This window comes from Vanessa tameamea, chromosome Z, assembly GCF_037043105.1.
Source record: "Vanessa tameamea isolate UH-Manoa-2023 chromosome Z, ilVanTame1 primary haplotype, whole genome shotgun sequence".
Taxonomy (NCBI): Eukaryota; Metazoa; Arthropoda; class Insecta; order Lepidoptera; family Nymphalidae; genus Vanessa; species Vanessa tameamea.
In genome coordinates, this window is record NC_087341.1 from 13,514,256 (window position 1) to 13,802,613 (window position 288,358).

A 288,358-nucleotide genomic window follows, 5' to 3' on the forward strand; every position below is an offset into this window, starting at 1 on the left:
AGTCGGGGTAAGAAAAGGATCGTCACCTTAAGATCTATTTTCGTGTGCTCATTATGAGCGATAATCTGCTTTACCGACTGAGTATGACATATTGCGTCGCAATGTACACTATTTTGAACCTAGTTATCATACAACGTTAGTTTCATTTTATGTGCAGTTTTCTGTTTAATGCTTTAGTTTCAAAATGTACTAAGAGTTTACGACTTGATAAAGGAATGAATTTGAAAACTGACGAAGGTTTTCTTACTGTACTTTTAGGGATAGGATTCTGCAATAATTTTTAGAGTGTATATTGAAGGTAGTTAAAAGAAAAAAACATTTGATGAAAAAATATTTTATTACAACACAAATCGTTTAAAAAATGGAGTATGTAACTTACAACTAGGGAATCCAATCCCGGGGATCCCGAGAAATTCATACATGTCATATTTATTATTTAGTAATATTATATAGGAAGTATTTTAGTAAAAAAGTTCAATTATTATCGTAAACATTTATATTTATCTACGTTACAGCCAATTTATAGAAAATTTGTAAGCAATTAAAATTTATATTCTTTTTTTCGACATGAGACGAACTAAATTTCAGCGTTGTATGCGTTTTAACTTGTCTTTTAATGCACGAATAATAAATGTATTGATGCGAGATAAATTAGGTTATGCAATAAAAAAGATTTATACATTAAGAACACACGGACAAATGATTTTATGTCTACACTACAATCATAATTAGCTCCAAATATTTGTTATCATAACTAAATGTCTGTTAATAAATTTCGGCCTTATTTATAAACGTTTGTAAAGCGAGTGCAAGTTAAACACAAATTTACTTCGACTCCCTAAACAATATAAAATCCATTTATGTACAATATCTTTAAAAATTTCAGCGCTTGCTGATTGGTCAACGGATAAAATTTACATTAAAATTACTTTAAAACTCTACTATTATGAAGTTGACATTCGTCATCATTAATTTTATTAAAGTAACTGAATAACGGCTTCACTTAAAAATGTTGTTCAGGGCGTGAATAGTTCGTGATTAGTTGAACAATGTTTAGTCTCCTTCTTTCTCATGTCAAACTAATGACGAGGGAAAGAGAAAAATCCGTGTTTGACTAAACCACCGCTAAACAACGTTTGTAAGCAAGGCCGTAGATGTTTACGTTCAAACTCTTATGTTCTCAGACACGTGCCCGATCATTTGCTAGTCAACGTCATACAAATGACTCCGCGTCGTTTATAAAAAAGGAAGTTTCGATTTTTTCATCATACGTATTTATATAGCTTCAGTTCTCATACGAATATAAATAAGGTAAGTCAGTCAAACTTGTTTATGGAAGTTTTTGTAAAGACTATTTACATTTTTAAATACGTATTCTTTTACATAAATGGAATAAAATTTTAACTAAAATTTGTGAAACTAAACATTTTAATATTAATTCATTAAAATAATAGTCGAAAATAACACTGATTTTTGAAGAGTGGCCATGTTTAAATTGTATTTTTTTATCGAAGTTTATTATTAAATTAAATGTTTTGTGATAAATATAAAATAATATAAAAGTCTTTGGATATCCAGACATTACCTTAAAGTATCGGGTTCGGATTCCCTACTCAGAACATTGTAGCGTTAACATTAACACTAATTCTCCCTAAATTACTTATATCCAAGTTACATCTAACACTTTACATAGCAATGCACGGTCACCGTCTAGCAAATGGTAACTCCAAACGTACACATTCTCATATAAATTACACTGACAAATCATATTAAACAATCACTTTTAAGTTACAACTTTAACGAGCCAGACTCCTACGAAATCGGCAATACAAATTAATTTACAGGATCACATCCGCGCACTGCTTTCGAAATCTTAAAATTAATTATTACTTTAAAAACTAACATTACTCGTTACTAGTACTGTTCGTAGTTTCAACACGCGAGCGTCTTTGACGCTCAGAATGCACGATTTACTATAGTCAGTCGTTTTTACTTTTGACAACTAATTAATACATACCATGGTTTCATCACCATAGTAAATATCCTCTCTGAAACTTTGTACCCGGTCTCATTTATATTAATTTATGCAGCTTTTTATAACGAGACCGGATAGAGAGATCCGCGAGAGCAGATTTATAGTAAACATATTATATTGACTTACAGTAACGCCGAGAGTGTGCGCAGTTAAACCGATATATTAACAGTTATTGGTCTCGAGCAACGCGACCACGTTCTAGAAATAAGGACGCTAAAATTATATCGATCATAATAGATGATCGCGCTAGAATATATCACAAAGTGTAATTTACTTTAATTAGGGACAGCGCCGCCGTCGACCTCACCGAACCCAATGACAACATCACTTCGCCTGTGCAAAAACGTCCATGATTATAAACAATTCACGATTAAAACTATTATTATTATTTTTTACCTGAATTACTTTTAAATACATTGTTACCTAGCATCTCAACAATTTCATCTGAAACCTACACACAGTACACAACAACTATTATATGCAATACTTAAATTACGAATGGCGACTGAAACTGGAACATCTAGTTACAAGGAAGTCTAGCGAAATCGACAGATACAACAGATTTACCAGACATACTTCGTATTCTAAATATAAAAAGTACACGGAATACATATAATTAAAATTTAAACCGGCATTATTTTATTTCATATCAATTTTAAGCATATATATATTCAATTTTGAGTATATATATACTCAAAATTGAACATAATACTTAATACATTATAATTTTCATACTATCGACTTTCATTTAAATAGTACATTATAAAAATATACATTAAGTGTTACACGTATAATTTAAAAAGGTGTTCATATTTATTAAACGTTTAAGTATTAAGTAACCTTTACAAACAGATAGATAGATATATATATTGAAACTTCACGAGACAATATTGCATTACATTTCGCATTGTACTTTATGTCCAACAGTTCAGTTTTCAATGTACCGTTCGACCGCTTCATTGCCACGAGCACTTTTTACTCTTGCTAATAAATTAAAAAATATCACTGGCACCTGTAACAGTTCCAGTCAGTTATATTTTTCAATTATATCTTGCAACATGTATATTAAAAGCGTCATCAAGTTCTAACGTCTCATCAATAGCAGCCGAATTTAATATTAAATATACTGTAATTGTAACTTTAGGTCCACTCGATCGATCAAGAGTCTACAATGTTTGTTTGTAACCGTTTTCATGTGTGTAATGTTGTGTATCATGTAGCGAGCACTATTCCGTTGAGATGTCTATTTGAGCACTTATCGAAGCAACCGATTCAATGTTATTCACAAATTTATTGATTCACACTGTCACTAATCACTTTATCACACTGTTTACCGTCCGTTTCTTCCGGCGGAGCCGAGTGTGGGCAAGGATTTAGTATTGAATTTACTTTTTGAATAATTTGTTCCATTGTAAGACGTGTTTTACAGGTTGAGAAGTGGAAGGTTGCGGTTGCTGGGGCGCCTCTCTTTGCTGCCCCTCTTGGAAGCCTGTAACAAATATAACATTAGGCCGCGTCCGCGACACCAGGGGGCGGCGGGGCGGGAGCGGCGTCGGTGTTGGTGTTGGTGTAGGGGACAGACTAAATATATACGATTGCACAAGTGCAAGCAATCCACGACTGAGGGGCGAGTTGGCCCGGCCGTGGCGCAATAGGTAAGAGTTTAATGCTAAGAGCCGTGTCATGCAAGCGTTTTGATACTGCAGCGATATTGTTTTGACATAGTGACTATCGGCTGGCAACGAGGTGTCCTATAATAGGTACAACACAGGGTTGATACAGCGCTGCCACGATGTACTTAGCAGAATTGTGCTCTTCGATCCCATCGAAATCACGATTCACAGATATGACAGACGCATGTACTGCGGGCGCATGCGCCATTCTGGCGTCGTATCCCGATCAAGTCTCTCCCTACGATTCATAATTACATTATACTGTGTGAGACGACATTTTAAATGAAGGTCGCTGCACTGTCACTTTCGTGATACCGCAACGTAACGTTTGGCATGGCAAAGTCCGACTTAACGCAACGACTTACATGCGCAGAAAGGTTCGCGCATTCAAATTGTTGCAATAAGACGGCAAATGTACTTCGCTGACTGATCTCCAGCGTACCGTACACGAAGGGTACGAGGGTAGGGTGTTGAAGAGTAATTTTGCGTTACTACGCACACAGAGTTACATGCGCAATGCGTGACGATGATGAAATGATAAAAAAGCAGACTATGCACTCTTGACTTGGCTAATAATTTGAGAATTATGGCTTTCGTTTTGCGCAGTTTTACTCACGGTTACCCTACAAAGCGTAATGTTACCTCAGCTTACTCTCACCTCACAAATCCAACGCTATCCAATTTGCTCAAACAGGATGGCGAAATTGTTAAGTTAAGACGTATCTTCAACTAAAGTAAAACCGTGCAAACCGAAATCCATGTATTCCAAATCATCATACCAACGATAATGCGAGCAACGTCTTCTATGTGTTACATGGACTGTTTCATCGTCGACACGCTCGCACTTAACTACGCAAACGGTTTTGCATATGTAAGTGCGTGTTACTTGAAGGTATATGAATATATGTTGACTACAACCGCGCTGTCACCGCTGCTAAGAGGGTGTACTTTACACAGATAAGGACAGGCCGGTTATGCTTCCACATTACTCGCCCCTATTGATATTAATCCAAACTATTAACTTTACGCAGCTAAGTTTTTTTTTATTTCTTTTACATTGAAGATACATTTCCCCAAAAAGTGAGACAATGAACTGTCGAATCGGTGACAATCCTTTGTTTGCACTTTACACCGATGTGGGATGCATATGATTGGACTGACCTTTCTCGGCAAAGCAATTAAATATTTGCTTTTGCCGGACAGACTCCCAAAGGGCTCGACGCTACTCGGTCAGCTCCCTTTCCCCCCCTCCCGCCTTATCAGCGATGCAGGAACGCGCCACGGACGCGAACAGCCTGAATAAAAATATGTATTTTTTTTTAAAATAACGCTTCCAACGTTTACACTAACGAGTTGAGTTCGGTTAAACTGACTGAATAACGCAAAACCAAGCCTTAAAACGAAGTCGTCGCCAACGACGACTGACGACTTCGGTATCTATTGAAAATTATAACAAAAAAAATATATTAAAAATGGTCAATAACTCAGGCCATGTACAGTCAGACTCGGAAAGTGTATACAATGACAAACATTACATATAAAACGTGACAAACACCATATAAGTTGTTCACAATAATGTATGAATTCGCAGCACCGAAACGTTACAAAGAAACAACACCAGGTACACATTTGACTCCAAGCCCTATCCTACAGCACCACCAATTGCGGTTTGATTTAGATCTGATACGCGTAAACGCTGTGCGTCAAATGTAGACATAGTTCTAGTCAGGCAATAAAGTTTAATTGTTACTATTATATACAGGGTTGGAACACTTCTGTAGACCATTTGTCAATGAATACCAGTCGAAAAACTCATTTCCAGACTGAATGTACATATGTGCCACATTATTTAATAACATTTTTTGGTTATAATATAAAGCGCAGTGCATTTACTTGGAAACAAACGCTTACTTTTCAATCTCAGGCGCGCAATGTACGAACTCGTGGCTCCAAAACTTGTAGATCGGATTCTTAATTAGTTCGATGAACGTGATCAGCAGACCCCACGGGTGCGGTCGGTTCACTATCAACCTCTCTAGCAGCATCCTTGTAATCTGTTCTTGAACGGCCTCAGAGTTCGCCTCCGCGAACAAGTAAAGCAGACAACAGCTGAAGTAATGAGTGTGGCTGTTCGGATAGCGCAGCTGGTTTGCGATCGCGTTCAAGAATAGGTACCTATAAGAGTCACCATATGAAAATCGCCGAAAAATATTCGACACACATACACACACACAAAACATCTACATGCACACGTGTAGAGAATATTGTAGTTGTTATTTTTAATATTTGGTGCATTCTCGCACCAAGATTGGCACTCACCTTCCTTCGTAGTCAAAGTCTACGGTAAAGTTTTGGAAAATATCCATGTGCGCTGAATGGGCTATAGTTGACATATTCGGGGTCTGCCCCTTCGATCTAATGTGAGCGATAGCCTGAGTGCCGACGTACAGCACCACGGCGTTCATCAGCTGGCTGTTGTATCTGCGGCCTGGCTCATTCACCACCTGGTAATCGGGTCCAATAAACTTAAAACAAGAATTTAAACAATGAATAATAGCAAAAACAAAGTAAAGCTTCAATAACACAATGTAAACTACATTTTCTAATTTCTAATTAAAATAAAACAGCAATTTTTTTAACGATAGAATTAATAAAGCGTTGTCCTTGCGGTGCACAAGTGTGCGAACGGAATTTTACCTTCAGACTCAGTTAATCACTTCACAGAAGACAAAATGGGTTAGTTACTGCGAATGCCACTATGTTACGTCAATAATAATTCACCTGCATGTTACTACGCAGCTCCGAAAGGAACGTGACAGGCGCTCTGGCCTTGATATACGCGTCCAGATCCTTCTTAAACTGCGAAGACGGTATAATTGTAGCGTAGTTTATAACTGCACGTGGCGGTAGAGTGATTTCGGCTAACAGATCCACCTTCAAATTCGGCGTGAAAGGATCGGGCAGCCGCATGTTCCTCGGGAAGGCTGACAGGATGAGATTCCTCATTTGGATGCAATTTGGCGGTATCTCATCACAGAAGCCATAGTGGTAGTCGCACAGAAACTCGGGAAAATCGTGAAGTAAAACGAGTAAGACTTTGAGAGTTCCTTTGTATAGCATCATAACGGGCGTCGCCAGTTCCGTATTACGTAGGAACGGATCGAGGAACTTGAAAAGGTCGATAAGCAGCGTCGAATACATTCCCCAGCCCTGGTAACAGTAAATATTTAGTATCGAGCTGACAAAATATTAAATAAATTAAATAAAGCGATGATCAAGCAATGATATCAGAAGCTAATATTGAACTGTAAACACATACGAGCATAAAATTTAAACGTTATATACCAATACTTCCATGATAGACTTGAACAAAAGAAAAATAAATCCATAAGATATGCAATGAAATATAAAGTATAATGCACATGTATTTACAGATATATTTCAGTGTCTTTTCACACACATTCTGTGCTCTTGCTTGGTGAGAATAGAAAGGTTACATAAGGGGACAGTGGGTATTATCAAAGGAACATGTTAACACCGTGAACTTCATTTTGTCCAATAGACCATTAAAGAAAATACTCATGGTGCAAGATTGCGGTGTCCAACCAACGTATCGAATCGGTTAATAAAATTACATTAAAAAATAGTGCTTTACAATGCATTGCGTTAAGTTATCAAAATAGAATCACGATTTATATCGATAGAGCACGTCATATCAAAAATTACGTCGAGTGTCGAACATATTGTGGAAGTTGAACCGAATACTCGTAAAATATTTTAATATGACTTTCAATTATACAATTCATCAAAATGAAGTTTTACAAAAAAGTTCATTATATAAATAATACGAAACGGTGACCGTGCTATGGCATTCACAGCTTCGTACAAACTCATTTAGAATGTACATAGTTCGGTCACCGTGCCCTGGATAACGGATACGGCACGTGTGTGGAAAGACGCTTTTATATTTCTTTCGAAGCTGAGAACAAGTGACATTTACAATGGTGTGCTCAAATGTCCTGGACATATTTTTCTATATGGCCTGATTTTTCTGTTGTGTTTGACAAGAGGGTTTTATAGAACTCGTCAGTTCAAAGCGGCTTTATAAAAGCGCGTAAAGGCTATAAATTCAAAATCAAGAAAACAATTTAAAACAACACCAAGATGTACCGGTATGAGCTTAGTGTATTTGCTTTAGGAGTTTTGTTTAATATAAGCATATATTTACTAAACTACGAGGCCAAAGGCTAAGAAATCATAGTTCAATTGAAACTAACACGACATGATTAGATTCTGATAAGTTCTAACACCCTTCTCAGTTGAAAATGTTATCTTGTGTATCGAAATAAAATAAAACATACTATATTTGTTTTAGACTATAACAAAAGAATCAGGTTTTGTAGAATTAGTAAATGAGACGGGACAGTTTGACACAATCTGGGCATTCATTCAATTATTCTTTGACACATACATAATAGATTATACATCTCGTTAACTTTAAACGCATTTTACAATTTTCAACAATATGCAATATGAAACATTTTGTTATAAAGTACAATAATAAAAATATTGTTAAAATGTCGTTAACATTACAAACAAAAAATATAGGATAAAACTATATTTTTTTAATTATAAATTAATTTACTATTAATTAATTTTTCAAAGAATATCTAAAATATCAGTGGCAACAAAAAGTATTTTTTTATATTCAATTAGTTTAAAAAACAAACTCAAGACTCCACATTCAATATTGTCTTATCCTTTACATTAACATTTAAAAACCGTTTCCTTTAAGATTTCAACAATTTATATATAACATACATAAATTGGTATCATGACATACATCAAAACCGCAACCGCGTGACGCGTGTAAGACGCAAATCGCCCGTTAAATATAAAACGTTAAGAGGGTAGTAAGGATTTGTGCGAGCCCGTCTGGGCTGTGGGTAATATGGTTGAGTAATGTAATGTCGTCCACAAGGAACATGACGTCTTAGTTACCAGGGTAAGTGGCACATGAGCTATATAAGGAATGCTTAATTTTTCAACGGTAATATCTGTTGAATGTGGTGACCACTCACCATCAGGTGCATTACCCTTGTGCTTAGTCGTTGTTGTACACAAAATTTCGACTTAGTAGAGTAATCCACACGATTCGCAAGCAATTTTCATTCGTATATTATAAACTTGCAGAGTTGTTGTGATCGCGCTGTCGTGTACACCAAGTATAAGTCTGACTTACTATAACTATAGCAAATACAACATAATTAATGCATTAAGCTCGGTAGCACCGTTGTCGGGCTATAATCAAAAATATATTTACATTTAACGTATTCTTAGATAAATTATTAAATTACGAAATAGTAACAAAGGCCCTGATTTACAAATGTTAGTAATACGGTGTAACTGAGAATATCCATGTTAGGACATTAATCGATTGTGTGATCAATTCGTGTGTATTTAAAGTACATATTATATTAATAAATTGTATATTTATCACATTACTCAAAACTATCAAGATGTTAAAACCAGAATGACATTATATAAAGATTTCAAACTATCAATTCAATTTTAAACCAATTACATTAATTTCAAACGCCTCAATTTAAACACATTTGTCAATCAGAGCCTTTTAAACCAGATTGTGTCAAATACTTAATACAGGACTCGCAGACATCAATCAACTGAATGGATTTTATAACACAAAAACGATACAAGTTCATTTCAAATAAAACTTGACTTTTTATTTAGAGTGTATTGATTCAAGTCTGCCTGTTTTAATTCATGATAATAAAGAACCTAGATGGATTTAACTAGATGAATTTCTACATGTACATATAATGATATCAATATATACCTTCTGTTGCGGCGTGACGGCTAACACCCTGTTGACGAAGGCCCTGTGCGCCACGATTTCCAGCCAGGCATAGCAGAATCCCGGCGCGACGCTCGGACGGATTATGCGGAGCGTGTGGCAGAATGCTGTTAGAACCTGTAAAACATGTCATGTCCTTATGCTTGCCTGGTACTTTAAACAATCAAAGAGTTTTTCTTTTTTTATAACTATATTGTTGATCTAAGAATCTAAGAGAGACTTATACCAGGCTCAGTCGAATCTCGGCTTGGTATCAATATTTTTCAGCTGATTCTTCTACAGACATTACAACTTATTAGCTTCCACAATGTAATTCATTACTTTTTCAATCCCTTCCAATATATCTTACCTGATAGTTCATAGATTCTAAGACTGGCTCGGCCATGTTCATGTCAAGGAACAGTATGAGCAATAGACGGTGGTAAGGAAGCTGCTGGAAGTTGGCGCCATGTTCTTCATGGTCCTGGAGTAGACACCCAGCGATGATTCCCAGGATCTGCAATATGAATACGACCGATGAGATAGGTTCATGATCTTATGGTAGTGATATTACACTTAAATCAATTTATTGAAATTAAAGCGATTGATTTGTTCAGTTTAGCTTACCTTATTAAGCAAATTCAGTTTTGGTGTAGGGTTGCCACCATCCGCCGTATTCTTGATCAAAAGTGATACGAGCTTGATGAAAGAGTCGCATATCGCGTAGTACTTCTCCCTCTTGGGAGGCACTGGTGGTGGGTTCATCCTGTCCTCTGTGAGCAACTGGTACACATTCTCGATGCACATCTGTGTTGCGATACGGAAGAAGCGAGTAATCATGTCATCTGACTTGAGTATTCCGTTCATGTTCATTCGGTGAACGTAAATGTTGAAGTTCTGTCCGATCTCGATTTCTGTGAGCGGGCTCAGGAGCACGTTCCTCCATTCACGAAGGAGATTTTCAGTCTTCTCTTGGAGACCGGGTGGATCTTCGTAATCTCGGGCCTAAGTAAATATTTTTTAAGTCATATCTACTGTTTCAGGAACTACAATTATTTTATATCTCTAATACCAATATCATAATAAGAAAGAAAGAATAGTTTATTTAAGACACCGCACAATTGAAATAGAGTATAAACAACCCTGACAAATTAAAATAAAAAATAAAAAAAGTATACACTACTTAATCTTAAAAAAAATACACCAATATTTAAAAGAATAACAGATTCAAAAGAGATTTGATAAGCAATGATGTCCTAAGTAGGTGAACCATTCAGCTTCCAAGTTAGGTTCCAAAACGCAATGCTGATTTTCAATAGTAGCTGTGACGGGCTATGACAATCTGTCTATGTCAATATTTAATATGATATTACACAATAACATATATATTACTTACTGAATTTAATATGGAATGAGGTAATTTCAAAAGGCTCATAATTTAGCCATTTACAAATTCGTTTAGTTAAGAAGAATGGTCAATAAAGATATCAATTAAATTTTGTCAAACACATTGAACTGATAACCTGAAATTTACGACACACCGAATTTCGACAATGGAATTTCAATGAGACGGCTATACGCCACGACCAAATCAATATAGTATCAATATAGTTATATAACATAACTTAAATTCCTTATGTTGAAAACATAATTTTGTTAGTAAAATTTATTTTTTCGCTGAGTTACTTACTCGTACTTGCAGGATTCCATTGTGAATATGGGCAGTTGGTCCCAATGGAGAACGTTCACCAAGATACGTGCTAGGATCCTGGTTTATTCTTATCGTTTCGATCAGGGTCGCTAGGCCTTCTGGCGGCGGCTGTCTCGAGTGAGACATCATCCGAACGAGAGTCTCCGTAGTGTGATACAAGTCAGATTCAGTGGCGTACAAATTATTCCTATCGTCAACGAGGTAGAGCTGTACCAGTTGCATCGCAAATGCCACAGCCAAGTAGTTATTCCCGTTGTCCATAAGATGTGCGAGTGCAAGATCGTACTGAAAAAAAGATTCGTGTCATTAAACTGATCATCATCTTTAAACCTTATTAATTAATGCTTAAAACTGAAGCATTAATAATAAAAACATACCTGTGGCAAATTGATCAGATGATTCCTGACAAGACAATCTATCGCTTCCAGATTATAACGAAGCTCGTCCCGACATTCGGTGACGCAGTACGTTATTTGTTTGGTGGTCCAAGCATGACCATAAACCCTAGCATCTTCCAACAGTTTCAGGACTCGTAAGTGAATGTCACGATAGCGTGTCATCATCTCCGCATGCTCAGGGTTTGTCCCAGGCTGGACAATATGGCCATCCAGAAGACCTTCAACAGCCTGTTCAAAAATTATTAATATTTATTAGTTTTATTATTATTTAACAAATACAATTTAGAAAAATGGATGTATTCATCATACTCGTTGCAACAGAGTGTAGCCAGATACGATGTCCCGGTTACGTCTCGCTATGATAAGACACTCCAGCAGAGTGTGAGTGTTGGTCGCCTGGACCGCGAATAATGGCACCGTTAGCGCATTGGACAGGAACAATTCTGCTGTTGTTATAAGAGTGCCCATTTCATCGGTACCGTACACCTAATGAAATAAATATGTTAACGACTTATACAAAAATTCATTAAAATAAGAAACATAGTAATTATCTAAACTTACTTGTGTCGGATTCATTACTTGGCTGAATGTCATCTGCGGTATTTGTTCCTGCGCTGATGGCTTAGGAATAAACATTCCCGCATCGCGAACGGGCATAAACCCAGGGATGTTACACGCAAACTCTTCATAAACTGAAATCTGCAGGTCTGTAGGACCACCGACACGCAGTCGCACCCTTTCGGGTATGCGTTCAGTTTGGTAAGTCAATACCATCGGGTCGTAGTATCTGCGCCCTTCTTGCCGGGCGATTTTTCTCATTTCGTAGTCGTTCATTAGCCTCTTATCGAGTTCAGGTAATGCCTTTTCGACGGCCGTCTTTTGAATGAAAGCGCAAGCGAGCTCCATATTTTCTGTAGCAAGAACTGCTGCTGCACTTTCTATAATATCCTTCTGTAACACATTCAACTGAATTAAAGATAAAGTTAGGTGTTGAAAAATTACCAGAAAGTGAATTAAAATTATGAAATAAGATATACCTGTTGAGGAGTAGTTGGTATCAGGGCAGTGATAAAAGCAGCTTTCAAGTTAGTGCTTATCGTGCTGATGATCTGTTCGCGGCAAGTGATCATAGCCATTCCGGCGGTAAGATTCCGCATCATGTGATGCGCGCACGTCCGCATTCGCACTTCGTCAGGGTCAAAAGCAAAGTCCTTCCTTATAATCTGCTCGCAAGTCGTCAAGGCATACTTGATAGACCGATCGACGACTGGATGAATCCATTCCTGAATCGACCTCTCGATGGCAGGTTTCACAAACTGCTTCAAATGAGGATAGTTTTGGAATAGAATTATATGCGGATTGAAACATATTTTCTGACCGAAAGCCGAAGTTGATGAGACATTCACGTCAAGATAGTTAAATCTAGGCTCCGGCAATCCCAGAACACCCATCATGCTCGGATCATTGGGAATCATACCACTCGTAGGTGTGGGAACAGTACCGGACATATCCTCAATAGGAATCATTGGCGGTTGAGGAGGCATCATTTGTATTTGTGGAGCCTGAACTACAGCCTGGTTAACCGGAATTACATTAGCTGGCTCTTTATTGGGTTTGGGTTGTGAAAGTTGGAATTCGATAGTCCTTAATTTTTCGGGATCCTTTAAATATAGAGATGGTTTTAAATCGGTTATATCCAAACTTAAGTTTTTGCAAAGCACTTCTATTTCAAACTTTAAATTCAATTTCAAATCGGGTTCTTGATGTAACTCGGCCAATACGTTCATTAGAGCCATTGACCATGGATTCGGCGGTCTGAATACGACGCTCTTGGCGCAGGATTCCAAGACCTTCGCAACAAACGGCACGACGTAAAGAAGCTCCTGCTGGCCCTTGTGATAAGCTTCAAGTAGCAGTGCTTTAAGATCAAGATCTACATAAAGGATAGGCTGGTTGCGAGCTAAAGTGAGCATACCTAACCAATGACCGAGATTTTTCAACAAAGATCGGTCAGAGAAGTTCGCTATGCCTTTATCAGATCGCAATAATACTCTAATATTTCGGTAAGTTTCTTTCGTAACCATCTTATTTATTTCCCGTATTTTGAGAACGTCGAGAAAATTGGAATATAGAGCGTGAAAATTTAGCTCGATTGAAGCTCTCTTCATTACTAAATACTGAGAAAGCCATTGATAATATTCATCTGTTATTATTTCTTTCAATTCTTCGCATTTAGTTTGCAGGTTTAGCTGGCTGAGATTGTTGAATATAAATGCAGTCTTATCTTGTATAGCTTCTGGCGGAGCATTTATTTTTTCATCCCTGTCCGTAGCAGTTAGCAGTGTATCAATATTTGTGGCATTCGCTATAGACGGTCGACTGCCAATGCCACCGGCAGCACAATTTGTAACCTTCGATATAACCGATATAGGATTGTGTACACAAACGACTGCCCTGTAAACAAATATGTATATTACTTTCTTGATCTGATTGTATAATTTATGTTATGTTTATATATAGAATAATTGACACGCATATATGTGTTATATATTATTTCGATATTTCATGACGATACTATAATCCGATAGATGGCAATGCAGCAAGGTTACTTCATTTATTTATAAGGGAATTTACAGTTAAATCGATTAAAAAAAACAATAGGCAAGACCAAAATAAATAATCTTCACAATTTCTGTTGATTTCGAACCAAAAATAAGGGTCACAAAAACGATAGCTTGCAATTAAATTTTATTCCTCCTATTGAATTTATAGATAAAAAGTATGAAACTTTAATAATACTATAAACAACCTTATAACAGTAATCATGTAAGACATTAAATAATATATATTTAGTCGAGGATTACTTGCCTGTATGGTGCTGATACGGTAACAACGGCGCTCTGATTCAGCATGGCGGCAAGACTCGCTGGCAACACTGCTCCTTGCGGCTTAGTAGGTGGCTCTTGGCTCTGAAGGCCATATTCGATGTATTCAACTAAGTGCGGAGGGAATTCACTAAAATGAGGTATAGCTCTAACATGTTCACAATATTTATGATAGTCCTTTAAACGAGATTTGAATCTATCCAGAGCCGCTATACCGAAGTAATACATTTTAGAACCTTCCGGCTTACGTAAAGCATCTAAGACAAATCTTAAGGCTAGCCCTAACGATACGTAGCTAGGAACTAGACCTTTTTCTATTATACCACCAAATAATTGCGCCGTAATATGCAGCTCTTTGTCTGGATATTGTGGGAAAAACTTGTATTCTTCGAAAAGGTTTCGGAGCATGCAAGAAAACACCTCGCGTTCTCTTTTATTTGATGAGTCTTGGAACTTCTTTAACATTTCTAATACTTCGTCGATCGACAGAGTCGGGTGTGGAGGATGGTTGTATATCCTTTGAAAGTAGCTGTTAGCTTCATCTTCGATTTCCTTGGACACATTATGCATAATATCTGGGAAGTGAATAGGATCCGGTAATCGCGGTTTGTCCATTGCGGGTACAGGAGGCATTCTAGCAAGAGCAGACATATTAGCGACATTAGGGTTATGCTGCATTTGCATCATCGCAAAGGGACTGTTTGGCCCTGCACCCATGAGTCTCGATGGCGATGCTGGAGCTGTAACCAATGGCCCTAGTGTACCAGGCATAGCAAAGGCAGTATTTGCTGGTGCACCCAAAGTCATATTGGCGACGTTTGGTGTTAAATTAGCAATAGCATCTACGTGGGGCGTGAACAGCTGTCCACCCAAACCAGCAGGATTAAAAGGTGTCTCTAATACCCTTGTATGCGGACGGGCAATGCCCGGTATACCTGGTCTTGCTTTGCTCAAAATCAATGTCTGACAATTAGCTATAACATTATAAATCGCTTCCTGTAGCTCTTGCTGTACATTAGGAATACATAATTGCAAGCATGCCAACATTGTGCCAATAGTTTCTGGGGGCAACTGAGCGGCTTTAGGCAATTGCTCGTCTGGCACTTTGCCGAGTACTTGTGGGCATCGTCGTTGAAGAAACTTAACCATTGCTGAAACGAAAGTCTCACCGTGGTCACGTATTTTATCTGTGAGCCATTTGTCCAATTTCAAATACTCTCTTCGAGATGCCAAGCATGCTAAATCTATGACAAACGGAAATGACTGGACATTCAACAACAAGGACAATGCCTTCAGATCTTGTGCGACATCCAATATTCTCGATAGCTTTGATTGATCACTTTCGCCGCGTATGTACCAATCGGCCATAGCATGCATAATTATTGGCTTTATATTAGGATTTTGTGAATGCCACGCGTGTTGTAAAATTATACCTGAATTAGGATGGTTGCCAAGAAAAATTGGAATGAGCATAGTTAATAATTCCTGTCTGAATACTGTTACTGGTGGATTTATTTGTAATAACGCAAGAATTAAAATATCAGGACAGTGTTGAAGAGGAAACTTAAATAACTCATGAATTTGCATATAGTAGCCGCGTTCTGATGCATATAGTAAAAGTTCCACCAAGTAAAGACAGCGCCATGTCGATATTTCCTTATTATCAGTTTCGGGCGGGGATTTCAATAGATCAATCGAAACTGGATGGAATGGATGATCTGCAAAACTAAAAATGTCTGGATGTTTGAGGATATTAGTGATCAAACTCATTTGACCTTCTAGATTTGTCCATCTTCGACATAGATATTCTACTGGAAATATATTAGCTGGATAACCTGCGCTTTGAAGACCTAATCGCAAAATCGTGAAGAGTAAACTTAAACCTTGTCGGTCAGGAACAATAAATTCTTGATGGTCTAGTTGTAAAATGACCTCTTTCCAGTTTAAATTAGAAGCTAATTCTTTTAATGTTTGAACAAAAATTTCAGCATTCCATGTCTCTGGATGTCCATGCGCAATTGCTTCTTTCTTCGCTTCGTGATTCATCCAATAATTTCCAGGTGTTTGGATTTGCGGGCCTTCTGGTAGTGTTGCATGGTATCTCACCATCATTGAAATTATTCTAGCTATGTCGATAGCCGTTGGCTCCCGCGCTCCAAAATTAATCATGTTGTTTTTGCAGTCTTCTACTGAAGCTGTAAATGTATAGCCAATATCTCGAATTATTTCCGCTAGAGAGTTGTCCATCATAGCTGCTGCCATGTCGTCAGATGTGGTCATTTCCTCGAGCGGTGTTTGTGTATCGTCAGGGTAAAGTAGCGGCGCTAACACTATAGGCACTACTTCACGTGGAAAGTCAATGCGTAAACGTTTCAGAAAGAGGTCCTTAGTAACTGCGGCTAGCCGAAAATTGTCGTAAGCGAGGCTAGTTAAGAGAGTTTGCAAAACTTCAGGGCTGCATTCCTGAAGACCTGCACGCTCAACTTGATGTCCGCGTTCTGGTAAAAAAAAATACAATGTTAAATTAGTTTTATTACTACACATATATCTTTAAGTGATTTATAGAAGCAAAATCCCCTACATGATTTTTATACCTGCGTCAAGATAACACTGAACAAAGTCTAAAAACCGTTTCTTCAAATGGTTTTTAGCAAGAGAAACAATCTCAGGCTTTGATGAATTTCTTCTCAACACCAATGAGAAAGCAACATCTTGGGCCGTAGTCAATTTCAGCAATCTTGCGAGTCGAGTAAGAAGTGTGTTGGCAGGTTTTAATACCTGTAACATAAATAAGAATTTCACTTTCTTTTAAAATTACTAACTATTTTATGGTAATGGATATCTTTATTAATGGAGATTAACATAATGATTTTCCATTCATTTATAATTTGTTGAATGTAACAATGTATCGTAGAAATAATACGACTTCAGAATTGATATTAGCTATATGATGTTTTATACATATTGATCAATTGAGGAGGTATAGTTAATTATATGTATATAATTGAAGATAAATTTGTCGACTGGCAATCTTTTCTCAACATTGCCTAAACTACAACAGACAAAACTTTAGAGCATAATATTGTAGTTCTTAAAAAATGTTTAGAGAAGTGCTTAATGTTAACATCATATAACCTATTTGTAGTCACTTTTAATTTTAAAACAACAAAAAAGTATGATTATATTATTTATTCACATAATAGATTAATGGCAATTTTTTAAGATGTATGTTAATGTTTTATGGTAATAAATATTTAAGTCATTCTAAAATTAGTTGTTTTTTACATTTTATTTTTCATACAACTTTAATTTAATTGTACTTGATAACTGACTTTGTCTGATGAAAATCAATGCTCATCTGGCTGAGATCCAAGTATATATTAAACATTCTTGTAAACATTATCATATGATGCAATAGCTTTAGGTTAATTGTTGTTAAAATAAATATTTAATTTAGAAAAAAAAAATAGATACAATACATTGATTAAAAATCATTTTTTAAATATACATCAATCTATCTTAAAAATAGACAATTCTATCCAAAAGCATAATAGATGTAAAAAAACATTAAGTGTATTATTAATAGAGATTGATATAAATGTTATTTATGTATAAATTTTAAAAGGTAACCTATTCATTTCTTACCTTTTGTAGTGATCGTGTTGGATGATCTAGAGTCCGACAGACCACAGTAGACTTTGCAGGATGGTTCAGAAGCGACGCCAGATGCTGCGCTAGTAGAGTCGCGTGAACACTGAACGCAGTCCCTGGACGGTCGTTGTCCCACGATGTCTTCGCCGCCTCAGTAAGCAGACACCTCAGCAGTTGATTCTCTGCTTCCAAGCCATAGAGACTGACAATCTGAACCCAATATTTTAACGTTTATAGAACCAACCAAAAAGAAATCATAATGAAACAAAACATGATATAAGCGTGACTGACAGATAAGAAAAGTAGTAATAACATTTGTGCAGTCAAATAAATAATTATTATGTACATTATGTGATGTAAGCTAAACTATAAAATAACTCCATTAAAAGCTAAAGCAAATTTCGTTTGATATAATACCTATTATTTAAAAAGGTATTGAGGATAAAATATAAGCAAAAATTTGATCAATGTTTAATTTGGCCAAGCTACCTTCGCTTGCTTTCATTCCATTCCTAGCTAATTGTGTTTGAGAAACTTGTAATTAAGAGAATTTCATGTGCAATATATTTCAAATACACTTTAATATATTTACTTTACATCTCCTATATTTAGATACACTAATCATTACAATGTGATGTTCAAGTGCTCAGCAACAAGATACAAGCAAAATATTGATTTGCATAGGTTTTAAAAATAAAACATCATATTTTTTTGTTTACCTTCAAGTCTTAACAATATAGTAATTTCCTACTATAATAAGCAATAATACTTTCAGAATAATTTTAATATTCAAATGTCTAACATTGAAATAATGGCAGCATTTCTTTACATGCAATAATAAATCGCTGAGCAAAATACCTATATAATTCCATACATAATACTCTTAATCACTTGAGAAATTAAATACTCTTAATCACTTGAGAAATTTAATTGTTCTCAAATAACAATGAAAATACTTATTAAACTGTTTGAATAATTCTTGAATAAATATTACGATTACTAATGAAACAATAACATTATGAACTTATAGTTGATATGATGCAAGCATTGTTCAATTATTCTTATCACTTTTGAAATGAGATAAACTATGTAGTAGGTATATAGAAGGCAGTTTATTTCTAATAGTTTTTTTTTATGTTTTTTACTGAGGGAACTTGATGGTAAAAAGTATTAAATTAGTGTTAATGATTTTAATATGGAGTACAATTCATACAATAACTCATTCTGCTACAATTACCCTTTTTTTCTTATACCAACTTAACTAAATAATAACAAAAAATAATTTGTTCGCAATGCTAAATGTTTGATGCATTATATTATATTTCGCAAAGCTTTTCGTTTTTTTAAACTAAACATTTATCCATTGCTTTAATTAAGTTATTTTTTTTATAATTCACAATTATCTAGCGAGTAGATAATTCATTATATTGTAGCATATATGAAATATTTGCTACAGACATAATGTTAGTAACAAATCAATAAAATTTCTAAAAAACGATTATTTTATTTTGTTTTTAATTAAATATAATTATTTTTAGGAGTAATTGATAAGTATTATGACTAATGATATAATGCATACATTTAATTGAGACATAGCAACCAATTAGAAAACATGTACAACACACACATAAGTAAAAGTTCATAAAAATAAATCAAACATTCAAAATAATTTTATAATGACATGTGAATGGGGTAAAAGCGGTACAAACTTAAAATAATTAATCGCACTACGGACAATCACATGCTAACTTGCTCATTTAGATGTAAAGACTGAATGCATAAAATGGTTCAACTAATTTGCACACAAAAATTAAACATTAAACTCACTCTTTAGGCTTCTTTTCGAACATGACAGACATACAAACAGAAAGATATCAAAAACATTTTCATATAGAATAAGGTTATTATACAATTCATAATTTTAACCTAAAATACCATCATAGCGGTATTTTGAGTTAATCAAAAATAAAATTTAACCTAAGATGTATTATTATATTAATATAATATTGAGTATATAGCTCAAAGTATTTGTTGCCATTAATAAAAACACACCAATACCCATAAAAATATAATTGCATCCAATATTATAAGAACAATTCAACATTATATTTCATACATATTTCTTAATTTTTCTCTATTTATATTATAATTTTGAGAATATAACCTTCCTCGTTCATGTTTCTATATATTACTAATCAGATTTAATTATGAATTTTAAGTTGATTTTGATATTTTGTACATATTTTATAAAATGTAATGTAGCTAAGAGTAAAATGCAAGTACATACAAATATGAATATAAATGACATATTTTAGCAGATTATAACTTTGTTTGTAACTTCAAGTGTGCATATGAATATGCAAATCAATATTACTTCTTAAAAATATATCTCTACATTTCTCAGATGACCCTTCAATTGTATTTCATAAAGTTAATTAGGTTATTTAACTTTTATCTTAAATTATTTAGTATGATGTTGATAATTATCATTTAAATTAATTATTTACTAAATTCGTCCAGTTTTACTTCAGCTATGTAAACCGGTTCATCTCTTTATTGTTATAATTAAAATTATAATTACAAACAATTTGGTAGGTAATTACATTGAATTGTACATAATTAATAATTTCTATGAATGTGTTTTTTTAGCTTCTTTAATGAAAAATCATGAAATTCATAAACCATGAAATTAATTTATAACATAAAAATAACATTTATGCAATAAGAAACTAGTAACAAGAATTCCAACTATGATGAGTTGCCAAATATATCTTTAGAAAACAGTTCTATTTGTATGAAATTTACAAAATACGCAAAAACCATATAAATAAATAATTAGGTTTATTGAAATGAATGAATAATTTATTATGTTCGATGCGTAAAAAGTAAAAATCGCGCAAATTGATATTGAACCACTTTATACCGTTCTCCAATAACGGCACTTCACATATTTATTATTTCTTCCTTCATTATACTTAATATTTAAATCATGTTGAGCACTGTGCGATAATGTTAAGGCAAAATATAAGCAATCCCTACTGTTATATAAAATTCAAGCCCTATTTCCAATTCAGCTCGTGGCTACTCGCAGTCCACAATATGGCGACAATTGAAAACAAAGACAAACTGTAAGTGGATTAGCTCACCTGGGACAACTCTTGATTAGTTTGCTTGAAATTCTTCTTACTTAAATTTGCAACGAGATAATTGATTTGTGATAAGCTAAACGTTAAAGGGTCCAGGTTCATAGTTCCATTAATGCGAAACCGAAAGCTTCAAACACGTTTGAAGCTTTCTCGATTTTTGACGAATTACTACAGTAAACGTATGTTCTTTTACAGTTTTTTTGCGAAATAACAATAAGCCTAAGGTCAACATCACCAATACTATATTTCACTTCAAATTTAACATAATTTTAGCACTCCACTGCAATAATTCATTACTCGAAAAAAACCTGCACACGATGACGAAAGCACTCGCCTGGCTCGGCCTCACTCGTACATATAACTCCCTCGATGTGCAATGCTTCCAACATTAAGAAATTAATTAATAGTTGCCAAGCCTAATATAATAAATCCATTTTGTAGTATTATATTTCTATAATAATATAACACAGTTAATTTAAACTTTTATTAAATTTAATTTTTATATCAAAAAAACCTCGAGAAATAAGTCATTATTCAATAAGATACTTCATATATAATAATAGATGATAAACGTTGAGACTTGTTAACGAGTTTAAGACGTTGCGCTAATTTTATATCAAAAGTGAATTAAACTCGTACAAGAGGCCTACTGAAATTATATAATATGAAGACCTCTTTTAATCACTGGAAACAAACTACCCTAATTTGATACAAAACATTGCCCTCGCTATATTATCATAGAGGTCCATAAATATTTCGTAGTTTAATACATTAATTATTACATGCAATAATCATTCGAACGATCGTACCATTTTTTTACATGTGTATGCATTGCGTGATGTCATCCTGACCGATTCCAGCCTTGGCTGCCATGTCATGAGAATAAAACTACAAAACACAGGGCATATTAGTAATGCTCAAGTGTGTGCGCAAAATTGTGTAGACTATTTATTTCCTCATTCCCATAAACCGACCGAAGCCAAACCTGACACGACCGGAAGTTCAGGTGCAGGTTCAATTTTTCGGGCTTTACATGTTTTCCTAGCGCTAACAATTTTTTTACTCGAAGCAACTATTGATAATTTATCGACAAAATCTAATGATTTCATTGTTAAACTCGCAAAATAATACTACTACGACCTTGAGGTAAACAAAATGATACAATAGCTTTTTGTAACTACAAATATGTTTTAAAACATTTTTTCTTATAAATAGACTTTAGATATATGAAAAACGAGCTTTTTATCAATATTTTTGTTTTAATAATTTTTATTGATATTAGATAATTTTCATGCTTTAGAACGTAAATTTACTACTCATTGTTTTTGTTTTAATACATATATAATATTTATAAAATTATTGTAGTATGATTATTTGATTGCAATTACTTATCATAATATATGTTTTGGAATTCTGTGACTTATAGTAAAGAAATAACAATATACCAGTAATTTGGAATTGAATTTTAATTTTGATTTATATCCACTCTAGTTAAGGAGGAAAAAAAATTGACCAATGCACGTCTTATTTTTCAGACAAAATCACTGATGATAATAATTTGATATACTTAATATATCTTATATGAATTCAATAAATTTCTCAGTATTATTATTTACAGAAGGCCTTCATTATAGAGACATAAAAATTAAAAATAGTTACTGTACAAATCGTGACCGAGTGGAATGGTGGCAAGAATGCTAGCAGCATTTCCCCAGTGAATCGCAATCATTTTGTTAAAAAATTAACCAGCCCTCACATCACCCGTGGAGGCAACAAAGCGAGGATAGGATAAATAATTAAAACGTAATGTAAAATTCATTATTTTATTTTTGCACTATTACTCTAAGTGTTTCACCCGCAAATGGTACAAAGACATAATATTAAAAAAGAGACAAATATTTGGTTCGTTTTATCCGCGACGGCTCTGGTTCTTGACACTGTTTCACCGACAGTAGATCCATAGGTCTCTTGCCATCAAGTGGCACGTAGCACAATAAGAGCAGGAATGTCTATGGTGGCAAGAGCTCTTTTTAAAGTATCATTAAGAGAACCTAGGTGGAAAAGCAAACCCTGAACTCCTTGGACAATAAATATGTAAACCATGTAATCCGAAAGAATCTACCTACTTTCCTTACAATATGTGCTAAAATATGTTCCCAGAGGCCTATTGATATAGATAAACATTCACTGTCTTAAAGTCTCCCACGATTTTTAGAGGGTAACATAGGCAACTCGTGAGCTGACTCTTTCGTTGATAACGCTAGAAACCTGACATGGTTTTTTTTGGCACTTCAAACTATGTAGTGTAACGTGATTGGCGAATCCTAAAACAAGTATTTGGTAATTTCCTTAGATATTTAGAGATATCGTCGTTATAGCACTTTTCCTTCCAGTTCTCTGTTGGCTTTGTAACTATGGTGCTATTGACTAAATTAGATTTTAAAATTCGTGAACTAAGGCCTGAAATCCTATGTTCAGAAAAGTGAACGATTAGAAGGGAAAAATATGAAATTTTCCTGACGCCGATGCCATCATATCAAATGAAGAGTATAACTTGGGTAGATTTTTTTCTAATGAATTTTTAAGGATGACATAAAATTTCACATTTTGAAAAATTCATCTTCAGACCATCTGCTAGGTACTTTACATTATTTTTAAAAATGTTAATATTTTTAAGATATTAAGTTATAAAATATAACCCTAAAATACAAAATTTGTAGTACTAATATCCTATGACAATACTTAATAACAATTAAGAGGTGTATGTATCTCTTTCTTATGCTGGATTGCTACTTGCTGCTCTATTATCTATGTTTACACTATACTAGCCATTTTTTTAAATTTTAATTGACATGGCAATGGCAACATTGTATTGTGATAAGTGCGAAGACTACGACTGAAAAATTAGGTTAGTTTTCAATTATTTTATTATTATTTGTAATTATTTAAGCTTAGTTTTTATCTTTAATTAATTATTGAAAGTTATTAGCCGTAAGTAGTATTTTTTATAGAGAAATAGTGCTAGTTAATTATTAAAGTATAATTATCATGGACATTTTCTATCTTTTTCTCAACATTTATGCAATACGTATAATATTTTTTTAGCCGATTGTTTTTTATTCGTAACAACATACTCAATAATAAAGATAAAACTAGGTACAACAAATGTATGTCCTAATTTAATCAGCACTGTTGTAAGTTATATAACAAATTAGTATGTTCAGAAATTATCAAACACTCACATTTAAAAATATTTCATTTTTTAAATTAATATATTTGAAGTGTGATTTAAAACAATTACAATAAAGTAATTTCTGTAATTTAATTCAATTGAATCTGAATATAATAAATAGATGAATTATATTCTTAATTTATCTCTTATAAAACAATTGTAATATCTAACTATTGGTGTTTCAGTTTATATGGCGATTGGTCGGTTCCTACGCAGGAACCTTGTCAGCATAACTTTTCCTACTTTGGCTGCAACATTCATTTTGCTCGATTGGAACCATACTAGAAAGTGGAAAGCTCAACAAAAGAAATAAAATGGCTATTTTTGGAATCACTCCACGCTTCATTTGGTTTGGTGTTCCTCTTACTGGATTCTTCATAGGAAAATACCTTGATGACCAGGAAACTCTTAGGATGACAAACTTCAGAGATAAATCTGCTCTGTATGGCGGTAGAGTAAAGGAAGGTGATCTACCATCTTGGCCTTAAATCATGATTTTAAACAATTAAAGTGTAGAGGATTTTTTGTGTTTAATAAATTTAGTATATGTACAGATTGTTTTATTGAAAATATTAATTTACATTCACGCTGTTGTTATTCAAGACAATTTATATTCTTCTTTTTTTTTTCAATCAAATTAATAACTTTGTAGAAATATATTGCAAAATACTGATTTAAAATCAATAGGCAAGTGCATGACATTTGTTATATGGAAATAGATAAAGTCATAATCTGCTTACTATTTTCCACCAGCACATTTTATTGCATAGGAGTTTATTGAGTCTGAATTGATGGATAGAAAATATATGCCCTTTTTTAAATAATTTGCATATAGGTAATACTTGAAATAACCATAACAACAATATATATTCAGTTTGTTTCTTCTTTCACAATGACATGTCAAGTCATTGCTGTCTTTTGTACCTGATTCTTCATGGAATATGGAAATATCAACAGACTATGCAGCCATTGAAATTAACTTGAACTTGAATGAAATTTCACTCTTCTTCAGCTTCATCTTCATCATTTATAAGATATTTTTCTCAAAAACTGGACTTGAGCCATTGGGTTGTAAACCCAAGGTGGCAGAGGATTTAAACTTCTTAGTATTACTGGACAGACAATCAAGTTTCTATAATACATATATACACTTTTATTTGAGTTATGGCTTAGGATAAACAACAACCAAATCATTGACAAATCTTAATGACAAGCAACCAACCAACACTGTTAGGATACTTACTTTGTAATTTCTTCAAATTAAATAGACAAGGGAACATACCTACTTAGATATGACCTATAACTTGTATCTAATCTATATCAGATACAAGGTATTAGATGTTTGAATATTAATCTGTTTGATATTACAGGTACATATGTAATTTAAAAATTTTATAAGTGCTTAATATTTTCAAAAGCTTATTGATAGATAAGAAAATTTGATTCGGACAATTGTAAAAATACATGATATACCTATATATAAAAATTGTATTTATCCTTATTATATAAAATATAAATTCCAGTAGTCAAATCTCATTTTAAAACATTTGTCCCTTCCCTGTTGCCTTTTTGCATGATGCATCCCTTCTACTACTTAGTTCTGAGGGTGGCTACATAAAAATAAGTTTTGCATTATTTAAATAACTAAAGTTTATTAGCTATTTTTAAAAAGTAGACAGTGGTTTGATAACTATTTGTATTTAATTAATAGTAATTAAATATTTTCAACACATCCTGAACTGACTAAGGTTTTAAAGTAAGTTAAATATATCACCCTATTTTAGAAATATCTAAAAAAATTGATTAAAATTTCATACAACAGTTGTTATTTAGCCATTATTTTGAATAAAACAAACCTATTTTAATCTTTATTTGTAAAGAAAAGATTTTGTTATCTAGAGATTAATAATACCCTGTTTTTATTTGCTAATTATTCGTTCAGGCTATATGTTTTAACTGTTTAATTTTAGATACTATATGATGAATTATATGAAAAAATCCAAAACTTATCTAAAATCGCATTTAAGTTCTTGGATCATTGGTGTCTACTTTCTTACATTGAATCAAACCTTTTTTTTATGTAACCTTTGACCTAACAATTAGGGTAAAGGCGGGATAGATGCCCCACTCTTTAAAATATCCTCCTAATTTTAAAAATATAAATTTTATATAAATAATGTCTATGAATTTAGCTAGTTCAAACCTTTATGTTTAACTATGATTTGTTTTTTTGGACCTATAAATTACAGTTTTTGCAGATTTTAGCTTTTTATGGAACTCCTTTGTTGAGGATAGATGCCTACCCGTATGGATAGTTGCCCCACCTTGAAAATACTATGAAGGAAGTTGCCTGCGGTGCGGGATAGAAGCCCTTTACACTGTATAAACGAAAAACAACCAAACTTTTATCAGGTTTTGAGGACAATTGGTGTTTTGGCAATAAAAGGCTACTCCTAAAACAAAAATTGTCTCCAAGAAACATGGGCATTATAATAAAAAGCATTTTGTAGTTTCTAAAATGTCTTAATTGTCATCGTTAGAATATAATTATCATATGAGATCAAATAAAATAACCATAATAAAATTCTAAAAGTATTTGTTGAACAAACATAGGAATTCTAAATTCTTATTTGGTATAAAATATTAATTATTAAGTTTCAACATGCATAATCATAAAAGTCATTCTTTTTTAAAAACTAAAATAATGCAATAAAGATTATCATTTTGTAATCCTACTTAAATGATGCTTAGCCGCATAGTGCTTTCAGCATTGCGTATAAGCTTTTCTGCGTTGTAACGACTGATATTTTTATTTGGATTAAGGCGCATAAATTGATTAGTTTACTGATTAAAATAGGTTTTAAATGGCCCAAACACTGCTCTGTCTAAAGGCTGTAAAGCTGAAGTTGTGTGACTAGGTAAACACAATAAAATTATGTCATTATCTGCAGCAGCTTGCAGCATCTTTGGCGCAGTTGAGTGTGATGATTGGCCGTCTACAATAAGCAGAACCTTACCATGCGGCTTCAGAGGTATGAAATGTTCTGTTAACCATTTATAAAAAAAGTGCAGCATTTATGTATGCAGATTTTTTGTTCATATATACTTTTGAGCCCATTGGAAGTCACTCTTCAAATTCTGGTTTCTTGTTCACACCTTTTATTATAGGAACTGGTGGAAGAAAATTACCAATTGCATTACAACAGCCAACAATTGTCATTGTTTCACCTTTCTTGGCAAATGTGACTGAATTGATGAATTTGGCACCTTTTTTTGCAATAATTTTTCCGGGTTTATTATTTAATTGGATACCGGATTCATCATTATTGTATAATCTTTCCGGTTTATCCAATAAATAATTTTCGGTTAAGACTTTGATCAAAAGATCATAGAAGTTATTTACTTCTTCTCTATGACCCTTGGCTCTAGCCACAGATAAGCCTTCAGCTTGTCTAAAAGACAGCTTTGGATTTCGTTCAATAAAACTTTTGAACCATGCAGCTCCAGCAATTTCGTTTTCGTGGTCAAAATTATGTTTTAGATCTAGCTATTCAGCAAATTGATAAGCTAACATACGTATGGATTGTCTATTTGGGGGAAATCCTGCATCTCCGAGCTTTAGAATGTGCTTTACTAGCCTTTCTTCATTGTCAAAATCCAAGCAAGGATGTTTTCCTACAAAAAATAATATTTACGTTAATAAATCTATTGGAAACAAACAAAGTTTGTAATATCTTGTATACCTAACATAACCTTTAATACATACCCAGTGTCTGCTTCGTTGTATTTTTAGCAGCATAACATCTTCTCAATGTTCTTGATGGGATTCCAAACTGTCGAAATATTTCATTTATCCCACATGGTCTTTCTGTCTATTTCCTCAAAAGCTGACTGCAATTGTTCTGGAGTCCAAGAACATACTCGAGCTCGCACTCCTTCCTTTCTTTTGTACTTTCGTGGCATGATTCTGCTACAATCAGTAAATATATAAATATATGTAAAAACATAAAAAATATAACAGAACACAAATATATGTTCAAAATATACACTGAAACCTCATATGAGTGCACATGGTGTATGGAAGGATAGATGCCCCTAAGGGCATGAGTATACATGGTGTACGGAAGGATAGATGCCCCAAGGGGCACCTATACCTCAAAAAACCAGGGCAACTATCCTTTTTGATAGGGATAGATACCCAAGTATTTTTTAAATAAATAGAAAACAAATGAACAACTATTTCCAATAAGATACATACTTGATGAATCAGTATATTGACGTAATAAAAAATATAACAGAATTAATAACTAATTATAAAGTTATACAACAGCAAATACTAACCTTTAAAACTTTGACGTGTTCGTAAAGTTCGCCTCGGAGATGAATTCACACACGAGCGAAACGCATCCTCACCGCACGACGGCCCGTGGTTAATTGAGGTGCGGGGTTACTACTTACTGCGGCTCTTAGTTATACTATTGTTTCTTAGTCGCGAGTTAGGTTTTTGAAAATGAGGCATCTATCCCGCCTTTACCCTATGTTAGGAAATTATTATTTTTTTTAAAGTAAGTTGGGAAACTTTGCCTCGATATTTATTATTATTTATAATTTGAACAAGTGTTGTCAGGTGGACGATTTGAGTCGTATTATGTTTAAACATATTTAAATATTTCAGGGTCAATATATAAAATGTTTACGTGATTAATACGACTTTCTCCCATATAAAAAAATCGAAATACCAGTTAATCAAAGTGAAGATGAAACATCATTTTTTTCAAGTCTACCACCCACCATCACCATCATACTCGTCGGGGATTTCCCTTATATCCAACAAACGATTATTCGTCTAATTTTAGAGTCACCTATCTAATGATAATAATTATAAACACTAGGTCCTAAAGTACAGTTTTGATTAGGATAATTCAGAAATTATAGTTATTATGGCTGAAAACTAAAAAAAGACTGTGTAAATCCATTGCGTATATTTTTATACTGATAAAGAAAATGCTTGAAACAATGAACAATAAAACTATATGTCTTACTCTTGGTTGTTTGCTGAGAGAATAGTCTATTTGACTGGTTTTTAAAATGCATTTTATATTATTTAGTAGAGGTTAAGGAACCCAGTAAAAGTTGTTTTTTTTAATTCTAGTACATATTTGCTGAAAGATATCAAAATAAAAATTCCATATTTAAATAGCGCGCGAAAACGCTACTTTGACAATATGGCGCTGCAATGCGGTTCGGTGACGTCACTTGCCTGTATTTTAATCTGTGGCACATATAATCCACATACAGTAGGCAAACGAGGTTAATAAGCAAGTGGCGTCATCATAAATCAGAAGCGTTTTGTGTCACGTGACAAACGTTTAAAAAATGCATTTTTATTTATGGATTTTTGAATAAATTAATTATTATTTTCAACTTTCGTTGATATATAACCATTTTTAAACTCATAATATATGCTGATTACATTAATTATCACTTTATTTTTCGCATTGTCAAATAGCCTATTGCTAAAATGATGACAAAGTTACAAGTTTTTTTTTAATGTACTTTATTTTTATATAAGGCACGGAATATTTGGCAATTTTAGTACCCATCGTAGGATCACCAATTCAAGACGTCTAGCAACACTGTTGTGTTCATAAATTGGCTATTACGCAGTAAAATTAATCAATAACTTGGCACTTTTTTATTTTTAGACGGAGCCCTCTATTCCCGGTCCCGTGCTGGGTGTAGAGGGCTCCGTCTTATAGTTGATAGTTCACCGTTAAAGTTTTAGCTGAATGCTGTTTCAAGCTGAGACAGATATCTAGATATCTCCTAGTACTAGCAAAGTAAGAATTATTATATTTTTTATAAATTAATTTAGTAATCTGAAATCGTTTTAAGGATTTTAGTTTCTGTAAATTGAATTAAATTATCTTTTTCATATTTTAATTGGGCAATGTAATGTAACTTGGGTGTTTTTTTTTTAGATGGCAGATATAAAACCACTTTTAAAACGCGCAAAGAAATTAATGGATGCTAAAAATTATATCCAAGCCGAAATATGTTGTAAAAAAATTTTAGAAATTAACCAACAAAATTACATAGCCTTAGCTTACCTTGGTAATATTCGAGGTAATTCGAATGAAGCTCTAGAATATTTGCAGAAAGCAATATCTTATGAACCAAAAAAACCATTGGCTTGGCAAAATTTGGCAAATTATTATGAAGGAAAACAAGGTTTACAATCAAAATTTACACTCTTACACATATATGATGAGATATTAAAATTGGAAATAGATAAAGAAATAGCTGAGGAAGTTATATCTAAAGTTGCAGAGATAGGATTTGCCCTCAAGGATTCCATGTCGCTTTGTATCCTTATAAATTATCTTTCTACAAAACCTGGACAGTACCTGTATAACTTCACTGAATTTCAGTTATTAGAGCTTTTGAACATTAATGTAGCACATGACGAAGAGCAATTATCAGTAATAACAAACAAGATCTCAGAAAATGTTATGAAAGATCCTACAAATAATTCAATTTGTATTTTATTGGGAAAAGTTATGCTACTGAATCGGAATTTTGTTCAAGCATTCGAACAATTGACAAAGTTGCCCTTCTTTGCATCTAATGTTTTATTTCGTATGTGGCTTTGCCGATATATGTGTACAGTCTATGCACAATATGAGTCGTTCTGGGGAATTGATATAGAGAAGTACTATGATGATATAATACAAGGGAATGCAAACTCCAAGTACCCCCAACTATTAAATAGTATGATCTTATACAATAACAAAAAATATGTTGATGCATATGTAGTTTGTAATCAACTTGTAGAATATGAAGAAGCTGGAGTAACTGAATCAATTTTCCTTATAAAATGTACATTCAAGACAAGGAATTGGGCTATTTCTGAAGTACTTGCTAAAATTTTTCTATCATATTCAACAGATTTTAATATTACACTGGAATTAAATAAATTTCTATTTCTGGCTTTAGCACAACAAAAAAAATGGCCTGAAGCAATAACTGCAGCTAGAAATGTACCCCATGCTGCACTACTTGTACATGAACAAGCAATGCTTGCAACCTGTTATATAGAAAACAAAGAAAACAATGAACATTTAATGAATATTTTACAACCAACAGCTTACTTTGTACAACTTAAAGCTCTGGCTCTAATGATAGATGGAAAATATGTGGAGTCGATTGACATGTTACAGAAAGATGCCGTGAACCCTATTAATCTATTTTACATTGGTAAGTCATACTGGCTGTTAAAGCAGTATGAAGTTGCATATTCACACTTCATCGAAGCAGTGGTGCTAGATCATAACTATGCTGATGCGTACTACTATATGGGAAAGTACTATGAAAAATTTAGGTTACAATTAGCAATGGCCAAAATATATTATGAAAAAGCTCATGAGCTGGACTACACAAACCCCAAAATTCTGAAATGTTTGAGTGATATTTATTTGAACTTGAATCTAAAGGAAGATAACTTTCTTTTATTAAGGAATGTTAATCATCTTGTCATAAGTCTTCCATGGCTGCATTACCGTTTAGCAGTTTATTTTAAAGAAAGAGATGAATTTAAGTCTTCTATTATACATTTTGAATATGTTGTTGAATATGATAAAAGTGACATACAATCTCTTATATACTTAGCTGAAGCATACCAGTTGGATGAACGTATAAATTTGTCAATAGAATGTTACAGTAAAATCATAGATATCAATCATACTAGAGAGTTATACTGCCTTTCTAGGATTGTTCTTATGCAGATTTCAGCAAAACGTCATCACGACGCACATATAACATATCAAAAGATGATAGAATTGAAACCCAAATGTCCGACAGTTCTAAAAGGAGCAATTGATTTTTATATGAAACTAGCAAAAATGTACACTGATGAAAATCAATATCATATTGCTAGAAATGTAGCACAAAAGTCTGTTAAATACTTAATTACTGCCATTAGTATTAGCAATGAGGTACTTCTATACTGGAAGATGTTAGCTAGTGCTATATTATTAATAGCAACACTACCTCGTGACCATAGCTATCTTCATATAAAATTCAATGAAAATGAAGAATTTGGTAATCTGGGTAGCATATTCATGAAAATTAACATGTTTAAACTGGGCTATTATTGCTTATGGCGCGGGCATTCACTGCTACCGTCTCACATAGAAAAGTACATTTGTCGAGAATTAGCATCAGAAATACACGAAGATGAGGTGTCTGTTCAATTTGCCAAACATATGTATGCTGGTTTTGTAATTGAGTATCAAGAAGAAGTGGGCTACAGGTAGAAGAAACAGGATTCAAGTGTAAATTATTATGATAATATAAAGACTATTATAGTTTAAATATATTATAATTAATTTTAAATAAAATGTATATTTTATGACTATTGTGCAATTCAAAACAAAAATACTACTTTAATTTACTATAGAAAATTCATTTACGGAATTTGTAAACAGCAATTGGCACACATGATTATTATAGCAATTTTAGTAGAACTTATTACAAATTATTATAAATTAAATTTTAATATAATAAAAATGCTATTTACATATATATTTCAAAAAAAGAATGTTGACAAAAGAAAAATATTGTAAGCACTGACGATGGCGACTGGATGATGACGACTGGGATAACGGGTTTAATATAATAGTGCAGTAATTATTTTCCTAATAGCAATTTCAGTAGAAAAGGTTAGTTATATGTAATTCATCAATAATACAATTATTATATATCATATACGAGTAGTTAAATGTGTAAATCCTGGAAACTATGTAGACAAGTTTCAATTTATAATATATGTGTCTATGTATTTTAATCAAATAAATGTGTTGAACTCATGAAAGTAATTTATTTAAATATCTAGCAATCAATAGGTGCTTTAAAAAACCTTTTTCTAATTATTATTGCTAACTCTTAAAATAAACTCTTGAAATAAATTCTTTACACAAAGGTATAGTAGTTTTTTCATTTTTGGGCTGAGCTCATGAAAATTTATGCTTTTTTCCTGAACAGAGGTAATTATAACATGAGATCCCTTAGTAATAACAAAAACAGTAAACAGCAGAATGCGTTTTTATTATAACAAAAAAAAAATGGACTGGGTATAGTACAGAATACATAACTACAAATAAAGTAATCTGAGGCATTTCTATAGTCCATTAAGCTTGAAAAACAAATATCAAGCTTCTTTGCTGCAAAAAGACCGGCATTGCCGTGGTGGTGTTGTGACTTTTATAGTTTGAAGTTTCCTTTGCATTTTCTTGAGTATGTGTTTTTATACACTCGCTTCAAAACGGTGAGGTATATCGTATTCCTTATAATTGTTATTATACCTAGTATTTTGTTAACAAATTTCGAAATACGCTATTTGACTGGTTTTTAAAATCAATTTTATATTATTTAGTAGAGGTTAAGGAGGTCTAGTACATATTTGCTGAAAAATATCAAATTAAAAATTCCATATTTAAATAGCGCGCGAAAACGCTACTTTGACAATATGCCGCTGCAATAGAGTCGGTGACGTCACTTGCCTGTATTTTAATCTGTGGCACATATAATCCAAATACAGTAGGCAAGCGAGGTTAACAAGCAAGTGACGTCATCATAAGCCCGACCAATCAGGAGTGTTTTGTGTCACGTGACAAACATTTAAAAAAATGCATTTTTATTTATGAATTTTTGAATAAATTAATTATTATTTTCAACTTTCGTTAACAAATAACCATTTTTAAACTCATAATTAATACTGATTACAATAATTGATACTTTATTTTTCTTATTGTCAAATAGCCTATTACAGTGTATTCTTTATTGTCTATATATTCTGTGGATCGCTATTAATTTTATACACTGTGCAGATAGAGGTGCCACGCCATATGCCAATGCCAAAAATAATAGTTTTTACTTTTTAAATACCTAATTACTTATTACAGTACATTATTCAACATTACTGAGAGCGTAGTGTATGTATGAATAAAAAAATGTTAGAAACAGTTATAATTTCATAACTTAATTGTCTTATTTGTATATTCGAACATACTATATTTTAAATGCTATCAATAAAACGCCTTCCGACATTATCGGCATTAAAATTTCAGTCAAAAATACAATTGAGAAAAAATGGAGTTGTCGAAACGGAGCTTAATAAACAGTGTTCAACAAATTTTGTTAATTTGTGTAAAACATTATCACTGTTGCACAACATAACGAATAAATCCAGACACCCAGTAAGTATGGGTCTAATTTTGACTTGTTAGGTAAACAATTCACTTTCTATAATAATTTTTATTAAAATTGCGCAATAACATTTTAACTAAGTTAGTTAAATGTAATTAAAATTTAATAAAGTGAAATATTTAACCATTATTTAGATACGTTAAAATTAATGCCTTAGTTTAAATGTTATGCAATCAATTTTTTATATTATTGTGTTATGATTCATATCTAAAATTTTAATCTACGTAGTTAAAGAAAATAAAACAATGGTATAAAATCAATTTTCATTCTTATAGAAATATCTATAAATCGACAGATTTTTTCATTATTAAAATAACACACAAAATATTATGTTTAATAATCAAATAAACAGTTTTAAATAGCTATGAAATTAAATAGACTAACACACAAACTATGTTAATCTGTATGTTTTTTTTTATTACAGCAATTAAAACAGTTCAATGCAGAATTTAAAGCAGCCTCATCTTTACTAAGAAGATCAAATCTGCCCGACCTAAGCTCAATCATTAATAGCACAAATGTTAGAAATCTTCATACAAGCTCATCCAGGAATAACAACCAGGAAAATAAAAATGATAAGGTGCTTAGAAGTTATAGTAAATTTCTCAAGATTATTGAGATTTTTATTTTGTTAGAATGTTGTATATATATCATCAAACATCTTTGTATGAATAATATAAATTAATTTTTGTTTTTTTTTTAAAGGACCAAAAAAAAAAGGAAAATGAAAATGCTAATATACCATCGCTTGTAATGAAAGCATTATTTTGGATGCTAACAACATTCACACTTATAATCCTAAGTTCATTCCTTCTGCCTGGAGATAATACACAAAATGAGGTAAAATTAAATAATTTATAGTTATTTTGTGTGTGCATGTTAAGTCTACATTTTTTTAAATTGATAACTTAATTTTTGTGATTAGTTTAAGTGATTCCTGGCAGACATATGTTTAACTAGGGCCACCCGAGCTTTGCAATTAATTGATAAAGAGAATTATTTGATATAAACATAATTTATCTGTTTTAGCACTCACATATAATGTAGCTTGTGAATATTTTTTAGACTTGGATATTTAGTTTCCAAGATTACCCCTACAAACAAACAAATTTAACCTTTTTATAATATTAGTACAGATATAAATTCAATTTGAAAGTTTGCATTTCTGCTATGTTTTGTTTTTATTTTATTCTAATTAAATGGCAAAAGAGGTGTAAGATTATTTTCATTTACCTATTAAATAAACATATATTATTATTATTACGTCAAAAGTTTGGCTATTCAATATATTTAACCCAACTAAGCCAATTAATATTGACAATGTTTTTTGCCTATATGTAATTGTTTAATGCAACACACACACACACACACATCTGTGTGTTGCATTTTCCCAACTACATGTTTTATACTTGTATAATTATGAATGTTTTTAGTTTATCTGTACCTATCATATTTTATAAGTCTAAAATATATAGAACATCAATTGGATTAGAAGTTTTATTGGAAACAAAATGTTTTTCTTTAAGTTAGTTATTGATTTGGCTATATATTCTTATATTTGTTCTTTTTAATATGTATAATAGAACCTATATAGGTTCTTGTTATTAAAATAAATTTTCATAATACTTCATAATATATTTCTTATAGAGGACTTGAACTATGTTACTGCCATTTGCGAATTTTTTTTTTACTATTTTTCATTAATTGTCAGATATTGTTTGTGATTTGTAATTATTACTTATTTGCAATGCCTTCTTACTTGTATCCCAAGATCTGTCCGAGGATCACATATATTATATAGATCAAATTGGCAAACCTTCTAAAAATTAGAAATTTGCAAAGTTTTAATAAATAAATTAGGGAATTTAATCATTAATTGCACTTTCATTTGTTCAAATACATATTTTATATATTTGGTAAGATGTCAAAAAAAATGGTTTAGAGCAACCATGTTATCCGGAGATCCAGATGTCTTCAAAATAAATCAACTTGGTTGAAAATTAGATCAGAATACTTCCATTTGTGATATTATTTTATCCATATCGTAGTCATTCATTTCTCATGAGCTTTATGTCTTTTGCTGCGACCGCTTCTGCTGAAAGTTAAATATGATATTGAATAAACAGTACTTGCTTAAAATGAAAGAAATATAATTTAAGACTTAACTTAGTCAAGTTTAATATGTTAATATGTTATACAGTCTGTGTGCTAATTTAATATTTAATAATCCATTTAACGAAAGTGATGTTTTATATAAATTATAAAGGAATAATATAAATTAATTTAAACATAAAAGTATAAAATTTCATTTACTGTGGTGATGATAAAATTTTAAGCAAAGGCGATTTATTTATTTTTTTTTGCATTTTATTTATCTTGCAGTTAATTTGTAAATTTATAAGCTTGTTTTAAAATATATATTTGTTCTATTCAGCTCATACGGTACGTGTCATGGAACGAGTTTGTCTATTCAATGTTATCAAAAGGTGAAGTGGAAGAAATAGTAGTTCGACCAGACTTAGAAATAGTCACCATTATTCTATATGAAGGTGCAGTTATTAAAGGAAAGAAGGTATGAAAACTATATATTATTTAATCTACATAAATAGTATATCAAGATATTATTTAATCTGGGTGTAGGCCACTTCTATGCTTACCTAGTAAAAAATATACATTTGTTTATGGTTATTTTAAATATAAACAAATTGTTTAAATTTATAGAGTATTAGTGTATTGCAAATTTTACGGTTTTATTCTTTGTAACATTATCATGCAGTATTGATTATTACTCTTACTTAAAATAAACAATACACATTATATTTTCAGTTTTGTAGGGACCCGGTGATTAAAAATGCAAATTAATGAAAAAAATAACCTAATTCAATTACATATGTATTTTGTCATTATCATTTTAGACAACACACCGGGTCTATCACATGAACGTCGGCAACATACACCGCTTCGAAGAGAAACTGCGTGAGACTGAACAAAGTATTGGCGTTAAAGAAGGTAAGAAATAAAATATTCGTATTAGAAAAATAACTTACAACAGGTCAATATAAGAGTTCTTACGAAAATACATTTGGCGTGATGATTATAAAAAAGTGATTTTGCTATTTTTGCTGGGCAAATATTTTCCTCTTATAATCCAATACTTTTAATATTCATGGATGTGAATCCATGCTATAATTTCAAAAATAAATATTATTAGAAAAGTAAGTATACTAGTATATTGTATAATGAATAAATAACATCATTATTTAAACCGGGAATATTTAGTAGAGCATACTTTTAGTGGACTTCTGTCATTTAACTCAGTGTGCGTGTGACTACATAGATACTTTGAGCGTAGCCATACAACTCACACGAGCAGCTTATATTGCATACTTGTGCTGTAATGATTTCAAAAAGGATTGGGTCAGGCCATCTTTCATTGAACTATCTATATCACATTTCGCATCTCGAGGAAACTTAAAGAACAGAACAGAGAGAGCTGCAATATAATTTAAATCTACTGGATACCGGTGTTTTCGAAACTCACTTAGTAGAACTCATGATATTATCAATATATATATATATAACCCTATCAATATAATTCTCAGGAATAAGTTGAAGAAGTAAAATATATTATAAGAGAACAACAGGACTGATAATAGTCTCGTAATTGAATAGAGAAATAAAAAAGACTTAATTATATAAATTCTATTATACAGGTGTTCGCGTAATTTACGATAGAAACGGCAGCGTTGCTGGTAAAATCTTCACTACACTGCTGATCGCGGCTGTCATATTATCATTCTTGTATTCTACGAAGACAATGAAGATGAATATTAATATAGGCGGATTTGTAAGTAATAACTATAATATGGTATTTACTATCATATATTTGATTAATATTTACATGGTCAGTTGTATAATCTTGATATACGTAAAAAGAGGTTACTATTATTGGAGGTTGTATTCCTAAAAAGAAAAAAACGTATATATATATAAGTACATCCTTACTTATAGGTACTAATAGGTATTTTTTATAAAAACCTTTTGCATACTAATCATATACAATGGCAATGTTGAATCAGAGATAGCGCAACATGTTTAAGTAAAAATATGAGTAACAGGTTTTAAGGAATGAAAGAGGTTTTTGTTGCCGTGCTATTTTTGAAATTTTAAAAATATTTCCTTTAAAAACAATTTCCTAGCTATAGTAAGGGTTTTTGTCCGGGTCTGTCTTGGTATTGCTAATTTTATTTTATTTTATTTTCATTAGGACAACCAACAGTAGATACAATATCACATCCAAAATAAAAAATAAAAAATTACATTTCAAAATTATCAAGACAAAAGTTCTACTACTTACAGGTAGTCTCATCATGCATTATCATATTACACAATGTAACTATTGAAAATATGATTTCAACATAAGCATAATAATTAAAAATTAGAAATACAATACATTTTTAAACTATTATATAATAAATAATAATTAATAAGATAAACTATATGATTAGAATTGAGCACAAATGAAATTCTTTATTTTTCGATTGAATTGAGGTCGACTATCGTGACATATGTCTAATTATTATTTCAATATTAGCTTATAATATAATACTTATTTTTTTTTGTGTGCGATTATTTTACTAACAGTATTCTCATGTACGCCTAATTAAGTAATTAATTTACAGAGCCAGTTGAGACGTGCGAAGTTTACCCTCGTGGACTCGATGAGCGGGCAAGGCAAAGGAGTGAAGTTTGAGGATGTAGCTGGTCTAAAGGAAGCTAAGATTGAGGTTATGGAGTTTGTAGACTATTTGAAGCGACCCGAGCATTACAAGAGTCTTGGGGCCAAGGTAAGCATAAATAGTATAGTAGGATCAATCTTATACAAGTCTTATACTAAGAAAAAATGTATCTATTAAAAATAATGTAATAATTAATCTTTCTTATTGTATCTGTGATACATAAATATTTTATATAACATTTTATTTTAGATTATATTTCTAATAAATAGAATAGATAAAAATTGCAAATGTAATTTACTGCAGGGATAAAAAATATGTAATTACTCTTTGATTTATTTATTTTAGAACCTTTTCATTTCATACATGTACTATGTAACCAGCATAAATTGAATTTTATTTTGTAGGTACCAAGAGGAGCTCTACTACTTGGACCACCGGGCTGTGGTAAGACATTGCTAGCTAAGGCAGTGGCCACTGAATCTAATGTACCGTTCCTTTCTATGAATGGTTCAGAATTCATTGAAATGATTGGTGGACTTGGTGCAGCAAGAGTCAGGTAAATCGTCTAGTTAAATTTAAACAATTAAAATGCGGCGGAAGACACTTTGGTATTTATCGAAGATTTTTAAAAGACCAATTGTGAACATTTTCTTTGTCCATCATACCGAAGTATCATTTTCTTTTTTATAAAAGTTTCCACTTGTATGGTCAAAGAATGGTCCACACACTTTGAAATGATTCGGGGTCCAAACAGTGGGTGTTATTTCGGCTGCAGCTTGAAATTTAAAACTAAAATGTAATTTTGTTTCTATTTAAGAAATCCTGAATACATAAGTTTTTTAAAGTAATTACTAATTAAAGTAATTTTTAATCAATAGTTTTGTATATCTTATCTATATATCTTCAACAGGCACTACCTGATGGTCAGTGGTCACCGCGTTCCTTAGACATATTAAATAAGAAATATTAACCATCCCTTACATCTTCACCAAGCTCGGAAGCTGAAATGTTATCTCTTTTATGTCTGTTACACTGGCTAATAGTAGTAAGTGTTGTTGTTTGGCGGCAGAATATTTGATGAGTGGGTGGTAATTAAAGTTACGATACCAAATTTTTATGTATACCGTTATTCTGCCCGTGCGAAGCCGGGATGGGTAGCTAGTACTATACTGTGAACATGTTTTTACTTATTTTGTAGGGACTTATTCAAAGAGGCAAGTTCCCGCGCTCCTTGCATCATCTACATCGACGAGATGGATGCAGTTGGTAGAGCTCGATCTACTGGCGCTTCGTCGTTTGGCCCGGGTGGTGGGGAGGGAGAACAGACCCTGAATCAACTTCTAGTTGAGATGGATGGCATGAAGAGCCGTGAAGGAGTCGTTGTATTGGCTTCTACGAATCGTGCCGATGTTCTTGATAAGGTATTTTCAATTTCGATCCCGAGATCAGAGATCTTTGCCCAACGTATCACGGTTTGAATTTTAGTGATTTCTGATTCAATTCTGGCTTTAAGAGACGGGGTGTTAACAATTTAGAAAAGGAGTAGTTTAAAATTGAGTGAGCAAGTGTTATAACATTCACTAAAGAAAAATATCTACTTATAACAAAATAAAATAAAAATATCTCTACTTAAAATAACTTTACTAAATACCATCAGCGCTGTATAGATCTTTATTTACTCAAGAAGGCGCACCTGCGCTACATTTTTTTTTAAATAATCTTAACAATTACGATCTAATTTGTGTTTTTTTTTGCTGTTTACTCTAAGTCGTCTCTCATAGTACACCCGCTCATGTTAATGCACGCCGATATTAATTTAACGTTTCGCATTCGTGAATAAGTTTAAAACTATCGGTCTAAATAAAACCTTGTGCAATTGCTGAATGTGTATCTACCTTAAGGGTTGGTGTAGATTTTAATGAAAGATCTTTATAAAAGACATTAAATTTTCCTCTGCAGGCCTTGCTTCGTCCCGGTCGTTTCGACAGGCACATACTGATCGACCTACCGACTCTACAAGAACGGGAGGAAATATTCGATAGACATCTAAAGAACATCGTTTTGGATAAATTACCGCCATACTATGTTAAACGGTAATATTTTATTTTTTTATATGTATATATGATATTGTAAAAGTAACAACTGCTGAGCTAAGGTTTCCTCTTGCTTTTGAGGAAGTTTGGAACTTGTTCTACCACGCTGCTCCAATGTTGTATGGTGGATACACATATAGCATGATTTCATGAAATTAGACATGCTGTCTCTTACCGCCGAGGATGCGAAGTATTATAATTACATTGAAATTCAGTGGTGGTATCCTGGTATTAAAGGTTGTTAATTTAATTTTTACTTTTGTATGAGGTCGAGAACCTTGAATATAATTCATGGCTTACATTTGGTTTGGTGTCATTCGTGACAAATCAACTTATCTCGATATTTTTTTCATAATGACTACAATGTTACTTTATTCAATTACAGACTGGCCTATTTGACGCCCGGCTTCAGTGGTGCGGATATAGCAAACGTATGCAATGAGGCGGCACTTCATGCGGCGAGATATAAACAGAACATCGTCAAAGCGGCCGACCTGGAATACGCTGTCGAACGAGTTGTCGGTAAGTTGGAAATATATATTTCATTGTATGAGAATTAAAATGACAGTTGCTACATGATGGTGAGTTCGTTCATACTCGTCTTCATTATAACGCGTCTAATTTACTTATATATAAATTTTCTTTGTATATCTTCTTATCCCATTCCTGGACTCTGGGTTAACCAGAATATAGGGCCCTCGTGGACGTCCTTTTGACATTTTTACCTAACATTGCAAAAATGGTTTTGTACATCTAAATCCCCTTACCAAAATTATCAAAATTAATTTCAATATAAGCACATGCCCCGTGTACCCTTATTATTAAGTCGGTACTGCCGAAAAGTTACTATAAAATTAAAAAAATATTAATAATGTAATAATTAGTAACACCATAATTTTATAACAGAGAGCTGAAATACCCTAACATAATAATCTTATTAGATATAGAAGCCTGATGGTCGAGAACTTGAATAACTAATAATATTCTTTATGGGCTATTAATAGTTTTAAGTGGAAATACGTAGTATACTGGCATAGTATCGTATTATAAATAAAGAGATATTAGTCAAAAACTGTTAGTAATGCACAATATAGCTGAGATATTAAAAAATCGAATGATATTCGTAAATCAAAGGTTTGTTTGTTTGTTTGTTATCTTTATGTATTCTTCAATTGGAATGAGCTATAAATATCATGAAACTCAGTACGAGGTGCTAATATAATTATAGAAATATCATGTCAAATTATCAACTTTTCCGTCAGCCAGTTAGTAAAAATATGTAATTTTATATTGTATGATATACTCCTCTGTAATTTTTTCTTATGACATAAATTATTATCAGGTGGGACGGAAAAACGTAGCCACGCGATGTCACCAGCGGAGAAGAAGATAGTGGCATACCATGAGTCCGGCCACGCTCTAGTTGGATGGCTGCTTGAACACACGGACGCACTCCTGAAGGTCACGATAGTACCCCGGACTAATAAAGCGCTTGGGTTCGCTCAATACACCACCTCAGATCAAAAGTTGTATTCGAAGGAAGAGGTAAGAATTAAAATCAGTGTTATTCATTCATTAGTTCTTGAAATGACTTCAAACAAACATACGGTAATCAACAATTGTGAAATTATAGCTTACTTTTTGTTGGTTACTTTATTGGATAGGTTGTTCCAATTAAGTGTGAAAAATAAATATGACCTCTAATAATTAAATACGAGATTTGTCACTTGTTGTAAATTTAGCATTAAATCTTTTATTTTTCAAATATCATAAACTCATATAGAAGGCAAATACGTAATGAAATGAATAACATTTAAAATATCATTAAACTTGATTTGCGATAATTCAGCTGAGTTAAAAAACGTATGAGACAGTAAAAAGTATATTCTAAATATTAAAAATAGAATAAATAAAAAATTGTTTACAACCGGCGAAGATATTGATCTATATTTAAAATACACACAATTAATTCACTTTATTTGGTTTTCCCTTCCTTATTCCACGATTATTACTTCATTTAAGACCTATTCAATAAAAAAAAAACTACCAAAAACGGTTCACAAGCAGTGAACGGTTTAGTTTCAATATTAATATAAGGTCAATGAATTAGACCCAGTCGCAACAGTGTAAACATATTTGGACAAGAAAATTGTAAGTTATTAGTATATCATACTGTGCATTCTTGTAGCTCTTTGACCGCATGTGTATGGCGCTGGGAGGACGGGCCGCCGAAGCCATCACTTTCAACTCAATAACTACGGGCGCACAGAACGACCTAGAGAAAGTCACGAAAATCGCCTACGCCCAGGTAATACTATTATTAAGTAATATTTAGAACATGTATAATTGATTATTAGAATATAAACTTTGTTACTTTTTAAATGAATTAATTTATTATAATTGAATTCAAATAACAATAGAATAAACCATTTTTAAACCCATACAGCAAAACTTAAAATAGTTATCTTCCATTTTGAAGGCTAAGTCAGCCAGTGTAACTATGGCATACGGTGGATTGCACATTGCCAATGTAAGGAATGGTTAATATTTCTTACAATGCCAGTGTCTAGGAGTGCTGGTGGCCACCTAGCATCAATTGGTCCATATGCCCGTCCGCCACCTATACTATATAAAAAAGAACCTCCTCCACGACATATTTTATGTGGCTCGCAGCACACAAAGAGAGTACCGAACCTTTCTCACTCAATCTACTATGTTATCGAATAACTGACAGAATGAAGACAGGGTGCTTAAATTATAAGTATAAGATCTCCATTGCTGTGTATTGTATTGCTGCATAGTATTTGTGATATTTATTTTATTATTCTTTCTTCATAGAAATACGATTTATTTATGGTTATAATGTATTCAATTGTTTTGTTTCCAGGTGCGTGTCTTCGGAATGTCTCCAAGCGTAGGTTTGGTTTCGTTCCCGGACCTGAAGGATCGGGAGAAGAGTCCTTTCAGTAAAGCTCTGAAAAATCTTATTGATATGGAATCGAAGAAACTAATCGCAAAAGCTTATTATAGAACCGAAGAAGTGCTGAGGCAAAACAAAGACAAACTTAAAACGGTAAGATTTTTAACTTACATATAGAATATGGTATCTTTGACAGTAAATAAACAAGCGACATAGCGGGCGCAACCGAATGGGAGTCGTAAGCTCGAATAGGACTGTTCCTAAGTAACGGACCTCAGAAATAGCTTTATCATAGAAGATATTGATAATGCTTGTTATGTTTATCGAAAAAATGAAGAATTTTTGTTAATATTTATATCTATTAATATATTTTAATATCATCATTCTTTATTCTGTATTAATCACCTTATTTTTTTTAGCAATTCTAATGTATCTCATGTATTACTTACGAAAGTCAATACACAGTTTGAATTTAATAATTGTTTCCAGCTTGCCGAAGAGTTGATAAAGAAGGAGACGCTTAACTTCAAGGATGTTGAACGTATCCTGGGCCCTCCACCATATCCGAGGAAGAAATTCATCGATCCCATTGAATTTGAGAATAACTTGAGGAGTATGGAGAACTCAGCAAAGGCTGATGACAGTGGACCGGTTGGGGCACCTTCAGCGAAACCGAGCCCCCAACCCGAAATGTAGATTTTTATTGTTGTTTTGTTTGTAAGAATACTAATCTTATATCGAATATAGAATGAGAAATTATTAAGGATTTTTAGTTCTACACCTGCTTTTGTCTGCTTTTGAAATAAAATTCTGAGCTAGTAGCTGATATCATAAATGGCGCACTATTAAAAAAAAAGGCTTTTTGCTTTTTTACCATTTGCTGGCAAAATAAAGAGTAACTTAATTTTATTGTATTTTATATCAAATTAGTATTGTTTTATATAGATAATATTTAAAATGATGTTTGGTATTTATAGTAGACAGTAACAATAGAAATAAAAGGTTAAAAAAAAATATATTTTTTACTTTTGTTATGGTTATCATGGTTAGTCTTTTCTTAAACTATCAATAAGTAAATGTAATGTTTCTACATTCAATATATACATTTGAATTTGATATAAATTCGATTACTATCATTGATATTTATCAGTATATATTATACATGTATCGTAATATATTATATACGTAAAAAGACTCAGATGTGTTATCAGCGCTCGCAAACGAAGACTCAAAAATGTTCCAATTGGTTCCGTTTTGCGATTAGCCGCTTTGCGTACAGCTAGGACTCGAGTACTGGTGACAATAAAAACAAATCACATCGAGTCAATACTGATAGTATTCCCAGTACAATGTCGCTTAAATAAAACACAAAGCATCTCATACCATATGTAGATTTTTGTTCCAAGTGACATGTCACCACATGATATAAAACAAAGTCGCTTCCCGCTGTCTGTCTGTCCTTATGAATTATGGGTCTATACTTATATTTTTAAAACTACTGAGTTGAGTCATCTTTAATAGACTGGTGCCTTTTTTACGTTTAAAGAAAATTATTTTTATTACAAGTAATTAGGATAACCGCGGGCATCGATTTGTATTTGATATCAAAGACAATATAATTTAGTTTACTCTGCTTTAAATAAAAAATAGAAATAAAATTAGCATACATTACAATTCGATCATACATGTTAGTGCTACATTATTTGGTTGATATGTTTATTTTCTAAACTTGTTAAAATAATAAGGACATAAACTGAATAAAGTAAATAATGTTATGTAATACGTAAACATTTTTCTATATAATTTATACATGGTTCATTAATAAAAGGCGAGGATTAAGTTTACAGAATACCGCGTGTAGCGGAGAATTTAGTAACGGACAGACTCACGTCGTACTACCTCGTCTCGTGTAACATAGTTAGTGAGCGTTCATTTAATTAACTTCGACCTTTTGCATACAAAACCAACACTTGTAATTGAAGAATATACCTACGCAATTCGTAATGCCGTTACAATTTTTTTTCTATAAATTATGTATGACGGTTTTTATAATTTTACAAATAAAATGAATCTTTGTGTAAGGACTTTTATTGAGTATTAAAAGTTAATAATCAATTAAATATAATTAAAAACAATTGGGGTTTTCAATTACAACAGCATTGGTTGTTTTAGAAATCACTTCGTGGCTCACTCGTGAAATGTTGTAAATTGGCGATTCGCTATTTTAATGCTAGTGGCCTTTAAATGTTATTATTATTATATCCAATAGTGAGGTACCCCAGAAGGTATCTTAACAATCTTTTTGGAGAGGAGAGACCGCCGGAAATCTGCTTGCATCCGGGTGCTTGTTGCGTTTGGCTGTGCAGAATAGCTCTCTAGATAAGTAATTGCTTATGGAGCGCTGTGATGGCAGAGAGGGATGGTAAGGCGAAACTACAAGGGCGATAAAAAATAAATGAAGAATATCAATCGTCAAATCGTGTAAGAATTAATTGCATGATATCTTCAGATTTCAGTAAAACTATGCGCCAAGTACACGTCCAAATGCCCTAGAAATTATGAAGTTTTCGTTTGGTTTACATTGGTATTAATATTGGTATTAATAAAGTGGGTTTTAATTTTTTATTTAGTATATTTAAAATTAATAGCAATTTATTTATGAAAATAATTTAAAATAGATATAAAGAACATAAATTACGGTCGGCAATATACTAATATTATAAAATAATGTAAATAAAAATAAAAAATCGTTTTTTTTCATTATTAATAAATCAATTTTTTATTTTGTAGTTGAACTTGGGAATGGTTATTTAAAATCATCTGATTTATGCTTGAATTCACTTCATCAAAAACTTGATGTCTATGAAATAGGATGGTAATAGAAAGGTAAACATCAATTATAATTTTTGAAATAATACTCTATTTCAACCGTAAGAGGAAAAAAGCGAAATAAATAACATTTGACAGCAAATTGACGCGATATCATTGGTTGAGAGCTTGATTAGTCTATGATATTCACAATGGGTTTGCGCAAATTGGCGTTTCGAACGTCGACGATAATGTTATCGGAAATAAGTAGTTATGTGTAATAGTGTTGTATTATAGATATGTAAAGATATATTAATCATAAACTCTTTGTAGTGCACAATATGGCTGAGTTATTGGCAAATAGATTGAGATATGTAAATCTAAGGTTTGTTTATCTTTTTTCCTACTTCCATTGGAATAGGCTATATATTATTACACGAAACAAGCGTAACTTTTGTTAGTAGGGTTAGTAATTCTATCAAAATTCTAGATATTTAAGTCCGAAGCATTACTTTCCAAACTGTAGTGGATTTTGCTATTATTATTATATTTAGCGATTAGAAAAATATCCACGATATAAGTATTTTTTTAACACGTGACATTGGCAGAATATTTTGCGCTCAATGTAAGAAAAACAAAAAATGAAACAACAATATTGGGGAAATAATTTTATTCACATTCAAGAAAGACACGGAAAATACACCGATTGTCGAAAATATTATATAAGTGGGTATATCAAGAAGGTACACATTAATATTACTACTAAGAAACTACATAGTTGTGTACATTGATAAAGATTAAACATACCTAACAACACAGGTCTACTTCCAATAGTATATCAAATTAATAGCAGTCTTCGAATGTAAAACATTATAAGTCGATCGTAATACATCTTTACCAAATATTATAAATAGATAAAATGCTGTTAGTAAAATTTAAATTCGTTATAGTATATAATATAAAGGTACGCCTGTGTTTCAGATGGTCCTGGAAAGTTAACGAAATCATAATGAAGTTTAGAAAAATACAAAATAAATGAAATAAATAAAACGAAAAAAAAAAGAAAATAAAACATTTATTTTCAAAAGCAACGTAATTACGACGTGTTTTCGCTCGTAGCTGTAACTCGAGGCGACGCCGACATCTCACGGTTACGGAATACATAATAAATCCTAGCAAACGCCTAACCTGCGTCCAATTAGACATACCTTACTCTAGATCGATAACTTACGTAAAACTGCACGCCGTTCCGTCTTAGTCGTTACTATAACAAGACACACTTAGAAAGAGATGTACAAAGTTTATCAATTAACCTATGCTACCAGCGCGAACAATTGTACTTGAGAAAATAAAACTTAAAATTAACTTAAGTAAAAATTAAATTAGAATTGCCTCTCATAAATTTGTGCACCTCAAGTGAACTGAAAATACCACCGTCTTTGTGCCCATTTAACATCTACACAAAACGTTAAAATGATATGCTAGAATATATTTACCTAAATAAGCGAAATAAAATGTACATTCTGCCTTTGACAATTAGAACACATTTGAAACGTTTTACAAGGCTCAAGAAACTTAAAGTAATAGTTTTGACAAGAACTATATTAAACAGACTATCATAAGTTTAAGAAAAATTATAATTAATTCGGAGGTTACCAAAAGTACGTTATATCATCGATCATTAAACGTCTGTTCGGATAACCCGGAAACGACACCTTGTGAGACGTTATATTTTGAAAAAAAAATTAGCTTTAGTGTAATTTTGCAGGTGATTAGCGAAACACATATTTTCTCTTTCTTACATCATTGATTGATATTTGAAAGAAGAGGACGCAACGGTATTTTATTAATCACCTCCTAAACAACACTTATAAGTACGGCCGTATTATATTTTCCTCATAAGACGACATCTATTTAATACTTTGTTTGGTTTGGTAATCAGTCTATCCGAGTACCTGGATCAGTTTGTAACAAACGTGTAATGATCATGAAATAATATTTATACAGATTCGAAATATCAGACAGCAATAAGGACAGTTAACTGTTGTAACGACAGCAAAAACGCACAATTTTTCTTAGCGATACGTGACAATTCATTATTACAAAAATAAACTGTGTAAACATCTCGACGACTGTACCAACTTTTCAAATTCTGTAAAGTCTGGTCAAAATGTCTTAAAAATATATGGACAGTCTTCTGAGAATGTTTTGCTGTCGCTACAGTTCTTAACGATTTCAACATTTAGTCATAAATTATCTGTTATAGAAATAGGTGCTATAATAGTTTTTGTGAAGTATTGGGTATTAATTTTTATTGTTTTGGAACGAAAAGTATCCAGATGGTTCTTTATAATATCGACTCGATCAAGCAAGTTATGTTTTCGAAGATAGAAGAAATTCCAAAGTTTGGATTGCATAATGCCTCGATATTCCAAGCGGTCTATTATATGACAATGAGAAAATAGAATTCAACATTCAATCTAATATAATGATTACATGTAATTTTAAATCTGTTTCTACACATTAAAATAGTAGTAACATGAATTCTGGACCCGATTTTAGTATGAACGTGTGTTGCTCAAAAAAACCAAATTAGCTTGATGTGCTTGAAGCAAAAACGTCTCGATTTCAAAAGGGCCATATTATAAAACAATCGTATATTTTATTGTAATATTTCACTGCGACGTAGAAAATACTTGGATATCTATTTTTCTTCAAATCTTTAATTAATTTTGTGGTCGTTTATACAAATCAATATGATTTACAGACAGTGAAAGGTTATCATTGAAATAAACATAGATTCTTAAAATCGGGTCTTTTTAAAGTAAGATACAAATACTTAGCAATGACACATAATATCTACTACAACACCAATAAACACGTTACCATAGATTTTATACTGGGGTCATAGAACTTGTGAACGAACGTCGAATTGGTCAACTACTTTTTTTTTTAAATATATTTAAGCAACATCAATTAGTACCTGAATCCTCATGAAATACTTTAAACAGTTTAGCTTTCCTAACAATTATTATATTCTGATCGTACCTACAAACATTTGTAGAGGAATATGATGTTTGAATGACGCGGGATGATTGAGATTTTTTTAATTTTAAATAAAAATTCAAAGAGCGAAGGAGTAACGAAATATTTGATCCTAAATAAACGTTGCGTATATATCATTGTTAAACTTTATAACGGTAATAAAATTAAACGATTCATTTTAAATATAAATCATATATATTCCTAATTTATTTATGTATATTCCTAAAGTAGTGTCATACTTGAAAATAATAAGTAAAACTATAAAATAATCTTAGTATTGAGCATTTTCTATTATTAAGTTATCTTTGAATTAAATTATATTTTTTACAGAATAAATCGGAACTAAAATCGAACGAGTCAATGTCTCGTTACCACAGATACATAATTAACAAATGATTATATTTTTGTTTGCAATACAACAATTATAACATTTAACGGCGTCAACATTTTAATAATACCTAAATGTTTTAAATTGTAAATTGTAAAAATAAATCGAACTTCAACAAATTTGATAAGACGTCATAATATAATGAAAATATAATATATAATATATTAATCAACACTTAAGTCTAGTAGAAAAAACTTAACTTACAATTGTGCTAAATTATATTAAAAGAAGGACGAAGATCAGTAACTGAGTGAGGGTGATCGTACTTAGAATATATTAGACTACTAGTGTACTTATAACCTAACATGTCATGTCATGTCATGTGGCTTCGTAAATACTGTTATATTTAAACTAATCTTATACAACATTATTACTACGGTGAAAATCTCTTACAGCATTGGCGCGTCCCAATTGACGGATATCATATGTGATTCGTGACGTGCCACCGTTCCTGATGGAGCCGAAACGGTACTGTATCTAAAGTGTTCATAGTCACAATACTTTGATAGTATGCTTAAAATTCACAATGGATTATTATTATCATTAATATACCAATGAAAATATGACAAATTTTAATGAACATACGATTATAAGTTGCTTTGAATTCGCGCAATTTCAAGACTACCGCCAATTTTATAAGAACTTATTTTATTAGTTAAAGATTGACACTTACGCCTTTTGTTAACAAAGCGAAAATAAATATTTAAATAAAGAATGCAAAATAAGACTAGACGTCGGTTTATTTGAAACTTACTGATTACGTTCCGAATTGCAAGGGAATTATTATAATATTATGATGACTATATTAAACCTATTGTAAAACCTTCATGGAGTCTAAGAATCCTTTACCTTAATGCACAATATTTTATAAAACATATATGAATAAATAGACGACGATTGACATCAATAACATTGTATTTTTTTTATTTTTTTTTGGTTTTTTTTTTAAATATTTTTGTGATTGGATAAACTTTTAACGATAACCATGTAACTACGACTAATTAAATATTGATATATAATAATAACATAAATATAATTTCCACTGAGCAAGGCAGCAGTCCGTTCTCTCTCCCCGTTTTACATTCGAACCTAACTTTCGAACATTTAGAAAACAGTTCGTTTTCAGTTCAATTCCGCTAAGCAAGAAAATTTTGTTATCCTAAATCAAGCTCATGTCTCCTCCATAACAAAATGCTCTACTCAGAGGAAATATAGTCCTATAGATAACCGATGCTGGTTGCTAACTACATACTGTGTGAGACATACCTACGTTCGCTATTACTACTCATAAATATTTAATACAAATACATTGAATACCGACACGAGTCTTTAAATACATTTAAATATCAAGTGATATTTTCTTTTTGAATGAATATGACCCCAGTTCACATTAGCTGTTTTTAAACTTCTGATGCGACGATTGTGGATTTTTAGTTTGAAGTTTTTTTTTTTTAATTTAATGAAACCGATATAGCTGCGATGGCCACGGTAAGTCCATAAATTGATAATCGTCAGTATGTTTTTTTTTTTTTGAATGTTTATTTTTTTTAAATTGGTAATACTGAATTTAGTAATATAACACGAATAGTAATAAATATACTTCATACGTTAACGCCAAAAGGGCGTTTGAATAAGATCTTAAACAGAAGAGCTTAAAACTATGACTATATAACTTTCAAATACTAAAAGTTATTGATTATGAGACTCTACTCCTTGTTTTAAAATTTGGCATTCGCTTTGAATGCTGGGTCGTGTCCGTTAGCGACGACTTCGTGGCCCTCAGCCAACTCGAACAAGGTAAAGAAACTAAACCTAAGTTAGTCAAGAAAGAGATATACTAAATTAATAAATACTTAACAAACGCAAAAAAAAATCAACGCTGTTTATAGAAAACAATTTGTACTAAAACTTAGAAAAAATCTTAAGGAAATATAATTTCTGCACGGTCGTGTGACGTCACGGGTTGCAAGACCAGCTCTACAACCATTGAGATGGCAGCACTAGCGCTTGTGAACGCTGGCGTGCCGCTGCAACGGTACAGTGTACTGTCGTGAGAGGGCACCAACGAAGCACACGCAAGGGACCAACCCTAGTACGTGTACTCGCTAGAGGGCACTGTCACCGTTGTGTCACCGTAAGTGTGGTATCCTCAGGTCATGTCTCTTCTTTAATAATTATATATTTCCGAGAGAATTTTGTCGATTCCGTGAAACATTAGCCGCGCATACAATGCGGGCGCGATTTATGTATTTACTTCTTTTCATTGGTTTTTGGCTGTTCAGAGGTATTATATACCTGAAAAGAATAACAGAAGCTTTATTTATTTATCTATCTTTGATGGTAAGGGATACTTATAAAATAATAAATAAATATATGCATGCCATTGCGACAAAAGCTAAGTTAGAGTAGGTATTATTTTGGTCTTGACATTCATTGAGTTCTTGTGATATATTTTTTTATTACTTCATTTTTCCGTCTCAATGAACGAAGGCCCTTATTAAAGGCTCCAAAAGACAGAGCTAAAAGCGTTAAACAGCAGCCTTCTTAAGACAGTACATCATGCAAAGCTAAAAAAAAAAAAACATCGACTTAGCACCTGTAATCACCTCAACGGGCAAAGAAGCCCTGCGTGGCAGATGTTGCATCGTGCGTTCCTGGACGCTGTACGTCGCTTTAGCGAGCCACTGTTGGCAAGTACCGATGGCACCCGGCTTTCGCCTGCCTCCGTTTACGCTGTGACGCAAGGCTCCTAGTGATGTTAGACCCCGCAGCTCGGAGGGCGCCACTGGGGCTGGAGCTGACCCGCGGCGGCGAGACCAGCAATCCTTGCTAGAGAGCGTGCGACGCAGCAGCTGAGGTATAATTTCACGCATCTTTTTCTCTTTTGGTGCTGTGAAATAAATAATTGTATTAATTCAAGTATTAGGCCTTTAAAGCCAATTCGATAAGTATTTAGATACAAAAATGTATATGTAAAGGATCTGGGGTGAAAAAAATAATATTATGTGCTATTGTAAATGTCAAAAATTCTTGTGAATAACTTGATTATGATAAAAAGAAAAACTGTTATATTTAAACAAAAGGAGAGATTTTTTTATGTAACTTACAGTAGGCAATAGCGTCGTTCGGCATGGACTTCCTACGACGAAGCAGTTGTTCAGACGAGCTAAGCTGTACCGCAGACAAATTGTCACGCAGTTGACTGCCCACGGTGGCAGAATCTCGACGGGAGGCACCCGAAGACGGCTTGACCGTTAGTTTAAAACTCTCCCTTAGTCGGCTGTCAGAATCGTCAATCGTGCCTACGTTAGTAGCATCTGTGGTACCCTTAAATAAGTTGTTTAGCCTTTCTTCCAAAGTCAGCGCAAATTCAGTCGTATTACGAGATGGATAGATGGCTTCCTCATTGCTCGTGTGCATTGGGCGGCTTAAAAGAGCGTGGGTCCGAGCAACGGTCTCCAGCGGAGGGAATGTCTGCTGCCTCACCAATTTCCAGGTTCCGCCTTCTTTGATCACGGTGTTAAGCCGAGTTGCTTGCATGGGCGTAGTGATAGAGGCTATCGACAGATCGGGCAGAAGTTTCTCTGTGCTTAGAACTTTCTCAGCTGAATCAGTGTGTTCGATTTGAGAACGCACGCTTACTTGCGAGTTGATTGAGTGCAGACTACCCACAGTACTTTCGATTCCACTGCGTTCTTTGATCTTGAACCGAGTATCTTGGAACACATTAAGTGGCACAGAGAAACGGCGCAGTTGTTCTTTCAAGCCAATCGGTTTGACGGGATTTAAAGAGCTTCGCCGTAATGGCATCAGAAATTCTTGGCTGTCCGATATATTGGTTCCGGAACATGTTTCCAAATCATCATCGACCATGTCCGCTTCAGATATTTCCGTCTTAGTCTCTTCGGCTATTTCTTGTACAACAAATGACTCCCACTTGGTTTGATTGTATGCAAGGTTCTCCAACATTTGCGCGGAGAGGTCGTTTTGTAGAAAACGATGCCATTCGGTGATTAGAGGAGTTACTACGTACTTGAAAAACCCTGTCGGTTTCAAAACGTTTACATTATTTTAGTACGCGAGCAAAACAAAAATAGGAGTCAGTTATTTTAACTGATCCTTAAATAAAGGAAGTAAATCGTTATAATCAATCGTTATTAACAAATTAATAGTAATTTGATAACGTTGCATAATATCAAAGACGAAATTCCGAAAATTTTCGATACTTATTCAGTATCAAATGCTTCAGAGTAGAATATGAATATATAATTGTTAATTCTAGAAAACATGATGAAATAAAAAAAAAGCTAGAGATATAAATAACATTCAGAATAAATTTAAATTTAATAATATTATTTAATACTAAAAGTCGTATTTACCAGTCTGAATCTTTGGTATCGAAGTAGTATGGCGATCACAAAGCGCGGTCACTGGTAGATTGAGTTTGCGTTCGTAGTCACCCTGGCGGAAGAATTCCTCGCACACCTTCAGGCTCCACTTCCTGCTGATCTCCCATGGCCGGCATGGGTTGGATATGTCGGCGCATTTTAGTGCAATTTGCAGCACAAGGTGCCGATGATCTCTGTTCCTCATGTCGAGGGTGTTGTTGTCCAAATAGGTCTGTGAAATAATAGGCTGAATTAATATTTCAGGAGACTAGAATGTATTTAAGTTTTTCTTACATTTACTTAAGGTTAGAATAAAATGGGTATAAATTTTTCATTAATAAATAACTTAATAATATTTATATACGTAGGAGATAAATTTAAATTGCATGAAACAATTTCGTCAACTTATCTATTTTGTAAATAGAATATTGTTGTTAAATTTCACGAGTAGCTATGAGTGTGCGTTAGCCTGACTGCTGTTTTATCGAATTATTATTCGATGGTTCTATTGATAGGAAATGTTCGAATCGATCTCAGTAGCGTCGATGAGTGTTCCATATTCTATTCGTTTTAGACTAAACCTACATAAAAGCTAATAAAATAATCATTTGAACTTACAAGCGGGCGATTGTGAATCGGTACCGTCATATAAATATTAAATATTCTACATAATACTTTAAGATATTTTGTTTGGAGTTAATTGGAACAATAATAATTATACTATACTAACTGATATCCGCTCCTTGTCTCTGTCGGCTATCGACTACGTCTTTGAAGGAAATATTTAAGTTTGGAAATATTTTACTAGACCATAGAGAGATCAGGCGCAAGACCAACGGCTTTTCAAGCTTTACAACTCTGGACAACCGAGAATTACTTTAGAGAAAAAAACAATAACTATCTAAATGTTAGCCTGTCTCGGGTTTTGTATCGTTGCTCGAGCAAGACGGCAGTGAGGAGAAGGATCGGACGGTGTATATATTCGATTTATAAACATACAAAAATATAATTGAGAAGCTATGAACTATGAAATGTATTTTATCTTGAGAGTTAATAGAGAGAATATGAAAGCAATAAATACATCATAGTTTGTTAAAATATTTTAAAGATTAAAACAATAAATTAAAAAATATATATATAGTGTTGCATTTATTATAGTTTCATTACAATATACACAGTTCTAGCTGTAAACTGTCCAGTCGATGACCTTTATTTTAATAAATACTATTTTATTTAAAGCTTAGGGACTGCGGCTCCCCAGATGGCACATCATTGTGATTAACGACCTGATGTACTAAGTCTAGGAGATTGGAATTAACTAGGCAAACTGGAAAACAAGCGTTGACCGTGTTTTTATTGTGTGTATAACCCAGTTTCTCAATTTAGGATTACTCCGAGTATGAGCAATGATTGATAAACATCGAGAAGAATTTTTGGGTTACGCTAGACCATTATCGTAAAAATAACAGTTGCCAAGACAATTTCTAAGGGGAGAATATGAGCGATTAAATTAATATCGATTATTTAGAATATAGATATTGTAAGCATGGATATATATTTTAATTTCAATGATAATACAAATTTCGAAGTGTAATACGAATATTTATGCCCGTGGAAATGTTTATCTATGCGCACACGAGATTTAATTGAATAAAAAAAAAATATATATTTGATTTTTTGTAGCAATCATTATCGTTCTTCAACTTCGAAATTTGAAGTTAACGTTTTTTTTTAGTGTCCTCTTAAACAACAATTTCTGTGTTGACAGCGTTTGAAATTCTTCATAATGGTTTAGAGAATATATATATATACATTATTTATAATTATATATTGAGACAAAAGGTTAGCCGTTTGTCAACAAAGCGTGTTAACAAAACAAAAGACGACGGATTTAGTGAGATGAAGTTCGAGTGATTTAGTTAACTGGTTAATGATTTACTTTTTAAATATTAATTTAATATGATAAGTTAAATGGAAAAATAATATGTGTCTCAATCTTTTGTATATGACACTTTTGTGCAAAACGTTTCCACTTTTATTGACACGCACTTTTATTTATTTATTCATTGCACTTATAGCAATTTATTGTAATTAAAAATATATATATATATTGAATAAAAAAATTTTAAATACTAATTTCAGTACATTCGCGTCGTAATTAAAAACGTCAATTTATTGAATCTGTGGGAATAAACTATAGCATTGATGTTCAAATCCAATGTATGGAAGTAGTAATTACTATTAACAATCATCTAATGAAGATTATTCAGCAACTAATTGTATAAATTCGAATCACATTACTCTTTCGATTATGAACCACGCAATTACCTCTCATTGTTCAGCATAAAATTGAAATTCTGGTTTAATCAACGATTACTAAGTTTTGATAACATACTGTCAGGTGGTCCATTTGTCAGTATAGTTTGCCCTTCAATACATAGCATGAAACAAAGTCGCTTACCGCTGTCTGTCCCTATGTATGCTTAGATCTTTAATATTACACAAAGGATTTTGTTGCGGTTTTTTAAATAGATAGATTATATTATATTATAATTGAATTAATTAATAGATGAATTATAGACCAAGAGGAAGTATAGAAACACTGATAATTTTAGAGGTTTCTCAATTGATGTTGTAAATAAACACATTTTTGCGCTTACATTGCAAACGCTAGCTGAACTCTACGAGATAGATCAAAATAATGTACTACAGTATTGTACAACTTAAAAAGGTCTTCAAAAAAGTCTGCGATGGTATCTATCTCTTAGGGGTAACCCACAATAAACATTTTTATTCTTTACTTTAAACAATATGGCCCTTTACAGCATGTAATTTAAATTAATATTTTCGAAGATATCACAGATTTAAAATGCAGAGCGAGAATAGCATAGAATAACAATTTACTTGGTGGTAGGGCTTTGTGCAAGCCCGTCTGGGTAAGTACCACTCACTCATCCGATATTCTACCGCCAAATAACAGTACTCTGTATTGTTGTGTTCCGGTTAAAAGGGTGAGTGAGCCAGTAGTAGTGTAATCACAGGCACAAAGGATCTTAGTTCCCGAGGTTGGTGGCACATAGGTGATGTAAGGAATGGTTAATATTTCTTATAGCGTTTTGTATTGTCTAATGACAAAAAAGCAGTTAACGTTGTAAGACATTCTGTAGTATATTTAGTATCAGCATTGCACCCGTGCGAAGCCTGGGAGGGTCGCTAGTTATAAATAAAATAAATAAATTTATTCTAGAGAACGAAAGACTATCACGAACGTAGTTAAAAATACCTTCCATGTACGAAAAGATCCCATGAACGGATTTGCATGTGATACTCATCTCATTCGTAAACAAAGTACACTTTATTAATAGACTATAAAATTTTTTTTCTCTAATATTAAGCAATTAATTGCTTGTATTCAAAAAAAAAAGTTTCTTTTTTAATAAACAGCAGCTGTTGACAAATTGCACCGAAAGGTTTCCATCGTATAAATTACCATGTAACAAATACCTCGTAATAAATTTAACTTTGCATTATTGATAACTTGCTTTCGTCGGACCGCTAAAAATCAACGAGGCGCGTACCATGATAAATTACGATAGACACTGTGGTCTCGGAGCTACTATTATTGGATTTATTAATGGTCAGTTGATCAGATTAACTGATCGCTGCTTTGTAAACGTTTAACGAATTTCATATATCGTTTGAGAAAATAATCGAATGACGTCACGAGTTATATTTCTTCGCCATAATTCTGTAGTCTGGCGCAATAAGGACCAATATCAATAACCCTTACTTTTAATAAAATAGAAATGCTGAACGGACGTTGGTTGTTTTTATGACAAGTGTCTTTTCGTAATATTGTTGGAGACAGGTTGACACAGATATATTTAGCATTTTTTAAATTATTTGGCAAATGTCAAAATGTGGTTTAAGTTTTATTCAAGAATGTACATTAGTCTTGAACTCTTGTGCATATTTGTTTCAGATATTCACATGTTTTTGGTATAGGACAGTATGTAAATGTTTTAGGGTACAAATTACAGTATTTTAAAGAATGTACGAAAATGTAAAACAACAAAAATTTATTATCATATATATTTGATTCCGTTATTCAGAAAATGATTATTCAGAATAGGTTTTTTTAAATCCATACCAATTTTCTCCTTTTCCTAAACCTTTATAGATTTTCTTAAAATATAATTATTTTGATATCCGTGTCTTCAGTAGAAAATTATTAGACATGACGGGCCGACAATAGAGTTACACTATTCTTGTCTGCGGAACCCAAATTGAATCACGTCACTCAGGTATTTATAGAATTCTTACTTATTTTCGTTTTTTCGTAACTCTGAAACGGAATGGCTTCGAGAAAACCGCTGATGAAGAAGGCAGACAGGAGAGGAAGCCTGGGTGTTACATTTATTCGATACTAATAAATCAGTTACTAAATTCCTACTGGTGGTAGAGCTCTATGCCTAGTTGGTCCCAGTCATCAGATATTCTAGCGACAAACATACACATAAACAATAGTTGCTGTGTGCTGATTTGACGGATGACTAATCCATTATAAACATCAAAGGGACCGAACGTCTTAGACCTTATCCGTGAACTAAAAATAATTAAATTAATACTCATTTCTATTTAGGTCTTGGTGAATATTGCGTCAAAATCCATCGTTAGTGTGGAATAAGTTCAAGCGGACGGACGCGTAATTACTGCTTGTATGCGACATTAAAATGATTAATAGAGAAATATATTGAATTTTGAAATAAGATAAACAATCTCACCAGTGGTCGCCCATTGGTCGAAATTCCACCGTAATTAATTGATAGTAAAAATAAGATACATTGATTCGATAGATAAGAAAACTAAGGCTCAGCTGAACGAAAATGTCACAAAAAGCTTTATTCGTTTATACTCGTATCGTTCTGCATCTTTTACCGCATCGAGAATGGAGATTTTTCCGAGGTATTGTTTGTTCCCTGCCACTGAGTTTCATCTTCAGACATCGCGCCAGAATTGCAAATTCCATCCAACAACTTGATGTCGCGTGTTTTTGGCATATTTAACTTAATTTATAGGAGAATCGGAATTAATTAGCGGTTTTATATACGACTTGGGAACCTTTAAAAAAGAACATATTTATGTTTTTATAGGACGACAATGTACGTACAACTACGGTTTGATGTAATTGTCACTTTACATCAGGTGAGCCATCTACCCGTTTGTCCACCATGACCTAGATATCTGTATATACATATATATATAGATCTTATATATAAATCTATTGATCTTAGATGATGCTTCGTTCAATTGCTTCGCTGAAAACACGACGCAGAGATTATCGAGGAGCTCCGTAGTGGCCACATCGTGAGGAATGAGGTATTTAATGGATTAAAGTTATCTTATCTCATCACGGAAAACAATCCATTGAGCGGAGCGTCACAGATCGCAGACAAAACTTACAATACCAACGCGAATACATATTAATTTAATCTGAACAAACAAACAAACAAACATGATATACATATGTAACGCCCTAAATCACAAAGAATACGTAAATTTTAAAACTATTGAATTCGTATAGTCTCGCTCACTGCCTCTTATTTAATTTGTAATTTTTATGATAACCTTTTACTACTAATTATATTATATATTAATATAATAATACCGTTTGTATCCAAAATAAACAGATATTGATTTAATAAATATTAAATATATTGTCAATGAATAAGAAAAGTTAAATAAGTTATTGTTTTTAGTAAATTTAAGTTTTGACGTTTGAAATAAATTATTTTATTTAAAGGTTGCGTTTAAAAGTGTTTGTTTAATTATTATTATAATTAATTATTAATATACTATAAATGGAAAGTTGTGTAATTAGTAATAAATTGTATATAATAATATAATTTATTATTAATTATATTTGTTATTGACATTATTTTATAATTAAATTATTTTAAATAATCTCCATTTTCTTCGGCTTCTGATATAATTCGAGATAAGCATTCTTTCGGATATCTGTTCTTATCTAATGTTTTAATTTAAATCTTGACTGGGACAAGAATTCATTAAAAAATATAAAATATAAGACCACAGTCAGACATTTACAGACACAGAATTTTAAGATAGTGGAAAGGAGTAAATACTAATTCTTATCGGTAGAATCTATATTCCGAACCGGGGGTAGCTTTACATTTTATATGATTTTTAAAAATGGCGAATCTAAAGTTCTATTTAAAGCCTTTTTGAATGAAGTATTCTTTTATTTAGATTTTTCCCTAACCAAATATGCAAGGCTATCTAACTTGTCTCAGCTCTATTAAAATATGAGTTTTAATAAAAAAAACTTCATCCAAGCCAAATTAGTTTAATTTGAATATGCCACTCTTCCACGCGGTCGTGATCGAACAGTAACTATTTTGAATTCTTATTAGTATATACAATGAAGGCCTTAATGTAAATAACTCTTACTAAATAAAATGTTATTGTTTATTCGATTTAGAATTATAATTATCTTAATTAATTTAATGATTGTTTTATTATAAAAAAAGTGTATATAAGTCGCTCTGTCGTTATTCTAACCTAGATTTGACGGGAAATTAATTAGCTCTCAGCTTTAACACAATGCTGTCGCCACCTTTACATGCTAAGAGGAAATCACAATTAAATTTGTTCATAATTAAAACAATACTAACATTGTAACGAGTAACAATTTGTGAATTAATTTCAGGTTTAACGGAAAAAGCTTTAAACTCCAATTATGTATGTGACTATATGTTCTTTTATTGACATATGCTTTCATAAATATTTTTGGAATATATAATAAAATGTTTGGCATAAATCGGAACGTCTTTGAAACAGAAACTTGTATAAATATAATAAATAATTTAAATGTAAAATAATAAGTTCAATATTAAAATATATGTTTTAATATTGTACTTATTAATTATATACATTTATTTATTTAATACTTATTTACAATAATCTTTGAGTCAATGTCGAACATCTGGGAATAAGCCGTTTATAGGATCTGTCGACACGTTACATCTACATTCTACATAAACATATATTCGACTTGTCTATTGTCAAACTATTGAAAGAAATAATACCTACATACAATGTATTCGATTGGCAATCATTCAATTTATACATTGGCCATTCTGAGCAGTAGTCGTTAATACTTAGGGTATTGATCCACTGTCAGAAGATCAGTACCGCTACTGTGCAGTGTGTATCTATACTTTTTATAAAAAAAAGCGGAAAAAATCTGTCTATCAGTCTGTCTGTTATGCTTTCAGAGAGAATTTTATAAAAAATGTTATGAAGCAAATTTGAAACACAATGAAGGGTATTTATACCGAAATCCTACGATACACACTAAACGTAACAAGTAATTTTTCGTCCAAGACTGTAGATTGCAACCTGGGTAGGAACCACTGAATTTTCAGGTGCAAATTAATATTTATAATTCATCGGTGCTCGGCGTTGAAAGATAGTACCGTGAGGAATCTTGCATGTGACTCATGTCTCTTCACCAACCGGCATTGAAGGTACGTCACAAATAAGCGCCAAGCTTTCTTCTCCAAAGGAGAGTAAACCTCAGACCATACAGGCAGTACAGTACTGTACTATACTCGATTTCACTTAAACTGCTTGGTTTTCTTTGGCGTTTGCAAGTGCGACTTGTTCTAGCAACATGAGTACCGCGGCATTTAAATTACAAAATGATATAAAACATAAATTAGACAGAAAACATTCGAATAGTTGCCACGTTTAAAATATTTCGAAAAATTTTGAATACTTCTCTAAGAGATAGATAAATAATCCTAATAATATAACGCGTCAGTTTGTAAGTGAACACTTAGCAGTATCACTGATCACTTCATAAATCGGTACGATTTCATTTGAGTGTGTTTGTGTGTGTTGTGTCTCCGTGGATGATTTGGGTGGGTCCCAGTAGATATAGCTCTGCTTATGGGGCTCAAATTTTTTTTAACAAAATAATTAGGTATTTCAGTCGTACGAAACCGCGACTTTTAGCCAGTATATACAATACAATCATAAACGCCGCGGTACATAATCTTAAAGATACGTCACGCTCGTGTGTGGGTGATCAGCCTAATATAGACTGTGCGGCTCGCGTTGGAATTGCGAAACTGGTTGCGAAACGCACGTTATCTATAGACTACATCCTAAACGAGCGCGTGTGAATGAACTGCTCACGATCTGACATGCGCTGTGTGTCACACGTAAGATAGTGTGCACAACGACTGATGTCTTATTAATGTCACCGCTATCGACCGCGAAGTTTATCTAAAAGAAATTTATTGAAAATTTTAAATAACATAAATTTTGTTCTCTTATAAAATATTAAAATTATATAATAAGTTTCTATTTTATTATATAGTCAGCTTTCATACAGAGTACAACTGTATTATTTATTTTTTACCATTAAAGTTGGAGGACTTTTAGAATATGTTTGTTATAGACAAATATAATCGGCATGATAAACTTAAAATCTGAGTACCGTTCGGTTACGATACAGTAACATCTGTACAGACAAACTGAATTCTAATTAATTTATATAAATACAATTCGTTTTGTTAAAGTACATTTACGATACACTGGCTCACTAACCCAGTATATTGTGATACCTTTGTATTGTTAAGGCAATATATAATAATATCTGATGAATAGATGAAACTCATACTACTACTAATCGAAGTCATTATGAATATTTTTTTATACACCGAAGTATTTTCTTAATTTTTTTTGTTTATGAATTAAAAATGTGCAAACGATTACTCAATACCTAAGTTGTGTGCGTTTTAACATATAATTTTGTAAATTGAAATAATTTTAACATTTTTAAACTTCAAATAAAATCAAATAAAATTTTGATATTAAATAAAAAGATTATTCGTATATTTCTAACAATGAATGATTCATTTTCTAATAGAGATGCAAAACAAACATTAAACAATTTAATCGAAGTAAAATCTTATTTTTGTAATTCGAGTTCCGCCAAACTTAAATACGTATTTGCAGGTTCTCGAAACCATCTGCTTAATACAATTTGCAACAAAGTAGACTAACACTAGAAAACTAACTAGAAAACTATTCTTTGTAATGTTTTTAAGATACTAAATCGTGAATAATGTTTTTAAGATACTAAATGCATTTTTATCAATTTAGGCATATCCTATTTTTGGTATTAAATATAAATATTGCGAATTTAGAATTAATGTATACCATATTTTTTTAGAATTTATTGTCTATGGGATTTAACGTATCACTTAAAATGTATTAAAATTGGGCACACAAAGATGGCTATAATTTCGTTCGAAAAGGATCGAATAAGACCACACGCAATACTTGAATCCATTATACCAATAAATGCAACACATTTTTTGTTTATACCAAAGGAAGGATTTATTTTATGCTCAAAAAAGTATAAATCAGTCTAATTTCGTTCTCACACGTGACTAGCATGATGTATATATAAATGCTAAGTAACGAAAATTTTCTGCAGTGTATCATTTTATATTTTTATGAAGTAGAAAATTGGAGATCGAACGAGTGGCTCGAATATTTAGAAGTGGCCCTAAAACGCGATCGTTTTGTAAATTGTAGTAAATTTCTATAAAAATATGGTCGAAACACAATAAAAAAAACATCTTGCGTAAACGTTTTGTACAATATTTGAAGTTTCAAATGTAATAATGAAACTCAGCGTCTATGTTACGTAACGAGTCGAGTGAAAATACGATAAACATGTGAGTTATGCTTTTATTGAACCCTGAAACTTGTACATTGTAACTCAAAGTATGTGTTATTTTTCATCAAATTAATAGGCAACTATAGGCAGCTAAAGTACTGATGTGTTATTAGCACGATATACTAAACAAAACATTTTTTTGATTAATTACACTAAAAGAATGTTTAAAATAAAAATGTATTGTATTATATTAAAAATATAATATATTTTGTCTTTTTTTTTTATAATATAATATAAGAGCAATCCATTCCTAATTCGAACGAGAAAAAAATATAGTTAACTTTAGGTTAATTTAATTTTAGACTACGGCGGCTAAGCTTAAGTGAGACTAGCCAATTATACATGACTTATTATAGTGCTCAATGTATGTGCGCAAACTCAGGTGCTCTCTCATAACCCGATGGGACAGATAATCCGACACGACTAAACGGAGTCCATATGCGGGAACAACGATTTCACGCGCTTTCTGTATCACGAGAGTGCAAATCTTGCAACTTCTAGAATCCGGGGTCGATCTGGGATTTGAACCTAGGACCTCGAGATCTGCGGTCTTAATTCGAGGTAATATTTTTAGGACTGAGACAAAAGGAAAGAAATATTTTAATAAATGTTGAGATGTTTTTTTATTACCTAACTAAAAAAACAACTAAAGCAAACATAAAACTTATACCAGAGACGCAGCGCGTTTCGGAAGTTTTAGTGTATAATACGAAACAGACAACGTCTTCTAAGCTACAACCAATTTACAAACACTAAACCAGACAACGAGGTCGCAAAAAAGCAAAGCAACTTTAAAAATATTTTTAATTCTTTATTTTGACAATTATTATTTCACCAAAAACATTTTCAAGTAAAATGTTGCCAAGACCATATGACTCACACACTGTCAAAATGTTTTCAGATCTCATGTAGAGCCAAGCTTCAAACTCTACATGGTCTCACTTTATTAATTTTACACCTTAGTCAAAATATGTGGCTGCGCCATTTCTCTACATTGATATGGGCGTGAGATGTAAAATTTATCGACTATTCATTATGATTTATATGAAACAAATTAATTTAATTTAATTTACATAGCATTTATATTTTAATAAAGAAAATGATTGTTGACTTCCGTCATCAAAAAAACTTATAAAATGTTGAAATTCATTCGAAATATCATCCAAGAGAAAGTATTAATGAAAAATTCTCAATTTTAAATATGAATGATAAGACATGTATTTATCCATTAATGAAGAATTAAATTTAATTGTTTTTAGCTTTTAATTTTTAATAAGTACTAGTAATACATATCTAATGTCATTCAAATTAACGTGACAGTCACTAGGCGACATTTTAAACAAGATGGGAAGACAGACATCTGAGGACGAAAGGGTTTAGTTTCAAAATGAGATAAATTATACACGTTTAATTTGCGTCTCTTTTATTCTAAACACGATTTTGACGAGGAACGTGTTTAATAATTAACCTATTGAGCACCTGATTTACGTGTTCGTGTTATTGTAACGTCACTTACGAAAACTGCCATTAAAATTGAAACAAATATTCGAATCGAAAATCAAAACATACAATACCAAGCGCAATTGTATTGAAAAACGATCCTTCGAAATTGCTTTAAATCAATACCAATGTTAAGTTACTTCTTAATAATATTAACTAGGATTTATATTATAATATTAATATATAACGATCGGTTTTTGTGTATTGACATTTACATTGTCTAGTTATGTATTATAACATTTAGTTGTACGATAAATAAGTTTCTTTGACGATAAACGAAATATAGTTTGAGTTCTCAAATATCGAGATTTTATTTGCTGACGTGCAATGGAGCGTGCCTTGCAGTGCCTCTTTAGGTGGAAAAATATTTTTCTAAAGTATATAATTAAATAACTTGGTAAAGGTCTAGTATAAGTGAATATAAACTGATATTATAAATGAGAAAGTAACTCTTACTGTCTGTTGTGATTTCACGGCTAAGCCAGTGAACTGAATTCGATGAAATTTGGTATTGAAGTATGTTTATACCCTTTTTATAACTGAAGCTTACGATCACCTTAACACGAGAGCGAAAACTAATATATTATAGTATTATACAGCAAAGAGCTCGATAAAAAGCTTACATTACACAATAATACAATATCATCATATAACATTTACATATATGATATGATATTTCATTAAAGTATTCTCATTAGTCATGTAGTAGGCATATTCATACCTAGAGTTTAGTAAACTAAGTCTTATCAAAAGACCGAATTGAGAGGTGCAACGACAGGATTCCATTCCTTTGGCGTGCCCGATTTATAATTTGAAACCTTTTCAGAAGTTATCTTCCTTCACAACGCTTGAAAATATTATTTATTTGTTTTTTGTTCGAAACAATCACCGTTATTCGGGTTTTTTGTACAATGTTGATTATAATGTATGCTTATTATGTATGTTTATTATTTATGTATATTTATTGATAAACAAAAAAATATAATAATTTTCAATCGTGATTTAACTTTTCGCCCGCCATTTATACATTTGAAGACGCACGAACCCGAACTAGCCTCTGAGACGAGTCACGGGCCACTATTATTGTACATTGGTGGTGTTATGTCAGAAAGTCATCACTTATGTACAAAGTCATATATTAATCAGATGAACGATACATGCATAGAATACGAACAAAATCAGGATTACTTTTACACATAAAGGCAGCCCGCAACGTGATCATTCCGCCTTAGCTCAGATTAGATCACTACACAAGGCAGTGCAAAGAACTGAGTATTACATTGCGCAATCTGTAATTATATAATTTTCCCCTCATTGTAATAAGAACCTTTTCGACAGCAGGCGACTGCTTAAATTCGAATGTTAGATTTTTATATTGCAGGCAAATATTCGTCTGTTGGTGATGATCAAAATGAGATTTTTCGATATATAAAAGTCGGATAAAATTATTATCATTGAATCAATATTTTATTGGAATAATATGAAATATAAACGATATACGTATGTACATACACATTCAAACTTTATATATAATTATATGTAATTTATTAAAAAAAGATGAAAAACAAATCGAATTTTAGGTAAAGGCGCGATTCGCACTGCATCGCGTCAAATATTTACCGAAGCATACATTACTTACCACGCGAATTAAATCAATAGTGCGTCCACATAAATGTGATTACAAGTATTACAGAAACGTGATAAAATATCGAGCGACTCTTTTGCAGTGTGAACGAGCCCAACCTTAAACTTGAAAGGAACTGAAAGCGAACCATTCACGTGCATAAGTTATAAAGTATTACACCCAGCAAAGACTTTAATAAACGTATATCGTCGCCTTGAATTCAATAAAATGACAGTTTCCGTGACACGAAGAAATATGTATATTCCTACTTTAAAATGCACGTTATTTTTATTTTGTGATACATTCGATAAAATACTGCAATCTGTAGATGATTATTAATAATAATTATATGTCAAAATCTTATACATGCAAGAGGGATAATTAAGCTGAAATTAGAATAGAATTAATTAGATTTATAAATTTATTTTTAGAATTTTTCAATTAATTAATTAAAAATATATAATATTAATTTCAGATAAAATAAAGAAATATTAAAATGACTACATTTTTGCTACGTAATAACATGAGTGAGATTTGAATTTGGAAGTCGGTTAATTAATAAAATACTTCCCAAGGTAGTATCTATCAGTTGTGTTAGAACAAAGTCGAAGCCCGCATACTAGTGTATAAAAATAATTTCTCGCTGCGCCATATACATGGGAAATAAAAATGTGGTCGCCCTTAATCGAGCCTCCCTTTTGATTTCACTTAGCCTTCATACACTATACATATGTTATTAATATATCAATTGTTGCAGCAAATTAATAGGTCTCGCTGATTCAGTTGGGAGTTCTGTTATTATTCATTCACAAATGTCATGTGAAATGTTTTGCAAATTTTTCTTTATATTCTAGGTCAGTAGGTATGTTATACTATTGAACTTTTATTTTAATTAATTAAAATATCACATGTGCAACCTATAAATTTCCTACTGCTGGGCTAAGGCCTCCTCTGCCTTTGAGGAGAAGGTTAGGAGCAGGATTAAGAACTTGTTGTATATTTAAAAAAACTATGTTCCTCATTATCAGGCAAACGGCCGAAATTAGTAACAAAAATGATTTACTAATAAGAAAAAAATTAACTTTGGAGTAAATAACAGCCATAATTTTGGTACATTAAAAATAAATAAACCAATCAATACTGATATTTTAAACGCGAAAGGAACTCTATACGACAATACCACTGAACCGAATTTGATGGAATTTGTTATAAAGGATTGAACTCCAAGAAAGGACATTGGCTATTTTTTATACGTAGCACCCGACGACCATACCCTAAAACGACGCGCGGTCGGCAACTCTTTATAAACAAGATGAGAAGCAGTGTACTCCCTTGTTTCAGAGCGAACATAACGCCCATATCGGATTGCTGTTTAAACAGAGTATGAGTTTGAATAGAGAATGCACATTAGTTTGAGCTATGCACTAATTTTTTTTCAATCCATAAATGTTATCTGAGGAGAGAATCACAGTTAGTAAACCTATCACAATCTGTTTATCATAAGAGATAACGGCATTTATTTTAAATTACATTATCATAGTTAATGAAGTTAAAATCGACTTTATTTATTTTATGAAATTAGTCTGAATGTAGTAGATCGTCCTCTTATTTAAACAAGGATGGTACTAATAGGATTAAGTCTGTAATATAATCAGATTCCAGAATATCGGTGCTTCTTGAATGCGGTTTCCTTCGAACGGTGAGAATCTATAGACATTAGCAGATTCCAATATTTGTTTAATAAATGGTCTTCCTTGTATAAAATACATTTGGTAAGAGGTTTAAATAGTTTAAACCATTATTTGAAATTATCAGTTTTATCTTTTATATATGTATATTGTATATGGTTGATAGTATGTGAAACAAAGTTAATAACAAATTATACTTTACAACGTCAAGACAGCGATTAAATCGTCATCTCCTAAAATATAACTTACCTTAGATTGTAAATTTGCAATATGTGTAAGATAAATAAATATAAGTCTTACGCAAATTAACAATGTGATCAAAAATCTGCCTTATTAAACTGTTTGTATTGAAATTCTCCGACTGGAGTCGATAATTAATTGCAGCTGTAAGTTATATTACTAAACTAAATATATTAGGAAATACATAAACTATTCTGCATTGTCGAACTGAACTTTAATTAGAAACCATAGCCCGACAATGTTACCAGTGATAGGATGTCAGTTATACATTGGTATGTAGCACATATGTATAAACAACTATGTATACATAAATTATTAATCCGCAAATTATTATCATATTTTTAATGATTATTCCCATCTATATAATATTATCATTCATATTGATGACCGTGTCTTTATATAGTTTTATGTTATAGGGCGGGCAAAGGACCCTTGTAGTTCCTATTACGTTGACTCAGCAACCCTTCAAATCAGTGCACAACAATAATAAGTTTTGTTGTCTGGCGGTAGAATATATGGTGATTGGGTGGTACATACCCAGACGGGCTTGCATTAAGCCAAGCGCCGAGGGTGTCATGTTTAATTTTATTTTCTGCCATTCTCTTTGAACATTTGTTACACAGCCTTGGATTCGCACAAAAAAAGAATTACGCGACGTAACGTCGCACCATGGTGCGCTTTATTCAGTTCACGCGCATGTGTTCCGTCTCCATGAGCGTATGCATGTGTCAGTATATTGTGAGTACATTGCTTTCGTACTTAAATTTTAAATATCAAAGCAAGAATGTTTATCGTATGTATAATTACATGATAGCTAATATTAATTTGATTTACATAAAAAAATATTCAAAATCAATCTTGAAAGTTTCGACGGATTCATTTCATTGTGTTATCGATAGTACTATAACAGGCAGATGTTAAGGTTTAATATAATTTTTATTTTTTTTTTAATTTTAATGACCTAACATTAACATCTTATTTAAGAAGAAAGAGAGATGTATTAACAAATTTAAAATTAAAAGTTTTCATGCAACTGAATGCGTTTGGCTTGGATAGCTATCGGAGGAATCAATAACAAGGAGGATAATATTAAAATAAAAATAGAATACAAACATACATATATTTAAACTATAACCTGTAATAATAGGAGAGCGTATGGTAGACTCGATGGAAAGTTATCCTAAATAAATTATTACAGATCGACGTTTATGAAAAAGTTATATACTGTATGAAAAGTAAAGGGTAAACCGTATTTGTTTAGTTTTATATATTTTACCAAGCTACACGCTTTATACAGGCTGTGAGGATGTAGAGAATTATAAGAAAAAAATCTCGATGTAATATTACATCAAACATAGAAAATTACACCTTTATAAGTATGATGCTTATAAGAAATAGCCACCGATCACAGCAACCAGACGCATCCACAAGCTGCAATATAGTATTTTATATATTCTCTACTATTTCCTTTTAAATTTCAGCGGGAATATGTTTATTAAATGAGTTAATTAAATTCTCGAATTTAAAATCTAAACTATATAAAATTTAAAAATACGTAATAATAAGTGCAATTTTAATAAACAAAAAACGTCTATTAAGATTTTTAGAGCTTAAATAGCGTAAATACTCTTTTGAATCACAATATATTGTTCAACAGTTACTATTCTTTGAGTTTTCTTTGAAAGTCCGCTCTAAGAGAACAAACTCGAAACTAGTAGCTGAAATCGAAAGAAAATCGTAGAAGCGGCGACGAATTCGATGAATAGTCAAATTGCACCGCCTTGCAGTCGTAATAGACTTGTTATTATATAGACTAGTAAAGAAAATTAACCAAAGTTTAAGTAGACGAAACGTCAGTTATTAGCTTTGCCGTAGTTTCTCAATTAAATTCTTTTATATTTAGTTTGATTTTGCAAATAAATTGGCTGAGTATTATTTTGTATATTTATTACATAATTAGTATCTAGCTATATGAGATGAGACGTAAAAGAGACAAGTAAAGCTCGAACTCTAAGTTATTTAAAATATAAACGAAGTTGTAAATTAAATCAAATTTAATTCATTTGTCGTTTAGTTTCCAAGTTGTTCTAACAATCGCCTGCTGCTTGTCCGTTCCCGATCCAGATGTAAGTTTCTGTTTAATATGGTAGAGGAACCTCGCTGTTTATCTATTTCAAGTTTTTCTTTGTGCATCTTGCATATAAAGTAGAACGCTTTAATGTTAGTTAGTTGAGTGTTAATTCAGACGTGAAGAACCAAAAAGGCGCCCACGGCAGCTCGTTACGAGCGTATTCAAATTGTTCAGCATGTTTTGAAGTTTACTTGAATCGTTGATTTATAATTAGTACAATATAAATTTTTGCTTAGTTTTACAATCTTGTTGATAAAAATGTAGTTTTATGGTATTAACGTAACAAATAAATTTATTTATTTTTAAATGATTTCTTCGGTTTAATAAGAACCTTTTTTTTGAGAGTTTAGTTGTAACAGATTGTTCCCTCGTAACAAAGGTGTATTAGTTTTATTATATTGGAAAGCCGTTTAATTATATTAACGCAATATGAAACCCATCACATGAAGCGTGCTCTACTAACGTAATCGTCCTTTGTATTCCATTTGAATTGACTAACCAACACATTGTTCCAATCTGTTCAAATTATCTTTATGTTACTCGTGTATTAGTCGTAGTATTTTATCAATTCGATGATTTAATTATACAGTATTTCTACTTCATTAATTTCTAATAATGTTTTAAAATATTGGTCATTATTCATACAAATTAAAAAAAGTAAACAAAGTATTTAAAATAGTATACACTGTACTAACAATTCTTGGTAAATTAGAAACGGTTGATTTTAATCTTAATTGTCCAGTCAATATCGTGTTATTGTCTTCCTATCTATCTCTCAATTTATTTATAAAAAATAATGTTTCTATGTTTGTGTCATGAGTTATCTGACAAACTTTATAGTCGCGGTAGACAATTGAGTGAAGATTTATAGTTCTATGAGCACGGTGAGTAATAGATACTAGTGCTATGGAGAGCGGCGGCGAAGTGGGAAACGATATCATAAGATCGCTACGCCGATTCATTTTCCGTCACGGAAAACGCATCGGCGTTATGTTTAATGTCAAAAAGCGTTGTAAAACAAGTAGGATGTAATTTACATATTTAAATGATGTCCAAATAGAACTAACCTAAGTGGTTCTGGGACCGGTCATAATATACATAACATAAGCAGCCTGTAAATTTCCCACTGCTGGGCTAAGGCCTCCTCTCCCTCTGTGGAGAAAGTTTTGAGCATATTCCACCACGCTGCTCCAATGCGGCTTGGTGGATTACACATGTGGCAGAATTTCGTTGAAATTAGACACATGCAGGTTTCCTCACGATGTTTTCCTTCACTGCCGCGCGCGAGATGAATTATAAACACAAATTAAGCACATGAAAATTCAGTGGTGCTTGCCTGGGTTTGAACCCGAAATCATCGGTTAAGATGCACGCGTTCTAACCACTGGGCCATCTCAGCTCTCGAGACCGGTCATAAGGATATTGAATCCAGGACCCGAATAATAATTTGCAGTGGTTACAATACAATACGAGTGTATAATAAACTCGTACATTACCGCTTCTTGCAGATCAGATCATGGTTTTATGAGTAATGAGCATTAAACACACAAATGAATTGATATAAATATGTATATATTCTCTTGGGAATTAACAACGATTACATATTCAATTATTCTCTTAAGCATTCCTATATGTATTTCGAGAAATGTTATTATATGGAAAATAAGGAGAAAGACAAACAGACGTGTCTGATGTTCACCTTTGCAGATACATCGTCGGTCCTGAATGCGCTTTGTTTAGTGCGTTACCGAGTCGTTAATATGTAGTTACAATATATATCTATACTAATATTATAAGGATGCAAAATATGTTTGTATGAAAGGAGTAATCACAGCAACTTATAAACCAATTCTACAAATATCACTAGTAGAGTGTTTCAATACTTCTGTGTACTAGAGTATAAATTATTAGTTTTTGTTTCATTAAAAAATTGCATTCGCGCGATCGGGACGACGCGAGACATGTATATAGTACACAATTGTGTGAGCAAGCACAGATGTACTCTCTATTCGCTATTTAAGACCGTAGAGTTCAGGCGCAGTACCAACGGCTTTATGTGCTTTCGAAGGTACGGGAGTGTACGCATTTCTAGACTCTTTCTGGCTATTACTGAGAGTATTGTGATAGAAAAATCCTTTAAAAATATTTTTTATCGGTCCGACCTGGGGTTTTATCGCAGGATCTAAGATCTCCTTATAATCGCATTAACAGGCATCATGCGGACCTAAGTCATCGGTATGTTCTTCCAGGGTCTCTATTTTCTGAAGATCATAGTCCGGATATCTTGAAGAAAAAATAACACACGTTTCGTATCTCACACTGCATCAGTGAGTATTATTAAGTATGATTGTGGTCAAGGATCATCTATCAAAATGTCAAGCCAGCTAGTGTATAGCTATAATTTTATGAATTAATACAAAAATAAAAAAGAAATGTCAGTAATAGATATAATAAGTATTCGTAGTAAATAAGTACTCCTACAATGTTTACTACCTTTTTGTTATAAACATACTACATTACAAAAGACTTCTGAAATTATATTTTTATTTTCATTTTGAAAATGAAATCTGTAATTTTATTACTTGAGGAAATAAATCTCTAAGAGGCTTTTTTTGATTAAATGTGTTTTTTTGTATTCATTCGCTTTTCCTATAAAATTAGATTCAATGAGATTTTTGTGTTTATATATGTTACATATACGTATGCAAGTAGGAAATCGTAATCGAAAATCAACATACCTAGGAATACATTGTTGTGAAATATGTATTATGTAAAGGAACGATATTTAAATTTAAATTTAAGAAATAACCAATTGGTAAAATATTTGACTTGGTTGAAAGAATATAAGTTTCAGTAAACATATTAACGAGGGATAATTTACAAGAAATATATTTATTTCAAATGGGCTATTGGATGGTAAGTCACCTTCGCACATAGCTACGACATTGTGAGGCTATATTTTTTAAGCTATTGAGCCAAAAAGAAATGCATAATCTAAACTAATCAATACGGAATATTTTTTGTAATGTTTGAAAAATTTATACCAATATTAGATAGACACTTAATATATAAGATTATTATGTAAGGTGCACTTCGCAGTTTCGCCCGTTTTAAATTGATACTTTTAACGTGACAAGGATGAATTCAATCTTCTTATAGAAATGAACTCCAAGTCTTTAGAGCAAAGTTCAGAATAATATAATAAAATATTCCAAGGAAACAAATGCCACTTGGGCTTAATAACGACCCATATTGTTATGAAATATTGTTGTTTTTTTGTATAGGTGTATTATTCTTCTGAATTTTAAGCTTTTCGCTCAAGTTTGAACGAAAAACTTTACATAAGATTGGTCGTTTTATTATAGATGGATTTTAAACTGTACGTTTCCTTCATAATTTTTAGTATCTTTATATATTTTTTATATTTCACATTCTTTCCATCGTATCATTCTCTTATTATTTCTAATTATAACAGAACGAAGTCACCTCGAGCGAACCTGAATTGAACTTGACCGATTTTTCTTACATACCGCGCGTTTAACATGAAGTTTATTAGCGTTATTTCTTGAACAGTTTAAGAATGACTGGCAGAAAGTAATTTAAGCTTTAAGCCACCCTGTTTTATGTTTAGTTTTAATTTTTATTTCCATGCAGCAAATGAATTATACACGAACAAAGCGTTTATATACAAGCAACGAAGCTATTTATTTAATTAGCACAAATCTAATAATATTTTTGTTCTGTTTAAATGTGTTCGCAGACGCAAAATAGTTTTGCATTCGAGCAAACGGGTCAAATGCATGCCGGCCTCGTTTTGTTATAATATAACATGTTATTAGCCTTGACATCTCGGATGAGGCCGAGAGAGATAGCTGCGTTAAGCGGATTTCGAACAGCTGCCTGTATTCACATTAAGTATGTTTTCATCACTTTAATGATTTTTCTTCTCAACTTTAGACTCGTTAAATAGAAGATCATCAAATAGAAGTACGTCTTCGCGCGCATGACAGATTACCAAGTAGCAAGATATATTCGATCACATTTAAAATTTACAACTTTTTAAATTTTAGAATACTATATAACAATATATACAATATTAAAACATTATTCGTAACATACTCATTATAAGTATAGCGTAAAAACAATTTCGTGCACCGATCATACGGTAATCACTGGATGAAATTTAATTTTAAATTTAATGAGTTTCGTGGTTGGGAGATATCTTTCTTTTTTTGACATTTAAAATTGTATTCGACAAAAATATAAAAATGGCTGGTTTTTCTTGAAATTACATAAATCAAATTTATATAATAAATATGATAATTGTCTTATATCGTTACAATTTAAAAAAGAAAGGAATAATGTTACCGTAATGAGTCGTCTCGTTCATGTGAAAATATATGGTTATTGAAACTATTTACGATAAACAAACACATAGAACTTATTAAATTAAATACATTTTTTTCGTTATTATAATACATAATCAGCCTGTAAATTTCCCAATGCTGGGCTAAGGCCTCCTCTCCCGTTGAGGAGTAGGTATGGAGCATATTCCACCACGCTGCTCCAATGCGGGTTGGTGGAATACACATGTGGCAGAATTTCGTTGAAATTAGACACATGCAGGTTTCCTCACGATGTTTTCCTTCACCGCCGAGCACGAGATGAATTATAAACACAAATTAAGCACATGAAAATTCAGTGGTGCCTGCCTGGGTTTGAACCCGAAATCATCGGTTAAGATGCACGCGTTCTAACCACTGGGCTTATTATTATAATAATATCTAACATCAAAGTATATAATACACGCGTCACGCTAATATGCACAAGAATGTGAGAGTGGCCGCGGAAAGAGCGCCCTGACGTTTGCCGTCGCGGCATACGAGGCGGTTTTAATCACCCCCCCCCCCCAACTACCAAATATGTCTCACATCAATTGTTGATTGGATCGTAGTCATTTTACTTCTAAAATGTAATTAGTAATATTGTGGTAAGAGTAGGACACAAAACATATGGTTAGGTATTCAAGTAATAAGTTCTATGTCATAATGTGTAATGATTGCATCCGATCAAAGCAATTTTTATAATTTAAGTTTCCATCGATGCCAGACGTCTTAACACAAGTACCTTAAAGAAACTGTACATATATTCATTTCAATCCGATGAACGAGCTTTAAGCTTTTGATCTATTCGTAATGATGTGTCTTTCAATATCGCTGTTTCTGTTTATCGTTGATGTCTGGCGTCGTTATGAAAAATATGATATATTTATGCGGCGGAAATAAAACTAACCCATCATCATTTACATATATTTTTATCGAAAAATATATATAAGTAAATTTATATACATAAAGTACAATAACTAAAAAGAAAGTATGCGGACTTCGAAAAACGTTACTGAGGTAAAGTTTTGTGTCAGAAACAATTTGAACCATAACAATTATTAAAACACGATTTAATTTATATTCAACGAAGGATGAGTGGGTCCTTTGAACAAAGGCTCCCCGTAAGCAGTGCCTCATACTTGTAGTCATTAGCATGATAAGCGGCTTTAGGTTTATCTTATAATACCAATACATTGTCAACAATAGGAGTATATTGTGTTCCTGTAACTTAATAGAATATAGCAATAGAACTCATTGTTAATCAACCTATTTAATAACTATAAACGACTTATATATATATATTTGACGACCTCCGTGGTCGAGTAGTGTGTACACTGGTTTCCATGGGTTTCACTCCGAGGACCTGGGTTCCATTCCCGGACCAGTCGATGTAGAAAAAGTTCATTCGTTTTCTATGTTGTCTTGGGTCTGGGTGTTTGTGGTACCGTCGTTACTTCTGATTTTCCATAACACAAGTGCTTTAGCTACTTACATTGGGATCAGAGTAATGTATGTGATGTTGTCTAATATTTATATATTTATTTATTTATATATATTTATATTGGGATTTAACACCGATAACTAAAATAAATACATGATTCTACCCATAGATAAAAAAGGAATATTTAAAACATCTAAATGTCAGATGGAACAAGCTCAGGAGTTTGTTGAGAGAATGTAATATATTGTTCTCAAGTTGTGGGTCGACATGTCGAGTGATTGATAACTAACATCTTACATATAAACTTTGTGCAATGACCTCAATTATTACAGTATGTATGTTAAGGTGATTTATTTATATACATACATATATATTAATTAATATAAATTTCAAATGCAGTTTTAAAGTACTTTAACTCATAGATAAAGACGTGCAACTCGCATATACAAACTCGGCCTGGAAATAACTCACAAAAAACACCTGTGTATTAAAGTATAAGTGTTCCTTTGTCCTGGGCCAGAATCTGGTTCAGCCGTTTTCCTACTCAACAAACGCGACGAAGTTGCAGTTCGGTCAAGGATCGGAATAGAATCGGTACCTTATCATTACTGTTAACACAATTGGCCCCCTGTATATTAATATTATTCGTATATTAATCGGTGACAGAATACTGAAAGTGGACATGGTTTTGTCACTAAGCTATATCGTACAGGGAAATTATTATGTTATGTTTGTACAAACTAAGTGAAAACTGAAAGTATTTCATTTTTATTTGAACTTCTAATTTTAAATAACATTATCTTCATTGTAATAAATATATCATCTGCATCGCACAATTGTCCAAGATGCGAGAAGCAAAGGTAAATCGTAATGCTCTTTATTATGGAGATAGTTTGAGTCCCGGGGAAGGACGTAAGCTAATTTTTTTTAAGCTTTTAATTCATCTCTCGAGAAGGTTAAATGCAAAGCCGCAAGTACAGCTAGTACGTTTTAAAACTAAAAACACCAAATGAAAAGTATTCGCAATCCGATTCACAATGACAACATTACAGATTTAGATGAAGCGATTACCTATTTTATCATAAAACTAAGAATCGAGTTATTTAATTATTCTGATTAGTAATGAATAGGCATTGTGATTATTTTTATTTAGGATATGTGATCTTTTAAACATATTATCTTGTAAGCATGCACATTTAAAAATATGTATTATTTTGAATGTGAAAAAATAGCATTGGATGATGTATTTATGAGGTATTTACGGGTATTGTTGTTGGTATTGGATCATACGATATCATACAGCATAGATATATATTATTCTTTTTTATTATTATGATATAATATTCTTTGAGAGTATTAATAATCTAGATGAAGGTAAGGCCTGACCATTATTGATTTTAATTTACGAATTTAAATTTTATATAAAAAAATATCCCGTAATGTAATGTAATAAAACACCTGGACTTTTATCCATAACAGGCATTTATTTAAACTTCTCCTATATTTCAAATGATATAATAGTCTCCCAGAGTGTGTAGGGTTCAAAGACACTTGACCGACCAAGCGAAGCGGATACGGTGCGAAATCATCTGTGAATTTAAAGTCTTCGCGACAGAACGAGATAAACAGAACAAAGACATTTCGCAGACGCTTGCTCGTGTAACTTTGATTGTAGCTTTAAATAATATTCCGTGTCACAATTACTTTTGCCTTTCGTTTTTTATCGTTTTCATGCGATCATTGAATAAATAAAATTATGTCATTCTTCGCCTCAATGCAAGAAACATATGAATTGTTTATGTGCTGTCTTTTGTAAAGTAACATACTGATTTCTTTATGTCACAAAGGAATTATCATTCATGATATTATTATAGTTAAATAAATATCAGTATAAACTTGTGATCGATATTTCGCCTGAATTATTATAATGTTACAAGTTTTTCTCTGTGTGATAATGTTCGATGTTTGATGATTCAATGAATTTTTCAGTATAATATTGGTTTTATTAAAATGAATAAAATATAATAACGAGTAGTCGTTGAGAATACGAAACTTAGGTATGTGGAAGCATCTTCGTTTTGTATTCGAGTCAGGATCACGCACTGAAACACGGTCAGCGCGGAGCAAACAACTCTTTTTAGGGCGCGCGCCGCCACGTCACAATTAAGTTTTTTCACACTAACCGTGTTTATATTTGCTATTTACATGATTATAAAATAAAAAGATGATACATTTTGTTTGTTTATTTACGAAAGCAATAACGCAGATGATGGTAAGTGACCTCATGCGCTCATTTTAACGTTAAACATAAATTCGTAAAGCCGTAAATTCCCTTTTCGCGGTAGAGTAACTAATAGTACTAAGTAGGAGGCATCCAAATAGGTTTGAATGTAATGAATACACATTATGTCTCTCTGTTTAGGATTTGTGATCTTATATCTCATCTTGAACAACGTTGAAACATTTAAAATATATGTATTATTTTGAATGTTAAAAATAGCAATGGATGATGTATTTATGAGCGGGTACCGTTGATGGTATTGGATAGTATGATATCATACAGCTTAGATATCAAATATTTTTTTTAAATAACAATATTAATCTAATGGAAGGTTTCTTGCCAGACCATAAATGATATTTACCAATTTTATTTTTTTGTCTTTTTATAATTTATTCATCCATTTACTTAAGACTATATTTATATTAACATCAAAGACCGATATGAAGAATTTTCAGCTCAAATCCTCATCTTTGACTTTCACCTTCAAAGCTCGGTGATTACCTTTGTTCGTGCGTCGTTTGATTTTATTTCTTTTCAACATTTCTTCCGTCGTACCAATATGACAAAATTATGACCTCCTTTATATAATAGACAACCTACACACGAGTCTGTCGGAATCTTTGCTCGGTGTGTAAAAGCCTTTAGGAACAGCTGCTTTATTGTAATCGTACTTTCATTTACAAATCTGCCATCCGCCTAAATGTATTCTACGCCAGTGAGCAGTACCTATAAACTTGGTTTTGGTGGGATGTCTCGGTGTAGTGAATGGCGTATACGCGTACAGTTCCCAACGTCCTGGGTTCAAAGTAAGTCCAGTTCCCTAACTGAACTTACTTTGAACCCAGGACGCCACTGCCAACTCCCTAGTTGGCAGTGTCCCATTTGTGGTAGTGTCTAGCTAGATAGCTTTCCCATAGGAATATTTTACGAATATCTTTTGCAAACTATAATATCCTTCGCATATTTCACTATTCCTTGAGATATTCCTTACCGTGGCTGAATTTCGGTCACGAGAAGTACTCCTTATATACTCATATAATTATTATTAGTACTTGTTTGTGCATATGAATAACCAAATGTTTTGTGCTTGATTGTAATGTTGCAGTATACTTAAGATCATTTTATTGCCTGAGGTTTTTCGCCGATCCTTCTAAACTCTGAGATGTTTTTTCCGAATCGGTAGTAGATTTTTGAAAATCAATATATAAGTCTAACATTAATATTTTAATCAATATTTTAACTAAAGGTGGAATATATTTTTAATTTCTGCCGGATAATAATTTTATTAACATTTTATTATATTTCATGAGATATTGAATGAACTCATAACAAGGCGTGGGACGTGTTTTAATATCTATCAACTTTGCCCGGCCTAACTAGATTTGAGCAAAGCGATTACTTGGCTCCAGACTTATATATAATCCAAAGATATAACTCACGATAACACTCTTATCTCAACTCATATAAAGTCAGGGGAGTGGTTGCTAGTAATTTATAAAGTAAAAGGCATCTACAAAAACGTTACATATATTACCGATTTATCTATTTTATATGCTGACTGAGGAGATAGACTACGTAATTAAATATTATAAGTTCAAATAAAGATAAGTGCTGAGTTTTTATTTGAATTCATGATTACGCGTTGGACATTGTGCAAGTCCGTATGGGTAGGTACCACCCACTCGTCCAACCCAAATAGCAATACTTAGTAATGTTCTGTTTCGGTTTGAGGGGTGAGTGAGCAATGGCTCACAGGCACAGTAGACATATTTTCTTAGCTCCCAAGGTTGGTGGCGCATTGGCGATGTAAGGAATGGGTAATATTTTTTACAGCGATAATGTCTACGGGCGGTGATGACCAAGTGGTCTGGGGACGATAGTAAGTACTATCAGGAGGCTCATTTACCCGTCCGCTAACCAATATAATAAAAAATCAAAAAAGTTATCAATGTTTAGTTAAGTACTTTAGTACAAGGGTAGATCCGTTGCTCATGACGACCTCAATTAATTATTGGGTATTCATCATTAGATTGTTTATATGTCAAAATATACTGTCAGGGCTGAGAACGCGTCGAAACAAATAATGGGCCAACATTTGGCCTCTAAGTTCGCGCACACTAGTATAGTAGTATGACGTTTGACGAGTGTCAAGCGTAGCGATCAAGCACACCAATATAATAAAGTTTTATATTTTGCAGTGCGACCCTTAATCTAGGTATATCATAAATAATCTAATTGTCCATCATGTGCAATGTGCTCTATGCCCGTATTATTTTGTAACATTTATGATTTTTTTTCTTGTAAGTAATTGATTTTTTTGGTCAATGGAACTTTATTTATTTATATATAAAAAGCGTTTTAAAAATAAGAATTGTTTGAACGTGCATCAATCTATTACAGAGTATTCTCTCTCTATTGTCAAGTTGTCACAATATCAAGTGAACAGAAATTCCATGCAAAGCGTACAAACATCGTGACTAGTACAGACCATACTCAAATCTATCAAATTATTAACATGCAAGGATTTAAACTATAAACTCTAAATATTATTTGAATTACGTACTCAAACCATATTATATGAAATATAATAAAAAATCCCTGTAATTGTTTATAGAATACAAAGTGCAAATTAAAAAGTGAAATAAAAGTCCGAAGTGCCGGCTTAACAAATATTTAACAAGGCCATCATTATAAAACAATTAAGCAATACAGTTTCTACTAAAAATAATATTGCCATCACGGGACAGTGCAATTCGAAATCGATGGTTGTTGTATGAATTTATAATTAATTTTCGTTAGTTACATAAATACGTTCTTTTTATAATTATAATATTATATACCGGGCCAGACCGTGAGTTTAAGGGGGGGCCCTGGGCTCATACTACTTAGAGGCCCACCTATATGTAGGACCATAGGTCGGAAATGTTGAAATTGATTTAACTCTATCTTAATTATTAAGGTCAAAGGGGGAAAATACGACGTCATGACCAGAAGGAATTGTACATCATTTGTCATTTATGATACGTTTGAAAACAATAAATAATCTTTTGTTGTAATACTCTATGCTTATATAACAAAACGACGGCTATATAAGTCTTACTGTACTAAATGTTGTTTTGATTTTTTCTAGGTATGACGATGCGTCTATAAAATGTTTTATTTTTAATTAAGAATGTCGTATTTATAGTTTAAAACAGCGCTACAAGTAAGTCGGAGGATGGTCAGAAACATTCAGAGTGATTATATTCTTTTAACGTATAAAATTGACAGCCAAAAATAAAAATTAAAACATATTTATTAATAATACCTACCATTTCCGGCTTTAGTGGTGAATGGCCGTGTTAGTGTCAAGTGAATCTTAAGTAGTGTTCGAAGCTTCGGCGTCGGCCAAAATCGACCGAATTTTTGGCCCGTTACCACCAGAGCACAATAGATGCGCGGAGGCAGGGGGTCATACTGAGTTACGTTCGGACGCCGCGCCGCAAATAATAAATCAAAACAAAACAAGTTCGTACTCGCATTTGATTAGTTGATATAGGTAAATATTCTGTTGCGAATATCACTTAATGTGATCTAATGAAATAAATTATTTTATTGTTGGTAAAATTATTTCGTAATTTAATACCTAATTTTTAATTTGCTCTATTTTTCAAAATTGCTCACATAATTTACTAGAAAGAAAGTTTGTTTGCTATTTTAACACTACTGGAGAAAAACTAAAACTTGAAAGATCGTGATTGTTAAGTTTTAATAAAATAAACATTGTAATTGTTATTATGAGTTTTAACTTTTGACAAATTGCAAGGTGAATTGAATGACCACTTTATGTTGTTTACACAAAACAGTCACCATAAACAAAAACATCCTTAAAAATATATTTTATTTACTTTTAGTTTATTTTGCAGGGAATTTCTTAGGGTTATTAAACTTCGGTTTCGGTATATACATCGGTCAGAAATCGACCTTCGGTCGGACCCTCATCCGTAGCGAATATTGCAGGTTCTAGCTCGACCAATCACCACTGAGTTTTCACGAGCTTAATTCGGCGGTGAAAGAATGTCATTTTGCTACATTTGTATTGTATAATGTATCCAAATATTTGAAATCAAATTTAAACAAATTCAGTAACAAAGAAAGCTCAACCATGTACGGCGCGCATTGACGTCATCACTCGTCAGTGTTTTTTTTGCTGCAAAGGAGCGCTAATAATATTTCTTAGATCGCTTTTCGTCTTGGATATTTTCAACTTGAGGGATGTGAGAAGAGAGAGGTCAGTGCTCTGAAATGACCCTCGAAACGTTCACAATATTTTGTCAGGTACAAATAAGGTTAAGTTAAATAAGATGAAACCTGAAATTGTGACGTTACAAGAATTTATTTTAACGAAATTTAACCGAAGCTTTTATTAGATGGACTTTATACTATTTGTTTGGTATGTTTCAAACGTTCATATGTCTATATTGGTTTCGTGCTGGATCAACAATACGATATCCTTGGTATGAAGATGTTGTATCGCGACTGAACAAATATTTGCGCAACTGGATAGCAATCTGACACGATCGAAGAGAGATATGACGTTCGTAAAGGTAGTTAACGTACGTTCCAAGACATTTTAGTATTACACTGAGACCAACCAGCGATTCAAGCCTTTCACCACCGGGTTTGCATCCTTATACATTAGCCACAAGACAAAGAGGTAGTCTGAAAAATATCATATTAAGAAGATACAAGACACAAGAGTGTCTATTGTTGAATATATCGAAATAGCGAAGTGTGATATTACAGCGAGTCATTATTATTAACATCATTTCAATAGTAGTAATTTTTTTTACATAGTAAGTACTAAGAGTCACTAGTTACAATTTATACACCTTCCATAAAATCGATTAGTGAGTTCTACAGCCTTAGTTGAAATGTATTTAATAATAATTTATGCGTAGATAATTTAACCGAACCCAACTTCGTTCGTTTATATTTGTATAATTGTCAATCGACTTGCAGGAGAATAAAATAATCGAAATATTGTATCTTTGTATAATCTGTAAGTTTTTCAAAGTGGTATTTGTCTACAAATTGTTACGGAAATCTCGGAATGTTTTTGACCTTTAGAAACGACTTAATAGAGTCATGGTTTATCATATAAATATATGTCATACATTGTACGAATACTTTTGTCAATCCTAATATTGTATAGTCCGGTTTAAATAGTCATTGTAATTTAACGTATATTATAAAAACGTAAGCTGGTATGGATGGACAGTTGTTACTCGACCATCGAAACGGCTGAATCTGAATTAAGTTGGGCACAGAGATGAATTATAGTGTGCATAAAATATACCCACCACCTGCACCCCCTCACCTCGAAGTTCAGCATGGAGCTAATAATTTGTATAGGTTAAGTATATTATTACAAATTAGTTTGCCGTTACGACTTCCTTCGGGTAAACCAAGGATTTTATGCCGTGCTACGTTTTACATCAATATAAAAATATATATATATGTAAATACTAAAAAATACATATTGAGTTAATTTAAATCCTCTGATTAACCTCTTTATAAATAAAAATAAGTAATGAATAAAACAATAATAAACTTACTATTTATTTACACATATTAATGTAATAATTTTTACTTTTGATGAATATTTCTGCAAAGTAACATTTATGTACAGATGTACTAAGTATGAACAACAAGAGGAATGAAATAATCGGAGTGTCATTTGGATGCAGTTTAACAATCTATTTAATACAATCAGCTCAAACTAAGAAAATTAGCACCTAAGTAATTATGTAACTACAACAATACACATTAAATTCACAAAGGCCGATTGATTTAAATTATATATTTATGACAAGCTGTAGCTATAGCTGGATTTTTTGATAAGTTTTAATAATTGATTTTTTTGTTTATTTTAGTGTTTTTTATTTTATAACCATTTTAAAAATAACACGAGATAGATATTTTTTTAAAATAGTTGCCACCCAGCTTTACATTTCATTTCAACCATGAATGCTAAATCCTTCAAACAAAAATTGCGCTACGCAATATAAAACGAAATTCCAATACGAATATTTCGACAGCTTAAATTGTGTGAAAAGTTTTATTTTATTATACCATGTAAAATATATACACATATTAAAAGTAAACGTAAATATGAATATAAAAATTCAGCTCAATCGGTTAAAGATATCTACTAATAAATTGAGTTGAGAGATTTCACCCGTACATACTTACATTTCAAGTTAAATAAAAGTTTGTAATAATACGACATTTGAAGAAAACGATTACTAGGTATGACACTTCAAAAAAAAAGAATCATGTTATACAAGGAGTTATGTATGTGTGTATGCGTGTGTGTATGTGGTTATTTATATATTTTATTACTAGTTGCGATTCTAAAAGGATTCTATTTAATCATAATTTTGTTATAATAGATACTTTTTAATACAGCTTTGGAAGGATGTATTTTGGTGGATATATTTAAGGTTTCCTGTAACACACTAACGATCATGTAAGGAATGGTTCACATTTCTTACAGCGCCAATGTCTACCGGCAGATGGTGACCTCTTAACACCAGTTGGCGCATTTACCCGCCTGCCTACTTTTAGTAAAAATAAAACAAATGTCTAATAGAACAAATATATCTTTGAAGTCTGACGACGAAGAGGTTTATAGGTAATATGGAGACTGTTCATCTGTTCAAATCTTTATTTATCTTATTTCGAAATAACAGTAAGATTTAATTAATCGATACTTCGAAGGTAATAATTATATTAGTTTGCTTCATGTTCGCATTGTGAAGAAATGTAAAGAAATCGCAATTAAAATTAACAACCACTGGGCCAAAATTATGTCCCAAAAACGAAACGCCCTTAAAAGTGGAATGGAAACCGGCTTTGTGAGTAACCGTAATCAGCAAAATTGTTTTGCAGTGGTATTACATTTAGAAAATAATTTTAGGCACTTCTCTTGATGGAATTTTCTAGAAGTACAACGAAAAATATCGTTTATTTAAGAAATACAAATCGCAAAAACCTCAAGACTATTTTTCCACTTTATACGAAAGGTTATTACTAAATGTAGTATTATTTTATCACTAATTATGCATTTAAATGAATAGTAGGACTATTAATTCTAAATGACCTATTTCATTTTACGTGTATATGCAACGGCATACTATATCCTACGAGCGCAAGTGGTACCATGCACGTCGTCGTATCCGTCGAAATCTCGATGAGACGAAAATGACAAGTCAGTGACAAGATTTACGTAGATATTTTGTGAGTTGCGTACCGGAAATATACTTAAATTCGCTGAAGATTTGCCCCGAAAGAAAGCGGAAAGGGGCGTCCTAATTAGCAAAGTCAGATGAGACATTTGGCTTCGAACAGTCGTGTCGGCGATGTTGATGTAGTCTGCTTCTATGAGACCATTATGGTTCAGAAGGAGCAGCGGCAGCCTTGAAATCAAGACAGGGCGGATATGCTCGATGAGGACGAAGATGTTGCCCTGAAGACTGAGATTTAAATAAGATAGAAGTAAAGCATAATTCTGCATATAGACGCGCGAAGCCATTCAATAGTCAGTTATTAGGATGGGATAACATTTCACAATCATCATTAGCTCCAAATCTCTAAAGATTATAATCATCGAGTTAGAGTTGATTTTCAGAAACATAATATATGAGAAAATATTTCCGGAGCTATCAAACACCTCATCGAGGAAACTGAAGGAAAAAAATGTATTTGCGAGATGTTAAAGAAACATGGTGAATATATAAGCCACATTTAATAATACACGAAAATAATATTGTTGTTAAAATGGAAATTCCCGAATCGTTTTTGTAAAATGGATAACGAAAGATCGACCAGAACGGACTGAGTTCGCTGTAGATGGAAAAGAAAATAAGATGATGTAGAATTAAGGACAAAATGACAACGACGAAAATTGAGCTTGTTAGAAGAATAACATTTGAATAAATAAATGAGTATTAGTAGTAGTATTTGACAATAGAATGATATATTAAACGTAGCATAAAGCATTCAAGAGGCTTAGGCTATATATAGAGAGGCTTATTTATACAATTTCCATAAACCTGTCCCTGAATTTCCAATAATATGCTCTTGCCTTTGATATTAATAATTCTATACAACATATGCACTTTGAGAAGATGAAAGCATAGGTTGATACGAGGTAAACCTGATTTTATACCGGCTTAAGGAGTATTTGCAAAGCTTTCTGCAAGCTTAATTTGATACGCCTTTGATATAGAAAGAAGACTTTATTTAAGACAAGACATAATTGAAAAAATTAATAAATAAACCTGAAAAAAAAATAAGCAATGTATACACTACTTTAAAAGAGATTTAAAACAAAAAAAAGAGTTTTGATAAGCAATCACAGCAACCGTGTCCTAAGTAGGAGTTCCATTCAGCCTCCAGGTCGGGTTTATTTATATATCCACCAGAGCATTATCTCTTGCAGGACAACATAAAAATTTGTAAGTCCGAACGAATAATTAGAATCTGGACCATTAACCTGATATGAACACGTGTTCTAAATGCCGCTGTCGATAGACATCCTCTACAATAATTGTTTTAATAAAAAAATATTAATTAAAACAATAAGTTTATTAAGAAATTTAGATGAGACAATTCTCGGTGAAATTGAAAAAAGAAACTATGATAACAGGTTCATGATATCGCGCAGTATCGCTTGTTAATTGGCAGATTACGCGAGTCTTCATAGAAAGTGTTCAAGTTCATAGCCGGGTATTTTTATTTTATTTCAGTTCATTTCAGTATCATTATACGAAACATTTAAGATTGTTTTACAATTCCAAGGAGCTTTGTAGGAGAGCTGAGAGCTTTGAAACTAACGATGTTTTTGTTTAATATTTATTGTAAAGTTTTGTTCTTTGACACATTTATATTAGTTCAAGTATGCTTATAGAGTCTCAAGACGATTTGATCGAACTGATGTTTTTTTTTTTTTTTTTTATGTTAGAGGTGGCAAACGAGCAGGAGGCTCACCTGATGGAAAGTGACTACCACCGCCCATGGACATCTGCAACACCGGGGGGCTTGCAGGTGCGTTGCCGGCCTTTCAGGAAAGAGTACGCTCTTTTCTTGAAGGTTCAAAATGATAAACTAATAAATCACACCTTAATGTCAATTTATTATGCAGATGATGATGCGATTTTTTATAATAGATAGATTGTTTCAAGAGGAAGTTTTATATGTGCAATACGTGTACAATATGGTAGAGAAACACTAATCATTTTAGAGTTTTCTAAAGTGATGTGAAAAAACCCGTTTTTGAAAAACTGTTAATTTTGTAAGACACTTTGTAGTGTATTTAGTATTAGCATTACACCTGTATGAAGCCGGGCGGGTCGCTAGTTATTTATAAAAAGTTAAAATTGAATACGTCTAATCTATACTCATAAAATTGTTCGTCAAGACTATCTAAAACAAAAATCAAAATCCTATTATCAAAATTAAATCGACATTATACATGATTAAATTAAATTTAAAGCTAACCCTCCAACGCATTACATACACTTCTGAGTGAAGAAAGGTTTAATTTTAATAACGTGAGCGTTCGCTAAGAAAGGGACTTTTTAAAATTTAAATTTTCCGAGAAGAAGGATATTTGATTCTAATTTTGGTCAGTTTGACAATATCAACCAGATCTTACCAAGATTGTAACTTTACACATAAATTTCTAAGATATATCTCTTATTCATTATCCTTTCGAAGCAAAACATAATAATAATATAAACAGCTTCATAGGAACAAAGGGAAGAGATTGAAACCGAGTGGGTATTCCACTCATACACAATGAGATTGTAAATATTGTGTTACTTGACATTAATTTCTATAAATACTAGAAGGTTAAGAAAATTGCTCAAGTTCTTTTCTCCAAGAAATATTTATCAAGTGTAACTATATTTTCATTTGGAATTGAATGATTTTCTCATATATAATAGTATTAGAGATATTTATATATATATATATATATATATATTTATACTTGCTTCAAGCATTAAATAATGAATATGATGCCGCTACTAGGGGAAACTTCACTTCTAATTCGCCTTTACCGACTTCGGAATACACACATATTCCATCATGGTTAAGTTTCGGACTTTAAACCTTTAAACTTAAATAACTTATTATACATGTTCATAGGTTTAATGAGATTTTAAATAAGTTTGATGTCAATAGGCTTATATTGTATATCAAAGGAATATCGTATAACATTATATAAACAAGGCCTATGTTTTAACTCATATCAATATAATATAAATTATTAATTCACATAAATTTTGACTGGTATGTAATATTGAAATGCAATAACTTTTAGCAAATCAAATAGTGAGTATTAACTGTCCATATTAATATTATAAATAGGAAATATATTATTATATGTCAAATTTAATGTTAAAATAGCGGATGAAACTCTGTAAATAAATTGTTAATAAAGAACAATTTATTAATAGAGTATTCTTTTTTGAGTATACGAGTAAAAACAACAAGTTAAATTTAAAAACAATTCAAATGTTTTATCAACTTCACCCCAGCTTTAAATAACGGATGGAATGAAGTTTCATAATAGCTTACATCCGTTTTTTATATTAACGAATTTGTTTCCATTGTTTTTAACATATAATATATTTAAAAGTAAAATTAAAATAAATGAATATAGAAAATTGCACCATCACAAGTTCATTAATACTATATTGATAAAGATGTTATCCTGAGCGACCGACCTGGGGTTCGAACACCGGAACTCGGGATCTGCGGCCATATATTTAGCCACTAGACCAATGAGGCAGTTACTTTTATAAACAATTATAGAAAATACGATAAAACGAAATCCGAACTTTCAATCCGAACAAATAACAATACCAATTATAAACTGTCCCATAATTGGACAAGTGCAAGAATATTATAAGTGTCAGTCCATAGTCACGCAGGAACCTTTACTGGTTGAAAGCGGCAGGAGTTTGCTAACGTAATTTTCACACGTCTTCAAGAACTGGAGTAACTAAGATATGTAAGTTACCCCGCGACGTTTAATTAAGAAGTGGTGCGGCCCGTGAAATGATTTTTTACCTTGCAGTCCAACGGTCTCCACACTGGACTATCGCTGCTTCCAAGCAGCTTGAATTTTTATATCTATAATTTATATACTTTACTTCAACTTGTTGTCACAAAATATAAATACATTTTTTTTTCATAAGAATCGTTCCACGATGGCGAAGGTATATTTATATATACTTAGATTTCGTTTAATTTAAAAACATAAACATCACCCGCTAAAAAAATAGAAAACAGTGAACTCTCACGTCGATCAACGTTCCTCTAGCGAGGGCTGTCGAGAACATGTGTAGCATTTCATATGATACATACTGGTTTCCTCTGCCAGTTTTGCATGTTTTTTTTTAGTTTTATAAACACACACTAAGCGAATGTAGTCAGTGGTATTTACGATTTACGTTAAAACCGGGGTATTCTATGTCTTAGTCTATTTCGATTCATTTTTTATTGCGCTCTATAAAGATTATTTAAAAATAATTTGTAAAAAAAAAAAAATATATTAAAAGGCGTTCATTAAGTTATCTTTAATTCGATAAAGTAGATTAAACTCAGAAGAGGAACTTAGCCTTGCTATTGTTAAAGTAGTGTCCTTATTGTATTACAAATCAGATGTCTTGTGCGAGAACAAACGTCTGCTATTCATTTAATGCAATTGCCTTCTAAAAAGAGTAAAGTTTAGATGATAAATAAATATTAAAAAAAATAAACACAGATCAAATAATAATTAAAACGGTTAAATGATTCTTTATTTGAATTTTACACAAACTCATGTACCATACACTACGTACATATATTCTAGGCAGTGTTTATGTAATATGTATGTATGTATAATTATATGCATATATTTTTTGAGATCGACCGCCGTGGGCAAGTCAGAAGAACTAAAAGATTTGATTATACTTGTTCAGAGCAAACTAATATCCATATAAATGCAATAAATTCATGTTATTAACTATGACAGAAACTAAACTTTGAAATTAGGATATTTGACGATGCATCGCGAGCTCTGAACTACTCGTAATCCCCTGGATAGAAAACTTTAATTTATTCATGGAACATATTATCTATTCATAATTATAACATAATCTGTCGTGGGTGGAGTTAGAACAGAGGAAACTTTGAACTTAGCTGCGGGATCTGCAGTCGCGAAAACCGTTGATTTATTTCTGTAAGAATGATTATAAACAATATATAAATGCATGTATTCTAATTATGTTGGTATTAAATTCGGGGCTAAAATATTGTTATACGGTTACAAAAACCCAGCGATTATTTCTATTCCACTTTTCAAATATATAAAATAAATGTTTATAGGATGGAACGAAAATTTCAATAAAATTTCAAGCTTTCATTCAAATTCAGTGAAAGAGTTTTCGCCGATAGCTCGCAACGAATGAAATAATACTTGCATTAGGAGAACTATCAAAACCGATACGCTGACTGAATCCGATTCACCGATGCACTTTTTTCTTGAATTATTCAATACGCTCTAACAACTCAGACGCTGTTGCAACTTTAACGAACAATTTTGTATTTAAGCAACGGTATGAGAAATTTAAATTCCTTAACTTCAATTGCCAATAAAATAAAACAATTTATTAACTAAAAACAATTATTATAATAAATTCAGGAATAATAAAAATAAATTATAAGGTAGAAAACATATAAAATACTATTAAGGACGCGTGGAACAAGATTTTGAGGATCAACTTTATATTTGATATAGGTAATGCAATGTTCCTGTTTATTTTTATTTCGCATATATTTATAATTTGAACCATTAATCGGCGTAAAAGTTGAAAACTACAAGAGGATTATGCTGTAGGAGGCGAATCGATTTTACCAAACATTTTAGGTATTAATCTATCAGACGTTATCGTTGGCGGCAGGCGTTCTACGAAAACATTGCCTGAATATTCCGAGTTTGTTTGGACGGTCGGCTTAGCAAATGTAACTTCTAACTGTATTTAATATTTCAAAGTACCATATTTTTCAGAAATATTACATGTTTTAATAATAGCTTGATCCAACAATTTATTTTAGTATTTAACCATTTCGTTACGCGGGTATCGAAAAGGGTAAATAAGTTGCATTAAATGTTAACTGTATTTGATTGAATGATGACGTTTGATGCGACTGCTTTATATCGAACCGGTTGTCCTTGGCTTTGTATCGCTTCAATCCCCAATTATTATTAAATGTGAAATCAATTGAAATTATAATCACCTAATGTAATTATGTACTAACTACTACATCAAAGCAATTAGTGGCTGTGGTCTGTATTACCTATATGAAATTAAATATATTAATAATATGAATGTGTGCAATTTGGTAAGTTAAAATATATACAAGAATTTAAATGAAATTTCAATTAAATTAAGTTACTGTTCTCGTACGTTCCTCAGAGAATGACCAAAGGCGTCTCTCGAGGAGTAGTCATAACGGTGAGCAAGGTTCCGACCTAGATCTATTAATTTATTAAATAAATGTCAATCGCCGTTAGCTTATTCAGAAGCGTATCTAATTCGCACTTGAATAACTTACAAAACAAGAGCATTTGCTTTATTGCGCTACGGGAAAATATATTGGAATATTAAAAATGTTTTCTCCGCGACAAATATTCTAAAGATTTCTGGAAGCTAATGTTTAAGAACGGTTAATGATATTCTACAAAATATGCAAATTTTGCCCAGTTTAAGAAAACTATGTTACATTTTTCTAGATATAACACTTTTTAAGTAAATTTTAAACAGATCAAGGGAACAAAGCTCAGCTTTCCACGTTATGTTTTGCTGATTTTCGCTTAACATAAAGAAAAATAACCCATATTTACCATTACCCCAATGCAGGGCAAAAGTTTAAGTTAAGTTATGTTTAACGTTTATTATTTAGCACGCTGTCTCAATGCGCGTTAGAGGATATAAAATTATAAATGTGGCTGATATTCAACCAACACGGATTACGGACATACTTCACCGCCGAGCACGAAAAAAAATAAAAGATTAGCACATGAAAATCAGCGGTGCTCAGATGGGAAACCTGATATAGTTCTAGCCACTGGACCATTCCGTCACACCATCACCACTTAACATATGAATAATGATAATATAAATGTAAATTTTACAGATTCTACAATTCTATATCAACCGTCTGCCCAAAAATCTGCAGAAGATTAATGTGCAGCAGCGGCGAAATTCATTTTAATAAAAATACGATTCCGTCTCTATCAACAAATGGTTAAAACTAATTCAACCATTAAGATCTTAGAACGATAAACTTAATTACAGTGGAAGTATTCGGACAGGTGAGGGTAAACCAAATTGGTTGGTTCCCATTAAAATGGGTTATAGAATCCAGGTCAGCCTTCGGAACCGGAAAGATTTCCTGTGACGTACGTAAATTAACCTCAATAGCAATCGTATCGATTATCAAAATATTTGCTGAACAAAAATGAAATCAGAATAATAAAATATTGCGCTCGAAGAAACCCCAAATAAATAAGTGCATTGTATCAGTAATCATTTGGGGTAATTTTCACATTGATGATTGCGCTAGTAAAAATCTGGATTTATTTCATCATCGTACATATGCTTGGAACATTGAATCTGTGCTAATTACATAAAAGCAAATACCTTAAAAATGTTTAGTCTTTTGTGGCATACTGTGATCCAAAATATTGGGTATATCATATCAAATAGGGTAACCAAGTTAAGTTAAGGAAACAATATAACATGATATAATCATAAGTCAAGAAAAATCCATGCAATACTTAAAAAAAAAAAAAAAACATTTCTTACCGAATTATACAATTTAATTACCGAATATTATTCGTCTATCACCAGACATTTCACAAAACAAACGAAGCGAAATAATTAGCCCATGCGTATGCGTACGTGGAGCTATGTATATCAGTTTGTAGCCTTGATTAAGCATTAGAAAATCCATAATACGTATGTACATATTAATTGGCTGAACGTGATGCTTCATGAACGTGTCGCATATCCTGAATAATTTAATATATAACTTTGCTATTCATCTTTATCAACGAATATAATAAATAGTTAAATAAAGTTGTATGTTATTAGGAACTATTAAACTTGTCTTTGCCTTTTGAATTCCATAAATCTATGCTATACTAGTAAGTGATGAAACGTTGCTTTTGTTATACTTAACCGAAAAAATGGTTCTGTTAATTTAGTTTCGAAGATTTTGCGTCGTATTGTTGCATAAGTAGCCGCTCTTCGCGGTGTCAACCGCTTTATATTTAATATATTGACGTGACAAGCATGAATTTCTTAGTCTTATGAAATACAAGGACGATTTTTGGTTATGATTAAAAAAAATACGATAGTGAACTGTTCGGTTTCGACTAATTACATCATATTTGACGCCACAAGAGAAGATATTTATTTATTTTATGTGCAAATACAAATAAACAGGTGAATTTCATTTCATAATAAAATTATGAGACTTTAATCGCGTTCGGTCGCATAAAATTATTCTGGTGTGAATCGTTTTTCTCAGAATAAAAGCATTCACGATGAGTGTATATTATATGTCTATGTGAGTGTATACACAGAAACACAGATAATCAACGATCAGGTTTATTTAACACTGCTCTTTTAAAAATTGAACCAATAACATAGTTGTCAATAAAAAACTCAAACGTTTTACCTATATTGAACAAATAAAAATAAAACAATATGCATTTAACACATTCGGATTATTATGCTGCAAAGAGTGTGTTAGGCAAAATGAAAAAATTTTTATGATCGTGGATAGAACTAAATTTAAAATATATCGCGATAGTTTAAAGATTACGAAATAGTATTTTTGTCGTATGTCTTCTTCCTAACTTGTTGACTCCAGTTCAACCGAAGAGCAAAATGTGTCAATGTTCTCTCCACTTGGTCGAGCAAATGCGAGATATCACACACGTCGCTGACAAAAGACTTAGCAACATATTGACCGTTCTGAATGAGCTTGTAAGGCGACTTTACGCGCTGGGGCGGTTATTCGAATGCGGTTGGAAAGTAATCGTAAATTTAATATTATGAAGGGTTATATTAAATTAACAAAAAAAAAATCTTATTTGAATATATCTGTTGGCGCGGCTTGTGACTATGTTATGCCGTCAGGCTTCCTCTACGCCGTTGCAACGCCTTACTCTCTTCTGCGTGCGTGACGCGTATATGTATGTTGTTATTATAATATTAAGAAATACGTTTATTCTTTAACGGAAACTTTGTTTTTATTCTTATGTTTTTCTAATTCTATGTTATAACAACTAGAGGATACTTAAAGAGTTATACGTATCTTGATTAAGATTTTACTTGTTCGTCAAACTGATGTAACCACCTGGGTTGGTATCTTTTCTACGAAAGAGTTTCTACGTTATATCAAAAGCAAACTCGTTACATGTTAAGTAGAGTTGGTGTAAATATTTTTTTAAAGCGTGTTAAGCCGTTTATTTTATCGGTGGCGTCGAGTGTAAAGTAATAAATAATTGGAAAACGCTTTATATAATCTAATTACAGTGAAGTTGATTTAATAATTGGAAAACATATTGTGATGGCCGTTATTTTATCGTTGATAAAATAAAAAAAGTTACCGATATTATTAAAAAAATAATGAGCTCCTATTTAGAAATTTTTATTACTATTAAAACATAAACGTCCTTACTTACAAACCTTGTTTAGAGGTGACGGGGTGGGGGGGGGGAAACATTGATTTCTCTCTCTCATCATTGATCTATCGAAAGAATAAGACACTACATTTTTTTACATATCACTTTCTCAATGACGCTTATATATATAAGAACTAGTTTACTTATGGAAAATTAGACGTAAGATTTAAAGTAAAAATATCGACCTCATTTTATAAAAGAACCATTTTAGCTCTATACCACTGACTAAATTATTGTTTTATTTTGACGAAAGCGAAGTGCTAATATGGAACGCGAGGTTAGAATTTTTAAGTGAGATAGCGGTATGGAGTCTAATTAAAATGGAATCATCCATTCGCAATAACCAAATGAACAAACCGCGAGTCGGTAGCTGGTGAATTTTAATGCAAAAACTACAATCATAGTATCAAATAAAAAGCCGGAATGTTATTGAATAGAAGGATAAAAGCTTGTTTGATTACCCGCTGCCGAGCTCATTGGCAAAAGTGGTCCGGTGGATACATATTTGGGAACTTCATACAACGCGGTCACGTTGTATTCAATCGCGTTTGAGCACGAGATGAATTATTAACAACAAAAACTAAGCACACGAAAACTCAGCGGTGCTTGCCTATCTCTTTATGATAGCGTTCCCGAGAGACTGAGATACCATAAATACGTGGCTAGCAAATTATGATTTAAAGTCTCTTAATAACGACTCCCAAGAACTATTGTTTTTATGTCAAATATCTATTGGCGAGCTTTGGAGGTAAGTTCGAATCTTGACTGTCTTCGCTATACTCTACTCGTGGCGGGGTGCGCGGTGCGTAATCTATAAAGTTATGTGCTATATAATACGATAACAATAAGAAAAAAAATATATTTTATAAAACTTTAGGTTTTTATTTACTTTGCTTCATATCGATCGGTTATCGATCAATTCAAACCATCGATGCTTCTATTCTATACAACAGACCGGCTAATTGGAACTTTATGGTAAATCACCTTCGCTCAACGAGACTTATTGTAATGAGTGTAAACAAAATTTACATGCGTCGCCGACTATTATTCTTTAAGGGATCTACTTTAATTTACTGGCTCACCCTTAGCCGGACCATAGGTGTACAATGTATGTGATCTTTAACAAGCACAATTGTGCTTGTTAACAAAATGTTGTTGACAAGATTTTCTAATGTTTGTCTGTTTTTTTAGGTCAAATCTTGCAAGCTGACTTAGAACCACTTCTTCTTATTACACAGAGTTGAAATGTCATATGTTAATTCAATTCATATGACAAATATTTTTATGGTAACCTAATTATAAATCCGAATTGGCGCCAGATTAAGAAACTTCAACGATCAACAGCATAGATACGAAATTTAATATAATAAAAAACAATATATATTCTTGTTTATAAGGTTTATTTTTACTATTTATTTGTTTTAAAAAAACAATAATTTCATAATATTAACAGGTGATTAAAGTAATTATTAGAGAAAAATGAATTAGTTTATATTATATTGTCAAAATATTAGAAATAATAAACTCAAAGCTCGCAGAACACGATCGTGGAATGTATCATATAGTTATAAACATATAAAAAAATACACGAATAGAAAGAGAGTATTACAATTCAGGTTTTAAAATTTCACAAGTGAAAAGTATTAAATGGGAAGAGAATATGGCTGATATTGCGAATTTATAACTCTTTCTAAATTTTTATTCAGAGAATATTTTGTTAGTACATCACATTTTTTCATGGAATTTGTGCTATTGTTCTCGATAAATCCATTGTTTTGAATTTACGTAGACGACCGAGATTTTACAGCGTATAACATTTTTTAAGCCGATTTGTTTTCTATGAAATACTTGCTAACTACTTATTATGTCAAAATGAATGACTTACATACAATGCATAACGCAGAATAAATTGATGATGAAACAGGATGAAATTTTACACGGGAATTCCTGACGGAACGTAGGTGAGCACTAAGAAAGGATTTGTAAAAATGCCTAGAGATATAAAATCGGTATTTAAGCTTATGTTAATGAGATAGGGATAGATGAAAGTTTATTTTAAAATTCATCACCTCGGATGGCACTAAAGTGAAGAAGAATTGGGGATAAAGTTTGTATAGAAGTTCATGATTTTTTAATTATTAAAATAAGAAAATCGGTATATTGGCTTATATTAATGAATACAAATCAGTATTTTTGTGGGTGAGGGTGAAATTGGTGTTCAAAGTTTTGTATAAATGTCCATCTTTTCTCAATGTTCGAATTATGGTAATCGGTTTTGAGGCATCTGTCTTTGAATAAATAACATTTGTTTCAGTGCTCTTAAAAATCCAATAGCCCATAACGGGTTAAATGGGTAATATTAAACAAGTTTGTATGGAAGTTTATCATTTTTGAACTTCTGAAAATGAAAATTGATCAACGCCGGTTACCAACGAACTAATAGTTAAGAACATTTGAGTTTCTGTATCCATGTTAAATTAACTATTTATTATTTTTTTACTGTCATTAGTCGTCTCACGCATACTCGAGACATCTTGTAAGTACAACCGTTACTCACTCATACTAATGCACGCCGATAATAATCAATTTCACGTGGAAAGGCGCGCCTTCGGGATTGAATACTTCTATACACTGTTGGTTGTTACACAAATTGTAGCGTTGACGTCTTTGATCTTGTTCCATTACAAATACCACAACAAAACAAGGACTATTATGTAACATTGCTGAATTAAATAAGTTTTAAGCTAAAATAACTGCGTGCTTGTAATCCTAGAACTCAAACGAATAAAATATAGTATAACAGATTGTATTAACGCCAGTAACTAAAGAGGATTGCAATTTAATCGATTGACTGCAACTCTTTTAAAATTCAGTTCAAAGATTTGATTATTTAAAGAGAAGCTTGTAAAAAGCCCGCCTCAAGTAAAGCCCGATTCCACGAATGTCTCAAAAGGCAGCCAAGGTCACCCCTCGTATTTCAGCAAAGTATTCGGAATCTTCATTGCTTCCGCACTTTTAGCATACACATTTAACGTGTATCTTAAAATTTATTTTTACATGAGGATTCTCCTTCTAACATTTTTCTTCGGCGTGACGTGAATTATATTATTAACGCAAATTTTGAACATGAAAAATTCATTTGTGACCTTCTAGCTGGGTCTACTTGTTTCGTTGCAGTTCCTGAATTGCTATTCAGACATACCTAAGTCAGACCTAGTTTCTTTCGGATGTCAGGCTTGCTAAATCCTAAGATTTTTCAGTGAAAGTGTAAAACCAGTGAAACATCGAACTCCCACGCAGTACTAATTTGTTATACGAGAAATAATTCACGAGAGTTTCTTGTCAACCTTATTCCAGTTTGTAGCGAAAAGTTTAATTACTATAAGCGCATTCGGTAAATTACATTTCACCAGAAATTTCGTATTTTGGAAAATTATTTTAATTTATGAATTTTAAACGCTTTTCAAAGTAAATCTTAGCGCAAATCATTATATTTTCTCATAGTTATATATTTAGATCCCATAAAAGTGTTCAAAAAGAAAAAAAAAAAAAAATATATATATATACGCTAAGAAGATATTTATCCGGTAAAAGTATGTAATTTTTACGTATATATTGTGGGTGCATAGCTTCGGCAGAATATAATAGAACCAACATTTTTAAATCCGCATATTTTGAAAGAGCCGAACCGAAGTGCTTAAGAGAATATTTGTTATATGCATCCATCAGTCGAGCACGTAAGCCGTATCATCCGCATTGGTGCGGGGAGCCCACCAGGATAAACATAACCCGGGATTATTGGCTCGGGCGGCAGGCTGTAAAAGTCTACTAAAGATATTTTTTTCATGCAATTTCATGCAGTTTCACGCAACGGCGACAGACTGTTGGTATAAGAAAATGATAAATGTTTTACAGAGCAATACTCTATTTAACAATTAATTGACAGTGGAGATGTTAAGTACCCAATGGTTATAAATAACTTGTTTCGTGTTTTACGCGTCCGAATATTATTCAAAACAATTTACATAAATGTCATTTTGATATCTGCACCCGTTGCACATTTTATTTTGTCACACGAACTAAACGTTATTCAGATTAGACGAATTAAAAAAAATATATCATGTAAATAAATCAACTTCAGAATATCGATCCAATTTATGTACATTGATCGCTTGAATTCGATATTGACGCTTATAGCTTTCAGTTTTCATGTCGATCAGAAAAAATGAGAAAATATCACATTGCTTATTTTTAATAGTCGTATCTCTTAACCGTTATCTTCGCCTGATCGACTTTTAAAGTGTCATTATTATCCAGCTCGTCAAGACAAACAAACGTGGTACATTTATGAAATAGGACAAGTGCTAAATTGTTAGTACTTGTTTAGCGTTCTGCCATAACGGTATGGCGGTATAATAATAACATACGAGTGTTACCACCTAGACGTCAATTAATTGTTTCACATCAAAAAGGAATACATTTTTAGAAATTATAGTACGATGATACCAACACAATGAACTTCTCGTCTATTGGAGTTATAGTCAAGTATCTATTTATTAAACAGTTTAACAAAAATAAAAGCTATCAAGAGGCTGGTATGTTTATTTGTACTCAAAATAAAAGAACAGTACCCTGTCGTGCAAAAGTGCAGACACATTGGAAGGGAAAATTTTAATAAGTATTGCATAACAGTCAATTTTATCGTGTCCTACTGTCCTAATATCTCATGCCTTCGTCCAGGAACCCCGTCAGCACCATGCCTTATTGGAATATGACTAGTTCCGTGATAAGGTAACAAAACAACAGGTAGAGTTTTGCATTTATATTAATCTAGATTTACTTCAAAGTCAAAGTCAAAGGAAACAAGAGTTAATATAAAAACATTTTTTAAGGTAATTTAAATGCAATTGTTACTACAGAAGCGGGCTTGGAAAAACAATATTACGAGCTAATAAATTCCTGTAAGAGTAGAATTCTTTTAAATAATTATTCTATTTTAATTTAAAGTCGGAGCTTCGACGAATGAATCGTTAAACGTTTATAATTTACAAAATAAATTTAAAAAAAATCTGGCTCTATGGACGGCTCTAGTTGCAATACCCTGTTCGATTTGTTTGTCGACAAATATCCGATAAGACTCTCGCGCCACCTTTATAATTCGAGTTGGATGAAAAAGAACTGATTTCAAGCGGAGGTAACTTCAAAGTACAACTAGTTAATTAAAGAAATAGTTAAAGAAGTATTGAGAAATGCTTCAAATAGATTTGATTTTGGGAACGATCATAAATAATAAACATAATTTAAAAACTTTTTTTTTAATAAACTCTACAATATGTAGTAGTGTAACGTGAAAGGAATTATTATACGATTGCCCATTTAACAATGAATCTTTAAAGTCTTTGTACAACCAATAGGAAACCTTAGAGCGTAAAAACTTTTATAAAAGATTTAACATCCCGTCTTATTGCGTCCACTAGAGGCAGTAGAGTTGGTTCTATTTTCGCCGAGATAATCGGTATTGCGATTCAACAGAGAAACGCTCCGCTAGCATTCTCGCCACCGTTCCACGCGGTCCAGTTCTGTTGACATTATTTAAACTTACAACATCAATATTTTTAACGTAAATAAACTTAGGTACAGGAAATAATGCCCTTACGTAAATAAAATTAGACGAGTTGACAACGATGTTGATGGGTTTCGGCCCAATATCAATTCCATTTCAACTTTACATTTGATAAGTCATAATACTATAAATATATTGAGCTTGTGTACACGCTTACATACTTGTAAGATTACTACTACACAGATTATCCTGAAATTTTGCATACGCGTTGCTAGGGGTACTGTGAAGACCATAGGGTACCTAATAACTGCTAAGTCAGACGGAACCGAGGGTTGTAACAAGTATTGCACGAAGAAGATTCGATAAATCGCGTATCAACCCTTTTATAACTACTAAAATAAAATAAAATGAAATTTAATTCAGCGTAAACATAAATCTTACAAATGAATGTATATTAGATGTGGGCTAATGCAACTGCTATCTGATTAATAATTATACGACTTGAGTAAGTAATTACATATTTAAACCAATTACACGCCAGTCAGAACCAACAAATTAACAAACAGCCACGAGTCAATATCTCAAATGCCTTATATAACATTCATAAATAATCAGAGAAGACATGAAATAAATGAATGGCCGACATAGCCCGGTGACTTGAATACGTGAATCGTAACTGAAACTCGCGCATACAAATCCGGGCAAAAACAAATGCTTTTAAGTTTAAAATTCCTCTTGCGTTCGGTGATGAAGGAAAACTTAGAGAGAAATACTGTTTTTCGAAAAAATACACATGTATATAGACAGAATAGCGGTAGAGTTAGCCCTACAATCTCTTCTCTACCAGTAAGAACCTTTGCCTAGTGATATCAATTATTTTCATTTTACATACATTTATAATTATTTTGTTAATAAAAAATAATATTATTTATATATATTAAAATTAGTAAAAAATCATTTATATTTCGTTTCGTTACAATAATTTAATCAACGGCGTTCGGCGTTTCGTCCCGGTTACAATAATTTAATCAACTAAAATTACGTTAAAAATGCTTACCGAACGAGTCCACTTTATAAAGTTAAATATAATTTACATTACTTTAAATGCCTAGGAAACATTTTTTTTTTTTAAATCCTAATAGTCGACCAGCTGACTAATTGTTCATCGTTATGTATAAAATCATTCAAAAACTTGGTTTTGAAATTGAAACAATTGTGGAAACTCGCATGGAAATACAACATCGAAAATTCAAGTTCAGTCCTAATGCATGATTGAATATCAATTTGCAAACCGTATATTTACTGTTAAACGGACGTTACATGTTGATTATTATCGGAATTCGAACTTCGAATATCCAAATTTAAATTGGAAAAATTCAAATAGTTCAATCGCAATTTGAGCTAACGGCGTAAATAGATAACGTTTAAAACAAAACTAACGAATTAAAACCATATTGAAATTAACAAATTATATTTTTTTGACAGTTGCATTTTTGCTACATCAAATTTAGATCAAATTCGGTTCGCGCTTATCTCTAATTAACTGTATTGACTGGACAATTTTTTATTGACTTTTAATTATTTTATAGTTCTTTCATGTTATAGACTTCAATGAGTTTGAAAAAAAAAACCGTTTGGTATAATTAGTGCTTACCTTAAACTGGCTTAAGAACTCTTGTTGCCTGGTGATGTCGGTAGCCAGGATAAGAGAGCTGATTTGACGTTCCACCTTGACGCGAATTTCCTGCACTTCCAGAAGTCCACTCTCGATGATGCAACTAACAGCCGCTCGCCAGTGATGGTTCTCCAAAACAGACGTATTCTGTTGAACATATAATATATATTAAAAACTAAAACGAATTATATAAGATGAGATAAGAATAATTACAGTAACAAATATCACTTTAATGTTATTTTAATAATTGTAATTGAAGTCACATATTTGCAATATAAAGAATTAAAATTAATGTATACATATTAAGATGTTATCTAAATTCAGAATTCAAGTTTCCAACAAATAGCGCGCTTGGCGGTTGCAAGCAACTATTATTATAAGAGTGAACTTTCAAGTCCAATTCATCCCAAGGAGCGCAACGTTGTGCACATTGATAAGTTACTTTATATTTATAAATAAAACATTTTCGTTTCGTTTCAAGGTTTCATTCAAACCGAAAACGTTTCTTATCCGGTGGGTTGGTTGTATGCTCGTTGAGGACGTAAAGCGCTTTAATAGAATTTAGGTACAAGTAGAATGTTTTTATCACAATAGCTAACTCTTATATAATAATAATAATAATAATATCTTTGTAGTTGGTAGTTTGCTACATATTATGCATGTGCCAAAAATTCATCCGATACGTGCAAGTTTCCTCACGATGTTGTCCTCCGTCGCCGAGAGCGAGATTAGTTGTAAACACAAAATAATCACCATCTTCGGTAACTAACCACGTGTCCTTGTTCTTGCAATATAATGGTTACGTATATCATTTTAATCTACATGAAATTATATAAAATACATTAATAACAATTTTAAAAGATTTCGGTTAGATATCCCTCGACGCTGAGTGATTAATAAAACATATAATTTTATTTGTAAAAAACAATAGCCTTAGAGGAAGAATAATACCCGATCGCTGTAGGTATTATCTTAATATGAAACAATAGTATTCATTATATTAAATATTTTCAAGTTGTAGATTCTTTTTTTAGATTTAAATATATTTCAGGAAAACATTATAATGCGTTGATGGCGATGTATAAAATCCAAATAACAATGAATTAATATTTCGGTTTAATAAGAAACGTTATGTGCGCGACATCGATCTGAGCTTAAACAGTTTTTACGAGGGCGCTCAGTTATCAGCTCGCCGCCTTTAATTTCCGTCTCAATAAGTCACCTTCATCGTTCAACTGTTCAATATCTCAATAACTCGAAATATTGATCCTTCTCGGAGGCACAACATTCTACCCTCGATACTGTATGATTTGCTTATATCTCAGCATCCTTCGTATTTCGTTTGTTTTAATTGGAAGATTTACGGCTCAACAACGCTTTGTGGTAGGACTTTCGTTTACTTAACAAAACAAATTCGTATTAAGCACTCATCACCAGGTCCCAATAAATTCGTCAAATTATGAAGACGCTGCCGAAATTAGGAAGACGAAAAAGATTCCTAACATAAATAAAATTAATGTATGGACCAGTGTCAATAACCGTAGAAAGTTTCATTGTGACGTATTTACCAAGTGAACTCGGTGCCGACAAGCCGCAAGTACATATTTTCGGGAAAGTTTCGAAGAAATAATCCATAATGGAATAATGTAAAAGCGCAAATTAGTTCTAAGTGCCTTTTAGCATGCACACGGCTGCCGTCTAAATGGCACAGGGAGGTGTCATGATAATTCTTGAGCACCTGTACACACACCACAGTTTCCACACTATTAACTTTCAAACGGTGATGATCGAACTTGGGTTAATAGATTGAAGAGGTTGTCATTAATCATTAAATGGAACGATAAAACTGTGTATGTCTATATCATATCAAATACGTCATAGTCGGCTTGTCAGAAAATGTACTCATTCTGATGTATTATATAAGGTTTAAAAAACATTTACTTAACACAATTTATTTTTGGGTCCTTACATACGTCTCATAAAAGTTTTAAGAAAGATTTTTCAAAATCCGTCTCCTAAGTTTTTGATCGTAACATAGGTTACGAAAGTTCGCCAATTTTTTGTGTTAGCAATATGGCGTTAAGGCTTCTATTTCAGGTAAAATATATTTAGTACTGAGTTTTAAAATAATCGTTACTTGAGAGGACTTAATAAGAGTTGCTTGCTATATATGTCAGGATTTCTCTCACAATTACATACTTAAATAATAAAGTTCCAAAAAGAGTTTCCGTCATTTACAAATTTACGACATACTGATTTAAATTTGTGTTTTAGCTTTTCATAGTTACTACCCGGTATCGATATGTTTTTTGTAGAATCCACATTCTCAGTCAATACGTACGTACGTACATTTAATTAAATTTTGTAAAAGCGTGTTTCGAAAGTGCTCGTTGAATGAAGTATAAACTATTACATGCTTTAAACGAACTGGGGTAATAAAACGTAATGAGTTATTGACTACTACTATCATATCAGTGTATTAAAAAAAAACATGACTTTGGTCTTATTTACACTGGTCTTAAGGCCATATATACGACACGACTCATCAAGACTCGACATAAGCCCCTGTAAACCCTCTGGGGATTCCGCCACAAAACATAAGTCTTCTGTCTACATTATCTCAGTGATAATGGCATCAGATATTTTGGTGTGAGCCTTTAACCTAGCCAGGTTAAAGAATCCACTGTCATCGGTACGGAAACGGATACGGATGCCCTCAATCAAAGTCTGTGTATTTTAATCTTATACATTGATCAATGACCCAGTCGACGTAAAACTCGGAAATGGCTCACTTAAGCTGGTAGATAATTTCAAATATCCCGGTAAAACGATAACATTAAGGTGCCTTCTCGATGTTAATGAACAAACTAAACAGCGGAATTGGAGGAGCTATTGCAACTTTTAGCAGACTTCGCTTCAAGGTGTTCCGATCACACGACATAAAGCTCTCTACAAAAGCGGCTTTGTACATGGCGGTCATTCTGCCGATCTCTCGTTTGGCCATACACTATAACTATGTCGGAGGGGTGCTGACCTGCAGTGAACATGCGCTGCAAAAATTGCCTTTACCAGTCAATCAGCGTCAGTCAGAGAAAACAGAACAGACGTTCTTAATAGATATATGCATACTACTATATCTCATTTCATGCAATTAATAAATGTTTGATAAAATTTTAGCTTAAGAAATGTTTCATTTCTCTTACCCCTCTCGCAAGTGAAAATATATTATAAGTTTTTGAGAAACTAAGAGATTGAATTTGCTTAATTGACTGACCAAAGACAACGAAAAGTTTATTATATAAGTATATTATTATGTGCAATCCGTAAAGTTAAGTATTTTAATGATAATAATTTATGTTAATGATAAAAATAGTAGAAATATCACATTATATCCGAATAATATAAATACCAATCTATTCATACTCACCTATATATGAGTATAAATCCGAAAGTAAATATGTCTGAGTATATGTCTATAAGTAAATAAACTAAAACTGCTGATCGTTATAGACTATGAAACCAAGGAAACCTTGTTCAGATTTCATTCCTGAGTTGCTGGGAACAGTTTTAACAAAAACATAATTAAACGTAACTTTATTAACTTGAGTTAACAGATAATACCTATTCTACTAGTGCAACGATATATTTTTTATTTTATTTAATACAGTAGACGCGTGTCAGTTACCGAGCGCAAGTTACGTCCTAATATATTTGCCTTAAAATTTATTCATTTTCGTCTTCATCGTCATAAGCATATTAACGTCAAAGATATGGCAGCCTCTCGTGGCGTGTTTCGCAGACACGTGATACGAGATCGAGTTATTTTTCAATACAATTTATGAGAAATTTTAATAATTTAAAGGAAAATAGTATTTCGTTTTTTTTTTTCAAGAAATAGCCAAATGAAGAGGGCTATTATTTTATTAACGTATGCTTTACATTATATACAACATAAGTAGCATTAGCTTCGTTATCGCTTTTAATCTACAGTAATTTACGGCGAACATTATATGGATTCCTCTGAGCTATTCTCTGGACGTGGTTTTGTTTTGCATTAGCTATAAAGTTTATAAATTTACAATTAAAATTTAAAATTTCATAGTTAATGCTAAATATATATGTGGCATGTTATTATATAAAATAACGATCTGAACCCGCGGCATTACCCGCGCGAATTTCATAACACAAACTTTCACCTACCATTTAACCCCCTCGAGGGTTCAATTATAAAAGTAACCTATATTTTTCCCTGGGATTCAAACTATCCCCAAACTAAATTTCATCTAAATCAGGTATAGCGGTTTAAGCGTGAGATTTACTTTCGCATTTATAATATTAGGAATGTTATGAATTATTCATATTTTTTAAACTTATCAACTACCAATATTAGAGTAATATAATTTAAAGTCAAAATAGACTTCAATCAAATAGGCCCGACGTTTCTAAACATGCCACCACGCGTTACCGTCGGCTTTGCCAGCGCCAGGCCGTCATGTCCACGTCCACAAACGATGCCCGCGGCGTTACTACCGGCTAACCTTAGTACATGAATCCCCGGTATATCCACATGAGCACCAAAACGAATTTGAATCGTTATTTTTTTATACTACTGATAATATACAATATAGTTTAGCTCGAAGTTCTTTTACGCGGGTTAGAGTGAGGCAGAGGCAGAAAAATAGAATTTTGCACCCTCCAGTCAACCTTTTTCCACTTTCTCTTTATCTTTTTATGTTATATTCGGTTTCATATAAAATTATTTAAATTTATATTTTGGGTTTAATTCAAAAGGTGTTTTTTAAAAACAATTTCATTTCTTGTCATTTAACTACACTCAAACGTTATTAATTTATTTAATTGTGTCTGTAATATAATACGTAGCAAAAGCAATTTCTTTTCGACTGAATGCCCAATTATACATCTCTCTTTTTTTTAACTAATATATATATTTTTTTATAATGTCGGTAGGCGGACGTGCGAATAGGTCACCTGATGGTAAGTGGTCACTACCGCACATAGACAAGGCCGCTGTAAGAAATATTAACCATTCCTTACATCACCAATGCGCCACCAACCTCGGGAACTAAGATGTTATGTCTTGTGCCTGTAGTCAAATATACATATTGTTTTATAATATTCGTGTGTACTCTGAATGAGAGTCATAAATTACAAGTTAACGCTTTTATACATAGTAACATTTTGTAAAATAAAAGTGTCTGCAGGATTTCATTACACGAACGAAAACGAATAACTTTAGCAGGATATATTGACTTCGTGAAGTTAGAAACTCGGTGTTACGAAGTTATTACTTCACGTGTTTATGCAATATTTATCACCGTTCCTAACAAATTATTATTTGGTATATACCTAACGTTGATGTAAATATATTGTGACGTTACAATTTCTACTTTGTTAAAATATTTCGAAGGGCTGACAATTATACATTGCAATTATTCCGAACAGTTCTATGTTGAAGAAATAATAAAATTTCAAAGCGGTATTGTTTCGAAAGTCATTTCCCATAACACGTGATACGGATAACCGAAATACACCAATAGAGCTGTATCAATGTCAGTTGTCTAACTTTTTTGATCGTGAACGCTAGTAAGTTCCGCAAGGGATGATAAATGAAAACTCTATTTTAGTTTCGAATGGAATAAAATCACCCTATAAATACTGTATTAAGCATCAGCCAATGGATGACTTAAAAAACAATACTTTGTTTTACAACTATTTTATTATATCAATATTATTATTATTATTATATTATGTCTACTTTTAGAAGATAATATTATATTTATGTTTAAATTCATGTTTGTATCGAGATTATTAAATAAGATACAATTTAAAATTTTTTTTGTTAATATATACCTTATTGTTGATGTGATATTATTAGAGACCCGATGTCAATTAATATTATAATTGTAATTGACATCTAATATGATTTCTCCTAAACTAGAAATAGTTAAATTTTGACGCACTATCCGAATCTATTTCCATTCTAATTATCGCTGTCAATTAAGATAAACAATAAAACTGTTTATTAACAAAGTCAATATCAAACTCAATAATCAGAGCATAATAGGATTCATAATAGCAATATATAAAATGGTTTGTTCTGACTAGCAGGCCCTACGCGTTTATGAACAGCCAAAACCACAGTCTAGAAAGGTGAAATTTGAATCTCAGATTAATTAAATAACACAAAAGACGAGCAAGTTTAAACATAGGTTCAATTAGTCATTACTACGTTTGGTACGTGTGAAAATTTTCATATGAAATTCAGACGATTGAGAAAACTTGATGTAATTTGAATGTGGAATAATACTTTACAATATACAATAGATATACGAGTAACATTAACTTCACAGTTTGCGCTACCGCAGCGGTCGGGCCGCTTATTACGGTGTCACGGGCGAGGCTTGCGGTGGACGGCAATAATTTCACTATTATTTCAGAGCTAGCCTCATGAATATGCTTTGAAGGAATAGAACCACGTACCCATTATTGCGCGATCTAAATTATTATCTCTCTATATTACGGGTATTCCTTTATCGCATCGAAAATGCAGAATTAAATTCGACTAAGTTTATTCGATTGATTTAAACGAAATCTTTTTACGGTCCGATTTTAGAATACACTTTCAATCTTTCACTTTCTGATTTTACAATTATTGTTTTAACATAAAAAAAATCGTTGCTTTTCATACAAGCATACAACGGAAGAGATATTAAATTTAATCACTGTTGATATTTTAAAAAGTATTAAAATAGGATTCATTGCTTATGACTTGAAATATTTGCCTGTGATGTCCTTTAAATAAATACCTCGAGATTTGAGTAAAGTGGACGCTATAATTGCTTTTTGTCAAAGCGCTTTCAGTTACTTACTGAAATTGTATGTTACCTTTAACGTTCTAAGCTCCATTAGTATCGACTAACAGATGTTGAAACTAATTTGATACATGGACTTTAGTCGAAAGTTTAATTAACGTTGTTATAATTAAGAACTAAATTACGTTGAGAATTCATATTTTAATGTATATTTTTCTTTAAATATTTAACAGAAAAATCGTATGTACACATCTACATATTAAAGGCACGCGTGGAAAGGAGACAAATACATTCAGTATGTTACATATAACAACAACCTCCCAATATACCATAGCTGGGCTACGGACTCTCCCATTTTCAAAGAAGCTTCGTAGCTTACTCCCCTATACGGCTCCAATAGCAGCAGATTGGTAATACGTGACAAATGCTCATCCGACACGCCGAACACGATATGAACAACATATAGGGACGTAATGTTTAATTGAACATCAACAAAGCTCATTGCCGACTTCCGTGGTCGAGTAGTGTGTACACCGGTTTTCATGGGTACGCCACTCCGAAGTCCCGGGTTCGATTCCCGGCCGAGTCGATGTAGAAAAAAGTTAATTAGTTTCCGATGTTGTCTTGGGTCTGGGTGTTTGTGGTACCGTCGTTACTTCTGATTTCCATAATACAAGTGCTTTAGCTACTTACATTGGGATCAGAGTAATGTATGTGATGTTGTCCAATAATTATAATAAAAAAAAAAAAGCTCATTTAATGTAACTGGCAATGTAACCGACGCATCAGAGCAGTATAACATCAATTATATGACAACGCTTAAAATAAACCTATTACTATCAAAACTTGAACATCTAATAAATGAAAAAACATTTCGAAATCGATATTATTGGTTTGCGTAGTTCACAAAAAATTCAGGATCAAAAATAATAGCTAACGGGCAAGCAGCGCTTGTCATTCACTTAATCTGTGTAAAAAAAAATATCTCGTGCTCGTTGGTGAAGGAAACCTTCGTGAGGAAAACGAAATGCGTCGGATTTCAATGAGATACTGCCACATGTTTGTTGACTAACGAATTATTTATTAATATTCAATTTGTATTTATGCTAGACGTATCAAATATTTGTTAAAGTTGATTCATTTTATTAACATGACATTGTAATTGTAAAGCCCTGGGACATGTTGATGTATGTTTAAATACAAACTCGAATTTATTATATAAACAACGAGTACTAAATATTGCTCAATTATTTATTCATTTGTACATATTTATTTGAAGATAATCTATAATACTGTAGTTACATCCGAGTCGAATACGCATTTGAATAGGTCTTGCTCTTTGTCATAAATAAAAAACGGAAAAACGAGTATTAAAACGATTTTTTTTAATATACGTTTTATAAAGTGAAATACGTCACACCGTTTCTATTTTGTTTTACATTTATGAAGTCCTGTCCTTTTTATAAAATTTGTAAAGCTGTTCTATATTTAGTCGCACAATGTGTATTGTTCTTTAGAATGTCACTGGTAACTGAAAGAGTCAATTCGTTGCATGAAATTAAAGGGTAAAAATGATAACATTATGTGCACGTCACATGCAGTTTCGCCCGCGTGCTATTCGAAACATCCCTTTTTTCGTCCTCTATTACTTAACCCTTATCAACAAAATCACTAATCAATTATATATTGAAGTTTATTTTGAAAGCGTACTTTGGGTGCGTAAGGTTTTAAGAAACATTGTGCGATATCCAATTTCAAAGTTGAAGATATAATACATATTACTATATGCTAACCACTCAAGGCTAATATGTATTAAAAAAGTAAGACTATATCCTTGCATGGAACTCAAACTCACTTCGTACTAAATTTTATTAAAATTTGTTTAGCGGTTTATACGTAAAACTGTCACCGACATACAGAGTTACTTACGCATTTATAATATTAGAATATTACATATTACATAAGGATAATTAAATGTTGACAATATTATCTATTAACATAATTATCTCCAGTTAACAGTTGACCAACCTGATACAAAGCGGCGAGATGGTTAGATGTTGCGATCAGGAAAGGCTGGTTGACTCCAGGGTGGTCCATATCGTGTGCGATGGCGGCCAGCAGGGACGCCATTATCTCGATGGGCTCTAAATAATTACGAATCTAAAACAAAGAACGAATAAAATATATTAATTTTTTTTTTTTGTTAAGTAATGTGTATTATTACAAAGATATTTTCTATGTTGCCGTATTTAAATCGATTCCATCAGATGGCGAACTATGTATCCTTTTTTTTATAATGTAGTAATGGTCACCGATCAAGATTCACGTCTGCTTGAACAATAATAAGAAGAAGTGACTCTTAAACAGTGATTTCGAATTCAAAACCCAAATCAATAATTAATCACGTGCTCACCCTACTGAAAAAGGAAAACCTCGTGAGGAAACCTGTGTATGGTATATGACAGTCAGTCACATTATACTCATCAATCCACATTGGAAGAGCTTGTTCAAAAAGGAGAGAAGACTTTAGCCCAGTAGTGGAACATTTACACACTGTTATTTTATGTAAAATAAAAAAATGAAAATGAAGAGATCATGAGAAATCATGAGAGCCAATGGACTTACACAGGATGACGCGAACGACCGTGCAAAGTGGAGTAGGCGTAGTCGGAAGACAGACCTTAGCATTAGCCAGGCAGAAGAAGAATAAGATGCGTGAAGAGATCACAAAGGCACAGAGTAAAGAGAGCGCAAATTATAAAACTAGTGATAAAAAATTCGCATATCCAGCCATATCAATATAGGCATATATTTACTTGGGGGAATTTTTTTGTGCCAGCTCGTCTGGGTAAGTACCACATTCTCATCAGATATTCTACCGTCAAACAGTAATACTTAATAATTTAGTGTTCCGGTTTTAAGGGTGAGTGAGTCATTTTGAAGCACAAGGGACAACATCTTAGTTCCCAAGGTTGGTGGTGCAATGGTTAAATTTCTTACATCGACATTATAAAGAATGGTTATTATTTCTTACATCGACAATTTTTTTTAAGCGGTGGTAACCATTTACCGTCAGGTGGTCTATTTGTCCGCCCGCCAAATTACTACATAAAAAACCACGTCGAGTATAATTAATTTGATGAATACATGAACAAGCTCAGTCAGCCAGAGGAAAATCATAGATTTTTTCATTGTACACATTGGAATGTATGCTACACAAATAAAAACTTTATATCAAAGAATGTTGATATCTACAGAATTTCCCTCGACTCCAACACTGCGATTGAATTTAAACATTTATTCTCGTTGTTTAAATAATGTTGAAAAATGTTTAGGGAATACTTAATAATTTTTATTCAGCTTGGAATCAGTCGATTGTTTAATTTTTTCGGTTGGCCGTGTATACGAGTGCGGAATGCAACGCGCTCGATTATTAAAATATTTCTGTTCGGCATGTATGGAATTTTTTTATAGAATTTTTATTATAGGTAATTTATTAATATTTATTTTATTATAAAGCATTAAGAAAGATGTAACGAGCTATAACCAGAGATTTAAAATTAATAATGTCATATTTGATTAATTTCTAATTTCGTAACATATTATACACAAAAGGCTCCGTAAGAATCCGCCTACCGTCAATGTAATATGTATTAGGTTTTACACGTCTAAACGATTGTGCGGTGTGGTTCCGCAAAATAGAGTAGAGCCTCTAAATACCCACGAGTGTCACAGCATCCATTAATCAAGTCCATTCAGTAGGAGGAAATCCACCAGAAAAACCAATCTCAAGCTCTACTTACGAAATCCTTTCTATCAGACAAGGCACCATTCATTCGATGTCCATTTGCACGTTGCACACTCCGCCTAACGCCAATAGAATAATCTTTTATCCTCACTAATAACATAAATGCGTAATTGAGACTATTTTCTTATTTAAGCTTTCTCGTGTTTATTATTTTTATTCAAGTGATCATCATCAAATTTTGTTAGAGATATAAAATCGGACATAGAGTACTAAGAACCTGATTCCCCTTTAAGACAAACCTACCCCTATAAATAACAATTAGTTTGATTAAATAAAATAAGACGGCAGGTTTTTGAAACATCCAGAATGATAATTGTCCATTAAGATAGTTAATTAAAGATGGTTCTCGACGAAAAACACCAAAGTTTCGAAAGCGAAATATAAAATAAATAATTAAAAGAATAATTCTATTTTTAGTATCCTTAAAATGATTACAATAACATATACGACTTCGTATAATGGCATTTTAGATAAACATCAGGATATATTAAAAAAATAAAACCGTCAATGCGCGTCAAGTACTTAACGGGTATGTATGTATGTAAATTCGTATCTGTACTATTTTTACGAAATATTCGAAATTTAAAACGTGAGATACATGATCATTTCTTTAAAGTACACCTTACATTTCTGATAACGTTCAAAAACTACAAGATATTCGATATATCTTACCTAGGTTACGACTATACGACATATGTATGTGTGTGTGAAATGCGAATAGTGTTGTAGCACGATATCCTGCTTGTGCCATTTTATTAGCGAGTGGGCGATCTATGAACGTGATATATTGCAATACACTTGACTTATTGGAATAGGAAAGAGAATTTTATATGTGTTTATGATCGTAATTGGATTTATTCATTTGAAGATTGTAATATTTAAGTTTCTTTCTGATTGATTACTACGTTTGAATGGTTAATTAAGTTTTGAATATATATACATATTATCTGAACCCATCATCATCCACAAATTATTTTAATTTTAACCATAAAGTGTGAATTAAAAAATTTGGTTAAGTGGTTTAGCCATGAAGACGTAATATATAGGCGGTCAGACAATTACTATCGCAATTATAATATTAGTATCAATAAACTTTACCTGTTTAAAGTTGATAACGCTATGTAAAGTTCCTTCACTCAAAAACTTATGTCGGGTTCATACATTTTTCGAATTGTTAATGTATGAACCCAACATAATAGTCGTTTTGAAGATACGATAAAGAAAGAAAATAATTTGAGTGCAATTATAGATTCTTGTATCTATAACAAAAACAAAATGTAGAAAGAAACGCGTATCATGCATATCAGTTTATTAACAGCCTTGACAAACATCAAATCAAAAACTGGAAATAAAAATTAAATTGAAGATATATTTATATAAAAAGTAAAACATTTGAAGCGTGCTGGAAGTAACGTCTCAGTTTTGAAGTCGTTTGTCGAGGTTCCATGAAACAAACATTCCCATGGGACTGCGGAATATCGCATGACCTCAAATATGTCGCGAGGATTGATATAACAGAATTAGAAACATTGAATTTATTAGTCAAAGCGTCTGCGTACATTTAATCATGTCAATTAAAGAGCGTCTCTGTGTGACTTAATAGCAAGAAGTACGTGTACTAGGCGTACGTAACCTAGTAGTATGCTAGTATACTGATAGCATTCCAGATTATTGGGGGATGTTTCGTAGTCAATATAATATAATTTGTACCTGGAGGTTGATGTTATAATAAAAAATATTTATTACATTTTAATCCTCGGACTTAAAATTCTTCAATTCTGGTATAATAACAAGGCTGCGTACCTCACCTATTCTGTTTCTTCTGCATACGATGACTTTTGTAAATCGGCAGTACCGTAGAACCTTATTTATAACGCTAATATTTCTCAGGAATACGTCGACGAAAACCGGAACGAACTTGTGACTGAAATCGAGTCTTTGTAAAACAAACTCTCGAACTGAAGCCGGCTAAACCTAGTTAAATTAAACTCCAAAAAGATATAAGTTTGCGCGTTAACCGCTAAAATGTCACCGTTCGTCGTATCTCCACGATTTGAGAACATTTCTATTAATGCCACAGCTAGTATCGGAATACTTGGCGTTAATGTTTTGAATGTCGTTCCGTATTTCATAAAAATAATATTTTATATATCTAGGGTCGTTGTACTCTCGCCACAATAACATGAACTAATTAAAAAGACCAAGACAAACTCTTAAACAACAAACTATTTAAAATGATAAAAACCAAAAAAATATCTAATATTGAAAAAAACACCGTTATAAAGTGTACGACATTTTGAGTTTCTTATTTTCTGCAGGTTCCGTATGTCCGTCAAGACTCTTTTTGTTTGAGGTATAAAGTTGAAATTAATAAATTTAAAACTGTAAATTTGTTACATCAGTATAGGTTTCTCCATCAGTTTAGTGGGTAATGTCATATTAGGGTTTGCATTCACTATCAATTCGTTCAAGTGCGACCAGGCTCCAGTCGTACAAACTTTTATGTTCTGCGGCAAGCGCTCTACGCGATTGCGGTTTTTTCGTGAACGCAAAACGGAGACTAGTGTGGCATAACGTGTTTGTTTAATGTTTTTATTTAAAGTTGCGAATGGTGGGAAAACGCGTTACGCGCTTCCCCCACGTGATGTTAAGTGGGGGGGGGGATGTGGGACTCGCCGGTGCCCTGGACGCCGAATGCGCCCAGGAAACTCATTTGGCCTAGAAATGTAATTTTCAACCCTAAGTTCTGAAGTACGTTTTGTTTGATGTGTAAAGTAAATAAAATTAAAATAAAAAAGCCTCTCATTTCTCACCAAATCAATTATACATTATATTAAGTTAAAAAAGTTTTATTAATTATATTATAAATAATGCATTTTAAATTTGATAATTTCTTATGTTAAGTTATATTTTATTTACAATAATAATAATATAAAAAAGAAACTTGTATTTAACATTTTCTGTATGTGATGTGATGTGTATAGTAATAGCCTGTAAATGTCCCGCAGCTGGGCTAGGGTGTCCTCTCCGATTGTTTTTTTTTTAATCTTAGATGTCTTTGAGTATATATCCACGTTGTTTATCACCAGTATAATAATTTATACACGAAACCAGAATATAAGTATACTGTAGTATGTATATACGAGAGGATGAAAAATTTTCATTCCTCGCTAGAGGTTGAAGAAGAGCACATTATCATATTTGCAGTTAATTTATTCATGCGATACTATGTCCGAAACTTGGTAGTTTCGGAGTTAACATTTTTATATTTTAATATAAAACTTTAGTTTGTATCCAAGTTACATACAAGTTAAACCAACATTGTATACAAGTTAAATTTGTATCATGGATCGTACAGAATTTTGTTTATTGATATTGACACCACCAAATAAACAGTATATTTCTAGTGTTTTTTATTTAAGACTGTAAAACCAAGCGGTATGTTATAAAAGATTAGAAGTCAATAAAAAAACATTATCTGAAAATATTTTACGAAAAAAAATATTGAATTCATTTCAGTTTAGAATAATATATATTCATAAAGGTAAACCAAACTGCATAATCATTTTTTTAATTAAATTGAAAACTTTAGCAATTTAAGAATAAATAAATTTAGTCAAGTTGACCGCACACGTGCACGCTGGGACAATGTAGTGCATTGCTTGGTTAATTGCTTTTTTAACAGGGTTGCGAGTTAGCCTCGATTTTTTTGTTTATATCCTGTACTTTTTTGAATAGGTAATAGACTTAGGAAGTAACTAGTTTCCGCTCACGGTTTAAGCCGCGTTAGGGGGTGTGGGTGATAATGATTATTAAAATCATGTTAATTGCCTTTATTGTAATGTTTTAATAAATTTATTAAGTATTTTTAATCAATGACGTAAAAAGATGATTTTTTTATTACATTTATAAAATCAGCAAACAATAGTTCAATTGATTAATGAAATTATATTTATTTTCAGATTCAATATAAAAAATATACTTGTATTAAATTTTATAATTTCCATAATGTGCGTAATATGTAGCGCAGTCATTATCAAAGTTATACAATGCGACGTCGTTGGCGTTATGAACAATTCAATGCAATGTTTTCTATAAAATAAATGCAAACAGTACTTCACGCTACGCTCTAGCTGCACTTCGTAGCGGCCTGACGCTATCTTTCATGACAGCAACTACGAGTGCGTCGTAGCAAACTAGTAACGCTGCAAACTAACTTTTGTGTAACGAAATTATCTCACGTTTTATCACTTGCACTTCGTAACAATTACGGATAAGATCGTCTGTAAATTTAAACCCTTATCACAATAACGATTAGCGACAAGTTTACGTGTATTTCAAATTTTGGCTCAAACATATGAGCCGTTAAACATATGTTTTATATGAGAAGACATATCGCGATTATCGCTTTAACATAATTTGACTTAAAATATTTTGTACAAGAGGTATTAAGGTAATGAAATACAAAAATATAAAATGAATTTCAATAATAAATGAGTAATAAAGTAAGTATATATTTCCGTACAAATGGTATAATATTTTACAAGAAAGTTTAAAGCCGCAAGATATTTAACATTTTAAATTCTCGCAATAAAGAATCTTACTTAACGCAAAAATCATAATATTACTTTAGTGTGGTTTTTTTTTAATACAACAAGCCAGTTTTATTCTAGAGTTTAAAGGCGCTTGGAAAATAACAAAAAGGTTCTAGTAGTTAAACAATAAACATTTTGAAAGAACTTAAAACCGAGTTAATATAGACGAAATGAAGTATACTCTAGAAAATACTTATTAGCAACTATTTCAAGCTAAGTATTTTCTTTTAATTAAATTACAACTGCATCACTTTGAACTTATTGAATTACTTAACGGCGTCTACTGTCTACTTTATGTATACAGAAGGACGGTAGTTAAGTGAACGAGTAAGTTAATGGTAAGTTGTCACTTTGCATAGCTTAAGCTGCTTGTCCACCGTGTTCTTTAACCTATATCCCTCACGCGGCTATTGCTCGTTGGAACGTTGTTAAATGTTTTGAAGGCTGATTTTGTGCGATTGCAAAGCGAAAATCTGAGTGAGGAAGCGAATAAACAATATGTTAAGTGTTTTCTGTATCGAGCTGGGTGATGGTGCGAAGAAAACTATTTAGTGCGAAGAAATGTCAAAATTCTAAATTTAGATTTTTATAGTCTACAAGAATATAATGAAATACAACGTAATCATTTTTTTAGCATAAAGTTTAAATGAAAACAGAGAACACTGCATGTTTCTTATTGGATCGCAATGCTAAGCTTGTATTACCTTTTTTATTTATTTACATAAGAATTATTACCATTAAATATATACAAATATGAATTAAAAATAGTTACTATATAAATCTTTACCAAGTGGAATTGTGGCAGGAATGCAAGCATTTCCCCGTTAAATCGCAATTCCGATCCTCTGGGCAAAATACGAACCAGCCCTCCTATCACCAGTGGAGGCTATAAGGCGAGTTGTTATACTTTTGATGAAGTTTTTTGCATTACTACTCCAAGGGTCAAGTGTTTCGACAGCAAATGGGACAAAAAGTAATTTGACATAAGACACGAATATTTGGATCGTTAATTATTATATTACCTACAATTATTGCGTGACCATATTACAACGTCTTACCTAACTTTGATACCTTTTTTTGTCGTAGTATATTATTAATGCGACGTATAATTGTTTGAGGATATGATTTGCAGCGAGCGAGTCGTAAATAAAAAACGAACCAAAAAAATTTAAAGAAGACTTAATAAATAAGTTTATTACGTATCAGATACTTTACAGAATACAAGGAAAGAAGGGAGGGAACGACAAAATAGATTCTTATAAGATGCTGAAGTCTAATAACATCATGCATAAAGAAAAACTCTGTGAAAAAAATACAGACTCCCATTTATAAAACAGAACAGCTTATAGTTAAAGGCGCCTCTATTTTCCGTCGCGAGAACACACCAGGGTTATACTATATATTTTGTTGGACAGCCTATGGCAGAACTAATTATTACAATATTATAGATCTGTCCACTCAGATAAAGGCGCCTTCGAGTTAAATTATCGGCGTGCATTAGTTTGAGTGACGCTCCAGCTTACAAGATGTCTTAGTGTGTGTGAGACGACTAATGTAAGACTTAGGGAAGGGCCGAAACAGTGAAAAAATAAAAGAAATAATAATTGCATAACAGAACTTTCGTTAGTTATGGAAGAGCCGAGGCTATTTATAACTTGCTAGAAAGTTCTCAATTTTCCACATTGAAATGTAAGAAATAACTTTATAGCCTTATTATTATTTTAAACACTTTTTGTTAGTAAAAGTTGCCTTACTTATTTACATAAGAGTATATAAACACACTTAAAGTGCTTGGTTCCGAAAGATTGCTTCTACATTGGTTAGTAAAAGCGGATATATCGCTTGGATTGATCGCGATAATAATTGCAGTCAAGAATCATCTTTAATTTTCTGCGCTTCTACGGCAGGAGCTCTTCAAAATGAGAGAATAGTCAATTTTTATATGCAGCCATTGTCCAATAATCACTGGGACAAAAATCGGCTTACGCTTTTCATATATAAAATATTATGCGTCACGTCATTGTCAAAGAATACTCTGCTGCGTTATACGTCTTCCTACTTAGTATCACCGCGACGCCCGGACGGGACGCTAATTGAATATAATTACAAATGGTTTTAGATAATTGAATGTTGTAGGTGCACTTTTTATTGTCTCCATAAAATATCTGTTAATTTAATTAATGACTAGGGAACAATTATTCTGAAATGTCATTAAAGTCATTATGAAATAGCTATATAAAATAGGCTTTATTTTCATTTCTTCGTATTAAGATTAATATCAAATAGATGTCGATCTAAAAAGGTACTTAAATTCTCGAACAAGCAAAATACTCTCAAGCTATTTTCAAATATAAAGTACAGCTTTTTTAAATGAAATATAATACTGTTACTTAGTGATTTCAAACTGAAGTTAATTGCTGTTTTAGTGGCGTATTTTCTCCACAATAGTTGTAGACATTTCAGAAAAAAAAGAAAAATTACGGTGCTTGAAAAATACGGAGGAATATTTTATTTACTAATAAGAATATTATTTAAGTACATTCATGAGATATTTTTTATCTGAACTCTGAGGTATTATTTAGACAGAAGATATTATAGTACCTCGAATTTATGAAGAATATCATCTGTATGTATATCGTATTGTAAGCCTATAAATTATTTTATATAAAATATTTATAAATAATCATGTAAGGTTGTATAGCTTTTAGCTATTGAGTTATATTCAATCACAGATTTATATAAATGTGGTGAATACTTTTTGGTTTGACATTTTTATAATAAAAGTAGAGGAAGAATATTTTTCAATTTGACATGGGAATTGTTAATCTGGGTTGAAAAGCGGAAGATAATGGATGATTGTAACAAAAACTGGAAAAATAAATATTGTAAACTATATTAAATATTGTTAATTATTTGACGTTCCTATTTACTTGAAGCTGGGTCTTCAGTATATACATAGGGGAACAATAATTTATCGATCTTACACATTGGATTGCGAAAAATTTACATAAAACTCTAACTTAATTCAACTCTGACTATATGGTGTTGTCGACCCCTAGAATGTTTTTAAGAAAACACAGGCCCAATGGTGATCTGTAGCCATCTGCTGTTACAATGTGAGTTTGTGTGCTGTGCTTCATATGTAAAAGTGAATAATTAACTAATGTCTAATAAAAGATTAACATATAATACCTGTTTCTGCTGCAAGAAGCAGTGCATAGCCTGTGTGACATCAGCTGCGTGGATCGAGTTATGGTACGGGTTATTGCTATGGTATCCCTCCTCGATCATGGTGAACAGCCTCCATGTCTTAGCGGCGTCCAGCTTGAAGTACGATATCAGGCCGTAGACGTGGAACAAATGCACGCACAACACGGGCAAGCAACGCCCTGCACAAAGAGAATAGTATGCAAAATATCAAATAGCACAATGTTATACTAAATTTAATAATCCATGGTTCATTAAAAGCAAAAGTCAATTTTGTAAATATTTAATATATGCGAAAAAAGCATATATTATTCGGTAAATCAAAGGTAAGATCTACTGTTATAGTCGTAAGTATTGTTATAGAGAATTCAATATTACTCTTTAAAACTCAAACATCTTTCATATAAAAGCTTTAACAAGAAACACGTCAGACCTGTTAAGAACCGGCGAAAGAAATTCAGAAGTTAAGTGAAGCTATTATTGTCCGAACTGATGTGTATAGATTTCTCTTGTTTCCAATAGTTCGACACATCTCAAATACATACGTAGAGAGATGGCTATAGTTACGTATCTATTTATATTTTTCATCTATTTATATTCGTTTTCACTGCTTCAACGTAAAACTGTCTAGAATCCTATATAATTTTAAAAATAAACTCATACTTAAACTGGTTACACATACATAAAATAAATGTATGTAACTACAGGCACAAGGGACATCTTTTTTTCTAAGGTCGGTGGCGCATTGGTGATGTGAAGAATAGTTACATTTTATTACGGCGCCAATGCCTACGGGCCTTAGTGCCATTTGCATGTTCCCTAATCTATGATTTAAGAAAAAATAAATATTTGGAATAGTAATGACTATCTTAAAGAAATAAGTTTAAGTACGGGTATTGATATATTTATTTTTCTTTCATAGAAATGTACACAATATTCGTTATGATTTTTTTTTAATTTGACAAAGAGTTCTATTGCAATGTTATATTAAAGATTAATCACTAAACACATTCATCATTTGGCAAAAATGAAATGTGTTTGGTGATCCATAGTGTACTTTTTAACAGAAAATTCAACTTTATTAGCACCATACGTTTAAATGTAATTGAATTACAAACATCTCGGTTCTGTTCATTAATTTAGTACTGTAAGACATAATAACTATATCATTACACAGTTTATAATAACTCAACCTGCGTCAGTTGTCAGCGAACGTCTCTATCGAAAACAAATCAACAATGTAGATTATTTTCTAAAAATTGTGCAAAATTCGCAATCTCATAAATTGGCTACTATTTCAGCGGAAACGCACCATAAGCACTTGCCGCTCACCCTTCTAACCGAAACACAGAAATGCAAATAATCTCTCTTTGATCGTAGAATAGCTGAACAGTGGTACCGCCGATTGGACGAGCTTACACGAAGCTCTACCACAAGTGACTAAATACGCAAACATTGACATTTATAGTGATAATAATTTATTGCTGGTATTTATTTAATCAAAACCTAAGTCAAACGTTGTTATCTTTAAAACAGTTTTCATCGTCGGCCGACCTCGCGCGTCGAGTGTCACATGAAATGTAGTCAAAATTAATGAGGTGCTTGTAACAAGTCTTGGAACTTGAGATGGAAACCGAATGAGGTTTTAATTCTAAAATAACAAGACAAGGAATTATAATTTGTTGCAAAATCATTTTAAATGTTTCTTGAACTGTTGTCATAATATTATAATTTATGAAAGTTCTTCAATTATATATATAAACGGTAAATATGTGCTCAAATAATGCGGGCAACGACAGGCGTGATAGAGTTGTAACATTGTTTCAATCCTGGTCCCTACCAGGATAAATAACGAAGTCAAAATACAATCAACGCTTAAAATAATTATATTTTAGAAAACATCAAATTCGAAATATGTCCTCAGAATTCGATCTGTTTTATTTAAAAGTAGGCGAACCAGCGGCTTTTTCCGCGTGATTTATAAAACTATGTGTACCTTTAGCACACAAATTTTATCCCTTCGCGAGGTGAATTGAAAAAGTATTTTATTTCCTTTCCCGGGAATCCAACTATCTACACGCTAAATTTCATCTAAATTGGTGCAGCGGTTTAAGTCTGACGAGGTAACAGATAGACTATCGCATTTATAATATTAATAAATATAGTATAATTTGATTAATATTATCTAAACCGCGTTATAAAGTATCAGTTTTTAAAGATAAAAGGGTATTATGTTTAAAAATAATATTTACTGTTACATTAAATCGACTTCAAGGTCAGATCGAGGGTAATTTTTAAAAGCCCAATTCCTTCACGGTTGAGGTTACCTTTGTTATTCAATAAAGTATGTAATACGTCGTGTTTAAAATGTACTTTGATTTAAAAATAAACTTTAATAAACTGTTTGTTTTAGTATCTGCCGTCATTCGCGTTTATAAGTAAAATGCAGCTCGATAACTATTTAAAGCGCTTAAATACGTTAAGCGACACGAAGGCAGGTAATTCATATGTCAACTAGATTGCGAAATGAGGTTACGCCCTGTCCAGTTATATTTCGATTTGGAGACTTTAAATTATCTTGCTTATTTAGTAATGGTAATCGAAAACGTAAATTAATATTTTCAATACTAAATATTTACTCGGTAGGCCTTCGTGAAAGCCGGTCTGGATAGGTACCACTCACATTAATTATTCTACCACTGTAAAAGCTATAATTTGCATGGCCGTGTTCATGTTTCACGGGTGAGGAATTCAATGTAATTGCAACCACACAAGTGACATAACATCTCCGTTCGTAATTGGCGGCGCATTGAAGGAACGCATGAATTAATTTATATTTCTAGTAGTACATACATGTAGATATCGCAACAGCTTATAATTTTATATATCTGAGTAATTTCCTAAATATCTTGGACGTGGTTTTATTTTCATGGAACGTATCATTTACCTTGCAATAAATAATACGAAATAATAAAATCTGCATATTTGATTTCATCTACGTAACGTTTTAGTCACAACAGTTTTCATTCCTAACAATACTCGCTAACGCTTATTCACGTTGTCAACGGATCAGTTAGCTTAAAAGCCAATTAATACTGAAAACATAAAAAAATGACAACTTCAAGGTCAACTATACGATGACGGAACGCCGTAACAATACACCCACAACGCAGAAAATAAAAAAAAAATTAAATGGCATGCGGCGGTTTGGCGTGTTAAATAATGGTTCATACCATTGAGTTTCAACGCACAGAGACTTTGTGTTATATTTAAGTAAAAATAAATTTCAAACCAAAATATTATCAATCACAACATACTGAACGATTCTATTGTCAAAAAATACAATTACAAATACGTATTTGATTATAATTTCGGAATTCAAAAAACGATCCCATACCAAAGAATAATTTGTGAAAGCAACACCGTATACTATTTTTGAACATAAAAATAAATCGAAAAAGATAAAACTTTAAGGATCGAATCACCATGAATTATGAACTTGATTTTTTTTTTTAATATTGTTCAGTTTATATTATTTATTGTTTTAAATGTCTCAATATTAGTCTTATGCTATATATACGTAGATTTAAAGTCCGTACCAACCACCAGAGGACAAAATTCAAATAAACAACATTGACGTGATGTCATTGATCAAAAGCTTGAATGAATAATCAATGATATTCATAATGGATTTGCGAAATAATTACATTTCACATCGAGCGTCAACAAAACTGTTATCGGAACTTAGGAAGTTAAATTAAAAAGTATATAAGTAGTTAAGTAAATAAATAAAGATACATTAAAATGGAAATTATAGTGGAGCACAATATAGCTGATCTCTCGTCGGTGTTAGTTCGTATACAGTTGTCGCTTACTTGATGCCATTTCCAAATTGTATGTATTCAACGGTATATGATTACAAATAGCTATATGAAGTTATGGTTACAATGAAGTGCAGTAACACATACATAGACGAGTCTAAACTACAATTTAAACAATAAAGAAAAACATTATTGTTTTCAGACCTAAAAACAATCAACACCTCCTCATATATTTTTGAATCGTCAATATTTCAACTCTACCACCTTTTCGGAAAACAGCTACCTCTGAGATAAAAGGGGAAGAAATATGCATCGGTTTTCCTTAAAAAAAAAAACAGATTTATATTGAAGTTAGTATTCACAATTATTGTTCTCAATGAATTAATAATTCAATTCCTTAATAAGTGATTATTATTATTGATCATGAGTTGCAATCCGAGTTCAAATTCCAAGCATCTTTACTAAAAATGTAATGAAATATTTAAATTCTGTCTCATTATCAGGAACGCTTAAGTAAGCCTAGGGAGTTACTAGATGACGCATTCTCCTACTCTGGCAGTCGGGGCGGGCCGTTATGTTTGGAAAGAGAAAAGGCGAACGCATTACGTGCTTTTGAAGTTATGGCAGAGACTGTCCACCTTTTATTAAACGGGTAAAATCCGGTTAACTTTTGCACGACTTTGGCACACAAATCACTACCTAAGACGGATTTCCAGCCGTAAATATTACTTAGTCTAAACGTGTATAAAAACGGTTTTTGTTTTATGTACTTATGTATTTCCGTTTTGTAAAAACATAAAACACAAAAAGAACGTTTTCTTGAGAATATTAATCTTTAAAGTCTACATTGAATCAGACACTATGACGAAGGCATAAAAGTGTTTCGTAAACATTTTGATCAGATTAGAAACACTTGAACGGGACATTTATAGAATATAACAATGAATTATAATCTAAATTTATGCCGACGACATAAAAGGAAGATGCCGATGACCCCGCTATGAAAGGAAAATGTGCCCGAATCTCGAAGCAAAACAAGGACACAACAGTAGCTTAGCCAAAAAGACAAATACGATATTGTGAATGAGATGAATAATAAAAATTGATCTCATTGACATCTAGCCCGAGAACATTAAAAAAATAAATACACTTTTGAATCGACTGTAATGATTAATTTCCGCCGAAAGGTTGTACGCAGGCCTGCCTAGAGTACAATTCATTATTTTGTCGCCATACTTTATTTTATAGTCCCGGTTTGAAGGGTGAGTGGGCCCTTGGAAGTACAGGCACTAGGTATACACGTTTATATCACTTGCTGTGTCAGTGGCTGAGGGTAAAGGAGTCTTACATCACCTTAAAATAAATATTATCTAACAATCCTATACTTCTAAAAACAGAGAATTTAACGTATATATAAATAATGGTGGGTGTTTGATACAGGGCGATTTATCAAACCCTGCATCCATTTTCTACAAAGAATGTTGTTTAGAACTACCGTTATAAAATATAGTAATATTTGAATGAAAACAATTTTTATAAAAAACCGTATTATTTGAATCGTAGCATTTATTTTAACCATTAAAAACTGTTGAATAAAGACGATATTTAAATAAAGAAATTAAAATGATCCGAGACCTAAATATGTATTTAAATAAAGCTAATAAGATTATTTATTTTGCAAGAGTGTATTTAATATAAATTTCATCTTTGCACGTTTATTTTAATGTATTTATAAGCTATGAATAATTTGATTGTATATATTTTAAACAATTCATAAACACGTTACAAAGTATATACGAGAGTAATATGTGGAAGGGAGCTTTGTAATTGTAGGTGTTTTAGTTCGACTAGTACTACTCTACTAACTAGACTCGTACGTGTGTCGGACTCTTAAACGTTAACGTATTCTCCAAGGCCAAGTTGTAAAACGTATTCTATACATTTTACAATTAACAGCTGAAGATAAATATTATTATTTCAATGTCAAACTATTCACTGATAACAAAATAATGTTTATACGCTCGTTATATTTAACTCGGTGTATAATGTTATATGTTTTAAGGTATGGAATAAAATTAAAACAATTATGAAAATAAAAAGGACATTACAGCATCCGGGGATTATTTCCATAGTTAAGTTGGTTATTTGTTTTGATCCCGTTCGAATAAATTATAGAAAAAAATAATATGAATAGTCCGTAATGAACATAAAGGTGTTGACAGGGCTTATACTGATAAGCTCTGTCTGCATCGAATAAACTTGTTCAATTTTAAGGGTTTAAGAATATTTGCAAACATTATGTACGTGATACACTTGGTGGTAGGGCGTATCCCCACTCATCAGATATTCTACCACCAAAAAGCAGTACTAAGTATTGTTGTGTTCCGGTTTGAAGGGTGAGTGAGCCAGTGTAACTACAGGCACAATTGACATAACATCTTAGTTCTCAGGGTTGATCGTGCATTGGTGATGTAAGCAATGGTTAATATTTCTTAAAGCGCCAGGTGACCCATTTGCTCGTCCGCTTACCGATATAATAAAAAAAGTCATACCAACAATACAATGTTTATTGGTAAAATAGTAAATGTATGAATTTCTCTCTGATAGTTGAACCAATTAGGTTTGTTATTAACACAGAGTGTGTTATAGTAACCGATTTAGCAACATCGCGTCATATTATGTTTCAGGTGGCGTCAAATAGCCTACGATCAATCAATTATTTGTCTAATGAAGTTTCGAGCAGCCCCTCAATCAACCAATGGACGAACACCTTTTAGTAATCGTTTTATAACATAGGTTTATACTGAACACGACGAATAGAGATTATCTAATAAATTATCAATATGATGTAATGAAAAATTAAATATAATTTATTCGAAGAAGATTTTACGAGTATTTTTAAGCCGTCGATTAATATTACATTAATTTTACAGTTATTCCACCGGTTCGGAATGTAGCTTCTTCTAAACCGATGAACATAAATACTTGTACCAGAAGATGCAACGAGTCGAAGGCTATATTATTTAATATGGTTATATTACTGTGAATATTAACGCGATAAGCGTGAAATGAATGTTCTTGTAACACATAGCTGAAACAAAGGATACTACCTACTTATGGTATCGCTAAAAAAATAAGTTGCGTCATATTATTTTATTGCAAAAGTTAAGTTTGTATTTTTGTAAAAAATTTTTGATGATATATTGAATACTTTAAAAGTTATTAAATTGTAATCCATTACGACATCCATTATTAACGTGATTAATTGATTATCTATTTTAATAAAATTGCCATGTGTTAAATATTTGATCGATCGATTATTAATTATAAGACTGCATATTATTACATATTATTTACGATTCAACCGTAATGTTCTAAAACTTTATTTTTTTTTTAACAAATACACACAGTGGTGTTGAAGCGAAAGAAGCGAATATTCAAAAAATATATATACAACCCTAATAATATATTAATTGAACAATCTTTTATTTTTAAATACACCCTAATACAGGGAATACGAGAAAAAATAAACTACTAATAAGTAATGATATTCGAAAGAAAATAAAGACATATATATTTGGTTAATTATCTTTATATATGTATTTTGTTCAGGCCTATTTTGATCGGTTGGCTCGGTTGTGGGTTTGTAAAGTTTTCAGTTCAAAAAATATATTCAAATATTTTTATAGAAAAGACAACAAAATATTTTTTGTCTTTCTTTTAATATTTTCCAAATGTCAACCAAAAAATCAAGTGTCACTTTTTATTGCAACGGAATAAGTACAGAACGTAATAGGCCCTGTAATCTCGACCGTACCGTTCAATATCCATCGTGTCTTCTCCATCGCACGTGACATTGGCGAAATAATCGGTGCCCTGTCGGCAAATAAAAGCCAAATAAAAAAAACGTAATAGCAGATAGACGACGTCGAAAATTCTCAGAAGTAGAGTTCGCATCTATTGCCCACCACCCATACATATTCTATTTCCTTGATTAAGTATTGATAATTAAATAAGGTTAATATTAGAGGTAACTGATGGTTGGAGTTAATAACTATTTAATAAGAGGACGTTTAAAATCGAAACATATAAGTACTGGATGAGTAAGATGGTGTTACGATTATTGCTAGATCTTTGACTCTCACTTAGTATATTATTTGATATTGACATTATAATGATAATTTTATGTATTGCTTCTTATATTTTGAAATGTGACTATAATAGTTAAATTCATAAATATGTGTTTATCGAATAAATTAAAAAAATATATTTTGTTGTGTTTAAATTGCTCATTTTCACCTATTATTGTCTGATTTAAGAGTAACGCTGTTTGGGTCTTTTTTTAAATATATTCTTCATGACTAGTAGGTGTAGTACCTACTAGATATATATTTTTCAGATATTTCAGCAAGAAAAAAAATCTTTATATGGAATTTTTGATCCGCCATTTTATTTCTATTAATTCTGACGTCAGAATCGTAATTAGCGATCTCAAAAATTCTGAGAACACGTATGAGTTTGAAAATTTGATCAACAGAAAAATGTACCCCTCAAGGAATTAATCATATATGTATTTGCAGTTTCTTGCCAGTTCTTCGCGGTACAGTAAACATTCCGAGCGGTTTGATTAATTTTGTAAAATGGTTGATTGAAAATTGAATTGAAAGTGATTTTAATAGCGTACAAATAGGGTTTAGTTTGTATTTTGATTTTATGTATCGTGACGTTTATGTATCTTTGAAACTAATGAAATATCAACTGCTCGCGAAGAGAGCTCGGCAAACATTTTGAAAGGCTTATTATATCTTCTACTCAATTACTTACCGTATATTTATTTTTATGTAAACAATGATCAAATTAAATATAGTTTTCCATACGCTAAAGGGACTTTATTAAAGTTATTTTATGAACATGAAGAGAAAAAGGTTTGGTCTTAAGCTTGGCCGTTCACAATCAGTAAATAAATTACTTTTTTATATATTAACCCAGTATTATAAATATATATTTAATAGTTTTTTTATTGACATATACATTTATTGGTATTTCCAATATCAGCAGACTTACAATAAGAATTTTAGTATTTAATTAAAAAGGCATAAATTATATCAATTGGAATCGACCTTTTGTATCAAAATTTCGTTGATCTTAGTACAGTTTTTGTTGACACTTGCATGAAGGTTTCATACAACGTATAAGTGCATATTTATTGTTTAGGCGTTGCGAGGCCTACCTGCTATTAGCTAAAACGCTATTAACCAATTACTTATAAAATCAATTTTTCCATCAACCATCACTCGCTCGTCAGCACAGTGTATTATACACCACTGCAAGAATATACCTTTGATTGTCTTCAAATGTCATCTCATTTCACTTAGAGCAATTACGCGTATATATGTTATCCGGTTAGAACAAAAAAATAAGCAGGTTTTTTCTACTCTGACGGAAGACTACTATTAGTTATACTATTCCTAGTTAAATTACTTTATTAGTTTTAGTACGTTACTCAATCAACGCATTTAGATATAAGATTCGAATAGAATTCTATATTGTAATATTCAACTTCAGGTAAAGAGTAAGTAAATAAGCCGTTTTCTATTTGTCGACATCGTATGTTCATGAGACACGTAATTGCACCCACATGTAGAAATCGGGAATTTATTTGTCATGCAAAATATTAAAAGCTTCGCTCGCTTGGTCATAATAAAACTCAAACTCGAGGGATATAATAAAAATCTGCTTGATATTGCCATTATCATTACATATATAATTCTTGTTTATGTGTGTACGTCACTGAAATAAACAACTGGATCGATTTCGATGTTATTTTGCGTGTGTTTGTGTAAGTACTATTCATACCAAATGAAGAGAGATTAAGCCTCATAGATGTCTATGTTATAAACTTTTTATGCCTAACACCTGACAACTACACTTAAAACCCGAGCAAAGCCGCGGGAGATAACTAGTGGTTAGTTTATGATCTAATCTGAAAGACTCTGGATTATTATTTGGTTTTGAATTGTCATTGTTATATCGGTACGAGGCCTCCACGTGTAATGGTAATCTTTAAACAATCTCAAATTGAATTCTGTTGTAATTCAAATAATTTCGAGTTATCGATAGCGAGGTATGGTCTATGAACACATGCGAATATCGTATTATATTTGAAATCTGATAGACGTGAGACAGCCTTTACTTGTATGGTTGTATAATATTTTAATGTATTTAATAAATTGTATCACAATTAAGAGTTTAGTTTATGAAACATAAATTACGAAAAACAATGTCATTTTAAAACAAAAACATGAAATTCATTTCTTACGTCAAAAGTATAAATTTATAGGGGTGTAACTGCGCAGTTACTTATATAATAATACTAGATGTCCACCCCGACTTAGCGTCTGCGTCGCGTAAGGAAAGATAGAAAAGTAAAGTAAAAATATCAAGTAACTATGATAAATTTCAAGGCAATCGGACTTAGTTTCGGAGAACTCGTGATGAGTAAAATGTATACTATACATCTTCTTTGGAATCTACTTTCCTAACCTAACATTACCCACACACCTGTAGCTTTATATTTAATTCAACGCTGTATAACGACGATTCAAAATTACTTTTATGAGCCTACTCGAATAAAGAATATTGAGATTTTTTTCATTTTATATATAAAATATAATCTGAGAAACGAAGTAGAAGAAAAAGAAGAAGAATAAAAGAAGCTGCATCTTCTTGTAGACATCATATAATATAAGATGCTGCTCGTTATATATATATTATTTGGTTTAGTAGTTTTGTCAATACAATAGAAATGCCTAAGGCTGTCAATTTATCTTTAACCATGTATAATAGTTGAATAGTTATAATGATTTCTGTATCTGTTATTAATAAGTTGAAACTCGAAGGAAAATAAAATAAAGCCTTACCTAACTAAGAATCCCATAAAACGTTTATCAATATAGATATATCCTCTCAATCCCACCATAAATTATCGGTATTTTAATAAAATAAAATCACAATAAGAAATCTAACCTAATTTGTATTTTTTTTAATTAGTTTATTCTTAGTCGTCTCACGCACCATAAGACATCTTGTAAGCATTACTCACTCATCCTAATGTACGTGGATAATAATATCCAGTAGACGGAATATAAATATATTAGATGTTTGTACAATCAACAAAAAATATATTTTATCAAAATTTTTCTTTATACTTCAAAATTGAAATAAGTTTCTACGATGCAATTTCGAGGCAGTTTGTAGTTTTCATATGAAATATAAAACTTTAAAACATGTTCAACGTGTTATATCTACGTGGTATGAGTATATCTAATAGAACTACCCACCAAAACTTCGCCCATGGAAATTTAAAAACAAATTTAAACATTTGTACGTTTTCAGGGGGATGGATGTTTGTCTGCTCCCGAAAACGTGTACCCTATACATTTAACTTGGTGTATTAAAAATAATAACACTTTCAACGTGTCGATTTCTTTGAAGTGAAAAAGGCGTTGTCTGTTTTTAAGAAGAATTTTTAAGAAGCGGAGGTTTCCTCCTAATTTCAACTCTATGTTTTATAATTTAAATACTAGTTCTATAGTTCTGTGAGAACATTGTCATTTATATCTTCGGCTTATTGCAAGAACTCATTAACTGCATCAAGATCGCTGACTACTTACGTTACTTTTTATCAACTATTTATTTACGTAATTTACAATACTAGCTAATAATTCCGCCGAGGTCGTATATACTGTACTTGAATGAATTGCTTAGTAGAATTAGCTGTAAATGTTTTCCTCCAGATCTCTCAAACCGGTGAAGAGCCCAGCCCCAGTGGGCTGTTGCTGTTACTTCAAGTGAAAATAAACGCTTACACGATACACTCAAATTAAAATGATTTAAAGAGTATATAAAAATTACCAATAACGTGGACAGCATTTAATTTATTTCTAGTTCGTTTCGTTAGTCCTACCGACCTTCCTTACAAACATTGTTTAGAGCAGTAGTTCCCAAACTTATTTTTCTCGTGGACCACTTTCAAAATTTTACTGGTTTCGGTGGACCCCCTGCTGCTACATTTCTACCACATTCTTAAAATCGCCAAAAAATAAAAATTGTGTCGCTTCTGAGTACTGTCCCTATATTCCGATAGGTAAAATAAAAACGAAAAATGGAACATTTTATAACACTTTATTTATTAAAAGAATAGAATTACAAGAAAAAATTAATACGGTAATATAGGTTCAGGTCATAATTTTAATTAATGGGAAGGATGTATTTGATGACGTGTCAGCAAACGATCAATGTTTGGCTTTATTTTTGTGAGCAATAACCGCAAATCCCCCCGCTCTGTGATGTTTAATTTGCTCCTTTTTTGTTAAGAGGTTTGTAACGGCACTAAATCTCCTTTCGACAAGGTATGACGAGGGAAAATCTATTAAAATTTTTCTTGCGATTTCCCACAGTCCAGGAAATTTTTCTGCTTGCAGCCAAAATGTTTGGTAGCCTTTTCTAAATTTCACCTTCAGCTCCTCATTGGTGCTTAGCTTGAGCAGCTCCTCTTATAATAAAACATTGGCCACTTCCGTTTCATCAAATGGATTTATGATCCATGGTGGTATATCCATCGTCAGCATATCTTCAAAACTTGTTTTGAAGTCATCATGCAGAGCACTTAAATGTTGACTGTAGGTATGGATATCCTCATCAATACATTCTACCTGCGACAAGTTTATAATTAAGAGAATTCGCGCCGACTAATTTTGCTTCATAAATTTCAATTTCCCAAGAAAAGCCGAAATTTTCCCCTTTGTTTTTATTAAATTCAGGCTGTCACCTTGTAACTGCAAGTTAATATCATTAAATTTTTCTCTGTCTGTCTGTCTGTCTGCTTTGAATTTGATCAAGTTTTCTTTTAAATCTGGATCTCTACTTTTTGGAACTCTAATACGGAATCGAAAACAGAGTAAAATTTCGTTAAGCATGCACCTTTCGACAACGAGCGTACTTCAGTATGTAAGAGCAGTCATTGGAAGTCTTCATCATTTTCGTCGCATATCGCAGTTTTTAAAACCTCTTAAACAGCGGGTGAAATTAATTGTTCTCCGATAGTGTGCGGTTTTCCAGATTTTGCTATAAGTAATGAGATATTGTAAGAAGACGTTTTCACAAAACGGTATCAATTTTAAAGTACCTAATTTACCACTAATTTTTAATAGTACAAATAAAAATTGGTGTACTCAGTATCGAATACTGGTCATATTTTTGTAGGAAAAAATAAAAGTCGAAATCCCAAAATTGTCCATAAAAACGATAACTAACATTTCATCAAATCAACGAGTTCACGCGCTCCGTGTATTTGCGTATTTTTTATCTGCGGCTTCATTTTTAAAATGTGACAAACTGGCATCGAAGCTCAAGCCCCGCCCTTTTCCCGTCGCCCGCGCACCGCTCGCTCTTTCCGAAAAGGAATAGTTTTGATAAAATAGTTACTTCAAAATCAATTTAAAATGATTGTGAAATTATTGTTTTATAAAATTAGTAGTTATTTGCAAGAAGAATTACAAAATTAATTGCTCTGCAATATTGCTTATTCGGTCTTTTTAAAGAGGTAGTGCTTCTCTCGTGAAAAAACAATTGAATATAACGTGCTGTGTTTGTCTTCAAATCGAAAGAGGACAATTAAAATATCTGTAAGTTACTAAGTTACCTATCTATACAATCAGTTGTGATCAACAGACTAGTACACGTAAACAAAATACTTAAGTACTATAACAAAAAAAAAGTAGATACTTACTTTTCTCCGGAACTAGCAAACACTGATATAAATTTTCTTTTTTAAATAGGTAGTGTTTAATTTGACCATCAATAAGAAATTGTAATGCTTCTATGTTGAATAAAGGAGTTTGATGTGGTGATCAAGTTCATGTCTGAACGAGCATTAAGCATTGTCGGGCGGATAGCGCTTTGCAAGCCTGTCCACGAAATTGTACGTAATATCGAATACGCAAGTTTGCTTTATTAAAATATTATCTGCTTAGTTAGGTACTTAAAACAATGTAGGTAGGCCCTTATAAAAACTATGCTTACATTTTTGCTCTTTACTATCAAAAGCAGATAAATTTTCGTGGACCCCCATTAACATCTTATGGACCCCCATTTTTTATTCACGCCTACGTAGACCCCCAGCAAGTCTCCCGTGGACCCCTGGGGGCCCACCTGGACCACTTTGAGAATCACTGGTTTAGAGGTAATTTAGTTAAACATTAATTTATATCTTTCTTTCGTGATTGATTTAACATTCGAAAAAAAAAACACGGTATTTTTAAATAATATACATAGAAATAATAATAAATGGCTGTACGGCACGGGCATATCAACTTCTAACTTGTGACTAAAGACAGTTATCATTCAGATCGTTTGTGATATAGAAGAATAAGTAACTAATTCATTTTATACCACCTCACATTCACCCGCAAAAAATGTGTTAAATAAAACCTTGGTGGGTTGTACTAGAAATTGAAGTAATGATTACAAAAAGTACAACTATAGATACCTCACTTCACCAATTCGTTTCACACTATTATATTTAATATGAAAACCGATAACCGTTTCACGTAAATAAAAGTGATTTTTAACTTAACTGAAATGTGGTTTGATTGAAAACTATGAAAGGGGAGATTAAATGGTAGCACACTAAAATCTATCAAATTCCAATCCTACCAACGAAATTCCCATCAACTATTCTGTAAATCTGTCGCATTTTGAAACCGATTCAATTCTAAATTGAAAATGAAATGCAACTCAAAAACTGTTGTTTTAAGATCTAATTTCATATGACATACTAAAACAGTCTATTTCCACAATTCATGTATTCATTTCTTTATTAACAAAGTCGACATCGAGGGATCAATTTAGTTAAAATGAATTGCTCGACTTCCGTTTGTTTTCGATCGACCGAATGGACCACAAGAGGAATAATCAATTATGATATTTACTTGAACAGTATGAGGACAAGAATGTTCGTAAAAGATTACTACGTATATCCAAAATAATTTCGAATTCGATATGTGTAATTATTCTGAGGTATTAGTTATGTATGCCTAAATAGGTAAAGAAAATTATATATCGCTGAATCTGGCATAAAGGAACTTTCGCAACGTTATAAAATAAAACAAAGCCAACAAACAACGAAAAGCCACTCACTCACAGTGTTTTGCGATTGCTTTAAATTACACGTTAAAATAACGTTGACATCTAGGCACGCAGCACCGTGTCAAGCCAAGTTCAAGCCAACAAATAATATCTGGCCACGCAGCAGCCGTATTCCATATATCATGAACCACCTGGAGCTAACTTTGACCCCTTGATAACCCGAAATTTGTTAACATATGCACATTGTAATTTGTTTATTTATTAAAATTCCTTACTTTCATAAATACAGCTCTAAAGGTTATTGTGATAATAACGTCTTAAGATCGGCTTTTTTATTACTGACTGACTAATATATAAATCAAAAAATTAACTTGTCCAGCTGCAGGCAACAGAAAAGAATCAGAATCATGTTGATTGTTTCTTTTTGTCTGCGAAGTCAAGAACGCAAATTTTTACTCTTGAACTTGGCTCCCATTTTCACATTTATATTTTTAATGGCAAAAACGTTTAGCGTAACATGACACATTTAAAATTGAATTTTAGAGTTACTAATTTAATTTATGTAAACAAAGAAGTTTATGAACAACAATATGTCAAACGTAATTTTGGTTTTTGCAGCATTTACCTCGTAAAAGAAACCAAAACAGAGTTTTAATCGACTACAGAAGAGTCTCGGGAATAAGACTAAATCGTTTACCGTGACGACAAGCGGTACGGAGGTCTTCTATGCTATCTTCCCTTAGCATTGCGTGGCACGTAAGGTATATTATATACTAATACTATTATAATAATAATAGTATATTATCTCAAAAAAAATTAAATCTCTTCTATATATTTTTTATTTATTTTGGCCACATTTCCTTAGTCGTTAATGCTCTGCGGCTATATATATATACAGGTATATATATCCGACTATAATCTCTGACTAATCGTAGTATAAATAACAGTATCGGAAAATTGCTTTCAAGAAATATAAAAAAGAAAAATATAATAATTTATCATGGTAACATATTCGAGTCGATTTCGCGTTTTGCAAGAACTATTCGTTACACTGAACGCGAAACCAAATCGATCTCAACTGCTCTGTTCTTCATACATCTAACTATAAGTGCATTCATCTTTCAAATCTGAAACAACCTGAGCGGGAAATAAAGCAACGTTCTTAAATTATGAATTATTAATAAGAATTATTTATCTACTCGAAGTGTATATATAAGCTACTGTATATTTTGGAAATATCTACTTAATAAATTATTGTAATAAATATACTTCAAAACACTTGGTCGAAGTAAGCACTCTATTTGATAAATGATCTTTTTAAAACATTGTTTACAGTGCTTGTTAACATTACAATGGTTAAAAATAAGGAAGAGAAATTGATAAAAGAAAATTATCTTTCAGGATTTCCAATAGGCTGTCTTTTGAATTAGAATTATGATAAAAAACCACGTGGCATACATTAACTATATAGGTAAGATAAGTTATTTAAACGACGACGAAACATGTGAATAATTAAATATTCACTATAATTTAACTACTAATTATTATTATATGAAATAGGTTCATGTAAAGTATTGAAAAACTATTTTTAAAACTTTTATATTATTTTCATTTTAAAAATAATCAATTAAATGCAATTCACTTTATATTCCTATTAAATTTTAATGAATGGATATTTAACACCCGCATTCGGATAATTAATCATTAATCTCACTCATGCAAATCATAATTTTTTTTGGTTAACTTTCGTATTATTTAAAGCTATAAAAAAGAGGTCGGCTCCATATAAAAGAAGGTTATATATAATTAAAGTCAATGTGACTAAAATATGTCTAAGATAAAGAACAACATCGACTGAAATGAAGGCTAATCTACAGCCACGTCGCCTCCGAGAGAACAAATTGAACTGGATTGACTTGTGGCTTTAACATAAAGTAGTTGTTCCAAACAGCTTATACTAAATTAATTTCTACGGAAAGTCGAAATAACTTTATCATTCCAAGGGTTATTATGTTTTATTAATAAATACTTGACCTTTAAATACGTAACTTGTAACAACTTCGTTTTGAAACTACGATTACGATTAATATTGGCGAAGACGGGCATGCGTATAATTGGTGGTGAGGCATTGTGCAAGCTCGTCTGGGTATATACCACCCACTCATCAGATATTCTGACGCCAAACAGTAATACCAAATATTGTTGTGTTCCAGTCTGAAGGGTGATTTAACCAGTGTAACTACATACACTAGGGACATATCATCTTGGTTGCCAAGGTTAATGGCGCATCGGCGATGTAAGGAATGGTTAATTTTTCTGACAGTACCATCTATGGGCGGTGGTGACCACACAACATCAGATTAGGTAGGCACCTCATAATTACTTAAAAAATGCGTAACTAAATTTTCATATTCTTTTAATTCAACTCGGCGCTTAAGGACTACACCCAGAACATGTCTACATGAGTCGTATGAAATTCGCTTGCAAATATATCAAATAACTCGAATTGGCACGGCGTGGTGGATTAAGCTTCAAGACCTCCTTAAAGGAGTCTCACATCCCTAGCATTTTTAGTTTTAAAGTTTCCGTCAATTACTTACGTTCAAATAAAGGCGATTCGATTTTCATTAAAGAAAAAGATACTAGTTTCAATAAATGAAAAAAACGTAACATTATTTAATTTTGTCCAGAGAAGATATTTTCGTCTTAATTGTTTACTTTTATTTTTATAAATTTGATCATATTTCATATAATATTTAGATATATTAAATCCTTAAATCAATATACTATAATGCTTAAGTAACAGTTAAACTTAGCTTTTAGTATGAAACCGTGGTTATGTTATATAAGATTAAGACTTTTGATATTACCTTTTTTCTAAGAATAGCTTTATTATTTTATTCAATGTATAAATTGATTGAGATTATATAAGTGTTACGCAAATTTTTGTAATTCTTTGTTTGTAGGCTTTAAAAAATTAACGCATGACACCCAATAAAAAGACACAGATACATCTTCCTTCAAAAATATATCGTATATCATGGTTATTTTGATATTCAATTTTAAGATGTTTCGGCCTAACAAGACTTTTTCTTCATAATTTAAGCATAATTGCTATTGATTCGTAGATTGCTCATACAAGTAAATACACTGTTTTTAAAATAGGCTAGCTGCGTAAATACGTCACGAATGATCTAAATTATATTTATACATTATTTAATTTATATATCATGTAAAGTTTAATACGACTAACTTGATTGTTCAGCTAAAACTAAGTTATAACTCAATGCAATACAACACAAACGAAACGGTACGTACTCATGTATGATTTTGAATAGGATGAGTACTTATTGTTAGGATAGTAGAAGATATTGTTATGATGGAATAATTTGTGTTAATTTCACCTTGTCTATTATTCTATAATCGCTTGAAGTCTTGCAATGTTTGCTCTTCACGTTTGCTTTGCGCTACGTTTTCAAATGATTAATTGTTACAATACCGTAAAGGAATTGAACGAAATTTTGTTTTGAAAGAACGAGTACAGTAATATTCACATTCATTTAAAATATGACTTGTTTCTTCATTCATTGACAATCTTCGTTCAGTTTTGGTTTGTAAGTTAATTTAGTCAGTGTAACTACAAGTATAGACCTCATGTAAGGGGCGATTTATATTTCTCATAGTGCCAGCGTCTATGGACATATGGAGCCTTATTAATATTACTTCGCTGAAAACGCTTATATTTTTAATTATAATATATATTTTTTATGTAATAATTTGGCTGAATGGGCTACCTGATGGTAAGTGGTCACCACCACCCAAAGGCATTGACGCTGTAAGAAATAATAATAATTCCTTACATTACACCAATGCGCCACCAGTCTTGGGAACTATGATGTTATGTCCCTTGTGGCTGTAGTTACACTGGCTCACTCACCCTTCAAACCGGAACACAACTACCCAAACGGGCTTGCACAAAGCGCCGCCACCAAGGGAGTGAAATGCAAAAGATCCCAAAAATTCCGATTTTAAATAACGACTTCACGTTGGTAAATACATTTATCTTGAAACACAATACGTGCTCGATATTTTAATTAAAATATATAAAGCATATGCGATACGACATTTTTCAAAGTGAATATATACGAACGATATTTCAGCAATACTTTTATTCAATGTTCGAAATCTTGCTAAAGAATTAGTCTTAATGGAACTTATCGTAGCACTGGAAGACGCTTAGCTAATTATTCGAACTTAATAGTGTCACATATACTGTATACTGCTTATGTCAATACAAACACTTTACTTAGCAACCGAGATCTTCTTTGTAACAACGACGTCGAAATGTACATAGAGTACATTAAACTTAAAAGAGATATATACAATTGTGTCGTGTAATTATCTTCTTCTTAATAGAAGGCAAAGGCCTTGTCTGAGTATAAACCCAGCAGTAGGACATTTGCAGGGTCTTAAAAATTATATTCATATTTCATATAACACACAAAAAATATACCAACTTCATTCTTATATTATATGAAACATTTTACTATTAAGGTGACATTATAATGTTATGTGAGCCGAGATTGCCCAGTGGTTAGAACGCGTGCATCGTAACCGATGAATTCGGATTCAAACCCAAGCAAGCACCACTGAATTTTCATGTGCTTAATTTGTGTTTATAATTCATCTCGTGCTCGACGGTGAAGGAAAACATCTCGAGGAAGCCTGCATGTGTCTAATTTCAACAAAATTCTGCTACATGTGTATTCCACCAACCCGCATTGGAGCAGCGTGGTGAAATATGCTCCAAAGTTTCTCCTCAGAGGGAGAGGAGGCCTTAGCCCAGCAGTGGGAAATTTACACGCAGCTTATGCTATGCTTATATAATGTTAAAATGATCGAGTGATCACATCGAACAAATTTTGTAATTATAGGTATTTGCACTATAATTTTATTAGATCATGACGCTTCCCAAAAAACCAAGTACACATTAATATGAAGACATAAACGATGCTGATTATGTTCTCTTGACCTATTTCTGCCATAGCAGGCATTCACAAGGTTCACTAGCCATTCCATCACAAAATCCGATAGGACGGCAAATCCGATGCAACCGGAAAGGGTTCGGGCGTAATGCATTGTTTAAGCTTTACGTGCTAAACGAGGTAAAGGATTATAACCCCTGTCGACTACCAAATTCCAGATTCCTAAATGAAAATAAGAAATAAAAAAAAGACCCTACTATATTTTTATTTTAAATAATCCTCTTCAGCATTTATACAGCTTCGGTCGGTCTGTTACGTTTAGGTCTTTTTTAATGACTAAATAAGATCATTTAAAAAATGTGATTCAAATTTATAAATAGAAGATGCACCATCATTTGCTAATACAAAATGAAATGATTGTTTCAGATATAATTATCAGTTGACTATTTATAATTACTTTTATTCATTATCATAAGTCATTCTTATTGCAATTTTCATAGAAAATACTGAAACTCTTTCATTAATTAACACAAATAAAATTCTCGTTAAAAAGAAAAAAATATTATTCAGTCTTATTATTATTTTTGCAAATTAACACCGAAATGACAAATTAAGTGGTGCAAGCAAACGGTAATTGCTTTGTTATGTAGACGCCGTTCAAGTGAGTTCGAGTACTGAAATGTGTCGATTAACAATTTTAAAACTTGTAACGGATTGAATTAGTTACAGCATTATAAAGAATAAAGTCACAGCGTTTATATGTCCGAATGCTGAACAAAAGCCTCTCCTCCACTTACGGAGAAATTAGGCGTTTATTCCACTTGCTCCAATGGATACATGTCATTTGACCATATTTCCACTGAAATTGCGATCCATGTTTTACATTTCATATCTCACTGAGCATAATAATGTGAAGCAATGTGAATGTCAATTCTTATGATAACCTTTATATAATTGTTTTTTTTTTTCCATTTAGTAACTTTAAGAACAAAACCTCGGAACTCTAAACAGAGATCATATCGTCAATTTTAAATCGGCGAAATAAGTTCAAGTTAAATTACTTCCTAAGATTGTTTTCTATAATCGAAATTTTAGATAGGTCGCTAACAAAAAAAATATAATATCAATAAACAAGTGAAGGAAATTTCCAGTAGAGTGAACTCGTGATTGAAGTGGTTCAGTGTTTTGTTAATTATCTTTCATATGTTTCGTAATGCTTTAAATAAGCTTTTTCACAGTGAGATGAGGCTTTCAGAATTGTTGGAAATAATATTTATAATATTGTGTTGGTTATGCACCTCTTATTGTAAATATTATGGTATTGTTTTTTCTTTATGGTTATAGGTTGGCGGACGAGCAAATGGGCCACCTGATGGCCAGTCGTCACCACCCATAGACAAAGGTGCTGTAACGAATATTAAACATTAAAACATTTGTTTTCGCCAATGCGCCATCGACCTAAGATGTTATGTTATATTTTGTTGACAACTAAAGGTAAATTTATCTATAATATGTGTTGATAACAATAAGGTTGCCAATTTTCTGTTTTGCAGAGACGCTACTTTGCAAATATAAGGCTGTCTCATTGTGTCGAATAATAGAATGTAAAAATAAGTTCGCACTCATATAATAACTGTATGACAATAACTGGTTCGTCGTAAAAATCTTTTTCTGATATTTTTTTTTAAATAAATCTTCATTGTCCCCGACAAGAGTGCTTTGCGTTACTGTATGTAACGCTGTTGAAACTATGAAATTTCATATCAGTAGTATGTGCTAAGTGGCCCGATGATTAATTATGGTTGAAATGATTCCCTATTGGTGTCTAAGATGGTTTATATGGAATTTACACATATATATATACTATACTATATGGAATATACTATATGGAATTGATTTTTTTTTAAACATATCCTGTGTTCATTTGAATAGCGCCTTATTTATTTTCAATTTCACGTTGTTTTAATTACTAACGAGCGGTATAAATTATGAAAATTAATTACAAAGATCATGTTACATTAGCGGTAAATATTAAGGTTCATTAAAATCGGATATCGCATCACATAATCTTGTGCTATAAAACTTGTTGCAGTCATCGAGTTTTACTCGCATTTCAGTTTTAAACACGTTTTTATGAAATATCTTACTTATCTGTCTGTTTTACGGTTCTTTTTCGTTGCAAAATTCATGATCGATTTGAAGCTTTAAAACGCTTAAAACTGATTGAAAGTGTAATTAAAAATTAATTTATTCGTAATACGCATTATAACATTAAATGTTGTGTGGTAGTCAAATTATAATGCAGTAGTTGTACCTAATTTTGCAATTAATTTTAAATTTAACTTCCTACGGCGAAATAATTAATATACTAGAAAATTATGACGAAAATCGACTGCAAATTTACTGTTTAAAATATATCGTTTAACGCAGTACAGTAGAGATTCATAATAGTAAAAGTAAGTAAAAACAAGAAAAACTGCCTTCTAAAAAAAAGAGTTGTTTTGTAGGACACTCGGTTTTAACGAAAATGCTTTTGAAATATTATATTATATATTAAATAAAGGACAGAGGGTAAAAATTTAACGACTTTAAAGAATAATTAAATGGCAAGAATAAAATTTTTGTAAAATCTCGTGTGAATTAAAACATAAAATAAGTTTAAACAATGTCATATAGAACCTTATACATACAACATAAACACAGGGAAAGGTCACCTGGAGAGGGCACGACGCATTTTCCTTGTGACGATTTCTGCCATTTCACTTCACTATAAGCCGCGTAAAATTCAAATTTTCGTTCCAAAAATTACGTATATAATTTAATTCTTTGGAAGAGCTTTCCCTAATATTGTAAATATGAAATTGTTTGTACTGCTTTCATATGTCATAAATCAAAGTTATAACGAATGTACGTTGACGCCAGATTATCGTTATCTCGTCGAATTTCATTAAAATAGATTCTATGGTTTAGTACAATATTCGTGCTATAGTCAGTACTCTTTCTCGGTAAAAGACAGTATTTACCTGAAATATCATTTCTGAATAGACGTGTATTTTTATTCGACCATCTGGACGTCACGGTGCATGCACAAGCGATCTTCTGATGCCTCCCAAAATACGGATAGTTTGAGCTGGTTTTTCAGGCTTTGGCAGTTGGTATCAGAGAATTTAATGTACCGTTCGCTTCATCAAAGTACTTTTAGTAAACAGCAATAATCCTTGGCCATTTATTCCGGTTAACAGTAGTTTTGTCCCGAAATAAGTTTTGACTGTAACACATACATAATACATACATGTTTTTACATAAATAAGTGGGTTATGAGCCTAATTTCTACAACGATATTTTTTTATTTCAGACGACCTTGTTTGATATTTATTTATATTAGTACTTATAAACGTTCAACAATGAATAAATGTAACTTAAGTCAACAATAGCTTCTATATAAGTCTCGTATTATCCAATGTCTTATCAATTAGATTCGATTATTTATCAGTAAGTGGTCTTAATTAGGATGGCGACTGATCATATTGATTAATTTGATCAATTTACGAGTGGGTATTGTAATTAAACAGATAATTGAATAAAATAATGCATATTTTTCTACTATAAAGGGTATACTAAAAACTTATTTTATGTTAATATAAATAGACTAGCTAACCTAGATGTGTTCGCTCGTAGTGACGATAAATCACTTTACAGTTAATAATATTTATCAATAAATGGTTAAGATCTTTTTTTACTGTGAGTAGTTGGTTCCGTACATTTATATTTATAAAATATATAATATGATAGGTCGCATACGAGATATCGTCCACGTAACTCGGTTTTTAAATCGTATCTCTTTACTGTTCACTGGGGTTGTTTTAAGTTTCCTTATCTTTAGTTATTCTCCGAAGAAGGGGGACGGAGCATGCAAAAGACAAACTAGAATATTTTAAAAGTAAAGTTGTTTTCTTTATGAGGGGATGTAGAATAGTACCTATTCAATAATAATATAAATGATGGTAATAATTTATCGTTTCATACATTTCTGCTTTTTTTTAAGGTCTAGAAAGACATTGTTATACATTTGAAATCCCTTTTAATATTAAACCGACGTGTGAGTAATTATGCAAAAAATGTTATCAGCAAGATTGTTGTTCTATCTCGTCTCACATTACAAACCTATTATTGCTGTTCTATAACTATTAATATAATCGTATAAGTCTGCTGAGGTCTTGTCGTGTTAGTAAAAATGTATTTAGATTTTCTTCTAAATTCTAAGAAGTATAATTTTTACAGTTTCAATATTAATGTGTAGAAGAATGTTAACAAAACTTTGGATACAAACTAGTATGAATTATATTCAAGTCGATCCATTGCGCGGTTCACTCGATGGCTTTTACGGTAGTTAAAATAAATTTATTTCGCGTCACGTGCTCCGCGAGCTGTACTTACAGTAACTAAACTACAAGCACTTATTCACAGAATCCTGTAAATATTTTATTATGGAACGGTAAATTCATAAATATTATAATAATAATATTTATTTCTTATAATAAAATCTATATAATTTACATTCATAAAAAAAATTAAAATATTGTATTTATAAAATAAAACATATGGTACCACTAAAGTTGACTACCATACTATTCATACCAACATGTGGTATCAACGTATGTTTAAATTATATCTTGCTTTTTTTTCAATATAATTCATATGTTATATACTTTACATGAGAAATTTACGTTTTGAAGTTTTGTTACTCAATACTCGAACGGGTGAACAGATAAAATTTCGTAAATACATTGGTGATCGCTATCATTTCCAGCGAGGAATAATAGTAAAATACCACTCATGTCATATCATTCCGACGCAGTTCGAACCATTGGAAACAAGAGTATAAAGCACAAAGTATTGCTTCGAAACCAGTTGTTAGCGTTCGTTATCAATCATAATATAATACAGTATCGATACAATAATATTAAATTACAAAGAAAAATTTAAAAATATTTTATATTTCCGCCATATTCGTGTTTGTACCTTTTGCTTGTTGCGTTATTCTAACTGAACAAATACATAAATTATTGCAAAAACGAAAATTATTCTTAAAATTAAAGTGAAGTTTTTTGCGATTCAACGGGGAAATGCTGTTAGCATTCTCGCCACCATGGGACGCGGTCAAGATTTATACTGTAACTATTATGAATTCATATTTGTATATATATAAGGACTGAATATTAATTATTCTTATGTAAATAAATCAATGAAAGTAAAACAGGTCACGATTTTTGAAAAAAGAACGGAAACCACATAAATATGAAAAAGGAACATTACCACCGGAGACGTTTTCTAACGTAAAGGCATTGAACTTCCACGTCACTGACTGTTTGAGGATACACTGTAAACAAGCAGGACATCATTAATACTTAATTTCATTTGTAAACATATATAAACACAGCGAAATCATATTACATTACCACTTCTAAAAAAGTCGCAATGCTATTATATAATTCGCAATTAACGTATACAAAAATACATGGCAAATCAACATTACAAACCGGTAAACAAAGTAACCAAGAATTATGCTCCGTAGAGTATTAAATATTAGCAAGCAATTTCCAACAGCCGTGTAAAATCTGTCGCAAAAATAAAAACATAAAATAAACCGTCACTTCCTCATAACTACGTACCAGCCGGCCGTAAACACTAGCTTTGGTTATATTAATAGTGTTCGAAGTCACCATATTCTTATGAAAATAAGTTGGGTTACGCTTGATTTAGATAAAACATTTTTGTTGAATATTTTGTTGGATGGATAAACAAATAATTCGTATAATTTTATGGGCACTATTTACATCTATACACCGACGATGCGTCGAAACAATATATTCTATAAACTTTTTAAAATTACCGTGATCTCACGATGTCAACGTAGTCCAGTCATTATATACATTTGGAAATGCAAATGAACCGAGAAGGCTGATTTTTGGATATGTTTTAGTGGGACCTTAGAAAAGCTTAACTTGAAATTGTCGACCTCGATTTCCTATGTGCGTTCGACGCCATCTTGAAAAAAGTGTTGAATTTCGTATTTTTTGCGATAACTCGACTTGAGTCGTGATACGAGAATTATTATGAGATACTTTTTTGTTGCTTCATTTAGGCTCTACAATTTAGGTCCTATACATTTTTAACCTACCGTTGATGTTTATTGTGATATCGAGGCTACGACGTTTTTTTCTATTTTCACCTTTCTCTTGTTATCCATATATTAAGAAATGGTCTATTACCAACCTTGTAGAACATGCTGACACCTACACAACCGTTTCTTTAAATAAAAATTATACTTTTATATTGTAAACGTCTTTTTTAAATTTATATTCTTCTCCTTTTCAATGGTTCACATTAATTTTTCAATCGTCGAAGAGTTGCGATCATCCTCATAGAGGTGAACGTTGACTCTTGAGACGTGGTCGTTTGTCTGAAACGGATGACTGAGCACACAATCCCAGCATTGCTGCACTCACAGGCAGAACCGCATTTCTTCATTTTGGCATTTCTCGCACACTCGATTCAACACTTTTTTCAAGATGGCGCCGAACACACATAGGAAATCGAGGTCGACAATTTTCTAAGATCCTCCTACAATATATCCAAAAATCAGCCTTCTCGGTTCATTTGTATTTCTCGGCCTGTTTTTTGTATATAATGACTGGTTTTTTTAATTCATCATTTATTACGTATATTAAAATGAAGATATGATTAGCTATATCAAAGAGGGGCTAGTAGAGGCATTAAATTATTTCCCGAGCGACGCGGCGTCCTTGCACGGACTACTAGGAACGCGAGATCGTCAACATCCCATGCACATACATACTGACGACAGTGCGTGCGGATGCGTCATGAATACAAACAAATCCCATTTAAATTTGTAACGAGTATCGAAGCGACGCTATGTCACGAAGGACAGAGTTATGACCATGACGATTAATGTTGTTTTCCTTCTCGAAACATAATGCCCAAACTCTAGACGGACGATAAGTTAACAGTGAAACATAAATTGTAATCTCGCAAGCTATTCGTTTAAGGCAACGCAACGCTACGCTTCGGCGCTATCACTTCGCGTATTTTAAATGAGGTTTTACGACTTACGTTAACAATTATATACGAGCGGCATTATGGGTCAGTCAGTAGTCCACTTGCCTGCACTTGTCCATACTGCAGGTCATCGAGAAGAGCGGCTTCCAGGCGCAGCGATCTGGTCACAAGGCGCTTCTTGCGTCGCTTGTGCATCGTCAGAAACCGGCCGGTACACACACTCGGCTTCTTCATTATTCTCATTTCATTGACATCAACTCGAGTTACCAGCACTGGGACTTCTTGAACTGCAACAATATAAAAACATGCATTTAATACTTTCACTGGGGAATGATGGAAGATTACTCGATAATTAGAGTAATATTCGATTGTAAGCAGGAATATATAGTTGTTATATTGTAAGTGTGAGATGTTGCTAATTGCCCCTATATTTATATTTGTATGACTCAATTAATTCGAATCATTAACACGAGAACTGATGAACACAATAAGCGATTCAACGATATAACAATATGATAACGATACATAAATTTATCAGAGTTAGTGCCTACAATCGATAGTACGGAATATTGCCGTAAATGACAATCTGAAATAACATACGTACATACATATATTTTCGATGATAAAACGTGTTTCGTATACAATATTTAGTCGTGAAAAAAATAAGTCGTAGACAAAATTAACTCATTATTTGAAACAAGGTAGTATTTAAATAACACAAGAATACGAATAAATGGTAAAATTCATAGAAAATCGATTATAAACGCCTGCACGTCAGACTCGGTATGTAACGTGCCACTCATATTCGATAACTAAATTGCGTAATCACTCCTCCAGTATTACTTACACCTCGGCTTAGATTGCACGTCATTACGACAGCTTCCATGGGGAAACATCACTATTGATACGTATTTCCTACGAGAGTAATCCGTATACTTCGCAACATGTAGGTACAGACATCAGATAACTTAACCGCAGCAACCGCGACAAAAAAATCCTCATGGAATCTTTTAAAATATAAAGGATATACTATTCTGGATCTGGGCCACTACCCATAAACATTTTCACGATACAATAATTAGGTATATATTGTTATGTGTTGCATACATCTAATTCCAGCCAGACAGTCAATTTCCGAACGTTTTATTATAATTTATTCATCGATACGATATCAGTTTACGCGATCACTATAATAATAATCTCGGGTTGATACAGCTACAGCACTACGGAATAGCAGTTTATCACGCAGTGTTTACTGATCGTTGATAAAAAGCCAGTAAAAGCTTGTATAAGTCGTACAAACTAATGTCATCTATATCGAAGAACTATTGGTTATCGGGCGCTGTGTAACTCGTTACGATCATTATAACTGATACGAATCTATACCACGTGATATTTTAAAGCGTCTCCTTTAATTGTAAAAATAAATAAATAAAGCGAACGTAATTCAATACGTATGAACGTAGTTAAACGTTTGTAACGTCAGACAAATTTTTAGTCAAACGTTACGTTTGCGCCTACATAGTTATACTTAAAACAATATAACCTCTTGTAATATTTAAAAAATGATGTTTTTAGTCAAATATTGTGCAAGAAATCAAGCCGATGATAATATTTTCAATCGGCTGTCTTAATCAGATTTTCTCGTTCATTTTTCGACCAGATAATCGTAATTGCAATTCAACGTGGAAATGCTGCAAACATTACAGGCGTTATTCCACACGTTCATGATATATAGGTGCAAATGCAATTTTTAATTTTTAATCTGTAGGTAATCAGGTCCTTTATAAATGAGAACAAAACATAAATCGCATAAAAAAAGGTTTCAGCTTATATTTTGTGTTTCATCTACTATGATAGTATTTTATTTGCATTTAAGTTGATCTCCTACTTACACCGAATCGTAATTGAAAAAGAATGTAATATTTGATTTAAATTTAATAGTGGTGTGTTCGAAATGAAAAACAACATTCAAATAATTGAAAGAAAAATCTTCCGATCTGTAGGGGGGATTGTTGAGTTGAGGCTGTTAGAGATATATTTGGAGTCTAGGAGAGGTCACAGGTTGCCTAAGGAATATTGGGTGATTTATCTCAGGCCCTTTTGTGTGCAAAACGAAACGCTGGCCATAAAACTACATGACTATGGGATCAGAAACGCTGCGCTCAACCTTCTGATTTCGTATCTATAATCGGATTCAGAGGGTTGATGTAAATGGAAGGAGAACCCTCGGGGCCCTGGATAGTCAAGGATGTATTCTTGTTCCACTTTTCTTCCGCATTTATATAAATTACTTGCCTTATCATTTATGTGATAAACACAAGGTAGCATTGTTTTATGAGGTAACTTATTTAGTTTTAGAAATAAATACACTTCTAACAAAAGTACAGCTCTTTACCGTTTTATTTAACTTCAGCTCTACGCAAAGATTGCCAGGAAGAGATTTCTATTTAGGCGATACGACTGTTTTTTATACGAGCAATATTTATTTATATATTTTACATTTTTGGTATGCAATTAAGCATATTTCTAATCATTAACATTATTATTATTCTACCTAGGGAGCTGAAGTTAGAATTTTTCATAAAGCAAACATTATAAATATGATGACCTGTTGCACCTCATGCAACTTTTTGTTTCAATATTGTAATTTTTAGTTTTAAGTTTGGGTGCAATAAAGTATAAATAAATAAATAAATGATTGTGCCGTAAGAAACATTAAGGACGTCTCCTACGTCTCCGTCTCATGGTAGCGATGCAATATCAAGTGACAGCGCTTCGAATTTATAAATGAAAGTGCTATTTTCGTTCCTCCTGTCTTAGTCTGACGCGAATGTTCTGAATCCCTCTGAAAGCGATGAAAATCGGAGAGGATACATCGAGGCTCCGTCTTCTGTAGTAGTCTATTTTAATTTTTTAATTACATAATGCGTTTTAATTGGAAACTGGGTCAACCTGCATGAAGGGCTGCAATTAATGACATTGTACAACAAAAAGATTGCTAGTATCTGGGCTCCGTGTTGAGAATTGAAAGCGCTTCAAAAGTTATGTTTATTTTTTTTTTTTATGGCATTGATTGGCGGACGAGCATATGGGCCACCTGATGGTAAGTGGTCACTACCGCCCATAGACAAAGGCGCTGTAAGAAATATTAACCATTCCTTACATCACCTATGCGCCACCAACATTGGGAACTAAGATGTTATGCCCGCTTTTCGGAGGCTTAAAATAATTTATATAAAATATAAGTTGTATGGAATAAATCGTTCTCGCAATCACGACGATAACATGGGACTAAATATTAAATGCAAAGATTGTGAAGGGTTATTCAACTTACAATAAAACTTACTAGAAAATTTCGATAGTTTGTGATCTTTCGGTTAGATTAAGTTTTAGTTTTTATAATTTAACTAAAATTCATATCGAAAAATTTTAATCCATATAAAAATAATGCGTAAAATTGTATGTTACTGATTCTTCGAGAGTTTTCAATCTTGGGAGATAGATTACAATTTAAATTTTAAGGGTGTTTACGGTGACATGCACCAAAATGTTCGCCAGTTCCCGAACTAATCAGAAAATATTTGCTTGTGCTTATATCTTGATATCGCAATATGGAAAAAAGAAATACAACTTGAAATACTACAAACAATAAAAACTCTTAAATAATCTCGATCGGGCTTTAAAACCCGACCGCATCTCCAACTTTATAAGCCAAATATGATGACATTTTTTATTCGTTCCATAAAATTTACTCAGAAATGCAAGTCGAATACAATTTTTAAAAAAGTTTTCAAGACAAAGTATAGTAGCGCTTTAAAGCACTTTAAAGTGGGACACTGCTTGACGGATTTTAACAGTGTTTTCTCTACCGTGATGAGTGCATGTCGCGCTGTCTCTAACTACGAATAGTCCTCGAAATGAAAGTTTAAGTTTAGAAGAACCTCATCGTTTTTGGGCGTTACATTCTAATCGCATTGAATGAAATGTTTTTGAAAGTTCGTTTATTAATTATGTTATTATTAATTCCATCGGCACAATTGCCCTCAGCGGCCAAAGGACATCATCAATTTGCCTCCATGGAATTACAATACTTGGTAACTAAATATCTGCGGCCTCACAAACAAGCCGGGTCAGTTTGATTGACTGTCTCCTGAACTCTGTTGCGATAATTGAATAAGTATTGACTTCAATTGCAAATTTACTCCGGTATTTAATATTTAAGTTTCATTATTTCCGTTATTGCATGATAATATGCAAATAGACATTTATGCAGCCCTTTAAAATATAGTTCAGTTAAATATATCTTTGTTGTCAATACTAACTCAATAGTATCTTATCGTACATATATCGTTTAAATATACATATATATTATGTGTTTAATAATAATTCAACTATTTCATATGCACTATTTACTGAAGTACATACCAAACATACGTTTATTGATATATTGAAATTACACGTCATGAATACGAAAAGTATAAAATAGTATTTATTTACACAGTTAGGCTTTCAAAAGTTACCGGAAAAATAATTAATAAATTTTCTACGAAATACTACAAATTCGTCGAAAAAAGTCATTTATTTGTCTGATATGATAAAGGAATATTTAATATTTTAAAATGGTTCGTCGTAAACCTACACATTCGTCGTCCCTTTAAACAAGTCACGCTCAGCGTTTTCGTCGTATTTCATTATTTCTATCAATGAGTGTTACAAACAAAGCTGTTATACGTTATATTATATCGTACTATCATAATAAATGAGATTTATGGTCCTTGTGGATATTTTATATCCATTCTTGCATGAACCGTTGGATTCTGCTAACATTTTGGCATAAAAAGCGACATGTAGGGGTAAGTGGTGTGTCAGTAGGCACGGCTTAATATCCGATCATATTTTAACAAGTGTGTGGTGGTTTTCTTCTGCGAGACAATCATAGCAATTATCTGTATATATAAAAGCGAAATACGACACAGTGATTAATCACGAAATCTCAGAAATTATTACACCTACAAACTTGAAATTTGCCCGGTAGGTTACTCGAAACTCCACCAAGTTTGTATGAAAGTTCTATGTTTTTGAAGTAAGACTTGAAATTTAAAATTAATGCTCTATGGATGGTGTGGATGTGTACTGATAATGTATATTTAGAAATAAATCCCCTTTTGGGGTTAAAACAGGGGATAGTAGTTTGTATGAAAGTCCAATTATATTGAAGTTAAAGTTATTATGGCACAAGGATTTTAAATAGTATTTAAGTATAAGAATTATTGAAAAAAACTACTTACTATTATAAGGAGGAATGTTTTATTATAAGAATAAAAAAAAGTATTTTAGCTTGTAGTACGTCTGTAATAGATAAAATCTGAATCTCTTGAAGCGATTATCCAGCAATAACATTTTATTTCATTAACAATAAGACTCTTATAACTACAAAATGAAATAACTGCAGATAAATCCGCGGGCATTGTATATATTATATAGGATAGACTAAAAGGAGAGCAAAGCTTAAACGATTTTCCCATATAGTCTTAGATACTTGAAATTTGCCTCTAATCACATGTTATAAATTTGTTTGTTCTATCATCGTAAACATTTAATTTTATAAATATTTTATTATGTTTTTTATGGTTCTGTTTATTGAAAGGATTATAATATAATTTAAAAAAAAAACTTTTCCTCTGACAGGACCTAGAAATCAATTATAAAACGTCCAAAGATTTTAACAACACTATATATGAGACTCAGAACATAATCACAATTCCATGAGCTCGTTTAACCTATGCGAGTTGAAATAACGAAGTTTTCATGTTTTTATGACCAGAACTGTGACGACAACTTCATTCTCGTGGAATTTAAAAACTAGAATAGTTTTAGATGCTCCTCTTTTTATCCACTTCTACGAGTAAAAGTTAAAGGAAGTTTATTATACTCATAAAACTAAGGCAGCTGTAATATCCTAGATAAAGATAAATAATCCACCTTTTTTCTATCAGATACTCAAACACGTTAACGTAGTCTCGCTAGGAAAGTAGTAAGAGTAATCGCATTTGAAGGTACCTTAGGTATAAATTTCATAAATTCCCGTATAACTTTCAGTTACGCCATTCGTTATTATTTCACATATATTTGACCGACGATATTTATGCAGTTTTTTCGTAAGCTACTAGATTTGTTATGAAACGTTCCCGTACATGCAGGCCGCACACCGAAAAATAACTATGTTTAACATATTCGACTTTACAAAGACCACTGGCATTTATACCACTGCGTATTAATACACAGATTGTTTTATATTTACCAGTAAATAACTTTAAATGTTATATATTATAAAAGAGCTTTGAGTTTGCTATTCATGGATTTTCACACTGGATATATAATTTACCAGTAAATAACTTTAAATGTTATATATTATAAAAGAGCTTTGAGTTTGCTATTCGTGGATTTTCACATTGGATATATAATTGAAATTTTTGATGTTAGTAGTATTTACGTTTTATTTAATAATGTAACTATTTTATTGAAGACGAGCAATGTCGTTAGCAATGTCGATTTTATGCTTGATACAACGAATGAATGAATGGATTATGTATTTTGTCATCTTTATTAATCTCAAACCTAAAACGTGAATACTGAGTTGGTTTACAACTAAAAACCGATCTATATCTGACTGCATCTGCTATGGTTTTGATTATTTATACTGGACCCAGTTAGAAAAAAATCTATAATGTATTTTAACAATGTACCGATAACAGTTCTTTAAAAAAAATAGCAACTAAAAACTTGTCGTTTAACTATTCTAACATTAAAGATACCACCATTTAACTACTTCGGAACCTATAATTATTATCACTGGTACATCTATTATTCCATTGACGATTGTGAGAGATCCAATACTTTAAATTTGAATAAATATAAATCCTACACGTGAACCATTAGTAATATTTACGGGTTCTATTGAATAATTATAGAAATAAAAAATAATTATATTATCTTCTTACATAACTCATAATGCTACTTACTCATACTACTGCTATCCCGACACATTTTTTTCAATAAAACCTTATTTTAAAACTAGGGAAATAACGTGAGAACATACATCAATGCCTTTGCATGAGAGCATCGTACTTGAGTAATATTGATATAGCCCCCAGACGCTCATAGTATTATCACAATAAATTGCATTATCATCCTGTACGGTTAGAAAAGCATAGAAAATTTGAAATATTACGAAAATCGATAAGGTAGTAATACTATCAATGATTTTCCATTTTCTTTGACCGGTTTTGATGGTATAAGTAAATATTTAATCTAGTGATTGTAATATAATAAATTTTCTAGAATTTCGGAATCGGAATTTTCTAGAATTCATTCTCATTGTGATTGTGTTTTGTATCTGATAGTTTTGGCAGCGTTTCCACATAAATGTCTGCACCGACAACATTCTCGATGAGTACATATGTAACTTTATATAAAAAAAATAGAAATATATAAATATACTATAACAGGCGAATGACTAGTTTTTATTATAATATAGATTATTGTTATTATAATCGTAATGAAGTATTTTATATTAGGTACTTGAAAAAACTTACACACACTCACACACTAGACTAGGATTCATCATCTATCAGATGTGAGTGAAATCGGTCTTACCAATGGACCGTGCCAAATTCCAACTACTAACTATTCAATAATGTTTTACATGAAATACATTGACGTAAAAATAATAGGTTTGTTAATTGTATAAAAATCGCGGCATTTATCCTCTACGGTCTACGACAATACGAAGGGGCCAACTTAAACGGCGTCAGCTCGGCGCATCGTCTACATTTCTGGATAAGCGCCATTTCGTGACCAAACTTTATAAAATAAAAACATTAAATATCGAATTTAACTTTTATTTTTTTACATATAAGACTTTATTTTACTTATATCTTAATAATTTCGTCTACGATAGACCTGATCGAATCCTATCCACAATTATTATAGAGCGTTAAAAATAATGATTTTTTAGTCGATAACATATATCCAAAAACCAAGAAATAAATAAGTAGTAACATGAATAAATGCATTTTTTCTTACAATATATATATATTATAATAATACACACAGCAACGAAGTATATAATCACCACAAGGGAGAGAAGTAGAGTGGCGACAGAGATGAGGAGTATAAGAGAACGTCGTGTACCGTCGCGGCACACCAGCCGATCGGATCCACGTCGACACAAAGTGTGCCAATCGATGTCTCTTATCCATGAATTCAAAAATTGTATTACATTTTTCATTAAATATAGACTAATGAAATAAAAGAGTAACTTTCATTTATAATAATTTTTAGCCAATTCCGGATTTGTGGACTTAACTCGTGGAACCGAATAAACGCCTGCAGCGAAACCTGCATAATAAAAACGAATATTTGCGAGTATCAAAGCTGACGCTAGGGCTGAAATGCAAACTGCTTTTTAATTATATTTAAAAGTAATTTTAAATCAAATTTGTTTTAGTTAAACGTTATGTCAAAAAATAGAAATTGTTTTCGTGAACGTTTTTGATGTTATCCAGAATTGCTTAATTAAACATTTTTGTATGCATTATTCAAAACACACTTTTAGATACTGCACAAATAAAAACAAGATACATCTGTTTGTTATTTTTCTTTAAGGCGAAAAAACATTTTGATATTCATTTAGATTTTATCAACATCGAGCGTACATGTTTGTCAATTTGTGTTTCCATTCATGCATTCGAAGAATTTATCCCAGTTTCATAGAATACTAATATTGAAGTTAGCGGTCACTAACGTCAAAAAAGACGCCAGCTTTCCTCCTTAAAGCATTATTTTTTAAATACTCTACCAAATTTATCATACCATATTTCTTACTTCAAAATGGCGAGCTTCTCTATAAACTTTAATTTCCAATTTCATCTCTTTATGCGATGGATTTTTAAAAACGTTATAATGAATAGTGTTTACTCTAAAACTCAAGCCTGTTGTTCTATTTCCACATTTCTAACATCAAAATTGAACTTCAACAACATACTTTCAATCTCAGTGAATCCTCATAGGGTGTGAATTTCCAAAAACGTTGTAATAATTGTCCTTTATAGCATGTAAAATAGAGAATATCCTATCCATAGTTAGTATCATCCTAAGTTTCGTACTAATTTTCAATGTGCCTGAACTCTTTTCTGTCGTCTCACCGGATTATGAAAGTGTACCTGACTTTGCGCGCTCACTTGGGCACTATATGTCCCACGAAGTTTTCCAGTTTATTTTCATAACAACCGTCGTGGCTAACATCAGTCATCAGTAACTTTACTACTTTAAAGTCAGTAACTAATAAAGTTTGATTTGATATTAACATGCAATACCAGTAGAGCTTTCTTGTTAAATTAATTCCAGTTACTTCTAATTTTAATGTTGCTAATTAATCAACACAACTTTAGTTTCAACGAAAGTTTCTATTACATTCATACAGTGAAAATGTAAGGAATTTAAAAAATCAAGTCACGAAAGGATGACGTCACGATGCAAAAATAATATATTTATAAGCAAATAAAATAAAACTTTTCATACGTCGTTCTATTTAAAGTGTGAGTTATAAATAGGTCAACATCTAAAATGTCTGGGTAAAATAACGTCTTAATTAATGAATATTTATATCTAGATACTCTTTTTTTATCATATTAACGACTTTACTGCAACTGCAATATCACACGCATGGCTAATAAGGACTATAAAATTCAGGCTAGCGTAACGCGTCATAATTGAATTGCATGTTATAATGGGTCAATGGCGACCAAAGGATTGCCTTTGATAACAGCTTATATTGCCTTGTCATCCGAACTATATTGTCTCCCAACCTATCAACTATGAGGAGCCTTTGTCAAAGATGGGTTTTGTATCGAGTTTCCTGCAGACATTGTACTACGTTTAAAACGAGGCATTATAAAATATTATTTGTGAACAATTATTTTCTACGTCTGTCAAAAGAAAATTTTAGTTCGGAACGGTTTGTATTATGTTTGCGATGTGAAGTTTTCTTATCCAATCTTCAAGTCAAATAGGAAAAATGACGTTTCGAATTTCGCGTTTGTCGCTGTGATGGCTGTACGACGAATACAGCACATTCAGTACACGTTACAATACTGTTACAGGTAATACAAGTTTGCAGAACTCCATTATACGCTTTGTGGGACGTGAATGTTTGAAACACCTCAACTTCACTCTGAATGTGGCCGCCTTTCATCGCCGTGCCTTTAGATAATATAATGATGCTCTCCTTTTGATATGCAAATAATCTTATTGAGATTTTATCTTTGATATTTTCTAATTTTGTTCTAAAGCAATATTGGACGTTAACATTTTTAAGAAATCCAGTATATTTATATCTTTACCCATCTTTCTGGTTCACGAGCTAGCAAAATTTTAACTAAAAAGTTTGTTAAACGTTCTAAAATTCATATAGACATTTATTCAAATGCTGTCTTCTGTTTTTTTTTTAAATGAACATATTTTAGTACATCATGTAGTTAGTAGTTAGCTAGTAGTTCACTTGGGCTTGCGCACACTCAATCACTTTACTCGTTGGTCAGTCTTTAGAATTGGTCGCAGTAGTCGAAATTTGGACAAAAATACATTTTATATTAAGACCATATTGTACATTAAGGTTATACCTACAGAATCACTAACAATATTTGGAAAAATTTAAAGTTATTTAAGTTAATTTTTTAGTTGGTAAAAAAAAAAGTTATAAAAAATATGAAATGTGTTTAAACTAAAATAAAATGCATATCATTAATGATATACATAATACACATATAATTAAACAGGGTTGCTGTCACTATAAAATTATTTATCTCTTTAAATAAAAAAAAAATGATTAGTGCTTCTGTGGGTTGGTTGGTCTGGACATTTCGGTCCATTTGTCACATCGAAACATCAAGATTAAAATGTTAAAGTGACTTGACGTATCGGTATTTTGACAATATTAACGAGACGGTTAAAAGGACTTTAAACTTTAATCGAGTTGCTATATTTCTTATTATAATAAAAGCCACAAAGGTAATATAAACAACAAAACAGATTTTTGTTCACATTTTATTATTAACGAGTTGCTTTAAGTAGGACAAACCATTTTTTTTTTTATTGTATTTTCCTTTCGCAGGAGTCTGCTCAAAAGATTTAAATGAAACAAGGCGACGCTTAAGCCAAGAAAGAATTGTTACTTTTTAAGTCTTCCATTACAAATGACAGAGAAACAGCGCAACCAATGAAAAATAATTATAAAACTTAAATTAAATAGCTTAAAGAAATGACCGTAGCTTTAGGATATGAGCATTTCCTTCGTCATTTTTTTGTAATTAAAGTAATTGTAATATTCACACGACTTTTATAGGTTTATTTAAAAGTATTTTAGGTATATAATATAATACACAGAAATATATTTGTGTAAATAAGCCTGCCAAGACCTAGCTGTAGGATCAACCTTTCTTTATGAAAATATTTTGAAGCTGATTCCAAAGAAACAAATGAAAAACACATAAAATCTCAGTAGAGTTTTCCAGACGTGTTCTATCCTTAGACATAATATTCTTTAGTTAAGAGCACTAACTTCCATAGTACAAGCTATAATTTAATTTAGAAGTCGTACTAAACATAAAATAAGAGTAAAAATTAACTCGCATCTTTAAAAGAAACTGAAATAAATTATCTTCTAATTATAATATATTAAGAGCACATTATGCATCATGAGTTATAGTACAATGTAATCTAACTTTACTGAACCAAGTTAAGGAAATAGTGTAGGGCATAGGGCAACTGGTCAAAAACTTGTGACACGACTGTAAGCGGAGTAAATATTATAAAATATGCAGGGAATGTCTAGACGTCTGATACAGATTGCCTTAAGTTTCCTCACGTTCTGTTAAAATGTACGGAACAAAGCTATTGGGGTTTACCGAGTGAACCTTAAAACTTATTGCTTTATATTAATTAAAAAGTATATACATATATTGTTGGTATAATTTATGTTTAAATGATATAAAACAAAGGCGCCATTCTTATAAGTTCGCATTTGTTCTTATATACTAACCGATTGATTTTGATTCACCATTATATAATTAAAAATCATAATATTCTTTATTCGAGTAGGCTTATAAAAGCACTTTTGAATCTTCATGTTACAGAAATACCACCATAATATAATTGTTGCGATTAATTTTAAAGGTCTTAATATACTATATAATACTTTCATATTTCATTTAATAATAGAAGAGAAGTATACTGTAGTTTAATGAAGTCGTTAAGGGGCTTTTTGGGATTCCGAAATGGCTTACGCTGACTAAACAATAAGAGACACATCAAGTTAACGTAGTGCTGAATGTTCAGTCTTAACAATCGCCTGAAGTAAATACCGCGACGGCATAAATCTTTTACAGATCACAATAGTATTAAAAAATTATCAAAATTTAACGTTTGTTTTAGTTCAATTTATTTGTAACATAATAGATATAAATTTCTATCGTAATATATTTTTTTTTCTGCTTTAGTAGAAATTGTTTAAATATATGTTAGGTATGAGTAGTTTAGAGAATTAGAATGTGGAAACCCAGTGGTGATGTGATGATGTGATGATGTCCTCTTGGACGATTTCGGCCAAAGGCCACAATCTCGAGGGAGGCAAGTCGACTGCGCATGATATATAGGGCAAATGTGAGCAAACAGAAGGGTGCTCTATTCTCTCGCTCTAATAAAATCCGACGGAACGGAACGTGTAAATGAATTCTGTAGCAATGTACTTTCAGAAGCAGTGCTATCTTCATTGCTCTAAATTGTTTTAAAGCATGTCGTTTCAATACGCTTACAAAACTTTGATGTAAATTACATACATATCTTTTTTTTACTAAACTGATCATTGACTAAAAACATGGAATGAGGAGGGATTATATAGCAAAATTGCTAATCTTTTATCAGATTTTTGATAGATAAATCCAGTTCAAAGGTAAAAATGAACTGTTGTAAGTATGTATAACTATATTATATTTTCGAGGGATTTGTTTGATCATAGCCACAAAACAATAACATGAAATATAAAAAAAAATCTGGCTCTAGGCTCGTTCTTAATACCGACTCTCTTGCTGCAAAGAAATCATTTTGGCATGTATCAGATCGACAGTAGGCCTTCGTGCAGGAATGCCACCAATTATTCTACCGCCAAACCACAATACTCTGAATTGCTGTGTTCCGGTTGAAAGGTGGTTGGGGCAGTGGAATTGCAGGTACAAGGGTTATTGAATCTTAGCTCCCGTGGTTGGTGGCGCATTGTCAATGTACAAAGTGGTTTATATTTATTTCTCTAAGTGACAATGTCTAGACGAAAGTGACTCATATTAAAAAAGTATATGACTGTGTATGTTTAAGGGGACATGAAAGTTTATACACTTTCCGAATTTACTTTTTCAAAGGCTAAAGTGAGAAGACATGTTTTACTAAACAATTCAGAAATTAGTTTTAGCCTATGTAGTACTTAAGCTGTCTGTGTCTTTCTGCCTCGCACAACCACTCTGTGGAACTTTCCATCAGGTGAGCCTCCTGCTCGTTTGCCACCTCGAAGATAAAAAAAAAATTGTGCAGATTTGTGTGTATATTGATATATTACTTTTACTGACTGTAATTAGTTTTGTGTGCAAAATAAATAAATAAATAAAATATTCATTCGAATGATGTAATTTTAATCTTAAGTAAATATCCAAGCTAACTTATATATTTATATGAATAACTATATAACAAAGATAAAATTGTGTATTATGTGTGTATTTTAAAAGATAGACAAATGAATCGCGCCTTTCTTTAAGCCTTTTAAGAAGTACAATTTATTATGACCTACAATTTATTCTATAATGGGATTGGTTTATTTTCTAAGATTTATTTAGCGTCAACAATCCTCACTCGTTTAACCCTCTTTCTATTAGTGAAAATCGTATCAAAAAGCGATGCGTGATTTAGAACAAGTTTACGGAGATACAAAGGCAGACAGGGTCTTTGCTTTGTTCTAACAATTTGTAAAAGCTTGTTGTCAACAAAAACTTATAGAGGATGCACGAACGCATATAAGACAAATTGACTAAAGTAACTTATACCTGGACTTATAGAGAATTTTAATTTTCGTATACATGAGTAATTGGAATACAAGATCTGAAAAAAAGAAGTAATTTCTGGACTAATATTTATGGACGTTAAAAATATCATAAAGTATATTATGTAAAATATATTATTAGGTAGTATTGGTTGTGAATTCGTTGATATTTTCCGTATAATTTTCAGTTTTATTTATATATTAGGCATCAAAGCGCTTAGATATTTTGTAGCTTGACATCGTTTAAACACTTGACGCATGTTCAACGTTTAAACTGTCATTAAAATACACTACACTAACTTTAAAAGCGTGTACCACGTTCGAACAAATTGATAGAGCGTAATGGAGCGCTGTGATTAAACTATACGAGGTTTAAGAGAAAACCGATCCGATAGATGAGGGTCAAGATATGCTGGATACTGCTTCTTTGAAAAACTTTCGTTTATATTATGCGAATATAATGAATGACATAAATAATTCAACATATATTTTCCAAAAAAATGTATGATGACTAATTTCACAGGAAACTCCTTTTACACTTTTAAAAAAAGAAGAATTGTAACGAATGTATAATTAAGTAAACAATAAATCCTGCGATGAATGAGTTAATAGGCTGAGAACACAATACGGAGCCTATATTTTAGAACATTTGTGAGAATCATGACGTTTTTAAAAGGGAAACACAGCGCGTTCTCCCTGACAAAGTACAAAGGAAAGAGTGCTATAATTGAGTTGTGACCCAGTAGATGATGTAATTGTAGTTTTTTTTTTAATTCTCATATCCTACATTTCTAGTTTTACCTATCGTACATTTTGTATGGATTGTTCTCTTAATTTTTTTAGTAAGTAGTGACTGTTTAGTGAGATTTTTAACACATTTTGTTAGAATTAGAAGGTGAACTTCTAAAATCCGCTTTAATTTGTTTGCTGATTTTCCGAATGTATGATTTGTTGTTGTCATTATCCGTATTAATAATTACTTAAATATAAAAGTATTCATTCATAAATACATAACGTATTAATTTATTTACATAATTCACAAATTTAAAAGACTGACAATGTGGTCACATAATAGACAGTCGTACTGTAAGAAATATTAACCATCCTTTAGATAGTCAATTGAGGAAGATTACATATTATAATATAACATGAAGTTACGACCCACAAGGGGCGGCCGCTTATCGCTGGTAAAACTGCGCGGAGCTGGCAGTTCAGAATAAAGACAAAAAACTTGACTTTATTAATGTCGGAATCTTTATGTTATAAGTTTATCCCACTCTCGCGTTGTATATTTGTTACTATCGCAACGATTATTATCGTAGATAGAAAGAATATTTTTGTAAGTTGTAAGACGGCTCTACTGTTTATATTTCAAAAGCATTAGCCTATAGTTGTGTTATTAACTCCAAATAAAACGCAATAATATCAATATTATATAAAAATCGACATTGCTTCACTTTATTTAGCGTTTAATGTAGCATCGACCAACGGTCAGTGTTAAAAAAATCTAATGCTTTCCACGTAGCTTTTGATACCAATACAACTAACAACACATTGATGATTATGATTATTTCGGTATTACAATGCCGTCAAAATAAATTATGAAGTACAATTTTCATACTAACAAAAATCTATATATAAGCATTGATGCTCATTGCAAAGTATATAAAAACATTAATAAAATATTGGCTTCTTTTAACACAATTTAATAATTTACCGTAAAAATTGTAGAATTAAAAACTACATGCTAATACGAGGTTCGCATTAAAAGTGAGACCTCTTAAGGCCTGTTAAGGTGTACACAAGCTAATTAACAATTTACGCACAATTTGTGTGAATATATGATAGATCAACCTATGCTATGCATACTGGATATAAAATTACTTCTTAAATTAACCTCTTGCATTTTTGTATTCATTCATAAATTTATAAAATTTAAACTAGAATTATTTTGGTTTGTTGTTATTTTGAGATAAGACCGCCTTTGTACGTCTTCGTACAGCAGTTGTTACTAAGCTAAGACTAGGTTTTAATGTTTTCGTATAAAATTAAGAGTAGGTATTCGTATTGTATTATTTTTATATATACAAAATAATAAAATATACATTTTTTACATTTTTACATTTTACATTAGCAGCCTGTAAATTTCCCACTGCTGGGTTAAGGCCTCCTCTCCCTTTGAGGAGAAGGTTTGGAAAATATACAATAAATTAATACTAATGTATTACACATTTCATGATAAGTGCAACAAAATACATGAGTGTACAAATATCAATATTATAATTGACTTTACAAGTAAAAAGAAAGATAAATTATTTGATGTGTGCGGCCAGAGGTCACTGGATTATGAAGTGTTATTTATATGTAGAGCGTGTGGTGTTGAGTAATTTGAGGTTTGAGATAAACAGTCTTTATATTTTATTAAGTAATATTTTGTAAACGACTTTTAAATTCACTTGTAGTTTTCAACCAGCCTACTAGATATTGTTTACTTTGATGTTTAGCCAAAGAGTAAACATATCAAATGTTTCTTTCTTCCGATAGACGGTCTGCACTGCCCATAGACAGTGGTAGATACTTTAAGTAATATTCATTTAATTATTTGGGAAGCCAACATGATATACAAAGTATCTAATTCTATATATACAACAAGTCTTAGAAATATTGCAATGTACATCACTCTTACAGGCATTTTATCGTGTAGTTAATTATTCCTGATATCACCCATGCACCACTAGCCTTGGTAACTAAGATATTATGTCCCTTGTGCCTTGTCGTAGTTGCACTGGCTAACTCACTTTTGAAGTCGGAACATTGTTTGACGGTAGAAAGATTTAACTTTCTAACTGTAAGAAAAAGCGATTAATGGTTTTCAGAATACAATTTAAAATATAAAAAAAGACGGTTGTGCTCATTTTAATGTTTTTGTCTAACATATGTCAGTACAGTACACGAGAACTGACTGTCCTAGAGACATATATTTAGTTTAAAAGGATTCTTGAGTTGCCAGACTACGATAATATGTTAAATTTACAAAACGTGAAAAATTGATTTTCAGTACCCTAGAAATTAATTTCACTGAATTACAAAAAGTAATTATTTTATAGGTCACGTCTCTCTAATTTATGAAACAGGAAAATTGTACACGCAAAGATTTATTTAATATCGTATTTACAATATGATAATTGGAATTATATGTAAATTTATTTATGTACGATGTATTTTTCCGATCGATATTTGTAAATTTCGACTTCGTTGACTGTCAACTTTCCAAAGTCGAGTGACATTGTCCATTTAATTTTCTATAATAACGAAATATTCTTAAAAGTTAAATCAATGTCACTTAGCTGTGTAACTTCTGTACTATGATTACAAACACGTTGTGAGACGTGAAAAAAATCAGGCACTAAAAAAGGGAAATATAAACTTGACGACACAGAGAATACTAAACCATACGCAGTGACACATAATTTGAGATTAAAACATTTTTGGACATAGCTCCTTTACAATTCTGTAGGCTTCGTATAAATGGCGCCAAGGCGGCAACGGCGTCGGACCTCTGTTTAATGTGTATACATTAAAAAGCACGTCGCACTCGCACCGCCGCAAACTGCATTGAAAAGTAGGCGTCAGCTCAGAATTGCAACATAATCGCAACCGTGCCGATGGTTTGTTGAACAAATTAAGTCATGATGTCAATTTAATTAAAAATAAGAAAAAAAGACAACGATTATATATATTTTTGTCTACTAAAAATACGCATCGACAGAAAAATTTATTACTTATAGTTTATATTAACAGCATATGTTGTTAACAAAATCAAAACTTTCATCGACGAAATAATATTGAGACTTTCAATTGATGATTGAAAGAAAGGCTTTTCACGCTCTGACCGCCGAGCTTTATTTCAAAGATAGCGCCCGACGATGACTACATCGAGACAGGGAGCTCAAAACACAGCCATTGTTCCGCCTTTGCATAAAGCCAACTGCAGCTTGTGATGCCCGCAATTCTAATTTGTTTTAAACGCCTCAATCACTTCCTACGTCGTCGTTCTTAAGCCCTTGTGATATTGTGATTACAAACCACGGCTTCTGCCATTAATGCCTCGAAGAGGATATTGGTTGAATCTACTGTTAAACACATGAGACATACAAACTTTAACAAACAAAATCATATCGCCGGGTTATGGCAAGAGTGCCATCATTGCGTACAAGGTCTATTGGCCCGGTCTTATAATAGCTGGTAATTTTGCTAAGAGACCGACAATTATTCATTCATTATTCACTTGACGGTCGCAGTGGCATCGTGTATAATATTTTACATCTCATTACAAGACTAAATCTTTTTAACTATCCGTTAGGTGAAACTTCTATACACACACACATTCAATTTTATGCACTCCGTCTTTTGTAGCACACTTTGTTAATGTCTATCGAACAAAAATATGCAAATTTCAATCAGCAGTCACTGCCTTTGGTTCATGTGATGGAGTTTTATAGATCCGTCGAAGTACCTACGTTGAATTATTGAAATATTTTTCTATTACTTGAATGGCTAGCGCGAATAATCTTATCAAAGATTCATATTAACATTTTCACGATAAAACTTTAATTTTTTAAATTAGTTATCTTTTTTTTTATTAATAAAAATCAAATCAAATCAAATCAAAAATCTTTATTCAATATAGAAGTGTTTACACTTGCTTATTGATTGTCAAAAATCTACCACCGGTTCGGAATTTAGCACCTCGGACCTGAGAAGAACCGGCGAAAGAAACTCAGCGGGATATTTTTTTTTTTTTTCATTTTGCATGTACAATAATTATTATATTTTAGTTATTTGAAACAGCCTGGAGGCGATCATTTCATTCCCAAGGTGTGCAGTCAACTAAAAAGTCATTAGTGTTGTAATATCCTTTAGCACACAAACGCTCTTTAACGATTCTTTTGAATTTTATAATTGAATAATTTTGAACGTTTTCTGGGATCCTGTTGTAAAAACGTATACATTGCCCCAAAAAAGAGTTACTAACCCTGTGTAATCGGGTACTTGGAGTAACAAGTTTATTCTTGTTCCTAGTGTTAATAGAATGTACGTCACAATTTCTGGGAAAATCGTTTATGTTTTTGCGTACATACATAACATTATCAAAAACAAATTGAGAAGCGACAGTCATTATTTTAATTTCTTTAAATTTATCTCTTAACGAATCTTTTGGGCCCAGGTTATAAATTGCACGAATAGCCCTCTTCTGCAGTACAAAAATAGTATTAATGTCAGCTGCATTACCCCAGAGTAGGATGCCATACGACATTATACTGTGGAAATAACTGAAGTACACAAGGCGAGCCGTATCCACATCAGTCAAAAGTCTAATTTTTTTTACCGCATAGGCTGCAGAGCTGAGTCTATTCGCCAACTTATTTATATGGGGGCCCCATTGGAGCTTAGAGTCTATTGTCATACCAAGGAACTCTGTTGATTCTAAAACATCTAATGCTTCCCCGTTTAAGCATACACTCGTTTTGACACATCTTACATTGGGAGTAGTGAATTTAATACATTTAGTCTTTTTACTATTTAACATTAAATTATTAACACTAAACCAATTTACTATTTCAGAGAGAGTATTGTTCACATCGTCATATATTGAAAGACGTCTTTTTATTTTAAAAATTAAAGAAGTATCATCAGCAAACAATACTATCTCGAGTTTATCACCTAGGAGATGTGGCAGGTCATTTATATAAACAAGGAAGAGGAATGGTCCAAGAATTGATCCTTGAGGGACCCCCACAGTAACTGGAGACCCGGGAGATCTCTTTCCATTTACATCAACCCTCTGAATCCGATTGCTCAGATACGAAATCAGAAGACTGAGTGCAGTGTCCCTAATTCCATAATGACGTAGCTTCCTGACCAAAGTTTCGTGTTGCACGCAATCAAAGGCCTTAGATAAATCACAAAATATCCCTAAGGCATCCTGTGAATCCTCCCAGGCCCTGTAAATATTTTTAACGAGCTCAACACCAGCGTCAGTTGTCGAGCGACCCCTTGTAAATCCAAATTGTTTCTTGTGTAGCAACTTGTTATTGTTAAAATGTACTAGCATTTGATTTAGTAATAACTTTTCAAAGATCTTGCTAAGAGTTGGTAGTACAGAGATGGGCCTATAGTTGTTGGGGTCTGATGTACTACCTGACTTAAATATTGGTAATACTCTACTATGTTTCATGAGGTCAGGAAACACGCCACTAAGGACACATTTATTAAATATAGTGACAAGGTAGGGTGCGATTACATCAATTATTGAATTGACTACCTTGACAGAGATCCCCCACAGATCGGCCGTTTTCTTAATATCTAGTGATCTGAAGGAACTTATTACATCACTTACACTTACTGTATTAAATTTAAAGCTAATATTACATTTTTCCACGTGGTTTTTTAATAATGATTCAGCAACGGTAGGAGAGGAATTTAATGAGTTAGTAGTCGAAAATGGAATGTCAGCAAAAAATTTTTCAAAAACAGTTGCAACATCCCGATCTGAGGAAAATAAATTGTTGTCAATAGATAAGCTAAAGTCGGAGATGTTATTTTTGACTCTTCCAGTTTCACAATTAATAATTTTCCATGTCATTTTAATTTTATCAGGTGCGTCAATAATTTTTTTTTTTATATGCAATGATTTAGCTGTATGACATACACGTTTGAACAGTTTAGAGTAGGCACTAACATAACTGATAAATGAAAAAGACCGGTTGTATGATCTTTCACTATAAAGTTCATACAACCTCTGCCTACTCTTGTGAATTCCGACAGTCGCCCAATCATTAAATTTAAGAAAATTCCTAGAATAGACTGTCTTGGAAGTAAATGTGGCATTAAATTCTGTTTTAATTAATTTAAAAAAATTGTTATAAAGCTCATTAGAATTATCATTTAATTGTAAATATGAGAGCTTTGCCATGATATTACTTCTGAACTTCTCAATTCGATACAAATTGATTGGAACAAATGTCTGTTTTAAATCCTTAGCATTATTTTTTATTTGCGAATTAAATGAAGCCAACTGTCCACAATGATCAGAACTTAACATATTTATAATACATTTATGATTAGGTACACAGTTGGTAAATATGTTGTCAATACATGTTGCAGTGGATTCAGTGATTCTAGTTGGCTCTAAGAATAAGTTAATGAGGTTATATGAATATAATAATGATCTGAATCTAATACTTGTGCTATAGTTTTCTAATAAGTTTATGTTAAAGTCACCACAAATAAAAATATATTTACTTGATCCAGATAATTTCAATAATGCACTTTCCAATATTTTCTCAAATGCTTCATATAACCCGCTAGGAGGTCTGTATACGCATACAACAATGACATGCTCAAGCTCTGCACAGGCTATTTCAATAGTCTGCTCAATAGAAAGGCTCACAACATCCTTACGTTCTTTAAATTTTAGATTTTTGTTAATAAGTATTAATGAGCCACCACGTATAGCTTTTTTTCTACTGAACATACTAGCCATCTGGTGACCACTGAAATTAAACATAAACTGATAATTTACAAGCCAATGTTCTGTTATACATAAAATATCAATGGCATTACTGTTTATGAATAACTCAATTTCTAAATCTTTTCCAGCCATTCCTTGAATGTTTTGGTGCACCAGGTTTACAAGTTTACTATTATTATTGTTTTGATTATTTCTAATTTTAAAATTTAGGAATTTATCCAAAGTTAAATTACTATTAGGTAAATTAATATTAGTATTAATATTACTTGAGCCAGAGACTACCTCTTTTGTCCTAAAATTCAATTTAAATTACTTTTGTCAGTGTTAATATAAATTAAATTGTTATTTTTATTATGCATATGATCCTTGGTAACATTAGGCATAAAATAATTATTAATATTGTAAGCAATTAGGTTACCAATTTGTCTTCTGGATTTTATTGGTAGGTACGTAGTACCTCCTGTCAACTTAAACCTATATATGAATTTATTAATGTCAAATAACATAAAATCATTGCTACAATGTCGGGTCAAATTGTATAAACATACATTTAAGTCATAAATATGTAAATTCTGTGCATCTGTCAAGGTATGTGAATATGGAAATGTACTAATTATAAATTTGCATTTCTTTTGATTTTGAATTTCACATAATAATTTTATATTCTTAATTAGATTATTTTTGTTCAGAGACAAGCTGTCTCCATGCATTAATACAACTATTTTATTATAAAAATCCTATTAATATCACTTAAATCGCTAAATATATTATTAAATCGCTTTGACGTAAGGTTAATTATACGCTATATAATATGATAACGCTATGCAAGGGCAGGAAGTGTTAAAGAAATGCTATTAGATGACATGACATTATGGAAAAAACTGGTTAAGTGTAAAATTACTATTTTATAATAGCATACTTAGATATATATTCTTGAATACAATATGTCTCGTTGGTCTAGTGGCTAGATATCCGGCCTCAGATCTCGAGGTTTCGGGTTCAAACTTCATGTCGAGCTAGTAAAAATATATTGGGTTTTCTTGTCGATAAATCCTCAATAGCAGTTCGGAGTTTAGAAGTTGGAAGTGTATACAATCCCGTGGCACGGAAAACGGAAAAGCCGCTAGTCTGACACCTGAACCCTTTCCTGTTACGTCGCATTTACCGCCCCGATGAATAATGAGAGAGGTTATAGAGTCAACTGTTTTTACGTAACAGATTGTGTACCTAATATGTCCTGCGAAGTAAGCTACCCTTGGGATTGGCCGCCGTTGCCGAAATCGGCCTCCTGGCCAATCTACGTCATCATCATATAATTTGATCAAGCGGTTTAATATTAATGGTCATATATTTTCAAATATCGAACTCAATTTTAAAAATGAATTGATAAACGAGGATGGTTGGTATATTATTTATCATATAAATGTTTTACACTATGGCTGTTTTATTAAAAGAAATGTTTTTGTACGATTCCTTGACTAACGCTTGCTAACCGTTAAGAGATGCATAAAGACAATATATTTTGAAACAAGAAAATTGTAGGTTCAAAAACTCATGTATCATGTGTCAAAGGTAAGTGTCGTTTTTTGGGATATCTATACTCACAATAACTATTTATATCTATTTCAGATTAGTAAAAAACTATAGGTTCATTGCTATTGTTCCACAATAACTCAAAGCAAATTTTTATAATATTCATAAATTTTATTTATGAGTTAAGTATATAAACTTTATAAAATAAATATACCTACATAATATTTTGTACCCGTGCGAAGTCGGGACGGATCGCTAGTGAAATATAATGAGATTATTCATTCATCATTGTGTCGACAACATATATATAAGTATATATATACAACCTAAAATACCAATAGGCGACTTTTGACAGAAGTGACCCGTATTAACGAGTGACCGGATGAAGCAATTAAAGCAATCCACTATGAAACCATTTGCTAGTAGCAAACAATTAATACGTGAACACAAAACAGATTAAGGTCGTATATTCATTAGCTAATAAAAAGTAGGTTTACTTGCTATTTATGTATATGAAACGTTTTCATTCAAAATAATTCACTTTTAACGAACATTAGATTAACCTATGTTAAATTTTAAAGTAACAAATATTTCCTTATGTTCGAAAATTGAAATAAAAACTATTTAGTACTACGATGATTTTTTTTTATTAAATGGTGATCTATAACTGATAAGTAAGTGGTAACTAAAAATACAATAAATTCTCAAAATATTTAACAAATAAACATTTTTTTTTGTATTCTACATTGGAAATACATTTTCATAGGCTGACAATCGAGATGCACAAATAAAATCCTCACATATTTCACTTTTTAAGATTTCATTATTTAAAGTTATATTCGTCTCGAAGCCGCGTCTGTTGCTTACTGTCTCGAGAGACTACGTTGGTACTTCAAGTATGAAGTCTATATGTATGTATATATATATATATATATATCTATTCGACGCCAGTCTGACAGCCTAGCACTTCGTTCGTCTGCGTTCAACTAATAGGGATAGGCGTATCAAAAATTTGTTGTTATTTTGTTTATAAATACGTGGAGAGGCGTCTTTACACCTTAATCGTATTTTATTTTTATTGTTCTGAACCATCGAGTGTATATGAAACCACATAGTCAATTCTAAAATGCACTTAAATTGTCAGATCGCGACATAAATCTTTACTGCTAGCTTAATTGCTTTTTTTACAACTTTAGAAATAAAAAAAAAATCGTTATTATAGTATAGTTTCACAGCGAACAAGACTTGTACTGTATTTTTTAAACTAATTATTATCATAGCTGTTATTGAAAATTCATAATATAGTGTCGGTTTACACGTACAGTATGCAAAAGCGCCGCGACGGCCACAATAGGATAATTTGAGATCGCGGCTTTAAATCGGGGACGAACACCACTGAATTTACATGATTAATTTATATTTAATATTCATATCATGCTCTACGTTGAAGAAAAACATCGTGGGAAAACTTGTGTGTGACGCATGATTATCAACAACATGAATATCAACAAGGGTGGATTTAAGACTTTACTCTACTACGCCAACGCAATAAGTGAGTATAATGCATCCGCAAAAACTAGCGGTGCACGCTCGCGTGTCTCTATTGAGTTTTGCATAAACAGCACTAAGTGACGCGGGCGCGTGCCGCTGGATTTTTAAAACACGCGTGTGGCTCGTTTGTCAAAATTTGTTGAGTGCCATCACGACATCGGGATCCAGGCCCGAGTTCGGAGCGGGCACCCGCTCTGTGCACCTACGCAAGTTTTAGCATACGCCCTTAAAACGACAGGAGATCTTGTTCAGTTCAGTTTTTTGGTTTTTCTTAGTAGATTCCGAAGCCGTGGTAGCTTTACCTTTAATAGTATCCTGTAAAATGTCGATTCAAAAGTGATAGTAACAGCCTACTTGAATAAAGTATATTTTAATTTGATTTGAATGTCGTTGGACATTGGAAAGTAAATAATATAGCGTGGAGGGGCGCGCCTTCGTGAGTATTCACTCATCTCTATACTCAGATCTAAACCTAGTGTCTAATATAATGTTGATGATGTCAACCATCTACTGGCACACTGGCACACTTCGAGGGCAAACGCCATGACGCTCTTTAATTCCGTTATTTCCCCGATTTTTAGTATTGTTATAACAATTCTAAGCTCGTTAAGGTTAAAAAACCATTTCTAACACTATATTTGTACCATTAAACGAATAACACAGAATGTAATAGAGCAGCACTCACTTTAAAATCTAAGTGTTGTAAATTGGAGGCCTGTCTTAGTTACTACATTTAGGTGGTACATAAATCAATAATGATATTACACAAACATTATCAAGTCAATTAACAAGTCTTGTTATGTAAAACATTTAAACAATATGCAATTCTGAAACCAACAAAAAAATATTCATCTCTGAATCAAATTCACGAATGCCCCAGAAATCAGAATTGCTGACAAATGCGTCAGAGTTATATAATTAATGTTAAATTAAAATAAACGAGCAAATCAAGTCCCAGAAGGAAAATAAACAATGATAAAAACTAGTGATTAACAATTTGGCATGATTTGTAGAGTAATTATATGTAAATCTTGGTTTGCATTTATTTGTTTAAGTATTTTGTCGTTTGTATTATAATTTATATAATCATCTATCATAGGGTTCCGTATCAAAAGTCAACTTTTTATAGCACATACTTATATGCTACACATTTGTTTATTAATAATGTACCTAATATGTATTACAATTGTTACAGTTCGTATTTCATTATATTTTCCATTTGTGGAAACAAGCAAGATATTAAATTATGACGTGTTTTCGTGACACTATTACAATCAACCGAATCAAATCATTTTTATGGCGTTCTACGTACTTGAAATATCGGTTTTAATTAATTTTAAACAAGACACACATTCAATCAATAAAATCAATGATGTTTCTTGTGATAGCGTTGATGTCACGCTTAGGTTCCAACCGTAACAACAGACGTTAGTCCGCAATTGGCCATGCGAGTCTCCTATTCGACGACATTGGATTACCGTTCGGGCTATAGATTTGTATCGCGATGTTAGCGTATTAAGCCGCTGTTATCTCTTACATCTGATAGTAATCGTTAACTATAGATAATAGAAGCTTATTCTACTCCAATTTTTTCTGGTACCAATAAAATTATCTTGTTCTGTTACTTGAAATTAGTTTTCCAAGCGTTTTGAAATTTAATTATTTCAGTATCGGATCCGTGGTTCAGGCGATATAAGGTAGCGTTTATAGTGTTAGAGTTATATGAGAATTGAAAATTTACTAGAAATTATTTTATGCAGATATTGTGCATTTTAGTAAAATTGCTTTTAAAGAAAGATGCAGGCAGACTCGCAGACAAGGAGCGGCTAACAAATAAAACTTACGGCGAAGTGTAATAACGTCCAATAACGCGTTATATATTAAGTGTTATATCGAAGAATTGGCACGAAGACCGCGACAAATTTTATTCCGTGATAACAGAAAATGTAGGAGCAAATTGCAAACATGTTTGTGCGTCTGTACAGTAATGCAAATGGAAATGTGGTTATTGACTGGGGACTGCCGAGTTAAAAATAGGACGCAAAATAACAAGTAATATATCTAGCCATACTACTGCGCTTAAAAACGGAATTCTTCAAGCGATATTGCTTTACTCCGCTTCATTTCAGGATCGTTTAATGGTTCAGTTCTTTACGCTAGGAACATATTTCTTAAAGTGAAATCAGTCGGAAATACTTTTGTAGTCATTATAGTTTTATCTTTCGTTATAGAGAATACCCTACTTATTTTAATATTTTAACATTTCCCAAGAGGAAGGACCCCGAGCCTAGCAGTGGGACATTATCGGATAACTGTTTAGAAAAAAAATATTACACATATTTGTAATATGTTGAGATATGAATATAATACAAAAATATTTATAATTTATCGAACATATAAAGTAAAATATCTGTATTAATATTGTAAGTTTCTGATCATTCCCGGCTACATTTTTTAATATTTCATTAAAGTTCTGTGAAAACTGAGAGTCAATAGAAAGTACTTTTACATATCGCCGGAAATTTTAATACTTATGCAGAACGAGGATAAAATATTTCTTTGAAATACGCAAAATATACATTGTTATCTGATTTTGCTGGAATATGCTCCATACCTTCTCCTCAACGGGAGAGGAGGCCTTAGCCCAGCAGTGGGAAATTTACAGGCTGATTATGTTATGTTTTATATCTGATTTTATTGAACATATAATATTGTATTGAAATAGCCTTTGCATTACAATTCGCATTAATGAAATGGTTTATCGCGACCATGTTATTGATGTATTACTTGGCGGGGGTATAATCGTCTCTTGTTTTAAAACATATTGTGATAGGACGAGCAACTGGCCAAATGACGCCAGCGCATTAATCGATCACGCGGTTTTAACATTGAAAACTAATACATTATAATAGTTTCTATCAAAATGAAGACGATCGGTTTACAAAATTATAACTGGTTGACTGGCGCAGAAGTTGCTGCAATAATGATTGACCTAAATAAAATATTACATAGGTATATCAACAGGCGTACATCTTGATTTAACTAGTCACGTATAATTCTTATACCAAGTTCTAATTCTAAGCATCTACTTTGCGTAGTAGCTAACGTATAATGCTGTATATTCTTAGGTATTGAGTAAAACCCAAGGTTGGGAATAGAAAGGTATCAGGAAAAAATCTTAATAGGAAATGCAAGACTTAGAAGAGAAAGATTTGGAAGGGTTTTTATACTGCCATACCAAAGCGCATAAACCGTCGTGTCCTGCACGAAACTTTTTTCCATCATGTTGGATTAGGCGTCACATCAGATATAAGCAAGACTGAGTGCACGTGATGGCGCGCGCAATTGTTCATTATAATGTATTCTATACTATAATAATCAGTAACGAGGATATCATCATCACCACACTAGACTTCCTACCAGTTCAACAAGTAATTGGGTATACTGATGAGTAGGTATTCGGTACCTGAATGCGTGTCTTTTAATTCACTGGATTATCTATTTTAAAATTAACACGTGTTATTTCGATTTATTTATTATCATTTATCAGTCATATTCACATTCGTTAGGCAGATGGCCTTTGTCCGAAATATGTGGAATGACGTGCCTATGACGCGAAATAAATAGCATGCAATTATATTCTGAGCGTTATATTAATAATTTTATATAACAAGACATCAAGACACTCGTACGAAACTTTATTAGGGGCGCGTAGGCCGAATAGATTTTAATCGTCTACAGTGTGACAAATATAAATTTTGATACTTTGTGTAAAAATTTTAGTGGCGAATTGAATCATCGCGATGTTTATTTTCAAAGGTGAATATAAAAAGAAATGAAATAAAACGTTTCGTATGACAAGACACAAATCCATGAATGTATTTTATGAAGTATTTGTTATATATAATAACGCAATATGTATTGCCATTGTAGTTTTAAATAGACAATACCTTAAAAAGTATTACGTCACAAACTTTTCTGTTACTTGTCTCTGGTCGTAAAAGGATAATAATTAATCAAATGTTAAACGTCTCTTCATTAATATTACTATAACTAAGTAATGTCTGTAACACAGTTCCTCTTTGTTCGAGTGCTAGTTAGAACTTGCACTAAATATTTCCTCTAAAACTATTGGTTGGCTTCGTAGCATCTGAATGCATAATTCGTGACGGCAAAATTTCTTCTTATTCTAACCGCAAGCGGACCGCAAGGCGGTGGCGTTTCTCCTCTTATTTTTACTATCTTTATAAAATCTATTTTTCAACTTCTGGCTTCAGATTTTTCCTTTATTCTAATACTGATTCAGGTGAAGATATCTACGAACACCTTTATAAAGAAACTGGTAAGTTGTACAAAATATCGATTTTGGACGAATACTTATAACCTCGAGGACTCTAAAAGTAGTCAAGGTGATTCGTAAAATATTCGCCAAAATAGTGCTTCAACTTGATTCAGTCCCATAAAAAATTAAGGTTACCAGTAATTATTTATAAATCGGTGAAACTGTGGAACAAGCCAAAGTAAGTGTCCATTATTCCAATCCCTGACAGTTTTAAAATCATATTAATTAATGTCAGCGCAGGTTTCTTTCTGATTGTCCAGAAGGTTGTCTGTCTATAAGAGATCGCTTATAGCAATAATTGTTTAATGAGTTTATTTTAATTAACTTTGTGCGTTGCTATCGATAAAGTGTTTTTCTACTTTTAATTTATACTAATTTCATGATCGTGTACGAAGATACGATGTTCAGAAGCTTTTTATATAAGTCATGTCATAATCTTAATATAGATAAAAATATTGAACAAATTGATTCTGAAATTGCTTTGAGTTTATTATGAGACTTTTCATAACTACTACGACTAGTTATTAACATAGTCCCAGTAAAATTTTCGGTCCGGGCGCTTTTCGAGCGAACGCTGCCAAAACTATAACAGATACACGGAAACTTTGGACGTCCCATCTGTAGTTCTCCAAAATTATTCTAAATAAAATATACAACAATCGTTAAACATTACTATTTTTAAAATGCTAATAATAATAATAATATACGATCATTTTATTTCAACTCATTTGAAATCATTCTCACAACGAATAACATATGTTTAAAAGAGATCTTTACATATTTTGAAGTGGGTTGCACATTTAGCCTTTGAAATTTGGACCATTAATTTTAGATATAGGACTTGATAATCGAATAAACACGTGAATAAATAACGTGGGACATGTGATAAGATGTACAGACCCGTCGGAGATAATTCGCTTCCGTCGATACTGATTTTATTTATTTATCTTATGATTTAAAAAGTACCTATCAGGTGGTAAAATTACAATTCTGTCCCCACCGCTACCCGCGGATCTACTTACTTATGTATATTCTGTATGGTTAGTATTATTATATTTACTATCGTCAATTCAAAGGCAAGTTAAATAGGTATTTTTATAAAATTTGAACACTTATAATAAATTAAAACCTACATAAACATATATGGTTAGCATTTTTACTTGCCGTTAAGTAACGAAAATAAAAGTACATTAATTAACTCGGAGAATTAATGCTTATACTAAATATTTACCCAATAAATCTATTAGAATTCGTCAGTTTGATTACTAGGCTATCAATCCATGAGCATCTTGATTCCAGTTTAAGACCAAAACAAGTCATTAATTACGCTTAAAATGAAACTTCTTTCCGAATTAAAATGCTAAACAGGGATTACTTAAAACAATATCATTAATTATTTTGAAACCAATTAATATACGGTTCAAAGAATTATGATTTTAAAATATAATAAAGAGGTTATCTCGTTAATACATTACACATATCAAATCATCATACTTCGCTATCGTTTTTATCACAATTTAAGAATGATTAACACCAAAAATAAGCAAAGTGCACATCAATTTAATAATAAGTGGAGTTTTGTTTTTCCTGAAATAAGATCAAAAATAAAAATCAATATGTTGTTTTTTCAAGTAGACAAAAAACACTTTTGAATTGTCATGTTAGAGTTTTGAACCAATGTAAAGCTACAACTTGTTCGGAAAGTAGATTATACCGAGTGGAACCGGCAAGAAACTCAGTAGTTACTGTTTTCCACCATTTCAATTACAGAGTATATCTGTAAAGTACAATTAAACATATATATATCCAGTTTGAATTTTTTTTAGGGTAAGTATAAAAACCAGTTTGACTGACTAATTTGTCTCGCATCTAATATAAGTGACATTAGTGAACTGATAGATTAGTGCGAATTCCGATTCCGGCCATTAGAATCATTTGATTTTTTGTTTAATAAAATCTCAGTAGCAAGAAATTGATATTCGGCAGTGTTAGCAGTTTACACTCCCTAGCTGCCTAAAACAAGTAATGCTGTTGGTCCTGCGCCTGATCTCTGATGATCTTTGATTGCTGTCGTCCTCTCAGCCTTTGTGAAGTAAAGAATAATATATTTTTGTAGTTTACATATAAATAATTTTTACTGTCCTCAGACACATAAACAGAAAAAAAAAACATTTCTATGTCTTAATTATTTTAGGAGATAATCAAACTTTCTTCATAGTTATTTTTAACATGTGACCTAGCCATCGCATGCCCACATCTCGGAACCCAAATATAAAAACCTATTTCGGCTTCGCGACTGTACTTTAGTACAATTTATTATGGCTGCTAAAACACTTATGTTTATTTTCTCGGCGATATCAACAGAGAATGAAGGTGAATTAAATGTTGTTTAGAATATTTATTTATAATTTAAATACGTAGACGCTTTAACGATTCTGTATTCTCTACTATGAAAGTGAAATATGTTAACTCTTACCTTAGCATTAGATTCGACGCAGTGTGGAGTACATCAAAAAGGATTTGACAGACTCGTATCACAAACCGTAAGGTAGTCAGTAAAAATCCATGTAACCCTTTGGGAATGCTTTGGCGGGAGAATCGTTTCCCGCCACGTCACAGATTGTTGAGGTGCTAGTGCTCATATCATTGATGGATGCGCTACGACACCCAAGGGTTGAGATCGGGTGGCTCAATTTAACTCAGTGGAAAACCACGCGAGTGATTTTGAATAATTAAATAACATATTTATATATAGTATGTCATATCCAGCAACGCATAAACTCGCGTCCTCGATCAAATTAGGCGATGAGGTACTATTAAAAAATAGTATTACTAAAAAATTCTAATTACACTTTATTATTGATAGTCAAAGTAAAAACCAGTTCGGCAAAGTAATCACTTTGAACTAAGAGGAACTGGCGGAGGACCTCAAGAGTTGTTAGGTAATTTTCTCTTAGTAGTAGTTTAGGAGAATATGATATAATGTTAGGAAATTTGTATTCGTATAATTAATGGATAATATTTTTTTTTGCTAGAAATTTAACAAATAATTTACAAATTAGATATTGAAAGTTATTTTTAAAACTTTATTTATATTTATATATATTTTATTCTTATTAAGGAGAAGAAACTTAAGCTCTATTTTGAGTTGTTTGTATTTATTTGATATTATGTAATTACATTTTAATATTTAAAGCTAAGACAAACCAAAATTAAATTGAAATTTTCTTAGTATTATCCACTTCTATTTATTTCAGAGACACTTAGTAGTGATTATTTATTGCAGAAAACTCAAGGCCAAGTCTGTGTAAAACTTGATCGATGGCTATGATCACGTTAAATTTTCATAACTACAGTGTTTATTCTAAGAAGTTTAAGGTTGGATATAAGTTATTAATATTAAATATTTTCCATATCGAATAAGACATCATACATACATACATATTGTGTGATAGAATACATAGATGATAGATCATTGTGCAGCAGCTCGTGGGGGCTAAGTAATGGGACGAAAGACGTAGCAAGGTCAGCGTCGTAAGCGTTATCAGATAACGGTACTACAATCTTATTATCAGATTTGTGTTATTGACGAGTCTAAACCAATATGTTATATTTTTTATCGTGTTCGAAACGAGATTTCATTTATTTTTTTTAATTAACATTTAAATTGCTTATTTTCAACAATAAGTTATAAAATGTAATGAAAACAAAAATTAATACAAAAATCAAATATAAAGTAAAATATAACATTATTAAAACGATCACCTGAATATATATATACCTTTATGATTATGTAAGAAACGTCATATCTTTATAAATCAGTATATCACGTAGGTTGACGACATTATGCACAACCATTTTAGAAAGAATGTTTTTTTCGTTTCATTTAGCGTTTATATGAACGACAGTAAATACAACGCATTGATTGGTGTACGTGTGGCCGTGTATACTCGTAGATAAAATACTGCGTGGAAACCTGATGTCTTGATAAAAGTGGAACCGATGGTATCTCCTAACCTAAATCGTAACCGTTCGTACAAACAATTAATTGTCGTCAAGGGTAATTATCGATATATTTAATGATGACATCGCAAAATACGATGTTTGGGTAATACGGCGGCATCCAGCATGAGGACTATGTTTAGATGATCGATTATATAAACATGTATTTAAAAATAATCATTGTAATTACATTTACATTATCATATGATTAATTGTATTACACTATCAAAATTTAAATTGTCAAAAAAGTAAAACCTCGTTTAATGTAAACCTAATTTACAATGAGGATAGTATTGAAAACCGAGCTTAAATCAGTAATATTATATAGACTATTCGATCTAAAGCTTATGTTTAATCTGTCACTTAGAATAGTTTCCGTATTCGTTCGAACATTGTAATATCGTATAAAATCTTAACAAACTAATAAAATTAATGGTAAAGCGCAATAACGCTAACGCGTAATGTTTTGTAGTATCGTGTTTTTTATTGTTTAAACGTAAGGGTCATAAAGTAACCGCGTAATTCTAACTCTGCATTAAGAGACGTAGAATTGAATTATAAAAATGGTTATATTGTTTGTGGTTTTGCAAGCATTAAACACAGATCAAAATCCCTTTTGGAATCGTCCTCCGTCGTGGTGAACGGAAGCAAAACAATGTACGTACATTGATCAAAATGTTAAGCTCGTTACTTCAAAAATGAAGGTTTTCTAATTAAAAAGAAAAATAAGTTATTTAATTAATCTTATAAATCTTGTTGACAGTTATAAAGAATGTTTATGTACGCTCGATTTAAAAGTAAAATAAATTAACAGTAATTAAATTAAAAAAATAAATGTGATAATTTTCAAAGCCTGTTATTTATCATTAAGAGAAAAAGACATGAAAAATACTTTTAGTTATTAAATAAATAATTAGTAATATTGTGTTCTGGTTTGAATTGTGAATCCAGACACCAGATACATAGCGTCTTAGTTCCCAAGGATTATAGCATTCGTGATCTATCCATAGGCGATACAAACCCTTGCATTACGTATATATGGGTTATTGGTAATTCGTCGTATTCCCGTTAGGAGGTGATAGGGTAGATTGTTTGCGATAATTCTAACCCCTATATGCATGAACCAAAGTAAACCATTTTAAAATCTATTTTTTTCTTCTGATTTATAAAAACGAATAAACACTGGTTATTTGTCAATATTAAAACAATAATTATCGCTCTAAATTTAAAAATGGAAAAATATATTATTTCAATTTTTTTTTGATTTTTTTCCACAAAAATGCCTTCAAAACAAAAAAAAAATGTTATGAAACTTGTCCTGCAGATTATTTTAAAAACATAACCGTTTTATCAGCTCTCCAAAACATTATAGAACTAATTTTACAAAGATTGTACATTGTTTTCATTTCCGTGTGAATTATTTTGTTCAAAAAATTAACTTTTTTATTATTCGTCTATTTGTGTTTTCGATAAATTTATGAGTTTTATATTAACGAGTATTAATAGTCGATTCATTAAATGAGAAAACTCAATTTCATAGAAATAATTTCAAACTAGATTGAAACCATTAAAATATGCAACCAATAAATTTTAAAATAAATATTCCCATTTCTAACTAATAATGAGAATTTACTCGATGTATATTGTAACGGTTAACTAACCGTGTTACACCTGCGTAGGTCACAAGTCATCGCTCATAAAGGTTCATCATATGCCGAACTAAGGAAATACCAATTTCCGTCGGAATTCATATGTTCATAATTTAATGAAAGGTACGGAATGTGATTAAAGAGAAAATTGCACAAAGCATACCGACCTGATATGCATTATTTCTGATTCAAAAAACATATATAATAGCAAAATTGTTTTTTGAATCAGAAAATTGATAGATTTTGAAATCGTTATGACGCATGCGATAGTCTCATTTTTCGGGCACCTCATGGTTACCACAAATAATATATTCTATTGCCAAACAACAATACTCAGTATTTTTGTATTTCGATTTTAAGGTGAAGGTCTAGTTACACTGGATAACTAGAAGTACAAGGCGAATTGGCGATGTTACGTCTGTATACGGCTGTGACCACTTATCATCAGACGAAAAATTGAGAGTGCACTTATGTGCCTGCACATACTTGCGTATTATAGCATGTCCTTCAGAGTTGACATTCTCTCTTGAGAATGGCGGGCGTAGCCGATATCGGCTAGTAGGACACGATCATCATAACGCACATAGCTATTACTAATATGATAATTATTAAATTAAATTAATAAAACATTTTTAGTATGCAATTAATTATCTAATGTATCCACCACTACCCTTTACTGTAAAAGAGCATTTCAAGTTTTGAGTCCCTACACTTGAGTTCGAACTTTGTAAATAGAAATTTGTTTCCCATTCATTATATACCGGCTCTTTCACAGTTCACAGCTCTTCGTGTGTGTCACTCTCTTCCTATATAAGTTTGACGTACTTTAGTTACTTGCGATGACTAAGACGAAGTGAGTGATGTTATTTCTTTTCAAGTGGTAATAAAATTAAACTGTTTTTTCGACAATTTTTTATATAATATTTTGTCCACTTGTTTTGCATGTTACAAGAGTCTCTAATCTAATATCTATCTATCTATATATTTATAAAACTTTTTATGACGTCCTGAATGTGTGATTCATCATCGCCGAGCGTAAACTATTAAGGTTAGGATCACAAAATTTATTGTGTAGGATCGTTTTATTGAGTAGACACCCACTAAGGATACATTTTTAGAAATTTTACTCCCAAGGGAGTGAAATAGGGGTTGAAAGTTTGTATGGAAGTCCATTATTTTTTAAGTTAGAAACATGAAACTTTATTTTTGGGATACTGATTAAAAATGAACGGATTATTTAAATATGTACTAACACGTCTCTTATATCTTATATTACGGGGTCCCACAAGGATCTATTTTTGGTCTACGTCATTTCCTCATTTATATAAATGACTTGCCTTATACTATCAATACTAAGTATAAAATATACTATACTATAACATGCAATTAGCATGATGATGACATTTATTTTATTTAAAAAAAAAAGCTAGCTTATATCTGAAGGTGTGTATAAAAGGCTAATAACTAAACCGCTGACCTATACATTGGTAAATACTTATTGTTAAATAGAAGTTTAAAACCCAATTAAAAAAAAAATCTTATAATTTATTATTATTATTTATAATTTTTGTTCAAAATTAAATAAAAGAAAAGTCATACTAAGTTTATTTCGTAGGTTATTTTCGTGTCTAAGATATGTCTTGGGAAGTGGCAGATTTTGATAGTCAAAACATACTTTTATATAGAAGAAGAAAGAATATAATTGCAACGTATTTATTTTCTAAAGGAAAATTTAGACACCCAAAATTAGGTCCGCTTTTTTCAAATTGCATTATGACACAGCGCCCGCGTTACTTTTTTTTAATAAACACAGAGACATATAGACTCACTTGCCATTACAGTTAATAAGTAACAAAAAAATGACACGGTATGTTACATAATATTTGTTGTTTGTTTTCGTCATTGCTATAAATTACAGTAATATTCAACTATAAATTAAAAAAAAAAATATAATGCTTCTCTTCAATTGTACCATTATAAAATCCTTGGTACAGTAGAGTATTATTAAAAGAAGTTAATCTAAGATATTCTTTCACTATTCAGTAGTATAACAAAGGTTAGGTAGAGGAGCATAAGGACATGAGTCCTTTGTGTGTATACGAAACCCATATTTTTGTATGGAAGGGAAGAGTACATTTTTTTTTCGTTTTATATTAATTTACTGTATCATAATGATTCTGTAAATCTATATAATATAAAAAAATGGTTGAATTATGAAAAAAAATATGTTTATACTTACTTATTTCTTCCGAATCGTCAGAGAGTATCGAGGACCTGTCCTCAATGTTCTGAAACAAAATACGTTGCTTATTAAAAAAGGGTCGAGTTAAAAATAAATGAATTTAAAAATACTGTTTCCAAAAAAATTACTTTATTATAACCTTTATATTAATAAAACTAAAATTATATTTCTTGCTTCTTATACGCAAAAATATAATATAATATATATGCACAATATAATCTTATACGCAAAATCGCCGTCTGACAAGCTTCATCGAAGCGCGTGCATCTTTTGTAATAAGTTGTATTTATATTGGTTTAATAGTTTTTTTTCAGTTGGGGAACATAGGAAACCGCCTTCTCATTTATTAATTAAGAATTCCATGCTAAAAACATTGACATCAAATTCGACAGGACTAATAATAATAACAATCACATAAGAATAACGTTAATTTAATCCGTGTACCAAAATGAAAAACATGTAGTTTTACTACATAGATTTTTAATCAGCAGAAAGTTTTTTTTTGAAAAATTTCACCTCCATCGGTTGGGTGGCTAAAAATTCAGTAGCAAGATTTAACCCACACTTATGAAGTTGAATTGAAGCAATAAAATTATAATATGATTATTTAAGATATTGTGTACATTGCAATCAGCACTGTTGTTGACACTTAATATTTAACGGGCAATCATTTCATATTTCTAATGGAGACCTTCAATATACACTTATAATAGCATGACAAATGCGTACTACGTGGGAGCATAGGAGATCGCATATGTTATACGTAGCGTGTTTATGAGGATTTGGCCTATAAATCTAATTTTATTCAAGTCAAAAATAAATGGTTACTACTTATAGAGTGACGTGACACTGTCCCAGTAGCCAATGATAAGTATCGGTATGTGGTGCGTTTTAAAATAGAGTTATGACTTACAAACAATTCGAATCTATAGTTACAAGCGTATTCTGATACGTGCCTCCGAATTATATCTTATGTTTCCTCTATATAAGTCAGCTTTATAGTCAGGGTCAGGTTATCAATAAGTTTTATAGCCGACACTTCAATTAGAGCTCAACGGTATATTCTGCTAACGAATGTTACAAGTAAGATCCTGATCCTTTAAACTGAAGCTTGACGTTCGTAATACTGCTAAGAAGTTTGAGAGGAAAATAATAATAATTAATCACGTAGTTTTTAGTAGGAATACTTTTTTGATGGTTCTTTAACATGTATAAAAGATTATAAAAAATGAACTATTGAATTACAATGAAGGTGACGCTAAAGATTCCGCGAATAGAATATACAGACCGAAACAAATACCGACCAATGTAAGCCGATATTCAAAGCCATACAAACAGATAGATTTATATGCTTAAATAGCATATAACATTTCACACGATTAGGTTTAAACTCTTTACGAATATTTAGATGCATTAAAGAGACCGAATTGTTGATATAAGAGACGTCGGCATGGAAGGTATATTATTCATTTCTTAACAGTTTCTTTGATCTTTACGAGGACATGAGCTCAGCGAAAATCACCGGAATTAACCTATTTGCAATTATGACTTTATTATCCCAAATACCGGCGGTACCTCTGTCAAAATATTTTGTCATATCTATTTAAAAACTAGAATAATAACCGACGCCACAGACTCGTTTGCTAGAGCTGCTATAACAAATGGCTCAACCGTACATTTTAAAAATTATACTCAGGACTTGTGTGATCTCTACAATCGGACATTCCAAGGCGACCTTGGTTTTCTTTTCACAGGCAAGCTAATCGTTGGGTCATCAAAACTATCTGCCGCCTGAGCCTTGGACATGCATCAACACCTTGGACATACATCTGTGTAAAATTAAGGTTAGAAATCACTCTTTGTGTGAATGTGCCCTAGACGAAGGTTCCTTATCCCATATACTGTTCTCCTGCCCCAAACTCTTCCATCCTATACGAAGTTCTCCCTCCTAAAGCTCCTCGTCCTATTGAATGTTGAACCATTTTTAAGGTTTGTGTTTAGTCCACTTTGTAATTTTTTATGTAAATATATTGAACTACTACTATTATGCCTTCAAAATTAAATTGAGCCTGTAATCTTGACCGTGCCGATCAATCTCCATCGTGTCTTCTCCATCGCACGTGACATTGGCGAAAAAATCTGTGCCTTTGTGCCACAAAAAAAAAAAAAGAAAAAAAACTACGTAAAGTTTTGAATAATTTAGAAGTAGTGGTATATTTTATTTGTTCCACATTAATATTATGAGTCCGGCATGCCTATTTTCTCTCTAGTTAAGCGTTAATCCTTTTTAAGATAGGATACGTCAAGAGCCAGGTCAAAATTAAGTCGAGCCTATAAAAAGTTATTGGAGTTTTTATATAAAAACTCAGTAGCAGACTAAATTCTGATAGTTGTCACGACAGGTCAGGAGGACATCATCAATATCATCAAAAGCGATGGTCGCGATGTCACTTAACTTACTTCGGAAGCCGTGAACCGCTCGTCTATCAAGGTATAAATTAATAAATTAGCAAAGATAGGTAAGTTAGACATCTTCTTTTCTAAATATTAAATTATAAGAAAATAATAATAACAATGTTAAACCTGAATCCGAAATACTGAAATTTAAATAATATTATAACATTATTAACTTGTTATATTTAGACCGGAACCAAGATGACCCAGAAGAATACGGGTTCGAATACGGGCGTGCGCCACTGAAAGAAGTTTCACGTACTTAATTTGTGTTTAAAATGAATCTTGTGCTTGACAGAGAAATCGGCATGCGTCGGTTGAAATTCTGATTATCACCCAACCAGCCTAATATTTATAAGTATGCTGATGTCAATAAAAAAAACTTCTGCTAGATAGTGTAGAAGCAGATCGAGAAAAATTACAATTATGGATGATACATTGTTTATTTGATTTTATTACTCAGATATGATTTTGAAATAAATGAAGAATAGAAAAATTTATAAACATATTATGTTCATTTTTTTAATTTTACGATAATGATTATCAAGAAAAAAGTATTTATTGCAAAAGCCAAATTTACATACAACCAAACCATAAAATTATTGATCTAATCTCACAGTTGTATTGTACGCTTAATTTACGACTTACGTTATTTTACAGTTCAGCAGTGCGATTCTGTAACCATTCACTTCGTATCTCACTCGTGAAATGTTGACAATTGACTTCCAGTAATATGCAAAAAAAAAATCGTCATACACCCGATCGAAACCTATCCATAAATATAGATCGTTAACAAATAAATATTTTTAGTCGATAACATAATATATCCGCAAAATTATATATTGTATAATCTAAATATTTCGATATTAAATCCATTAAATTCAATGACTTCTAGATAATATATTTATATTTGTTTATTAGTATTTTCATTTAGTTGCGTTTAAAACCTGATTACAATGTCTATTAGAAAGTTTACACTTTAGTCATTCTCTTATTAATTTAGTTTCTAACGATAAATAATGATGACACCTCCAATTAATTAATTAAAATTGGTTGCAAAACGTTCTTAGAGGAAACTCGATACTTACAGATTGGATTAGATGATAACATTAAAAATTCCTGTCTAAAACGTACCTCTAAAATGTATAATAGATTCGTCATCACCATAATTAACCAATCACGAATCACTGCTGGACATTATCATCTCCCCGAAGCTCCCGGTTCTTATTATAGTTTAGTATATTATGTAGTTTAGTTATGGTACTTAATCATAGAGACTATTCCAATGAGTTCATACCCGAATCCTCCATTTATGTTAAGGAGTTGGGTAACATGGAGCTGATAATGCTGCAGCATCAAGTAAAAATTACTAAATTTTGAGTCAATGGATCCAGTAGAAGTTAGCCACAGCCCTTCAATAACGAGAACAGATTTAATGATCTTCTTATAGTTGATATTTCCATAATCATATCTAAGTACATGCTTGATTACAAAATCAACTCTAATCAATGTTGGCTGATTGTCAAATTAAAAAGTACGGTTCGGAAATTAAAAATACCCTGATCTAAGAAGAAGCGGCGAAAGTAACTCAAGGGTTTTTTTGGCAGTTTTGGCATCGTGGGTTAAAAAATGAAAATATTCTTTATTTAAATAGGCTTATACAAGCGCTTTTGAATCATGTTACAGTGTTTAACTTAATGTAAAGTTACAACCGGTTCAGAAAGTAGATTCTACCGAGAAGAATTACTCTTTTCCATCATTTTAATTGGAGAGTATATCCATAAAGTAAAATTAAGTATATATATAGTCTACCTAGAAAACAGGCTTTTTATCGTTAATATAAAGTGCTTTTATTAATCAATGTTTTTTTGATATGAGCTTTAATTTTTTAAATAAGCCAAATTATTAATAACTGTAGTCTTATTATAGAAACGAATACCATACCCCAGGAAGGATGTATCAACTTTGCAAAGTCGGAAACTATATGCTATTATTACCTTTCCTCGTCGTGTCTATTCGATTATCGCCATCACTTTCAAAGTTCTTTTTTGTTTATTATTGTGAATATACATAATATTGTTGTACAACAGATTGTAAAGCAACTGTAAGTTTATCCACTGTATAAAAACATCTCAAAGGGAGTCAAAATAAACCAGGTATTTTTTTCAATACTTCAGTGTATCAAGACGCTTCATCAAGACTATCATCGCAAATTTCGAGTTTTTTTTTATTAGGTATCATGTTGTAATTAACGTATTTACTCAAACTTAATAATTGTATAATGCAGTTTATTGGAAGCTGCAATAAATTCAGCTTATTATATCGTTTTCGTCATATGATAGACACGTGACCCTCCATGTTATCTAGTCATTTATATCTTGAATATCAGATGCTTGTTAGGCGAGTGCTTTTGTTTTGATGAAATAGTTATAATACAATGTATCGTATTTATAGGTAATCGAACGTTTATGTTATTTTATGTGTTGTTTACGTAATACCGCTATCGCGTTATTCAAAGCAATTATAACAAATTTTAAATTAATTTATTATATCCTTGCATTTATAATCTATTATGAAGTCATTATTTTCCTGTCCTTGATTTGGTACAACATACGTCTTTATATTTAATTAGTAATCAATTGCATTCTAATAAAGTAAACCAAATAGATAAAAGCCATCAGAAATGATTACAAGTAATTCTATTAAGTAATCTCAACATATTATGTTATATGTAAACATGGCGAATTAAACGGGTTATGACAGCATCTGTTAACTTAGTAATGCTATAAGAAAAAAAAACTCAAGCATAGAAAAAATAGTGTCTTAGCAAACAAACTTTTTAGCAGGTATTTTAAAAACAAATAGACAAACATAAGCAATTATGAAATATGAGTTTATGTCAATCAGATTAGTTAATTTCTTCTAAAAGCCATTAAACTAAGAATTGAATTGAATTAGTTATTTCATTAGTAAAACAGAAATACAAGGAATCAAACTTTTCTAATACGAGCTCTTTTAATTTTTCAACGAGTTACAGAAGTTGAAAAGTCCGACGTTTTCAATGTAAAGTCACATTAGTACTGGGAAATAGTCTAACAATGAAGTAACAATATTCAACTCGAGTTACTTTGATTAAATATATGAATTGAGATCCTTAACATACTAGACTTGAATCAAATATCAGTTTGACATAAATTGGAGTTGCTCCTTGGAGTTTCACACTACCTACTTCTTGCACGATATTGTATAACGTAATATCGATTGAATATTTGATATTGTTTAACGTTCATCCATGGTATTTATTTTAAGAAAAAGTATTTTCAAAGAAAGGGTAGAACCTTATTAACAACATACTTATTCTTAAAATACATACGATTGCAGGTAAATCTCAATCCTACACATTTTGTTACTTTATACGTTCTGATTTGATTTTACATGAATACTACATTATAAATGTTTTGTTTCTGAAATAAGTCTAATGATATTACAGTAGCGATGATCTATTATACTTATAAAATAAACCTTTGTACATGTAATACCTACGTCACAAATAAAATATAATAAATATTAAGAATATAAAATTTAAAACTTGAAGTTATTAACTAATGTAGAATGTAATTTGTAGAAATTATCACGAAGGCTTGATTATACTTAACATGTCAAATGAAAGTAGAATAAAATAAAGTGAAGTAATCTCAACGAATAATTTAAAACATAGCTCCATGTCCATAATCCAGTCTGACAAAATCCCTAGCACGGCTACAGAATATGTCTTATGAACTCTCTCTGTTTGAACTTTTATACAATTATACAATCGCAAGTTACATTGAGTAATTGAAATTTTAATTATGTTTGCTTTATAATATTTTTTATTAAAAAGCGAACCGAACTTGAATGTGACAGTTCATAGATTTTAGGCTCTCCATGATTTATACAAAGTATACATATGTATATCTATTGTTGAACATAGGTTCTATCTCAAACCACCATGCACAATGCACAATCACACTGTTAGTGCCCTAATCTTTAAAGCATTTTCTGCAAAGAACACATTTCCCTTAGCAGTTCTTGGTTCAAAAGAGGAACGGAGTCCATTGCCATATTTTATTCGTTATACGGGCTATTTGAACTCGTTATTAAAATTATCGCTAAGCGATTGGTTAAAGGTCAAATCGTAAGGCGTGACAGAGCGTGAAGTATTATTGATAAAACGGAAGTATTCGAGTGCAAAGATTCCTAATAAGAGTTGTGCCAATCGCAATGTGTTGGACAAGGCGACCTGCGAGAAGGCGCAGGAATATACATATATATTTATACAAAAAATCTCATTAGGTTAGTTGTAATAGAAAATATGCAGTTATAATTGATTTACCAATTTATAAAGATTCTTAATTTTGAATGTAGAATAACATAGTTTTTCCATATAACAACAAACTACGTACCTATTATTAAAAAATAAATTAATAAAAAGTTGTGCATGTGCGTTGATTAATCATTGATGCTGGAAATAATAGATAATACATTAATGTTTCTCGAATTAATGATTACTCTTTCTGAAAGTTTGGTTATAATGGGAATTTATTGATAGAAAGCATTTCGATATTTTAAAAACAAAATGAATATTCCCACGTCTGTAGCAATCATATTTCAATTCGGATTGACCACCAGCAGTTGAATGGAACCGAATTAATTGCTATAAGGCGATTTAAGAAAGATTTTTTTATTGTAAATATTAGTCGTTTATCGCACTACCAAACAATATTATGTTTTTTAGTGCACACTTTTAATAATATCCGTATTAATGGTTTACAAGACTGCAAATGTATGATTCCCTTATTTATTTTTAAATATTTTTTAAGCCATTATCTAAAAGAAATTTTAGATAATTGATGTTAACTTTTAAATATAATAGTACAACATTAAATGTAATAACCATGTTTCTCTCACAATAATATTTAAGACTGTGTTCTTAATATATGAAACTGGAGGTGTTTCCTGGGTTCAAATTTGATGATCACAATAATTGCACATCGATCTTAGTCCTAAATGTTTGAAAAAGCGTTTTAAATCTTCTAGTTCAAGACAAAGATTACTCGTCAACAAATATAATTACTAGATTTTAAAAACATAATTTGAAACTATAGGGAGTTGAAGGATGAAACATTAATGAAGAGGTTTCTGTAACAATGAGCTGTACAGGAGGGACCTTTAGTCCTCCCCTTTTTTAAAAATAGCTCATTTTGCTATGTTAGCACTACTTTCAGTTAGAAAATGTTACATACATTTTCTAACTGAAAGTAGTGCAATTTAAGCTTATGATATTTAACTTAATATTCGAATCAATTATTAAGGAATTTATTAGAATTTGTGCTACATAAAAGTTTAATAATGATAGTCACGTTACGCATTTTACTTGATGACAACGTAGACTTAGTAACGTTTTTATGATACAATGTGTAACATTGTTTTACAAAATTTATAAATGTTACGTAATTACAATATTAAGAAATGTTTAACAGAAATAAATATTAAATAGGAAAAAACGTTTATAATACTTAGAGAGTTTATATACGAAAGCATGCCTTGGGAATGAAACGATCGTTTTAAGGCTAATTCTTATGTTAAAAATTTGTTAGCGAATAAAAAATACCTCAACGTTTCGGTCGGTGTTCTTTTATGAGAAAACCAGCATTTCAACCGCAGAAAACATTTATTCGATTTTAGCTACATTTTTTTGTGTTATGGTCTGGACTCTGGTATATCTGCACTTAGCGTTACCCGGAACTACTGACGAGCACGTGGCAGGTTTTGTTTCATTACTTTTTTCGTAATTAAAATATTTTTAGGCTGACCTTTACTTATGTATTTTTTTTATTACCCAATAATATTGTTAAAATAATAAATACCCAAACTGATATTTGATATAATGGAAACTCTGTATTAATGATAAGGTCAAAAGTGGCTCTTTTCATATCCCAGCAAACAGCGTACTCAAAAAATATAATATTCCGTTTTTCGGAAGATTACCTGACGATATTGTAAAGACGGATGATTTGCCGTGGCTAGAAGTTTCATTTCTAATTTTATTCATTTCTAAGATACTACAAGAGTCTATGTCGAAGTGTCCCTTTCGGAATTATATCAAAAAGTGTGAACCATTCACATTACATTATAAAATTCTATATGAAGCTAAGAAAATGTAATTATTTATTACTGCAAATTGAACTGCGACATCACTTAAGGTCTACTATACTCTTAAATGATATTCATAAAAATAAATGTAAAAAAGTGCTAACTGTCGTCCCTTAACTTTTATTCCTTATGAATAGGCCACAGGGACCAAACAATATACTGTCACTTCGGATAGAATACCCGCTTCCGCTTGTCGCAAATAAAAATGAGCAGTATCTAAATTAAATGATAATTAATTGTGTTTTTATATTTCATTCTTTTTCGAGATAAAATATTTTTTTTTGTAAATGTACGCAATTACATAAATAAAGAAAATGTATTCTATCTCTGTTTTAAAATAAACATAAAAGCAGCATGCACCAACCAAGTTTTCAAATTAATGTAATTATCAAAACAATCGATTACGTCACTCACTTTACTGCTAACCCTAATTGACCTATCTACTACTTGGTTTGTTTACATTAATTTCATTTTGAAAGCGAGCGTGGCAAAACTAACTACTGGTTAATTTTATAAGCACGTTGCGGAGCTATTTACACATTTAATATATTACTTCCGATCGTCAATACCAAATTTGAAACTACGAAATCGATTCGAATGTTTTATTTGATAATAGATATATCGATTTATTACTATATATTGACTACAGCTATCTAAAAAAAAATTTTAAAATATATACCTCGTGACGTCGACCACTTTGATGTCTTGGGGTGCGTATTTCGTATCAGTATTTAATATAATTTATATATCGAGCGTAAGCAATAAAATACCGGTTCGTCGGTTGAAATGTTATCGTCTAATCAGCTTTGTTTTCAACAAAGTTTCTTAAGCATATTTTATGCATATTAGAGTAATTAGATAGCAGCGGTCACGGTTACTAATGTAAGGTAGGTCAGCAATTAAAGACAAAACAAAAACAATTTGATATCACACGGCCATAATACTAAGTATAACTTCGATATAGCTATTGTTTTAATAAATATTCAGTTTCATATATGATTAAATCATATTAGAAAAGCAATTGGGGATAAATGTGCTAATTTTTTTTTTATTTGACTAATATTTTATAACATTTTTATAACAATTAAATTAATCAGTAAATCAATTAATTTTCACACATTTACGGATATACTCATTAAAGTCTATTATGAAATAAACATTTGCAACAAAAGATGTAAAGATAAGATTTTCAAGTGCTCTTGAGTCCCATCAATGGTTGTATATTCTTTATCAATAAATTTATTTCTAAATCATCTTAGATATATTATTATGATTTTATTATATAGTAGAATATACATTCTAACCAATAAATATTAATAAAGTTTGATTATTACTACTGGTAGCCAGTAAGATGTGGTAATTAAAGTATATTATAAGAAGGTACGTAGGTGTATGCTCAGAGACTTATAGGCTTAAAATAATTTAAGAGGTTGAAATGATAAATAATTTATTATACTCCATGTTGCATCATTTATTTATTATTAATTAGGGATTTTTAAGACTCCTCAGAATCTTAAAATAGACATTCCCATTCTGACTGCTTTTGATCAACATTGAATTAAGCTTTGTTTTGTCATGTTATGTATTGTTTATTAGTAATGTAAAAGTATTTAATACTAGTTCATTTTCTTTAAATTAAAAAAAGTGTATTAATATATTTTTAGAAAAATTACATGTATGCGGTAAGAATTTTCATCATCTTAAATAAGAACACCTTATTAATATCAAAGCATTTTTTTGGATTTCTTACAAGCTGTTTAACAATAAATAAATATTAATTTCACATATGATAAATTAAATGCAGATTATAATGTGAAATTATATTGTTTATAATATATATTTGATTGTTTTTATTTTTATTCCATAATTTATTAAAAACATCTTACGTTTTTTTATTGATTATTCATACTACATAAATATGATAAATATCTATTTTATATTAAATATATATTTGTATGTGTTAGATATGACATCCACTAAAAACTAAACTATTAGCTTCACAATATTTTATACTGTATACTATATTCTGTAACTGACTGAACAATTCTAAACACATGCTAAAATTACTATTATACTTGTCAGATAACTACCAATATGATATTGATTTAACCAATTTTTTTTTTTAATTTATTTATAATTATATATTTTTAACTGGAGTTCATATTTATTGTTAGGTAAACTTTGCTTGTTGCTTGATTCTATAAACACAAAGAAATAAAATCACAAACTATTTTTATAACTTAAGTAATTTTGTAAAAAGTTACAAGTACTATTTAAAGATATAGAGGACTCAGAATGACTAAGTGAGTGAAAATCAACTTTCACTTATGTCAAAAAAATAACGGTAAATCAAGTAATAATAACAAGTAAATCGTGTATAATTACGATAACATTTTACTATCGTCATTATATTAAATTAAATAAAAATTACAGAACAAATGAAAACATGCCAATGTAAAATACTCATATTTGACAGATTAAGTATTAAAGCATGTGAATTGTGAAGTCATTTGTACGTAGCGTAAGCGTTCTCCAATTAGAAGTTGTATATATAAACAAATTGATTAGCTTGTGTACTACACAGCGCAACTGTCCGATAAACTTATTATGAGAATGAGAAATACATGCAAATGTATTATGTGTACAGCTAAGGTAACCATTATGTTAAAATCCTAAAGTAAATCATACCAATGTCTCTTGATCGCCGAGCTCTCGGTAGTAAGACTCGCTACTGCCTCGTCTGCTGCTTATACACATGGCTCTTCTTAACAATCCCGACAACATTGAACAAAATCCACATTGTTGCATAGTTATATTTTATGTGCGAAACAAATGAACGATTCGAGTAAGTTGTAAACTACGGTAAACGACGAGATTTATTTCGTTCACAACAAGAAAGTGTATTGAATATTCAAAAATCTTCACATTTTAATGCTAAAACACGAATTTCACTGTGAGAAAGAGTTAACAGCTTCCGTTGTATGTCATGGTTTTATCAAAATATGTAGTTTAGTTAAGATGTATCGTGATAATTACTATAGCACGCGGCAATCGGAGCGATTGCTGGCAGACAACTACAGCTATGTATGCAGCCAGCTGCCGTACGGCACGGCAAGCCAACTGCTCGTACAAGCGCGCGCTCCTCTAACGCGACAGCGTACAAACACACTTGCACAAGTGCGAAATTAAATATTTTTACTTTTTTCCTTACAAAGAGTAGCATCATAGAATTAAAAATCAGGTCGTTAAGTATCGCTATGGATACAATTTTACAACCCATGTGATATTTATTTGACTTATAAATGCTTATAAACGTAGAACAATTCTGTTTTTTTTTTATTACGGACATTAACTATAAAATATAAAAACGCTATATTTTAATTTTTTTTTATACAATAATTTTAATCCATGATTATTTTGCGGCTAAAAGTTATACATATTTATTTTATAAAATAAATAAAATGTCGGACCAAATATACACAATTCATTCATATATAGGTAATATATTTTTTGTAAAAGTTTACTTAGGCTAGTTTTTGTTTAGTGATTAATTGCCAGTACAATGAAACTCCGAATTAGATGGAGTTTATAGATGTTGCTATTCTAAGAAATTCGTTCTCCCATTTCCCTTGAAAAATGAGATTTTGTTATATAAATTGGTAATCTTAATTATTATAGTTAAATTTTTACAATAATATTTATTACACTTTTTTATTACTCAATAATGATTGATAACAACAATAAGTTACAATTGTAATTAAAAATAATATATTTCTTCCTTTTTTATCGATTTCTTAATTTTTAAGATTGTACTACCACTAGAATATTATAATTAATAAACTAATTTTTTTTTAATATTATGATAAAATAATACAAACATAAAAAAAAAAGCAAAAAAGTATAATTTTTCAATATTTACTAGATTTGTCAATCATATTATTCGCTCGAAAATATAAGAAATTAACCTAATACAATTTCATTTTTTATTATTTTCGATAAAAACAAACAAACAAAATTAGTAAAATTAGAAATTTAAGCAAGGTAAGTATTAATTTAGAATTACAATCTTAAAAAATATGGAATTATATATTGACAGTTACAGTAAGAAATATGTCAATGTCATATTGTTTTGCTTTATTTTTTATTATTTATTCTAAACAATTTAAGGGCATGCTAATTTCATTATATGACCAAAAAAAAAATTAACTGTCACTAAAATAACGTGAATTTATTTTTCTTATTCACACTTAACCAGACTAATAGATATCTAAGCCTACTAGCTCCATCTGTGTGTCTACAAAATACTGTTGAAGCAACAATGTACTAATTCATATGATTATGTTATAAGAGATGGCGCTTTTAGAAGCGTTTAAGTACCAGATACCGAAAACAGATGGTACATAAATTAAAAATTAAATTATTAACTATTTTTTTATTTAAGTATATTTTAGAACTTTTTAGATTATGACTTATAATAACAATTCGGTAAAAAGTGTCAAATTACTAGTAGCCGTAATTTACACAGAAGTGAACATTAGTAAAGGTCTTTGGTAAGTATGATTTATCAAAATTTAAGTGAACTGTATGTTCCCACCTCTATTAAAATGTAATATGCACGCCTATGTCCAAATATATACGTATAAAGGTGGCCTCACCCATATAGGTGCCCGTTATTAATGGCGTTTTTGGGATCTACATCGCTTAAACCCATCGTACCGAAATTATGTTCAGTTTTCGAAAAGGTTGAATAGGCAGCTAGTAAAAATATTAAGACATTATTATACGAATATAATACGAAATTACATATTAGATATATCTTTAATGATAATAAAATAATATTGCATTATGCATTAATGTTATTGTTCGTATCATTTTGGTACAATGAAGGGCTCTTTCAAGATACTTTTAAGTACCACATACCAATAACAGATGGCACTGAAACATATCTATTTTGGACATGTACTTATTTTTAAACTTAATTTTAATGTGCTTGATACGTTTGTTTTGAAAATAATCAAATGTTATTTTATTTAATAATCAATTAATAAAATCCTCTTTCATTTTTAAAAAATAGGTCGTTTGAATTTTTTTAATAAATAGTCATCACTTAAAAAACATTTTTATCGTTCGTTAGGCTTTATTCATAAAATTCTTCGCTACCTTAGGAATTATAACCGTATTTAAGTATTTAAGACGAACAAATAAAAATAATTATAATTAAAATATTTAAATATTCTACTTTAATGCTGTGGCTCTTTATTTGTGTTTATTACAATGTGTTAAGGGATTAGAATGCTTAATACTATTGTTGCGCATTCGTCAGACCGAAGCCGAATCAATTTGCTTTGAAGAATGAAGATTTACTCCGAAAAGAGGCCTCTTCTGTGGCCACATATATGTATATATTACAAATATTTGAATTATAGAATGTCTTTGTAAATATTACAATAATAAAATTGTATTTTTGAAGGTGGCAGTATGCGAAAGGTGGATAACCTAGAGCTGCCCTAAGCTTGACCTCTGTCAATGTCCTTAATTTTCAACATTTCTGTAGTTTCTATATGTTGAAAACTTAAAACAATGGTGGTATATGTTAACGTTCGTGAAAGAATATCAGAATTGTCAAAGCAAAATACAAATTAATTTAAATCGAAAGAGGTGTATAATGCATGTGCATCTCTTCTTCGAACATTTCAGGTAATATTATAAATTCTTTCAAAATACCGTCAATGCTCTTAATCTGGTCGTCTTAATATCCATGTACCTACGCATCTACCAAAAGTCGTCGGTTTATTTGCTTCTTTTTTGATAATTAATTAATTGAATGTTGATAAATTAAGTCTACTTATATCCAAGAGCAGGACCGGACCGTGAGTTTAGGAGGTCCTGGGCTAATACTACTTAGAGGCCCCACTTAAGACATACCTGAATGTATACTTGAATGGGTTTGATTAATTGCAGTATTCGCAGGGCCACAAACCATGTTTAATTTAATAAAATGATGGATTCGTCTATATTTGATTTTTACTTGACTTAACTGGGGGCTCTTTGAATCTACGGCGCCCTGGGCTGAAGCCCAAGAAGCCATACGGTAGATCCGGTCCTGTCCAAGAGTATGATCCGATTCAAGTCACTTAAACGGTTGAAGAATACTTTTAATTCGTAAACAGACTAAACAGGTATAAAATATTAGTACTATAAGTATCGATGTGTAAAATCTATGCAGCATTCGCGGTTAAGAAAATTATGTTGTTGAGTGGGGTGAATACGGTTCGCTTTTTGTGTGTTAGTTAATATAATATCCTAATTGGTATTCTGGAGCGAAGAAGCCGATATAAAACTTGCATATATTGTGCCGGGGATCCAGGGATACAGACACCCCTGGAACTATTTTTAAGATAGGTACGTTGTTTCTGAAACCCTTTTTAACAAGAGAAACAACGTATCTTAAAAAATCATAACAATTTCGATAGCTAATCAACTCCAATATAATATGTATAAATAGTAAAATACAAACGGTACTCATCATTCTATGAAATTCCATAAAATCGCGTTGATTTTATTTGAAGCCTATTAGAAATTACCATTGTAAGCTTTCATACACATACACATTTGGTACCAAGTATTATACTATATATTTACCTGTAGGTTATATGCTGTATTAGCTGCTACTATAAGACTGCTGCCGCACGAGGACTGAGCGTTTATGGTACTTCGGTTATGGTATGTAGCCCTACATTATGATGCCACGTTGCTTACTGGTGAGGGGGATTTTATTTTGTAAAATAGTATTTTTTAAGTATGTACTAGTTATTAGTAAGTGTACAGAAAATTGGCGAAGTTTCCCGCATTGGAGCAGCGTGGTGGAATATGCTCCAAACCTTCTCTTCAAAGGCAGAAGATGCCTTAGGCCAGCAGTGGGAAATTTACAGGCTGCTAATGTAATGTAATGTAAATGTATACTTCATATCAGTATAATTTAAATCAGTTTCATTGATAATTTAGTAGCATAAAGAAAATAAGATAAAACCAATAGATCGCATTAAATTAATAAAATCTTACTCCGAAAATACGTCGTTTGTTGACATTCAATGTCGTCGCTTATGACTTATGATAGACGTAGAAGATAGGCGATATGCTTTCTATAATTAATTATATCTACTATAATTTCATACCTTTCGATTTAGTGTATATTTCATTTAATTGCTTCAATATTCTAAACCAGCAAACTACCAGCACGGTTACATTATTTAACTAGTTGCCTAATATAAAATTTATAGTAACACAAATCATTATTATCAAAAGACCTTATTTCCAAAGCTCATTGTTTGATATAAGGTCAGTATATTATTATATTAAATGGTTCATATTTAATTATTTTTTATTCTATAAAGTATACAAAACAGCAGTGAGTCTATTATGTTGCAGGTGCATGATATATTTAATAAATATAAATCAAGTAAAGTTCAGTATGTAAATAATTTTTATATATTAATATTTAATACTAAAAGATGGTAAATTTTGATGAAAAACAAGTAAATTATTGTATTATCTTAGTTCTAATAACTAGTACTTGTTGGTTGTGCTGGTACCATGGTGATTGTTGAGGAATGTGTTGAGAAACAGTGTTATACTTATACATAGAGAGTATTAGGTATCATTATTTTAATATTAAAATTTTAATTAGAATAATTTTTAAATAAAACATTCAATCATCATATTAATGATCATACAGTGAAAAAGTAATAGGTATCAACCCTCAGAGAAAGTATAGTCACATAAGGTATAATATTGACTTGTTTACTTTATTCGTTAATTAATTCTACACAATACATATTATCTAATAATTAAATAAAATTATTTTTCTAAATTATGATTTTGCTCCATTTGCTGTTGGAACACTTGGACTTTGAACTAATAGTGCAAAAATCTTTATTATACGAATAACACCTCATCTTGTTGCCTCTAATGGTAGTAGGAGGCATGGTTTATTTTTCAGCCAGAGATTCTTGCCACCGTTCCCCATATCTGGAGGCTGTAATGTGTATAGTACTAAGCTTTTGTAATTTTTTTTATGTTTATATCTATTATACTTAAATAATGTTACTTATGTAAATAAATATTATTAATACATATATTTCATAGGAATATCATAATTCTAATAATAGGTATATTATATAGGTTTTAGATATTTGTATTATAAATGATGTTATAATATAGTATTGGTAACGATTATTAATACAATAAATATAAAATGATATTTATTTATCAGACAAATTATATCTTTAGTTAAAAATAAATAATTAGTAGTAAGAACTAAATTAAAAATATCAATTTTTTTTTTCTATTTTAGTTTGATTATAATGAAATAGGTATTTCAAAACAATTGATTTTTCCAATTAGCGTGACTTTATGTTTAATGTCAAAAGAATAAAACACATATTTTGCAAAAATACCTCTGGCTAGGCAGCAATTTTTAATGAAAGTTAAACTAAAAATAAAAACTATAATTCAAGTTTCGACACTGATCATTTTGACATTGAAATTAATAGTGTTACAAGAAGGGAAAAGCTGTATGATCTTTTAAAATAACATTCTTTTATCTATTCTTTTTAGCTTTATTTTGTATTTTTTAAAACTATTGAATAATTAACTTATAAAATATATTTTTGTTTAGATATCCTTTTTTTACAGGTAAGAGTCACCAATACCGTAGTAGGTAGTGCTTCCTGTAAAAAAAATAGGTCGTGTTATGTAAGTAAACAGAAAGTGTTTTTTAATAATACAAAATGTCTGACATATGCAATTTATAAAGTATGCATTTGAGATTATCCTCAAGTAATTCCAAATATTATTAAAATGCTACAAGTTTAATCTTATATTCTAATTTTTAAAATCTCATTTGTATTTTATTAAAATGTTTAAATAAGTTATATACTTTAATAGAGACTGTAGTAAATTTGTCCAGACAGAGATATTAAATCATGCTCTTTGATCATTTCTTATATTTTGATGATACTTACCTCAAATACAAATATTGATATTGTAAAATATTTAAATCAAGTCTCAGACTTATTACAAATATCTAATACTTTTGACGGCTCATTATTTTTAATTAAAAATAATAAATTTTAATTTAATTCTTTTTGTGAAAAGGGACTGTGAGGAGGCAAATATATAATTTTTTTTTAACAAATTTATTTAACGACAATATACACAAGAAAAACGAACTTTACAAAATGCATAACACCAGCCCATAAACTACGTATACAAAATTAACAGTGCAATTAATGTTAAAATTCAATACGACTAGATAAAAAATAGTTTGAGGGCATAAATAATTGAGGCCAAAAACCAAAATATATTATAATACTTGTTAAAATGAAAGAACAATCTTTCATTGTTAGTAATTTTATAATTTTTACGAGTGTCTTTAAGGATAAGTATTTATTTATAACAATTATACATTTATTACAGTAAACATAGTAGCAGATTTACCAATTTTATTTTTATCTGAGTTTATTCATTGCTGTTAATTAATATCTTAAAGTGATTATATGGAATGAAAAAAATATTTGTTCAGTTTAAACAATTCTGATTTGCAGTTTGGTACAAAACGTATTTATTTAAGTCAAGAGCTACAACGTCTAATTAGATAAACTTTATTTAAGATGAAAATCTGCCACGGGTAGTTAACCGATTTCTCTCACATTATTGTAATGAATGTTTTTCGGACTAATATTTCACACCACAGAATCTTTACAGCAGCAATTGCTTGAGAGTAATAAATAAATAATGCTTGTGATTTACATAGGTACATGGAAAGTCTGGTTCGTAAAATGCTGGATATAAAATTGATAACTTATGACACATTACGGTAACGCTTCAGCGGCGGCTTATTAATTTTATATTATACAAAATGTTATTTAATATTTATCAAATTAAAATGTACGATAAATAACTTGATCTATTAATTCTAAAACTATTGCTTTCCATCTGGTGGATTGAAAAATTCCCAGTGATGGTGATGAATAGTGCGACTATCGCTTAGACCGAACATAATTAATCCAGCAATTAGTACGAGAAATATCACCATTGCCATTTGGACATCCCTTTTGTCTTCCGTTCTATTAATATACGTCATAAACGTATTAAAAATGTTTCTGAATGTTCTACTAATCGAAGTTTGGCATACTCTAAGGAATTGAGCACCCGCTTCTGTTATCGTAGGTTCATGAATTCTAGTAGGCGGTGGAAGTCTCCTTGGCGATGGCCTTGGTTTGCCTTCTTCTGAACTCGATTCACTGTGTTGTACCGTCGGTTTTCTTTTTGATCGCCTTACTGGTGGTGGTGGGGTTTGATGTTGGTCATGAATTTCACTTAAATGCCGTTCTCTGTGAGAGTATGAGCGAGGGTGTAACGAAGACGTAGGTATAGCTATATCCTGAAGATAAGAATACAATAATGGTGTTAGGTCCGGTGGTGGAGGCCTTTGTGGCGGCGCAGAAGTTTCTTCAGCAGTTTCAGGGCGAGGTAAAGTTGATAGTTGTTCTGTCGTTTGTTTTTGTTCTACGGATATGGAAGTAGTTTCTTCTGATTTTACAGGTAAAGCATTATCTGTTTGTGTCTCTTCCTCTCTACTTACTGGTCTTATAGTGTCAGTTGTATCTTGGGTTTGAGAAATAACTGGAGGTATAACATTGGTCGATATTTCAGCGAATTTTTTCACAATTTCATCTATTACGGTTTGGGAAAATTCAATTCCACTGACTGAAATATGACCTGACTTTGAATCCATTTCATTAACATTTAAAGTCATGCCTTCAATGTCGGATACAAGAATTTTCGTTGCTTGTAATTCGGAAACGTTAAGTCGGCCGACATCTAAATCCCTTACTTGAAGTCGTTGTGTAACTAAATTGTCTAACTGGACATCCCTGTTTGTATCAGGCACTCTTTCAAGAGCGTGATCACTTTCTGGTGCAGTAACTTTTTTTGAACTTCTAGTTTGTATATTCCTTCCTTTGGGTAGCGGTGGGACATCTGGGATAAGAGATTCTTCAATATCAATGGGTTGAACAGTTAATGACGCCTGTGTTAAAATTTCGTCTCTTTCATTAATTCTGGTTGGACTAGAAACCCTTTTTTCTACAAGTATTACAGTTGGTGAAGTTCTTCCAAGGTTCGTTTTAGGTAATTCTGAATGAATCTTAGGATCCGAAAGCTTAAAAGATTTTTCCGATCGTGAAACAGGTCGCGAAGTTCGATGCGACTCTGACATTTTGTCATGTACCTTACCTAAAATAGATTCCTCATCAATGATATCCCTTAATGAACTAGACATAGATATGTCAAGATTTTCATCCATTCCTAATTCATAGTCAATATCGTCAGGTAATGGATCTGTTTGAGTTGATACCTCTATTTCAACTATGTCCTGCGTTTCTGATTTTTGTTGTAAATTTTCAGGCGTAGAAGCTGATTTTCTGTCAGATTTCTGTAATTGCTCTTCCATATCATCGGACATTTTTTTTCGTTTTGGGCCTCTTGGTGGTCGAGGTGGAGGAGGCAAAGGTCTGTCTTTCATTTTACTCACAACTGCACCTGATTGTAAATCTTTGTGTAACTCTTCAAATCGCGGTTCATCTATTTCATCGTATTGTGTCAGGTCTCCGTTCATTGAATCTTTTGTATAACTATTTAAGGTCATGAGGCTTGTCGACGACTTTTTTCTTGGAGGACGGCTTGGCATTTCAGTTTTCTTGGCTGATACAGTATAGTACTTCCGTTCAGCACTATGGCTTTTACGTTGTCTATTCGGTGGTGTTTTGCTTTTTGACCGTCTCACCATTTTACTTGGGGTATAGTTTCCTTTGTCGACTGTGGCATATCCAGGACTTTCTTGGCGTTTATTACTTCCAGTTTCAACCTCGTCAGCAGTCACTATATGAGTATCTAGAATTAAAGATTCTGCACCATGTGATGTTCGATCGTCATCACACAATGATGTTGCCCTTGAACTCCTAGAACGGTTCCGTCCTGGGGGTAGTGGACTCTGTTCGTTGTTTTCTGGTTTTGGAATAACATATTCGTGTTCAGTTCTATACACGATAATCTGTAAATAAAACAATGAATAGTTATAAGACAAGTATTCTATATATAAAAATAAAAGTATATACATATATTTGGGCTGCATGCTAGTACTTCCGATTAAGCTTAAACTTTATACAGGTTAGGTATTGTCAAATACGTGAAAGTACTTGCCATTGTAGCATTACCATAGAGGTGGCGCGTGAGTCTTTTTGGATAATTATTGTTTTTAAAATAATTAAACAAGCATTGTAACTCATTACCTAATATTAAAAGTAAAACAAAACATTTCGTATTTTTTACTTAGTACAACTATCATTATAATTATTTATGAATTAAATATTAAAAGGAATAAAATAATTTATTCCTATTAATACTCTATGACCAGTGAAGTTATATGTTTGTTTGCATTAAAAATTAGAACTGAAACTCGAAACTCGAAAGCAGAACTGTGCTTTATATTGTAAAATATGAAGAAAAGGCTAATTTCGGAATAGGATACCTATTAAAGAAATCGTTAAAAGTAAGCCCGCTTATAATCGAATTACTCCGAAACAGATTTAATTTGTCAGAATTTCGCTTGTTTCAATACCAATCTATATAAATATAAACAGAAATTCAAGATCCATGGACCTAAAAAGAACTTTACGTCCAATAGTTATAATAGTTACGTATATAGTATTTAATGTCCAGTTTCGTGATAGAAAATTTGCAGCCGTAAATATTAGAGACAAGTTACCTTATCGCTATTTAACTAAATTTATATGTAGTCTACTTTGACGTAACTTGTAAGGCGTATACAGTTATTTCATAAAATGTTTTCATAATTTGTATACAGATGTTATTTCGATATTAATGTCAATTCCTCAAACAACTGAAAGTAATATATTAAGAATAACTAAACTGAATATATTATTGTATGTCTTACTGAATACATAATATTTCGTTTTGATCCTAACTAGGTCAACAATCAAATGACGGCGGCGGGCGTCCGAAAATACAATTCACGTTTCGTCCAAAAGTTTATATGTATCTACTGGACATCTGCCAGTAATAGTCGTCTGCACTGAATTTATTTTCTATACTAAGCCCATTGCATTATAGTATCTGTTAAATTCATAAAGTTTTAAAAGGTTATATTTTTTATTAAAATAATTATATAGTTATTGGAATAAATGACTGATAGATATCCGCTTCTTTGAATATTAAACTAATTTTAATTTAATACACTAAATTTAGAATGTTATTGCTTGGGAACTTATTCGATTATATAAAAAATATACCCATCTCCATATGCATATATAACCTTTCTTGATATAAATAAACTAAAAAAAATAATAATCCAAATTATTTACAAAATGACCTTGCCGATTTATTTTTATATAATTAATTATAGATTGTGTTACATTTATAAATCTTTTGATAATAAAAAAAAAATGAAATTGGACTTAATCTATATAATCATTTAGTTTAATACTTACATCTTCAGCCGGTTCCTTAGGGAGGTGCCATATTTCGGGTGGAGTAAAATCATTTAAGGATGAATGTTTTAGATCTTTTTTTATAGATTTCCTTTTCCTTTTAGGTGGCATGGGAAGAGTTTTCGATTGTATGGGTATACTTTCAGGATATTCTATTACATCGTCGTTTGCATATTCGTGTATAGAATGAAGATCAGTTTGTGGTCTAATCTCCAAATCATTAATTGAATCATTGAGATCAGTATTGCTACAACTGATAGTTCCATTGATTGGCTTGCCATTCATCTGGTCTTCGGATATTCCTAAATCTATTTCACTAAATTGCATGCTTGCAGTTACACTATCATCGATATAGTGAATTGATTCAGTCTCTCTTTTCTTTCGTTTCGCTCTAGATGGTCTCACAGGTGGGAATGTGTAATATCCATCATCTCTGTCATTTAAGTCCTCCGTTGAATATGTTATAGGTTCTTTATATCCATTCATTAGTTCTGGGTCTTCATCCGGTTCGTTTACATAAATATTTTGACTATCCATTTCTTTGTTACTGCCCATTACAGCGAGAACATTTTTAGGAATATTAAATGCTTGTCGTATTTCGTCGCTCAAGTATTCCCGAACTTGAATATTTTCTCGAGAAATTCCTCTCGGTCGAACAAAAAATTCGTCGTTATTTAATTCGTTTATATGTGTATACTCCAAGTTAGACGGTGAGATGTCAGTTGTTGAGTTTGCGTTACGGGTTTCATTAAGATTTTGCTGGTTTTCTTCTTCATCCATATACACTTGGTCTAACTTATCAAAATCATAAGTCCTACTAAACTGTTTTCTTCCTTCAATATCGTTATCATAATTGGATTCATTGTCGACGGTACCATATTCTCTTGGTTGTTCTGAACTGTCTGGTATATAAGAAGCAGGATCATCTTGATTTGCTTTTTTAACTCTAGTAAATGTAAATGTAGGAGGCGGTGTGTCTTCTCTATTTAATGTCGGCGAAGAAGATGTTTTTTGTATTTGTAATTTTTTCTTCCTATTAAATAGCCTTGGATACGTTTTAGCCTCAAAATCAACCGTGGCTACATTCTGTAAGTCAGATGTTGATTCAGACATATTACTTTCGACTTTGGGTCCCTTTTTTCTACCAAGACTCGGAAAATTTATTTTCGGTCTTTCAGGCATTTTAAATTTTGGCATTTCAGGGACATTAAACTTTGGGCGGTCAGGAAAACTAAACTTTTTTCGGTCACCAAAAGATAATTTTTCTGATATATTGATTTTTTTAAATTTTGGTCGTTCCGGTAGACTAAACTTTCTTTTTTCAGTCGATGCTAATTTAGGGCGTTCCGGCATTTTGAACTTTGGTCTCTCCGGAAAATTAATTTTAGGTCGATCTGGTAAGCTAAACTGCTTATTTCTCAAGTTATGTAGTTTAGTTTTTAATTTACCAGCCTGCGTTTTAAGTTTGCCTGTCCCTTCCTTGATACGTTGTTGTATTTTGTGGTCTCCTCCATCGCTATTTTTATTTCGACTACTTCGCTTTAATGGTAAATTTTCCAAAGCCGATGAATCTACTTGACTTGTACTAACTTCGCATTCGGTACGTGATACAGTCGAAGGTGTATTTACAAAAAAACGTTCTTCAATATCTTTTTGTAATGTTTCAGCGTTAATAAATTCTTCTGTTTTTTCAGTGTTTATATTATCTTTATGGTCAATTTGTTCATCTTCATCGGAAGTATGTTGTAAATATTTTCGCTCTAAAGATGTCGTGCTTGATAACTCGTCGTCCGTTTTAACCATTGTTGGTTTTTCGTCTATACTCGGTGCCGTATAAATAATATTCGGGGGTGGTTTATCTATTATTTCGTATTCGTGATCACTGAAAAAGAAGTTATTATCTATAATGTGTTATTAAAATATAAAATGTTTTGTAAATAAAAATAAAGTTCGCATAAATAAACACAAAAAAATATTCGCTAAGCGCTGAAAAATATATAAAAATAAGAACATAAATCGCAAAAATTGAGATGCTTTGCAAAAGTTTATATTTAAATACACTCACACACGTTTCAAAACTTACATTTAGGCCAACTGTTGGCGCTCGTTTTAGCCTCAGCAGTCGCCGGGCAAAATGCGATAAAGTGCTTTCAGAATTATTTTGCAGTTGTAATTTTGATCATAAAATCATATTTATGTAATTATGAATAAGAGCCTTACCTCACATTTGAAATAATATTACTAGCTCGCGATGTTGGCCTAGTACCGACTGGGTTGGTTCTCTCCGGTAACAATGAATCACACTGAAAAAACTGACATGCACATCGTACTTCCGGTGTGTATAATTGAACACTGCCTTCTCTTGTTGGCCTTACAGGTTTTTCTATAGGAGTCCCACCTTCGGATGTCCATCGACGCAACTTACTCATAACTATCACCCAACCGAAATAAGTTTACACCCGAGGCATAGTTGTTTTTTTAAATATATTTCCGGAACTTCGTACACTGACAATGTGTCAGTAAAGGAGCATGTTTCGAAAGACGGTCAGTAAATGAACTAACTAATGTGAAAGCAACCGCGAGCGCTGATCACTGATGACAATTTTAAAGCGCTTACCCGATGTGCAGAAAGACGTGCCGGAGAGTGCTATATTTAACAGGCATACAAATATAAGCTAGCACGTTCGCTTTGCAATTGAAAGGCGAATGTTATGTCACTGTTACGTATAACGAAGCCCAGGTTTAAAAATAATAGTTTTGAGAAACTTACCTGTTAGGTGTAGACCAATCTTTACTAATGGATTCGTCATCTTTTTGGTTGTTATTCCGAGGACTCGGGCTAGGAGACGATTCAATGGGTATCGCAGTTGACTGTTCTATAGTGTTATCATCATCATATATTTCTGTAATGGTTATATTAGGGGAATCGTTGGTTTTTCTGGTATCATCTTTTTGATTTTGGTACACTTCTTCTACATTTGGCTCTTCTGAATCCATCTCTTCATCTAAAAGTATGGCTTCTTTATTTATATCGTCAATTTTATGCAGTTTCTCCATAATATACTCATCGGCTTTTAAAGATGTATTATCTTCAGTAACTAAGCTGGGGTCTTGAGATGCATTTGATTTTTTCTCAAAAATACTATCATTTCCATTATTGTTACTATTTTGTGTTTCTACTTTTTTAGTACTATTATTATCTACTTCAGGTGAAAAATGTAAGGACGTTTCAGTAGAACCTTCCTTAGATTCTTCAATATCTTCATATATGTGTTCTTTTTTCTTTCTTGGCGGCGGTGTATCAAGACTCATAGTTTTAGTCATTTCATCAGAACTTCCCAATTTTATGGCACTAAATTTTTGTCTTCTAACAGCCCCAGGAGAGTTTTTCAGCTGTCGTATTTCTTGAACTTCATCGTTTTTCTTTCGCTTTGTCCCAGGAGACTTTTGACTTTCAACCTTTTCAAGCTTATGTAATGTTTTGTCGGCTAAATGTTTAATTTTGTTTACCAATGGGTGACAACATTTTGTTTTTTCTCGTGTTTCTGTAATACCTATATATTGTTGTTCCGGAATGCGTCGTTTCAAAATACTCTTTGGTGAAACACTTATTGGTTTTTCTATGGGAGTTGATAAGTTTATGTTACTCTGAGTATCAATTTTTTTTTCTTTGGATGTATTTGGTACTTTATTAATGTTGTCATCCTCTGAGTCTAATGAAATTTCTTTGGAAAAATTTGGTACATGAACTCCTTCATCTTTCCCTTCCTCGCTATGCTTTCTGCTGCTACCCGGAGATGAGTCGAGGTTAAGAATTTTTTGAGAACCCTTGTCAATAGGAGAATGGGTTCGCGATTTTGAAAATTCACGTGACATACTTCTTCTTGGTGTTGTTTCCCTTATTATATCTTCTGCTGTTATCTCACCTTCGAGTGGTGCTTTTAAAAGATGTGTCCAAGGGTAACCACCTGCTTCACGAGCTTTTTTCAAATCTTCCCATTGATACGTTTTTATTGGCACAGGGGGTATTTTTTTTTGATTATCTGGTGACAATTCAGATTCCATATGTTTAGTTATATGTTTTTTTTAAATATTAGCTGAGATTAATATAAGCTTATTATGCCAGACTGGATAACTTCCATAGTCCCATCTGTTATTTGTTTATGTCCTACTTTCACCTAGACCCAGCAAAAAGTCACCGTCAAACTAAGAACACAACATTTCGTTCCAAAGAGAGCATCTGCTACTGAAAACACGTTATGTTTGCGTGGGTTAGTGTGAAAATAGGTGTGAATAATTTGTATATTATGATCACTGGCTTAGAGATTATTTTGGACTAGTAAATCGGGATTACCTTGAAGCGAACTGACAATATTTAACCAATCCTTGGATCCATCCTTTGCGGGTTTTGTTTATATTTACTAATATCACTATGCAGTATTTAGTTATTCTTTAAAAAAGATCAGTGATCGGTACAAAATCTTTGTTCAACTGGTCGTTCCGTCGTGGTCCGAGCAAATGTGCTAAATATAAGATTGAGCATGAATTTATTTTTGGTAACCATTTCGCGTCATCAGTCCAATTTCAAGGTAGTCTTTTTTATCGAGAGTTAAATAAAATATAAAAGATAAGAGAAGGACTGAAATTAATATTTTTTTATATTAATAACAACAATGTGTACAAAATTACTAAAACAATGTAATTATGTAAGTAGGAGAAACTCACGGCGTTTTGAATGCCGTCCAATTTGCTCGGTCGTTTTAACAAAAACACAAATAAATTACAATGTCATTTATATTTCTAGGTTATATTATACCTTTACAACAAATTTACAGAGAATCGGATTGTCACTGAGCTTGTTTCACTGAAAGTGTTTCTATCGCTTATATATGGGTTGAATTTGTATAAATAATGAGTAGTTCTTTAATTTGACAAATTATAGTTACGATAGTTAAATACGTATATCATCATCAGCCTGTAAATTTCCCACTGTTGGGCTAAGGCCTCCTCTCCCGTTGAGGAGAAGGTATGGAGCATATTCCACCACGCTGCTCCAATGCGGGTTGGTGGAATACACATGCGGCAGAATTTCGTTGAAATTAGACACATGCAGGTTTCCTCACGATGTTTTCCTTCACCGCCGAGCACGAGATGAATTATAAACACAAATTAAGCACATGAAAATTCAGTGGTGCCTGCCTGTGTTTGAACCCGAAATCATCGGTTAAGATGCACGCGTTCTAACAACTGGGCCATCTCGGCTCTCGTATATCATCAATCGGCTAATATTAATGGTTCGTTCAAGAAATTCGGGCGAGCACCGCAGAATTTTAATGAATTATATTTATATAGGGTGGTTTAGCTGGTTTGCCGGCCACCTTTGGTTTTCGGCCAGTACGGAGTTATATCACAATTATAAGAAAACTATACACAACTCATTTAAAAAAACTATGCCTACTGCATTTTTTAAATAACCCCTACACCTAAAATTTGTAGCATAGTAATGTCTCGATTGTATCGGCAGTAGGTCTTCGAAATTCAAGCTATGCATGTGTGTGTCTAAAATAACAAAAAAAATAGCATGCTCAATTTATTCGCAAGGTAGGTTGCAAAATTATTTCTTGTTTAGTAGACACAAATGTTTTTAGTATGCACTGGTGAAGAGTTTAATTTGTATGATTTTGGTTGAAAAATATAAAGGATTTGATATTACTTATCTAAAATTGATGGTCGGGTAACTAGATGCGTTTATAGACGGCTAACTGTTTCTCGGCTGGTATGCCGAAAACTATATGTCCTATTAAATTTAATTAATCTTTTTACTTTCATTAAGATGTTCTTTAAAAAAAAACAATTTAGTATATAATATAATATCTACTTATGTTTTTATCTCTTTTGTGTGGTCAGATTTCGGCCGCATATTTAAAGCTTATGAGTGATGAAAATCATTTTTTAAATGTTTTGCATTTGACGGCCGACAAAGGGTTTAAAATCATTTACTTATCGGACTAGAAAAAATTATGTGGCCGTAATATAATAATATTGAAACTGATTTTCAGCCAGTATAAAAATATGGCACTTAATACTAATTTTTTTTTTTTGATATTACGTATATAATATAATAATATTAATAATATTTAAGACTGATTATTAATTATTAAGAGTGATTGAAAACTTTGTTGTTATTTCATTATCAATGAAGATTAAATAAAAAAATTTGATTCGTATAATTTTATAGTATAGTTTTGTTTTAACTTAAAAACAGAGCCTATTATAAACAGAAAACAGCCTAAATCGGAACTTTTAGATATTTATATTTTTTATATTTATTATTATTTTTTTATATTTTTTATATTATATTAATATACATTTAAAAATCATTTCGCAGTCATACATCTGCTTAAATGGTCGAAAATAGGCGAAATCACCCTATTTATTGATTGCTTCAAACATTGTGAACCAGTCTGCTTGTGCCGGATTAAAATCTATCACATTTTTAATCACCAACTCGCATTGTAGCACCGAAGTTTATCAAATGTTATCTTCATGGGATATCGAATACGGTGGTTATGAAATAAAATGTAAATATATATATTTGATATTATTATAATATTATATAGTAAGTATGTAGCATGCGCGCCTCGTATAAGTGAGTGGAGACTAAGGCTGCGTTGGAGCGTCAGGCCTAAGACCCCAAGCCGCCCCAATTGCCTATGTTTCTTTTTAGATTTTAGGTTATGGGTGCATGGAAAAAGTCTCATTTCTTCATTAAAAATTCGTGATGTAATCAAGGATATTGAAATTGATGATAAAATTGTGAATGAAATGCAAACAGGATTTTTATTAAATCGTAAAATTTAAGTTAGAAAGCGAGCGTAATGTTTCAGGGATACCGTAATTGTTAAATGAAAAAAAACCATTATTCTTCGTGTGTTGACGTAAAACATATATTTGATGGATAGATACATTTGAAAGCTTAGTATATAATATAATAAGTAGTAATAACAATATTTGACTACAAACATTATTTCCATAATTGAAAAGTATACATTAATTTCAACGTTCAAACATTGTAATAGAGATCAACAAAGTTTCTTATTCCATTAAAATTGTTTTCTTTTTATGAAACATTTTATGTTATTCATAGACAAATACCGATAATACAAGAAATTGTTGGTAACACTTACTCTACGTAGAAATTAATAATAAATGCAGTGCTTTCGGTAATACTTTTTTGAATAAACAAAAAGTATAAACCTGGACCGATACAATTTTGTTAATATTATTTAATAATATAACACAGTAAAAATTGAATCTACTAATAGTTAATAACAAAAAAATGCATCGAGTTACGATGAAGATACAGTGGCAGTGTATTTCATTTGCTCAATAAATGAATACTTTTTAATTGGTAATTTATAATAAGACATATTTAAAGGCTGAAGACCTTCTGTTATATTATATTAAGGAATATGTAAATTATTATTTTTTTTTAAGAAAAATCTATTTATAAATATAATTTCACTGCTTTGGAAAGGTTTATGAATTTTCGTGAACCAGGAATTATACATGTAATAATATATTAGCTACGTTTAAAGTGTTTAACTTTAAACATAGATAATATATTATTATTAATACTTCTAAAAAAAAATATTCTACGTACGAAGTAGAATGGCAGTGTTTAATTCTTTTTGAGGTCGACTAAAGTAAGCCTTTGAGATCAATTTCACCCGATATTTATTTATGGTTTTATGTTTATGCTATTCTTCTCCCAACTAGTTCAGCATGAAGACAAAATTTATGCTACTAAACTTTTTGTAGTATTTAGTTAAACATTTAATCATAGTAATCATAATATGTGTACAAACAATCGAATTAATTCTGATTTACTTTTTACGTTATATTAAACAGTAATAAAAAAAAATCAACAAGTATAATCTGCGACACAGACGTACATACTGTGTGGAAATTTTTGATAGTTAATTTTTATATAATGGAAAACATATATTTATTTTTTATGTTTCTTAATTTTAACATCAATATATATCCTCAAAAAATTTTAGTACACCAAAATATAATTTCAGTGATAATAGCACTCCTATGATAATACATCCCAAAAATCAATAACTGTTTAGTCTCGATTGGTTTCCATATAGATAGCCTATAGAATTATTTAAAAGTAAGTTACTGGAAAAATTGTTCTACGTCTTCACACAACATCTATTCACTACTCAGATAAATTTTTAAATTACACAACGATTATTAATTATTAGAAACACTAACAACATAGTTTAATATTATTATTGTAGATGAATAAATAATGACCAGTTGCGACAATGAGCAAACGTCGACAGGTCTAAATAGCTTCCAAAGAGCTTGTAAAGCTACTGAAGAAAAATGTTTATTTTTTTTTCTTTTTTATTTCTATATTTTAATAAATCCACAAAAGCGTGTTTATAAGTCTTTACAAGAATTAAATTTGAATGACATCCAATATTCTTATTTTAATAATTAGCAGATATATTCAGAAATGAGGATAAATTATTTATCCATCGTATAGTACTTCGGAGGTATATCTATTTTATACACATATATAATAATATTTTTGACAATAAACCTCTTCATAGTAATTATTTTCTTAATTAGTTGTTCATATATATATATACATTACATATTTTTTATTTCAAGTAGAGAAATGTAAAATAATATTATTGGGCTCGAATTATAGTACCATATATATAAGCCTCTAATGTTATAACGTTAGAGGCTTAAATAAAACTTTATAAAGATATACATAGTTACTTACCAAGTATAAATAGTAAACTTACAAATAATCTTTCTATAAAGTGTAATACCGTAAACAATAATTTTAGGACTTCAAAATATATGCTTATAAATTAAAACACTATTTATATTATATTTTAGATCTAATAATGAATGGAAAACACATTCAATTAAAATGTGCTACGTGTTTGCTAGTATGCTACTAGATACTATTATGCTCTTTATTAGCATGCTCTTTGTAAGTAGTGCTTATTATGATCAATGGTGTTTCCAGCATGCCTTAGAGACTGTACATCCTTACACTTCTACATATTTACGAGTGCTACTTAGCAAAGTAGCAAGCAACATTTTTATTCCATTTTAATTTTACACGTAAGCCATGAGCAGAATAGGATTATCTTATTAGTGGAATATTTGTAAAAGAAGTAACCGAAACGAATATTCCTTAATAATGATGTACTACGACACTTTTGAAGTTAAGTTAAAAAAGTTTAGTTAACTTTTACAGTTAAGATTAAATGAGTTAATGCAATAATCATTAATATTACTAAAAATTAACTCATATGAATTAATTCTTTCTATTATGTCTTTTATCTTGTTATAGTTTTATTTTGAGACTATATAAACCAATTAAAATACTAGTTTAATATATGTCGAACTTATATGGTTGTCTAACCATATAAGTTCGACTTTTTAATGGGAAAAATATTAACTTGCTGAATTTACTGAAAACTGAACAGGAAATAATTAATTATAATTATTATTATATCTATATTTAATTATTTATGATGATTTACGAGCATTACGTTAATCTTACGCAATGTACGAATACAATAAATCTAGATCCGACTCGTGGAATTCACTGGTGACCCAAGAGCTGTAGCTTGGCCAAAACATCAGTTTGGCTATACAGAGATGTAATGCTGCCAGCATATTGGATATCGTACTGGCTCCAGTGGAGTCATTGAAATGCTTCATTTTGAAATATTTTATGATGTCTTATCCTCTTTATTACAATATATGATATAATGTTGAGTACATATTATAAACATTGAGATCTTTGTTCAAGCAATGATATAATCCTTATTCTTAAATACAATTCATATATAAATACAGGGTTATTGGAATTACCAATAACCCTGTATAAGACGTACTTTATAATTTAATTAGGACGTATTGTTACGGAATACTGTTTTTCGGTGCTTTGAGTATGAGATATTAAGCTCAGAGTGCATACTTTTATACGTTACATAATTATTTATAACAATATGTATGATTAGCATAATATAATTATCTATTGTTATTATTATTATCTATGTTTTATATTATCGGTGTAATTATTTGAAATTACTCAGACAAGATAAAGAAATAACTTCTATTGTATTTTAAATATAGATATATTTTTTTTAAATATTTTTTCTGTATTATATTTATTTTTATATTGTGAAGTATATAGTTATTTATTCATATTTTTTTTATACATTTTATGATATATTTTTTTAGAGTTATTATAGCTATAATTATTACATTAGTGACTATATCTTTAAATAAACTTATATCCCAGTTCAAGTGCAAAGACACCCCAAATATTTATTGCTATTTTAATATTTTCGAACAACATCATTATAAAGTGATGGAAATTTAATGTTCTACATTTTTGGTTCAATTACTTTGTTAATAATTTTCAAGTAATTACAATTTTAATTATTAGACGTTATAATAGACTCTAAGATGCGCACGCGCATTTTGACGCTGAGGAAATTACATTAGAGTAACGACTTTAATTTAATTGTAACAGTGGTTAAGGATTCCAACTTTTGGCGTTAAATTATGCTTAAAGTTATCGGTTCATAGTTAAAACTGAAAGGTGTTTAAAAACTGAAATACTTTTTGTTCTCTTAAATTAATAATGGTAGGTCATTTAACGGTTAAATTATATCGTCATTTCGGATATTCTGCATTCAGTCCGAAAGTTAAGAGCAATTAAATTTCTTTAGGGTGAATTTGCAATTTGAAATAGGTAACAATTTTCCCTCCAGCAATAGTTGCAGTTATCGACTTCATACAATACATATGATGTTTATATGATAGGTGATTTTATAGAGGAACAAATACCATTAGATGAGAAGTAAAATACGATAATAAATTTTATAATATACATTCATAACCGTAAAGAACGTCCATGTTTAAATTCATTTATTGTTAGTCTATTGAAATGAATTCTTTATAAACTCTTCATTACGATTAATTTCATTTCACAATAACGACTTTTCGGTTCACTGATCAGAAGTCAATATAATTCATGACTATAATTAGTTTCATTTTCACAAGCACTATGTTTATCGTTGTTTCCATATGAGTTTATATTAAGTTGTAACCATTATTGTCACAACAATCAGTCTGTTGTTTATATATTTTTATTTATATTCAGTTTTCACTATAATTGCTTGCACTTTCACTAAGACTTTGCTGTTTAAGGATTAATTTATGTAGTCTTTGCTATGAATAGTTTTATTTTCATAAACACTTTTTACCTTATTAATGTTACTTTAAACGTATGTTAAGTATGCACTAAAATTACTTTCATTGTTTCGAAAAATCAGTTTTCTTTTTATTGAATACAAGTCTGCACTATATTTTAATGTATACTTTAATGTTCACAAACACTGTTGTTTATTTATTTTAATGTATTATTAATATTAACTACAATTACTTCCATTGTCACAATAATCACTTTTTTGTTTGTTGACTACGCAAGATTAATTCTGAACTATACCATTGAGTGTATAATGAAATATCTTTAACGTAAAGCTTTAATCCCTAGGCGCTGTTCCAGGTGCTGATGGATCGTAGAAATACTCCCGCACCTAAAAACGATAACGTTTCTATAATAATTTAAATAGTATTGTAAAATGTATAAAAGTTTTCCTATAACATATGAAATAGGAATCGTACGTTTGAATTGTGTAAAGTTGTGAAAATACACACGCAGCTTATCTATTTCGTATAAAAAAATAATATATGACAATTTAGTAAATTTACTTCTAACATGAAGCAATAAGACCTAATTTACGTATTTTGTAATAATAATAAATTCATAATAATCCTGATAAAACCTTGTTAAATAATAATTTTATTTAATATACTCGTTTATATTTTAAATTGATAAATGAATAATTACCCCAATACAATCTGCGATATCAAGAATAATAGACATCAAGTCACCGTTTTCGATTAGGTCGTCAGGTAAAGGAGGGGAAGCGCGCGGTAAATTTGTTCTTGCACGAAATCCCCGATGCAAGCGCAGAGTGCATTCACAGAAAATATAACGCAGTATCATGAGCCTTAAAAATTCACAACCAAGGAATGCGTGATAGGTTGGATCTGAAATTAATACAACGAATTAAAATAAATCAATAGCTGTATTGTATTAACAGTATCTGTGTAACTGTGTCTGTGTGTTCTTAACTGTAAATGTAATCTTCTGACTGTTGAATGTGAGTGTCTGGTTTCCTAATATATTATGAGGACGAAGAAATAGAGAGTGCAGTCATGTTTACGCACACGCTTAAGCAAGTATCCTGCGTAGTCGGAGATTAACATCAATGATGTCGCGCTATCCAGACTACTTTACTGGCTTACCTTTTTATAGCGATAGGCTTCGATCAAAAATACCACCACTGGTACCGATTAGGGTAATGTTGCTCTAAGGCGATATATTATATCGGTAATTATACTTATGAAAACAGTATTATGACTCTATCAGCAAACTTGTAGTTGTGTTTTGCTACACTTAACAACTTTGTTCAGAGCCGTTATTCGAATTTAAATCGTATCACATCTTGTTCGTGGCGTTTCAGCTCTATCCATCTTGCGCACTATATTAATTTAGTCTTAAGATCACGGATGTACTGTGTTACAATTTTAAGATGGGTAGGTAGTGTCAGTCAATGTGTTCTGCTTTTGCTTTCTTCTTGCTGCGACAGCGAAAGCGAACCAGAAATTGTATTAATAATTAGAGGGTAGCGCATAGTAATCAACAATATTGTAAGATTGACCCAGTTTTAATCCTCATAGTTAAGGTTTATTTGTACCAAATCTTGTAAGTCGGCGACAAAATCCCACCGTTTTATAGAGCTTGGACTCTACGACTTAGAAACCATGGTAGACAAATAAATTGTTTTAAAAAAAATTACGCACTTTGACTACATAGTACGTGTTGACTGCATAGTTGTATAATTAAAAAAATATATAATAGATGGAGCTGTGGCGAGTCTATATTATCACATCCGGTAGGTAAGGCTGAGGACCGACAAAGTCGAATAATTAAGGCATTTGGGACAGATACCTTAAGAGTTCTGTTGAAATAAATTTGAGTATGATTTGAGTTTTGGGATAATTCATCAAAAAATGAATGCTTAACACATTAATTGAGTCACATCGAGGAAGCGTACAAATCGAACCATTGTTGTAGCGAATTTGTTGGTTGTTATTTGATGAAGGCTTAGTTAAACGGGTTTTGAGTAGGTAACGCTGCTGTTTACTAGTAGTAATGTAGCTGTCGGTGGATGGATCACATAACTAAGGAAAAGTATGACAATAAAAAGTAAAATTAGTGTCTCTGAAATTTTCAAGGGTTATGTAATTTTAGAACGTTGAAAATAATGTATAGTTGCAGTCGGGAATATTTGTCAAGAAAATGATAAATAGATAATCGTGAGTCTGAACACACCAATTTAAACATTTCTTAGAATATTCTAGAACCTGACCACGTTGAATTAAATATCTCTTCGGATTTAATATATTCTTCGAGTAATTTAGACTATATTTAGTAATGTCAATGTTGAAGAAGAGGCAAAGACAGAAATTTACCACCGAAACGGTATTAGGGAGCAGCCCAAACGTTGGGTGTGCTAATTTATGTCTCTGAAAGCTAAGATTGGATCAGTCAAAAAGAAAACTGGATCGAAATAATTAAGGACGACAAACGTTTGAAGATAATAAAGCTTAGGTTTTGATAGACGCGTTGCCATTAGACTGTCTTTAGTTCAGTTCAAGTGTATTATTAAAAGATTTGTGAATATTGACAATATTACGTAATAGAGTATTTGCCTTTTTTTTATGGCATTGGTTGGCGGGTGAGTATATGGGCCACCTGATGGTAAGTGGTCACCACCACCCATAGACAAAGGCGCTGTAAGAAATATTAACCATTGCTTATATCACCTATGCGCTACCAACCTTGGGAACTAAGATGTTATGTCCCTTGTGCCTGTGATTACACTGGCTCACTCACCCTTCTAACCGGAACATACCAATACAGAGTACTGTTATTTGGCGGTAGAATATCTGATGAGTGGGTGGTACCTATCCAGACGGGCTTGCACAAAGCCTTACCACCAAGTAAACAACAAGCCTACAGCTAATATTCCGTTAGTGTTTTACAAATTATAGTTGTTCAGTTGTTGTAAGCAATTATGTTTTTAGCACTAGTAGGAGTGTTGGTATGCAAAATTTTAGTTTTTAAGTTTAAAATAAACATTAGTAAAAAAGGATATTAATATGATTACTATTAATCACTAAAAATAATAATGTGTTTTAAAATTTAAATTTATATATATATATATATATATATAAATTCATACAGCAGCTCTGAGTTCTGGCTCTTGTATACGGTATACAAACAAAAAAAATATTATCCTCTTTACAAGTCAGCATCTACTTACCTTTTAGTACGTGAAGTATACACTTTTTCTTCACCCTGTAGCAGAGTTTCACTTTTTTATTACATAAATGCCGTAAGTGAAAATGAAATATACTTATTTACCTTCTACCTTCTTCGTTCCTTCCTTTAATCTCATGAGATATACAGGGTTATTGGTAATTCGACGTATTCCCGTTAGGAGGTGATAGGGGTGACTATTTGTGATAATTATAACCCCAATATGCATGATGCAAAATTTAACTTTTGTACTGAAATTTGTAACTTAGGTACTGAACTGTTTATGTACCTAAATTTTATTTTAAATTTGTATTAAGTAAGTAAGTTACGTAAATAAGTAAGTATTTTTACATTGGTTATTATTTTAAATCAATTTTGTGGGAATTTTAAAGAGCGACCTTTAGTACGAATTCGGTCATGTTCGAATACGAATTTCCACCAGCGTCCTTTCTGATCATTTTATTTCGGTTGCTTTGAAATAAATTTATAGTTTTTATACATTTTCGGAAAGCTAAGTAAACGATTATGTTTTTAAAATAATCTGTACAACAAGTTTCATATTGATTTTTTTTGTTTTTCAGGCATATTTGAGGGAAAAAAATAAAAAAAATATTGAAATAATATCGTTTTCCGTCTCGCAATTTTAAATTTGGACCGATAATTATTGTTTGAATATTGAAAAATATCCAGTGTTTAATCGTTTTTATAAATAGGAAGAAAAAAATTGATTTTAATTGATACTTTTTTTAAATAAATTTTTGAAGTTGCATTTTTGACTTATTTTGAAAAAATCTAAAAAACGTGATAACTCAAAAATGGTTCACTTTTGCATTATGCATATGGGGGTTAAAATTATCGCAAACAGTCACCCCTATCACCTACTAACGGGAATACGTCGAATTACCAATAACCCTGTTTATAAATATGTACCGATTCGATCCAGAATACATACGTATATCGAAACGGAAATTTATGTAATGTTTAGACTTTTTTATACCTAGATAGAGTGTCGCACTATAAAATAACCAAAACAATCGAGCTAACTTTAATGTCTTTGTGTGCGTGACAGCTACACTTAAAACTGGCCGCTTGATACAAATTTGAAGCAGATTATAGATTTTTCTTGATAGATGAAGTACACTTTCCTTGGTTGCGCTATAATATGTTTTGTAACTACCGATTACAACTGTAGATATTTCTCAATGTTATCTACATTTCGAACTTATGTAATCCTTACATAAATGTATGTATTTAATGTTATGATGCAAATGTGTCTCGAAGAAGTTTGTTCTCTTCTTGTTTTATATATTTTCAATATTATATGTAAAACTTAAATTTTCATATTTCACGTTGAAACCTCTTCTTTGGAATTAATATAAATCTAAAGCGATTTATAAAACACGTAATGACAGCCTTGGATTACGTGTAATTATAATTTATTTATAATGTCTCAATAGCCTCTTGAGTATAAATATAAAAAAAATTAAAAGTGAAAAGTTTTTCATTAATGCAAATCCTTGAAGTTATGTTATAAATACATACCCACTAAATTTTAATATTAAATTAATTGAACTGAATTAACCTGCGCGAAATCAAGTCAAAGATTAGCAACTTTGCTTTATACCCGCTGGTGATCTCGATGCAATGATTTCATCTAAAAATTACTTTATCTAGAGATTAGAAGTTTTACTTACCTACTCTTGTTCTCATTAGCAATCGTATAGCTTCTTTCATGAAAACATCACGCAAATGTGAACACTTCTCCCACGTTTCCAAATTGATTGTGAAAACTTCGCAGGAATTACATAAACCGGCTATGGAGTTGTGCAAGAACAATGTAAACAGGCTTCCTTGGGTACTACGATCTGCAAAAACAAACAAGTTAAGTGTGTTGCAAACGTTTTCGGATGACGGTAAGCTTCAGGAAACGTTGCGGTATCTAATATGGTTATATGAGTACAGCTGTACTCTTAATAATTACTTTTATTTTGTTTATGATAATATTCTCATTTGAGGATATATTAACCGTTTATTGTGCCAGGTAACGACAATGGCGACATCAGCACCAAGAGTGGTAATCCAAATGTCCTTGAAATATGCTGGAATGCGTAAGAATTGTCCGAATCTACTATAATAACCAATGGCTTTCTGGTGAACGGCTGTAAATCTCCCGGATATAGAATGTGCTTATTTTTATATTTACTGTTAACAGATTTCGTTTCTCTGTTATAGTCTCTGTAAATATCAGATTTAGATGATGTAATCAAACCTCCAATGTCGTAGGTATCTGTAATAAATACAAATATTTATATTTTTGAACAAAAAGTTAACAAAAAGGTGAATAGTAAATTAAAAAAATAATCATATATATTTTTTAATAATATTTTGAAGAAACGAAATTAAAGTACTTACAGTTTTCTGGGTGCGTATTTTGGTGAGGATGGTAACCATCTGCTGATATGAAAATGAGTAACACGCCCTTTTGTGGCAGTTCGTTAATAGTGCTTGCTACGTATGTCACGACTTGACATGCGGATGGCTTGAACAGCAAATATTTATGTGGGTTAACATTTCCACCGACGCACGGAACACCTAAAATTAAATATGCACATCTCGATTTCTTATTTTTTATAAAAATCTCTCTTTGTAAATATTCGCTGCCAGCTTTTATTAAAATATATTTTTGCAAAAAAATGTCGCAGTGCATCGCATAATATACAATAAATTAATAAATAAATAATTTGTACCAAAAATTCGCTTATGCAATAATTAATACCACTGCGCAAAAACTAAAACGACATCATTATATTTCCGAAATTTATTTATACAAAAAATTCACTCGGCGTATGTATCAATCAACATGTGACATAAATATTTAACAAAACAAAGTAAATGGAAATCAGTACCTATACGTTTGGGAGTCTTTGAGGTTTCACCGGAAGCGTGCGGAGAATCGACGGATGGATCTTTAATAGGTACATCGATCTCCCATTCCAAATTTTGTAGCATACGGAACATATCTATGGTTAGCTCTGAGAATTTTACAAGCTGAGTTCCACTGCCTATTATAATAGCGTCTTGTAGTTTCAAATTCATTTGCAGAGTTCGCTCAATTGATGGAATCGTGTGACGGCTGAGACGACCGCTTTAAGATTATACGAATGAATGAATATTAATAATATTTCATAAACAAATCATCACAAGCGTGCTTGTCATTACTGTAAGTATACATGTATAATTTTGAACTTTACAGTCAATAGCGCTTTAAGCAGTATTATAATCGTTTTAGCAAGTTCGATTTACCTCAAAAATACGTGGAAAAAGTATTTAAAGTCAAACAGTATTTTTAATAAAAGTACTGTTGATAAGAAAAATAATTCGTCATATTTAAAGAAGTTTGTGATATTCCTGATTACATTTTTAAATAATAGCTGTGATTCTAGTTTAATAATAATAATAATATACATAATTACCTTAAAGTAACAATTCTGTTATTGTTATCCGGGTCTAAAATAGTCACACCTGGGTCAGCGTTTAGAAATGCTCTTACTTCTTCTAACACATTTAGCCATTCCGCTTGATCATTTGGATCGTATGCTTGTCCGTAAGCAACAATTTGCTTTTCTAGTTCCATTAGTAGTTCATTAATTATCTCTGATTGCCTCAAAAGTATAGCAACAACAATGAATCTTGCGTAGTAACGTAATTTCTTCACCATCAGCTCGGATTTTGCCTCTTTGCTTGCCAGATTGTAATATTGCCGTCCCCTTATTGCTAGGTAGAAGGAAAACGCTTCGACTAAGTAAGCGATTTCACTTGTTCGTAAGCTACCAAGAGAACAAAACAATTATTGTAATATATTTAACATTGTTTCTTAAGGATCAGTGTATGTTTCAATAAATGTTAAATAAAACAAGAATTATTTTTTCATATTCATATATCGTCCTGTTATGTATAACTATATATTTGAATATTTTATTAAAAACTTAATATTGAATAAAAGTTAATCATTTATGTATATATACTTACTAAAAATGATAATATAGTTGCCCAATTTTTGACGCAATTTCACCAATTTGCCACCGCTTTAAGCCGTATCTCAGATCCAAAATCGGACGATATTGTTGTTGAAATTTCCACAACTTTGCATAAATGTCAAATGTTCGTCCAAAATGAGCTTGCCATTGCTTGTTTCCATAAGGAGTAAGTTCCCTGTATTTTTTTTTATTACGTCAATACTTTTAAATAAATAAAATAAATTTAAATCAATATTTTTCCAATAAATCACATACCTTAATCCATTAAATAGTTGTTTCGATTTTTCAAGCAAATGACAAAATTCTAGAATAATTTTTCTTTCCTTCTCTGAGATAGGGCTCATTTTAAAAAAAAAACTAATTAGTAATCAAAGTCGTCGAAGAAATTTGCGTCACAAGTATCAACAGATGTCTGCAAATCCAAGCTTGTAGAATTTACATCTGCAGCTTGATGAACATCAACAGTGTGAGTGAAGGAAGTTTCCTGGGACTGTTCTATACAAGTACTACAGGTTTTTGATGCGTTGTGTGGAGTGATTGGTTTTAGCCTCCTTAGCTCAGGGAATTCATAGTCAATTGATTCATCGACGTAATCAAAAGGTTGCATTTGATCAAAAAGATCAAAATTGTAGCGACTAATGCGGCCTTTTTGTGACGACTGGGTTGATCTCGTATCTTTATGTGGCCGAGACGTTACTTTAGGCTCTAGTTGCCGCCTATACTGATCATTTTTTCGGCCTTTAACGGGTATTCCTTTTGTTAGTTTACCTTTTTTGCTTTCTTCTTTAAGACTATTTTTATCTTTATTGTCTGGTGCATTATTTGCAGAAGCCTGCGGTAACAATGGCACGCATTCGTCTCTCACTTGGTATTTACTTGACTTGCCGTTATGTGTTTTAGTATCCGCTGCAAAGGATATGGACTTCTCTTCATTTATTTCTGGGTGGCGTTGACGATAGTGGTGTCCTGTTGTTACCCAACAAAATAAACGTTTTATCAATTTCGTCCAACCTGTTTGAATAAATTGTATTGAATCTGGAAAAGATATTGTGGTTCTCTCTATCGAATTTATTAATCTTGCGTGGAATTTCCACAGCACATTATAGTATGTGTGTACCGGCCCCCATCGGGAGATTTTTACATAATTGTGACCACTATGGAGGATACTCTTAAAAAGATATGTAAAAATGATAAATATGTAATTGTAAATTATCTAATATAGATCTAACGACACAAGATCCAAATGAACTTTATAATTCATTTTTGAATTAATATTAATAGAATTTAATAAAATATTTAAAATGAAATCATACAAATTTAAAGTTTAGTGACTGGGCCACTATTAGTATAAATAAAAGTAGAAATAAATTATACGACCTATATGGTATGAAGCAGTGGAATCGAAACGTAGCCTTTCTAGAATACCTCAATAAATATTCCAAAATTTTTAAAACTGTATGCATTTATGCCAAGTTTTTATACATAAAGAACAAAATCTTAAATTCCGGTGATAGAATGAAGGTCACATTATTAAATAATAATGTTTCTAAAGGCGTTATTGATTTTTCATTTGAAACAGTTTCTGCAATAGATATCATAAAAGTATTTAAAACTATCAATATTAAAAGAACTAACGACATATGGGGCATTTCGGTAAAATTTATTAATAATACCATATATTAAATTCATATACATTGTTAATGCTTGTTGACTTCCAGGCAGGAGACATAACATACATATATAATTGCATTTAACTACCATGACTGTATTCTTAGATGTTGAAAAAGAGTATCTACTGAGTTTCTTGCCGGTTCTTCTCGGTAGAATCTACATTCCGAACCGGTGTACGACTATTTAAAGCTTTACTTTAAATAGTTTGTTAAATGACGATTCAAAAGTGCTTGTAAAAGCCTACTTGAATAAAGTATATTTTGATTTGATTTGATTTGTGGACTTTTACTAACGACTCGGTTGATCTTCATGCGGCCGAGACGTTACTTTAGGCTCTAGTTGCCGCGTTCACTGATAATTTTTTCGGCCCTTAACGGGTATTCCTTTTGTTACCTTTTTTGCTTTCTTCTTTAGGGCTATTTTTACCTTTATTGTCTGGTGCATTGTTTGCAGAAGCCCGTGCAGTCGATGGCTCGAAGTCGTCACTCACTTGGTATCTTTTTGACTTCTTTTTTTTAATTTCTGGCTGGCAATGATGACATTTGTGTTCTGTTCTTACGCAACAAATAAAAAAATTTATCAATTTCTTCCAACCTGTTTAAATAAATAGTATTGAATGACTACTAGATTCATTTATAGGTAAGATAGACTTATAGATAGCGGATTCGAATTATCTGCTACAATTGTAACGTGATTATGATCCCGAGTATTTCATACATATATAGTATAAAATTTCTATACGTATAACAAATACAAATCTTTAAAATTGAACGATCATAAAACTGTTAAGTTCAAAATATTTAAAACATGTACGGTAAACTTATAGCATTTATACTTGACTAGCTATCTCTGCCTGTTTTTTAATATTTATATTCGATACCACTCGCGCACCAGCTATTGTGTGTAGCCACAGATGGTAAAACAAGTGCCAACAACAACTGCACAAAATATTTTGAACTCAATCGGAACTATGCCATAACGTCTATGGTAGACTTCGTCAAATACTTTTTGAACTTGAAAAAAGGTAACATCATTTAATGGCAACACTGTGACTCATGAAACAATTAAAGCAACCGATATTGTTTAATTATGTTAAAAATATATATATTTTTAAAGAACTGTACAATATTTTGAAACTTAACAGTATTTTAAATAATAATACACGCAAACTAAGCTGGCCAGACTGAAGTTGCATCTTCGTCAAGTTGGTATATGCTATTTAATTTGTTTTTTATTGATTACATTGATATGTTATTTAATTAGATACATTGCTACAAAAACTTATAATATCGATAATCGATTCTAGGACATACCTTCTAGGAAAGCGAGCATTGAGCATGCTTTTTTTTTTTTTTTTTTTAAATCTGTATTTGTTCTGCTATTATAGACTAAAATCAGTCTGACCAACTAAAAATGAGCTTATTATACTGAGATGTTTGGTCCTATTACGCTATCTCAAGAAATTTATTTGCTTAAAGCGCAATCTATTGGAGTGCAATTGAACTAATTGAACTTTTTTGTTAAATAGTATTTATAGACGATGAAAAGATAATATAAATAAAATATCGATATATTTTACTATAAAATAATCATATATAAGTACAATAGTTATATATCAGTAATAAATAAGATGTGATCTATTACAGCAGATGGCGCTGCACGAAGTCAACCAAGTTATATTTTATTGAGATCGACTTAATAAACATTTAAAACTACCGAATCATTTTTTATTTTATTACCACTCAGTGTTGAAATTAATTTAAAAACATAATCATTATTATTATTTTATGACGTGCAATTTTCAGTGGCGACTCGATTTAAGTTAGTATCCTTATGCTATATTTTTTTAAACAATTCCTGATGACTAATAAAATACTATAAATTAGTAGAAACATGATTATTATTTTTTAATAAGTGTATTGTACCTATATATATATATCACCAAATAGATGAACTAATAAAATACAATTACGAAATTCATTTAATATTTTCCAGATACATATTTGTTACACTGGTACGGTATGAAAGTTTTGTTTTTATCCATATGTAGGTAGGTAATATTTCACTGTGAAAAATAATAATTATCCTATAAACTATAATCAGTATATAAATAACTTACGTGATTGCTCACCGACACCAACAATTGGAACGTCACTATCGGGTTCTTTGTTCATTGTATATAGATAAAACAGTCTGTGTGATTCCGTGTTGTATTCCATCACAAAAACATAAATTCAAGTTCTTAAAACTTTAACAGTATTTACTTCTATTTTTCAAGATTCTTATATCTCACGTATAGTATGACGAGGAAACGAAATGCATGATAAATTATAAACAAAAGACAAAATGATACTATTATGGACCAAATGATGAAGCTTTATTTAACAGGAAAATGCAACAGTCTTGCCGCGGCGGGTACCAACGAGGAATACGAGGCTGTTACAGTGTGCAGGGTAGACCACCATGGCTTATTTATACTCTTGGCCCCACTATTGGGGGTGGTAACTAAACCGATTCACCAATCACTGCACGTCTACCTTTACCTTATTATTTTGGAAGAGCTTGTAACTTTTTGTGTTTATCACGACTTACAACTTTACTAAGTCTAAACCTTAGTGATCATAGGCATTGGTGTATTAATTAAGTTTCATTACTTTACGTGAGATGGATGTTGTTAAAAAAATATTTACAGGTTAATCCTTTGTACGAATTTAAGACCCGCCTAGCTGTGAGTGATGGTTTGAGGTAAGGTGTGGGGAGAATGACGAGGGCTAATTCTGTAAACGTTGCATAAAAGTAGATACAGATTTTGTGAATATATTTTCAATTACAAAAAATGTTTTCAAATATAAACAAAATTTAGATACTTAAATAGTTACATATATTACTAAAATTCACTAAATATATATATTTTGTTTTATATCGTTAAACGTTGGTAACTAATGAAGGCGTCAAATAACTCAGTAATAATAAAATTACGGATTTTTGTTAAGTGAAGAGTAAAGTATATCGGAGATTTTCAAACGAAACAAAGTTTTTTTTAGCGGAGAAGTCGTTGTATTTACTTATTTATTAGTTGATATTTGTTATTTTATTGTGTGTGCGTGTTTTTATTGCCGAGCAGCATCACTATCTAAAATTTAGGATTAAAAATTAATGAAAGAGAGTTTCCATAGAACTCTAGGTCGCCAGTTCGTTGACGCGTCAATGATGAAAACACCGATGAAAATGATTCGGCGATGTGTCATCGTTGAATTGTCTTCCTTGAATTATTATTGGTCTTCGTGGGATTTTGGATTCCTGAGATGATCTAGATGGTATTCGGACAATTTATCCATAATCGGGTGATCTCTATTTGTGCGTTCTTCACTAGTGTTCCCAATGTGTCTTCGCTGTTGTTGGTGTAAAATATGAAGATTTAAATGTGACGCGATATTACGACTACTGCATGGGATATGCTATCGTGCAATTGTAGTATCTTCGTATCACATGTAATGACGATGACCGTCTCGTAATATAGTGCCCGTGTTTCATGTATTGTATGTACCCTTAGTACTGTAGACATTCTCTTTCTGTCCGTGTTTATGTTAAGTACAGGTTCTTAGGCTGGGTTACGGGGTCACGATACAAATATATGGACTTTATTACATTGGCATAGAGCATTGGTGTTTTTCTTCAGCATTTTGAGCGAAGATCTTGAGTTGCTCAAAATTTTAATTCGTTTGCCATTTCAAAAGTTTTGTGAGGAAGCGAATATTTCTGTTTGGAACATTATGCAGAAGGAATCAAGACTAAAAGTGGAATACCGTGTTTCCATAACTCCTCCCCATTATATAAATAATTTGCTAGATATATAGATTATGAAATTCAACTTGAATGTGACCGAAATGAAGATATACTGGCGTAGCAAAGACAAAAACAAATTTCAGCAGTACACAGAAACATTCTGGCTCACAACTGGTCATTCTATTTCAAACAAATATAATTATTTTGAACCAGAATATAAGAGAATGAACCATTGACTTACAATAGCTAGCATGTAATTTGTATTGGGTGATTGTGTAAAAAGAAAGATATGTATGCGGTTCAGCATTAAATTTACGTAATATCCATATTAAAAATACTTTTGCATACAGTGGTAGGACTTTTTACAAGCCTGTCTGAGTAGGTACCACGCATTCTCTCGCCATATACTCTACTACCAAGCAGCAATACTAAACACTTTTTTGTTCCGGTCTGTAGGATGAGTGAGATAGTGTAACTACAGGCAATAGGGACATAATATTGCAGTTCCAAGCTTGGCGGTGCATTGGCGATGTAAGGAATATTTCAAATTTCTTACGGCGCCAATATCTGTGACTAGTGTTGACCACTTACCATCACGTGTAATATTTGACCGTCCGCTTACCTATGTACTATTATATAAGGTCATACAATATATGAAACATATATATAATGTGACTATAATTTACGAACAGAAAGTTGTCAAAATCAGCTAAATTAAACTATTCGCGACATTCCTATCAACTCAACTCTAGACGACTTAAGAAAGCAAGAGAAGATTTCTCGTTCCAATACCTGTTAATATTATAAGCCTGAAGGGCTTGTTTATCTGAAAATGCTAATCTAAAGATCCAAAAGATTTGAAAAAATATATTTGCGTCAGATATCATTTATAGTGAAAGTTAATCTCTGCTCACGCCGGTCGTAGTACTAAGTTAAACAGTCTGTATATATTCTCAGTAACCGAAAGGACTTACGCAAATACATTTTTTATTTTACATCGGGCTATTAAAAAATATATCAATTATGTTTCATATAATTATTTATTAATAATTAAATTCCCGGTCTCGTATTGTAGTTAAGTTAGACGCGTCGAAGTAAGACTTTTACTATGTCTCTTTGATTGCCATTGAAAGTGGCTACGAATACTTTTTCAGGCGGATTGACAAGAGGTTCAAAATTTAAATTTGACTTGTTGACAACAATTATATAGTTATTATATTTATTTACTGAGACTAATGCATTAGCATGTTTTGCATGGCAACAACACATCATATATTTAGAGTCTAAGTAATATATTATAAGTCTATCATAGGATAGCAGCGCCATTACGATGGGGGTAGGCCGATGCAGTGCTCTAGGGCCCTTAATGTGAAGTCGCACTTAGGGGTACCATATTAAAACTGGTACCATTTTAAGACTTTTTTATTGAAATAGATTGTATTTCCATAATAGTAATACCAAATGGCTAGATGTAACAATTATAATTTCTAAAACGACTATGTTTTATGGCGCGTGCTTCAAACTTCATGTCAAATGTCTGTATTGTACACTCTCTCTCGGTCGGGTAGGCTTTGTGACTAATTTTGTAAAAATATGGTAGGTTATTTAGATAAAAATGTAATAATACTGCGATGCGATTATAAGTTTATAAAAATTAATCACACTTAAGTCATCGACAGAAATATATAAATGACTTCCTTCCTTGCTTTTAAAATATATACACTGTGATTTCAAACAATTACATAAGTTTTAATTTGTAACTAAAAAATAACGTATTAATATATCGTTGCGCTTGGCTCAGAATAAGGCTCCGTTTCTAGTAAATAGGTCAATCTAGAATTGAAAACGCAGGATAAAGGCCGTCCTACTCGTACGGGGAGGTTTGTGGGAGGCAACGAGAATAATTTCCTGTGAAAGTGCGATAATATTCTGTCTCTTTCCTTCAATAGTTGACTGAAATAGGTGTGAGCGATATAAATAAATAGAAAAAGTTACACTTTAATAGGAACAATTTCTAGAAATTGAGTGAACTAGGTCAAAACATGATTCTCGATTATTGATTTACCGGAGCTTATTTACTCTAGGAATATGAAATGTATTAAATTATTTCAGAGTACCTAACTGCGCAATTTAATGTAACGAACATTACTTACTTAACAAAACCCGTATTCTTTCGTTACAAGACACCTAATTTCATTGTTATTTGTATTGATTAAATCAATTATAAATACTTTAACCGTTTTTATAATATCTCATTATCTTCGAATAAAAATAACTAATGTTTAGGTACCGTAGCCTCGATGGCTCTGCTTTCCTTTCCAATCGTTTGCCCCATGTGACTTTGGCGTACCTCTGATGCAGATATATACCTTGACGTGACTTAAATATCACCAAGAGCGTTTTCTATTAAGTTGATTTTATTCAATAAACTGCTAATGGTATTTTATTAAGAAATATCATCATAGAGCATAATATTAAGTTTCTAATATTACTCTGTTTTTGGTAATGTATACTCGCTTATTATGACTAGACATTATCTTAACATATTACATATCTAAGAATATTTATACACTGTCTGATATTTTAGAACCGAATATACTCCGGAACCAAAGGAATGCACGACTATGAGCGAGCCGACCGAGCGGGAGGGGGCTGACTGTGCCAGTTGGTTACCAGATTACTGTGTCAGACTGTTATCAGAGTAAATTGTACACATTGATACGTGCGTGAATAAAAATAATCATTCTAAACTTATAATTTATAAGTCCAGGAATTAGCTGTAAGTATATGCAGTATATATATATATATATATATATATATATATATATATATATATATATATGTATGTACAATGCTCATATATATGTTTACTTTATGTAATAATAAGTTTATTTATTTAGAGAAGACAAATTAATAAATGGCTATATCGATGACTTTGATCACCTTCGACCGTACTTGCACTTGTACTTTGCACATGTATAAACTTATCGTACGCGTTTAACGCGTCTCTGCCACAGCAATGATATCGCGTCAAAGTAGTATATTTATATTTCCTCCTATGGCTGGAATAGGCTATAAGTTTACGTTGCTTGGGCCTATAATTACATCGACTAATCTTCACAACAGAATAATTAGTAAACTAGCGGTGCTCCTCCGAACTGGCCTACCAAGGTTGGGGACTGAGGTACTGGGGAGTCCGCTATGAGTGAAATATTTATTAAAATAATCTGGAAGCAAGGAATGTTTATTTAAAAGCCGGTCATCGTGATTATATAAAAGTTATTGTTGCGTGTAAAATGTTCATCGTAGACTATTTGAAATCTGACGTATATACATTCTATATTGGAAAGACCGTAAAGGTGCGTTCTGTTTTATTTAAAATATAATACAATAATAGCTTTAATTAATATATATTTAGGATATTCCTTTATCCATATAAGAGACTAGAACAAATAAAAAAAAGAAACAATAGCGCGCGAAACCAACTTAAAGCGCCATTTTTTTTTTGTTTTTTAGGTGCGGACGGCAAAGTCGGTATCGGCGCAACTTGTAATTACTGAAAAGGCTTCCTTGTGTTATATTTGGGTTTGTAAGCTTAACTGAGTATGTAGTTAACTTCAATATGTATGATTTGGTGATATATTTATGTTAAAATAAATTCGAAGTTAGAACTAATTTTGGTTTGTTCGTAAATTGTTTACAGTAATTTAAATTCTTGTCTATTTTTAATCTATTTCACTTCTGTACGCTAAATATATAGTCTATTCCAACCACAAAGGGACAAAAGCTAAATATTTGATATAGATTTGACGCGATATCACTGGCCGAAAGCTGATATGAATTATGGATTAACGGAAAAATTGCGTTTTGAACGTCGACGAAGCTATTATCGCAACTTTGTAAGTGAAATTTAAATGGATATAAGTGAATATACTACAACACTTCCATTTCGTTAACTGGAATAGTGTTGTATTATAAATAATGACGTATCAATCAAGAACTATTAGTAGCACACAATATAGCTGACTAATTAAGAAATCATATGGAATAGACTATAACATAAAAATAACATAATGTTTTCAATACTTTGTCCCTCCTTGGAGTTTAAACTTTATTCTTACCAAATTACATCAAATTCGTTTCATTGGTGAAAGAGCAGCTGTCATACATATTTACTTTTGCATTTGTATAGATTTTAGAATTGAATTTGAGTATTAGTATAGAAGTATGAGATGATATAAGCAGCTGAGCTTCGCAGTTTTATTGTTTTTGAATTCAGGATATTGACGTAACAAGTTTATATTCTTGTAATATATAAATAGTTATTTACAAGGAGGTTTTAATGTAATTTAAAAAAACGACAAGGATAAGGTACGCTGTAACGAAAATTATAGTGACATGAATATTAAAAAAAAAAACAAACTTAAGTCATATAATTGTCAGTGTGGGAAATTCTAAATAATGTTTCCAGTTCTACTAAAGGGAAATTATTTCAGAAAAAATATTGCTCTTAATATATTCAACACAAACAGGTACGTAGAATCAAAATTTATTTTTAAATTGAAGATTAATAATTTCCATTTATTTATGATTAACACTCCTCGTATAATGTAATACGTCCAGAACGATATAACTATTAATATAATGCAATAATAATAATTATTAGGAAAAACGAATCCCTTTGAATATTTCATCGAATTAGTCAGTACAAGTGGAATTAATCAGTTTGAGTCGGTAGTAGATTTTACATTCAATAAACCATAGTAATGCATTTATATTGAACTAGCGACCCGACCCGGCTTCGCACGGGTGCACTATAGTACTCAGAAATAAAGTAACTCAGTACCACTATTAAAATTTTAACTGGATCATTCATTATGGCTCCGACTTTAAAACTAAAAAAATCCTCTTGAATATTTGACTAGTATGATTTTATTCTATCTATTATATCATAAATAATAAAATCTTTATAAGATTTTAAATTAACATGGTTATTTTTATTACTAACATTATTTAAAACGGGATATTTACCATGTTTTATATTTTTATTTGGTTGAGCTCGATATTTCGACATTATCTACGAATGTCTTGTTCACGAGACTGACCTTTGCGGGTAGATGTTGACGGCATTAGAAGTGTCCATATCGGACTACCTCCTTTCTCGTACGTTTGCTGCGTAAACACTGGTTACCACTACCACTGTCACTTTCACCCCTACTATTTGTTTTATTTACACTCGAAACTCGATCCCGTGTTTTACAAACGAAACTCACCGTATCGATTCGCGATTTTTTTTTTTATATTATTATTCAAGAGTTTGCATAACTTTATCACTGGATTCCATACTTTTGACAGTTGAAACCCATCTTCCCTATTGAAATTACTATATTTAGTATATTTACTATATTGGATCGAGTTTCATAATGCTCAGATACTCGCGACAGAACGCCATTACATACCCCGACTGGTACGAGAAGCCATTGAAATTACTAAATATAGTAATTTCAATAGGGAAGATGGGTTTCAACTGTCAAAAGTATGGAATCCAGTGATAAAGTTATGCAAACCCTTGAATAATAATATAAAAAAAAAAAAATCGCGAATCGATACGGTGAGTTTCGTTTGTAAAACACGGGATCGAGTTTCGAGTGTAAATAAAACAAATAGTAGGGGTGAAAGTGCCAGTGGTAGTGGTAACCAGTGTTTACGCAGCAAACGTACGAGAAAGGAGGTAGTCCGATATGGACACTTCTAATGCCGTCAACATCTATCATCTACATCGTGAACAAGACATTCGTAGATAATGTCGAAATATCGAGCTCCACCAAATAAAAATAGAAAACATGGTAAATATCCCGTTTTAAATAATGTTAGTAATAAAATCTTACTAAATATTGAGCATTTTCCGTTCGCAAATATTAATAAATTTTGTAATCTGCACGTGTACTTTCAAAATAAAATATTTCCAGTTCGGAAATGAGGGGGATCGAATGAGAAGTCTTTCAAATCCAGAGGGGTTCATGTCGGAATAAAATAGTATAGCTATAAAATTGTAAAAAAAATATACCTTTCATCATTATAAAGGCATTCGATTTTTTTTATTAAAAGTCTATGTATATCTCGTGTCCGCGCCTTAAATTCAAGGTCGCCGAAAACTGTTTCTTGTAAATACATCAGTTTGTATGCATTAAAGGTTACAATTCCTACATGTTGTAAGTTGCATTATAAGCATATTTTATACTTTCAAAAATGTTTAATATAAAGCGCGAATCAGCAGCTCAAAATATAATATTTTGCAATTTGAGTGGTTTCGAATTGAGTTGCGTGGATGCAGGAAATCGTTGCTGCATTGATTTTCAGTTTGTGTCATGAAGTCAAATCGATCTCGATGAAGAGAGTGCGTATTATCAAGAAAGTTATGCAAGTTTGGCGATTAACAACTACAACGCGACAACGAGGAACATTACACGAGAGAAGCGCAAATGTTTATTAAAAATGTTATTGTCTCAGAAATGTATTAGTTATTACGATAGATTGAACGGAAATTTCGTCTACATTGACATTACCGTTCACACGAAAAAGTATTTTCGGTGTTATTTTTTCACCGATATCTGCTGTACGCTGCTGAATAGATTTTAAAGAAATTAGTTTTGCTCGTGTCTTGGATTTTGAAAGAACAATCAGGATATTGTTAAAAGAAAAAATATTTCTATTCTTTTGACATATTTTAAATTTTTCTTAATTTCTTTTTCACGTTAATATTAGTAAATGTATAATATATATGCTATCTGTGGATAACACACAGGACAATTTTTATACCGGAAAAGTGCACTATTATTGGGTTAGTCCTCAGCTCTGTAATCCCCGCTTTAAACTTGCAAATCCTTTTTGCTAAATTTGGTACTTTTTAGCTAATACTTTTTAGTGTATTTAAATGTAAAAGCTTGTTTTTAAAAAGGTTTTTAACTTTTAATTTATTAATATTACTTTTTATGAAATTGAAAAATCTAAATTTGTTGGTGAAAAAAGAAAATAAAACATTGTTAAATGCTAAAGCCCACTCAACGGATAAATTGAAAAATTAGCTAAATGTATTTTTTGTTTAATTTGTATTATTATAGTACATGTATATTAAAGTAGAGGAAAATCAAGAATTTAAATTTTCCTCGTCGGAAAGAATATATTAATTTTATTGTTGTTCTTAAATCTACCTGTGTGAAGCTGCAACTGAATTTTGATTTAATATAATTTAATTATTTTAAGACAAAATACATACAATACAATTTCAGTAATTACAATACTAGGTTGCTGTTGTTAACGATTTTTCTCCCTTTTTCACCTATTAAACTACAATTCTTAAAATTTAAATACATTTTATACCATTATAACTACATATTTATTGTAAACGCATTCAACAGATAAGTAATGGAATTGATTTACTTTCTCATTCGATCGTGCAAACCTTATAAACTTTAATTAACTTAGCACTCTCGTGTCTATGGAATATTCTCGTACCGTTTCGCTGCCTGTGGGCTTAAGGCACGATCCGTCAAACGACATGGCTTTTCAGGATGATTAAATATGATTGTTAAGCTTGATGTAATTTATAGCAATATACATTTTGTATTAGTGTCCGTTGGTCCATTATCAACCGGTCGATCTAACGATGTTAATCTTTGGTTTATAACTTCAAATTAAAATGTATGCTCGTTTATGTAAAACTTGTAACACTGTAAGTGGTTAGGACACGTGCATTATAAACGACGATTTATTATTTGATGTGCTTTGTTAACATCGTGAGGAAACTTGGGAAACACAGACGAGTGCTGCCGGTGAGAGATTGTCATTAGACGTAATAACGTAAATGCATTTTAATAAATTATTGATTACGGTTAGAAAAATAAAAGATTAATAGTTGTCTTTATCAGCGAATGATATTTAAATTAAAGTTATTAATACCTATATCATTGAAAAAGTCTGTGCAATTAAAGTTTTCCTCAAATTAATTGGGCTATACGTTTCACGTTCGACTGCAACACTCACGTAACCCTGTGACGATATCATCGCACTTTATTGGTTTCCTTTTAACATTTACGCGACGGACCTTTCATTGAATTATGATTTTATGCTCTCCGGTCCGCTCATCGATACCGTCCATTTTTTCATGACAATTAACTTTGTCACACGTACTTTTACACGCGCTAAAAGCATTTTAATTTTTTTTTCGGTTGAATTTTTTTAGTTGATGTATCTTTTTGAGTTTCGTTATAAGTTTCTCGAAAAGTACGCGAAACGCAAGATTAAATTTTAGATCGACTAAAATTTAATCCTTTGATAATATAATTGCGAATCGATTGTGATTTCGACGGTCGAAACCGTTTTGTGGACCACTTGCCATGCTTTTCGGTTTTCAGTAGACCCTCCGCTTGGCTAATATTGTTCTTAAAAATCGAAGTGCCAATGGCGGGCGACGAGAACTTGTTTTTTATTGGTATACCTCAGGCCTATTCTAGGGCACGGCGTCACACGCCTCGAAATCTTAGATGTATTTATTTTTCGTAGCCCTTTTGACTGCGACACTGCGTGTGTATGTTACCGAAAGTACGACTTATTTACACAATTTTATGAGAATTAAATAAGTTTGTTTTTATACAATATCGTTGTTGGTTGGTCGGGTAATAGAAAATAAAAAATTAAGGCACGTCCTGCTTTCATCAGATCCACTGTCGTAATTCGGATTCTGTCCAATTGGCCCCTTGTAAGTCGATGATGACCCCTGATGGTCGATATAAATCATATATATATATATTATACACAATAATATATATATACAATTAAAAAAATAAATCATATGTTAAAAATCATAAATAAATAAGGGATATTAACTATTACAATATTATATAGTTCATATTAAAGCGTGACGTCGGGAAAGGTGAGGAAGGCGTTATGGTTACAGTAAACGATAAAACTCCCTGACAACATCGTAATTACTGAATAATATAATATTTGGTACGTGGGGGTACACAGTGACACGTCGCAAAAAAACTAAATATAGATTAAGCACGATTTGAGACTTGAGGCTTTTTAATGTTATAAACTACTTAAGCTCTTGAACAGTTATTTGGCACGGCTGCCAAAGTATTAAACAGCTGCATATGAATAAAGAACGAACGAACGAACGAAGAAGGCAGAAATAATCATGTCTGCTAAAAAAAGTTAAGGAATAGCTTATAAATATCTCATTGCAGGGCTAAGCCCTCTCCCCGTGTGCTCATTCCACCATGCTGTTCTAATTTTTCGCAACTCGATTATTTAGCAATTCAATTAACAGTAAACTTTTTTACCAAACGGTGTCGTTCAATTAGTTACCCGAACGACATTCCGCAAATACATCTTCCGTTCATAAAATAGGATAATGTAAAGGGATCTTTAGAATCTGCTTAAGACAGACATAGATATGGGATGTTTGTGGACATAATCACATAAAAAGGTCACATGTAAATACAATAATACAAAACATCTGTGTCCAATTATTTATTTCTTTATAAAAAAGAAATGTTAGTTTATTTATATTTCTATAAAATTGCCAAAAGGGTGTATTTTTCGTGGAATGGGTGTTATATCCCCTTTGTTAACTCGTCGCTAGTTGGCGCTGCAACACATCAACGTCTATCTCGAACCGATCGCCATGAAAATTGGTATACACAATCTGACGGGCTCTGCTAGTATTATATGGATTTCAATCATTTGCCGAAAATGATAGTGTCGTTACGTAATTTTTTTATTATTATTGAACGTAAGGCAGTTACATTTATTTCCAATGTTTAATACTTATTCTGTTCCGTATTTTATTAAATAGTAGTAAGGTAGTAAATATATGCGGGGTACCAATACCGGGAATATAATGTAGACATAATATAAACCAACGGCGTTAGCCTCCCTTAAGAAAGGGTTCTACCTTTTGCACTCCGCGTTACTTCAAATACCTTTAAGTTTTAGTTGAATAAAGATTTCTAAACTCAAGATACATATTTTATTTCATTTATTTTTTAGTTACTTTATTTAAAAGGTCAACTATCTGTACTAAGACACCTTCGTGTTTCGGTCCACGCCGGGGACCCCCCCGAGGGGCATCTATCACCGTCCGCGGGACGGTGATTAAGGTGCAGGCCCAAATAAGGTATCTAGGTCTGATCCTGGATGGAAGATGGAGTTTCGGGCAGCACTTTGTCCAACTGGGCCCGAAGCTCATCAATGCCGCTGCCGTCTTAGGTCGCCACCTACCCAACGTGGGAGGACCAGATTCGCCATGTCGACGCGTATATGCTGGCGTGGTACGCTCCATGGCGCTGTACGGCGCACCAATATGAGTGGACGCTCTCACTGCTCGGAACAAGGCGCTTCTGCGGAGACCGCAGAGGGTCGTAGCGGTGAGGGCGATACGTGGATACCGTACGGTTTCGCAGACGGCGGCGACGCTTCTTGCGAGCGATCCACCCTGGGAATTCCAGGCGGAGGTGCTCGCGGAAGTTTACCGTTTCCGGGTGGAAGCCAGAGCGTGTGGCGACCGTCCAGGGTCCGCGGAGGTGGAGCGAGTAAGGGCTCTTGCCCAACGAGCTCTTATTCACAGATGGGAGGAGGACCTGAGGTCCCCAACAGCAGGTCTGGCGACAGTAGAGGCGATCCGCCCCCACTTGAGTCGATGGTTGAAACGGAGTCACGGCACACTCACATTCAGGCTAACACAGGTGCTTACCGGGCATGGTTGTTTCGGTAAGTAGACGGAGGGGGTACCGCTGTTTTTTTAGTTGGTATTCCGTATCATCGTGGGGGAAACGAGTCATGCGTTACTCCAGCGAAAAAAAAAAACACCTTCGTGTTTCGTTAACCTGCGTACATAATTTGTTGAGCTTAGAATTTAACGTGTCTGCGTCAACAACTCATTTGAACAACAACAAAAACGTCTATTTTTGTATATTGTTTATTATTTTATAATTTTTCATAATTCTGTAAGACTAAAGTTAAGATTTTAAAATTGCTACACCTACTATCCATAAATATATAGGTACATCGCAAATGCCAAAGCCACAAGATTTAACTATATTAAAACATAATAATTTTTTACATTTTTTTTCTCGAATTTTCCATCCCTTGGTTAAAAAATTGGAGAAGAGACGTTTTTTACGGTGTTAGAAGATTAAATATCACATCCAGCGACTAAACTTAATTATAATTTACGATATCCAGAGGCTTGCGAGGTGTGGGTTGGAAAAATCAATGCACACCGTTGTATAAATATCTTACTCTTTAAGCCTCTCCTAGATATTTAATTCATTCATTAATTCAAAATAACATAAAATTTAAACAATAATGGCGTTTACATTTGCCATAGACTAAATTTCGAGTGAATTAAATTTGTGTATAACCTTTTTTTGATAATTAATACGCAGTTCATTAGCTTTGTATTCAAATATAATCATATTATTATAAGGCGAAATATATGATTGTATTTAGAAATCTATCTGATGAACTCGACACCGTTTTCGGTCACACACATATATATGTATGTACTGACCAACTATTATATGTTATATATTTTCCGGTATAATAATTAACGTTGATGGAGTAATAATTATATTGATTAAAATTAAGCATAGAAGTGTCGATTTCAGCAGGGACTGTATAACAATATGCTATAAAAGGAGAAAGGTCATAAGAACAATAATTATAATTTCGAGAAAAATTAATGAGCGAATTGATAGTGAAAACAAATATAGTGTCGTAATAAAACTGTTCTGATTTTTTTCACATTTTACCCGTTGCCACGTTGTCTGTACTCGTAAAATTGATATTGATTTCGAACCGGGGCTTATTCATTATTTAATTAACTTTCAACGAGCTTAAATAGTCGAAAGGGATATTATTATATGGTTGGAATTCGTGCGTTTTGATATGTAATTTAATCATTTTTCACATCGGTAGGTTTTCGTGCAAACCGGTCTCGGTAGGTACCACCCGATTATTCGATATTTTACTAATAAATAGCAATGCTTAGTATTTTTATGTTTCGGTTTGGATGTTGAGTAAGGCAGTATAACTACAGGCACGGGGGACGTAATACTGAGTTTAGTAGGAGGAATGTTAATATTTCTTACAGCGCCAATGTCTACGGGCGGTGGTGACTACTCACCATAATTTGCTCGTCCTAAACCTATACCTTAAAGAAAGTTTATTAAACTTCAGATCAATATGTATGGATTCAATAAACTTAATTATGTATTAATGTCTAAGTGATTTATTATAATGGTCAGATTCCTTCTAGAAATCAATAAATTGCATTAAAAAGACGTCGAGTGCTCTGCGTTACCTAAAATTAAATATCAGAGTCTGGATGTCTCCCCCTCTCAGCTTGTTTTCGTTTACATGACACCTTAAATGCCGATCGTGCTAGAGGAGTAATGTTTTTCTCTATTTAGATTTTACATTAAGTTAAGGGCTGCAACATTCAACTGAATTTAAGACGGCACAAGACAAAAATTAACATTTAATTTATTTGAGTTTAAATAATAGTTGAATTACATTTCGATTACCGTATTTTTTTAAACTCGTACTCAGTGAAGGTAATCATCGAGAGGAAACTGTAAATGTCGGGTGAAATTTTGCTACGTTTAAATACGAGTACTGACGTATGTATCCACGAACCAGTAGTAGTCAAACAAGGGAGTATATACTCAAAGGCCTTTGATCAACAGCGACATTGACGGGCTGTTCTTTTTTTTAAGAGTTAAAATTTTATAAAATTTGCTATTGGCAACTTCTTTCATATCAATTTATAATATGACAAAATTTTTAACGTTACACGTTAACGTTAAAAACATAAGTAGGTATTATGATATTGTATGTTATGTAATTGTACTTTTGATAAAAAAATGAGCTGTTATTTTAAGAAACTAACTAACGAAAATTTGGGCTTTATTCCGGGCAATTGTAATTCAATTTTCATGTATTTTATCTGTGTTTATAATTCATTTTATGCTCGGCTGTAAAGAAAAACATTTTGAGGAAACCTCCATGTATTCGTATTGGATGTAATTCTTCCATATGCTTTGAGGTTTAATAATAATAAGCTCAAAACCTACTCCTTAAAAGAAGATACCTCAGTCCTGCGGTGAGTTTGTATAATACAATTTTTATTTTTAGGTCGTTGTTGTTTCCGTCGATTGCATATTTGAACAGAAGAGTGACCTATAGCGGAAAAAATAAATGTTGCAATAAAAGTTCCGGGGCTAGCGGCAATAATACAATTGTGTTCCAGAGCTACGTGCCGCCGCCGATAAAATCACACGATGACAAAAATATGTGTTTAAATCGACCGATGTCACCACATCTCACAATATACGCACCCACTCTGCCAGCCATGACGTCGATAGTGCAGCGCATAACTGGTTTGATTAAACTATTACTAAAGTAAATGTAGGCTATTATAGGATTTTGTGGAGATAATCTTTTGTGTTTGGTGATTAACTATGTATTGTTTCACGTATAATTCAATGAAATCAATACTATATAAAGCGATATATATGTGACAGTAGCTGTGCCCGCGACTTTGTGCGCGTTGTTTGAGTTTGAGTTATTTGGATATTGTAGCGTGATTTTATTTTTATTCTCGAGTTTAATAACTTTATTTAAAGAATTTACATTCACTTAAAAAACAATAATACAATTATAAAAATTATGTTGGGTAGTTCGACAATTCGTACGGTACACTCGATGCATAGAAACAAAGAACTGTTGCAACTGGAAGTGTTAACATACCGAAATTTAGAAGTTTGATATAATGTTAAAAAATATTTGATATGTAATGTATTGTACAGTAATTTATTAACATAGGTTCTGTAAATATCTATATTAGTTTAAGGTTCCTAAATATAATTTTGGACATATATTTTTATTTAATAAATAATTTAACTTAGAATGTTATGATTACTAGTAATGTAGGATTTAAGTAATTTTTTGAAATTAGCCATCGTTTTTGCGTCTTTTATATTTTTGGGTAAAGAGTTATACAATTTAGCACCTTCATACATAATGCACTTTTTACCGTATTTAGTACGCGGCTTAAATAAGCTAATGTCATTTGCTGATCGTAATGTCATTTTTTGCTCTTCGTGTTTTTTAGTAAATTTTATTTGAGTGTGTATTTCGTTATTTAATATTTTTCGTATTAGTACGCAATTAAAATATATATATGATTGGTGGATGCTCATGATTTGGGTTTCCTTATAGATTTTTTGCGTAGGTGTTAAATAGTTATAATGAAATAATAGTTTTATTAATTTATTCTGAGTTATTTGTAGACTTTCTAAATTAGTTTTGGCAGCTGTTCCCCATATTTGTATTAGATAGTCTATGTGAGGTTTGATAAGAGAATTGTAAATAATATAACGCACTTGTCGTGGTAAGCAACGCACAATGCCTCGCAAAAAACCCATCAGAGAAATAAGTTTACCTTTTATTTTATTTATGTGGGGTTTCCATGTCATCCCGGTATCCAAAATTAATCCCAAATATTTTTCTTCATATACTCTATTAATTTGTTGATTATTTATCACTAATGATAATGATTGAGGTACTTTTTTATTTTTAGCGGCAAAAATAATGTAATTAGTTTTTGCTATGTTAATTGTCAAAAGATTACTCTGGAACCACAGATTTAAAAGATTTAAGTCATTTTGTGCATCATGTAAAACACTTTCAATTGATTTTCCATAGTAGAAAAGGCACGTATCATCAGCGTACAAAGTCATATCCCCTTTTAATCCAATTTTATTAATACTATTTATGTAAATTATGAACAACAAAGGTCCGAGAATGGACCCTTGGGGAATACCAAAGGACACTGCACGCGGTTGGCTTTGTGTTTGCCCTATTTTAACAATCTGATATCTATTTCACAAGTAAGACTTAAAAATATCATAAGCTGTTCCGGTAACTCCTATGTCAGTGAGTTTATTCAGTAACAAATCATGGGAGACAGTGTCAAACGCCTTTTTTAAATCAATAAATATACCTAAACAATATTGCTTATTGTCAATAGTTAATTTTAGTTTTGTAACCAGATCTATAGTAGCTGAAAGTGTATTACATTTAGACCGAAACCCATATTGTTTTTCATATATGAAATTTTGCAAATCTAAATATTTTTCTAAACGAGTACAGAGAATTCTTTCGAAAATTTTTGATACAACCGGAAGAACAGAAATTGGACGGTAATTACCTACGTCCAATTTACATCCTGATTTATAGATAGGAGTTACTTTGGCGATTTTCAGACTATTAGGAAACACTCCCTGTTTTAAACATTTGTTTATACTGACAGTAAGTTCATCTAAAATTATATTTTTTATACATTTGAGAGATTTAGGGCTTACACCATCCAGACCAGAACTAGTTTTTGTATTTAATTTATCAATAATTTTGCCTACTTCATCTGTAGTCGTTGGGGTTATTTCAGAAAGTGTATGTTTAGGACTTCCAGTTGCAAGGGTTACCTTATTTATTGTTAAGCTGTGGTGATATTTGCTGGGTATTAGATTTGCTAAATTCGAACCAATCTCTGAGAAAAACTTGTTGAAATAATCACAGATCTCTTTCTCATCTGAAATAAGGCCGTTTTGTGTTTTAATTTTATTCGGAACCCATTCCTTCTTTATTCTATTGCATGAAAGACAGATAAGTACACTCCACATCTTCTTAGGTTTATTAATACAATCAGTGAAAGCTTTCAGGTAGTATTTACTTTTACATTGTTGTATATGTTCAGACACTTTATTTCCTTCTTTTATAAATTTTTCATGCTTTATTTCGTCCTTTGGGTTACTTTTATGTTCACTCCAAAGTATGTTTCTGTTATTAATTTCATTAATAATTTCTTTGTTTATCCATTCTTGTCTTGGAGGGTTCAATATTTTATATTTTATAACTTTATTATTTTTAATATTATTTAAAAGTTTATTTTCAAATTTATCATAAGAATAGTCTTCGTTACAATTTATGTTTACTAACATATTTTTATATAGTTTGTCATAATCTATGGCCTCATATTGAACTTTTTTGTTGAATATGCGTTTGTGGTTTATGATTTCAAAATAAATTTGCTTGTGATCTGACATTGGTGTATCTATTAAAGCAAAATGAAACTTATTTTCAACAAGGTTAGAGCTTACGTGGTCAATTATGGTTTTCGAAGTAAAGCATTCTCGGGTACAAAATTTTTCACTTACATTATTCATAATTTTATATCCTGCTCCTTGAAGTATTTCTCTATAGGTGGTTACAAATTCCATATTTAATAAGTTGAGGTTGAAATCGCCAAACACTACAGCTCTGCCTCTTTTATATAGTTGTTGGGAGTATATATCTAAAAATTCCTTAAGATTTGTTGTGTCTGGTTTTCTATAAATAGCACCAATATCCAGGTTATAGTTTTCGAGATGAATCCACAAATAATGACAGTCTGCTGTACATTGTTCTTCAATTAGCCTGTGTTTTAATTTATTATGGACGTAAATTGAAACTCTACCTCCTCTAGAAGTACTTCTGTAATTATAATAGTGTGTATATCCAGGAATTTGGTAGTAATTTGCCACATCATCAGATTTTAGCCAAGTTTCCGTTAATATTATCAGATGGAGTGAGTACTGGAAACATGAGAGTATACATTTCAATTCATCAAATTTGCCCGGTTTAACCATGCTGCGTACATTTGCCTATAGATATTTTAAGGATTTCATAGTACTTATTATGTTTTTGTAACTATTGACTAGTTGATAAGAGGTGTCAGTGCATGCTAAAGGATCGTTGTTGGTAATAGTATCTATTTCTTGTAGTTTTTTGGCGAAGTTGTTATTATTTTGGGGATGTCTTTAAAATATTTTATGACCAAATTCTTCTCTCCATTTTCCACCCGGTTATTCAGTTCGGCTTTTAATTGTTTTAAGTAAGACTGTTGTTGAGGTGTTTTATCTGAATATATCTTAATGGAACTGTTATTTACCGTGTGTTTATTACGTAATATCAGTTTAGCTGTGTTTTTAGAACTAAAGCAAGCTTTTATGGGTCTAGTTTTATTCGGATCGTACTTCTCAAGGCGTATGACTTTTATTGGCTTATCGCAATTTCCATCAATAGCCTGTATAATTTTGGTTACTTCTTCTTTATCCATATTTTTTCGTTCATCTTTACTTGTAGAGGTTGATTCCTTTATACCAGTAATAATAATAATTTTGCTTCTATTATCTCTTTCTTGAATTTCAGATATGATATCTTCATAGCCATTTGTGGACGAAGAATTATTAGTAACGGTTTTTAACAGATTAACTTCGTGTTCTATGTGTTTAATTGAATTTTGTGTGGTATTGTTTTTATTTATTAACTCCAGAATTTCGGATTTCATCGAGTTTTGTTCTATTTTGAGACAATCAGTTGTACTTTTTATGTTTTTTACTTCTTCTTTTATTGACTTTATATCTTCAGACATTTTGTTCATGAATTATTTTTGGTTATCACTCATCGACGTCAAGATTGGCATCATTTGAGACATCTGGGAACGTAGTTCGCCTATTTCCTCCATCATGTGATTACTATCATCAGTTAATTTACGTTTATTACGATGAGTAACCTTAGAAATGTCAGAAAACTCAAAAGATTGTTCATTAATTACCAGATTTGGTTGAGAGTCAGAGCGACATACACTTGGGCCACTTCCAGTCGGTGAGCGCAGTTTGTTCATAGTTGATCCGTGTTTTGTCTACCTTATCGGATTAGCACTGCTTTTAGAGAAGGCAAAAAAATAAGAGGCCGTCTTCTTTCCCCGAGGTGAGGAGGAGCGGTTACCTCGTCGCTGCTTTAGTTTTAGAAGTAGAAAGCTTTAAATTCGCACAATTAGTGTAATCAACTTCACTTCCTAATGTTTTGATAATAGGTGTTAATTTGGCAAAACTTCCAATGTACAGTATTTTTAAATGACGCACAGCACGTCCACTCAGTACGAAAACTTGTGACCAATTTCTATATATAATTCTAAAATAAAAGTAACCTAAGTTACTCCTTATCTGCCAGTGAAAATCCTGTCGAAATCGGTTCAGCCGTTCCAGAGATTAGCCGGAACAAACAGATAGACAGACAGACAAAAATTGTAAAAAATGTTATTTTGGTATATGTACCGTGTATACATACATATGCATTTAAAGATGGGTTCCTTGTAAATCGATTGAAAAGTTTGTTTGACGTCAGAAATTTTCACAGGATTGTACATAATAAGACCTCTTATCATTAGGTGATCTATATGCAAGACTCCATATATTTAATAAAAAAAAAAAACATCGTCAGCATTATTTCTTCCAGTGTTCTTAACGCAAATACATATATTTTGTGTTTGTTTCAGGTATTATTATAACATTCTACGCTCTACTTTTATCAGGCGGCAGTCTGTTTCTGTCCAACGGAGTCGAAACCTACGTGTCCATGATTCAAAGTCTAGATCTTAATAGACTTTCAATTTTCATCATAAAAATAATTGTGGGTGCCCCGTTTGTCTATCACTACTTCAATGGCATTCGCTTTTGTATGTGGAATGCTGGGAGATGGCTCGCGATGAAGGATGTCTATGAAACGGCAAGAAAGAGCTTCATAGCAACCGTAGTTGTAACATTAATCTTTGCAGTTATTTGATCAAGTTTTCTTTTATATTTTCTCGTTTCACGTAATATATAATTTTACTTGAAAGGTTTTTTTTTATTATTTTAAATAAGGAACTGATTTGAAATTTAACTTAAATTCAAATTTAATTTGAAATAAAATTCAATATTAATAAAGACTTTTGTCGGCGCTGAAAACCCGTAGGGTGTTTTCAATCATAATTTATTGTTTTGCCAAATAACAATAGTAGAAAATGTTTCAATTTGAAGATAAATGTAGCCAGTATAATTAGTTGCAAGAAACATAACATCTTATTTACGGAGGTTGGCGCCGTACCAACAGTCTACTTCGGTGACTACGTGTTTCTTTGATAACTACTAAACTTTAGTACTATTAAGGCGATACTGATTGTCAAAAACAATAATATTACTGTCTATTTTCTTATTTCAAGCAAAACACTTCACTCTTCCTCACATTTCAACCCATTGCAACACCACCGATTTTTAAGCTCACCTCAAAATTACACAAATATTAATATGAATAATATTTTTAAATTAAAAATTAAAATTTTGATGTCCGATTTAAATCTCGGCCGATGAAAAAAGGTAGGTGAAGCATATGCAGGGACAAATTATTTTTCGTAACACGGTTAACTCGTTTAATGATTTTAAAATAGACTTGATTATAAGTCGATCGCTGTCTAATAATTTGTGCTGGATAAACGTTTAATATGTTTCCACTTGATCTGTATGGAAATAAAATAAATATGTGAAGATTATATTATCAAAACAACATTTATTATTAAATCTCCAAAACTAACGAACAGTAATTATTTTTTAACATCCTTATAGTCTGTAACTGTGAGCCTTTGTTAAGTTTTATCTCAAACAATCGGGAATATTCCGATATGCGATGATAAAATTCCGAGATTTGAAATATTAACTGAAGATACGTTTTATAGGAAAATTAATTGAGACTTATGATTCTCTCGATACAAAGGAATAATCAAAATGCTATTAAATAAACATTCTAGTTTGTTATCGAGAATATATATGGTATTAAAACAAAAAAAAAAAAAAAAATATTATCTTTGTTATATTACTTTTACGAATGACACGTGTACTTCAAGCATATTGTCTGTTTCACAAACCAACCGCTACCGTTTTAATGAGATGAGAGGACTACGAACAACTTTGCTGCGCTTTGTAATAATCATATAATTTAATTACAACAACATTTAAGTATATTTTCGCAAAAGACAGCTAATTCGCCATCTATGAAAGGTCTATGGGTCGAGTGATAAGAGCAGTTCCTTTGATCTAGAGCGCCGTATTAAGTCAAAGAATGTCTGTCGCTACTGTAGGAAGCTATGAAGTAATTTATTTATGTACTTATAACGGAACTATCAAGCTGGGGGAAATTGTTATAAGTTTTGGTAACTATATTAAAAAATAAACGTGTTATTTAAATTTATCTACGGGTAATTGATTAACTTTCTTTTCAAAATATTCTCAATGTGAACTGTGTTGTAACGATAAAGTCTTTCCCATTTTAAACATGTAATTGTCTATATTTTATTATAATTAATGCGAATATCTGTAAACACGCTTTAGCACCAACTCAATTCTAAGCAAGATATATAAATTTAGTTTTACTTTACTGACATACTATGCGAAATGGTGGAGAAGAGACTACTGATTTCTTCTCAATATAATCTACTTTCTGAAGCGGCGGTAACTTTATATTTTTCGACACGATTCAATAGTGCTTTTATGATAATACTTGAATAAAGAATATTTTTATTTGATTTGATTCAGTCCAAACATATTGTTTATATTTTCTTCAAATACAATAATTTGTTGATAAAGTACCGCAGGCCATAGCTCTCACTCTTAAAAATAAGATCATATTACACCATGCCGCTTCAGTGGAGTTTGTGGATGCAAGCTTGGAACTACATCATTCGATGTTATCAATATTTTACCACTGAACACGATACAAATGCAATTAACGTACACGGCAAGTCACTGATACTAGGCTGGATTTGAAGTTCACAGACTTTGGTTCTTTGGTTTAAATTGTTCTATTCACAACGTTGGTTTTAATTAAGATTTTATTTTAATGTGTTATTTTCATTTTAGCAACGTATTAGAATTCCCGTAAAACATATTAAATATGGTTTTGAATGAAATTGACATTATGTGGAGCACTTTATTTATAAAAATAAATAAATAAAGTTTTTTTTTTTAACATACTAACTAATATTAGGAATTGGTGTTCTCAAACGTACCTAAAAGCATGAAAGGTTCCTAAAATCGATGAATGAACACAAACGTGTTTAGGCTTGTGCGGAGAAAGTATTATACAGATATGAGTAAATTAAGTACCGCTTTCTTAAATCTTTTTTAAGTCTTTTACTCGCTAAAAGTTATAAGGGCTTTTTCACTTGTAGCATTAAGCAAGCGGTCAACACTGCCTATATACGAATACATTGGTGCCGTATGATATATTAAGTATCCACACATCGAAATTCCCAAATAATGGGAATTAAGATGTTATGTCTCTCACTCACAAATTTTGTGGTCACCCTTCAAAATAAAATTAGTCTCCCTACAAAATTAACATACATATACACAATAACAAACAAACAATTTCCCTAGCAATATCTGTCCTGTAGCTACTTCAACCAATTAAGTAGGAAGTCAATGCAATTTTATTTCACGACTGCATTGATATGTCAATCCCACGGAACACAGGCGACGTGAAAATACGGTTACTAGTATAAAATAGCTCATATTGTATTCCTTAAAAACATATTTCAAGAAACTAACCTGTTGAACTTTATATGATACTGGTGACCCGCCCTGGCTTCGCACGGGTGCAATACTAATACTAATTATACTACAGAATGTTTTAATATACAACGTTCACAGCTTTTTTGTCATTAGACAATACAAACCGCTATGTTCCTGCATATTAAATCTGTAATATCTGCGAAAATATTCATTGAAATTACATATTGTAAATTTCGTTGCATAGTTTTAAAGATCTAAGCATATGTACATGGGAACAGGCAGACAGCGGGAAGCGACTTTGTTTTATACTATGTACTGATGTAACCTAGCTCTAGAAGTCTTTGTGTTTTCGATATCGTGTTGATCGAATAAAAATAAGCTATTCATTTATATTTTATGACGTAATATATTATAAAGAATAAATAATAATACAATATAGTACTGACAAATATAATGTAATTAATATATTTTATAGAGCTCGAGACTTCCTCCGAGATGTTTCTAACTATGAATATTTCTAGCTTTCTCTAAAGCTCTGAATCATCTGGTAGGTATAAGTTTTATGTATCGGTCTAGCAGTTTTTTTAATAAGAGTTAATAAAAAAAATAAAAGTTGTTAACACAGATTTGTAATTACAGACGTACGTTTTACAAAATGATATATTAAAACCATGTCACTGTCTGCTTAAACGTTTCGGATCCATTGTTCAAGCGAGTTCAAATGCAGATATGAGTTTCTCAAAATTGAAATTCATTATGCTTTGAGCTATATTTTTGGAACTATTTCACATAGAAATTTTAAGCGAATATTGCAGGTGTTGATGAGATAACTTTTCTAATATTATCCTCGTATGTTTTTGAATACTGTACCATTCCTTATATTTAAAAACGGATCCATTACAGTGCATGAAGCTACTACATCAATTAAACAGTGGATAAGGAGACACGTAAAAATGGATGCTCTTAAAGCTTTTTGACAGATTCCACTATCCATCGATCAATCCGGTCCATTTCATTCGAACTCATTCCCTTTGTCGCGTTCTACGTTTTGTTTAAAAAAAATGGATACGCTAAAAACAAAAGAAGACTTTTGTTTGTGGAAAACGACGTGGAAAAGGGATTTCGGCGATTGCTAATTGCCATTTGATTGTACGTTTAATAGTACCTTATTAAAATCTGGATACCATTTTTATACTTTTATTTTTACTTGAATAATTATCAAAAAAATTACCGAGGCGTGTCCCGGGACACGTTACGGTTACGGTTAAACGATCCAAGTCGTTTAGATATATAGTAGAAGACAGAAGTTTCCATATACATATATTCTGTAATTAATAAAAGGGACTATAATGTACCTTCTTTTGTAAATCTTGTATCTGGTCAAAATCATTGTGATGGCCGTCAACGATACTGATCGGAGAGGCCGCGGGATCGTGTCGATGTAATGTGTCCGTGGCCTCTCTGTAGTGCTCCGGAACGGAGCGGACTCCGACTCGGCGAAACTTTCCTCAAAGGAGGAAGATTATCTCGTTCTCCCGCACTTTTCGCTAGTGCGTACGTCCTCTTCAGCATATGATATATTAGATTAACAAGGAATAAAACACCCACATATTATAGCAAAAGTCTCCGGACGAGCTGTGATTAATATGTTATATTTATTTATAATAAACATTATTAAAATAGGATATATTTATTTGTATTTGAAATGGTAATTAATTATATTGAATACGGTTAAATATAAAAGATTATTGAAAAATCTATATCATGCTAATACGGACGAATTTTACAAACAAACATATTCATTTAATCTTTAAAAAAGCATTTCCGTCGCATATTTTTTGATCACTATCCGAATGAATACAGTCTATACTGGGAAACATGAGCTGTTTCCCTTGTTCGGGTTTAGCGTTTCAATTTAATTACGTATAAAATAAATACAGTATTGTTTTGTTTATTTTTCTTTAACGGGTGTGAGAACTACATACTTAATGTACAATATAATTAACAATATTTTTTTTCTGTTGCAATAATGTTATGTCGGAAACGTCAATAGCGCATCGGTTTTCGGGCCGCCTAGCGATGTAAAAAGTCGCAGGATCGATTACTGTTCCTTTAAAAAAAAAAGTGAAACATAATATATTGGCGCGCCTTATAGGTAAGACTGACTCGTAACGTGTGACTCTCTTGCGTCGTCATTCCCATACAACCCATCTCTCCTCTCTCTACCCCTTGATACACACAAACGCATATTGCGCTAAATATTTCCTTATAATAAAAATTCGAGGCGTCGAATTTTTCACGCGTTTATCTAAATAAATAAGTATTTTTATTTTCTCATTTTCAATGCAATTACAGTAATTTAACTTTAGAGCTATATATATATTTTTATAATAGTTTTATGTATGTTATATTTTAACTGTTGCGTTTCTGATATATTTTTTGTTTGTTCGATTATCATTTTTTTTCTACATACATATATGAAATGAGAAACCCTCTGCGTGCAAAGGCCTCCTTCAACTTTGTCCACTTTTTTCTATTTTTCGTCTTTGATTGCCACTCGTCTCCTGCTATATTTCTGATGTCGTCGGTCCATCTTCTAAAAGGCCTGCGCACATCGAAATTTCTTTCGATCTATCCATTAAAAAAATCGCCAAGTTTTCTTAAAAAGTGCTCGATCATTTTCTTATAACTAACATAAGGCCGGGTAAATGTGCAATATTTCCTTTGTGCCTGTAATTATACTGACTCACACACCCTTTAAACCGGAACAAGACAATACTAAGCTGTGATGTCATACAAAAAAAAAATCTTAAACTTCATAACTCAGTAAGTATTTCATCTCTATTTTAGTCATTTTATTAATTAATAACCAAGGATGTGTCATTACATCCTCATTATTATTAGTATAAAAGTATTATTTTATATGTAAGTGATACGAGTGCGTAAATCGATTATAAATCAGTATTTATAAAAAATACAAGTTATATTGGATAGAGCGTTCTGGAAAAGTCAAAGCGAAATGAACTTTTATATTACACTGGACACACGCAAAACTAAAACGCTAACAGTGATAGAACAGAGGTGAAAATACTTTACTTGGAAGCCATACCCATAAATGGAGCATAATAACAGTCACAGATGCAATGTAATAAAAGTATCTTATTGTAAATTACATTTCAACATCCTATATAATCTTTATTGCAATGCCGCTTTTGTCTATTAGTCTCAAAGCAAGTGAAAATGCAGGGACGTATGGTTTTAATTGACTCTGCCGAATCGATTCGTATGGCTGTGAATTAATCCCCGACATGAAACATGTACGTATCATAACGCTATCGAAACGCTCTAATCCGAACCCCTTTGCAGGTATAATTTTATAACGAATTGGTATTTGATCGTTAAATTCAGCCACGCGTACATTGCTTACAACGAACGAGTGATTCCTAAATGAAAAAAATTAAACATATCCGTGTAATTTTTTTATAAAGGATTTTTTAACTACGAAAATTCAGTAACGTTCAAATAATGGTTATTTGGTTTGTTTATATATGGTATTTACAAAAACTATGTTTTATGTTATGAAATATTGCGGTACAAATACATATCGATAAAAGGCTCACTGTGTTGATAAAAGTTTATTGAAACGAGGAATATAACTTTTGATTTTGGAAAACAAGACAGCAGGTATAAACATGAACATGTACATAACAAAAAACATGTACATGCCGATGAAACCGTAGCTGTTCCGAAAAAAATAATACAAATTGCGGAAAAATCAATGCACCTTTTTTCTATTTTTTTCTGTTCTGGTTACATTATACCATCGAATCGTTGGAGGCAGTATACTGTTCCGCTTACAATAAAATTAACTTTATTTTAATATAAATATTGCAATTAATTCTAATATGTATGTGGTGTAGGTGTATTTACAACCTGCATGCCTAGTAATAGAAAAAAAATATGTATGCCTGTTCCTTATCTATACTAATATTATACATGTGGAACTAATAGGTCTGTTTGTCTGTCTGTTGCACATTCACGGTGAAACCAGTGACATGAACTTGATGAAATTTGGTATGAAGTAATCTTTAACTCTTCGGAAGGAAAACGGCTACTTTTTATACTTAGCACCATACGACTAATACTAGAACCCCCTTCTTCCCAGCACGCTTGTGAAGTCGCGGTAACCACTAGTGCTATATAACTTTGAATTAAGTTCGTTCATTCATTCGTTCGTTCGATGAACATGAACATGTGACTCATGAACAAAATTAATTAAATATCGTCATGTAATAATTAAATTTTAAACTTATTGTAATAATACAAGCGATATTTGGTTTCTATACACAATATATGGTAAAACACAAACTTTTTATCTGGTAAGCAGATGGCTTAAGGGGGCTTTTATATAATATTAATGAACTAATACAAAAGAAAAATAACTGTCTGGAAATGTTCCACGGCTAGGCTATTGTTATAAGAGCAAATTTATCAATGCCACGTCATTGGTGTTACAATACATACATACATACATACCGGACATAATCAGTCCTTACAATGTCTTCCCTCATAACCGAGCATTTATTTCACATTTGTCATTTAAGATTCACGAAAAAGTAATTACTAATCAAAAGTAGAAAATGTAGCTAACTTGTATGGAGCTTATATTTCAAATATTTATATTACAAAGCAAACAATATATACGCGATGTAAAAACTTGTAAAATATCAAATTTATTTTATTCTCAAATGAAAATTGATATTGACTTATACGATACAAGATACCTTTCATATCATCTGCCGTCTTAAGAAAGATCGTCCTTTAACGATTAATACACGACGACGACGTAATATCATCTGATATGATACATGCATTCACCGAAGCCAAAGCTTTGTTCATCCGATTTTCTAGGTTCGGTTGACAGTGTATTGTTTGTTACAAAAGGGAAAATGATCGTATGAATGTTTCAATATGCATCAAAGGTCTAGGCACAAACCTAGAACAGCTTATCATTCGGCTTGCAATGGTCTTATGAAACTAGTCCAGTTTGATTTCGATACCATCTTGAATTGATCCGAGGTTTTCGCTTTAGTGCTTTAAGACATAATGTGTTAATCAAAAATGTATATATGGATGTATATCCCATCGAATTGTTCAACAGTCAATCGTGATGTAGGAATTTATGTTCTACAATGTTCTACGATCGTTACGTGAGAGTCTACGAAGTCTACGTATATACGTATTCTACGATATATTTAAAATTTCGTTTACTCTCAACTGAAATGTATTAGTAAGAACATACAATTAAAAAAAGTCTTTATTATTTCTACAGCGAATGTTGTTTGCTATTATGAATGTAACTTCTGAGTTTAAAACAGTCGAATTATTTACACATAACAGGTAACTTAGGACAAATTGAAGCTCAAGATTTGATATGGCTAGTTTGCTAGGTAGGTCACACCAATAGGATTTTATAGATTTTTTTTTACGGCTACATGTAATCAAATAAGGGATTAATACTATCATTCCCCAGTTTCCAAGCAGGAAAAAATGCGAGCGTCAGTTTTAACACTACGTATAGTTTTTTTTTAAGTCTTATAAATTATAAACACTCGTATACATAACAATGAAAAAAACGACTTATATGTCCATTTTTGGACATTTATATGTTAATATCTGTATTTGTTCAATAACATACTAAAAACTAGAGAATCTAATCTAAGTTTTAAAGAATAAACTAATTCATATTTGTATATTCATGTTAAATAGATTTTGAGTTATTAAGCGGCCATGTACTTTATTATAATGTATTATATTGATTAAACGAAACTGTTGATCACTCTTAATACGATTGCGGTGGTCATCCTATTTCCCAACGAAGAATACTTGCTATATAATACGACCAGTTTTGCTTGAACGTTGTCATCCATTTATACTTGTAGTTCCTCTTCGAATCAATCAGAATATGTAGAAGCGTTGAGTCATTACATACGTACATACATACATACATTAACAGCCTGTAAATTTCTCACTGCTGGGCTAAGGCCTCCTCTCCCTTTGAGAAGAAGGTTTTGAGCATATTCCACCATGCTGCTCCAATGCAGGTTGGTGGAATACACATGTGGCAGAATTTCGTTGAAATTAGACACATGCAGGTTTCCTCACGATATTTTCCTTCACCGCCGAGCATGAGATGAATTAAAAATACAAATTAAGCACATGAAAGTTTAGTGGTTGAGTCACCAAAGACCTGTTATTTTGCCAACGATAAGAAATCAAGAAAAACGTATGAAAAATATTTGGTATGGCAATGTTTATAATATAGTAAAAAAAAAACGAAAAATATTTCGTATTTAAATGATTGTAACTCAACATTTTTAACGTTAACATCTCAAAGGCGTATATCTGTACGTACAATGTATATACACATGCCGCTGCGTTAAAGTGACAAATTGATATTTCAAATGAAACCTTATCTGATATCGGTTGAAGTAACGGAAAAGGTTTTATTGTGCGATGTAAAATGAAAATATAACATAACATCGTCATAACATATTAGTTAGGTATTGAATTCAAAATTGCATCTCAGTCCCACAGTAGCATGAAATTGAAACACAGGGGAGGCGAGACCACCCCTTCTCCAAACCCTTGACCACAATATATGCTACAATCTATGACATCAATTTTGTGTGTAATTTGTTTGATTTGACAAACACTGATATATGAATACCGTAGCATGGAATGCATAATTATGAAAAATTAACAAAGCCTTATTTCTTGGATTATTACTAAATAAATATACTTTGATTAAGGGTATAAAAATTATCGTATAATATGTTTTTTTATATCTAATTTTTGCCATTTTTTTATAAACATTAACATATTTTTAGATATGGCCTTATGCCTGTAATTATACTGGTTCGTTGATTCATTGTAGAATTGAAATTGTATCAAGATAAAGTTGCAAAAAATCCCACCACCGAGTATAAAGAAACTTCACAAACGAATTTCTAATCACAATACAACAGATAATCCCCACAGATACGCCTCATATCGGAATTCATAGCAATTAAAATAATACTCATCTCATAAATAAAACGAAAAAGTTAAGCGCGATTCTTTGTAAGCTTTTCCAGGTAAATCCAGCCAACCGATGTATATTAAGGTCCATCCTTACATTTCTACATATTATGGAAAAATATGTCTGTAGAATAAGTTAAAGGAGTTAGCGATTTTTAAATCGTATGACATTTGTATAATATTGAATGTATCGACTTAATTATCTGTAACTTTATTTTCGGTTACGTCGCCGATGAAACTATGACGCGTCAACAGTATCCGAATACCGGCAATAATTAAAACGGCTGGGGACACTTTCATCATTTTGACCGGTAAACACGGTATTATTTTGTCCTTTATATTAATTAATGATGTGATAACTGCAGTTTGTAATTAAAACAAAAGGTGCGATCACGGTTATTGATTTTCAGTTTGTTAAAGTAACACAAACAGTACATATCGAAAATTATTTTCGTACAAATGAATGAACTCATGATTTCATGATTCGTCGAGTTTCGCAGAAAAATAACGTTCAATTAAACAAATGAGAATTCGTTTCGATATTTAAATGAATGTTTTACTAAAAGAATATTCGATATCACTTATGCGCAGGAAAAATATTTTCGCATGTTATATCATTGTTATATACAAGTTTGAACTAAGTCTTCTTTGATTTCAAATATCGAGAGAGTTTTCTCGAACCTGTTGTTGATGTTGATAAGTTATCTTTTGTGATATCTTCTATTTCATTGCTACTCTAACTATAGTTTGTGTAATGTACCGTCGACAAAACACGTAAGACTTGCAAAAATTTGATTTCTATTACATTATACAACCAAGGACGCAGTTAGATCCAGCGGCCAACATTATGTATATGTTACTGTAAAAGCTCGAACTACGGTAAATCCTAAGACTTAAGAGTAAGTTTACCGATATGAGTTGGTAAATGTAAGTATTTCAGAAAATGGTACGATTTTTTCGGGCATTTACCATTCGAATTCAGTATATGCTAGGTTTTACTTCTGTCAACTGGTAGATGTTGGTTTTAGAAATAAAACAATGAGTAATTCTTAATCACTTATTTCAATTAACTATAAGTCAAAACCTTAGGTATCAAACGATAGTAATTAAATAACTAACCTAACCTATTTTAATTATTTTCATTTCGTATATTATTTTATAACACGTTATGACATGATTTTTTTCAACGTTTACCGTGCCTTAAATGTAAATCCTAAGATTTACTAATCGAATGGTGGCAAAAGTTCGAATCGCAAACCGTTTTGGGCGTTTACCATTAAGAATTGGTAAATCTTAGGTTTTACTGGAAAATCTTAGGATTTATCGTAGTTCGAGCTTTTACAGTAACATACAAATATATCGTTCAACTTAATTTACAAATTATGATTTTTATATGTATCCAAAAAAGAGTGACAATAAAATATATTTAATGGAAATCGTTTACTTGTATCGAAACAACATGAAATATTGACAGCAGTTTTCAATTTTTCTACCGGTAATTTGTTCTACCTTCGCACCGTTACCTCACCTCACCTTTGTACCGGAATCCGGAACTTGCCCTCCAGATTCAATTTAGTTAGTTTATTTTAAACGTAGGCGGGAAGTGGAGTCAAAGAGTGGTTTATATTTATTACATTTGTAAAACAAATAAATATAAAATTAATTTATACTTTATTGGTCATTGAGTTCCGCTTATTGCATTTACCCTCCTACATATTAAAGAAGACGTAAAAAACCTTCGAACGTATTTATTGCAAACGAATTCGTTTTCATACAGTGCTTTCAGAAATATGTATTTGTAAAGCTAGTTAATTTCAAGAAAATAAATTTCCTAAGTATTTTTAATTTTAAACTCAATAAAGTTGAATGGAACCCAATTCATTATTCCCTGGATGCCTTCCCGTATCATATCCATATATTTAGATAGATGCAGGTCTATCAGACAACACGCGTATATTACATTAGTGTTGTAGTGTTGATTTGTATGCATTGAGATTCATCCAACCGAATACCGATCCACGTAAGTGAACTTGCTATATCAGAAACGGAGCATATTGCAATGTAGTCGTAAATACCGTTTTTTACGCTAATTTCCATTATTGTTGTTTTGAAGTTACGTCCAATAGTCAATCTTTAAATTATTTTTTGTATGATTTCAAGTCTAACGAATCGACTAATGAGTTGTGTTAACTGTTCGTCGTATTAATCTCTAAGAAGATCGATGGCTGATGAATATCGATTACCGTATGTTCGTGTATCAAACATTGTGCTTGTAATAATAAGAACATGAAATTTGTATTACGTTTGGTTGAATTTCGTGTTCAAGTAAATATTTCAATTCCAGTGAAAATCCCCTTCAATTGCGTTTCGGCAAAAACATTATGATATTTGATATCGATGTCAGTAAATATTCATTTAATGACGTTTTCTTAATAGTTTGTCTTGTTAAGCCTTTACTGTAAAATACTATGTATTTTACATTCAATCATTTTTCCGAGTTTTTTTTTTAATGTAAATAGAAACTCTTTATATTAAAAAAATGTGATATGCTACTTAACATTAATCAAATTAAAGGAAAATCAAAGAAAAAAGTCAATAAAACAAAATTAGCTCACATACTAATGTTTTAAATATCACAATTCATATTCCGTGTTCTCTTGACGGTGAAATTGTAAAAGGGTAAATTCACTTCTAAAATACATTTTAGTGAGCTGAGTTCGATATTAAAATACTTTTGCACAATACACAGGCAAAAATTTGGTATTAAATATTTTGTTAGAATACTGGTAGATCTACTTTAATAAACTAGATGAGCGTAATAAAAAAATATTTCTGTAATTACTTTTATATTAAATTTTAAATATTGCAATGAAGATATTATATTTTTTTACTATCGAATGCGGTTTTAATTTGAAACAATTCGTCGAACTTAACTAGTGAAATCGATAACTACAATCCAGTTAATATAGACAGTGAACTATCTTTGAGTCTCAATTCCTCTAATAGTAAATACGATTCGGAAGTTGCCTTTGACAGTTTGTATGTCTCGACGTTTGTTACTTCGATCCTTTCCGGATATGAAAGATAGTTTTATAGATTTATATTTAATGACAATTAACTTTCATTAAGTTAAAAAAGTAGTAAAATCAGACGAAGGTTTGTGGGGGTGTTAAAAGTTAAAAATAGGTATATAGGATCGATTACCGAGACTTTCACGTATCTCGTATCCAGGAAAGCTTGACGGTTATTTTTTTTTAAAGCGTTTCCCAACACCACTTCACGTGGCAGTCCGATACTCGACGGTAAAATTCTAACGCCTCGTGCTGGTATTACACTACTCTCCCCATAGTCAGGTACAAATGTCAAAAGGCGTTCTATCTCTTTGTTTCTGTGCTGGCTACAAAATGAAAAATTCACCGCCAATTACTACAAAGGGCCTCTTTAGTTATTAGTTACAGAGAACAGAGTGACGAAAGTGTTTCTTACTGTACACGAAGCGCAGATATCTTATATAGATCCCTATATGACGTATGACGTGTATGCAATCTATTTCTTGATCGAAACCCGAATAATTAAACTTCACACTTTGAAAGCCTTCCTGTCTATTCCGTATTAGGATTTCGTAAATAGGACCATGTAGTAGATTTGCTATCGATGTTCAGGCGGTTACAAGATACGACATCCCTTCGCTTCGGTTGAAATTAACAAATTAACACGGTCAATGCTAGAGTAAACGAACACGTTTACTCTAGCATTGACCTGTGTCTGTTAGTATCGATGTATGTTATGGAATTAACTTGTGGTACATGGGAGAACAAATACTGTCTCTATCCCTAGTAATAAGCTTGAGTGAATAAGTTTCATTAAAGGCTCAAGAGGCAAAACAGTTTAGGTCTTATGGTTGACAGCACTTTGACAATGTCTGCCGTTTTCAGTTAGACTTGCCCGTAGCATTTCCAATGTCAACAAAAGTAGGCCATCACTAGTATCAGACGTTATACACTAATGTGGCTAATGTATACACTAATTTTAATATTTCATAATTTAAAATTTTGAAAAAATATATTTTTTCTACTAATGGTACTTTTGCGTTAAATACATTCTCATTTTTATTCTCATTCACAAAAACTTAAAACTTTTCTAACTTCGATAGCGTATTTATTCAGAAGGCGTTCAGTTAAAAAAAAAAAAAAAGAAAGTATACGACGATTTTGCTATACCTCGGAATATTTTTTTTACTATTTTATTACATTTTAATTAAAATGGAGAATATTTCATTGTTTTAAGATAATAATAGATTGCACGATAATTAAGAATGGTCGTTCAAGTAGTTTAGTAAAAAAACAAGAACATGCGAAACTGGCAATAACAAATTATAAAACGATTAGTACTTGCCCTTTGTACATTCAATGAATTCGTATATGTCCAAAATGTACGTATACATGTAATACCTCTTTTATCATCCTTTGATTAAACATTGCCATTGTCAGTTACCGTACCGTATTTGTGACAGCCGACAGTCGACTTGTCATAGCGTAACGACGCATCGTATTTCTGTATTGATCGAAGATGCCACTAGATTAAGCACATATACGTTAAAAACTATATTAATTTTACTAATAACTAGTTTATATTATACAATTAGGTAGAGTATTTTTATTTAAATGCACTAATATTATTTTACAGTCTGTTTATTTAAAATTACACACAAACATAATATATTGAAACGTATACTATTGTAATAAAGTGCAATATTGTATAACATATTGCTCACAATACCTCACTCTCTATTGTCTAATGTATCTCTATAGTGAAATAGTGAAATTGAGTAATCCCTTAAGCGCTGCCTTTTCAAATCAAAAACACTATCAAATAATTCAGCAAGTAATAAATTAAAAAAAAGTAAATTTTAGACGTTAACGTTGTATTAAAATTTGCATTGAAATAAGTTGCGGTTCAAATTTACGAAGGTCATGCTTAGCCAGACAAACACAAAGAAATTTCGTTCGTCTGGCTCGTATCGTATCATAAATAACGCCATATTTAATAATAAAAACATATCCACACTCATCTCAAGTTGTATACAATGTTTATATAAAACACGAATGACAGAAAGTAAACCGTACCATTAGTGTGTTAAATTACTTCAAATACAATAGAAGCACACGATAACGTAAAGGTTATACAATCCTCTTCACGTAGCACCCTGTAAGGATCTTTGATAGACATTTATTTGAAAAATACTTTTACATTTTAAAAGATAAACATTTAGAAAACGTGAAGCTATTTGTAGTTTAAATCTAAGAATTATGCATTTTTATTTAACAAAAATTATCGGAGTAAAACATTAATACGAATGCCCTTAGTGAAATCTCGCGCTAATTACAACATTCTCGAGTTGTATTGCAATGATCGTTTATTCTCGATAAATTAACCGTCTTCTTAAAAAAATGGGTTATATATTTTAGTCATAAAATAATTTTAAAAAACATACGAACGTGTACAACATGAATAATTTAAGTTCATACTTATATATACACAAACATCAATATCCGATGTTTGGCTCTGTTTGTAATTATACATACACACATGTGTATATTTTTACTATTGTAACTCAACACTAAATTATACTCCAGTAAATTAACTTCTGTGTACCGTTCCAAACGATTGCCATTACAATAATACTGGGTGGCTTTTTCAGTATCTTGAAGAAAGAACATTGAATGTATGTATGCCATGTACATATATGTAGCACGGAATTTATTCTGCCAACAAATAAAAATCTATGGGGGTTAGGACGTGTAACCATGCCTACTAGTGTATCGACAAGTAACTAGAATACTGCCTCCTAATGATTCTAATTCCTGCTAATTATTCTAATTCCTCCTTATTAGTACTAATTCCTGCTTAATGATTGCATGTGTATCTACATATATTCGTCTCGCGCAATCCAGAATTTCATGTAATATAAACTAGCACAAGTGTCTAACAATTCATAGGTAGGTATTTGGATGCTGAGATTCCTTGCGAGGACCGCGAAATCAAATTAGAGTAGCGACACTTTCATACGGAATGCCGATAAAATACAAACGCCGTGCGGAGCAATTTTAGAATTTTAATATTTTTACCTTATTTGTTATATTATCGTTTTTATATACCTCATGTTAAGAATGTAATCCATGAGCAGCAAATGTTTAAAATAATTTGAAACAATGCTAAGGGCTTTTATTTTATTTACCTATCTCACACTAATCTTTATCGAGACGCTTTAAATTCACCCAGTATACACAGGTCAGGATCAGGTCTGCCGGGTTTGTTAGGCCGGAATGGATAGTTTGCGGAACGTAATTTAAAGCTCAAATTTTCGCTTAGTCGGGATGTAACGAGGCGTCACTGTATGACAAGTAATGCTTCTATCTGGCGAGTATAATGTGTTATTTTAGATTGAACTTCGACTTCAATACCTACAGTAATATTTTGGTAAGTCAGTTTTAGTTCAAAATAAAGTTATAACATTATAAGAAAGTGTATTTTGATCAATAACGTTTTATTAATTAATTTAATAAATAACGTTAGGAACAACAATCATATTATATGCGATACTAAGAGGCCACGATTTCGCGTAGAACATCTCGTAGAAGATCTACGAGAAATCGTAGACGTTAGCAGTATATTGTAATAACTATCCACTGTCTGTCTTGTAAAATATTTGAAATTGAAAATAGCAAATATTTATGGTTCATATTCAAGTGGTAAGAAAACAATATTGATTCAATATCTACGGCGTCGCATGTATTTCACTTTATAAATAATGTTAAAGTGGATTCACTATAGGAACGAATTTCTACTTGACTGTTTCATTAGTGCTTTAATGAATGTTTCTTAGTAAGGCTCTATCAAGATATTTTATAAGTAGTCGCTTCTTATACAAAATTAATTGGATATAAAATTGTAAATTTTCCGTTAAGTTTTGAAACTAAAATTTAATATAGCGTTTGAAACAATTGCTTTTGTTGGCAAGAACCAATGTGTAATATAAATACTAGATTCCGGTCCAGTGCAAATGGGAAGGACAATAAAAAAAAACATTATTTTTTGGGCGAGGAACCTTCTCGGACAATTTATAGATTTTTATTACCATTGGACGAATGTTTAAGGAATGCATAGAGGACAAATATGCAAACATTTATTTTTATAAAAATAAACATTTGTAACATTAGTGTTAATTGTCTTGGCGCATAAAGAAACCTAAATAGTTAAAAAAATTATATGTATTAAGATTGGAAAAATAATATTCACAACTTATTTCGGAAGATTATAATATTTGTATAATATAATGTATTATATGCGATACTCAGTGTTCAACTCTCTAGGTACCATCTACGCGTGTCAACAGTATTACAAACGCTCATCAATTATATACCAGCGCTATATGGTAATAACTAATAGCTATTGTATACGACAATGTGAACCCTCGAATTACTACGAAATATTCGTAGAATTTCGAGTGCACAATTATGTCGGAAGGCCTTGTTGTCTCCATTCGCGTCAACCAATAATGATTCGATCTAGTGTAGCACTAAAACTGTACTAATACAATCGACAAAAACAAAACTTATGAAATAGAAGTGTAAATGTCGCATACATATAGTTTTGCTGTGTATAGCCGCCTAAGGGTGCTTTCGACGGCCAGGTCGTACGTGCAATGGCACAGCGTATCAGAGCAGTGGCCACGACAGGCAGCCAATTTCATCAGTAGTTTTTTTTTTTTATTGCATTCGTTGGCGGAATTCGTATGGTGTTCAAAAATCGTATTCTAATCTTCATTTGTCCTTTAACATACATAATTCATTAAAATTTCATTTAAAACTAAAATATTAAAAAAGTATGATTTGACAGTTTTGTTAAACTGAAATGAACTACAACTTCATAAAGTGTCAACTTAATATGAATATATTGTTCGACGCACATCTAATAGAAATATTTCCTAAGTTTTACATTTCCTTTTTACAGTAAGTTTAAATGTTAAGGACAATAACTGAAATGTCTTGAAACGATATTCCATTTTAAAATAATTTAGCTTTAAATACGCAAGAGATTTAATAGTACACTAGATAAAAATCGGCTTCGCTCGGGTAAAAGGAAACAAAACTAAACAAATATAAATATACTAACTACCGTACCTGAACGAAATTATCATATGGTAGACACTTTCTGAATGCACCCGTTAACGTAAAACATGGCCGCCCATTGAACTTCTTGTCGTACTGAAATTTCATGGATATAATAACGAAATATGTCGATTATACGAATTTTGTGGATATATTTTTAGGACGAAAGAGACATAATTTTTTAACGATTTATAATTATGAATAGGTTACGAGCCGAGATGGCCCAGTGGTTAGAACACGTGCATCTGAACCGATGATTTCGGGTTCAAACCCAGGGTCTGAATTTCATGTGCTTAATTTGTATTTATAATTCATCTCGTGCTCGACGGTGAAGGAAAACATCGTGCATGTGTTTAATTTCAATGAAATTCTGCCACATATGAATTTACCAACCCGCATTGGAGCATGAGCGTAGTGGAAAATGCGTCTTACCTTCTCCTCTAAGGGAGAGGAGGCCTTAGCCCAGCAGTGGGAAATATACAGGCTGTTGCTATTAATATTATAAATGCGGAAGTAGCGCAAATTTGCTATGAAGCTAGTTTGAGTCCCAAGGATACTTTTTTATACCTAAAACCTACGACCGACCTCTTAACATGGAGAGACGAAGCTACGAATACAAATTTGTATAATGTATACTATATATAACCTTTTATAATATATTAGAAGTATTTGGTATGAATATCAGCAAATATTTCTGTAAAATATAAATACAATAAAGCTATGTAGGCAATAATCGAAATTTTTCTTTTTTGGCGTGGACTATAAGCTACAAAAACACTAGATATAATTATATCTATTTAACTAAAAAACTATGTACGACACTTTTTTATTAATAAAAAAAATATATAAATTTTGACAAAGTGGCGATTATAAAATAAAACATAACCACGTTAGAGTTTTAGTATAATTCCATTATATCTTAGTTTAACCTTTAGTGACGCATTGATGCCGTTTAGTGGCGTAAGGATTAATATATTTACAGTACTAATGTTTACATGCAGTGGTGACCACTTACCATCAATTCATTGAAATAATAAATAAAAGATTTACATTACGTTATTGCAAATATACTAATATAAAAAATAAATCGAAATCGATATGCTATAATAAAGTATAATGACTGTTATATTTTAGGACGAACATGGATTATCTAGATGAAGCCTAATATTACAAAATAAATTAAAGAAAAAAATGGCCGGTGAAGTCGCGAATAATATTAATAATAATATTATCATACGGATCTATTTAAATAAAATGTTTTATTGGTGGTAAAGCTTTGTCCCGGCGCGCGCGAACTTTAGACCGTCTGGGTACAACCCACTTATCATATCTTCTACCCCACAAAGCAGCAATACTTTGTATTATTGTGTTCCGGTTTGAAAGGTGAGTCAACCAGTGTAACTACAGGCACAAGGGACGTGATATCTTAGTTCCCAAGGCTGGTCGCGCATTTTAGATGCAAGCAAGGAATGATTAAATTATTTCCTCGTTCGCCTACCTATATCATAAAAAAGTAAAAGTACGCGCAAGTGCGAAATCGAAATAAAAGAGATATTTATTTTTAATCTATTTTTTTAAACCGAATAATATTTTGGTTTTATTACTACTAAATAATAATAAAAGTATCTACAACTGATATCAAGTTTGATTGTTAAATTAGTTATCCTTAAAATCTTAACGCAATGTCGTTATTAAAATGTCAATAATAATTTACAAAATGGCGTTCGAGGTAATATCAGCGCAACCATTAACGCAAGGAACGTTCCGTCAAATTCCCGCATTCGAGCAGTATTCAACAGGTAGAGTTGCCCACGAACGCAGCTCACGTAGACTGCATGCAACCTGTGCCTAATTCGCGTTTGACGCCGCTGTAGTGCAGTTGTGGCGGAACGGTTTCGAAATATATTCGCGAGCTGAAGTGAAAGTACGTATTTTATTATATTTTAAAATAATTATTAAAAAAAAAAAATTTTTTCGTGTATTTTGCGAATTTTCTGTTGCGTTTTTTGCGCTAGAAATATGTGTGTTTAGATACGTAAAGTCTCTTTATTCATTGCAAATTTACGAAGTGTTAACAAAAAAATATTTGACGTGAAAAATTTTAGTGTAAATTTGTGCCTTGGACGCGTTTGACGAAGTGTTTTGCTGGGTAAAATTTTTGTAGGTAAACCAAAGTAGACAAATTCTATTTAAATGTTTCTCTGCATTGCAAAATTATTTTATTTAAAGTATAGTCTTTGTGGTTTTATATTAGTGATTTTACAAAAACGCACTGCGAATTTTTTTGTCTTTTAAATTTCGTTACTAGAATATAAATAATTTCAAAAAAGTAATAAAGTGATTAAACGTTTAAAGTTGAATATTTAACTAAAGTTACAAACAGTTACAGGAGCTAACGAAAGTTTCAGTGCTTTCTAAAAGAAAACGGTGGATTTTTAAAGTGTCGTGGTTTGTTAAAAGCGGTGTTTTTGAAGTAAATTAAAAATTCAACATGTAGCTGTGCTGATTTTCTGATACTGTGTTAATTTTTACATTAAACAAGCTTTAGCGTATGCACAAAAAAAAGCCTATTCGCGAAGTTTCACAAATAATATAAAGATATGAGTGATAAAAAATTATGCGAGAGACATTAAATATAATTAAATCCGTAAGACGCGAGTGCATTAAAATTGTGTTTTTTTTGGTAAGAAAGTTACATACATTTTACTTAATTTAAAGATACGTGATTTGTTTGCAGACAATATTTAAATTTACGACATGATTTTGAGTACTGCATACAGTACGTTACAAACTTAAATTACGAAATTAAGGTTTTTCTCCAAGATACGTTCTATTTGTTTTTAATATGTCATTTTAAGATTAAATTAGGTAACCGAAGTTATGTAGTTGGAGAAATAAATTGTATTAGGTTGGAAATTTATTACATGTTAAATTAAGACTTACAAATCTCTATAAAGTAACCGCTCCGCGACAACATAATTTTCTTCATAAAGTAAAAATAAAAATGGAAAAATAGTATAGTTCACGTAAATTAACGCACGCAACAAACTTCACAAGAGTCTAAACAGCAGGAATTATACTTTGCAGTGAAATAGAATAATTAGTGATGTCGATGAAAATCTCTAACATCAATATTTAGCAGATTTGCACTAAACAGACAAACATACCGTTCAGGAAGCGAGTGAATGTTACTATGTGTTTTGTGGTTAAAGATTCAGGTACATAACATAAAGGGAAGTTAATTAGAATTCGGTTACGAAATGTGTCCGCTATTAACATTCAACAGGGATAAGATCGTTTTGCAAATACTTTCATCAGTCCCATGTATATAATAATAAATAAATATTAGACAACATCACATACATTACTCTGATCCCAATGTAAGTAGCTAAAGCACTTGTGTTATGGAAAATCAGAAGTAACGACGGTACCACAAACGCCCAGATCCAAGACAACATAGAAAACTAATTAACTTTTTCTACATCGACTCGGCCGGGAATCGAACCCGGGACCTCGGAGTGGCGTACCCATGAGAATCGGTGTACACACTACTCGACCACGGAGGTCGTCGTATACTTAGGATATTAGCAAATTAAAAAAAAAAATTACATGCATCTGGTTAACTGCGTTTGATTGGAAAGCCAAAATCGCTTCCTTAAAATTTTTAGATAAAGTTCAGAATATATGTCCTTCGCCGGGACCCAAACCATCTCCATGCCAAATTTAAGCTAAATCGGTTCAACAGTTTAAGCATGAAGTGGTTAGTTTCGCATTTATTATATAGTTATACATTATGTATTGTATTATTATCATTGTCAGCTATTTATATACATATATTACGCACATATTTCAGTTATATTTGTGTCTCTTATAAAATATAATTACAAATGAACATAATAAAATATCATTGTTGTAATTTATGAAACTCATAATTATAATACTAAAATAACTTAATAGAACACACTAATTACAAAAGCAAGATTTTATACTTTGTAAGGATTTAATCTATGCAGGAATGCTATCGCAGGAATTCCTTTGTCTGGAGCCAATCCAGGTCGTAGAATCAAGTCTTACATGGCACAAAAATATATTTTCATTGGAACTTAATTAACATGTAAATTTTCAAATCGATAGATTAAGAGCTCACAAGATTTAACTCAAACGAACGACATTACAAGTTAAATAAAAACTTGTAATATTTGATGTTTCATTTGTTCATATCGTAGGATTTTATATATTTTTTTTTTATTATTTGCTAGAAATATATATCCATATCACAGGAAAATGGAAATCCTCCTTGTGAACGACGAGGTTTTAAATTTCCGAATTTATTGATGACTAGTTCCATTAAAATTACGTAGCCACGTGGGGTTTTCAGCTATACGAAAAATATTTTAATCGGTTTAGGGATTTTTTAACATTTTTACTAACAATTCTCGTCCATTCCATCTATACTGTTATGTAATAGAGATGAAGATTTTTTTGTTTATTTTGTTTGAATGTTCTCATCTGATCGAAACAGATGCAAAAAATTGCATTCGATAGCCCAAATTTTATAGTTTTTTAGAATGTTGCAGGCTATTTAACATCACCGCCGAAAGCGCGCATAAAAGACAAACGTATTACGAAATACTACATTGCAATACTTATGCAAAAATACTATTCCATCGCAAAACTTTAACTCACCGAATTTTCTTAAGAATTTGAGTTTTTTTGTTGCCAATAGATAAATTTTCATACTTGGAATTTAAAAAATTACCAACTTTAATAACTGTCTTTATCTAATTAACAGAAGCCTTAATGCCGATTTCTGTATATATAACATCAGAAATGATTAATTTTTATAAAAACTTCTTTCCCCCATTTTAGGAGTTGAATTTTGAAAAATCCTTATATGTGCTCATCTAAATTCTATAAGGAATTTCTTTGAAAAATGTAATCCTAATTAGACTTGTCGGTTTTGAAAGTTTTAGTAATTAATTGTTATTAACGTATGAGCAAGTGAGAACGTGTGTGTGTGTATGTGTGAGTGTAAATATGATTAAATAACAATATTATAAACTCTAAAATAGAGCATTCGTCTATTAGTCCGGCCGCCTGACTAGGCAAATAAAAAAATCCCTACTTGATGGTAAGTGGTCACCACCTTCCATTTGAAATTTGGCACCGTAAAAAACATTAAACCTTCAACTAAGATGTTACGTGCCTCATGTTTGAAGTTAAACTAGCTTCTACTTCAAACCGGAACGCTACAACTAAGTATTGCTCTTTGGCGGTAGAATATATCATAATGATAGGTGATACCTACGACCAAGTAAATGTCTATATCGAGATCATTCTTTTAAATATATCAGGTTAAGTGCAATTGTGACTGAGGTAGTCCTTTATCATAAATAGGCAGACTGATTATTATGAAAGGTGTACATTTCATTTATGATTTATTTTTGAGAAATTGCCTTATAATCGTATTTTATTTGTCGATTCAACAAAAACATTCGTGCCGACTGCGAGCCACCACACTGTGATCGGGTAAATAATTAAAGTTGTACAAACTTATGTATTATGGAGTTATTACTATGGGTTCTCAAGCAGGTCTAGTTACAAAATATAGATATATATAAATATAAATAAATATATAGGTAAAACTTAACTTTTAATAGATAGATACTATAATGGCGTTATTCTTATCAAAATCAAAATATTATTTATTCAAATAGGCTCATAAAATAATTCGAAGCGTCATGTTACGTGTGAAATTGTAAAGCTACCACCGTTTCGGAAAGTACGAAACCGGCAAGAAACTCGGTAGTTACTCTTTTTCTAGCGTTTTAATTACATAGTATGTTAGTAAATAATAATATTTTTTTTATAGATCCTGCCTAGAAATCACTAAATACCTAAGTCCACGACTTTTTTATCTTAAATATAATCTTGTATTGAGTAATATGACGTATTTATCAATGTTTTATTATCGTGAGCTTTAAATTTTTTAATAGACAAAGTTAAAAATAGGTTTTGAATCTTATTATAGAAACGAATACCGCGCCCCGGGAAGGATATTCACTTTGCGAAGTCGGTAGCTAGGTGTGATTAGTTTAGCTTTCCTCCTCTTGTCTATACGATGTTATCATTTCTTTCGTAGGATATATATTATTGTGAATAATCATAATATTGTTGTAAACGTGTTGTGAAGCGACTGTAAGTATATCCAATCTATTAAAAACATCCCGAAGGAAGTCCCGAGTCCAAGTTATAGAGACCTAACAGCTCTTTTTTGCAATATGAAAACATTTTCAAAATCATACATAATGCTATAACGAAAAGTATCAACATCAGTTAGTTATCACTTATCTGACCGCGTATGCTGCGGAGCTGTCTCCCTGTCAAGAAATATAAATGAGGATTCCACTGAAGTTTTGAATCTAAAGTGATTCCTAAAAATACTGTTGTTTTGGTTACGTTTAGATCACTATTGTATAATGTATGCATTTTGTCTTTTTAACATATAGAGCTAAATTATTATTTTGAAGACAACTTTGTATCAGTGAAAATACATTGTTTGCATCGTAATAATTAGGATGTTTCTGTCAACTGTAAAAAGTATTGAGGTATCAACATCAAACAATACAATGTCACAGATAACTTTAACATAAAATGGAAGATCATTTATGTACAAGAAAAATAGATCCTCTTGGAACGCCGATTCTTGACACATGTTGAATTATTTGATTTTAGTTTGAAACAATGAGATCAAGAGCTTTACCATTAATACCGTAATGTTTTATCTTGTATAAAAGCGTTTCGTGTTCTAGACAATCAAATGTTCTAGATATGTATATCACAGAACACGCGAATAGCATTCTGTGATATCTCCCATGCATCATACATCTCCCTCGTAAATCTAAAAAGTGCCATTACAGCGTCAGGTGTTGAGCGACCCCTTGTAAAGTTGTTCACTATTATAAATAGTATTATACCAAAACGAACCAGAAGTTGATTTAACATAATATTTTCAAATATTTTGCTTTCCGACGGAAGTTTAAATATATGACTATAATTTCTAAAATAATTATTATTTCCACTATTTTAAAATTGGTAATACTTGACTACATTTGAATAAATCAGGGAATTAACTTGTTTTCAAGCATAATTAATTAGTAAAAAATATTTAAAACTCGCAGTGTATTAATTATGTATCAACGAGTGCATCGTATAATAATTTACGGGTGCAGATATATTATTCGTTTCAGCGATCAATATATTTTACATGCGCGCTGGTCAAACGCTCTCTCAAGATGTAGCAATCTCGTTTCTAAATATAATTAAGTCCCCTATAATTCTAATCTGCTTAAAAAAAGAAAAGACTCATAGACATATTTAATATATGTTTATTATTATTATTAAATATAAATCGTTTCGTCAATTAGAATATCAAAGCAATGCTCATTTAAATTGAACGCTCAAAAGCAAAATATAAAACTATGCGTATAGATGCCACACACTACCACGCGCTTAACACCGAAACACACACGTCTTTGCTTTTGGGAAAATTATAGTTACATTTTACAACACATACATTTCCATTCACGGGGATTAAATATGAATTGTTGCGTTACGGGCAGTTATGACGTAGTCACTGATAGATAAGGATTTGTAAAAACCACTCAACCAATTTACATCATCATCGGCCATTTTACCATCAATATATAAAATATACGTAATGGTTAGCTAGTCGTGTAGGCGAAATCATTTTAATTAATTTAATTTATATTTAATTAATTTACTAAAATGTCATAAATGATTTTCATTCGAACAATTAGTTTTAAGCTTAATTGATCAAATATTATACCTGACTAGAAAGGGATTATGAGGGATACGGTCAGTTGATATTTCATTTATTGATTAACTTGTTTTACTTCAATATTTCTTTAAATTCTTTACCAATCACTTCCTTAATAATACCAATAGTAACCAATAATCGAACGAAATACTAGAAAACCACAGCAATGCGTGGCCGGGTCTGCTGGCTTAATTATAAATTTGATATATCTGGTATAACTTTAACGGAAATATATAGAACGTTCGAGTACTTTTCGTGTTATACGAAACGGTTTAAGTCGATCTGCTACATTGAAAGGAAGGTATTTGACTTTTTTTCCGACGCATTTTGCTGACGAGATTTACGACATTTGTAACTTTATTCAGAATTGGCTAAATGCTAAACTAATTTTTTACAAGACAGACATAAATATACACGAACAGATAATTCATATCACGTAATACAAACGATACCTTTTGTCTTGCAAACGAAAGGACGGCTATTTTCTTTGTTATATCTTCATATTAAAGCGACTGAACAGATCACAAAGACTAATTGGATTCATTGGTATGACGGACTTATCGGGAAAACACACGTATATTTTATATTCTCACACAGTTAAAATACAGACGGTTGCAGTGTTGCTTTTATTTATCGAACTTCACCCTTCAATCTAAAAAATGGCTAATAGGATCGTGATATTTGTCGGAATGCATAGTACTCACAGGGGGATTCAAATACTCAAACCTTAATCAAATTTTGTGTATAGATATGTCTATTTATAGGTAGGGATGTATGAGGTAGTGACGTCATACCGAGCGTAATTACTAATATTACTTTTTTACTGATTAATGGTTTTATATTAGATTCGTTTGAGTTTAGACCACTTGTATACTTTTTATTGAGACATGTACGTTTCTTAAGTACTTTTCAGGACTTATTCCTTCTAAATGCGATGCGATGCGAAGCGACCTAAGAAATGTTTATTATTTTTGTTATTTATAACTTGTTTACTTGTTCGTTCGTTTCTTTGGGTGTATTAATTCAATAAATATTAGGTACATTCTTAAGACGGGTATAAACGGAAATTGCTAATTTTGAATTTAATTTTGCTCGGGTAAATTCAGTTCAAAGTTAAAAAAAACTATCCATCGTTTATAAAGTAAAATAAAATAATGACATATACTCGATAGAAAAAATCACGTAATGTGGTTATTTACGAAAACCCTAGGTCGGGCCGAAAAGGTTACTGAGTTTTTCTATCGAAAAATTCTAGGGCAAAGAAATGAGTTTGGAAGAGGCAAACTCCAAGAGTTCCAAGTACACATTCCCAGGCCTCCGAGAGCATGTAAAGCCGTTGGCCATTCGCCTGAACTCTTCGTGTCAGATTTACTGCTCCATCGGATTATGAATGTGAGGGAATAGAGAGTGCAGCTGTATTGGCGCACTAACTTGTGCAATATAATAGAGGGCACACTATAAAATTGCACGTCCCATTCTCGAGGAAAGTCCGATCTATGGTTGGTGGCAGGGTCAGGGCTCATACAACCTCCTCCCCCTTTTATATTTTTCTAAATCAGTTAAATATAAAAAGACAAGAAGGAGCGACATCCTTCAACTAGTCGTAAGAGGTGTTTAAGTAAATGGGACCGGTATCTCATACATCCAATTATAACTATTCAAATTAATAAAACAAAATATTTATATTAAAAACGTATTTCTACGATAAACCTGTTTTATTTGACTCCTCTGTAGTCGATTGAACTTATGATCTATGACGCTCTAAAAGAACACGGCTACTACACAAAATCAACGTCATATGGATCCTAAATAACTAGACGAAATCACGAGCCAAACTTTAAATATTAAAAATATAAACTTAAAATTATATTTTAACTAAGATAGGCAGGGAATAGTCACAATTTGAGAGTTAAAATTAAAATATTGGGCGTGTAACTGTATTAACTACATTATTTGGGCAGTTAATTATGTTTATAAATAATAGAACTATCTTTCTTTTTCTGTAAAACTTGTTCGTTTTATTTTTACAACTATCAAATATTTTGGTGATGTCAACCATACTCAAAGTCACCTATACCATAAACACAAATTTTTGTTTTTATCATCATAGTTATAAGAACTGTAATACTATTTTGTTCAGAATTGTTTGATAAAAAACGTGTCACACCAAAAAATTAAAATATATATATATATATTATACAGTCGTTTAAAAGACGCGCGGTTACAGTCAGAAGTTGCTGGCTTTAGGCGCACTTTTCAGGGCGCTAACTTAAGAACACAATTACCCAATAATAAAAATACCCTAATTTTAAACATAAATACCTACAACCTCCAAGCTAAAAACATAGAACATGAAGATTCTGTGGTTGTGGACGAGGTTACTAATATGAAACTCAAAAAGAGCAAAATTTTTAAAATTTTACATTAATACTTAAAGGGCATGTAAACTCTTATTTTCATATAACGTTCTTTTTTTAATAGACCTTTCTTGTTTTACTTTTTAAATAAACACGATAATTATTGAATTTTATTTTACGTCCAGCAATTCAGACAAGACAATTAGAGCGGGTAGTGTTAATATTAAAATCAAATTCGTAAGAGAATTCATTTTCAGGCTAGACGTACACACTTAAGTTGAACTTATGGGTCTTAAATACGAGTCTACTTGTAAACCTGATTTATTTTAAAAGAGCACCTACGCACTAGTTTACTATTAGTATTTTGCCATTTATTAATGCTATATATTAATTATATATAAGGAAATTATTGATATCCGAAGGGACTATAAAAAAAATAATTGTTTTGTTTTTGTATTCTCGGAAGTGAAATTATATTTCTAGAACCGTTCAATTCTTTAGCGTCGGCCAATCACCAACGGTTCGAGCAAGTACCCTGAGTACGAGTTTGACAGTTAACTATAAAGTATTTTACTTTCGGTTTTCTTTCATACAAATCCTATCAGCACCCCAAGCGAAAACATAGAAGAAGTAAAATCGATAGAACGAGTTTTTATAATCAACTTTATCGACTTTGAAGTCGAAAGATCGCGCGGTTTTCGACATTTTGCTAGTGCGAGTTACATCTTTGACAGATTTACGCATGTAAATTGACGTTTTCGTTAATTTGAGAGCCAGTGAGAGCTCACGTTAAAAGTTAACTATCAAACATGGAAGGAAATATTATGCTCGAAAACTAGCTACAACGGCTGTGATAGCTTTTTATTGCAATAAAACGAACGCAACGAAATTGAGTTCTGCGGTGAAATTTATTTTTATTTAGCCGTATTTTATACCAAAATTTTTTTCATGAGAATTGCCTTTGAGAAAAAGATAATAAATATTTGTGTTAACATGTGAAGAGGAAATTAATAATAAATATTAATTTATTTTAAATATATTTACAGATATAATACGAACGCAAGGTGAATCTAAACATAAAATTTATTTTTAAATGACATGCTAATACGTTAATTAATTACATCGAAAATAAATGATAATTATGTAAAATAATATAATTCAATTATCATTAAATTGCTTAAACTAGGGAACAAAATATAAAAACCGATTATATAAGTGTAATATGTTTATTGATTAAATGAGTATTCTCAAAAATATAATAATAATACTTCACTTATTTTTGTTATATTAATTGGTGGCAGTTGAGAATGCCTCGTAGATTTGATGGAGATCACGTATAGTATTATTATTTAAATATTAATCTTTAGTGTAATCATTTTTAATTAAATTAAATATATTTTTTAGGCTATCAGTGTATCAATCCTTTATTTGTAGCGGCTAAGCTATTTATAATGATTTGGTGCATTTGTTGCATTGAATTGCAATCTATATTTCTATATAATATCCTATTTATTTTATTCAAACAATAAATATACTAAAAAGTGCATTCGTCTCTTTATTGAGTATCAATAATTTCCTGTGATTAGCATGAGTTTATAAAATGAAATTGAATTTAGAATTATTTAAAAATTATTCATAATTTTATAAGAAATACGTATCAATACAAAAATACTCTTAACTACCGTGGTTTGTTTTGAACACAAATAAATAATCAGCTTCAAAAACACTACTGCAGTAGTTGTTATTTTTATTTTTTTAGTTATCATGGTTTTAACGCAAACGTATAATGTTAAATGCATACTACCGAATGCAAATACTTCATAAACGTTTTCGACTGAACGATACGTTATAAACGCAACACGTATTGAAACTCGTACTAGGGGTACAGTTTACAAAAGACTCGTTTCACAACTAGCCTGATAATTCAAATCGATTTCAGAGTATTTCGTTTGTAAATCAGAATTGATGCTTGCTATATCCGCACCATAATTGAAGAATACGTAAGTAAGCCTTAATTTTCGTAAAATTTTGTTTATAATTTTTAATTTTTCATACAAGATGATTAAATATAAGCTTTCATAGACCACGTTACTTTTTAACTTCATGTAAATTTGTTTTTAACATATAAACAAACTTGCTTAACGTTTTCAATTCCGTTTAATCAGATTTCAGTCATAAGAATTATAGGTAAATATCAAGACCGCCTGATAACAAGTCGGCACCACGGCATCCGGCCTGCAACGTCTAATCAAATCAATGAAATTAAAAGCTAAAACGTTTAGCAAAATGTTTTTTTTTAAATTGTATATGCTAGTCGCGCAATTTTCGAACAAAATAATTGTACACTGTATCCCGCTATAGATGGGTAGTCTCAGACATCGTGGCAGAGATATTATTCTTACCTAGATTTATTAATTTTCAGCTCCTCAGGATGAAGCTTGAGACACGTTGCTTATTTTCATACTCCGTTGGTGAAATAACTGTAACAAAAATTATATATTTAAAAACAATAATTATTCCGTTCAAGAAAAGAGTACATAGATTAGTTAGAATAATATATGAAACCGATTAAACGATAAAACGACTTCAAGTTTATATAAACACACGTAGATATACGAGTGCGTTATATCAACGTCAGTATGGAGTAATACCGATACCAAAATTGTGTTTTCCGCTTCGAGTGATCTCTGCGTAGCAACCTTAAATGGTTTGATGACGACAGGTCGTTTGTTACAATTATTATTACCAGCCCCTATGGTCTAATGGACCGATATGCGCGTATCTTAATCGCAGATTCCGGGTATAAATTCTAGTTTAATGAGTTTTAACTCGGATGAAATTTTTACATATTAAATTTTTTACATATTAAAATTGAATTATTTTATTTTTCATTAGTTATTTATATTTCGATTTTATTTTACAAGTTTTTTTATTAAACGTATGTACACAACACTTCCAAGAGTATTGGTACCGCAAATTTAAACGAACGTTTTTTAGAGAATAAGAAATTATTGTTTTTAAATATTTTAATAAATCGTCGTTTCGTGTTACACACTGTCCTTTAGCAAAGATTGCATACAAAAACAATCACGTTTTAGGCCTTAATTTTCATCACTCGCCTTTCAGAGAAAATCGTCTATTTTGCATGTAACGTGTTGCGTGGAAATATCATCAGAAGCTATAAAGCCATCCTTTGTTTTATAAATTAATTTTACTACGCTACGGCTGCGTACCTACTATGTAATTTCATATTTATTACTTCATATTCAGTATTAAAATCTTTTTGTTTTATTTAATGTGGTGGGCCGAGGTGACTGTCAACTGTGCCACCGCGACGTGACGTGAAATTTAAAAAAGTGTTGCTATTTGGCGAAAAATCTGATATCGTCTATGCGCTTTGACAGTCCTTAAGTGTGTCACATGTCAATGTCATTAAAAACGGTAAAATTCGTCCTTCAAAACATCTGTAACGAATGGTAGGTAATAACAGAACTGTTTACTTTGAAAATATACTACGTTCTCAATGGTAAAACTGATATCGAATCTTAAATTCTAGGAATTCTTCTATTGAAATATATTTTCTTTGATTGTATTTTACAAACACCTGTTAGTTCTTTTAAACTTTGTAACATTTTAAAGTTAGAACTCCGGTAAAGAATCTCTCGGTATTTATTGGAGTGTATGTAATTCTTTATATTGACTGTACTTCGAGTTATTACTTTATTGATACAAATAAATAAACACAATGAAACCTTTTAAATACTAGTCTGAGAGAAATGTGCTAACTTTTATACTGGATTTTAAGTACTAAGAAATATATATATATATATTTATTTTCACATCCAATAACAACACAATATTCATTTTATTTGAGTACGTATTACTAGTATATGATTACTGAAAATTATTGAAATGTTAAGTGTAAATTCGGTAGTATTTGATTAAATTAAATGAAATATAAATAAATAGTGATCTCTGGAAGATAAAATAACCCGATTTATATATTTTATCTTAATAAAGTGCCCTCGTCAATGCACATCAATATTTAACATTTTTGCTGATGATTTCAACGGTAGCAATGCTTTTAAAAATAATTCCGAAGTATAATGATTTCATTTAAATTATGTGCAATGATATCCATATTAATAATTTCATGCAGGTCTACGAGAGACCCAATCGAAACCTATCCTCATTATCATAATAGATCGTTAAAAAATAATGATTTTTGAGTTGAGTAACAGTTTGATCTGAAACGCAACGTAAGAACATCGACTCCTTTTACACTACAAGATTACTAATTCTGCTTACACATCTTTTGGTTATGATGTGTTCACTCGGTTCTAGCGCTTTGTTCAAGCCCCTCTGAGTAGATACCAACCACTCATTAATAAAAAGAAAAAACAATGAAAAAAAATTAAAAAAAAAATATCCCGGAGTTCTTTCGCCGGTTCTGCTCAGGTCCGAGGTGTTAAATTTCGAACCGGTGGTAGATTTTTTTGAAGTGTAAACACTTCTATATTGAATATAGATTTTTGACTTTGACTTTGAACGCTTAATATTGTTGTATTGCGGCATAAAAATAAATGGGCCAGCGTTAGTACAGATACAAGGAACGGAACATCTTAATACGCGAGGTTGATGAAACATTTATGATATAAGGAATAGTTAATATTTCTTATAATTCCAATACCTATGAGCGATGGTGACCACTTACCATTAGTGCCACTCTACCTAAATACATATGCTGAATAAATAAAAATTAAATATAAAATATTGAAAGAATATTGTAAATTATATAACGTCCTAATGTTAAACGAGTCATTACAAATTTATGCAACATCAATTATAGTTTTTTTTTATGTTATAGGTGGCAAACGATAATAATTTTAAAGCAAAGTAAACAAGAAAAAAACATTGATAAACTAATCTATGAAATTTAATTTCGGTAACTTTAGGCAGGTTTTAGAGTTTGCAGTATATTTTTAATTTTGTTTCACGGTGATTTATCTTTGATATTCGTCCGAAGTAGTAATCTTCTAATAAGTTAAATAAATTGAAAGCAAAAAACGAGATTTCACTCGTACATACATTGCAAGTTAAATAAAAGCTTGTAAAATAATTTCGTAAATCGTTTCTCACATCTACGTATTCGAGTAAAGTTGAGAGTTCACAGCATTTTTACAACTGTGAAAATTTCTTTTGTTAATTTTTTTATTTAATATTAGCATATATAAATATAGGTTTACATCTTTGTTGTCCTTAATGTTTTAATAGGTATGAATATTACTTCATATCATTTACAATGTAATTTAATATTGCTCTCACTAGAACCTAACATTAGTATTCAATGAAGGAGTGGGTCTGTTGACAATGTTTTATACGTGATTAATTCTGTGTCACTTTTAATTGAATATAAATTTATTTCGTATATTATCCACTTTGTTAATATTGTTCTTGTGAGATAAATTCTTTATATTTAAATACACAATACAACAGTGTTAAACTTGATTTTGATAACGAATAAATTATTTATTTAATACTGACCTATTGGTCTGTTTGGTTCATAACCCAAGTCGGGCCGATGAAAAATTAATCGCAAAAGTCTGGAGGTTTCTAGTGTGTCTAGGAAGCACGTAAAGCCGTTAGTCCTGCGCCTAAACACTTTCCGGTCGCGTCAAAGGTACCGTTTTATCGAAAGCATGTTTGTACGCGGACACACTTGTGCACAATAATATTTTCTGCGTAGCCGATCTCTCTTGGGATTGGCGGAATTGATTATGTTTGACGCTACCAGTATTTTAACTATTGATATAAATACGAAAGTCGTTAAATTTAGCATACAAATTTTCAGGAGCACTGAAAAATAGCAAAAATACCCGCGGGCGAAGCCGAGATTTCCAATATATGAAATTAAATAAAAATTATATTATTAATCTTATCTGCTATCAATCTTGATCATAATGTCGCTGAATATTATCAAAATTGTTTTCTTTTGTATATCGTTTTACATCTTCACTTGGTCCAAGTTAGTAAAATAGTTTCCTGAAACATGATACGAGTACACAATCCTTGCCTCCTCTTCAAAGATAACTGCAATTACCTGTTAGACAACTACGAACAACACGCAGTAGATAATCTTACGTTTCACTGAGGCTTAGTTATTATAATATCAATAATTTATAAGTTTAACACGAGTATTTAATACGTTGCTTGCTTTTACAATATTTGACTATTTTATATAACTTATTATTATAATCGTTAATCTGTATTTAATTCTAAAATTAAAACGACGAAACGAAACAGAAACATCAATATTATATATAAATTCAAATAGTATGAGATACACGTGATGTTTGATAAATGTTAAATTTTTTAAGCGAAATTATATTTCTTTGAAGTACATGGATACAAATTGGACAACGCAACCTAGTACTTTCGTTAACACATATTAACATCGGTTTACAATATTATAATTGTAATAAATATAAAATAGGTAACTGATATATTTCCAATATATCGTGTTGTATTTTGTCGACTAATGCTCGAATTTCATCAAAAACAAATCTAGGCAACCCTTTTGAATATCAATGTATATATTATTTAATATAATATAACCTTTGTCGTCATCAAATAAAATATGATGATATATATATGTTATATCGTAACGAACGTAACGATTGTAAGAATGAATAACTTCTATATTCATTGAATCTATCATTATTAAATGACTATGATCTTTTATACTGAAATAAATATTACTTACTAAATGAAAATCTGTTTTCGCTTCATAAACTTTGATCTATTTTATTTATTGTGGATAAGTTTCCATCGAGTCTACCGTACCCCTGCATGAAATAATTAATTGCCTTACATTTTCTGAACGCACCCGTAATCGGCAAACATGGCCGCCCGTTGAAAACGAATTTTGTGGATATAGATATGTTGTCGACTAAAAAAATCATTATTTTTACCGATCTATAATTGTTGATAGGTTGCGATTGGGTTTATCGTAGACTTGCACGAAATTATTAATATAGAATATAACTTTAAATATACCGAAAGTAAAAATCATACTCGATATAGCATCGGTAGGTGAATACTTTATATTATACTTTTAACATAATATTTATCACTTGTAAAAGTCATTTAAGTAAAATATTTTTTTACGTGGTGATTAAGAATAAAATTTTCAACAGATTTAATTAATTATTTTATTTGACGCGAAAGCATGACTACGTTTTTATTAATTGAATTACTTTACTTTTCATCCTTTGAATTTGGACTTCGTACGTTAAATTAATAATTTTCCTCGAAACATGAGTGAACATATCATGTTAGAACTCAGATTTGGAACTAGTTGAGTTCTAATCTAAGTACTTAAAAGTTCGTGGTTTCGCACCTATAATTATTGGCTCTGAGCGGGATGTGACACCCCTTACTGTCAGAAACACCGGCTTGTTTTCGAAGTTGGCTTTTAAAGTGAGAATGGAGTAGAATAATTTCATTTAATTAAAATATGTCAATGTGTTTTAATAATGAGATTTTAATACCCTTTAGTAATTTATATGAATGTGGTAAACTGGTGTGTGGTGTACTATCACACTTTGAGAACATTCTAGTTTACTGTGTGTACTAAATTAAGTCATAAGTGCCGTTACGGGGTGCTCAGTTAAAGTTTTACCAATTCATTAATTTTAAATTCTGTAGAATATCAGTCTGTTTTGGGAAAGACGCCTCAGGAGCAAATCAAGTCACTATCTTCTTTTACTCTGAAGCGTATAGATTTAGATTTTGTAACATATTTATCATATGTTCTGTAACAATTTGCTAACATGCAATTAAATAAATCTCAGAATTGATTATTATTTAAAAAAAACACATGATTTTTTTTATAGATAGGTAATTGTATGAGTTTTAATATCGATCTGATCTATATTCATGATAACACAACACAGCAAAATACAAAAAAAATATAATAATTTTTCTTTTTAAAGTGTAAAAGCGCTGAATATTTTTGCTTATATCGAAGATCTTTACCAGTTTCAGCTCTATGCAAATAATTGTTAGTTGAAATATCAGATTACGGTGATTTAAAAAGCACCTAAAAGCCAGAGCCATTGCTTTCGCCTTTGGCTGTTATTGATTCAAATAATTATTTTTGTTTTACAATATTATCATTAAGACATTGGCTTCAGCTATGCTAATTATTGAAATTCAGTCCTGTATTGTATTTAACGAAATTCAATTACCCAGTTTTTATGGATTATTTTTCTCTCCTTGCATATATTTAGTTCCATATATAGAGTTGGGTAGAGCGATAGCCTTCAGAGAGACTTAGATTTCTTTCTATAATGTATAATCCTACTTTCTCATATACAAAAAACTAAAGAGTT

General features: G+C 31.6%; 6 protein-coding genes across 15 annotated transcripts; 2 read left to right on the top strand and 4 right to left on the bottom strand.

Annotated features, from left to right (window-relative positions):
• Positions 1–801: 801 nt before the first annotated feature.
• Positions 802–21,721, bottom strand: Not1. 9 transcript variants are annotated; one of them, XM_026642633.2, is made up of 17 exons: positions 21,354–21,720; positions 18,202–18,417; positions 17,151–17,334; positions 14,540–17,054; positions 12,709–14,125; positions 12,233–12,619; positions 11,981–12,157; positions 11,651–11,899; positions 11,253–11,558; positions 10,190–10,567; positions 9,933–10,079; positions 9,566–9,700; positions 6,490–6,918; positions 6,028–6,212; positions 5,620–5,883; positions 4,870–5,003; positions 802–3,524 (listed from the first exon to the last, which is right to left on the bottom strand). In XM_026642633.2, the coding sequence occupies exons 1-16, from the start codon at positions 21,453–21,455 to the stop codon at positions 4,931–4,933; spliced, it is 7,164 nt and encodes a 2,387-aa protein (XP_026498418.1). In that variant the 5' UTR covers positions 21,456–21,720; the 3' UTR covers positions 802–3,524; positions 4,870–4,930. The 9 variants fall into 9 exon arrangements, with proteins under 9 accessions (XP_026498418.1, XP_026498411.1, XP_064076385.1 ...); XM_026642626.2 differs by having other exon boundaries at positions 12,233–12,622; XM_064220315.1 differs by lacking the exon at positions 4,870–5,003 and having other exon boundaries at positions 6,028–6,233; positions 21,354–21,721.
• Positions 21,722–34,538: 12,817 nt separating this feature from the next.
• LOC113402513 (paraplegin) lies at positions 34,539–45,362 on the top strand. Its single transcript, XM_026642800.2, has 15 exons — positions 34,539–34,841; positions 35,276–35,431; positions 35,557–35,691; positions 37,286–37,423; positions 37,767–37,860; positions 38,565–38,698; positions 39,534–39,698; positions 39,995–40,146; positions 40,789–41,011; positions 41,550–41,683; positions 42,069–42,205; positions 43,026–43,228; positions 43,872–43,991; positions 44,571–44,756; positions 45,093–45,362. Exons 1-15 carry the CDS (start codon positions 34,665–34,667, stop codon positions 45,297–45,299), a joined length of 2,361 nt encoding a protein of 786 aa, XP_026498585.1. The 5' UTR covers positions 34,539–34,664; the 3' UTR covers positions 45,300–45,362.
• Positions 45,363–52,326: 6,964 nt separating this feature from the next.
• LOC113402499 (3',5'-cyclic-AMP phosphodiesterase 4A-like) lies at positions 52,327–198,558 on the bottom strand. Of its 2 annotated transcripts, none has more exons than XM_026642780.2 (11): positions 198,141–198,558; positions 186,804–186,852; positions 149,913–150,094; positions 148,044–148,107; positions 122,759–122,955; positions 113,192–113,323; positions 104,310–104,477; positions 55,224–55,464; positions 53,952–54,887; positions 53,451–53,734; positions 52,327–53,139 (listed from the first exon to the last, which is right to left on the bottom strand). In XM_026642780.2, the coding sequence occupies exons 1-11, from the start codon at positions 198,258–198,260 to the stop codon at positions 53,095–53,097; spliced, it is 2,418 nt and encodes an 805-aa protein (XP_026498565.1). In that variant the 5' UTR covers positions 198,261–198,558; the 3' UTR covers positions 52,327–53,094. The 2 variants fall into 2 exon arrangements, with proteins under 2 accessions (XP_026498565.1, XP_026498573.1); XM_026642788.2 differs by having other exon boundaries at positions 53,441–53,734.
• A 6,395-nt stretch (positions 198,559–204,953) lies between these two features.
• LOC113402489 (uncharacterized) lies at positions 204,954–213,539 on the bottom strand. Its single transcript, XM_026642759.2, has 3 exons — positions 211,794–213,539; positions 209,024–210,905; positions 204,954–207,567 (listed from the first exon to the last, which is right to left on the bottom strand). Exons 1-3 carry the CDS (start codon positions 213,086–213,088, stop codon positions 205,435–205,437), a joined length of 5,310 nt encoding a protein of 1,769 aa, XP_026498544.2. The 5' UTR covers positions 213,089–213,539; the 3' UTR covers positions 204,954–205,434.
• A 7,040-nt stretch (positions 213,540–220,579) lies between these two features.
• LOC113402525 (protein SCAI) lies at positions 220,580–228,025 on the bottom strand. The gene is made up of 9 exons (XM_026642810.2): positions 227,822–228,025; positions 227,559–227,741; positions 227,003–227,356; positions 226,436–226,674; positions 225,942–226,121; positions 225,556–225,816; positions 225,224–225,394; positions 220,989–221,191; positions 220,580–220,674 (listed from the first exon to the last, which is right to left on the bottom strand). Exons 1-9 carry the CDS (start codon positions 227,908–227,910, stop codon positions 220,621–220,623), a joined length of 1,734 nt encoding a protein of 577 aa, XP_026498595.1. The 5' UTR covers positions 227,911–228,025; the 3' UTR covers positions 220,580–220,620.
• Positions 228,026–237,451: 9,426 nt separating this feature from the next.
• Positions 237,452–251,809, top strand: LOC135194668 (succinate dehydrogenase cytochrome b560 subunit, mitochondrial-like). Its single transcript, XM_064220441.1, has 3 exons — positions 237,452–237,555; positions 246,224–246,468; positions 251,469–251,809. Exons 1-3 carry the CDS (start codon positions 237,485–237,487, stop codon positions 251,753–251,755), a joined length of 603 nt encoding a protein of 200 aa, XP_064076511.1. The 5' UTR covers positions 237,452–237,484; the 3' UTR covers positions 251,756–251,809.
• The last annotated feature ends 36,549 nt before the right edge of the window (positions 251,810–288,358 follow it).

Excerpts from the sequence above, each read along its gene's own strand:
- Not1 (XM_064220313.1), bottom strand. The coding sequence starts at position 21,455 with ATGAACCTGGACCCTTTAACGTTTAGCTTATCACAAATCAATTATCTC. Across the intron at positions 9,701-9,932 it reads TAGAATCTATGAACTATCAG|GTTCTAACAGCATTCTGCCA; the intron begins GTAAGATATATT and ends CATGTTTTACAG. Across the intron at positions 5,884-6,027 it reads GACTTTGACTACGAAGGAAG|GTACCTATTCTTGAACGCGA; the intron begins GTGAGTGCCAAT and ends TGACTCTTATAG.
- LOC113402513 (XM_026642800.2), top strand. The coding sequence starts at position 34,665 with ATGCTATCAATAAAACGCCTTCCGACATTATCGGCATTAAAATTTCAG. Across the intron at positions 34,842-35,275 it reads CGAATAAATCCAGACACCCA|CAATTAAAACAGTTCAATGC; the intron begins GTAAGTATGGGT and ends TTTTTATTACAG. Across the intron at positions 37,861-38,564 it reads AAGTATTGGCGTTAAAGAAG|GTGTTCGCGTAATTTACGAT; the intron begins GTAAGAAATAAA and ends TCTATTATACAG.
- LOC113402499 (XM_026642780.2), bottom strand. The coding sequence starts at position 198,260 with ATGCAACAATGTGGATTTTGTTCAATGTTGTCGGGATTGTTAAGAAGA. Across the intron at positions 113,324-122,758 it reads GCTTCTTGCAGCAGAAACAG|ATTCGTAATTATTTAGAGCC; the intron begins GTATTATATGTT and ends TCTTTGTTTTAG. Across the intron at positions 53,140-53,450 it reads GGGCTTCTTTGCCCGTTGAG|GTATATAATACCTCTGAACA; the intron begins GTGATTACAGGT and ends TATTCTTTTCAG.
- LOC113402489 (XM_026642759.2), bottom strand. The coding sequence starts at position 213,088 with ATGGAATCTGAATTGTCACCAGATAATCAAAAAAAAATACCCCCTGTG. Across the intron at positions 210,906-211,793 it reads GATTGGTCTACACCTAACAG|TGATCACGAATACGAAATAA; the intron begins GTAAGTTTCTCA and ends CTTCTTTTTCAG. Across the intron at positions 207,568-209,023 it reads CTAAGGAACCGGCTGAAGAT|ATTATCGTGTATAGAACTGA; the intron begins GTAAGTATTAAA and ends TTTTATTTACAG.
- LOC113402525 (XM_026642810.2), bottom strand. The coding sequence starts at position 227,910 with ATGAGCCCTATCTCAGAGAAGGAAAGAAAAATTATTCTAGAATTTTGT. Across the intron at positions 225,395-225,555 it reads GTTACCTGGCACAATAAACG|ATCGTAGTACCCAAGGAAGC; the intron begins GTTAATATATCC and ends TTGTTTTTGCAG. Across the intron at positions 221,192-225,223 it reads GCTAATGAGAACAAGAGTAG|ATCCAACCTATCACGCATTC; the intron begins GTAAGTAAAACT and ends TATTAATTTCAG.
- LOC135194668 (XM_064220441.1), top strand. The coding sequence starts at position 237,485 with ATGTTTCCAGTTCTACTAAAGGGAAATTATTTCAGAAAAAATATTGCT. Across the intron at positions 237,556-246,223 it reads AATATATTCAACACAAACAG|GTCGTTGTTGTTTCCGTCGA; the intron begins GTACGTAGAATC and ends TTTTATTTTTAG. Across the intron at positions 246,469-251,468 it reads GATAGTGCAGCGCATAACTG|GTATTATTATAACATTCTAC; the intron begins GTTTGATTAAAC and ends TGTTTGTTTCAG.